The sequence below is a fragment of the Oenanthe melanoleuca genome, chromosome 2 (assembly GCF_029582105.1).
Source record: "Oenanthe melanoleuca isolate GR-GAL-2019-014 chromosome 2, OMel1.0, whole genome shotgun sequence".
In the NCBI taxonomy this organism is placed as follows: domain Eukaryota; kingdom Metazoa; phylum Chordata; class Aves; order Passeriformes; family Muscicapidae; genus Oenanthe; species Oenanthe melanoleuca.
Genome location: NC_079335.1, coordinates 143236952 through 143525309, shown reverse-complemented (window position 1 = coordinate 143525309; position 288358 = coordinate 143236952). Strand labels below are relative to the sequence as shown.

General features: G+C 41.0%; 3 protein-coding genes across 4 annotated transcripts in view; all 3 read left to right on the top strand.

Moving 5' to 3' along the window:
• LOC130248846 (sodium channel protein type 5 subunit alpha-like) overlaps nucleotides 1-4550 on the top strand; it is a 31328-nt gene extending 26778 nt beyond the window's left edge. Inside the window, exons 23-25 of the mRNA XM_056482870.1 lie at nucleotides 863-963; nucleotides 1748-2012; nucleotides 3328-4550. Of these exons, the coding sequence (XP_056338845.1) occupies nucleotides 863-963; nucleotides 1748-2012; nucleotides 3328-4427 (1466 nt within the window). The 3' untranslated portion in view covers nucleotides 4428-4550. The remainder of the gene's footprint in view (nucleotides 1-862; nucleotides 964-1747; nucleotides 2013-3327) is intronic.
• Nucleotides 4551-28232: 23682 nt separating this feature from the next.
• LOC130250058 (sodium channel protein type 5 subunit alpha-like) lies at nucleotides 28233-60701 on the top strand. The gene is made up of 26 exons (XM_056485378.1): nucleotides 28233-28487; nucleotides 29483-29601; nucleotides 31582-31686; nucleotides 33245-33373; nucleotides 34096-34187; nucleotides 34893-35096; nucleotides 37628-37685; nucleotides 38344-38485; nucleotides 38941-39138; nucleotides 40180-40365; nucleotides 40924-41295; nucleotides 41998-42124; nucleotides 43927-44165; nucleotides 44505-44705; nucleotides 45468-45821; nucleotides 47448-47885; nucleotides 50021-50141; nucleotides 51218-51372; nucleotides 51991-52173; nucleotides 52400-52507; nucleotides 53939-54217; nucleotides 54809-54862; nucleotides 55782-55923; nucleotides 56491-56591; nucleotides 57007-57277; nucleotides 58686-60701. The coding sequence occupies exons 1-26, from the start codon at nucleotides 28233-28235 to the stop codon at nucleotides 59879-59881; spliced, it is 5829 nt and encodes a 1942-aa protein (XP_056341353.1). The 3' UTR covers nucleotides 59882-60701.
• Nucleotides 60702-110875: 50174 nt separating this feature from the next.
• On the top strand, nucleotides 110876-277776 carry SCN5A (sodium voltage-gated channel alpha subunit 5). 2 transcript variants are annotated; one of them, XM_056485320.1, is made up of 27 exons: nucleotides 110876-111142; nucleotides 112823-112941; nucleotides 118156-118245; nucleotides 121756-121884; nucleotides 126673-126764; nucleotides 134794-135024; nucleotides 148273-148336; nucleotides 160880-161021; nucleotides 162634-162831; nucleotides 166448-166621; nucleotides 169011-169412; nucleotides 177407-177539; nucleotides 181150-181388; nucleotides 186226-186399; nucleotides 187816-188172; nucleotides 209108-209575; nucleotides 223733-223876; nucleotides 230696-230816; nucleotides 239803-239957; nucleotides 243829-244002; nucleotides 258410-258532; nucleotides 264690-264971; nucleotides 271179-271232; nucleotides 272730-272871; nucleotides 273314-273414; nucleotides 273907-274177; nucleotides 275815-277776. In XM_056485320.1, the coding sequence occupies exons 1-27, from the start codon at nucleotides 110876-110878 to the stop codon at nucleotides 277047-277049; spliced, it is 6081 nt and encodes a 2026-aa protein (XP_056341295.1). In that variant the 3' UTR covers nucleotides 277050-277776. The 2 variants fall into 2 exon arrangements, with proteins under 2 accessions (XP_056341295.1, XP_056341294.1); XM_056485319.1 differs by having other exon boundaries at nucleotides 223730-223876.
• The last annotated feature ends 10582 nt before the right edge of the window (nucleotides 277777-288358 follow it).

Below are 288358 nucleotides of genomic sequence, written 5' to 3'. Positions count from 1 at the left end.
TTGGACAGAGAAAGGATGTGTAGGGATTGAGCAACAGCAGTCCACTGTAAGAATTTCCTTTGATAACAAAGTCCCAGTTACAATAATCCCAATAGATAAAGAGGTTAAGTAGTTTATAAGATTGAACATTTGCTAGAAGTTTATGTGGATGTAAAACCTTTTTTCTTTTCTTAGTACATGCAGTAACTGACATTTTTTTATTTTTAATTTTTTTTCTTTCATTTCTTTTCTGCTTCTTTGGGCTTTTCACTGAGATTCCATGTAGTGAAGTTAAGCTGAATTTTCAGAGGTTTTACTGGAGTGATTCCAATTGCAGATGCCCCACTGAACATTGTTATGTGTTTGTTGTACAAAATGCTGATCACTCAATGTTTTTATGATGAATGGTTTCTGATTACTGGGTTCCAAGTGATTGCTCAGTAATACAGGTGATGTGGATGGTGATAACAAATTCATTGCCAAGAACCCCCTCTAGAACTTGGTCTCAAAATGCTTATTCATTATCCTCTATTTCTTTGCTAGTCCAGTAATCTACTTCTTCTACCTTTCCCAAAAATATAAAATATGCTACTTCTTGATACATCTCATGTAATTTTGAAAATAAGAAATAGATTTGCAAGACTTTAGAAAGGCTCTCACACTTGAGGGAACTGACTTGGGATCACTGCCTGGACTTGACTTGCATGATCAACCCAGATCAGATCAAAGATCAGATCAAAGGGAAAAAGGAGAAATGGTGAAGACATTTGATCTCTGTGCTCTATGAGGTCCCACTTGTGACAACTGTAACTTACTGTCTTTAACATAAATTTGTTGGTATTTATTTGACTTCATCTAAACAACATTCTTCCTCTTTACTTAGGTGGAAAAGATCTATTTTTGACTGAGGAACAGAAAAAGTACTATAATGCCCTAAAAAAACTTGGATCCAAGAAACCCCAAAAACCCATCCCAAGACCATCGGTGAGACCACCTTAAGAAGAACATGACAGAAAATATAAAGATGATGATATTTAATGCCAGGCATTGGGAAATAAATTTTTAATTATAGCCCCTTGTCTTCCTCAATCAATATAGTATTTAGATTTTACTGTCTTTTGTTTAAAAATTCCATCCAACACAGTCATCTTTAAGGGTATCAGTTAAGGAAATTTACACCCTATTTATCACCTACTCAAATGTACAAACTTTTAAAACCAGTTCATATTAAGTATTTGATATTCATAACATGATCTTGGTTATTTAAGTTGCATGATGTTGCTTCTGCAACTAGATTGGATTATTGCAGGTGAAAATGAATAGAGAGCAGTACATGCCTGTGGCTGTTATTTGCTTTTAAATAATCTTATGCTTTATTTCTTACATTTTCTTACATTTAATTCCAGGCCTGGCTTTGCACAGTAACTACTCAGAGTTTTTCCTGCTTATGACATTTTAATTAGAATTGCTTGTCCTAAAATATCTGCTTCAATAAGTATTTCTATTAAAAGAGCAATCACAATGTACTCTGAATGTTTTCCTGCTATACATTTTTTACTAAGCCAATGTGCTTGCACCATGCCTGAAAATATTGGAAGTATGGTGAGTTTTCTTTGAGGGTCTAGAGAAATCACCTAAAATGCTTTTAGTAACTTGTTGTTAATGTCTGTTATCTTAAACTCCTTTTCTAAGCAGAAATTAGTGATTAATGTTTGAATGCAGGCTGGGTCTCAGAAGTGTCATTAAGTAGTTCTCATTCTCTCCACAGAATGCATTCTTAGGATGGCTGTTTGACATCGTCTCTCACAAAGCTTTTGAAATCACCATTGTGATTTTCATCTGTCTAAATATGATCGTTATGGTGGCAGAAAACAACCAGAAATCCACCAAGGATGTTCTTAATAAAATCAACTATTTTTTTGTGGCTGTATTCACTGCAGAATGTGTCATGAAAATACTGGCCTTAAGGCACTACTTCTTTGGAAGCTGCTGGAACGTGTTTGATTTCAGTGTTGTGGTCCTTTCAATAGTGAGTAAGTACCAATCATTAGGTCAGGTAATGTGTCTTACCAATATTGAGCCAAATTCCAGTTTGAAATAACCACCTATATATGTCTGATAAATAAATTCCAGATCCATTGTGCTTTTTCAAACTATCTAAGTGATTCCTTTTAAAAGGATGCATTTTTGTTTTCCTTTATATTTTTTCAGAGTACTAAAAAGTAAGTTTGGAGTTTTCTATTTTTTTTTAAAGTTTGATTTTTATTGAGGAATTAACAGAATATTAATTTAATTCAGTAGCATATTTTAAAAGTTATTGTGCTTAAACTGTTGTCTAACATTTTATGCTTTCAATTTGCATGTTGTCACATTAACTGTTGTTTTCACAGTAAAAGAAATTTCAGGTTAAAAATACATTTGCATCAAAAATGAGGATTAATTTAATTTTCCAGGACTTCCTCTAAAGAAAGCAGAGCCCAATTGCAGATTTGGAAATATCAGGAAAATTTGGCTGCTCAACACCATTCTAAATCTGGACCACTATTTGTGACTGAAAAAAATTATTAAAAGTATCTTGTATTTTTTAGCACTTTAAATAAAACTAGATGCTAGTCATTTACTCTGTAAAGAGTCATATGCAGCTGAAGTTTCTCATATAGTTTATTTTGACTGTTCTTCCTACTCAGGTTTAGGTCATATCATATAATAAAGGATGGGAAAGAAAAACTGCTCTGAGTTCTCTGCTTCTTGCCTAAGCATGGTAGCCTTTTACCATCCTGTACAAACCAGTAAAATTATGATTTCTTAACTCTTCTGTTTGCAATAATTTGCATTGCTGCTGTGTCATCACTCTGATAGTAGGATCAGAGAATGATGAGTTATGGGGGATAAACACTGGGAGACATTTTTCCTTTATTTTCTTCATGTTCTCTGGTCTCATTTTAGTGCCAAGCATTAGTCAAAGTCTCACATTTAGGCTTAGGCTGCAGAAGCAGCACTCAGGCAGTGGCTCAGAGACAGTCCCAGAGCTTCCAGCACAGGACATGAATGGATTTAAAAGGAGTTTTTAGGTACTTGAGCAATGAATGCATAAATTCCCTCCTCAAATTAGAGAAACTTGGAAGAGCACAGCTTCCAAACTATGCAGAACTCGATGCCTCTTTAATACTGAAAGATATTACAATTTTTCTGTCTTTACCTAAGCTTTTATCGGAGCAGTTTCAGAACTGATGTTTATATTGAGAGCAGTGTAACTTCTGACACCTAAAGCACAGAATATAACAAAACAGACATTAATTTGACTAGCTTAACCTGACAACATTTTGGTTTTTTTTTTATCTTTCAAAGGTCTTGGAGTTTCTGAAGCGTTTCAATCTTTCTTCTCCCCTACGGTTTTGAGAACTCTTCGCTTGGTGCGAATTGGGCGAATCCTGAGACTAGTTCACAGGGCCAAAAGAATCCACACTCTTCTCTTTGCATTGCTGATGTCTCTTCCTGCACTGGTCAACATTGGCCTTTTGCTTTTCCTGATTATGTTCATTTATGCCATCGTGGGCATGGCAAACTTTGCCTGTCTCCACTTGGACGGTGGGATTGATAACATTTTCAACTTCCAAACGTTTTGTGGTAGCATTCTCTGCCTCTTCCAAATCACCACATCAGCTGGCTGGGATACTCTTCTGGCCCCTGTGCTAAAAGGACCTGATGCATGTGCTCCCCAATTAAATATAACAGGGACAGAGAAAACTAATTGCATCAATAAGAGCTTTGGCATTTTATATTTTGTAAGCTATGTCATTATATCGTTTCTGATTGTTATAAATATGTACATTGCTGTCATTTTAGAGAACTTCAGTGTTGCCACTGAGGAAAGCACAGATCCTCTTTGTGAGGAAGACTTTGATATGTTTTACGAGACATGGGGGAAGTTTGACCCTCTGGCAACACAGTTTATAGATTATTCTGCTCTTTCAGACTTTGCAGATGCACTGGAATTCCCCTTGCGCATCCCAAAGCCCAATAAAATCCAGCTCATATCCATGGACATCCCTATAGTCAGTGGAGATAAGATCCACTACTTGGATATCTTGCTGGCTTTCACTAAAAGGGTCTTGGGAGAATCTGGAGATATGGAGGGTCTTGAATTAAACATGGAAGAAAAGATTGCAGCTAGCAGTCCATCTAAAAGTTGTTACAGCCCAATTTCTTCAACCCTCAAAAGGAAACGAGAGGAAGTGTCAGCTCTGATTATTCAAAAGGCCTTCAGGAGGTATTTGAGGCAACGTTCTCTTGACAGTATATCCTTATACCATTGCAGACATAACAGTGCTGTCTTTGAACGAGAAATGCAGGACAAGCCAAGTCTTCTTGCATCACTGCTTAATGAAAATCATGGTAGGAGGACAGATAAATTACGTCCTGTTTCTTCCATATCCCTCCCTTTATGATGGCTTTGCTCAGACAGGCAGGGATAAGCTTGACACATGAGGTTGCTCCTGGCTGCAGCATTTCCAATTAAACCAGTCACATTTTCAGATGGAGACCATTTTTTGATCCCACAAATACTCTGAATTTAGAATAATAATGGCAGCCTTCAAGTATTGTAATTGTTCAGATTTGCAAATGCTCCTTAAAACAATTAAGATTTGAACAACTATGTCGGAAATATTAGAAGAAAATCAAACCATGGAATTTTTTTCCCTTTACTACTGGAGTTGGTGAGTTAATTTTTTCAGCTGTCATTTTTATATTTGTCCATGTGTTTATGGAAGAAGTCTGTAAAAGATCAGTTCTAAGCACTTATTTATAAACACACAAGACTATAGAATAAGGTATATGTCTTTAGTGAGAACCAAATTTTCCAAACATGCTTCATTGTTACAAAATTAAGTAATTACTGCACTTCTGTAAAAGAGCTCACTCAAGACACTTGAGTATAATTAGTCTCGAATTTTGATGTTTTTGGGACTATCCTCCTCCTAATGTCTTTGAATGGATTTGATTATGCCTAAGAATTTTTGAGGTGTCTTTACTCAAACACCTAAAGGGATTTAATAGATCATCCTCGTTTGCCTGTGCCTGAAAGTTGTACATAATTTGTTCTTTGTATCATTCAGTGTATGAAAATTGTCATAATCATAATCAAAATCAAAGAATATTGTGCAAGAAATATTGTTCCCATAAAAGAATAATTGTACATAAAATTCCATCATTATCCCTAGAAAGCACTACTTTGTAATCTGAAGAGAAGTTCATGGTGTACCTTGTAAAATAATATTTATTAAAGTTAGAGAAAGCATTTATTTCATTGATTCTGAAAAAAATGTATGAATGGTGTGTAATAATATTTTACTGATTTTTTTCCAGTTTGGAATATGACTGGTTTAGATTCTTCAATAAAGACTTCAGATGCTTAATATTTTTTTGTCTATTTTCTAAGAAGTATCTTTAATTTCATTTATTACAAGACATAATCTATTATTGAGGGGTAGAACAATAGTAATATAAGTCTCCCCAAGTAGCACAAGAAAACTGAAAATATTTTGCTATTCACAGGGAGTCAGAAAAGATTAGCATTTTCAGGCCAAGAGTTTCAAGAACAATAAGATCATTTTTACTGTAATTTACCTTGTTAAAGATTATTAAAATAGGACAGGTTTACTCAAAACTAAGTTATTTTCAGGACAAATAAAGGCACAGGGAAGTGAAAAATTAAAGACTTCGGAATACAGTAGATTTATAAATTTATGTGGTCAAATATTGACCATATATAGACTTATTATTTTTAATATTAATATCATATATTTTACATTTTATATATTTTATATTATGCATTTATTGATTTATTTACATGACCAAATAAATAGATTTATTATAGTCAAACATTGGAACAGCCTCCCCAGGGAAGTGGTGGAGTCCCTGTCCCTGGAAGTGTTCCAAAAATGAGTGGGTGTGCAACTTGGTGCTGTGGTGGTTTAGTGGGCATGGAGGTGTTGAATCAAAGGGTGGACTTGATGATCTTGGGAGTGTTTTCCAACCCTAATGATTCTGTGATTGCTTTCAGAACCAGCTTCTGTTCATAATAAGAAGGTCTCAGAGCTCTTGGAGGAGCTCAGAGCCCGGCAGCCCTGGGCAGGGGGAGGCAGAGATGCCAGGTGGGTCCTGTCTCTTGGATTGTTTCATGCACAGTGATGCTGGTCAGGTGAAATGATAAATTTTATTCAGTGTGAGCTGGAATGAGCTCTGGAATGAACGATCAGGCTCCATTAGATGGCAGCATTTACTGTGGTTTAGCATGTGGCCAGTCTGCAGTGAACAGGTGAAACTCGCACACTTCAGCATAGAGATACTAAATTAACTCTAAATTGTTCAGAAGAAAAATGTCACAAGTCTCTTTATTCCTGTCCTGAGCTTTCAAACTAGCCACAGGTCTCACTGAGTGTTTGTTTGCTGACTGTTCTGGTGTCTGATAGACCTTAATGGTTGTGGGGAAAAAAAAAAAAAAAAAAAATTGTTCTCCTGTGCTTGGACTTTCCAGAGAGGTAGTTCAAGCATTTCTCTGTAATACTGTAAAAAGAAATGTTTCTTATAGAAGAGGTAAGACTGCTTTGTTCTTGCATATTGGAAAAGAAGGAAAGATGGAAAAGCCATGTAAGAGAATTTTAAACATTAATCCCTCTAATCTTAGCAATTAAAAAAAAATATTTGTTTGAATGCAACAGCAGGTTTTCTGTCCATATCTAGAAATACTTCAAAGATGAACACTTATTTCCATTGCAGGGGTAGAATTTTCTGTCACACTTGGCATGAACACATCCTTAGTGATTATGCCACCTCTGCAACATATAAAACCACCTGAATTCACCACGGGGCTAATTTAAAAGTCTGACTAATTCTTTAGTACTGCTTAAGCATTAAAATTGCCATAGCAGGCTCTTGCAGGGTTGGAAGGAGAATGGTGATATCCAGCTGCTGCAGCTTCTTCCTGCTGGATTTGCCCAAAAGCCAGTTCAGCTCCAGAAGCAATGTACAGTTTCTTTAGAAAGTTTGTAAATGGTGATGAGTCAAATCAGTGAATAGGTTGGAGCTTTTGACAATTCTATAAATCTGGAGCTGTGAATTTATCCAGGTAAAACAGCCTGGATTTATGTGAACTCCATGAGAAATTCAGGAATGCTTGGAACACAGAGGAAAAATATTCCTTTCTATTTATGAAGTTTTATACTTAAATCAGAGAACAGCAGAAACAAAGGAATGTTGGATCCCTCCAGTCAGGAAACACTGCAGAGCTCCCAGGGAATTTCTGAGGGTCAGCAGTAAAGTACAAACCAGCATTGCCTCCTTAGTGGTGGTACAAATCCCTGTTTTACATTTCCATATCTCACTGTTCTTGTGTAGAAATAAAATGAAACAGACCCCTGGGAAATAAGAGATTTTTCCTATTTTTGTGGTAGCACTGTATCCTTCAGAGCAGGGTCCCCAAAGGTTTTGTGAAAATTGTCCTTTTACTTTATGGAGTTCCTCAGTTAGTCCTCACCTTGGAATGTTTGCACTATCCCCTGTTTCCTCAGGACTCAAAAGAGACCCCATGTGTAAATAAGTTATTTGAAAATAAATAACCTCTAGTGAAAGGTTTCCTGCCTATGGCAGGGAGGTGGGAACTGGATGGTCTTTAAACTCACTTTCAACCCAAATCATTCTGTGATTCTATGAAAGGTACCAGAAAGAGAATCTCATAATTTCATCTTATCCCTGAACCTACCAGAGGTGCTTGACAAGTGTGTCATCTGCAATGTCACTGTCCAAAGCCATCAGTGAGCTAAACATCCTCTCTCAACTTGAGGAATCCTCACAACTTAGGTGGTGCAGGAAAATATGCATTTATAATTCATGTTTAGGGTGAATATTCCCATAAGAAGAGCACAGCAAACAACCTGAGCAGCTTCAGGCAGAGGTCAGGGTTATGGGGAGAAGTGGTGCAGAAGAGATCCATTGTATTGGAACCAAGCAGAACAAATTATTCTATATTTATGGTAAAAGTTTCAAACATGCAGGAACTGTGTTTAAATACTTTTATTATCTACCACCAGCTAAAAGCAAACCTGACAGAAGCCACATGCTTTTCAGACTTAATATTATGACTAAATAGACACTTTAATCAACAACTGGAAGTCTATCAATTGATACTGTTTTGGACATGCACTTCTAGTCTCTAGTCTAAGGCAAATTAACAAGAGATTTCCCACATACACACCCCTGGAAACTAAACTATGAGTCCTCTGTGACTTCTACAACATCTTGTCAGATTTCCTTCTGCAAGTTTCCTCAGTACCCTCATCCATTAAATATATTTGGATGAAGGTGCTGAGCAGTGTCAGAGCTGAATGTGGTGGCACAAGTTTTGACTCTTTGCTCTGCCAGTTCCAGGGAAAATATGTGAAGGCATCAACTTAGTAAGTGGTTTTATTGATCTACAGAGACTTTTGAAAGAACAGGAGAGATGTTTTGGCAGCTCCTCTGGAAAATATAGCTGTTTGGGCAAATCTGTTGCAGTTATCTGCTTTGTGGTTCCGTGGAGTTAAGGTGAGACAGGCCAAGCTGATTTTAATGATAGTTATTAACTTACTGCAAAGCTGTTCTAGTTCTGGGTAGACTGAGAAAAACTGAAGTTTCCTCTCCAGTTTCCAGGGAAATTTGGTTTATACAGGAGCTTTCCAAAGTTATATATCCATAGGTTAGATTTCAGACAACAGCCACCCTACCTCATCACATTGGGTAGAATTTGTCCCCAGGGACAATTTAAAGTGGTCACCAGAAAGAGAAGCTCTTTTCTAAGTTTTCTTTTATATAGTCTTACCTTTTTTGAAAAGAAGAGGGTAGAACTGGAGGCAGTATTTTAATCTCAGCAGAATTTATCAGCAAAGATTTCATACCCTTACTCCAACTATATATTTTTTCTGCTTGTGGCTGAAATAATAACACAGACATTATGAGGCAAATAAAAAGCCATCCTTGTGTTCTTCACTTGGTATATTTTTTGCTGCTGCTACCAGTGAAGCCTGTAATTGCTGCAGCCAGAAATCTGTGTTTGCATGACACACCCCCAACATCTGTGCACAGAAATTCACCAAAATATTTCCAGCTGTTTCTTCCCCCCACCCCATCTTGAACAGTGCACAGAAAATTTCTCCCCCTTTCAATGAGATAACAGTAAGCTTCAATAAAAACAGCAGCACCAGGATTCCACCACAGCATCTTTAGAGAATGGCATTTCCTTCCTGAACATACATGGTGCCCATCACTCATTTATCAGGCTCTCTGACATCCCATTCAATAAAACACTTGTGCTCATGTCCATTATGTCCATTCCACTTATCTTCAGCTTCCTCCTATAAATTGTTTTGTCTCCAGCTCTGCACAAGACAGATGATCCCATGGCTGCCAGAACATCAAATATGATGGGTAGTGGTTAATGTCCCTTACTTTCCTAAATGGGGTCTTACCCCTTAACAAACAGCCAATACAGATCCCCCAAAAAATCCAGATAGGAAAGAGAGAATTAATGTAAAAGATTGGGTAAAATCAATGCAAGCTGCACTTTCTAATACACCTGAGAATCCACCAACAAGAGGGCTATGGAGATCACACAGGTATTGTGATTGAAATCTTATGTTGCTGTATTTTGCTAAGTGTAACCTTATATTTGTAATGTGATTTTCCCATAAATGAGTGTTTTAGGTTGCTCAAAGAATCACTGGCAGAAGCAGGTTCAATATGAAAGTGAAAGCTTGATGAAGTTCATTAGCAAGGTTCACTCTACTACTTATTAGGTGGTTAAAACACACAGAGAAAAAAACCTAAAATCAATCAGCCTAAAACTAAAATCAAGCTAAAATGACCTGTGTGGAGCCTGGGGATGGAAAAAAAGCAAGGCTGGGAAAGCATAAGGATAAAAAGCAATAAGGAAATCCTCCCATTGAGTGTCAAGTTTCAGAGTGGATCATCCTGCCAAACTTAGCCCAGGACTTCACCAACAGTTTAGCCCTAAAGGTTTTAACAATATTTGAATATAGCAGGGTTTAATTGATAACCTAATTTAAACAATTTAACAAAAGATTCTATAGAATTTGCTCTAAGCACAACAGTAACTCATTCACAGATCTACTCAGGACTCTAATGAATCCAAGAGAGCAGCATTCCTGCTACACTTGCTGTGTAATATTCACACTCACACATATGAAATATGAATTTCATTCTTATATACCTACAAGAATACAAGCATTTGCTGGGTGCCAGACATGAAACATTCATGAAACACATTCTACAAAAATTTGTAGAGGCTGGTTTATTTCTCACATCTTGTCCATCAGGTTTTCATCATGAGATTTCTTGCAACAGATAAAATATAAAGAAATTAAGGTTGCAAAGGGAAAAAAAAAAGATGGAAAAAGGTGAGAGGGAGAAGGAAAGGGAAAGGGGAAATTTCCCCTTGGGTTCAGTGAAGTGTTCAGGGCAGATGCCTTTGCATCTTGTGGGTGGAATGTTGAGCCTTGAGGAGTGGCAGTGTCAGCCCAGGTCCCACCACCAGATTTGAGCAGTGATGCTCAGCACAGCAGCCTTGAGAGCTCCACAATCTCCCCACTCAGAGGGAGATTCTGGTCCCAGCCCTCTGTGACCAGGAGAGCTCCAAGGGTCTCGTTTTGGACTCCTGCTTACAGGCTTGCAAGAGGTTTGCCTTTATTCATAATGATTTCCCAACCTGGACAAAATTTGGGCTGGTATCTTTCTTCGAAAGTTCAGTAGCAAACATGATGTTCTGCTTGGGATTTTATCCAGGCAAGATAAGTAAGTTTTTTGTTGGTTAAAAAGCAGGAGCTCATTAGACAGCTCGATTTCCTGGGAGCCTGCCAGGAGCTCCTGATAAGCTCAGCCCAGGAGCTGCTCATCAAGGCTGGGACCTAATGAGCTTTTCTGAGATCTCAGTGCAGCCTGAGGGAGTGGGAGGGGAGCAATCCTACCTCCACAGATTTCAGCATATTATGTATCATTTGGCTGAATCAAAGTCCCATGTAAAATCAAATATATTGAAATAAATAAATTTGCCATTAAACATCTCATGCTCTGTGCTTGGAACAGCTGAAAGAATCTGCTTGGATTATTGGAGTCTGAGAATCAGGCATGGCTGTTCTTCTGTCTGAAATTATCTAGGGTCAAGAATACAAATGAGCAAACATTTAGAGAAAAGCTTATCTATTTGTTAAAGATGGAGCAATGGTAAAAGCAAAAATTATTATTATTTTGGAACCTTTTTCCTCACCTCAATGCTTATAGAAATAGTGACAACAACCATCTTCATTTAGGGTTTTAAATTTTGTATGTTTACCTATGTGCACAGAGAAAGGTATTTTAATTGCTGTGCAATTAAATTAACTCCATAACGTTTCATAGTATGTCATGAATAATAAATAAGATGAAAATTGAAATCTGTCTCCATATTTCCAGGATTGGTGAAGGAAATTAATGGATTTGAATGCCACACTCAGCTGTAGTAAAGGGAAACAATGGGCTGGGTTGGCAGAGGTTTTCATTTCCAGATGCCCCTCATTGCCTGACTCATCTCATGCCAGTGCCCAGTGCCCAGTGGGCCATTCCTCACTGGAAAATGCACATTTTCCAGCCTGGCTTTGTGGCCACTGCTTCCACAGTGCCCATTTCTCATGGCACAAAGCAGATCACTGTAAATGGCTGAGGGGTAATAGCCATTTTCTCACAAAGCACTTTCTGGTTTTCTGAAGGTGATTTAGTAAACCTTCTTCTCTTTATAACCAAATGTTATTCCATCCTGCTTGCAAGGCTTTTGTTCTTTCTATGGTGTGGAAGAGCATAGAGGAATTTACTGTGTTTATAAGGCTGGTGGCCTCCTCCTGTTGCCAGTTCTGCTAAATTCAAGGTTGAATTTTCAAGCTCTTTGTCCCAGTAGAGAGGAAAGGCTTTGACTGGCCTCAGACTCCAGGCAGCCCTGGAATTTTGTAAAGTCTCCCCTTCCCAAATACTTAGCAATCACACTATTATAAATCATGTACCCCATGTGCATGTAACCCAGAAAATGAACACAGAGAATGATAAAGTTGCCCAGAGCTGTAAATAAAAAAAACATACTTGCATGTTCCCATAAATTCCAATAATTCTGAGATTTTTAGATGTAATCAAACCCAGCTATAAAGATCACACCTTGAATTTTAAACTAAAGACTATTGATGGCCCCAACATCTCACAAATAAAAGTTTTTATGTACCAACAATGTACCAACATAGCTGTAAAGATTCCAATGGACCCTATTTTTTTTTTTTTTTTTTTTTTTTGGTGTGTGTGTGAAAAACACCAGATTTCCAGATTTTTCTGCCTTAAAAAGTAATCCCTGATGTACCAGCTCTGGTATTGATGATGTGACGATTTTTTTGCAAAGGAAAAGATCCTTTATGTCAAAAGTCAACTTCCCACCCAGAGAAACAGAAACTGAATCAAGTTTCAGGAGAGCTGAGTAGCTCAGTAACTGAGTGGGATGTTATATGAAACTTGTGGATAAATAAAAGCATTTCCTTCCTTTTCCTTTCCCTTCCCCTTTTTCTTTCCCTTTCCCTTTCACTTTTTTCCACCTATTTCCCTTTCCAACCTTAATTTTTTTATATTTTATGTGTTGCAAGATATTGCATGATGAAAACCTGATGGACAAGATATGAGAATTAAACCAGCCTCTACAATTTTTTTTGTTGAATGTGTTCCATGTCTGGCACCCAGCAATGCTTGTATTCTTGTAAGTATATCAGAATAAAAATGTTCATACCATAAAAGTGTGCTGCCAGCTACACAAACTTTGATTTATTTGGAAAGAAAACACCCAGTTTTGGCATTTATAGGTGTAAATAGGCTTGTGTGTCCATAGTATGTTATATCAGGTATTGACAGCAGGAGGCTTGAACTTTCTCTTCTGCAGGACAGTGAAGCTCACAACTTGTGAGAAATACTAGGGTGACTTACACAGCTGAGACACTGATGTTATTTCAGATTATTGCTTCCTCCTGCTTTTATATTATTTTGACACAAAAACACTTGTGGCAGGTGATTTGATCATTACACATTTCATAGCAGGAGAAAATCCCTTTGACCTTCCAGCTGCATGTTCCTGTTGCCACAGATCCAAAACTCCAGTTTTAGCTTGAAAGGGTGAGAGTGAGATGAGTGATGAAACAAATCCTAGACATTTTTTCCTATTCTGTTTGCTGGATTTGATAGACTTTTAAAGCCTGGCTTCTGAGAGGCAATTTCAGACACTTCTAGCATCATCCAATTATGCATTGGCTGCAGCTCATTGCATCTATCAAAGTGTCACAGATGCTTTCATGTAGGCAATATATTGCTTTTTCAGACCCAAGAGAGGGGAAAAATCAGGCACCCCAGCATCTTCTCCTTAAGTAGGTGTTGAGCAAATTAGCCCCATTACAATCCAGCCTGCATTAGTCCATTAAAGAGCTGGAGGAAGATTCCTTTGTGTAAATGACTGGGTGGTTTCACTGTATATTTGTATTAGTCATTTCCTGCTGTTCTTTAAAGAAAGTTCTTGATCACTGCTGTTTAAAAGGTCTAAATTTCCACATAAGAGTAACTTAAAAAAAAAAAAAAAAAAAGACAGGAAACATTCTCATATATTTTAAAAGGTAATTAATTATGTTTTAATATAATAAATTAAACTTTGTGGCTCAAAGGACACAACAGTTTGCAAATACCCAGAGAGTTATATTTTGATTAAAGTGGCTTCTTGTACACAAAACTTCTCTTCCTTTGCCAAGCCATTTATGCTGCTATTCCCAGATTTAATGGTAGAGCATGCACAGCAGGTATTTGGGCCTTCATTTAGAGGATTTCCACATCCCACCTGGAATGAACCTGCTGAATTCAAATCAGCAGGACTGGCTGGGGCTCTCCAGCTGTTTTGAGGCACTGGGTTGGAAAGATTGGTGGTGATGAACTGATGCCTTGGCCATGAATTTGGCCACTTTTCACACTCCTGTTGCACAAGAAAATTAAAGACAGACTGAAAAAGTACAAAAAATTGGGGAATAAAAACCTTAAAAATATATATATGCTCACTTCTATTGTACCACAGACTAGAAGAGCCAGCAAGGTCACCATTGGACAGGAAACCACAAAACCAGAGGTGGAGATGCTGAAAAAAAAAAACAACAAAAAACCTCACAGAAACATGTCATAGATGCAGAATTATGATATCAAGATTACTAAGGAAAAAGTGAAAATTCCTGCAGAAAACTGTTGAAAAGAGCAGGCAGTGAGAAACTCCTGTGTTCCAGGTAAGGTGGAAAGAATAAAAGGTGCAATTTCCAGTGCATCACCTGGCACAGTGATGTGTTGGGGATTGTGCAGTTTAGATCTTCCTTTACAATTATTTTGTGCTGTGCAAAAGGACCTCATTCTCCAGACAGTGCCTGACACTCGGGTTTTTTTCAGCTCTTCCTGTCTGATAAATAATACAGTCTCTAAATAACCACACTCTGCCAAACAGATGCTTTAGTCAATCATCTTATTATGTATTAAATAGCTCATCCACTGTACTTTGTGTTTAGGTCTTTAAAATCTGCCTCTCCTGGAGGCTGTGGTTTATTCTGACCCATCTGAACCTTAATTCCTGGGTGTGGTATCTTCAAGTACCTAAAGCTGCCTCTGGTTTCCCTCAGATAATCAAATTTTTGTGTTTTGCTTCTTCATAAAAATAAAGATATATTTGATTTAAAAAAGAAGGTTTTTCAACATGTAACTATCCAGTGTTTATAACAGTGAGGGAAATTTCTAGATACACCTAATGCTCCTTGATGAAGCAGAATTAGGAATATTAATATTGCAACTTTATTTCCTTCACTACTCTGATTATCTTAGTGTTATTCTGATAGGCCACTGAGGAGAGAGAGAAGAGCAATCCATATTTCTCCATTTGAGTAGGTGATAAGCAAATTTTCCTGATGGAAATGTGCATGGGACCATTTAGCAAGCTGGAGATTACTGTATGTAACAGAATGGTTTTAATACACACTTACAGAGAAAGCAATTTCCTGTTACTCTGTTATAACAATTATCCATTCAAAAGAGTCAGAATTTTACATCACCATGATTTTTTTTTTCAAATATAATTTCATTCTCTGATAAAAGGAAATGAGATTCCTTTATCCTAGGTCTTTTATTTTGACAAAAATGCCAATTAGCTACTTTATACCATTTAAGTCTTCACTATTATGTGGGTCAGAAAATGGCTTCAGCTTCTTTTAAAGCAAAGTAGCAATGTAATATATGATAAAAGCTATTCTAATCTCTGTGCAGTAAACTGCCTTCATAAATCACTGGAAGCTCTCTGCAGCATCATTCCCTCAGTTTCACCCTGGGTGACAAATCCCACATATGTCAATACTCATCCCATAAACAGCAATTTATGAGGATTTCCCCTCTTGGCCAGGAGGTCTCAGTTTCTCTTGTGCTATGAAAAATCCCAAAACACTAAAAAGCTTCAAGATGCACAGGTGAACACAACCCCTGAGCTGGCAGGCAGCATTTGGGAGGTGAGTTTTCATGCCATAATTTCATTAACCAAATAAAATCAACACTACATCTCCAAAAATGAGAAATGTATTATATAAACCTCATCCTAGGAAGCAAGGGGGTTATAAAGTTCTTTATCTTATCTGTGTAAAACTCTGTCAGTTAAGCAATTCTAAATTTGCCATCCTTTTTATACTGAAATATTATTTGCACCAAAATTGCAAAATAACTTGCTCCAGTCTGTGCTGGTTGGCATTAGAATTTACAATGCTTTCAATTGAAAAGCTATAATTTTTTATTTTAGTTAGGGGTGCTGTTCAGAATGTGTAAGATTCCTTTTGATTAAGGACTATATAATTCTGCATTGTATATCCCAAACAGCCAACAGTGAAGAAAAGACATCCCAACACTGATATTTTTTCTTTTCCAGATAAAGAATTCAGATGTTTTCACAAATTAGACATTAACACTTCCTATTTGGTTTTCATCTCCTTTCTCCCACATCATGCAGTTGAAAGGTTCTGGCTGATGAATCCTTGTGCCATGAAAAATGAGGATCAGTTACCAGGCAAAACCCCACACTGTGTCCTTAAAAGAAGGGGATAGTGAAAAGAAAAATAATTTTACAGATGAGATTTCCCAATCATATGTAACTTCTCAGGAAAAGCCGGAAATTAATCTTTACCAAATCTGGTGATGTTGTGAGAGTTCAGAAATATATTAAAAAGGGATTGCACTCTTGAAACTCATCCTCTTTCTCCCAATTAAAGCTGCCATTGTATTCACCATTGTGCTTCTGTTACTATAGTGATGAAATCTAGGTAGAAACCTGGAGAGATACTGATTGCTGCATTTCATATATAATTTTTCACAATTTACCTTCCATTCCTTACTTCCTAAATGGCCATAAAAAGCACCATTTATCATAACAGATGGGTATGTGCACACATATCAATTACAGCATCATCAGGAATCACACAGAAATAAGTTGGCAATTGTTTTTAGAAGAACCAAGAAAAGAAATTATTTTATATTGGTTTGAAGTAACCATTCCCTTCCTCAAATTTATTGCTAAATTGTGGGGGTTAAAAGGGCAATTTGATTCTTACTTAAAACTGACCATCTTTATTTTAGATTAAACTGCTTTATACTTAATGAATATTCTTCTTTTGTAATAACAAACATACATCACATGAATGTTTCACTTGTCTTTAAGTATTACTTTTTCTTAAGTTCAAATATTCATTACTATCAGATATTTGCCTTCTTCCATTAAGCCATTTTTGTATCATTTGTGAATGCAGATATCTCTCAGCTCTTTAAATACCTCTCCCTATTTTCCCTTTAAACACCTTAATTTTTTTATGGAAAATTTCCATATTTATTCTTTACAAATGAGGAATGCTTTTTGGTTTTCTTCTTCATTGTAATGGCAGCATTTACAGTTCTACTTTCTAAAGTTTCTTTTAGCTTGAGGTTTATTTCCCTCCACCTTCTTTCTAGACTTGAATTTGCTGGGGGTGGAGATTCTTCACTTTTCCTGCTGATGGGGTAGAGGGGACTCAAACAGCTTTGCTCTGAGTCCAGTGGGGAAAAAATAATTTAATTTTTGACAGGGAAGAAAAAGCCAATGCCAAAGGCTCCTCACCCTTCCCTGCCCAGCAGGAATTGTCTGTTTTCTTCCCACACATTTAAAAGGAGATGGGACACATCTTAATCCCAGTTTATTCCCAAGGGAGATTTCATCAGCACAGCCAGGGGAGCCCAGAATGCTGCTTCTCTCACTGAACCTTTTTCAGCTGCTGCAATTCAACAATTCTGCATTTTTCATGCATTTGCTGCCTTTTGCCTTTGCAGGGAGCTGTGACCCAAACCACTCTGCCTCACAGAGAACACAAAACACCTGCTTTTCCAAGCAGCCCCTGGGACAAGCCAGGCTCAGTGCCAGAAAGGATCCAGGGACCTCCCACCACCAGCAGTCAGTCAATGCACACCTGGAAAGGAACCTGTCAAACAGAGTTCCCTTCAGAAACACCCTGGGATGTTTCTAACCTTGTCTCTGATTCACTCTGGGACATCTCTAGGTCAGCACAAGGACCTGAGGAAGCCAGAGACAAACATGAGATGTTTTCCTGCTTTCTTCATCCATGGCTGACAATAATTATTTCTTCCTTTAGAAAGTGCAGGTTCTATTTTCCCCTTAAGTACAGGAGAATAACTCATAGGAGGGAGGCCAAGACCAGTCTGCTTTTCATCTCTAACTTTGAATGAATTGTAAGGAACTTTGGGTAAAATATCTAAATTTAGGCTAAATGTAATTTGAAAGCCCTGGAAATGGATAGGAAAGCTGTCTATGTGACTGGTGCTAAGATCCTTTATGATGTCATTCTTAAGAGTGTTTAGGACCTTAAATCACATTAATTGCAATGCCACTCTCACTGAAAATCCTATTTAGCATCTATATATTTCTTTAAGTAGCATAAATATATTTTAAAATTTACCCTTATTATTTGTCTGCTCTTTTCCTATGAATGGAAGGTGCAGATATTTGTACAAGGGAAGTGAACTTTACCCCCCTTCATTGATACCCAAGCTTCAAACTGCTGACACTTCATAAATTACTGTCAGATGGTTTAAAAGCTCTATTGGACCTATGGCAGACAGCTTGGAGGGAATAGGAGATGATATGAGCTGAATTTGTTCTGTACCTGATATTACTTTGAAGTGGGATAGTGGAGACAATTCTGAAGTCAGAAGGGTTAATTAATCTTTTATCTCTTTAATCTGCCATGGAATTTCCTAATTTCATTTGTGGACAGTCTTCCTCACCATCACATGTGTGCATTTTCCAATGAAATCAAACTTTCTGTGCAGACAGAGTTTAACTTTCTACAGCAACACTCATTAGATTTAGAGCTAAATAAAGTAAGTTCTGGATAAAAGACAGCAATTTCCCACCAACACATCAAAGGTAGAGATCTGGTGTTCCACCACGAGTTCTTTCCCTCATTCCTCATAGCCCTGCATGTTTTGAAAGAAGGTAACTTTAAGGCTAGAAAGAGATTGGCAACCGAAATTCAACAGAAAATAAAATAGAATTTTTCTCAGGGTATTGCAAGACTACTTCCCTTGAAAATTTCTCTTCTACTTCAACCTCTACCTCAAAGCTGCCAAGGATTAAATAAGAAACAAATAACAAATTATTTTATTGATCCTGACAGTATTTGTTATAGGGAAGGATTCAGCACCATGATCTTCTTTGTTAAAATTGTGCTCACATTTTTAATGCATTCTCTTGATGGAGAGGCACCACCTCAAATTCCACCCAGAGGTCAGTTGGCTTTCCTTGGATTCATCTCATTTCAACCAGTGCTGACATCCTGAAAGTGAGGAATTATCTGTATTGTATCATTCCTATCTTCTCTCTTTAGTGTCTAATAATTAATCCTTGTGCAGCCAATGCTTAATGCAGAGATGATATCTTCCTTCTGCCTGAAAAGTTCATCAGCCAGGGTAATCCAGAAATACTGATCCTTTGGACAGAATAATCATAAGGCCACACTCTCTGTCCCTAAACAAACCACATGGAGAAATGAGAAGGGAAACCCTGGTTCCCTGCAGGAGAGGAAGGATCCTCTGCAATTGCAGTAGCTCCTCCTAGAGAGGTGGGCTCTTGCTTTCCTTCCCTGTTTTTGAAGTTTTATGGGCAGAATTTTACTATGCTATTTGTCTTCAGGGCCAGGGAATGAGCCCCATGCCATTTCTCCAAGAGTGCAGACAAAGATCTCTCCCTCCTACCCAGCAGGGGCTTCAGCCAGGGAGGAGTTGCAGGTCTCAGGAGTGAGTGAATTCTCCCAGGCTTTTTATTTATATCATCTTCTGTATAAAATAAATAAGAATATCAGAATCATAGAATGGTTTAGGTTGGAAGGGACCTTAGACATCACCCAGTTCCAAGCCCCTGCCATGGCAGGGACACCTTCCACTATCCCAGGTTGTTCCAAGCCCCATCCAGCTGGTCTTGAACACTTCCAGGGATGGGGCAGCCACAGCTTCTCTGGATAACATGTTCCAGTTCTTTATCACCCTCAAAGTAAAGAATTTCATCCTAATATCTCACCTAAACCTGCCCCTTGTCAGTGTGAAGCCATTTCCCCTTGTCCCATCTCTCCATGCCCTTGTCCCAAGTCCCTCTCCAGCTCTCTTTAGGCACTGGGAGAGGCTCTAAATGTCCCTGGAATCTTCTCCAGGCTAAGCAACCCCAGAACAACCACATATACCCTGAAGGACACATATGGATTAATCTTACATGTACACTGACATTTGATTTATATACATGTGCAAGTCATGCACACACACATAAATTCACACACACACACACAGACAGGTGAGGTAACAGCCGCCAGTTTTCCAGTCTTCCACTCAGCTTCAGTCACAGTTTTTTAGTTCACTTTATAGATCCAGCCTTGAGTTTTTTTGGGGCTGTACTAACGCAGAGAATTGAAACTGAGATAATCAAAGAAAATATGAAGGCAAACACCTTTTACAGGCTGTTGGAGTGCAGACATCTCCCATTGTGAGGTTGACAAACATTTCCCTCCGTGTTTCCCACCCACTTTGTTCAGCCTCACTCCTGGTTTTCTGCGAAAGACTCTCAGAAATCCAGGGATGAAACAAGATCCCGGAGAAACGCTCAGCTTGGAGCCTCCCCAGCTGAGGTCTGTCCTTTCCCAGGAGAGCCTGGGCAATCACTTCACTCCTTCCAGGGCTCACTGACACCTTCCTCAACCCCCCAGGCACAAACAGCCCAGCTCTGCAGGAACAGCATCTCCAGAGTGGGCAGGGATCGCTGGAAGGGGACACAGGGATGATAAAGGCAGCGGGGAGGATTTCCCAGCTGTTTCCTGGGAGGCAGCTGGGCTGAGATAATGCTCCTCTTGCAGAGAGAAGTGACTCCTTGAACCTTCACTAAGAGGGATGGAAAATAATGTAAGTCCTGTGGTTCACTGCACTTTCTCTTCTTAGAAAGAAAAAAGGTGGTTTGTGGTAGACTCTTCTATAGGATTCAGTGGCCTTTTATTTGCCTAAAAATCATTAAAAAAAACCTGAGCAGCAAAATTTTTCTTCCTGAGTGGCATGAAAAAAGTGGAAGTGGGGAGGAGTGAATATTTTTTTATTCCTTTGCACAGGAGATTCCCCAGTGTTTTCTCTAGTTATTCTGCTGAAATAAGTTAATTAGAGTCAAAAAAAGAATCCTAGAGAAGTGAATAGGCATATAAGGAAGTTTCTTTCTCAGCATGAAAATTTCAGATATATATTATATTATCTATAAACTTCAGATTTTCTAGCTATAATATTTATTTCAAAGCAAAGACAGAAACATTTCAATAACCTTAAGTTTTATAACATTATTATCTCTTGCATAGGTTTATGTTTAGTAATATTGTTCTGATGCATACTAACATTTGGGTTTTGAGATTTAAGACTGGATTTTATTTTAAATCGATTTTTTTGTGTGTTACATCTGTTTTATTTGTGGAATATGCTGTATTGTGCTTTTATCATGATAAACTGTGGGGCAAAATAAACTGATAAATGAGACCTGAGAAAACTAGATGCTCTGGAGGTTCCTCCTGTGCTACAGGTGCTGCTCCTTTTCCATGTCTCAAAGGTTTTAATTTTTTGGTTGTACTACATTTTAAGTTTCTTTTGTAATTATTTTACTTCATTATTTTCTATATACATGAAAGAAAATTTTTTGAAATTTGAATTTTCAAAAATTGAAAAGGGCAAATAGTGAATTTAATAAAGTGAGGAACCTGATGACATTATGTATGTCCTTATTGAGTGACACTATTAAATGACATAGCTAATGCAAATATTTTTTTCAGAACTAACTTCTTTGATTGGATTTCAATATAATTAGAAAGCTTTGTCAGACAAGACCATGTAATTTGAAAATTTAATTTGGTTATGGAACTGCTAAACCTTTGACAATGCAAGTTAAAATTGAAATTGTGCATTCAAGTTAATTTTTTTTTCAAAACTTATAGCTGAAAGTTTTTTTTCACTGTGTTTTAGTGACAGATGAGGGGCTTTGTTTCAGGTTTTCTTGCATGGACAAGCTGAATTATGTTATGGTCTTGGGAGAAATATTTCTCTTGCTTTTTGTCCTAAGTTTTTTCCTTCATATATTTACTGTTGAGAGATCTTTCTGTATCAAAATATACTCAATGAAAGGAATCTCCAGAATGACAAAATAGCATGTCTGTGATACTTTTGGTGCATTTAGTACTTTCTGTTAATAGTAACAGTCCAAAATCCAAACCATGACTTTCTACAGCTTTTGTTGTAATCAAGTCATGTTCATATGAGTTATAAATTTATGGAACAATTAATCACATTAACCACTTTTGAAACACTGCTGGAAAGACAAAAAATCTGACATATTGTCAGATATGACATTTAAAAACCTAAATCTTAAATGCAAAAAAACCCCAAGTTAACAACTGCAGCAATTTTTACATGGGTATCCTTAAGCTCTTGGATATTAGAGGCAGTGAGAGCACAGCTCTCTTTCCCTGGTGAAGACAACTCAGATTCCCCCTGTTTGCTTCAAAGTTTGAATATCCATAAAATCTGCAGTTGGTTCAGTACAGCACTGTAGCAAATACACAGATAAAAATCACAGCTTGTCCCTCTCCTGGCAGCCAAGTGTAACCTGCAGCAAGTTCTCCTTCTACTCTTGTCTTGGGCAGGACCCTGCCTGCCAAGCCTGGTGAAATGAATGAATTTCCCTTTCTCCTTCTTCTTTTCCTTCTCTTCTTCCCCACTTCAGAGAGATGAAAATGAGCAATTCACACTGTCTGGCCATACTTCTTAAATCTGCCCCCAGACCTGCTGATATTTCTTGGTTTGGCACTTCTAAATCAAGATATGTTTCATTTTTTATTCAAGTTAGGAGAGGGCTGGGTCCTGACCTGTTTCTTCTCTTTGTTTTGTAAAACCTCACACCTGAGGTTTATTTCCCTGTCGTCTGACCAGCATCTGACCAGTTTCCTTGATAACAGCAGAGGAAAGAGATTATTATCTCAATTCTTTGTGCAGTTGCCACCACATAAAGCCACAGTGTGGAGGATCAGTGGATTCAGATATGTCACACTTTAACCACAAATATATGCAATTTATAATTTAACTTTCCTGTAAGGCAGCTCCAACCACACTCCTGAGCTGTGGAGGTTCCTTGGGGTCTTGTTCACTCCCTGGGCTCCTCAGAGGCTGGAGAGATAATTCCAGGTCCTGCTGTTGGCTCATGGATTTTCCAACCAACCTTTCCTTGTCTTCTGGTTACACCCACTATCCTTAGGGACAGGGATGGGCAGGGAATGCCTGGATGATGATGATGACTCAGTTCAAAGCACATTGTCACATTTGCTGTTGGCTTTTGCAATTTTGTTCTGGTCACTTTTGGAGGATTTTGTGCTTCTTGGTGACCAACAGGTTGTTTCCATGCTTTGGCTATTTCCCTGGGGACACCAAGCTGAAGTTCAAGGGCTGATTTAATAACCAGGTGATTTCACCTAACTCATCCCAACTCCTGCAGCAGTGGACCCATCCATGGTCACTAACAGATTTTCAGCTCTTTTCTCTCAGGTTCACTCCTGTGCTGCCACAGTTCCTGTGCTTCCTCAGTGCTTGCAACTGGCCATTTGACAACTGACTGCTCAAGCACTTACAGAAAGTGATCTCTGCACAGATTTAAATTATTTATGATGGCAAAGTAGCTGAAAATTAGTGCCCCCTTACCAGGCAAAAGAAAATGTGACTTAACGCTTCACTAATTGCTAGGAAGGCTTGTGCTGGAAGTAGTCATTAACAAGACAATTCAATATTAGGCAATCATAGAATTTTTATGTGTTCACAGTCTGCTGGTGACTAATGATGTTTGCCCAGTCCCACCACTGACTGCAGAATCACCAATCTTTGGAAGTTCAGCAGTTGTTCATTAGTAGGGGCAGTGAGAAGGGCAGGTGTAATGGATGCAAAGAGTTGAATTTATCTCGCCTCACTTGTGACATGTCAGGTCATCAACTGTAGTCAACTGGCATTTCTTTCCTGAAATAAATGTGAAAAGGGGTCTCAGCAGGCAGCGTGGGAGCTCATGGAGGTGTAGCTGTGTAACTTCAACATGTCAGCACTGGGGTGAAATGAATCCCAGGGAGGCTTTCTGGATGAATGCTAACTGGCTTTTTGTGAATTATTTTGTGAATCTCCACACTGTTTGCTACCTCCATTCTCCACCACTGAGAGCAGTAAACTGTAAATCCCAGTTTGAAGAATGGGGTTTATCTCACACTAGTGAGAAAAATCTGTTGCTTGTTTGTTTGTTTGGTTTTTTTTATACTCTTCATGTGTCTATGTTAATCTCTGTGTTTAGTCATCATTAGCTGCCCTGAATTCAGTTTTGTGGATTGCAAGGAGGGAGTGGAGTCTTCCTCCCTTGGCAACCTCAGTGGGGCTGCACAGGGTGGTGGTAACAGACCTGGGAAAAGTTCTTTGTAAGCTGCAGTAGAGGAGTGACTAAATGGGCTGAAGGAGGGGTAATATGTAATCTCCTTATAGAGAGGCATTTTGGGGTGTGCCTTTTACCTTTCACATAAAAGACAGGCTGAGAGAGCTGGGGTTACTCAGCCTGCAGAGAAGAAGGTTCCAGGGAGAGTTTAGAGCCTCTTCCAGTGCCTAAAGGGGCTCCAGGAGAGCTGGAGAGGGACTGGAGAAAAGAGATGGAGGACAGGTAAATGGGTTTAAACTGACAGAGGAGATATTTAAACTGGATGTCAGGGAGAAATTCCTTCCTGTGAGGGTGGGCAGGCCCTGGCACAGGGTGCTCAGAGAAGCTGTGGCTGCCCCTGGATCCCTGGCAGTGTCCAAGGTCAGGCTGGACATTGGAGTTTGGAGCAGCCTGGGATGGTGGAATTGTCCCTGCCCATGGCAGGAGGTGGAACTGGATGATCTTTAGGATCCCTTCCAACCCAAACCATTCAATCATTCTATGAATCCAATATTTCCTTTGTTTTTATTGTGGCAGTTTTGTATAGTGGGAAAACAAGAAGCAAGAGCCATAAATTTAAGCAAGGGGGATCCAAATGTGTTGAGACAGTCAAGTATTGGAACAGGTGACTCAAAGAGATTGTGCTGACTGTTCTTGGAGATTTGTCTGGGTAAAGCCCTGACCTCATGACTTACCCACTTTGAGGAACCTCCTAAATTCCATTTCAACCCAAATTATTCTCTGATTAGAGATTTACATGTGTTAATATACAAGTGTTCCTTTAATATGTATCTTAAGAGCCATTAAGAAAATGTCAGCTTGGTTTGATTAAATCATCTGCCTCAAAACACAGAAATGATTTTGGGGAAAGAGTAGAACAGTTCTACAGAAACTTTGATCTGCTATAACTTATATTTTTAAAATCTAGTTCTAGAAAAATTTGACTTCTCCTCTGGAAATTCAGCTGTAGAAAGATGCAATACAGCCCAAGTGAAGCATAGTAACAATCTTCCAAGCTAAACAAACAAACAAACAAAAAGAAATAAGGTAATCCTGGCAACTTTGATCATGCTAATTATTTTGGTCATGCTAAACACAGGAATAATCAACATTTTTCACCTCTTTTTATAACACATGATGAAGCTATAAAAGCAAATAATTGAGAATAATTTCATTCATTAACTGGGATTGAGTTGGGGTGATAGTTATAGCAATAAAAGAAATGAAATATCTTTGACAATAACCTTGTTTTCCAGTCTATTCACAATGAGTATTCCTAAAGAGGAAAACAAATTTGGAAGAAAGTGTTTACACATTCTTACTTTGGAAATATATCTAGCTACACATTTCGGTATTTGAGAAATAATCCATAGAAAGTAAGTTTGACAGCTGATAGAACAAATCATAAATGCTTTTTTGTTTGTTTTTTGTGTTTTCTAATTTAAATAATTATTCTTTGATCATGGTGATTTCATTGTCAGTGTCTGGTCTTCAGGAATTCCAAGGATAAGAAAAATTTTAATTTTGAAGAGATATGAAAGATGATACTGTTTTGTAGGTATTTCAAGTCTTGAGAAAAGGCCAAAATGGTACTTTGTTTCTTCTGTGACATAAAGTGGGGAAAATGGTTTTGCTTTAACATTTTTTTCCTCTTTAGGTCAAATTGCTTCAGTGATACCTGGTCACATAAAAACTAAATACATCTTTTTGTGCTACTCTCCCTGAGACTATGAGTAACAGAAATTATTTTGGGGTTATTTTTAAAGATGCTTGAATGAATCAGGGACATTTTTTCCTTAATTACTCAATTTCTAATAATTGTTAGATTTTATTCAGCATTAGGCTGACTAGCTCAGAATTGCCCATGGATGAAAATTGTAGTTTTAGCCTTTTGCTCCGTGGCTTGCAGCTGTTCTTATGGAAATTTTGCTGCTGCCTTGTGAGACAACAAGCTCAAGGCTTGATTTCCTTCCCTTACTGTTTGAAAAATTAATTTTTCAATAGTTTTTTGAAGCAATTCACAAAACACCAGGAAAGATATCCCAGCTTGCTCTCCAGCTCTGGCAAAGGACTCCAGGCTCTGTGTGCCCTTCTTCCTCCTAATTCCCCATCCTTGGCTTTGGCCAGCAACCTTTTGTTTTCCTAGAATCTCCTCTGTCCTGGAATAGTCTTGAGGGAAAATGGTGTGAGAATCAAAGTTTCTTTTCTGGAAGGTTACAAGATAGTTTATTGGAAGAGAAGACATAAAACCACAATGAAATCTGCAACAAACACAGAAATTTAATGGTCAACTTTTGAGATCAGGTAAACTTTTATGGAAGTGGAGGGATGGGTATGCCCAGAAAATTTGGCACAAAGCCTAATAAAGTAATTGTTGTATTCCCTCTGTGCATTGCACAGAAATTGCATCTTTTCATGCATCATTCACAGCTCCCATTATTGATACCACAACATCTAAATTACCCTGAACATCAACAAAACAAACACCACTTTGTCCAGATGAAGACTTGAAATCTTGCAAGTGGATTTTAGTTTTTGTTCTTGCTTTAATACTGCACAGAGCTTCCAGACTGATATTGAAAAGTATGGAATAAAGAGTATTCTTGCCTGACTGTCCTACTTCTCTTCCAGAAATGATGCTAATTTGTGCTGGGAGCAAGGGTTACTTCCCATATTCATAATTTTGTCTGCAGCTTTAATGGGAGAGGCAGGCAGACTGCAAAAATGGAGCAATTTCGCTGCAGTTAGTTTGTCACTGGCCTCCAGCTGTTATTCTCACAGCAATGGTTTCCTACAGCTCAGCAATGTGAGGTCAGCTGAAATCATGTTGTATCTGGGGAGAAATGAAAAGGCATTGCATGGCAGGGGAGGATACAGGCAGTCAGCACACATAAAAAAATTTGTTTACAAAGTAAAACAAAGCCTCTTGGTTCAGGCTGTGTTTTCCTGGGGTGCTCCATGCAGTGTCTGGAAAGGAAAGGTGGAGGAAGAGGTTGCCAGGCAGGAGGAGTTAAATTTCAAGATTAAGCTCTCACTGCTGTTATGGAGTCAAATTTGAAGCACACTTGAAGGGTGGTGGCAGCTTCGGAATGAAAAAATCTGACTGTGTGCCTCCAAGGGATCTTCTGTGCCTGCTCAGCACTGATCCACCCCAGGTGGGGTCATTGCACAGTGTGCAGGAGGGGCTGCACTGGCTCAGGAGTTCCCTGACCCTTTACGAATTAACCATGCCTTCCCAGAGGTCATAATCAAAGAAAATATTGTAGAGAAATCTCCTTGCAGAGCATGCACTCAGGTTGTGTGTAGTGGATGGATTCTATCCAAAACCTGGTCAGATTTCTTAATAAAAAGTAAAAAGTGATTTTGTAGTCTAATCTCACTTTTTTTTTTTTTTTTTGTTTTGTTTTTTTGTTTTGTTTTTGTTCTGAGTGGAAGGCATAAAACATAAACTTTCCAGATCAAGAATTTCTGTGCTCCTTGTCAGTCAGTATCCACGTCCTGGCTCATTGAGTCAGCTCCATGTCATGACTCTGTGGGTCACAAATTTAATCCTCTTGGATGCTGCTCATTCCTGTGCTGGCTCCACCAGGATGGACATTCCATTTGAATATTTCCATCTTCATTAGTTAATTCAATACTTGATCCTCCTGCTGCTGACAGCTTCCATGTGCTTGATGTTGCACTTTGATGAGTTTTACTGTCCCATTTCCTAATGTTGGGCTGAACCAGAGGAGTAAGTTGTTTTGTTTGTTTTTTTTCTTTTTTCTGAGCAGCTCAAGAGCATTTAGGATAATGTGTATCTTAAACGAGGTGCTCCAAATATGCTCTTAAGTTTATAGAGGTTTGCTCACATCCTATCCTATATAATTAGAAAAAATACTGAGCAGACATCTCACTGAAAAAGGTGCTGATCATGTATTTTCTTCTTTTTTTCCCTTCTTTGTAGAAGCTGATGGCTTAGAAAGTTGAGGTTCTTAGCCATGCATGGGCAAACTGTTGTTTCATTTCCCTAATTTACCCATATTGGAGTTACTTGACTTCCTTTCTACTTGTTTCTCTTGTTTGGACAGAATTAGTGAGAGGAAGAGGAGCATGAAAAATGGCTGAGTTCTTGCTCCCTGGTACCAACAACTTCCGAAGGTTCACTCAGGAATCCTTGGCAGCCATCAAAAAGAGAATTGCTGCCAAAAAGAATTGTCGAAGAAATACCATAGAGCAGAAACCTAAGGAGAAACCACGGCCTCAGCTTGACCTAAAAGCTTTCCAGAAGTTGCCAGCTCTCTATGGAAATCCTCCTCCAGAGCTCATTGGGGAACCCCTGGAGGATCTCGACCCATACTACAAAGATCATAAGGTTAGAGCCAAGCAGGATACTTGGATTTTATTTTTAATTAATTTAATTTAATTTACTGTATTGCCAAACATTTCTGTGGGCAATCTGTCAAAGAGTTTTGCTTACATCCTTTTATACAAACTCTCATCCTTTCCTAGGTTAAACAATGCATGGACTTGGCACAGTTGAGTGATTAAGCCAAAGCTAAACTTTTAACTTTAAGAATAAAATAATATGAAATTGATTAACATTTGAATCAGAATAGAAACAGAAAAAAGAAATTCGGTAAAGGAAAAAAAGGACGGTTGAGAAAGAAATTATAATAATTAGAAATTGTAGTAATTTTGTACATTTTGTACATAATTTTGTACATTTTCATAAATTTCATCATTTTGAACAATGTGTTTCACTCTATCTCAATGTTTTTGTTCCACTTACACATACAACAAATGATACTTAAGCACAACAATTATTTTAAAACAATTACTGGTGAATTCTTACAACCTTGTGACTCAATCTCCATATTCCAGTGGTGACATATTGAAGAATATAATTTTTGATAACAAAGAGAGAAATGGAAACTAATCCATTGGGAATTATGCTTTTTGCTTGAGAGGAAGTTAAACATTGAACTAATTTCTACAGCCTAAGAGCTAAAGGATCACTGTCAACAAAAGCAAATAATAAAAAAGGCTGCAGTTCCTCCTTGCACCTCTTGTACATCTTGATTCAATGAGGGGTTCATTCTATTTTAAGAGAATAATCATAAGCAAGATTAGTTCTGTGCACAACTCTGCAAATCACAAGACTGAAGAAAGAAGTTTGGCTAAGGAATACTTTGCAGTCTGATAGTTAAAGTTTCTGAGGAAAGAATAGCAAATTTATACAGCCTTTCCAGTTAATCAGGCTAAAGTGAAATTCAAGCTCTTGCTCATGACTGACACAACAGGGTATAGAACAAAAATATGTTCTGTGTTCAACTTCCTGACAAATTCTTGTTTGCTTCTTTTTAAAAGATTTTCATAGTGCTAAACAAGCAGAAAACAATCTACAGATTTACTGCTACACGTGCCCTGTGGATCTTCAGTCCCTTCCATCCAATACGAAGAAGAGCAATTAAAATTTTAGTACATTCATATCCTTTTATCAGCTTTATTCACTCTTTTGGATTATAAAACCTTGCATAATCCTGTGCTTTGTTATTTTACAGCTTTGAGTTGATCTGGTCTTTTCCTCACTACAGACAGATTCTGATAATGAATCACCTTAGATATTACTAGTGTTTTGATGCTCTTATGACATTTAGAAATAAATTTTGAGTATTTGGCTTATTAAGCCTGATTTTCTACAGATTTGTGTTTTGAGCTCTGACATGGATTTCCTGATGTGTCATAAACAAGTATCTCATTCTGAAGCCTTTCCTAGCGAGAAGATTGATAAGATCTCTATCCTCTTTTTCATCTTCTGCTTACCCAAATGTGGAAATTAAATTCACCTCACATGGCAAAGCTGATTGGCCACTTTTGAGAGAAAAGGTTGAGGCAGGCAAGCACACACAGGAAAACACATACAAAAAACCCATGGAAACTCAGTTCCTTTGGGAAATAAGATTCAAAAAGTGTACACGTGGTATATGAAAGTAAATATTTCCAGGAATGCTGTTGCAGGGATGCCTTGGGAATATAAAGGTAACACAGATCCCACCTCATATATCAAAGTTAGGGGGTGGAATCACAAGTGTATTTCTCTAGTTTGACACTGGGAAAGGACACCTGAGCTGATTCTTGGGGCTGAATCAGACCCAGAGTGGAGTTTGTGATGTCCCTGTGTGGATTTCAGACCCAGAGTGGAATCTGTGATGTCCCTGTGTGGATTTCAGATTTCCAGCCATCTCCTGGCTCTGTGATCCAATGACTCAAGATTGTCATTGTAGTACTGTGCAGACATCCCTGGATGAGTGACTCCTCTCATCTGGGGCTTTTTCTGGACAGAAATTGGCTGACATTGGCCTTTCCATGAGTGGCCCAGCTCCTTCTGACGGCTGGACCATGCCTAGAGCATTTTGTGGGGATGGAGAGGATAGGTAATGGCAAAGATGGGTGTCTTTCCCATACTGTTCTGCCCTATGGATTGCCCACAGGTGTGGTATGACAAGATCCAGCTCCAGAGTCGTGCTTGAGCTTGGGTGTCAACACATGAGCTCCTGTTCTCCGGGCCAGCAGGCCCCTAGAGCTGGCAGAACATGGGCATCACAACACAAAAACCCCATTAATCCATTAGAGAGCATCCAAAGGAGGGCTTTGAAGATGGTGAAGGGTCTGGAGGAGAAGCCACATGAGGAGGGACTGAGGGCACTTGGTCTGTTCAGCCTGGAGAAGAGGAGGCTGAGGGGAGGCTCATTGTGGTCTTCAACTTCCTTCTTCTCTTTGCTCTGGTGACCACTGACAGGAGTTGAGGAAACAGATGGAGCTGAGCAAGGAGAGGTTTAGGTTGGATATCAGGAAAAGATGGTAGTTGGGCACTGAACAGACTCCCCAGGGCAGTGGCCACAGCACCAAACCTGACAGAGCCCAAGCAGCACTGAAACAAAGCTCTCAAGCACACAGTGTGACTCTTGGGATGTCCTAAAAGGTCAGGAGTTGGCCTTGGTGGTCCTGATGTGTCCCTTCAAACTTAGCATACCCTATGATTCTATGATCTAGAGTTGTTTGAGACTCCTGCAATCACCCAGATTCTGTGCTGTCCTTTTGAAGAGAAGAGCTTTGCCAGGTCAGAGGAGGTTTAGGCTCCAGTTGTGTGATTTGGGCAAGTGTTTAACTTCTATGCCATAAAATGAAATTAAAATTGCATCCTTCCACCCAATCCTGGGGTGATTGAGGGTCCTTTTTCCAGGCTGGAAATGCTTAGAGCAGCAGATCTGTAATCAACACAGAATTCCATGGATAACAGCAGTAGTGTGCTGTCATCTAACATGGCTCAAAATCAGTGAGTTCTGTGCATGCTGTTCTTACATGTGCTTTAAAAAAACCCCAGATGATATGCCAGTGACTGATGAAATATTCAGTTACATTTCTGAATCCATGTGGTATTCTTTGCCTTCACTCCCATGACTTACATTGTTCACCTGGTTTATCATGTGCACCATTATAACTAATTGTGCATTCATGGCTCTGACTGAGTCACCCAAGTCTTCATCATCTTCATGGAACACATATGTTGAGTAAGTATCTGTGGGTATGTATGTTTTTAATTTATGTAGTTGTATTGAGTTATTGAGACATGACACTTTCACTCGAGATAAGTTGTGGGAGATTTAAAAAGAAAGTTGCTTGTCTTAAGGTGGTTTTTAAATTTAGATTTTATTTGAGGAGGTAGTTTTGTCTTTAAACTAAATATATACAATAATTTTGGTGTTACAGGAGAGAGTAAGTGTAGATTGAGTTCCACTGTTGAGCTGGCTTCATGTCTGTTGTGCTGCTCCAGTTTTCCCACTTTCTGAAGTTACTCAGTAATTATTTGCTCTCTATCAAGATGTATTTCCTGTTGTTAGTGATGCTGATTGAGCACATGGGAGTTGCTGTCTTTCAAAATTCTGGCTAATTATATTGAAATGCTGAGTTTTCCTCTAATAAAATGCTCTGTCAGAAGCACTTGGCCTGCAGAGTGCTGTTAGAATGTAAAGCTTTTATCTTCAGGGCTGCCAACACCTGCAATGTTAAATCACAATAAATCCATGCTTTGTAGTCTGTCTTGAAATATATAATGGCATGGATTTTTTGGTTTTGTTTGGTTTTTTTTAGAGACTATTTCAGCTGTCACTTTTTAACTTTGGCAAAAATGCTAAAATATGAATACTGATAATTCTGACACCTAACGCAAAGGAGATGCTTCCTCAATACTTAGTATTAAAAACAGATTTAAAATTATTTTTACTATATCATGTTAAATGACACTGAAACAGCTTGGAGTGGCAAACTCATGCAAGCAGGAGCAAGACTCTGCATGGTATTAAAATACACATCTCCAGAAGATGTTGAGTTGCTTCCCTACCTATGAGAGAGTTAAAGGTTGGATCAGAGTTGTATCTGCTGTTGGCATCAACTACCATTCAAATGCATCTCAAGAATAATTTCAGAATACTTCTTTCCAAATAAAAAGGGAAGCACTACATCCATATAATTCCTTAGTGCATTTGCTGACTACCAGATGAAAGCCTTTTGAATTCTGTAGGGATATCACTGCCTTCTTGAAATTATAAGTGCACTCAGTTAAGTCCAGAAGTGCTTTTACTGATAATTTTCCATTAATAAGAATAATTGCCATCTTAAATTGAAAACCCTCTACTCTTGTATTCCTCTAAGTGTTTTAAATACTCTGCAAAGAAATGGTTGCTGTGTGCCCAAAGGAAATAACACAGCCCATCACACGTTCACTTGGCTGCTTGAAACTGGAGGAAGATACAAATTTGTTTTTTTATTTTACCTAGTAACCTGGAGTTTGGTGTTTCTGCAATTATGGGGACTCACATGAAAGAATTTGGAAAAAAATTGTCCAATGCCAAAAAGTGTGTCATGGATTGCATGTCCATGTTGCATACACTGTCTCCAGCTCCATGTGAGCCAGATATTGATGGAATACACAGAAATCCAACAGAAATCTGATAGATCTCTCCAGCATTGTCTCAGCTGGCTGGCCCAGACATTAAATAATCTGACTGTGCCCCTTCCATTGAGTGCTAACCCTGCTCTTTCCCTTTGGCTCTCTTCTCCTCTCTTTAGATTTACTTTCACTGGCATTTACACTTTTGAATCATTGATAAAAATACTGGCAACAGGATTCTGCCTAAATGAGTTCACTTTCCTTCGGGATCCCTGGAACTGGTTGGATTTCACCGTCATCGTCATGGCGTAAGTGGGACAAATAAAATATGGATCACCTGCCTCAGCTCTCTGTGCTGGAAGTTCTCTGTGCTGTGGTTTGAAAACCAACCCATGGCTCCTACTTGCACCTGAAACTGTCTGGAACATTGGCTTTTCCCCTTGTTTAGCACTCACTGTGTTACAATAATGTGCAGAGCAATGCCCAGTGGTGGGTATGTGTGGATGGGTGTGATTAGACTGGTGAAATGTAAGAGCTGGGCATAAATAGAGACCTGCTGACCACATGAATTAAAGGATAATTGTGCAGTTAGGGTGATGGGTTATAGATACCACGATAGTGGATTTCATTACAGTTTCATCTCCAAAAATCATAGGTAAAGCCTAATTTTCTGGTAATTAGCAAGTTTCTATATATTGGTTAAATGCAGCTACAGAAAGGAGATCTAACCAGTTCAGCCAGTATTTGTAAATTACTAATTTTGAGTGGTACCTTTGTATCTTAAATGAATGATGTTTGAAGATGTCCACACAAAAGCAGCTGTGCACAAGCCAGGAGCCACCTCAGAGAGAAACTCAAATAATGAAAAAATGCATTTCTATTTTAAAAGTCTTCAGACAAATCCTTGATATGTAGTCTTTTTAATACTTAAAATACACCTGGAAAGATGGACATCCAAGAATGACCACTTTAAATAACTGCCCTTTTAACTCTGTTCAACCCCTTGGTGTTTCACATCTGGTCTTCACAGGTACGTGGGAGCATTTAGTGACTTGGGGAGTGTGTCAGTCCTCAGGACTTTCAGGGTTCTCAGAGCTTTAAAAACCATTTCAGTAGTCCCAGGTAAGAAATCTTACTTGCTGAGTATTTTCTCTTACTTACAGCTCATTATTTGCTTCACTCAAAATGTTGGCTTTTGCCTTTTTTTTCCTCTTTTTCTTTCACAAGTTGCAGCCACAGCTGAATTTGTGCACACAAGAAATGTTTCAGTTCATCTATCCCAGTCAGAATGAATCAAGTGTTAGAAAGAATATTGAATATAGTTTTTTTTTTCATTATGCTTTTAAAGATGCTGTTCACAGTTTATAATGTCAGTTTTACAGAATGTTCTTTTAGCTGATGTGTATGTTATGATTCCACAGAAATAATTCTGGATATTGAATGGACTTTACCACTAATGATCTTACATCATCAATGCATGCCAGGAGAGGTTCAGATTGGATTTTATCTTCACCAGTGTTGGAAGTATCATTTGGATTATGCATATTACTTTTCATAGATAAAGAAAACTAAGCTATCTCTGGTTTGTCATTTTGCATTAATATTTTTCAGGGATTAAAGGAACATCCAAAAATTGTAGGATCAACAAAAGGAGGAAAAAGATTAGTCACTCTCATCCTAAATAAACTTATATTGCAAATATATTTGCCACATATTATCCTATAATTCTTATACTTTGGCTTTTATACATTGCTTTAACTCTAAACAAGTATGATATTTGAATCTCAGTTCTTCATCCTGCTTTTCCTCTTTACATTGTCTTTTTAGGGCTCAAGATCATTGTAGGGGCACTTATCCAGTCTGTCAAGAAACTTGCTAATGTGATGATCCTGACTGTTTTCTGCCTGAGTGTTTTTGCCCTCATAGGCCTCCAGCTTTTTAAGGGCAATCTCAGGCAAAAGTGTATCAGGAACACTACAGAGTTTTGTAATAAAACATGGGAAAGTTATGAAAAGTTTGCTAATGATTCAGGTAATTTTTTCTCCTTAATTCTTCTTTAGATGATGCTATAGACACCTCTGCATACATGTATAACCACTGCTGTGAATTATGTTGATGTTTTCATTGATATTTTGATGAGTAATTACCTGATAATGGCCTTCTGACTGCCAGAGCAGCTCGCAGGCATCCAGGAATGCACTCCTTCCCTTCATTATAAGAAAAAGCACTCCCAAATTTTCCAGTAACATCCAGATCTGTTTCCCCAAATGATATGACACTAACTGAAACATGCATTAGCTCATTCTCTGTTGTAATTCCCCAAAGCTCACCTTTTTTACTACAGGCTGAAGAGCCCATGCATCTTCATTTTCCTGCTCAGTGAGAACTGCTGCTCTGCTTAAAACAGAGCAATTTGTTGAAAAGTTAAATTACTTACTTCTTGGCATCAAATAAATCTTATTTTATGTCTTATATAAGATATATACAACACACATGTTTCATGTTTGCACCTTGGCTGATGCTGATGATGGAACCATGGAGCAGAGATCTGAAAATGCATCAAAGCATTCTCAGAGGAACAACTGTAAGATGATGCAATTCAGAATAGCAAAGCAAAGCCTTGTATTAAAGGAGAAGCTTTAATATATATGAAAAAACAGATTCAAAACAATCAATGTCTGTGCCAGAAACATGAAGAAAGCTTTATCACTGAAGAATATCTCTCCCAGTGAGTTCAGACATAGCAGCAGTTGTGCAGGAAGAGAAGAATTTTCACAGGGGACTCTCAAAATACATGAAAAGTCACTCAGAATTGCTGTTTGTCCACACACTGTGTGGGAGATTTGTTCAGGCAGGATTTCTTCAATAACTTCAAAGTCCAGGGAAAGAAAGTATAGTAAATATTTTTGAGGAAAACCTTTTTTTGCCTTGTTCCTACCAAAAGACCACACATAAGAAGGAAGTACAGAATGCTGTAAAAATCATAATTGAAAGCAAACATGAAAAGGAACCAATCAGTGACTAGAACACTGTAACAGATACCATGGATGTGAACAAAGTTGGGCTAAAAATGCTGATTTTCTGTGCTGAAGAACAAGAAGTAAAAGGAACTATATTTTAGTATATGCAGAACATTGAAGTTGTATAGAGGCAATAGTGTGGAGAAAACAGAGCTCAAGAAATTTAAAATCTGTATTGCTTCACAACCTTTGTGTTGTTCAAATCCTACACCAAAAAGGAATAGGAGAACCCAGACAGTCATAATGTAGATGACTTTCTTATAGGATTTAGGATATATACCCTATAAGCCCAGTTTTCTATAAAACTATTTTTATATATTTTAATGGACTGCTTTCATCCTGATTTTATGGGAAGTTGCCATCTCCCACATGGATAACTATATGTTATTATGATTCTCTGAAGTTCAATCACTGAATCTTCTTAAATAAAACTTTTTTTTTATTTCTGATTGCAAGAGTGGAGCTGAGCAAAATTTCAGTGGGAAGTAGCCCAGATAGGGATTCATTCCTTTATGGGGTATTTGCAAAGCTGATCTCAAAGGTTCCTGGTGCTTCTGAATCATGATGACTTATCTGATAAGTACAGGAGATGTTTGAGAAGCACCAGGGAGAAGTGAGACCTCCTTTACATCTGGGATAATAAATCCACATCTTAATGGAGATAATTAGCTATTAGCTAAAGCTTTTACTTTGAATCTGCTGATAACAGAGTAACTAATGCTAAGAGAAACAGGGGAAGAGTTCAAAAAGGGCACAGCTCCAGCATCCTAATGGATAAATCTGCATTTCTCACTAAGGGGGGTTAGGATCTGCTGTTTGGATCAGCAGTGGGGGATATTCACACAACCAAATACTCTCTCTTCCCCCTCAGAACCAGACTTTATTTTTTATTGCTCATTGGAAACAGAACTGGTCTATTCTAATCCTAGAAATGTTTGCACACATACTTGGGCCAGGACTCTGCCAGGTTGTGCCAACATTTACCAAATATTGGATTGGTTTAACATTTAGATTAGACATTAAGGAGAAATTCTTTATTCAGAGAGTGGTGAGGCCCTGGCATAGGGTGCCCAGAGAAGCTGTGGCTGCCCCTGGATCCCTGGGAGTGTCCCAGGTCAGGCTGGACATTGGGGTTTGAGCAGCCTGGGTAGTGGGAGGTGTCCCTGCCCATGGCAGGGGTGGAATGAGATGAGTTTTACAGTCCCTTCCAACCCAAACTACTCTGGGATTCAGTGACTGTGTTTGAGCCTATGTCTTCCAATTCCTCATTTCCTTTATACAGATGTATCCAAAGTGATAATATCTTTAAAAAGTCTGCATTAAAGGATTGCCTTCAGTCTGAACCTTGTGCACACACACATATGCATGTTTATAAATGAGGCCAGGGCATCCTGCAATCTGTGCAGTTAATGTGAGCATGGGAAACCTGTGCACTCACTCTTACAGGTCACTGGTTACTCATCACTACTCATATTAAATTATAGAGGACTCAGGCTAGAAAGTGCTCTGGGTTTAATTTTTTTCCCTTTCTTTTTTAAATAGATGACTTTGCTAGGAAAAATGGTACTGTGGATATTTTGCTGTGTGGTCCTGGTGCTGGGTGAGTGCACTTAAGATTATTTCTTCCTTGGAAGTTTTCTCTGCCTCAGTGCTCCTATATTTGCTCAGTCATGTGAGACAAAAGCAGAAATTACAATCTTTCCTTGAATGCAGAAACAGGAACAAAATACAGCAAAAAATCAGATAATTTAAGTCTTGTAGGGAATGAAGTATGAACTTGCATTTGGCTTATTCAGGTCTAATTAGTCTTTTAGATTTCCCTGAAGTGTTGTCTTCCTCTTTCCCATGGATGTATGAGCACTGAAAACATGAAAGATCTGGGATATAGCACAGGACAGACACTCCTCTCTGTGAAGGCTCATGAGTATTAAACTGAAAAAACAAAACACAAATTTTGGAGGGCAGGTTTGGACAAGGAGGGAGATATGACTGCTTTGCAGTGAGGGGAAGGGGATGAGGATTGGTGATGAGAGGGCTGTCCTGGGTTGGTGGTTATTCCCTCCTGTCTTCTTCCTTTGTTTCTGGATTGTGGCTGCTGCTTTTTCCATCTCTCCTTTCAGCCAACACTACCTGGAGTAGAAAATTGTTTTGCTCTCTAATGAACTGCAGAGCTGAAACATAATCAGAACTCTTACAAAAAGCTGAAGTTTCCCTTGAAACCTGCACATTTATAAGAGTTCCACTTTTTGTTATTCTAGGGACTGTCCTCCTGGCTATAAATGCTGTAAGATTGGGCCAAATCCCGATTATGGTTTCACCAGTTTTGATACATTTGGCTGGGCTTTTCTCTCCTTATTCCGCCTGATGACCCAGGACTGCTGGGAGCGTCTGTACCAACAGGTACCAGCTTTGTGCTTGGCTCAGAACTGATCTTCATTAGTTGAAGCAGAAAATGTGTAGAGAGGACAAGAAACCTCAAGCAAAAGCAATAGCTGCAAGCTGTCGAGCCCACATCTTCCCTTCTGCCTGTGATTTCTAGAAAAGGGATGCTGAAATTCTTCCCAGTCCTTCCACCCTGCTCTTGGAAAAAAGTCCTAAAAGGACTTTTCAAAAATGTCCCTTCAAAAATGTAAAAATTCCTCCTCGATTGTCTTCGTGGGATGAGCAATCAATGATTCATATATGAGGATATTGGAGGAGGGAGGAAGACGGGGAAGAAATTTCTAATTCCATTTAAGCTTCCTGAAGCATTGTGTTTAGGAAGCTCAGAGCTTTAAAAGAATTTCAGGGACACATTGAAAGCCTACTTGGTATTTTTTGTGGTAATGTTTATCTCTGGGGTGTGTTGCTTGCAGACCCTCAGAGCTTCGGGGAAGGTGTATGTAGTCTTCTTCATGATGGTCATCTTTCTGGGCTCATTTTATCTAGTCAACTTGATTCTGGCTGTAGTAACAATGGCCTACGAGGACCAGAACAAGGCCACCATTGCTGAAACTGAGGCAAGGGAAAGGAAATTTCGGGAAGCTATGGAATTACTGCAGAAGGAGCAAGAGGTATGTAAATTATTCACTTGCAAGTGTTTGTCTTGTTGTTCCATTTTTGGTCAAGTAGCATGGTTTAGGTTGAAAGAGACCTTAAAGATAATTTCATTCCAAGCCCCTGCCATGGCCAGGAACACCTTCCACTAGACCAGGTTGCTCAAAGCCCCATCCAGACACAAGAAAAAAATCACTCCCTGTGTACAGCTGTAATATAAAAACTACTCATGGAAATAGTGATAACTTATTGAAATTAGTGATTCGTGGAGCTGCAGAACAACTCCTTGTTCAGATGTGTGTGTTTCCTGTGAAACAATGAGTTTTATTTTGGTTAAAAAGCATTAGAGGTGATGTTATTTTGAGAAAAGCAGCATTTTTAAATCTGGAAAACATAAAATTCCATCAACCAGTCCAAAATAAAATATAGTTGTTTTTTAATTCTTTTTTATTCTGTTTTGTAATTTGGGCTGCTGAGTAAAGAAATATAGAGTAATTCTGCTGCATTAACATCTGAGCCAAAACCTATTGTAGTTGAATGAAAAGTCTCTTGATAACTTAAACATCATAGAAGCTTCTGGAACAAGATGTTCCTGTTTTTAAAATATCACCCTAAATACAGCATGGGAATGAAAATCATCCAAACTGTGAATATAGTCCCCCATGAAAAGGAAGACTTTTATTACAGTTTGAACATTTATTTTGGGGAAAGATTATTTTCTACTGCATTATTTTCAAACTGAGCATTTTTATTGCAAGCAAATTTACCATATGGAGGAGTAGGAGCTATAATGTGATTATTTTGCCTCTGGCAGGCCCAGTACATGTGATCCTATAACACACTGCAAATAGCAAATTGTTCAGTGCTCCATATGTTGGAGAAACTCTCCTCTTTCTTTTAGCATTATCACATATTTGAAGATTTTTAACGAGTTTTGTGAAACACAAATTGTTATCAGGAAATGATAATATAGATCACAGAAGTGTTTTCTTTCTGCTTTTATTCAAAGCACCCAGCAAAAATATCATCCACGTTTTTTGTTTTTTTTTAAATTTCAGTCATTGGGTATTAAAGGGATTGATATCCTGTCCGTTGGCTCCTTTGAAGCCCCTTCTCTGTCACCCAAAGAAATCAAAGAAAGGAGCAATAGGAAAAAGAAAAATAAGTCATTGGGGAGAGAAGATAATGAAGAAGAAGAAGAAGAACTCTCCAAGTCACAGCTCCCAGACAGTCAACGAAAACTGGTAATCTATTATCTGAATCTGAGATCCTTACAGCTTTTCTAACTTTAATTTAAAATTAATGGCTTGAAATTGTAAACAAAAATCCCATTACAGACATAGCTCACTCTTAAGTCTTTAAAACAAAGAAATTTTGGAATAAAGAAGACTTGGTTGCAAAAATGAATTTGAAAAGGAGGCATTATAAATGAAGGGTGAAAGCAAAGTTAATAGTTAAATAAATTTTCTATAACAATAAGAAATAACAAGAAGTGGATGACTATCAGAGCTTAGCTTTTATACCGTCATTCTCTGTGAAAAATTTCATACTAAAAATTTAAGTATAAAGCTTATCTCAAAAATAGCTAGCACACCTCATAAAGTTTTATTATCTGCTGTTGAGAATCTAAAGAAAATCCGTCCCGAAAAATCTAAATCAAGGAGTTTTAGTCCAAACTAAGGAGCTTTTGACGTGCGGTGCTTGGTAATGAGCGCTACCAAGCTCTAATAATTTACATCTTCCCCAGATTTTCTCTGTGATGTTGTGGTGTTCTCTCTGTTTTGCTTTTCCTGGGCTCCCAGTCTCTGCTGGGCCTGGCACACCGCCCCAACGCCAAGCGCCGGCTGAGCCACGGGAGCGTCTTCACCTTCCAGATCCCCTCCGCGGAGCTGGATCCCGGCGCCGAGGACACTGGGGGGCACAAACCCCGGTGCCAGTCGCTGTCGGGAGCACAGACGGGGAGACGGGCCAGCCTGCAGAGCCAGCGGGGGCACAGCTCCCACCCCGCCACCCCCAGCTGCGCGCGGAGCGGCAAGGGCGGCAGCGCGGACGAGCACCTGGGGGTGGGTTTGGGGCTGGGGGCAGCGAGCAGCAGGGTGCACAGCCAAGATCCCGTGTCCTCTGAAGGAGCAGTGCTTCCACCAGTCATGGAAGACTTGGGAAAGGGGGGCCTGGTAAGGGAAAATATCATGTTTTACGTATATGCTTTATATTGTGGTTTATCGATCCGTGGTAGGGTTGGGTTTTTTGTTGTTTGAAGAGTTTCACCTTAATGGCAAACAACTCAAGCATGCTGATGTGGGAATTTTTCAATTGTCTGTAGAAAAAGGTTTTCATTTGTCTGATACTTCCTGAAAACTGGATTTCGGCCTTCCTGTTGTAAACCTTATGTTTCTGCTATTCATTAATTGTACTAACATAGTTTGAAAGGTTCCTAGTGCTGAAATTGCGAATCACCCAAGAGTCTTAAATGCTGCCCAGGGGTGTAATTTTGAATAATACCTGTGATTTATTTGTAGTTGCTGTTGATAGCCCCTTTAGCATCATGCAGCAGCTTTGCCTGTCAGTTCCCCAATTTCCCCTATTTATCCTTCACCTCTCTCCTATTCCATTAGTCTCTTGAATAATTCCTAGGCCTATTTCCCCTCATTTCCAAGGCTGTGCTTGCTCCACGTTACATGCTTACAGAATCCATTCACTGCAGCCCCATCAAAAAGTAGGACCTTCAATCTTACCATCTATTACATCTTGTAAAAATGTACATTTTTTTGGCTGCATGTGATTGTTCCTATTAACTCTCACAGTTACCCATCATCACATCCTGGCTCATTTCACTCCTGTGGTATCTCCCTAATCGTGTTTACTTCTCTGAGCAGCCAGCTGTGCACGATGAGAGCAGCATGATGCATTTACCTCCTCATCTGTCAGCGGAGTACTTTAATGAGGCTCTTCAGAGACAAAGGGCAGCAAGTGTAGTCAGCATAATTACCAGTGTCTTGGAGGGTAAGTGGTTCCTCCTTAAGTTTATTTCAACCCTTTAAGTAATGCTACCATGAAAGAACAAAGCATATTTCTTAAAGGTTAGCAGAGATTTCTAGGTGTGTAGTTAGGAATTTCATTGTTAATTTGGACTTCTTTTAGAAAAAAAAAAGTGTTTCACAGTGTCTATGTACTGGAGCACATCCTTTGCCTACTGTAAAAGCTTGTTTTGTAGGACAGAGAGTGAAGGGGCTTGGGGTGAGAGTGGGTGGAAGATATTTCTGATCATCTCACCTGCAGGACTGGAACAGTTTTCTCCTCCTGATCTTCTGATTTCTGCTGTGTCAGTGGCTGAATTCAGAGGGTTCACAGGCAGGCAGAATTCAACAATTAATAAGATTATGCAAGCTAAATTAGTTGTGGCAACTCTTGGATATTGAATATTTAACTTCACAATTTTATTCCTTTAAATTACCTTCCCATGTGAATTTTTGGTGGGAGTTAATCAGTGACAATTATTCTGATGATTGATAGTTTTGTTGGAGATCTTGTTGAAAAATTTCAGTCCAAGTTATTCAGGATAATGAACATTTGTTTGCTTTTGGCCCTTTTGAGGAATCCTACCACCAGTTCTTGGACCACAGGTATGGGATTGAACAGAAGGGAGCCTGTGGCAGGAAGGTCCCTTTCCTTAATTTTTTAGGGTTTTTTTTCAGGAAAATCACAGTTGCAACACATCCAGTTGAACTTTGCCTTGCAGTGCAGTTCATCAAAAATCTGGCTTTTGTTGCACAGTTTCAGCTGTGAACTGGGGTGGAACAGGACTTGTAGCTCTAGTGGAAGACAAGAGCTAGATCTGCAGTGAGGATTGAATCAAAGTGATCACTCTGGAATAAGTGGTGTAGGGTGCAGGTGTAGGTGTTGAGCTTGGGAGAAAAAGAAATGAAAATTAAACAGGGGGAAGAAATAAGGATGGGTCCAATTAAGAAAAGGATATGAGTCAGATCCAGCTCATTTATTCCTGAAAAGCTTCCAGCTCCCTGAAAACCAGATGAGTAATTCCTACTGTGCTTGTTTTTAAAGCTAGTTCCAGTTGGCCAATGAATTTGCACAGGACTTACTTAAGATGAATCAAAATTGTTTTGAAGGGCTCATTAATATTAATGGTGAAGAAAGAAAAGCTGCAAGATTTAGATTTGATTAAGAAGATGAAAATGACAAAGACAAAATGGCTTCTGTCCCAAGTTCTACTGGTGGAAAATGGAGATGAGTTGGACTTGCATTAGCTGGGAAATGGTGGGTGTGACCTTTCCCATAGAAGAGGCCAAATGCCAAATTTCAGGCAATTTGGATTTGCCAGTCAGAATTCCTGTGTCTACCATTGATTCTTTAATTTGTCTTGGGAGCCAAGAGAGACAAAAAGTTGTTGTGTGTGACAGAGCCATTGTCCCGTGTGAGGACAAGGTGGGAAATTCTGTGGCTGCTGTATTGTCCTACAAGAGCATGAGAAGCTGTGGTGAGGCCTCTGCATCACAAATATCTGCACTGTCAGATAGTTGTAGTACCAGTCTGAAACAATTAAAACCCTTTCCAAAGGCTTTTGAAGGAGGTGCTCACAAAAGAATTTAGAATCCAATTTTCTCTGAATTTTTATTTTCACATTTATCAGCTGATGTGAGAGCTACACGAATGGTAAAATGTGCAGGGAAACTCTGTGAGAGATGAGATTTCCTTTTTCTTCTCTGGTCTTTTCAATACTTGAAGTTGTTATTTCACCATCTTGCTCAGTGATAACTAATGATAGAAGGATTTTCTTCTTCATTTAGAACACGAAGGAGCTCAGCAGAAATGCCCACCACGCCTGAAGAACTTTGCTTTAAAGTATCTAATTTGGGACTGTTGCCCAGTTTGGTTGAGAATCAAGGAAAAAGTGGCTGCTTTTATAAAGGATCCTTTTTTTGATCTCACCATCACGGTTTGCATTGTGATGAACACCTTGTTCATGGCGCTGGAGCACAATAATATGTCACCTACTTTTAAATTCATGCTCAAAATAGGCAACTTGGTAAGCAAGTTCTGTTATGTGGCTTTTTATAGGATTAATTAATTGGTTGATGTCTGTTTTCACTTGAAATGTAAAAAATAACAGTAAAAATTAAAAATTAGCAAACCCTGCATTTATAAACTTTGTTTCTGATATAGACAATTCCCAGATTTTTATACACTTTGGCATGCTTCTGAGAAGACAGAAAAAAATCCTCCCATTTTAATTTAAAGTGCATTAGGACTTTGTAAACATGGATTTTATTAATCTGTCCATGAATGTTATTTGAGGGAACATGACCTAGAGATAAGACAAATTCATGGCTACTTTCAGGCTGATGCTACTGTTTCTTTGTCACAGGTTTTTACGGGAATCTTCATTGCAGAAATGATCTTAAAAATCATCGCTCTAGATCCCTATTACTATTTTCAGCAGCCCTGGAATATTTTTGACAGTGTCATTGTCACACTGAGTTTAATTGAACTGAGTTTCCCCAAACACAAAAGCAAGAAGGAAAGGAGAAAAGGAGGAACCCTGTCAGTTTTACGATCCTTCAGACTGGTAATGCTTCACGCATGCTCAGTTGTATGAAACTTTATCTTGTGAATTTTATAGAGAATACTTCTGCAGTTAGGAGGCAAGAAATTATGTTTTTTTACCCCAATTATCTTTATTTCTTTGGCTTGGCTTTAAGAAACACACTCAAACTCCTTGTGATGTCAGACAGAGTTTAAGAAGTAAATTTCTTTTGAATTCACTGGGAAATATTCAAAGGAAAAAATATTCTGGAGGGGACATGTTATAAAACTGATGCAAATAATTTAAAACTAGCACAGGAAACTAGGAAGAAAGTGTCAGAGTACAAACATAAATAAACAATATTTAAAGAGAAGTGAGATTATGTTAAGGTATCCACTTCATATGCTGGGGACTGATTTAAATTGCTTTATCAAAATATAGACTCTTTTCATAGTGCTACAGCAGCAGTCCCTGAACTTTTGGTCCTTTGTTTTACATGTAAATTAGGCACCATTATCTACACCAAGAGCATTTAATGGACACCTGCCTGTGTGGGCCAAGCATTTATCAGAGTCTCAAGTTAGTTTGATCCTTTACGAGGTGATTAGTTTATGTTTGCTGCATTGCCCAGACAAAAGAAATAAAAATATCTATAAATACTTTTAAAAAGTATTAATGTGCGAAAAATGTTGCATTGCTGGAATAGTTGAGAATAGCAGTAAATTGGTTATTTTAGGATTTGCATGGTGCAAAGATGAGTTATCTCTACTGATGTCTAACACTATGTTTTATGTTGCTACACAGCTGAGGGTCTTCAAACTGGCAAAGTCCTGGCCAACTTTAAACACTCTAATTAAAATAATTTGTAACTCCCTGGGAGCACTGAGTAATCTGACCCTCGTCCTGGCTATCATCATTTTCATTTTTGCTATAGTAGGGGTGCAACTTTTTGGGAGAAATTATGCGCTCAACTGCACTAAAATAGCCAAAGACTGCAAGCCACGCTGGCACATGAAGGACTTTTTCCATTCATTCCTCGTCATTTTCCGAATTCTGTGTGGAGAGTGGATTGAGACCATGTGGGACTGCATGGTGGTTGCTGAGCCATCACTGTGTCTTGTTGTCTTTCTGCTGGTCATGGTGATTGGAAATTTAGTGGTAAGTTCTGCAATGTGTTTTTCTCTTCATCCTGCCTGTGGTGGACTCCAGTTAATGGCTGTTCTGACAACAAAAGGTAGTTTCCCTAAAAACAGGTGGAAAAGTTGCCTATGTGTGTCATAGTCTGCAAAATCCTCTTTTTCCTTTCACCTTTGAGCCATTGTCTGTATTTTCCCATTTTGTGAGCTTTGCACACAGCATCACTTGACCTTTTCATGTGGCAATGTGAAATACCTCTGCAGTAAATGCATGACAGGCAGCTATGTTTCTTCACATCTTGGGATTTGGATGTAAATAATCAGTGAGGCTTATGGCTTACCTGCTTGAATTAATTAGACCAAGTGCTTAAGTCTTCTTTAAATAAATTTTATTTATTTTTAAGATGTCATGCAAGTACTGAATTCTTTATCATGGCAGAACCTACAGTGCTACCACAGAAGTCACAATTATTTTTAGGCATCTCAAAGTACATTTATATCCAAGAGCTATGCTGGGACATAAGGGACAGCCTGCCTTCCTTGGTCCTGTACTGTCTTTTCTTGATGCCCAAATCATAAATATTTTATTTTAGTGTCTTTGTTCCTCATGTCCTTCATTCATATGCCATACGTCTCTTAATTGTAAAACAAATCCAAACATATTTAACTCTAGGCAGATCTTTATGGGAAATTTCTGCTCTGTGGCTGATTCCTAAATATGTATTTAATGTCCTGCCTGTTCCACACCCAAGGATTTATGTCAGTGATGAAATTCTGTGAGTGAGACCTATATCACATAATGTTAACTGTCAAGCAATGAAGTGTTTAACCCACCCTTTTTGTTCAGGCTCTCTCATGGTCCAAGGAAGCAGAGAGAGGTATCTGGAACTGAGATTTATTCCAGCCTAGAGTCAATAACTAAGAAAGATGGAATGAATTGTTCTCTGGAGAGCTGATATTCTCCACTGCCTGTGGTCCCTAGATGGCTCAGGGTGTTATCTGCCCAGTTCTGCCATGATAAAAGTTAAGATACATGAATCCCATTAGAAACCAAAATACTAGTGAAAAAATTAAATTCTCACATTCCCTTAAAAGCAAGCAAACAAAAAACAAATGCAAGTTTAAACATTCCTTTATTTGAAGGAGAAAAAAAAGTGAAATTCGAGTTTAGCTTGGTTTTGATTTTTGTGATAATATGGCAGATTTGAGGAAATTTCTGGGCCTGAATCTGATCTCACAAAATTTTGCAAGTAACTCCACAGAGGCCCAATTTAATTCCAATTTGAAGAATGAAGAGACAATTATTAAACTGACAGGATGTGAGTCTATGTTCGTACTTTAACCTTTGAAAAGTTGCTTTTGCCAAATAAAGCATTTGGCACACAGATCTGTTTTCTCTTGTCATTTAAATTACATTTTTTGAGAAGAGAGGAATGAGAACATTGAAATTTCTGATAGAGCTGGTTTTATCAACCACAATGTGATCAGTAGCTGCCATTTCCTTATCACTTTGTTTTGCTTTGCTCAGGAGAGACTGAACTTAGGTAGCACCTTTGTTCTTCAAAGCTAGAATTCAGATTTTCGAGTGTTAATCTCCAGACTTAAATTTTGTTTGGTTTTTTTTTTTTGTTATTTCGATGTCTTTCAGGTTCTCAACCTTTTCATTGCGCTGCTGCTGAGTTCTTTTAGTGCTGACAGTCTCCAGACAACAGAGGATGACGGGGAGATGAACAATCTCCGGATCGCCTTCGCTCGGATCCGCGCGGGGTTCCGCTTGGCCAAGAGCGCCACGTGGGACGCCTGCTGCAGGCAGCTCAGGCAGATAAAGAAAGTGCACAGGAAGAAAATCAAACTGACTGCACAGAACTCATTTGGGGTCAAGCCTGGAGAGACAGAAAGTTATAAAGAGAATTGGAATAATGAAAGGATTGAGAAAAACAGGGACAAATGCCCAGGTCTTGAAGATTTTGTTAGGCACCCCAACGTATTTGTTTGTGTCCCTATTGCTGAGGCAGAGAATACAAGTGAGGGTTTTGAAGATGATGAGAAACTGAGCACATTTACTGACACAGAATGCAGCAAACAGGTAATAGATTTCTTTATTTGTGTTAGAACAGTGGAATTGTGGAGAGAGATGAAGGGAGGGAGAGATGATGGTCTCCAGCAGAACAGGGTGGGATATGTTGATCCATTTCCAGAGCGTTACAAAGTTCTGAACTAGAACCAAAAGTAAAAATATTCATAACAAAGGGAAATCATCACCTGGAGCCTTTTAAAATCAAGATTCTTTCATGGTTTTATAAGAAAATTTTTGCAGGAATTCTAGCTGGCATGCTGTGGTGCACACAGGTAATTGCAGCAGTCCTTGGTGAACTTGGATTTTTTAAAGTAAATATTTATGAATAATGTCAGCTGTTTCAGTATTATTCACACAAAACATCAAAAATTCATGTTTTGCATACAGAACATCAACATGGACTCAGAATATGAATTTATAACTCTGATACTTATTTGTATTTTTCCTTGCTGTGTGTAGTATGTAGTAATTATTAGAAGTGGATGGGAATAAGTATGGAGTGACTCCACTAAGGACATATTTTTGATACTACATCATATATTTATCCGATTTCTTTGTGCTCTATAAATTTTTCAGTTCTGTTTCAATCACAATTGTAATTCTGGTTCCACAGTTTCCCATCTTAAATTTCCCTCTTAATTCCTATGTAAGAAATCTCTTTTAAGTTTCAAATAGATCATGAAAATACCTTCATTTGCTGCATGTCTGGAGAGGAAAAGCTCTATCTTTGGGTAAAATCAGTGACTCTAAATGTTCCTTTCTTATAACTCTTGTCTGGACATTCCCACTTTGATATTAAATTTATAGCATATTGGTTTTTCCCCTCTGACTTGTACACTCCCTTAAAGGGTAAAAGAAAGCGCCTCTAATACACAGATTAATTTCAGGATGAAAATCACCTAAGGCAAAGGGGAGACAGAGCAAAAAACTCAGGCAGCTCGAGTAAAGGATCAGGATTTTCCTCTGAAGAATTCAGTATTCTTTATCTAGAAAAGGACAGGAAGAGTGAACTCTCATCACCAGAAGACAAAGAGGTAACAATTGTTTTTTTTAAGTTCTGTTGACTTTCCAATACTGGTCAAACACAGGAATATTCCTGTTCAGGGACTTGCCAGAGAGAAGTTTAGTGCCAGAAGCAGCTCTGAACTTGCAGTACCTGGTCTGGCAGGACAAAAGCCAGTACTGGAGCTGGAATTCAGTCAGCAAAATCAAAGGAATTCTAGATATTTATTTAAAAAAAATGTAATTATAGGAAAGAGAGCATGTAGAAATGGGAAAGCTAGGATGTAATTTTAGTAGTAATTCTGAATAATTTGTAAAATAATCTCTGATGCTTTCCATTTCTTAAATTCTGACTCCACAAAAAGAGGAGGATTAAAAAAAGAATTAAGGAGAGATAAGCTTCCATTTGGGAAATTCCATCAAGTCTGCCTGTGTCCTAAATATCTTGGATTCAAGAAATAATAATAATAATAATACTTGAAATGAGTTTCTCTCTGTGATATTAAAGATCATTGTTACCAGTTTAGAGTTTTTTTAAATAATTTTGAATGTAGAATACATTCAAGTAAGTAAAAAACAACATTATGGAAACATGAAAGAACAAAAGCATAAAGTAATTGCTAACAAACTGCTGACTCACAGCACGCTGTCTTTGGTTTAATGGGATGGCAAAAAGCTTTGCAACTGAAGAATACAGGGCATGATTCCAATTTCTAATTCCTAAATCCTGTCATGGGTGCTCAGTTCCTGGCATGATAACGGATATTTATCTGGGTCTCCTGTGTGAATTCATCTTTCCATGATTTCATAGTTTTAACCCAAGTAATTTCTCCTGTTTTGAGACCTACATTCACTACTATGAGTTTAAAAGCTCTTCAATTTCCCAGCTGATTAGGCAGTTACATCTAGTTCATGTAGACAGATATTGTAATTATAGAGCTTTGGCCTCTCTTTGAATGCACATATTGGTACTTCTAAGCTTATATCTTTTAAAATCAAGAAGTTTATTCCATTACCAACAATAATTATAATATTAGTACATAACAAAGCTTCAATTTTGAGTTTGATTTGTTAATGGATTAATTTATTGATTTGGACCTGAATTAGAAAGAATCAATAACTGATATTACTGTGCTTGGTAGTTGGACATTATCAGCTCTTCTGCAGTCAGCACAGTGGATCTGACAAATCCTGAAGATGTTTTAAAACAGATTCCAGAATTTTCTGAAGACTTCAAGTCTCCAGAACAATGTTTTCCAGAAGGTAAGATTCTCATGGTTTCACTACTGGGAAGTAAGAAGAGTGAAAACTCAACTTGTTTCTTTAGTGAAGTTGAGCCAATAGGGTCAGATTATTTTCAGTTAATTTTAGTTATCTGAAAAAAAGCTAAATAGTTGTCCCTATCTAGTCAGCACAGAGACTGAGACACCTGAAAAATAAACCCCTTTCCCCTAAAAGCTCATTGCTTCCAAGTAAGACATGGGCAATGGTATAGATCCCATTCTGAAAAATAGGATTGTGAGGTGAGATGAATTTCACTCAACAGCAACCAAGTCACTCTGGGGGTTTAACAGAAGAGAAGTGTGTGTGGGATCAGGTCTCACTTGGCAATGGTCACTTGACACATCAGATTTATCAGTTCTTTGCAGCAGTAAAAGTATTCCTTGTATAGCATCTCATGAACATCTCAAAGGAGTAAAATAAGCAAAAGAAGCTGCTAAAATGAATTGAGTTTCTATAGGATGATGATTAGAGAATCACAGAATGACTTGGGTTGGAAAGGACATTAAATATCATCCAATAATCTGAGGATTCTTTTCAAAACACCAGACAATATCTAGCTTTGCAAGTTGTTCTAGGATATGTTCAGCACTTTTATGCTTTCTTCCTACCCTAATAAGTAACAATGCTGGCTTTCATAATATCAATCCTGACAAACTTGGTGGCTATAGCTGGGGTTACATCATCTCATCTCTGCTTTCCAAAGAGTGTGCAGAAACTGAGAAGGGCTTTTGAAACATCATGACTCTTCCCATGGCCCTGAAGTTTTGTGTGCCCCAACAGCAGGTCAGTGACAGCCTGTCCAGTGTCTCAGAAATATCTTGAAATAATGGAGAGTTGTCCAAAGGTGCCCTACCTGTGTATATAAATAGGAGCTACAAAGCAAATTAAACTAGACGTATCCCAATTTTTTTTTCTCTTGGTATAACAGGGAAAGCCAACAGCAATGATGGAGTAACTGTGACCATTGACTTTGTCCTGTCCCCAGAAGTTTCCTGGCCCTGCCTCCACATTCCTGTGCTTCCCCTCCAGCCACTCACTGCTGCTCTCCCTTCCAGGCTGTGCTCGGTACTTTCCTTGTTGCCTGGGCAGTGCTGCCAACTTTGGAGGAGAAACCTGGTGGAATCTGAGAAAAACCTGCTACCAGATTGTTGAACATTCTTGGTTTGAATCCTTCATCGTGTTCATGATTCTCCTGAGCAGTGGAGCCCTGGTTGGTGTAGCACTGTTTCATGTATTCATGAAGGATTTTTGGCTTTAATTTGTGCACAGAGAAGTTGTTTATAGCAACAAAGTGAATATCTTTGAACTCATTATGAGGGAAGAGTCTACAAATAACAGTCGTTTATTCACCATTTTAATTATTGCAGATCTATTATTGACATTATTAAAAGTTATAAGAGAGCATGAGCTAAGTTAAGAATATATGAATCTCAGAAGCTGTTTCTCTTCTGGCTGTATATTGGATTTCTCTCAGGAATTTATGTCATAATTGTGAAATATTAAGGACATTTTATACCACTAAAACAAACTTGGAAAAAAATACTTAGTTCTTTTCAACAGATAAACTTTATAATATAAATTTTTAAAAATATATACTGTTCTAGGATTTCATTGTGCAGGAAGGATGCATCCACAGGGCTGTACTATATAGTGAAAAAGAAAGAGGAGGCACAGGGACAATTTTATCAGCTAGCATAAATTTGAGTAATTAATTGTATCCAGATCTGTATTAAATTGAATGATGAAGAGGTCTCAGTGTTGCTTGACTTTAATTGTGCAATGTTAATTTCTGATTTTTGCCATTTATCTATATCTATTATGATTTCAGGCATTTGAAGACATCCATATACATAAAAGAGAAAGAATTCAAGCAGTACTGTTATTTCTTGACAAAATGTTCACTTTCATTTTTGTTCTGGAGATGCTCCTGAAGTGGGTGGCTTATGGCTTCAAGAAGTATTTCACCAATGCCTGGTGCTGGTTGGACTTCCTTATTGTAGGAGTGAGTTCTGCCTTTGCTGTTCCTACACAGCACTAGCAGCAGAATCCCTGATTATTTTCTGGATATAAATTTCATACAGTCCCTTTAACCCCTGTAGCAATGGTGTCAGGATATTGTACTCCAATATGGAAAGCATGGTTTTGTTTGTTGGTTGGGCTATTTTTTTTTTTTTTTTGACAGAAATAAAGGAAACAGATGACAGGACATTGCTAATTTCCTTTGTCTTCCCACTCAGGTCTCTTTGATAAACCTCTTTGGCAGTAACTTTGGCCCCATGAAATCTCTCAGGACTCTGCGAGCTCTGAGACCCTTGAGGGCACTGTCACGGTTTGAGGGAATGAGGGTAAGACTGACTGCAAACTAAAACTTGTCAGAACTGATGAGCACATAGCAGGTTTGTGACTCATCACTGTGTCTTCATGAAGTTCACATGTTCACTCTGGATTCGACTTAGGAACTATAAAATGGATTTTTAAAGAGACCCTTAGTTGCACTCTTCTGCACTTGGGCATTCCTTATAAACTTTCCTGGAGTGATTGATCCAAGTGCTGTTGAAATTAAAACTGGCCTAGGTGGAATTTTGCTCCATCACTGCTCAGACATTCTTGTCTTCCTGTCTTACTGAGATAGGCAAAAATAAAATAAAGTAGAGAATAAGAACTGTGAGCACAATTACATTTTTTGAAATCTGATAGCAAGCTAACTTGGAGGAAAGAGTCGCTTCAATTTTGAAAGTTTTTACTGCATTGATTTACAAAAACTGTAGCCTGTTAAAAAGTACTTTGCTCAAATTATTGTTTCAAATAGAGTTCTTTCAGAAAACAAAAGTGTTTGTCTGTAGAACATTAGATTTTCTTTTCCCATCAAAAGAGCACATTTATTTATTATTCTTTTTTCTGGAAGGGAGACTGAAAATTCTGTGGTTGCAATCTTGACACTGTGAAAACAGAGAAATGTCATTAAATTAATTAGCAGAATGTATCAAAATTTCTGTGTCTGGAGTAAATTTGATATTGAAACAGGTGATGTCACACTTTCTGTCTTGCTATGAAGAATATGTGTGACACAGTCTCCAAAAAACCTTCACAAAACCTTGGAATTTTTATGTTGGTCCATTAAGTTTTTCTTTGCTACCTCACAGATGAGTTCACTGCCTTCACTGTGAAACACAAAGAAATGTTCCCACCATTCCCTTTCCCAATTGTTTTTTAGCAATCTCTTATGTCTTATGTCTTAGCATACATTTAAAATCTGCATGGATAATTTTCTGTGGTTGTACACTCTCTAGCACAGCAAATATACCTGGCTTATGATTGTAGACCCCAAACACAATCATAATCCACTAAAAATAAATGAAGCAAATTACTAGAGGAGAATTTTTACTGGTCCTTTTAAGAACTACTTTTGACAATCTAAAAAATAGTCCTCTGCTCTAGTGCTTATAGATGAATACTTCAGAAATTTTAAGTTAATAAAGTCTAAAACAAAGAAACAAATGGACTTGTCTTATTCTAAAAAAACAAGGAAAAGTCAAAAAAACCCCTACATTTTATTAGAAGTAGGATCTCACAGCAGACCAAGAAGTAGCAACTATTGCTTTGAAAGCCTAATAGAGATACTAAAGATATTGTTCAAAATCCCCCTGCCAGCTGTGACTAGTATTTACATGGAAAATATCAGGTTTCTTTTTGCAGATGTGACTAAGTGTCTGCTTACAGATGCCTGGGCTCATTCATTTTCTGAAGTATATTTTTCCTCTCCCTTTTCATCCAAGGTTGTGGTCAATGCCCTTCTGGGAGCCATCCCTTCCATCATGAATGTTCTGCTCGTCTGCCTCATCTTCTGGCTCATCTTCAGCATCATGGGAGTGAACCTCTTTGCTGGGAAATTTGGGAAATGTGTCAACATGACAGACGAAAATTCCGAAATAAGCACCGAGATCAAGAACAAAACAGACTGTGAGACGTACAACAACACTGGAAAAATATTCTGGGTCAACGTTAAGGTCAATTTTGATAATGTTGGCTCTGGCTACCTGGCTCTTCTTCAGGTGGTGAGTGCTGCTTGTCCTCAGTAGCCAGCACTTTGTCAGATGGGCTTGACCTTTCATAAATTCCTAACTCGTCTCTGAGGGTGATGCAAGGAGTGAAATATCCTGCAGCTTGCTGTCCCCTTGTAGCTGGCTGTTCGTGCACACAAATGGGAAAAAGGGGATGGATGAGACCCTGCTGTGATTTTCCAGATGATAAAGGAACATTTAGTGGGCAAGTGCTGTTGCAGCCTCCACCAGTTGTGTGGTCCTGAGAGCTGGATCCATCTCAGAAGGAATTCTGGGGCAAATCGTGACCTTTTCTGTCAAAATGTGGATTTGTTCAGCTGTGAGGGTTGCATGGCCTTTAGTGCCATGCTGATGAGGGTTTGCTCTGTCAGAATCCTAGGATAAAGTGTTCTGTCTCCCCCTTGAGAGCTTTCATATCCTAATGAGGCTGAGAATGCCACTCACAGCAGCAGCCAGAGCTCGGTGCTTTGTGCATGTGAACATAGCAAAGGCTCTTGCTCCAGCCAGTGTCATTGGGATATTGCAAATTTTGTGAAGACTTTTAAGGTCAAAGTCCAACACATTTCCCATAATCTCTCATTCCAGGCAACATTTAAGGGTTGGATGGACATCATGTATGCAGCAGTGGATTCACGAGAGGTCAGTCATTTTATTCAATCATATTTTTTGTGAATGCTACAGCTTTCTGCAAGTGCAGTATTCATTTTGCACTTCTACATGTGCTGTCTGTGCTAAATACTACCAGTAATTATTTTTTGTCAGACAATGTGAAAATTTAATTTGCAAATGACTCATAGTATCCTAAAGCTCATCTATTCCAGTGAGGAAAGTGTTTCAGCTCTAGATCTACCCACTTAAAAGCAGAACAAGTTGGTATGACTTAGGAAGGAAAGAAATCTAAATATAGAGAATGTCTTAATTTCATCAGGAGTTCACAGGAATAAAGGAATTTTTAAACTATTTTAATATTATAATATTGCTACTATTATACATGAAAACATAAACAATATATAGAAAAATGAATATACTAATAATAGAGTTTTCATGTATTGATATGTTTTCGTGTGTGTGTTTTAATGTGTTTTCTTTTGTGTGTATGTTTTCTTCTTTCTTTTTCAATTTGAAAAGTTATTTTTCTTCTTCTAATTTTGTTTTTACTCATAATAGTCATTGCAGAAGTTTTTTGCTAAGAAGAGAAAAAAGAACAACAACATATCTAGGCCAAGAATTTTAATGGCAAGAGCTTGGAATTTGACTTCTACATAGTTTGGTTGAATTTTCATTTACTGAAAAATTTACAGCTCCTGTTCTTATTGGAAGGAGCTGAACTGGTGCTTCTGCAATGCCTGTGAAAATCATGTCAAGAATACTCAAACAAAATTTAGTGTGTGTTTTTGGTAGTTTTAAACTATACCACTATTGTCACAATTAGCAGTAAGGCTGTAAATCTTAGTTCCTCCTGGAATCAATTTTTGAGAGGAGCTTCGATATGAAGATTATTCTGAATTGGGCTCATGCTGCTGTGTGTTATTTCTCAAGTTGCTTCTCATTGTTGCAGAAAGATGATCAGCCAGATATGGAGAACAATCTGTATATGTATATCTACTTTGTGGTCTTCATCATCTTTGGATCTTTTTTCACCCTGAACCTCTTTGTTGGTGTGATCATTGACAACTTCAACCAGCAAAAGAAAAAGATAAGTGTACTGGTTGTGCTTTAGAGAACAAGGTCCTATACACTGAATCTAAAACTTCTGTTGGCATTAATAATGAAGTTACAAGAAATAACTTTATCCTTTTTTCCCCCCCTGTAACCTGAACACCTAGATGTTCCCCAAACATTTCGAAGTCTCTTAAAATTTCACCTTTTGGGTGAAATTTTGGTAAAATTTCACTCCTTTTGGGGAACTCAGCATGACAGGAGACTCGTTATTTAGAGAGGGGTCTGCCACAGATGCTCTGATGAGTGATTTGGATATTCAGCAAGCCCAGCATTTGGGAAGCCAGGTAAAGATTTGATCCTGTCCATGATTTCTCTTTGAGTTTGTCCATGCCTTTTCAGTGAGCTGATTTTCACACCAAGACTTCTACTCTGTGAATGACTGGGTTGAGCCATTGATTTTTCGGACACAGTATCATGGTATGAAAGGAGCCGGTAACAGCAAGGTGTAAAAAAGGAAGGAATGCCAGTTTCCAGAATTTTAGACATTTTAAGTACAATAGTTTTTATTCTTAGCAAATAACAGTGACTTTTCTTTGTATACTTAGGTGGGGAAGATATTTTTATGACAGAAGAACAGAAAAAATACTACAACGCAATGAAAAAGTTGGGATCCAAGAAACCTCAAAAACCCACTCCAAGACCCTTGGTAAACTAAATTCTTCACTGGGAAAATGCATTGCAAAAATGCAATTCACTGAAAAGTGCATATATTTATATATTACATAGAAATTATTCATACTGTCTTTACATTGATACTAACACAGTGCTCTAAAGTGAGTTCCACACCAAAAAGTTGACCGAATTATTTTATTAGTTAAATATTTACTAAGTTCTCTGCATAAATATTATTGGGTTTTATATTCACCTTGGATAGACTGATAGAACTTCAGGATGGGAATGGATTTTTAATGTCATATTTGTACTCTGCCTTTCTCCAATTTCTCTGACTTCATTGTAGCTGAATGACTTTGCAACATAAAAATTGGAAATGTAGAAACATGTATGAATGTATACTCCTTATTTTCATAACTGATGTCAGAAATATTTTTTTCTCCCTCTAGAACAGATACCAAGGTTTCCTTTTTGACATTGTAACATCCCAAGTGTTTGATATTGTCATCATGGGTCTCATCTGCCTCAACATGATCACGATGATGGTGGAAACATATGAGCAAAGTGAAACAAAGACAAACGTCCTCAGCAAAATCAATATACTCTTTGTCACCATCTTTACTGCAGAATGTGTGCTGAAATTGCTGGCTCTGAGGCAGTACTATTTCTCAAATGCCTGGAACATATTTGATTTAGTTGTTGTTATTATGTCACTTGTTGGTAAGTAAAATTGCCTTGAAAATTCTTTGCTACATCAATTATTATTCTTTTTAGAAAGAAAAAAAAAGTAGTTAAAATTTATTAACTGCAAATAATCGTTGAAATGTAAGTCATAATACTGTAAACTCTCAAGGAAAAAATAAGAAACACTCCTCAAGATTATATTAGATAATATTAAATGAGATTTAAAAAAATTCCTTTAGTAAAAGTGAGTGTAAAGAATCATATTTCTAATGGTTCTTTAGGGTTTTTTTTTCTCATCTGAAATACAGAATGAATACTGAATGAATAACCCATCTTAGCAGTATCACATTACATGATAATTTCCATGGTCCCAGATTTAGTACCAACTAAGAAATATTTAATCAGATCAGTTATTGGGTTTTGTCATCTGTGTTTTTGTTTTACATAGAAAAATAGGAATACTGGAATATGTATAGAATAGGAAGATTGGAATTAGATTGTAGCCTGTAGAATTCAGTCTTTATAAACTCAGGCATTGCTGACTGAAAATAAGGGTTCACATTTTATGCAAACACGATAGAAAAGATCACCAAAAATGAATTAGTTTTTATTTGAAGGGATTGCAGTGGAAGAATGGGGTAAAGACCTCTGTTGCAAATTTTAACTTCCTTCTAATTTAACTATTCCCAGGACTAGAACTGCCCTAGCAGCAGGCATTTAGGAGAAGAAGGATATTTCATTTCTTTATGATGACTCGTGTCTTGGGTGAGAAAGATTCCAGCAAGACTATGGCTCATTCTTGAGAAATTACGTTTCTGGATTGTAAATACAGAGAAATGTATCCAAAACAGCTACAGTCAGAAAAGACAAGCCTCTTCTAGTGCTAGATGTCTTTTATTTCATTCAAACAAAGAAATAGTAACATCCATGTGTAGCTCTGTCCCTGAATGAACCAAAAGCCACTGCAGAGTGGCATCCACAACTTCAATGTTCATCACTGTTTGCTTCTACATATTATGCCTATATTATCTAAATGATAACCATGACATTGCATTATATCTTCTTTTCTTAGTTTAGATTTGCAGTGTCAGTATTTGAAGACAAATGTAGAAGGTAACTTCTGAAATATTTATGCAACCAGAGTCAAAGAAAACCATTAGTCATCAAGTGTCAACTGATACAGATACTTGAAGTTGTGCACAGAAAGTTCCTTGTCATCTTTAGTGCAACAGGGACTGTCCTCTGGTGGCTGAAGAATGTTGTTCATAATTGCTGATTTCAACAACTATTATTTCAATTCAGCTTCTCCTAAAAGTTATTCTGGTAGGGCTTAGCAAACACACATGAGATATTTTTGAGCTGTGAACATATTATCATTCCAGTCTATTTACTAATTAAAGGAAAAATAAGATATTCTAACGAGTTGTTATCCTCTCCTTTTCAGCCTTACTGCTTTCCAGCATTGGCAAAGCCTTTGAACATTTCTTACCACCCACACTCTTCAGAGTCATTCGCTTGGCTCGGATTGGCCGGATCCTGAGACTCATCCGGGGAGCCAAAGGAATTCGAACTCTGCTCTTTGCCTTAATGATGTCCCTGCCTGCTCTGTTCAACATTGGCCTCTTGCTGTTTCTGGTCATGTTCATTTATGCCATTTTTGGCATGGCTAACTTTGCCTATGTGAAGATGGAAGGTGGCATTGATGATATGTTCAACTTCCAAACCTTTGCTAACAGCATGCTCTGTCTCTTCCAAATCACCACGTCAGCTGGCTGGGATGGTCTTCTCAGTCCTATTTTAAACACTGGGCCACCATTCTGTGATCCAAACATAAATGGTACCATAGGTGAATGTGGAAAACCTGCCATAGGTATTATTTATTTTGTAAGTTACATCATTATATCGTTTCTCATTGTTGTAAACATGTATATAGCCGTTATTCTGGAAAACTTCAATGCTGCCACTGAGGAAAGTGCAGAGCCTTTAGGGGAAGATGACTTTGATATCTTTTATGAAATCTGGGAGAAGTTTGATCCTGAGGCAACTCAGTTCATAACTGTCTCTGCACTTTCAGACTTTGCAGATGCTCTGCCTAAGCCTCTGTGTGTACCAAAACCAAACAAAGTTGAACTCAAAGCAATGGACCTGCCTGTGGTCAGTGGGGACAAGATCCACTGCTTGGATATCTTGTTTGCTTTCACCAAGAGGGTGCTGGGAGATTCTGGTGACCTGGATACTCTGAAAGTACAAATGGAGGAGAAATTCATGGCTGCCAACCCATCAAAACAATCCTACGAGCCAATTTCCACCACGCTCAGCCACAGGCAAGAGGAAGCGTCGGCCGCGGTGATCCAGCGTGCCTACAGGAGCCACCTGCTCCAGCGCTCCCTCCGGCAGGCTTCCTACCTGTACCAGCACAGAACTCGCAGCTCTGACACCCTGGGAGATGCTCCAGAAAAGGAGGGACTCATTGCATCTATGCTGAGTGCAAATTATGGCAGGAGTCCCAACAGGTCTGAAACTTCGTCCTCAGTGTCCATCCCCCCTTCGTATGACAGTGTCACGAGAGAGAGTAGTGGCAATCTCGTGGTTGAGAATGGAGAAATAATGGGCAATCAGCAATCTCCAGACACTAAGTAGTTCATTGGTGACAAAGCTGTTAAGAATATTTTTAAATTTTCACAGAAGATGATATTGTAAATACGTGTCAGTGGAGGCAGCCTCCCTCTGAAACCAGGTCTGTTGATGGTGATCAGTTAATTATGGCAGCTGAGAATCGTGGCTTTTGGCTCTGCTGTGTTTGGTTTTCTTCAGTATTTACCTATTCAGAGAAAGGTTTTGGATCTGTTTGATCAATAGTATCTCACTGCAAAGCAGGTCCCAGAGTACCTGGGTGCTGTGACGTTCACAGCAGTGACAGGCAACCTCAGCTGATATTTCCCCTGTACAGGATGCACAGAAAAGTCCAAGCACCAATGGATCAGCTGGAGAATAGAAAATGAATTTAATATGAGTGTAAATTGAGGAATGGAAAAGAGCTAAAATTTATTCCATTCCTAATTGATATTATCATTATAAACCTGTTTAGCAGATCACTGATGATTTTTTAATTTGTTTTTTTTTATGTTTGGGGACAGATGTGCCACAAACATAGACCCTGCATGATCCACACATATTCCACAGTGTAGTGGACTTCTTCCCATATGGTTGATTTACAGAATAAACCATGGCATGTATATTATCATAGTTGTGTTACTGAAGTTTAATGAAATAATAAATACAACTCTTAGTATTACAGAAGTCATACCGAGCAGAGCAAACTCTTGCTTTATATTTTGCCTGTGAGGATTTTTTTTACCTGGTTTCCTCTGGCAGTGAGGTGAAGATAGCTGTACCATCAGTTACTCCATAAAAATTTGTGTTTATTGCATACTTTCCTCAAATTTCTTTTAATGGTTGAGTGTTGTTTCCAAGTTCATTTTGACAATGTGGTAGAGAAGAAAAACACAAATAACACTTGTTGGAAATTGGTAATAGCAGTTCAGCCACTCCCTTAGACACCAGAAACCAAGGCTGGGGAGCTCCACATGGGACCCACCAGAGGTGTCCTTGGTCGTGGTCATGAACATCATCCACGGCCATGGATGTGTCCCTTTGGAGGTAGGAGCCTTTCTCCCTCTGCCTGTGTTTCTCTGGTGGGAGAACCAGCCCTCCCTCTCCTGCAAAGATTAGAAGAAACCAAGAGTAATGAGTAATGTAGGCAATTAGGAAATCTGGGTTGCAGCACTTGGGTCTGGGGTTAATGTAAGACCAAGGATTAATCACAAATTCTGCTTCTCATGGAACTACATGTGAGGATGGGCTCTCATGGTTTCTCATCTCACCACATTTTCCTTATGAAGTCCTTTATCTTCATGTTCTCATAGCTTGGGCTTCTCAGAAAAACACATGCCCAAACACTTACTTAATCTTTTGTCCTTTGTATCTTTACTTTAGAGATACATCCAGCCAAAGCACTTTGCTCCCTGTGGACTGTTGTGTTTCCCTTTGTCACGTACTAGATGATGTCACAAATTACCCCTGACATTCCAATTTCTTATGTACCCTAACATCTTTAAGGTTTAAGCTGCTTTTTACTTTTCTTAGTTGCAAGGTTGCAGCTCTGTGATCACTGTTGGGTTTGGCAGTTTCTGGCAAAGCTCAGGTGAGCTTTTCCCTCCACTCTGATTTCAGCCAGAAAAGGACCCAGTGGTGGAGTGGGGCCTGCTGTGCCCATGTTTGCAACCTGCAGCAAGTTTTCTTCTCTCTTAAATGCCCCTTCTGTCTGGTAGCAGTTATATTCTTATGCCTTGTGTTGCTTTCTTCTTTTGTCTTTTTCACCTCTTCAGATTGTGAGCTTTTTGACAGAAATTCTCTTTTACTATGGATGGTAAATTGTACCTAATTACAAAACTCTGTTTTCAGTTAATATTGTCTGAAGACTGATGCAAATAAATAATATTTATAGTATCTTTTAGTTTCTGTGGTATTCCCTTAGGTTTTCCCTAGCCATTTCTGAAATGGTAGTACCTTTAGTTTTGAACTAATACTCCCTCAGATTTTATGGTGAACACAGTGAACAACAGCTCTGTGCCTTTAGGACCTAGGGGCTCTATTCCTTCAAATAATAATTAAAAAACCCCTAACAATTACAAATTAATTAATGAAATTAAATGGGCTTCTTTGGCTAAAATTATTTTTAACCATTTTCACAGCGCATGGACAATCCCAGCTGAGAGCTGACTGCATGGCTCTGAGGGATGGTGTTAATAAGTGAATTGTTGGTGTAAAAAATTATAAATACTAGGGTGAATTTTACCTTCTGCAGAGACTCTGAGTAAAAGTGATACTATTTTAGGGAAGACATTTTAGGAAGTTCATTTGTCATGTTCTTTAATCACAGAATCAAAGAATGGTTTGGGTTGGAAGGGACCTTAAAGAAAGACCATCCAATGCCACCCCCTGCCATGGGCAGGGACACTTTGCACTACCCCAGGTTGCTCCAAACCCCACCCAACCTGGCCTTGGACACTTCCAGGGATCCAGAGGCAGCCACAGCTTCTCTGGGCACCCTGTGCCAGGGTCTTACCATCCTTATAGCAAAAATATGTCAAAAATGAACCTACCCCCTTTCAGTCCAAAATCCTGATAAAAAGTCTCCCTCCATCTTTTTTCTAAACCATCTTTATGTAATGAGAGGCCACAAGAAAATCTTCCAAGCTGCAAGGAGGTCCCAACCATTTGGGAGATAAAATTCTGAATATAAACACGGCAGTTAGAAAATGTGCCCTTAGAAATAAATAATCTTTCAAATCCTTCTGGTTCTCCTCTAAGCCTCTTAATTTTGGATTCTACTGATGTCCTTACAAATTTTATGCTTTCCTGGGTGGCTGTGTGATATACAGTCTTATTTCCAGATGGATTGCTTTCTTTTTTTTGGTCATTCAGAGCAATATTTCATGTGATTTTAGTAACTATTTAATCCAGGCTGCATGAACAGCCTGGTCTCTTCAACAGTTACATCTTCTATAAACTATATACCACTTACAATTTTACCCCAAATTCTTGCATTTTTAAAGAGGTTATTAATACAAACAAAAAAAAAATTGAGGCCTGAGAGGTTTTCCCTTTGACAGCCCATGAGAAGCATGAGCTCAATATGATGTATCAGTTTATCCTTTGACAGAGATGTGGAACAATAAATACATAAATGAATATGATAATTCCAGAACATCTGCACCTCTCTGCAGTGGGCTCCATTTTACCACCTAAAGCACACACACTTTTCATAGGAAATCAAAGTAATGGAAAATCCTTGAATAATTGCAAACCAGTCAAAAGTGTTAAAGGGAGTAGAAAAAAACCCAACCAAACTAATGAATAAAAAGCTATTTTCTTCAGAAATATTTTCTTCAGGACCTGTAGTACAAGCTAAACTGACTTTACCATTGAGACTAACATTAATTGAACCACATGAATAATTTAGTTCAGTGTTTCTCAGCTCTTGGGCAAATTGATGGAGCTGCACGAAACTCCACTTGTGCTTGAAAGAAAGGCAACATTTTTTCCCCCTGTTCACCAGAGATCTTTACAATTCAGCAGTTGTGAATTAGAACTGATCACATGCTTGGAAACAATGCTAGGGTGAATAATAATTTGTGATATGAGAAGAGGTTCAAGTTTAGTGTTTTCAGCCTAGAAATAACAGCTGAAAGGATGCATTGTAACTCTCAGTAAATAAAGCAGGTGGAAAAATATGAGGAAGGGAGAAAAATGTTTAAAAAACAAATAGAAGAGTCAGGGGAAAATGAACTTTTAAATTAGAGGTGGCTTCTGTTCTTCAGAGGGTGGAGTCATGAAACTGTTTTTAGCAGGAGCAGAGAGGCCAGTTTGGCTGGAAGGTAAATAATTACTTGTGTTTTCAAGGGGTTTTGTGCCACAGCCCCTTAGTTCCTACTCAAAATTATTTGAATTTAATAAAATTAAGACTGGAATCTACATCTGGACAGGGAAACTTGTTGAATGCTTCCTCCTAGTGGTTTTTGATCAAAACGACATTTTTAACAGGAAAAAAAAAAAAAAAAAAAAAAAAAGTGTGGACTGTGTTTCAAATTTCGAGATTGAAACCTGACCACTTAAATAACTTTTAATACTGAAAAAGTATTAGCAGGATGTAGAGAGCTTAGAGGGAGGGGGAGGAGGATTGTGCTAAAAGAAAGCTGCAGTTTAAAAGTCAGAAAACAAAATTAATGAGAATTTCCAGTTTAAAAAAGAATTAGACCATGGATAGGAAGCTGAAACAATAATAAGTAAATCATTTGCTATATAAGCAAGAAGAAGAAAAAGTGAAGAAGATGAGAGTTGGAAGGGATGAGGGTTTGGATAGCTTTAAAGTTTATCATCTATCTATCTATCTATCTATCTATCTATCTATCTATCTATCTATCTATTATAAATATCAGGTCAATAATCTCCTTAATTATGAACACTATTGTCAATACAGGATCATACTTTCCTTGGCAAACAAGAAGTGTTTGAATGGAAATGTGACTAAATCCATGGATGGACACAGAAGGGAATTTAAACAATGGAATTTGGGTCCAGAATAGCCCCTTTGCAAAAATCCTGTTGAGAACTGGCACATGAACCTGCATATCTCTCTCTAAAGATTTTGTGAGGACCTGTCAAATCAGAAAAAGTTCCAACCTAATGTAAAACTTGAATTAGAAAAGGTAACAAGCAGCTCAAGCAGAGACTTGGTGATCTGAATTAAGTATATTGCAGGGCTGTGGGACACATTTTGGAGGGGAAATAATCAAAGATTTGAAGGAAAGTGGAAAATTGAATTTAAAAGGTTTGAAATGAAATATGTTTACTGAGAAATAAGAATGTGGCAAATCTTATCCCCTGGTATATGCTCTGTAACAGGGCAGAGCATGAAGTGCTCTGGCTTGTTCCAGGAGCTCTGTGTCCCTCCTGTCCTGAATCACAGAATCTTTAATGTTGGGAAAACCCTCTAGGATCATGGTGTCCAACTATTAACCCATCATGTTCCTCTCCCTAGCTGTCCTCATGCTGTAGTCTTTTCAGAAGAAAATATTGTCACATTTTTATGTTCTGTGGACACTTCTGCAAATAAAATAACATAGCTAGAGCTGAGTAGGCTACAAACCCTGAGTTTAAAACTTAATTTAAGGATGAAAGGATTAATGAGAAGCACCAGAGAAAGGTTTCTACATCATCTTTGTCCTTCAGTGCCCTTACAGGAACTCTAAAATAAAGGAACAGGAGAAGAGCTCAGTTTACTTTACCTCAGATTGGTCAAGCTTTTATCAGAAATTCTGAGTCACTTAACCACTTGTGACCACAATTTGCCCAAGATCTGACCTATGTGAGCATCAACAGGCCTAGGGCAGTCCCAAGGAAGACCACAGGACAATTTCTGTGCTGAAAAACTTTGTGGTCATTATTGCTTAGGTCTTTCTACCCCAAGCACTTCCCAGAAGCTGAAATGGCAGAGTTTGAATACAAACTAATAGGCATTGCAATTAATAAGGAGATTCAAATTAAAGAATAAAAAGGAAATGGTTCATGTCTCATGTGAAGTATTAAGTAAATGTAGTGGAAGGAAGTTTGCATTTAATTAGTGTTAAAATGGGACAGGGAGAGCATGATGGACTGCAGTGATAAAAAGAGGGTTCAGGGTGCTAAATACAGAAAATTATCACTTGGAATTTCCCTGCAAGCCTTGTGGGGATTTTCTTGTTAGCTGTGCCTCAAAGATGCTTCTCAAGGCTTGTTTCTAACTAAAGGTTGCAGGTAGTGTGTGAAACCAGTCAATCAAGCAGCTTACTCTGCCTCTGCCAGAGATGTTTCTAGTTCTGATGTTTGGTAAGAGAGGTGGCAGGGGTAAAAAGATTTTTGTGTTTTGAATTTGTGCTTTTGGCATAAAAAGGAGGGAATAAATTTTGACTTTACACTTTGCAAAGGCTCAGAGTTTGACCATCCCCCCCTCCTTTTTCCCCCCCTACACAAGGCTTTACCTGATGTAGGGAAAAGGGGTGCTTGGATATCTTTGCTTCCTCCAAAAAGCACAAAAACCTTTTCTGGAAACTCAAGCTCTGCCTTTCTTATTCTGCTAATCACTAAACCCCCTGTAAATGCTTTTCCCCTCTTAGTGAAAATGTGTTCCTCGGCTCTCTGAACTGCCTAATCACCAAATATTTGTGCTGACCACAGGTGGCAAAAGCATGGTAATGGGTCACAATTCAGCCCAGCCCAGCATAACCTTCTTTCCTCTATAAATTAAAATGCAGCTGTCTTCTGGTTAGACATAAAGTGGCCTAATTTTGGAGGGATTGAGAGGTGAGCCATTTCAGGGAGAGGAAAATTAATTTTACTTTAATGATGTGAGCTGTTATGTCTATCAGAGCACTGAATGCTTTTTTTTTACACTTGGACACAGTCCTTGACAGAGGCACTGCCTGCCTGTAATATTTTTTTTTTTCCACCTATTAAATTAGATTAGCTCACTTTAGGGTTATATCTTTGAGTCTGATTGAACAAATGTAGCAATTTATCCAGGCGTTACAGGATTTCCCCGTGGATGCTTGATGAGAGCTGCTCCGTGAGGATGATACACTTAATTAAAAGACAGAAGCTGAAGACTGATACAGATGTGTCCTGACACAGCAGCTGGGTTTGTGTCAGGGTCTCTTTGCTTATTGCAAGTGAAGTGGGGGGGATGAGGAGGAGTCAGGGCTCTCATCACAGAGGGAGGAACAAGCCCGGGCTGTGTTACACAATCCAGTTTTAACATCACCCCTGAAGTCATTCAGGGTGGGATCCACACATTTTCCACAGTGGGTTTATTGTTTATTCCTGTTGTGGGGGGGTCCCTGTGGTTTGTCTATTCCCTCCCAGTGGGGCTGGGAGACCATGAGTGAAGGGAATTTGTGGGTGTTCTCCTTGAAGGGGAATCAGTGTGGGGTGTCCAAACCTCTTTTGCCTGGTTAATAAAACAGCAATGTGATTCCCCTGTCTTCAACCCAAATCTCCCATCCTTGGGCAGGAAAACCCCTTGTTACTCTGGTCTCTCCCTTTATTTCAAAGGGAATTAAAACAAGCTACAGTGTTTTTCTTTCCCAGTAGAGGGTAGTGTTGGCTAAATTGAATTTTGTGTGTGACAGCCCCATGGCACCTCGTGCTGAAGGAGCTTCTCACAGCACTTATAGGGTTTATAAAAGTTGAGGTCTGTGAAAAGCAAAATCACTCCACTGAGTGCTAGCAAGGTGGGAGGGCATCGAGAAACTAAATTGTGAAGGAAAATACTTCTGTTTTTTTTTTTTCTTGCCAAATTGAGTTTCACAAGGAAAAAACACTTCTAAACATTTTTTTTTGCTTGTTCATTTTAAGGAAAAAAAAATAAATAAAACCAACCAGGATTTGTTTTAAACTAAAGCTTTTTCCCAAACTCAGGCTTTCAAGAACTGCATATTTTTCAGACTCTTTATTTCCTTAAGAAGGCAGTGACAAGTGTATAGGGATATGGGCTAAAAGAAAGGCTTTATGAGCATCTCTGGGAGAACAAATGGATCTTAGTAACCAGTGCAGCTGTCTATAACCCCTTCAAGAATGCAGTGCTCATTTTGTGGGGTTTTTGGAGAGAAATGAAGAGAAAGGTGACACCAACTGATCTCCCATAGTATTTTTTAATTTTTTTTTGCTGCTGGTACTTTCTCCCACCAGACATACACAATTGTTAGGTTTCAGGTGACTTGCTCAAACTTTCTCAGATATTCAGTCAGGCAGCATTACCTGATTGCTTCTTGCAGAGAGGGAGATTTTGGCAAGGCAGCATGGGTTTAATCAATTTTTCTCTCTCTGATCAGCCTGCCTAAGGGGTTCCAATTAGCATGGCTACTTCATGATTAGTGTTTGCATTAGGAGGTCTCCTGTGCCAAGGGTGTTCCCCACTTGCAGTGGGATTTGGAGATGCTGCTTTCACTGTGTGCTTCTGGGTTAAATTTCTGACTTCTGAAGGGAGGCAATTTAAAAAGAAGAACCCAAATAGCACATAAATGTTTGAAAAGAGGGGTAAAGGATTCTTTCTGGGGGGTAGAAAATGGGCCAGCCCTATCAATGCTGCTTCTGGCATGGAAGAAATTTTCAAGGTAGCTTTCCTGCTCTCATACATCTTCCTACCCTTTTAAAATCTGATTTATTTCCTTTGTAAATACTGCTGCTTTTTTCTATAAGCTGAGTTCAGACTGAGCTGATTTCATTATCACAGGATTGAGGATTTTCTAGTATTATGAGTAATTTCTGTATTTGTAAAGACACATGAAACAGATGGGTCATCCTGGTGCTTCAACAAGGTTTTAACAGTGTTTCCTCCTTCCACAATAAAAGCAGTAGACTTAAAATTTACATAATTCTCTTATGGACTGCAAAAGAAAGACAAGAAATTGTTCAGGACCAGTGGATGGGATATCAGGTGAAATTTTGTGGCTTTTCACTCTTTTCCCTGACTGTGCAACTAAACCTGTGACACTGAGGCTCTTCACCTTGAGATCACTGCTGTGTAGTTCTGAAGGAAGAAGGGGGGACAGGGGACCTTCATTCATAAATTGTGAGTAGACTAAGAATGGGATGGAAGAGAATATAAAAAATATTTTAATATATAATAGTACACATAGAACACTCTGTTCAGCCCCAAAACACGTATCAACACTTGTTGTGTCATCAGCACAGAGCACTGAGCTGCAGTCCATGAATCACAGAATCACTGAGGCTGGAAAAGACCTCCAAGATCATTGAGCCCAGTCATTAAATTTACTTCTCCTTTATAGGAAGAAGCAGTAGGTTCACGTGTCTTCTCTCTGTATAAGCCTAACTACCTCATGGTAGTGTTTTTTAGCTGTTTGGGGCAGGAAATGCCATTTTTTTTTAATGTCATGGCTTGATGATAGGAGTTTCTGACCCCACCAGGGATGCTGGTTCTGCTGCCCAGGAACTGAGAGTGTTTCTGGGTGCAGAGAGCACTGAGAGGGTGGGACCCTACTATGACCATCCCAGTGTGGAGGATTTCCAGCAGAGCTCTGCTGCTGGGATGAGCACTGTGACCCCAGCAGCCATCCTTGCACAGCTTTTTCACTCTGGTGTGAATTCTGATTTTTTTAAATTTAATTTTAAAATGGTGTTGGAAATCCACTAATTATCACTGAAAGGATGTTGTTGCTCTTGTAATTTAGAGGTGTCCTGCAGAGATGTGTGGGCACAGTGGCTGAGGTGCCAAGGACTCACCATTTGCCTTTATGGGGTTGAAGTTGTGCCCACCCCATAATCTCTTTGTTTCCTTGTGAGAACCTGCTTCCCTTTGAGCAGCCATTTTTCAGCCTCATGTTGAGAGGTTAACATTTGAGGATTTGTGTTCCTTTATCTTCTGCCTCACACATCTTTCTGTGCTGCTCTAAGCTTTCACAGCCTCTGTTCCCCAGGTCCATCTTTTTCAGCCTTTTTTGGCCTTTATTCCCCTCCACCTCCCTTTCTTTGTAATCTTTTTCCAGCTTCTGACCTCCACTCCTTCTCCTCAGCTCCTTCTCTCCTCTTCCTCACCGAGCTCTTCCCTGTCACACACTCCATAATTTCCTGCATTTCCAGAATCTTGGCACATTTTGAATCCCTTAGTTGATAATTCTCTTGAGCAGACACCTGTTCTTCCTCAGTTGTCCACTCTTCTTGAGTGAATAAATGCCTTCCTAGAGCCACTTCAGGCCCCCAGGTTTTTTTCCTCAATTATCTGCTCTTTTCCCAGCACCTTTCCCCACCCTGAACTGCTTTCACCTGAGTATTTGTTATAGCTCCAAGCTCTTTCCAGAGTGGCAGCAGACACTTCCCAACACATCATTGAGGCAGTAAAGCAATGCCAGCCTCCTGTTTGTCCTGCTTGATCTCAGTAATTTGAAGTTTTGGGGTTTTTTTCCAGTTTTTCAGAAGTTTATTTCACTTTTACTACCCTGAATATTTCATGTGGCCGGAAAACCCTTACCACTCCTCTCTTCACCAACATCTGTCCATGATCTTCCCAGTCACTGCTGGGCAGCTTATTTTGGGTGAAAGCTGCTGCTCTCACTCATCAGAATCGCTGTCCTGTAACCACGATGCAGGGATCTGTTCTGAGGCTGGAAGCTGTGGGTCAGTCACTGCTGGAGGAGCAGGGTTTGGTCGGGGTGATCACAGGGTCCAGCTTTGGCAGTTCCACACCTCCCTCCTCCCTCTGTGTGCTGAGGGACCCCTTGCTGTGTCCTGCTGCCAGTGCCTCTCCTCTCCCCGCTGTCCCTCTCTCCAGGGCAACCCCCAGCTCCCACTGCAGCTTCTCCCCCTCTCCTTCCCGTCCCCCCTTCCTCCCCAGCCGCATCCATCCCACCTGGCTCCCCAGGGCAGGGCACCTGATGTGGCACTCGGGGACAGGGTTTAGCTCTGCTAAACTTGGCTATGCTGGTTTGAGAATTGATGATCTTAGAGGTTATTTTCCAAGCTAAACGAGTCTATGATGATATTACCCCCTCACCACGCTTCCTGCTGCCAAACAAGTCTGTGATTCCAGCAGTCCAAAGAGACACATCCACGGTGCGTTTTTCATCCCCCCTCTTGCCCTTTCATCCTCCTCTGCCATCATTTCTGTTTTTCCCCGCCTTGCTCCGCTCTCCCGGCCTTTCCCCGCTGCTCCCGCTCCCCCACCGGCGGCAGGGGCCGCTGCGGGGCCGCCCCGGCTGCGCTCGGCGGGGCGGGCGGTGCCTCCCTCGCTCCATCCCTGCCTCCATCCCTCCCTGCCTGCCTCCCTCCCTCCCCGTCCATCCCTCCCCGCTCCCCCCGCCGCCCGCCCGCCCGGCCGGGGCTGCGCTGGCTCCGCTGCGCTCCGCGGCAGCCGCACAGACGGCTCCGAGCCATGCGCGCTCGGCGGCGGGCGGGCAGCGCGCTCCGCGCTCCGGGCCCTTCCTCCCCGCGGGACACAACCGCAGCCGGGATAAAAACTCTCTGGATACTATGAACTGGCTCTGGGACTCTTGGTTTAGCAGGAAAAATTAAATAAAGCGATGTAAGTTTCTTTTCTCTTCTTATTCTGTTCGTTTGTTCGGTTGTTAGCGAAATGATAATAAAAGGAAAGAGAGAAAAAAAAAAAAAAAAAAAAAAGGAGAGAAAGAAATGGAAAGGATGCTCGGCTCGGAGCGTGTGGCGGAGGAGGAGTGAGTAGTGCCGGGGGTTTCCCTTCCCCAAAGTTTCCCTCGAGGCGGGAGGAGCGGCACCGCGTCCCGTCCGAGCCGGGCGGCGAGGAGGGACCGGGGGCTGGAGCGCAGGGAAGTTGGAGCAGCAAAGCTTGGAAACAGAGGATATGGAATCAAATAGATACAGATGCATATTGCTGTTTAAAGGTAATTCTGGCAGATAATCGGCTTAGTTTCCATCTTGCTTCCCCACCCAGAAGTGCCGGGAAGAACAAGCAACACAGAAAATGCTCTGCGATTGTTCAGTTGATATTATGAGGTGTCAGATGTGTTGGAGTGGAAATCTTGTGCCAGGTGTTGAAGGGAAGAAATGAGCTGGAATGGTTATTTCTGTGGTGGCAGGGAAAAGGTAACGTTCTTCTGTATGGTGAGGGTGCTACTGGCATTACTTGTTGTAAGAACTGAAATAATTTAAGTGTGTATCTTAATGACACTAAGCACCTCAAAGCAGTTTGTGGAACACCTTTACTTAAAAAAATAGGAGTTTTTACCGGCACAAATGAAAATCTTGTCTTGGCTCATGTAAATAAAAGCAAATCAGGGAGAGCTCTGCTGCACTCCAGCAAGGTGATGATGATTTTATTGAGGCAGCCCTGAGGGGAGCAGTGACATACTGGGAGCACCGTGAGAGAGAATGAAAGCTAAATTAAAGCAAAACTTATGCAACCAAAGTGAGGCTGCAATGGGAATAAATCAGACTTTTCAATTTAATTTTTCTTGGAGATTTGGGTGAGGAGGTGGAGATGAGCTTCTAAAAAGTGGAGAAACACACGAGCCAGGCACATCTATGGCAACAGGTCTCGTTTTGCCATGCCAAGGGTGAACTGAGCCTTGTGAGTGCTGGAGCCAAGCTTTTCCAGTCACAACTGGGGCAGTGGCTGCTCCTGCAGACGAGCCTTGGATCTGGAGTTGTGGCCCCGATTTCTCCCATTGTCGGGCTGGCGAGCAGCTCTTCCCAAAACCCAGGGCGGATGGTGGAATAAACACGGTGATTCAAAGAGGATTTGTCAATACTAAAAATAAACAGGCCCACAGATGTGTCCTAGAGGGTCATGTCCAGGCACAGCATTTTCGGGGCCAATTAGCCGATTTCGGTGATTTTCCGTCTGTGTGTCCTGTCCAAGGTGCTGAAGTTCATTTTGCTGCAATTTCCCAGGATTTCAGGGTTTGGCAGAAGTGGACTTGGAGGCTTCCTGACATCTTAAACCAGCGAGGGGGTTCCCCCCCGGGTGGTATGAAGAAAAAGCAGGGATGTGTTTTCAGACACGTATGTTTGATCCGTCCTTTTGGCGTGGGGAATCAGACCAGGTGGAGACGCAGATGGATCCGGCAGATCCTATAAGCTTGTGGTGGCAGAGATTGGAAAGGTCAGAGCTGTGAGGCAGTGAACAGTGAAACCCTCTCATTCTAATGGACCAAGAAAGTGGTGGTTTTGGAAGTGTCCCTTCTGCTGGTTTGGGTGCATTGCCTTGATGAGACGCCTGGTTCTGAAAAAGTTGAGGGGAGCCCAGCGTCAGGACAGGATGGGGATGATACAGCTGGAATTGGAGTGATGTCCACTGGTTTTGTCTATATTTTTTATTCTGGTGTAGCCTTTTCAAGTGGCAAATGTGGTAGACAGAGAGCTTCATAGACAGAGGGTCCTTAATAAAAAATGTCATGTCTTTTTGTGGCAAATGTCTCAACATGTAAGCAATGAGAGTAGAGGTATTTCTAAATTAATGTGCCAAAAGGTCTCAGCCTTGAGTAGTGGAGTTTATGTAACTTTGGAAGGGGGCAGATGATGGTACTGCCAGAAATTATCACAGATTAATATCTTACTGGACTTGCTCATGATTGGAGTTGGATGCTGTAATGTGGTTTTTCTCAGGTCTTGCCGCTCACTCTGAATCATCCAAAGCACAGCTTTGCTCTTCTGTCTGAGGCTCTGAGGGTTTTACAAGCATGAAGGGTCAGCTTCCAAAGCCAGAGTTCTCCCACAGAAGTGGTTTGTGCTGCAAGGAGCCCTGCAGATTTAAAGCATGCCAGGGCTCTGTACAGTGTGGCAGGGAACGGATCCTGTTTCATGCCCTCAATCATTCGTCAGAGGTCACAAAGGTATTCAGTTGCATCATTGGCTATGTAGCCCAAATACCTTGACCATGAAGGGGGTATGTAGACCACGAGACTTTGTGACTCTGAATGACAGCTCATGGGTACAGACTTTAAAACTGCAACAGAGTTGAGAGCATTTTATTCCTGGCTTGAACCAGAAAGTGGCCTCGGTTCTCACTGGGATGGACTAACACCTGTGGGCACCAGCTACCACCTCCCAGGACCTTTACATGTCACAGGAAAATGTTGAGTAGCTGCTGTGTTCTTGATTTAAATGTGTTGTCAAAATTATGTTTAAAAATTTACTGATAGGAAATGTCATCCTGACTGGGAGATTAATGAAATATAGCTACTTTTAATTTCTTTAAATGTCCTATTTATGATGTTAGGTAGGAATTGGTTTAACTCCTCATTACCTTTTTCTGTTTAGTGTCTTGAAGGAATCCTTTGTGCATGTATGGGAGTAAAGAATATTTTGGGTTACATATTAAAACATGTTGGTGGTCATCTGGAAACCCTAGCCCTGCTTTTCAGAAGGAACTTATTATCATCTGTTATCAGCTTTAGTGCCTTAGTTTTTGAAAGCTCAGCTTGAAAAACATAGAAGGGACCCATTGTTTTCAGAGGGTGGGTGCTCAGTTCTTCCTGAAAATTACTACCTTGTAAGTTTTCTCTGATGGTGCTCAAGATTTACTCTGGAAAATTATAGCCCTGATTGTTAAAAGGTGACAACAACTAATTTCTCAGTTCTCTTAAATAGAAAGTTTGGTAACACAGAAGCAGATCACTGTTAAATATCTACTTGAATTTCTGCCTTTTGTTTACACATTGTCTTGAGGTAAGGCCTTAATCATGGTATAAAGCAATTTATAGTTGGAGCTCTGTCATTGCTTCTCCCTTTCACCATCTAACCTGGAGTAAAATACATGAAGTCTGCTGGATATATTTCATTTTGCTTGTAGTGAATATCTCTTCCATGGTGTCGTGGATGATTGCAATCAGCTCAGATAAACATGTGTTTATTTATCTTTTAAATAGGATTGTCCTCATGAACACCTACCAAAAGGAAACCCTGGTTATATTTCTATTGATCTTGATTTATTATTTACTCAGCAGACCAAACGGAGGAGCCCACTTTGACCTGGCTGTGTCTCTTTGGGTTTCTCTTGCAAAGTGACAGTTTCTAAATCAGGAAGGAAATCAGGTCACATTTCTGGCTCTACAGGACTTATCTCATTGCTCTTCTTTCAAAGTAATTAGAGTTACTAATAATGAGGAAAAGAAAACTTTTCCAGAACTGGAATGTCCCTAACTCCTCTCTCCTTCTGGCAGTTTTTGTGTCACTGAAGAGATCCAGGTAGTTCAGAAACTTTGTTGTGTAGGATTTTTGCTCTGTTGTATACACGGTGTCTTCCTTTCAGTGCAGCTGCAGGTGATCTGCTCACCTTTACAATTTGTCTTCCTTCCCTTAGGACTGTGTTTCCTTCTTTATTTCCCAATAATTCTGGAGCTGGTGTTACCAGCTCCTGGTTGTCCATTTGTAGTGAGTGAGACCCCAGATTTCAGCTTGGGAGAAGAATAAGGACACATTTATTAAAGTTATCCCATGTCCCAGTCCCTCAGCTGGCTCAGGACAGAGTGATTTTGTTAAAACCATGCAGTACCAGCTGCCATGACCACTGTTTGTGCTCCCCCTTTTCAGGTTTCTAATCAGTCTGAGCTCACAGAGGCAAGTTCCCATGAAAGATGGCAAAAGAACCAAAAAAACTCCCTCTCTTCTCACACTCCCACCTTTGAGGAGTTGTAGCTTGTGAATCATTAAAGTGCAAAATTTTCATCGCTGTTAAAAAGATCCCTTATCTTTCATGGAAAAACATGCCTCACTGCTCTTTGTCTTGAACAAAGCCTTTGTAAATCACTGTTCTGCATAAAAAGAATGGCCTGAGTTTAATTTTTATCATCATATTGCAAGAGCTTATTGAGTGTAGAGATTTGACACATCAAATAATATTGTTGTACCAAAACATGCAGAAAAAAAGTAAAAATTTTGTTAAGCTCCAAATTTCCTCTTTACCCTTTTTTATCTAATTGTAAAATTAGAAGCTTTCTTTTATGTTGTGGAAAAAATAAGTCCATACTTTACTGGATTATTTATTTCATCTCTCATCTTGAATTGAGTTTTCCCAGTTTGTTAAAGTTTTGGGGTTTTTTTCTGCAATGCTGAGAGCCCTGCCAACAGGTGGTAGATTCTTCTTAAAGCTTGCTGGATTCTTAAGGTACTAAAACTGCTCTTCATTCAAGTTATTATTTGAAAGATATCTGCAACTTGTATTTTATTAATTTTAATCCAACTCTAATATTGATAATCTACAGAAGTTTTACTGATTTTATTTGCAAGTGTATGAAAGTTAGGTGACTGAATGCAGACCATGGGCACAATTAAGGTGTTGGAAGAAAATAGTCTTTTTCAATATTCATGGAACTCAAAGGCTGACTGTGAACACTAAGCCAGTTTTAGGGTGGTCAAGGGGTCTTGGAAAGTGGGAGTTCTGCCTGGGTTTTTTTTCCTCTGTTGATTTTAAGTCTTCAGAGAAAACAAAAGAATTTGTGTGATACAAAGCTATAGAAAAACTTGTTCATGAGCAATTTTTTAAAAGATCCATTAGCTGAAGATCGATTAGAGACTTTTTAAGCCAAAATCCATTCTTAAATACTGTATTAGTTCTGAAGTGAATTTTCTAAGTTTCTTTCCCTTAGCAGAATGAAATGGTCCCTTTTACCCCCTAAAATGCAGTTCTGTTAATGTCTCTGTGGCTGAACACACCACTGGTGCCCCTGTCTGGCTCACAGCATGTTGGGTCTAACAAACTTTGGTTCAGGTTTAACAGGACCTTGATCCTGGGAAACCAAACCAGGACAGCACAGAGGGATCACTTCTGGTTATTTCCAGTGAGTAAAAATTCCCCCTGTAGGAACCAGCTCAGATTTTGTGCCCCAGCCCATTCCGGTCCCTGCTGCAAGGTCAGACGCTGCCCCTGGGAAATGAACTTTAAAGAAAGTGATGACAAAGAAAAAAAAAAAAGTCCCTTCCTTATGGTGTAAAGCTCATAAAGGGGAGCAACACTGTCAAGAAGTTTTTGTTTTAACCTGTGATGGAACCACCAGAAGTGGGCAGAGGTTCAGGGAGAGTGACGTTAGCGGGAGGATTTGGGGAGAGGAGAAAGGAGCATCATTAAAGTGTTACAGCCTGACCTGTAGACAGGCACTTAGTGTTGTCTGAGGCCTGACACTCTAATAGCACATTACATAATCCACAATTATAAAATCACACCAAAGCCTCTTTAAAACACCTGCCTGACTCTAACGGGGCAATTGCGCCGCGTTTAACCGAGCTGGGTGCTGCGGAAGGGACCCCCACGCCCCAAACTTGCTCCTGCTCCTGCCCCCCCGGATGCAGCCGGTTTTTCCACCCCCTCAGAATCCCTAAAGCCTCCCGAAGCCCCTGGGGTGTGTGCCTGCTCCCCGTTTCGCTCTCGAGTTACAGGGGTTGTCCTTTCTTTCCGGACGGATCTCTGCTCCCCATATTAGTCCAGCCGGCGCGGCGTGACGCGGCCGCGCTCTCTCTCTGCCCGGGGCCGAGCACATCGCCTCGGCTGCCTTTCCCAGCCCGGCACATCGCCCCCAGCGTGTCCCCAGCCCGGCACATCGCCCCCAGCGTGTCCCCAGCCCGCTGGCCAGCCCGGTGTCCCGGCTGCGAGCCCGCACATCGCCCCGCTGCGTCCCGACCCCGCGCTGCCGGAGCGGCTCCGCGAAGCACCGCAAGTATCTTCAACATTTTTGCATTTTTTCTTTTTTTTTTTTCCTCCCCTGCTCTTTATCTCTTTTCAACAGTGTCTCACGTCGAGAGGTCTAATCTGGCTCGTGTTTCCATCCAGCCGCTCCTGGTGAGCTGTGGGTCCCTTGGGGAAATCGCCCTTTCGGCAAAGCTCCCCGGGTTTGCCGGATCCTCGCAGCTCTTCCCTTCCCCGCGTCCATCAAACGGAGGGATGAGTCCTCTCCTGGGCTCTGCCGGCGTAAAATCCACATCGATTTGTTCGACTTCAGCAGAGCTAATCCAGATTTACACAGCCCATTCTTCCCCCGAGGACTTCCCCCGTTTCTCGCTCTAGGTGACCGTCAGTGGGACAATGTCAAAATGCATCTGATCTAGGCAGATTCCCTGTCTCCAGACATTAATTATTCCCTGGCAAAAGTTTCTGAGGAAGAGCAGTTGGATTTGAAAACAATATACAAATTCTGTTGCTAATTTTAGAAAGTAAGGGGGATTTTTTTTCCCCTCCTGTTGAAACTAAATATAATTTGAAAGATAATGTACAAAGACTTAAATATAGCCTGCAATTAGACATGGCATATGAATAGTTTCTCTTGGTTTTAACATGTTTGGTTTATTTTTCCATCTTTCTCAGCAGACAGCTGTTAGATAAAGGGAGAAAAGTAAATAGTTGTTATGAAACCGTACGTCATAGCTACAAGGAATAATGTAAAAAAAAGGAATTATCAAATGAATAAGGGAAGATAAAGACAAAATAAATCCTTTCTGTGCTTTTTTCCCCTTGCCCCATCATTTTATGATACTTCTGTAGTAGTACTTTAGCTAAAGAAGTACTTGAGTGCCTCTAGAACAAATTCCCTGTAGGTCCATCATGCTCCTGTTCCTGCTGGATTCAGGCAGTTTTGAATTGAGGCTCTGGATCCTGCACAGGAGGATGAAATTGAGGTAGAAATTTTCCTAGGAAGATCCCTGGGTTCTCAGGCTCCCTTGCCCTCAATGGGAATTTTCCTTGATTTATACTGATTTTGCTTTTCTATGAAGTAGCTCAACTTGACAACCCCCAAAAGTTTTGTTGTGTCCGCAAGGTGTCTGAGCAAGCACCTGCAAAGGTGTACAGATGTCCTGGCTTGAACAACTTGCTTTTTCTGGCAGTTGTGAAACACTGTTCTCCTCCTCAAATGCTGTTACATTTGGGAAAATTGCTCTTTTGGTTAAAAATTTCTTGGGGTTTTCCCTGTCTTGTGAAACCTGAGCAGTGCTGGGCTGGCGGGTCTTGCTGTGAGTGTTGTGTGCTCAGTAGTCAGGGCTCAGGAAAACTTTTTAGCTGCTTCTTAGGACAGGCCAGAAAAAACCTGGGAACATTGCACTGGGTCACATATCGTCTTTTTTTACACAGGTATAGAGAATGGTATAAAAGACCCTTGAAATAATAATAACAATACTAAAAACCACCCCAAAATAATGGTTGTAGACTCCTGGGAACAAGGCAAGTGGCTGCATATGAGGCTGTGATCCAAAAACATTGAAATATTCTGGGCTGTGGTTTTCTTTTATTAATTAGTCTAAGTGATGTTCAGAACCTGAAACCAAGGCTTTTAGACACATCTCTGGTGCCTAATTCTGCTCAGTGTCTCATAACAGGGTGAATCAGAAGACTGTTTATTGAAGTCAGTGATGCAGTGTCGATGTAAAAGCGACAGAAGGGAGATTGAGGATTTGTTTACGAGCAGAAAAGTCCCCTGGACAGTTTAACACTAACAGAGAAAATTACTGAATAGCTGCAAAGCACAGAGCTTAAATGTAGCTGAAATAAGTCTTCTGGAGCATTTCCAGAACTATTTTGAGGGCCTGATCCAGAGCCTGATGAAGCCAAAGGTAAAGCTCTTTTTGACTTCTTCAGATCTGACATTACATTTTGAAACATCATTCCCTCTCTGGAATTTTCTAAAGCTGTCTCCTAGGTGGTTTTTAATTAACTGTTATACCAGATGTAATGTCTTGTATCCCTTTAGTACTTGGATTTCTTAACTATAAGAAATAAAAGCATAATGCCTTTATTGCATAGGAAATTCTGATTTTCTACATTGTCATTAGTTGCACAAGCCATTGAAACCCATCTTTTGTTGCTTGGCTTGTCCATTGGTTTTCCAGTGTGTATCTGCCTTATTCTGTAGCTTTTGAACCCACTGGGTAACTTGATTCAGAGGTTCAGGACTAGGGGATGTTTGGCTTTTGCAAGTTAAAGGATGTTGCTGGGTTGAGAGTAGAGAGGTTTAAAGGAGTGTCATATGTAATAAAATAACTGTGTGGTGACCCAACCACATACAACACATCAATGAATCCAGCAGAGCTCCACAGGGAACTGCACTAGTTCAGTAGTGTGGTTTTACAGAATTTTTATTGTGTTATTGCATATTATATTCTATTTTATGTTTAGTGTTCCATTGTTAGGCCAGTGACTGCTTCACCTCCTCCACCCAGGTCTGTGAGGTCAGGTAATAGCAGGTACAGGTTGTAATTGCATAGTTTTAAAGGGAGCTTGCAAACACAGCCCTGGGGTCTCAGTGCATTTTGAAATAATCTGAAAAGGCTCCATCATGTGGATTCAGGGCTGGATCCAAACCAGCAGAAGACCCTCACTGGCTTCAGGGGGTTGTGGATAGGTCTTTGTGTATGAGGAGCAGTGGGTATCAGGGGTCAGGTACCAAGGGTGCCTCGAGCTGTGAGAGAGCTGGTCCTGTTGAAAGACTGGGGGAGGTGACAGAGGGACAAAGATGATGTCCCCTCCTTCTTTAATCCTGCCCACGACTTTGCAGCTGAGTCTCCCAGTGTGCATGGGGGATGTTTGATTGTATTGGCACTGCTGCCCATTTACGTGCACCAGACAGGGAATAATAATTATATATAAAAGATGATTTTTATTTATAAATGCGTATTTATACAAAACACCCAAATCAGGAATGAAGCAAGGATATTGAAAATGCAATTTCCAGCTCTGCTCCCAATTTTTCTGGGAACTGGCCTGTCTGGGTGTCAGATGGGACATGTGTGCCCAGCTATTGCACAGGGCTGGTGCAAACCAGGATGAGAGGCAGCAGGGATCCCACTGAGGATACCCTGCCCTGTGTGCACCCATGCAGTGAGGCTGTGGCTCTCTCCCCCAGCCCTTGCCCTGCCCATTGCTGTGAGGAAGGGAAAATGGAGGGTGTCCCTGACCCTGGTAATCTCCAGCTGCCACCGAGCCTCCCGGGAGGCACCCGTGGCCAGCACAGATTAACACAGCCCACAGCAGGGACTGGCCAGCAGCCAGCATGGCCCTGGGATCAAAGGAGCATGGAGGTGGCTGGGAGCCACCTTCGGGCTCCTCCTCCTCTGCAGCAGCTTTTGTCCTCCCTGATAAACCAAACCCACCCTCTGCTGCATTCCCCGTGCCTTGGTTTGGGTGTTTGTGTCCAAGGTGTGGCTTCAGAGCTGACAAATGGGTAAAGGACCTTCAGTGACATGGATGTGTGCTGGCTGCTGGGCAGAAACAGGGTGTTCTGACCCCAAACACGATGGTGGTGCAGAGCTGGGAGCCATCATGAGGCTGTCACAGGCAGAGCCAGAGCAGAGCAATAATGAGCTGTGCCCAGGTCTCTGCAGTGTCCTTGCTGGCCCAGCTGCCTCCAGGGGGAAAGGAGCAGGAGGGAACTGTGTGCAGCATTATTTAAAAGTTTAAAAGGTCACAAGGAGACAGGGAAAGCACAGAAATTGGCATCACAGCACTGAAAATGGTGTATTTGAGTGGCAAGCTGGAGCCTTGATTTGGTTTGCAGTGGGTAGTCTAAGTAAGAAGCTTTATTTCTGTTAGAGAGGTTATTTTTGAGGACTGTTCATTTGCCAGGATCAGGAGGAAGGTGGTTTAAAGCATATTTTGGAGGGATTATCAGTATTGTCCCTATCAGTTCCAGCAGCCCTCATGCCCCAAAATGCAGAGGCTCTTTCATGCTGCATGGCTGAGCCTTTCAGGGAGGTCCCTCATCCCATGCACTCCCTTTGAGCACCTTCATTCTCAGCTCCTCATCCCTGGGCTGGCAGCAGCTTTGTAAGGCAGGGAGTGCTGCTGACCAGCACTGCACAGCCACACAGCTCCAACAACCAGCCCTGGGCTTGAGAGGTTTGTTTTCCAAGGTGGGGCTGGTGCCAGCTGCACAGTTTTTATGTGTGATGATCCCTAGGGGTGGCCAGGGATCAGCCCTGCCTTAACTTCTGTGTGCCTGTTGTGTCACCCCTTCCCAACAGGAGCCCAAAGTCCTGCTCAGGCAGGAAACAAGCTGAGCAACAACCTGCAGGAATGGCCTTGCAAGGGAATTTTCTCCTTCAGTGGCCCAGAGTCCCACCCTGAATGCAGAGTATGATCACTCCATGCTCATTTTAAATTGTGGCAGCTGGACATGCATGCTGGTCTGCAGGACCATGTGGCCCAGGGCTGGACTCTAAAAGCAGCATCTCACACATTTGGGTCCGTGGGATGTCAAATACATTGAATATTTTCTTCCCAGTGCCAGTTTGAAAGCTAGTTTTATAGTCACAGCTTAGCATTGCAAATGTTTGAGTTGTTCCCTGGTACATGATTTCTTCCAGGAGGCTCCCACAACTTTAATGAATGTGCAAGTTGTGATTAGCATGGGAGATCATTGCTTATAGCAACTACACGATGTATTAGGCTACCCATCAGTCTTGCTGTTAGAGCACTCTGCAGAATTCAATTAGCAATGTTATTTACACTGTTGTCTTTAGGAGCTGGAGAAATTTCCCAAAATGTCTTAAAATCCAGAAAAAAGCTTTGCTGCAAAGCAAGTTCGCTCCATTGATTGCATTTCTTCACTTTGGTTACTGAATGGCAAGCTAAAAATAAATTAAAAAAACAAACTAAACCAGTATTGAGATCAATCTCTAATTGATTTTGACTTGTCATATCCAGTTAAAAGCAGAACCAATGCTTTCTGAAATGTTACTGATGTTCTGGAGCTTTGTAAAGCTGCATATGAGAGAAAGCATCAATAGCAGAGTGTAAGATCTCTTAATCTGGGCTTCATACAGAGTTTTAGATGCCTAAATGTCAGACTAAAGTTCAAGTGTTCATCAAAGTCCTGTGAGGATCTCCAATGTCAATGAAATTCCTATTAAAAACTGTCCTGTGAGGCTTTGCTGCCTGCAAATGCTGGTTCCTTGAAACAAAAGTGTCCTGGATTGTTGAAGAAAAGGCCTTCACAGGGTAAAGGGGTGGCTGAAGAGAGTTTCTGAGCAGCAAGCAGTGAAGGAGCTGCTGTGGGATGTGCCACAAGAGCCAAGCTCAGCTGCTTGGCTTCAGCAGTGGCTCAGCTGGGGCCACCACCCTGGAGGGCAGGGCCAGTCTGTGGCTCTGTCCCCACACCCCCAGTGGGGCCAGGGGCTTGGGTGGCATCTCCAGTGCTAGAGGTGCTGGACATGACTCTTTCCCAGGAGCAGGAGGGCAGGCAGGGACCAGCCCCCTGTGCTGTGCCTGGCATCACCCTCCTGGCTCACTCTGCCAGGCTGCTGCTTTTCTGGTGTTTTTCCCTGTGCCTTGTGCCTTTGAGGGGGGGGATGGAGGGAGGGAGGGGAGAGCCAAAACAGAGGACAGCCTATTTTTAGGCTGCCTATCTCCCACTCCCTGGAAGGCTGGGTGCCAGCTGGGTGGCGTGGCAGGGTGACACTGCCTGGCTGCAGTGCAGGAGGGGAGCAGGGATTTGAGACATCCTTCTGCACCAAGGGACCTGTCTAGATTTTTGCTGTAATGTTTACTTTGCTCTGTTGCATCTGCTCATTTTTATCTGGACAGCTTCCTCCCCCCTCCCATCACATTTTATAGCAGAGCCCCGTGCACACTGTGTTTTGTGGTGTTTTGGAGCCCAGGTAGATGATTTTGGCTTATGACTTTCTGTTCCTTTTGTTGTGGGATAAGAAAGAAAAGACTGGAAAATTTAGGCTCAACTCCCTAATTTAGAATTTATAAAGCCATGAAATAAAACTGTGATCATCTACTCTGTCTCCAGAATAGCAGAGGGCTCCCTATAATTACTATTGTTTCAGCTACAGCATGTACTGTCAAGAAAAGAGGAATTGAGCAGGATGGATTTTTCATCCTTCAGTCTTTGGTAGGTTATTAGTCTTTGGTAAAGCATGGTTAAATGATTTTCTTTAAAATGTGCACATTATGCCTAATTAATATTTCTTTTTGTTCCAGTTCTTCAACACTGGATTTCTTCTATATTATTCTGACAGAGTGCAAAGTACTCTGTAATAAGGAGAGGAGTAGTAATGTTTTAGCTGTGTTTGTCTAAGGGTGCTGGTACTGTGATTAATTAATCCCTTTCCATTTCCTTTGGTGTGATCAAGCTCTTTGCAGTGTTTACTATGAGCCTGATTTCCAGCCCATAATTGTCTTTAATGATACTTCCCTAAACCTTTCTAATTTATCAGCACAACCCTTGTGCTTTGGACATGAGAGCTGAAACAGGGTAATGTTCCCATCAGTTTCTCTCCCTGTCTCCTGAGCCCTGATTAACCAAGCCCTGCATCAGCTCTTCTCTTTCCCCCACAAAGCAGAAAGGTTTCCAGTCACTCAAATCTGTTTATCCACATAAAACTCTGCCACAATTGTGGTTTTCTTCTGGTGCTTCACCACAGTGTCCCAGGGCTTTGGAAAGCAGCACTGACACTCTGAGTACATGTTGGCCAAATCTGTAGGAACTCTTGGGTTCAATTATCATAACTCATTGTCTAGCTAGAGAAACCAGGGTATTTTATACTCCTTTTGTACATTTTTATTGCTCTTAAATGTGAAATATCATTCTCAGCATATTATTGCTCCACTGCATGGATTTTTCCCAAGTACAGAACAGAAATAGGTATTGAACATTTCTGCCCCTTCTGTGCTGTTGTGTCTGATGGTACTTAAAGGATACATTTTGTTCCTTATGTGTTTGAAAAGTTCCTTCTTGCCCTTAAAAATGCCAGCAGTTTCTCTAGCTGCAGTTTAGTCACTGATTCTATTTTTCTATTCTAACACAAGCAACTGTGTAATGTTACCATGTTATTCTTGACTTCCTTTTTTTCTTTTTTTTATTTACTTATTTTTAACATATATTTTTAATTTTTTAGAAAGCATTTTGCACTGTGGAGCGTGTGCAGCATTTTGGTTGTCATAGGATAAGATGTAAAAACTTTTTTGAGCTCTTTCAGTGTCCAGGGAAAGTGACTGCACAGGATTAGCCAACACAGGATTGGAAGGATGAAGCTGATATCTGGAGAGAACTGGGGAAATAGGAAATGGAAAATTCCCCTACATCTCATTAAGGGTGAAATTCTTTCTCTGGAGAAAGCCTCAGCAAAACAAATCTGGTTCCCATGACCAAAACTTGAAACATCCCTTTTATTAAGGGATAGATTAAGGGGGTTATAAACCCCCAGATATTGAAACATGACAGTCTGGTACATGTTCCCACATGTTCTCATGATGGAAACTACAAATACTCTCTTTTCCCCCCAGGAAATATGGTTGTGATATCATGCCACCTTCTTCTGTGTTTCTGCTGGCAGCCCACAAGTTACTGGGGCTTAGAAAAATGACACCAGGGTCAAAACCAGAATCATCATCCTACAGCCACTGTCCTGCAGCTGGGCAGTGAAATACTCCTCTTTAACTTCATCTTTACCTGGGGACTGCCAGGAACCAGCTCCATTGGGACACTGATCCCAGCACACTCTTGCTGGGCTGAAACACTCAGGATTTTGGGAGAAGTTCTCTGTGGGAAAACTCAGGCTGGAAGGTCCTGGATCAATGAGCTGAACACCAAGGTTTGTGGGGAGGAAGGAAAACTTCCCAAATCACAGTTGAAGCTCTGCAAAGCTGCTTTCATTTCTTTCATTTGCTGGAAGTATCAGAATTTAGTCTTTCAAACCTCCTGATGCTGGGGTCCATTAGCAAGACACACAAGTCTTGGCTTTGACTGAACATGAACTCTGGGCTGATGCATATTTATTTATTAATATTATGTGTTTCATGCTGCTGATTGTCCCAGATGCAGGGGAGGGAAATGACTTTCAAATGAGAAGATTTTTCTTAAGCCTGGAGCATAGCTGTACTTGGAATGCAAACTTTAATCAGTTGCTTGATGGAGAAATATGTAATAGAAGTGCAATCTCTGCGGGGTTCCCTTTCATCCCAGTATCAGCTGTGGGGTTGTGTCCCTTGGAAGAAATATGGATTGTGTACAAGATAATTTAGGCTCTTTGTAACAATCTTGTTACAGAGACCATCTACCTTTCTTATTTATCTTATTTATCACAGCAGTGATTATTAATAGTGATAAACATGGCTTGGTGGGGGAGCCGTGCTTCACTGACTTTTTTTGGGGGAAGTTGATTATCTATAGCTTGGAGATTTTCTAAGTCTTACTCTTGCATTCAGGTGCCTGTTTTTCAGCTCAGCAGCAGTCAGGTTCCTGGGCTCTCAGGCACAGGAATGTCCTCAACCCCAAGGAGACATCACTTCTCCCAGCAGCCCAAATCCTCTTGCCCCATGCCCCTTGCAGGCAGTCACACTGAGCATGAGGAAACTCTGCTGGAGAGCAGCAGGATCCCTCTGTGGCTGATTTCATGAGCTGTTGAGGGTCCATATCATCCTCCCATGCCCAAGGGGCAGCCCAAACCCTGAGAGTTTTTGCTGTGGGCATAAAAAAATCCCGGGTGCTCCTGTAAATGGAGTAAATGCAGTAAAGAGCTACTGGAGGAGGCTATTTTCTTTTTTTCAGGGCAAAACCAGAGAGGCTACTTAGCATAGTTTTACATGCTGCTAATGTGGTTTTATTGCTTCTAGGACCTGACCTACTATTGTTATGTGCTGCTGTGGATGCTTTTACTCATTTGGAGCTGGTCCAGGGATCTCTAATGGGGCTCTGCACTGCATGACCTAGGTGTGCTCAGCATGACACCATCCCCTGCACTGGAGAGCTGGTTTATCACACTGCTGCAGACTGGGAGGACTGGGAAATTGAGCCAGCAGCATGCTCTGCCTTGTGCTGGAGTGTGGATCCTGTGGAGTTATGGGTGATGGAGGCAGGGACACCCCTGTTGTCCCCATCACCACACAGGCCATGGGTTTCTTTATGCCCAGTCCAAGCACTGGTGTGCAGGGGATGTGGTGAGCTGTGAGTCATCCCCCACTGCTCCTAATGAGAAACCCAACAGATTCCAAATTAGAAATGGATAAAGATGGCTTTTGGGATTCACCTTTCCCTGCACTGCCTGGGAGTCTTACAGCCAAAATAATGAGTCTTATTATTATCCCTTTAGACGTATAAGCATTTATCTCAGCAGTATATTTAGCAACATAACTTATGTTTTTTGTGTGTGTTTGGTGCTCCTGGTTTTGGCCTTCCTTCCCACTCTGCAGCCTCAAATTGCTGAAGTGATTGTGTGCTGTTTGTTGTGCTTTACAAGGTTTCTTGACAGCTATCAGCATTTTACATGTGGTACAGTTTCCTACTTTTATTTCCCTCCGTGTATATAGTGCTGATTCAGGCAATAACATCTTGGCTGCAAGGCCAGTTTCTTTCTGAAGTGCTTAAATACAGACTGAAAAAACTTATTTTGATGAGCAGTGACTTCTATGCCTCAATAACTCATAGGGACCTACTCTGTATTTTGAAAATCTGAATGCCTCTCCTTTGTTACCAAAGTAGCAATTTTATATTAGAATTGGCAAAAAAATTGTTTCATGGAGGTGAAATCTTTGGATGACAATGTGATTTTACTGTTGGGTGCTGTGTCCTACAGCACAAGTGTTTGGATTAAAGCTAAAGGAGAGGTTCACACTTGTGTTACTTGCCAAGATTTTTAAGTGGTATTTTTAGGGGCAGAACATTGATTATCCAGACACTGTTCCTGGGTTTTATTGTCTGTGAGCCTTCACTGGTTTCTCCAGGAGAAAGGAATGGGTGAAATCACAACAGAGTGATCACAGGGCTGGAGTGAGGGTCAGACATCCTTGGAGATTGATCCCCTTGGGCTGGGAGGATCTGCAGTTGCTCCCAGTTCAACCAGCCTTGAGGAAGCTTGGCTGGCCTGAGATAACCTCCATAGGAAGGGCTGCAGCAGCTGAGGCAAAGGGAATCATGATTTCAGAGGAGAGGAATAGCAATCCAGGAAGGAGAGCCTGTATCTTGCTGAGAATGGAAGATCACCCTGAGAGTTGTATTTGCCTTGGGTTCTCCTAACTGTCTGAGTGAGGTACCTGGGCATTCCATGACACTGCCAAATTGGGATGGAAAATTGAGGCACTGGGTTTCAATGAAGAGAAAATGAGATATCTGGAAAGAAAAAAATCCAACCAGCCAAGTAAAAAAGCCAAAAATCCCTCACCAAAGGTATTTAATTGGACAGAAACAATATAAGCATCCTTTCACCACAAGCAACACAGTTTTTCTTGTTTTACAGAGGGAAGATTGCATGCCCAAAGTGTTGTAGTGATGGCACAGCCAGAGGGCTGGCCCTGCACCATACACTAGCAAATTTGGTGTCCATTTCTTCAAACCTCCACAGAGAGCTCCAGAATGCCCCTTCCAGTCCCAGGGACCCAATGAAGGATCTTTCCACCCACATCTTTCCAGAACTTCTCTCTTCACCACCATTCATTTATTTTTCCCAAATCATTCCCACTCCTGCCTCAAATTCTGCTTAGGTGAAGATTCCCCAGCTCCTTGCTTTTGCTTCCTTCCAAGCAGAAGCACCTCCCACCCCAGGAGACAGCCCTGGGTTCAGTGTTTTCATGGGCAGGAGCAGTGTGAGCATTCCTTACATGGTTAATCAGGTGAAGAGAATGTGAGTGGCCTTGAGTGACCCCAGATGCTGCCAGGAGCTGCCTCTGCCTCGGTGCTGTATGAACTTGGAGCATCTGTGCTCTCACCGTGTGCTTTGCTGATGCAGGATGGCTGAAATGTGCTGCTGAGGTGATGAAACACAGAAAGGCTTTTGTCCTCAGGGCTGCTGAGTTTCTCAGCTGATGTCTGTGCTGGTCTCCAGTCCTCAGAGCTTGCCTCTCCTGGGGTCTGCCCAGCATTTTCCCTGCATGGGGTTTGCTGTGCATGTCAAGACTGTGCTGCAGGAACATTCAAAGCATCTTGGCATGAGTGGTTCCAGCCGTGATCCTGCCCCATATGGGCTCTGAAAACACACGCTCAGCAAAACTGCTGAAAGTGTGCTGGAGAGCTCAGCCACAAGAGTACATCTCTGAAATATTTAGAAAGTTGTCAAAGAGGGCAAAAAGTGAAGAGCAAATGGGAAAGAAAGTGTGCTGCTAGTTCAGCAGAAAAGACAATTGTACCTGCTGGTAGCAAGAACAACTTCATCATCTGATGCATGGAGCTCTTCCAGCTTGTCACAAGCAGTACTGCACACCCAAGGCTATTTGTTGCATTAACAATGAACAGTGAGGGCAGGGAGCTGCAGCTCCTCGTGGCACATGGGTGGGCACCAGCTCCTGCCTGTGCAGATGCTGCTGCTGCTTAGGCAGGAGGGGAAAAGGTGAGGGCATGAAATCCATCGAGGTCATGCTGTGTTTCCCAGCTCCTCTGAACTGGGTGTTCATCAAGCCCAAGTGCAAAGTTGAGCCTCAAGTATTATCTGCTATTTTGTGAGAAGGAGTTAAAAGATACCTCTCACCCTACAGCTGAGGTTTGTTTTGCTGTGGCCAGGAGAGGACCAGGTTTTATTCTTTGGCAGGGGGGGACACAAGAGCAGCTGTCTCCAGATCCCAAATGTTGAGCTAAGGAGAAATCTGTAAATGAAGAGGAAGACATTAATTATCCTACTATGAATTCAGCCAAGACTGAGGGGAGATATTTTTCACAGCGTGTGTGAATTCCAGAGGTAGGGTCTGTCCTATGGACACAGCTCAGCTCCATCACAGAGAGCTGCATCAGTACTGGTATAACTGAGGCTGAAAATCTTTCTTGGAGTTTGTTGCTAGGGAATTTCCTGCTGAATGATGCATGGGAGTGAATTAGCAGTGAGATGTGTGAGTGTTTCATGTGTAATGTGCTCAAGTGGTGTGATTTGTTCAGAAGGCAGATTGCCTCACTATATTCTTGAGACTCTTAAAAGTCTTGAAAGTTAGACCTTGGTTGAGAGTGTTGCAATAATGCAGCCTTGCAATGCCAGAGACCTGAATGAACTTGGTGTGACCTCCATTTCATATTTTCTGTATACCTGAAAGGAAAGAAACTCCTCTACAGGCAGAAATAATCCTCCAGGTCACAACTGCCCCACAGGACATATGCCAGGCAAGATGCCAAAGAGAAAAGCCCACATAACTTTTGTTTAAATCACATCTCTCTGCTGGACTTGAGTCTGTTTTATCTTATTGGAGGTAAAATCATCTGACTTTCTTCAAGGTTCCTGTCAGTTCCAGGAGAGACAAGCAAGCTGCACCTTCTGGGAAAGGATTGTAAAGCAGAGTAATTGGCTTTCATGGTGGAACTACATAACCAACATTTAACTTTGCAATCCAGATTTTTCTCAGCATCTCGACCTGAACAGATCTGTTCACAGGATGCAGGAATACAGAAGTGACAATAATGAGGAAAGAACAAATAGATGAACTCTCCTGTGGGGAAAAAGTTTGTACTAACTCGCCTCCTGACAGCAGCCCTGAGGCTGCCTTCAAGACAAGACTTGCAGGACATGCAGCAAATCCTGAACCCTAGAGATGGGTGAGCAGATGTGGCCTTGAAAATCACAGGCTGGTTAATAATTATGGAGTTTGTTGTTGTTGTGTATACAGGCTGCATGGGAAGTGCTCATGAGAGCAGGAGAGAGAGAGAGCACAAGGTTCCTAGAGATCATGGAGATGCCATTTCAGATCTGCACTGACCAACCCAGAAAAAGCAATTCTTGAGAGCTGAAGTCTTGTCCTTCCAATCTTTAAAGCCAGCAGCTTGAGTTTGCCTGTTGGGTGCTGAATTTGAGAGCTGCCTCCAGAATCAGAGCTGGAGCTGATGGCAAAGCAGCTTGGCTGTTGAGCAGGGAGATGATCTCCCAATGTGGGCATTATTGCTGCATTCCTCTACTGGGAGAGGAGTGAGCAAGCCTGCCTGGGTAGGACTTACATGGAAATGGCATTTTTAGGGGAATGCTTGAAATGCATCTTACAGGCACCCAATTAAACACTCCTCTCAGTCTGGCCACAGGCCAGTTCAGAGTCCTTTGAACTTCTTGCCCTCCAGGCAGAACCCAGGGTCGAGTTTTCCTACAGACTTCCAGGATGCCAGGTCATTGCTGCCCACAGTGAGGAGAGCCCAGCTGCCCAAAGCCTCGCCCCCAGCTCTGTGTTTGTCTCCTTGGCCCTGTCGTGGTTTCTCAGGCTCATCCAAAGGCAGGCATTGTTTTCTGCAGCTTCTGTGGCACTGTGTCCACTGGCAGACCTCTGTTTTTAGCAGGGTTAGGAGTCAGACCACAGCTGGTAGCCAGGCAGTCTGCCAGTGTGCTGGGCACATCAGCCATTTCTCATGATATAGAGCAGCTGAGCTAGATTTTTTATTTTTTTTTTCTGTGTGTGTGTAAGCTTTGAAACACGTTGAGCTTGCCACGTGGGAAAAAAAGTTCTGCTAGTCCCGTGCTTGCCTGCATCCAATTGTGGCAAGGGCACAAGAGTTTGGGAGCATATTTCTGTTTCTGGCTTAAAACTTGCTCTCATCATATTGGCCTGCCTGCACAAAACCTCTTGGTGAGAAACCAAGGTCCTGTTTCTAGGTTTATGTTTCCTGCATTTAGGCAGGGAAATAAAACTAAAAGTAAGGGAAATAAAACTAGAAGTGTGTGTAAATTCAGAGGCTGTTTGTGCAGCTCTTGTGCACGATATGTTGCTCTCAGGAGAGCAGGATTTCAGCCTGACCATCAGGCTCCTGTGGGAGTGTTTCACTGCTGCTTTTCTGCCCTGGACAAGTCTTTGCATGAAGTTATTACCCCTGAACCTAAAGCAGAGCTGAGTGGCTCTCATGGTCTTGTTATTCTGTGTGGTCCTGCTTGAAAGGATTGATTCACATTATCAGTGTTGGTTTCCTCCTCTTTCTTCAGGAGCTGAGTTTCAGACTTTGCTCTTTCAAGGCAGAAAAGGGTGAGAGAAGAAGCCACAATATTAATCCCTGCACAGACATACTGATTCTGCTTTTCTCAGGCTATTATCCTAAAACAGGAAAGATAAAGCTCCCACTGCTTTGAGGCAAAACTAATTCAACATGATTTCCTATGGCTGTAGTTCATTTACCTTTAACTCACCCTTCCAAGCCCATGGTTTCTTCCTGACCACTTGTGGGGCTAAATGGCAATGTGAGCAATGGCTTTTGGGGATTCCTTTGCACCCCTAAGCTGATGGACATGCTGACTTCCAGCTCTCAGAATGGGTAAGGGCCTGGAGATACACCACAGAGGAGGCACAAGCTCCCACTGATTTATATTACTTAGCTCTCCATTTCTACACCATGAGTTTAATATGTCTGAAATATCTACATCTGTCTCAAGTGTGGTTGAAATTGGCCAATAGATTCAAAATTTATTAGAGGGGATTAAAAGACAGACAGCATGACCAGATAAGCCTTTTTACCTCAGGAAACTAGGCTAAAAAGGGAAAAAAAAAACCAAACTAGTGCAAGGACTCCTGTGATGTCCTCTCTGCATCCTGATTTTTTTCACTGTCTGGGGTAGTTAATACTAAAAGCTCTGAGTATTTACAAAGGGTTGGTGCAGCATAAACAGAAATGGTGCTCTCCTTTCCTCTGGCTATTTATTTTACATTACACCTGCAATTTTGGATGTCATCAATCCACAGATGTGAGCTCTCCCCCGAGTCTCAGCAGCTGAAACCTGGTGTGTGTGAGAAGTGGCTTGGATTTACCACACCTGAACCCAAAACTGAGCTTCCAGAAGACAAACCCCATGGATTTGTCCCTGTTTGTTGAGGGGCTGTAAGCCAAGTAACTTTTTATCCTTGAGCAGGTGATAAAGACTCTGCTGCTCCTTCTCAGTCAAGGTGTGAACGTGGAAATATTTTAGTTGAGTAGGTAAAAAAGGCTGTGCCTATCTCAGCCTCAAATACACCCTTGAGTGGCACCTTTCATGGACAATGTTTTGCAGTCTAGAATCTGCCAGTGGCTGCAGACCTTGGGAGGTGGGGAAGCCCAGGAGGTGCTTGGGCTCTGGGGAAGAGGATGCATGCACAGCAAAGCTGATCTCCCTTTGATCCCTGTGCACATCTCAGAGCAAACACAGTTGATTGTGATCCCATGATCTTGGAAGAGTGCTGGAAAGGGGTTGGATTTGATGGAGCCTTTCATCTGAGACAAGAGGGCTGGGAAAATAATTAGCCTCAGTTGCAAGAAGGAAAATAGTTAAAGCCTGTGCAGGTATTAAGACTTGGAATTTAATTTCAAGCTAAAGATAGATATGGTCCTGGAGATGGATCTTGAAATGTGAAGGAAAGGTGTGAAGTTAGGATTTGGGGTTCTGATTATCTTGGCATTTCTAGCCCATTTTTCCTGTTTTTACAGCAGAGTTGCTACAGCTTTTCAAGACAGAGAAATCCAGAAATAATAGGAATAGCTGTCAGTGAACCTGCCACCCCCATACACAAGTCCAGTGAGGCAGCTGGGCTGTAATGTTCCTCTCTCCCTTCTTGCTCCTGTGACATCCCTGTTGTCCCACGAGGTGGCTTTGAGGAGCAGGATGGGGAGTGACCTCCAGCTGACAGCCTGGAGAGACTGTCCTGTCCCCCTGCACCTGCAGGGTTCTGGTGTTTTCTGAGCATTCTCAGGGACAAGAGGTTTGAAGGCTCAGAATCAGTGCTTTGAACTCTCTTGGGAGGAATCTGGATGAGGTGGTGGGTAAAGGGGTTGTTTGAGGTGATGGACACCAGATTAAGTTCACACCTGCCAAGGAAAAGGTTTCACCTGGTGCTGTTTGGGCTTTCAGACCTTCTGAGCATGTCCCACCCCAGCTCAGAATGCAGCTGCACTTTCTGTGTGGGGAGACAGAGGATGATGGGCTGCAGAGAAAAAGCTTTGGAAAGGTGGGATGCCCTCTTGCTGGTGGAAGAGGTAAATAATCTCACACCTTTCTGCCTTTTGTCAATCTGCAGCGTGTTTGTCCAGTGCAAAACAATTTCATCTGGTGCTACTGTCAAAGAACAAAAAATAGCAACAGGAATCTTTGGGGCTGGGCTTCAATTTAGAGGCTCAGAATGTTTGTGCAGAGTTGGAAATCCTTCCTTGCCCTTCCCCCTCAGCTGGGCACTTAGCATGGTGAAGGAATGCGTGATACCCTGCCTGGTCCTCGGGATTAGTAATTTGTTGTCTGTGTTAATCTAAAGCCCATGATGCTGCAGCAGAGCTTCAGCCAATTCCTCCTTGGAGGAGCCTGGGAGGAGGGAATTAATGTGGTGTGGGAAAGGAACCTCTGTGTTAAAAAGGGTAATAGTCTGTGACCCTGCTGCCCTCACCCTGCTCCATCAGGTGTGCAGCTGGGGGATCCCCTGTCCCCCTGCAGCCAGGAAAAGCTCTGAAAGCAGCTCCATGTCCAAAAGCAGCTTCCCAGCTGAAGTCTGGCATTCCCTCTCCTCCTGGGGACTGCAGAGCTGCTGCCTTTAGATCTTCTGCCCCTGCCTGTGCTGGGCTGGTTTATGGGAGATGTGGGTGCTCACTCCACACCTGACAATTGCAAAGTCCCTTATAAAGCACTTTATGCCTCTACCCAGACCCTCATCCCTTGGCAATGCTTCTCCTGTTCAAGGTTCTGCCAAGTGCTTCTCCCACCCTAACCCCCTGCTGGAACAAGCTCACACCCATTGTTTTCCTCTGCTGCTAATTTGTGGTGGTTTATTTTTCTCCCTGTGCTGTGAGAGGTACAGACTGATATAACCTAACTCTGACAGACTCCTGAGAGCAGCTGCCTCCCACCCTCCCCATTCCTGTTCATCTTGTGGCTCATTTTGAAATTGCCATTATTTCATCCCTCTGGGGCACCAGCTAAGGCTACCCTGATGATGGATGCTGCCAGACCAGATGCATAAATATTAAGAAAGCGGAAAGAGCCAGACCTGCAATTTCTTTGTGCAGAACAGTGAGGAGGATGCTGTTCTCACAGCTGACCAGCATAACTGCAGTCTGAGCTCCAGGTTTAGAAGGCTGTGGATGGTGGTTAAAATGAAGATTTAACTGGGGTTAACCAGCTTGTGGTCAGACAGAGAAGCAAGCATGCTGGTTATATTGGAAATTTTTGCTAGACTGCTACTGGGTTTGTTCAGCACACTGGGCTGGTCTCTAAATGTGCATTGTACCTTGTCTAAGTCCTGATGCTGGTAGTGCAAGACACTTTTGTGACTAGATGATATTTGCATGGTTTTCTGACATGCAAATATTGGACCCTAGCAGTGATTATGCCATCAGTCTGGTGTGTAACTCTTGCAGTACAGTGTCACAACCCACTTGCCTGTGTGCCCCACCTTAATAAATCATATGGGTTTGCCTGAAATTGCCAGAGGTTTGGTGCTATCAGAAAATATTCAGATACTGCAAGAACAAAAAAATCTTGATTAATGCTGAGTTAGCTGTCTCCCCTCTAATGCTGTTTCCAGTTCAATGGATGTCTTGATAATGGTGTTTGATCTGAAGGCCACAGACTTATTGATGGTCACAGATCAAAATACCATCCCTCCTAATAAATTATGCTTCTCTCTTTCTGCTAAGAAGAGCAGCAAGGAACTATAAAAGCAAGGGGAAAATCTGGGCAGTCCCAACAAAGACTCACAGCAGCACTACTCAGAGTAAGAGCCAACAAAATTGAAGTACATTTCCAGAAGGAAAATTAGGGAAATGCAAATTGGCTGCTGGTGCTGCATCTTTATTTTGCTCACAGCACAACAAGGCTCATGGTGTTTCTTTTCCTTCCTGTCCACATCCTTCTGCCCATCTACCCCACCTTAGATAAGATGTAGCTTTGGGAATTTGAGGATATATAGCTCAGAAATAGCATTGAAAAGGCACAGGATATTCTTATGGCTCAGGGCTGCAGCTAATAGCGCAAAGAGTTTTTGATTGACTACAATCAGCTTAATGTTCACAATCTCCAAAATATCATCTCTGTTATTATCTATGAACACAGAGAACAAGGGCTACTGGTGTGGTCATACAAATATCTCAATAATCCTGCACCCAGTCCCAACTGAGAAAGCTGGCATTTTTTAAAATCAGGGACTAAGAATAAAAATTAATCCTCATCTTGCTAGAGGTGATCTCTCAAGATTTGCATGGAGTATCCTGGTGATATTGCTGCTCTTTCAAGGATCCCACTTTGTCACTTGTCATGCTCATCAGGAAAAAAAAAAGAAGTTTCATCAGTTTAATACTTTCCAAGACTATTAACTTTCACTTACAAAAAATGTGCAAATTACCTTCCTCTATTTAAAACTAGCAATCAGGGCCCATTATATTCCCTGTAGCAGGAAGACTGAAAGACATCACCAGACCATACAAAAAATCATCAGATATTCCAAAATTCCTCACTTCAGTCTACACACTCCAGCAAATCCTGACATCCAGCATGAGTTCGTAGAGCTCACGTGTTTCCTGAAGATGAAAACTTTTGTTTTGTGGCAACCTCTGAGCAACCACCCAAGCTCAGATGGTGGATCAGAGCAGATTGTGTGGTGCTGCCCATCTGCCCATCGGATGCCCAGGCTTACTTTTTAATAAGAGCAAGGAGCTGGATGTAATGTCATGCAGTCATAATTCTTGGCAGTTGCTATAGTTCATATGTTTGTTGGAAGCTGAAGCTTTGGAGCATTTTTCAGATGTCTTTATGCTTCCTGCTTTAGTGCTTGGGGGTTTTTCCTCAGCTGAGCTCTCAGGATCCCAAAGCCCTGTTTATTAGGGAAGGAGCCAAATGTCCAGTGGAGTGTTTCATGGGAGTGTGGCTATACTGAGAAAAGGTGAACAAGCCAGGAGCACCTGCCTGGGCAGTGCATGTTTGTAAACTTAGAAGGGTTTTAGATGTAAGAAGGACTTACTTTTTCTGTAGAAGAGCTGGGTATGTGGACAGTATGGAATTTTGGGAGATCTGAGAGATAATGGACTCTCCCTTAGACGGAAGGCAAGTTGTGTCAGACTGACCTGGGAGAAGGCAGCACTTTCTGCTGAAAAAGTCTGTCTAAAGTGGACTGCAGTTAAATCACCTGTCAGGCATTTAGGGGTTGCACTGAGGCTTGGAAGCACAGCGTGAAACAGAGGAGATTGCAGGGCAGCTGGAGTCAGGGGAGAGTTTCTAGCTGGGTCACCCACAGAATTTCCTTGTGCCACATGCTGTCTCAGCCACACAGACACTGCAGGAGATGGCTCCAGAAGTGCTGAAGGAATTGTCCCTCTCCAGTGCTTTGTCCACTGCCTGTGCCTTGGCACTGAGTGTTCAGCATCCCCTAAGTCAGGCTGGCATGTGCTCCCAGCCATGAAATGAGGGCAGTGCTCCTTGCTGTGCAGTGATGGGGGGGAGGAGATGCTCCTGAGGCTTCAGAGCCCTTGATGTGGGCCTTGGAAACTGCAGGGAGAAGGATTTCCAGGCTTTTCTGGGGCAGCCCTGAAATGAAAGACTCAAGATTCACAGGTCTCCCTCATTTCTTCTTTTCCCAGTGCTTCTATCTCAGTTTAGGGTGTAGGAGAGAAATAACAGAGGATGCTTGGAATTTGTCATTGGATACTGCTGGGAACTAGGGAAAAGCAGCCTTGAAGCTTTGAGTTTCTCAGGCTGCACAAGGACAAGAAATTATAATAATGATTATGTACCTGCAGGGTGGGTGAAATCCATGTGAGTGCCTCGTGAAGTTTTGCAGAAAGCATGTTTTCAAAGAGGTGTTGCCTTCTTGGACCAATGAGTCTTTTCTACTCTGTTTTTCACAAACTACCCTATATATAAGTGTAGTGTTTCTTTAAATGAAGCTCTCTTTTACTTCTCCATTATGCAAGGAACTATGTTGCATTATCCTTTTTGCCACTCCTATAGCCTTAAAATGCAGCAGGAACTCCCCCACTCTTACAGCCCCAGCCTCCTGAATAATCAGAGTAACTCTGGAGTTTCCCCCCAGGAAGGTGACACGGTATAAAATCTCTTCTAGGACAAAAATTCCTTCTTTTAATAAGAGTCCCATTTAAATAATCAAAGTCCCAGAGCCGAGATGCAACTGGCCCATGTGCCCAGGAGAGCATTTCAGAATACTTTTACCCAACAGTTGGTCTGAGATCAAACAGACTTGGCATTGTGCTGTTTCCTGGATAACACGCCGTCATTATTTATTCATCTGAATCAAAGTGCTTGATGTTTTCATGCCATCAGTTAGACAGAGCCATATCGTCTGCCTCCCCTTTTTTTTTATTAATTTGTTGTGTTTCAAGAAAGTTTTGAAGCTGTTGCAGTGGGAAATCCGTAGCTTAAGTGGCAGCTTGCTCATCTTTTATTTATTTTTGTAATAATCCCGTTGTTACTCATTCAAAGCTCCAAAAGATCCTTGTCCTCAATCAAAAGTTTCATGTTTGGATGAGGCTGTAATGATGACTTCTAGAAGAAAAGCATGTTTTTCTGGCTTTGAATAGATATTGTCACTTTTTTTGCTTTCTAATTCAAAGAGATATAATGTGTTTGGTCAAAAGCAAGTAATTTTAAGATTAATTTTTATGTTTAGATTAAGATGACTATGTAAAATTCCCATTTTTTTTTCATTTATTAAAAAAAGAAAACAGACACAGAAATGTCAAGCCAGTGGGAGAACCAGCAATGGGATGTGATTAGGGTGATTTCTGGCCTCTTTCCCATCATTCTTGGAGAGAAAGTATTTTTTTCCCCCTATGAAAAATGGTGATTTTCTCTGACAAATCTGTTCTCTTTTCAGTTTGGAGGCTTCTTTGTCACAGAAAGAAATTTGTAACTCAAAGTAGACGCTCTTTACTTAAATGCTTCTCTATTGGAAAAGCATTTTTCCATAGAAATAGAGTTTCAATAGGAAATTTGCAGTCAGCTATTCCACATGACAGGCAATGCTGCTCCCCCTTCCCCTCCATAGGGTGGTTTCATACAGAACCTGCACTTCTGCATATCCATACCAGTGCTGTGGTTTTATAAGCACATTCCCCTATTTTGAAATGTTTTCCTGTCTCCTGTTTTTGTGTAAAACAGCCTCACAAAGAGGAAGGATGATTAATTGGAAACTACAGAGGAAACTACAAAATCAATTGCACTCAAAGAACTGTCTAATGTAGAAACTAAACAAATAAAAAACCCCAGAGGATTATATGGGTTTTTTCCCCCCTCTCCTTATTCAGTCATCAGGCTCTTAACTGTTACTTGGAAGATTTTTCTGACACTAAATGATAACCTTTTATATTTCACCTTATTGGTGCTCAGCTGCACATTATCTGTGAACACAACCAACAATATTACAAAAACAGCCGAAAACTGTCTTGATGGACTGCAGAGTTATTGGGACCATTTGTACCAAAAGGAGTTCTGATCCCCAGACTCATTGTGCTTCTTTATAAAATTAATCCATAAGATTTTCTGCTCATAAATAACTGTGAAATGACTGAACTTTAAAACATAAGACATCTTACGTGCTAAACCTCATGGAAGAATAATCTCTTGATAAATTTAGTTTTAAAGTAACGGAAGCATAGATGATTGCAATTCTATTTTTAGGCATGCATGGTAAAACTTTTCTATTTTGTTTGTAGCAAAGCCAGTTTAGGTCAGAACCTCTAAATGAAGATGTGGGTGTGAGAACAAGCAGGGTCAGGGTGGTGAACAGCCCTGGCCCTGGGTTTGGAGGCAGTTTTGTGAGGATGAACACAGACTGTGTTTGCCAGAGCAGAAATGAGAAAGTGATGAGTGAGATTTGAGCTGGTTGGTGCTGATGGCATCACCAAAAACATCAGAAAGACTGAGAGAGCAGGGCTGTGCCTCTGCTGTAACCATCAGATCCTGGCATCCCTCTGTGTGCACTGGGTCAAACAGGTGTCTGTGCTATCCAGGCAACACCTAAATAACAGATATGAGTAGTCCAGGCACTGGGATGTGCTCTGGGTATGTAAGGAGTTAAGATAAATCAGCAGAACTCTGTTTTTTAGCCACTGTGAGGCTAAATGTGAAGCATGTGGATGGGGATTTCCCATTACTTTGTTAATGTGAGTATTCAATTTAATTTCAGTTCATCTGGGAGAATCATAAATGGTAAGAATTGAGAGGATCAGCAATGCTTTTTATGGCCTGATCTTTCAGACTTGGTGTTCTTCTTGCTTGGGCCTCAGGGCTGGCTTGCAGGCTCTCCTGTGAGGTCTGTGATGATATTTCACACAGATCCCTTTGCCAGCAACATCCCTTTGGGGACAGAAAGGTGAGGCAGGAGTCAGACTCACTGACCTTAGAGGTCTTTTCCAGCCTAGATGATTCTGTGATTCTAAGTCATGCTGAAGCCCAGGGCTGCAGTGCAAAGCTCCAATCTGCTCTGCTGTGTCTTCCAGGACATCCTTCAACTTCTCCTCAGCTCAGTGACTTGGAGAACAGGGAGAGGCACAATTTCCACAGAGGATGGTGTGGATTAGCCTTGTCTGGCTGCCAGGTGCCCACCAAGCTGCTCTCTAAGTCCATCCTCCTCAGACTGGATTAACCCACCATAGACGGCTACTAAGCAATTTAATATACAGAAGATGCTTAATAGGCCCTTGGAGGGTGTGAAATCTATCTTGGAGACAGGGAGAAGAAGAATCTGTGAAATGCCACCTAAATTTGCTTTTTTTATTTCTTCCACTTCTTTTCTCTCTTTGTCTGACAGTAGAGATAGGCTGGAGAGAGCTGGGGACTGAGACTCTTCTTCTGGAGTTAGAAGTTTTGGGAATAATTTTGGAAGGAAAGTAGAGACAGGGAAGAATATTTTGGAGCCAGGCTAAACATTTGTGTGGGAAGAGAGGAACAGTGCCATCCCACTTGTTCTGCTTTTAAAAACATTATATCTTTGCTATGATCCACAAGACAAGCCCAAGACTGGAACAGGAGAGTGGCTGTGGGCCTGGACAGATGTGCACTTTCTGCTCTGTTTTGAATTGTTGTCATGATCTCTTAAGAGTCACAGGTGCCATTAGCCCATATTTAACCCAACTTTTAAAAATATTACCTCAAAACCTCTTCTGCCCATGTAACTGTACAATCCAGCCCTCAAACACCCCTTTAATTTATGGAAACAAAATGTAAGGCATTAAGTATTTTCTGGATTGTTGAATCTGTGGTGAGTCTGAGAGTATCAGAATAACCTGCATGACCCCGTTTCTGGGAACAACATGGTTGTCATTGACTAATTAAATGTATCTCATTTGTTAAAATTGAAGATCTATATTATGTTCTAAAGTAATTGTGTGCACTGGAAAGCTGTTGTAGAAGTGTTGGGGTTTACCATGCCCTGGAATGGAACATTCCTTTACCATCATGTGGTTGGAGGTGGCTGGTCTCTATTTTTGAAAAGAGTCAAGGCAGAAGAAACAACACACCTCACACACCTTGCATCATATTTCACAATGGTGTGAATTTTTTGGGGGGACATCTCTCAGTCCAGATGCCCCAGCTCAATCAGAGAAAGGCAAACATACCAATGTAGACACACAGTTCACAGGTACCTACAGGCGTGTATCAATACCAGAATTTTGGCATCACAATAAACAAATTGAATCATCAGAAGCTTTGCTAGGGTTTAAAACATAGTTTATCTCTCTGAAGTAGACATTGAAAGCAGGAGAGATGAGTCATGCCCTAGCAGTGCCCATTTCCCCCTAAATGTGTAACATCCTGCGTTTCTTTGGTTTGGCTAATCTATTCCAGTCCATCAGAGAAGCTAAATTTTAGTTGATTCATTCTATTCTGAGAATATGAGGCTATTTCACAAGAGTTGCATGTCCAATACATATATTATTTTAGTCAAAAATATCAAGAATACATCATTTGCCCTGTCTAAGCTTAGGAACTACACTTTGGGATGGATAAAGATGCAGGTGGATGTAGAGAGGAGCAGGCAGTACTCAGATCATTAGATTCCTACATGGCAGATTAAAAATTAACAGATCTGATCAAAATCTTCCATTGTCTTCTCAAATTTCTATTTTTAGTTGAAATTGTCTTGAAAAAGCACAAAGAAAATCTGAATGTTCAAGCAGTACATTCTGCATAATTTTAAGACCCTGTCAGGGTAGGTGTTGTTATAACTCATAGACATAATGTCATCTGGGACCCCTAACCCCAATATTTATATATATATACATCTAGGAAGAGGTTAGGTCAAAATATTGGATGATCTCAGTGGAATTGCTGTTTATCACTGCTATTAGTAATCACACAGTCATATAACAGAATGGCTTGATTTGGAAGGGACATTAAGGATGATTTTTTCCCAACCCCCCTGCCATGGGCAGGGACATCTTCCACTATCCCAGGTTTCTCAAATTCCATCCAACACTTCCAGGGATGGGGTGTCCACAGCTTCTCTGGGCGACCTGTGCCAGGGCTTCCCCACCCTCAGAGGGAAGAATTTCTTCCTAATATCCAACCTAAAACTGCTCATTTCAGTTTAAATGTGATCCCCTTTGTTCTACCTCTACATGTGCGTGTCCAAAGATGCTCACCAGCTCTCTTGGAGTCACTTCATCCACTGGGGAGTTCTGTCAGTTCACCCTGGAGCCTTCTCTCTTCTCTTCTCTTCTCTTCTCTTCTCTTCTCTTCTCTTCTCTTCTCTTCTCTTCTCTTCTCTTCTCTTCTCTTCTCTTCTCTTCTCTTCTCTTCTCTTCTCTTCTCTTCTCTTCTCTTCTCTTCTCTTCTCTTCTCTTCTCTTCTCTTCTCTTCTCTTCTCTTCTCTTCTCTTCTCTTCTCTTCTCTTCTCTTCTCTTCTCTTCTCTTCTCTTCTCTTCTCTTCTCTTCTCTTCTCTTCTCTTCTCTTCTCTTCTCTTCTCTTCCCCTCTCCCCTCTCCCCTCTCCCCTCTCCTTTGTGGCCTTCCTTTGGACCTGCTCCAGCAGGTCCAGGTTTTTCCCTGTTGGGGGTCCCAGATGTGGATGCAGCACTCCAGCTGGGGTCTCAGCAGAGCTGAGCACCTCCCTCCACTTGCTGGTCACACTTCTCATGATGCAACCCAGGACATGGTTGACTTTCTGGGCCAACCAAGGAATGAAAACGGTATTTTTAGGAATAGTGTTGTTTGGGTTGTTTTGTTTTGTTTTGTTTTTTTTGGTTTTTTTTTCCCCTTACAGGAAGTGCAAGCAAGTTCCCAAAATATGGAGCTAGTGCATTTTCCCTTTAGAAAACACTGCACATTGATACCATCATCAGATATTTCCCTTTCACAGGCCACTTGATGTATTATTTTCGGGTTTGCTCATTGACTGTTTGGTCCCATAAGCTAAATTAAGCAAGGAGCCACAGCAGGGTTTGCAATGCTGGGCCTCTATTGTGTCCTTCCAGTGCATTGTGCCTCAGGCCCAGCTGAGAATTACCAACCACTCGAGCATGCACCCGTGACACATAAATGCATGTTTGGATGTAGCCTGTTAGTAAGTGCAATGTCCCCAGCAGTTCTGTTTGGATGATTATATTATTGCTAATTAACAGAAAATGTCATGGCTTTTGGAGTAGAATTGTTTGTGCAATAAGTTATTTGCTCTGAAAAACCCTCCCATGTAAAAAAACGAGGAAATTATGCAGGGGAGAATGGCAGGGATGCTTGGGATTGCCATGGGGTTCTCAGAAGTGTGAGTGTCATTGACATCAGTGGGACATAGCCAGAACCACTCCTGGTAATGACTCACTCACATACCTCTAAAATCATCCATGTTCACCACTCTTTACATGCTCCTCACCATTTGCTCAGATGCACTTTGTGTTTTAGTTAGTGTCAGGAGAAATAAAGTTTAATTCAGCTAACCTACCAGCAAAATGTAGTATCTGGAAGGCAGCAATCTTGGTGATAACATTAAAAGGCTACTAGATATTATTTAAAAAACAATGAAAAATCCCTGGCTGCTCTGCCTCCATGTTTCTGTCAGACTCATTTACATAATGGTTTAGAGCATTATGTAATTCAAATCAAATCACTGCCAGTCAGCACCAGCATCCCTTGCATCTTTTCCATGGAGCTACGCCGAGTGGCTGAAGTAAACTTCTTTGGAAGGAATGGCAGAAATCAAATAACTCAGTCTCTGTGACGCCAGGGGTCTGACCCACTGCCTATTGCAGTCACACAAAATCTCTCCTTTGACTGACATGAGCTGAGGATTGCACCCCCAGAACCCATGTAAGCTCTTAACTGTGATTCCTAAACTTGGCAAACAAACCCAGGCGGTTTTCAGTCGCAAACAGGCAGAATATCCCTCCTCTCTGGACAGCAATAATCTCTCTCTGTCTCTCTGGGGGAGGGGGAAGGGGCTCAAAATCTCTTCCATCAGAGCCACCAGCTTTATCCAAATAGTATTGTCAAATTTACAGTGCACTGAATAATGAATCAGATCTTCAATATATTTCAGCAAGCATCAACTCCCTGATAGATTCCCTGTTATCCTTCCTGAGTCTCTATCACCATTACCAGGAAAGATAATTTTGCCAGAGCACTTCTAAATCTGTGCCTTTTAATTGTTTTCTCTTTTGCATTTTATTTCCAAAGCAGTGAAAATGTTTGCCAGTAGCTAGGGCTCCATTAACATGAAACATTATCCAAAAACCACTGGTAGAGACCCTGCATCCTTGTCCAGGGTAACCCACCATCATAGACAGAGATGCTTTGCATGGAACAAAGAGGAGAATAAAGTAGTAGTGACAAAATCTCACAGAACTGGTGTGAATGTCACTTGAGAGTTATTGCTGTGGGCAAGGACAGGTTTCTGGAAAGGTTATGTTTGCCTGGAATAAAGTAGGTGGGAGGATGAGAGAATTATCTTGGCTAAGGCATAGGAAAAGGTGAGAGGTGGGGAAGGGTGGGGAGCTGGGTGTGCTGGTGTATGGAAAGGGTGGAGTTTAGTGCAGGAAGTGGCTGTGGAGCAAAGTGCTGCTGAACTGGCAGGACCTGCTGCTTCACCTCGTGTCAGCCAGGGGCAGAGGGGGACCTGCCACCTCCCACAGCTTAACTTTGTATGGTTTGGGTCTGTCTCCCCCAGTCTTTCACATCTGATTTGTTCTCGACCCTTCACTTCAGCCTCTTTTGCTGCTGTCAGTAAAAAGAAGGAAAACCCCAATTGCTCTATTGACTATTAAAAATGAAGCTTAGTTGTTATGTCATGTTTGCCTCCTAATTCAGTTCTACCATTGTGAAAGAGGCCCTGGCTTTGCTAACAGAGTTTCATCCATCTCTCTTAATGTAAACATGTCAGTTCTGATGATTGGCTTTTATGAGTCTGTTTGTTTTCTGCTGATGAAATGTGTCTCCATAACTTAGATGGGAGGGGATCAGGAAAGCCTTACCTATAACTGGGGTAATACATCAGACAGCTTTCCAGACAAGGTTCCTTCTTTCCCTAGAAGCTTGCAGCCAAGATTTTGCTGTCTAGCCTAAAGCTGCCTTTTTTCTGTGGCACAACCATCCCATAATGGCACCAGAATATTTTTTAAAGCTTCCTTTATCTGTCTTTATGTCTTTACAAAACACTCTGTGAATAAAATGCACCAGATTTGATTATTTTATTCATGTGAGCATTCAAAGCACCTAGTGGTGTCAGCACTGTGTATTATGCTTGGCACAACATGGAGTTTTCCTGTAGATTTCTTATTTCTTGTTCAAAAGTTAGTGACTGCATCCTGAGCTGAAAACATCCCTCTTTCTTGGTAGCTCTTTCCAAACTCTTTTGGTTCAGAGTAGCAAAGGAGAAATTTTTCCCTGGATCTGAAGGATGTGTAGTTTACAGTAAAATAACTCAGTCCAATTTCTAGTTAATTAAAATAGACATAAAAACCTGTTGAGTGCAAAAAATTGTAATTCTCAGCAAAATATAGAGATCTGCATTGGTAACTGTGATGTGCTGTTTCCCTCTTGCTTATTTATTTGCAGAGTAATTTGAAACGAAAACACCTGCAAAGAAAGCAGAATATTTTTAGCTTACTAAAATATATATGTTTTATCATAAGAGAAGACTTAGTGCCAGCATTTAATTCTTGGCATAACATTTGTCATCCCCAAATACCCTTTTAATATTGGGATGAAATATTCTGAATTCATTTCCTTTTAGCACATGTTGGCTTTCTCAAGACTTTATTTTTTCAGTAAGTCATTGGCAGTGTCAGAGTGCCATGATTCTATTGAGTGAAGAGCCAGCAAAACCCATTAAACTGGATTTAAAAGAAGATACTGAGTAGGCAGAGCTGATCATGACAAAAGGCTTGTGGGTCTGAAGTTTTGTTTTGGATGTTTTGTGCTGTTTTGGTTTGGTTTTTCCCAACAATTTGAATGCAAGAAGTTCTCTTACATATTTATTTCTGCCCCTGGTCAGCATCCATGGTGAAAAAGAGGGTTTGTTTTGGGAAATGTGTTATGCAATGTCATATCAACCTGGAGGTTTGCCTTGTGACATGGGCAGAAAGAGGAGCTCTGGCTCACAGCTCCTCCTGTGTCAGCTTGGACAGGTTTCAGCACTGTTCTTTGCCTTGGAGAACTCCAAGAGTCAGACATTTCAGCTATTTTCATCAGATTTTTGTGGAATACAAAAGTTTTCCCCTGCAGACCAACCATGGGAGCCTGCCTGGTCCCCACCAGGCACTGGATTCTCCCTTTTTGCACCTTCACCTTGGAGCTCACCCAACAACACATTTGTGGATGAACAAGCATTTGGAGATTGACTTCACAGGGTGCAAAAAGCTCAGGGTTTTCCAGCTGCCTGCAAGCTTGGTTACCTTCTAGGCCATTAGTTTAATACCTCAATTAACACTATCTGGTGTTCATGTTCTGGTGTGAAGGTGCTCTTCCTAAAGGAAACATTTCTAGCCAAATATTCTGGGTCCTAAGAGATCAGTTCCCCAGGTGTGACTTTCCCTGGGCAGAGCTGTGCTGATTTATGGCAGCTGGAGATGTGGCTGATTTTGTGTGCTAAGCACATGTGCTACAAAAACAACCATTGTTTGTGGTCTTGAAAAAATTAGGCCTATTGGAGAAAAAAGAAACAAACCAAATATCAGCTTAAGCAGAAATGAATGTGGTGTGTAAAAGTTTGAGGAGTGTCTTGATGTGAGCACACAGGCCCTCAAAGTGTGTGCTAACAGCAACTGAAATTTTTCAGTTAAAAGAGAATTTCCCATGACACCTCCTCACTGTGCAATGTGAACTGTGGTAAAAGTGGATTAAGTCTCAAAAGGTTGTTTGTTTGTTTGTTTGTTTGTTTGTTTGTTTGTTTGTTGTCAGTAAAATGATGAAGTGTGTCTCAGTCTCCGAGACTCCTTTAGCTTCTTGATCTTTTTGCAAAGTCTTTATTTGATCTGTGTTGAAAACAGTTCTCCATGAAGCCACGACTTCATGTCTGGAATAAAACTTCCATGTAATCACGTATCAACTTGTAGTATTTTTAAATGTGATTAGGTGTTTGTGTTTCAATGTAAATTTTCGCATATGAATTTATTAATCTGGACCAGTGACGTTAAAGTAGATGTGTCATTGCTCTGTTCTTTTTTTCCCTAGCCTATTATTCTCAAGTTTTGCTGTGCTCTGCAGGTCAAAGGAAAATGCCAGAGAGATTATATGGAGAAGGAGTGTGTGTGGGGGAGAAGATGACTGTGCTCCATGTATTCTCAAACACTGAAAAGGAACCTGTCCACATGACTGTTCTTGTTACCACAGCAGTTGGGAATGCAAAGCCTTTATTTAATCACAAACATTTCTTAAACAAAAGGGGAAATTAGGGCTCTAGGATTAGTATTTTGTAATAGTTTGGACTAGCAGAACTGCAGTGCAAACATCCTTCTCTCCAGCTCATGGTCTGCAGTAGCTTCTTGAGTGGCATCATAGAAATCAGCAAATTTCAAGCTGAGCATGTCTGATGCCTTTAGCCTGTAAAAGACACAACCCTGATCTTCCAGTTTGGTTATTATTCCTTTATTACCAGTGTCTGAAATATAAGCTCATGTGTCCTTGAAGCAACAGAGGGACTTGCAGTGCATGCAGTTGATGCTCTGAGAACCTAAAAGATATTTTGGAGGGGAGTGGCTGAAGCCCATGACTTCAGGCTAAAGCTGCAATGGAAAACAGCATTTATCTTTCTGAATAAATACAGGTGATAGCAGTACCTGATTTGTTTATACTACTCTCACTTCTTACCACACTGAAGAAAGAATTCATCTTGGGGCTTTATTTTCATATGCATGTTTTGTTTACATAACCAGTATGTTTTATCAGCAACAACCCATGCTAACTGACCAAGCAAGAGGGAAATTTTCATTCTGTGCATGGTGATATCACAGAAACAATGTGTTTGAAGCCTTGTACTTCAAAAATATGCCTGTGAGGAATGGAAAAATCCAGGCTCATATTGTAAATACGTGAGTCACAACAGCTATTATCTCTTAAAAAATGGCATTCCAGCTCTTTGATTCAGTCATTGATGATTTCCCTTTTTAACTTGTGGTGCTTTCTTACCCTTTTAAGAAACATCTGGGCTAACCCTGGCTATTCGTAGAAATGTTTGCAATTCACAGATTAAAAGAAATTAGACATAGAAAGGAACCATGAAATTAACTTGTCCATTTCCTGAAAGCATATGAAACTGGAAAAAAATTGTGCTAAATATATATATATATATATATATATATATATATATATATATATATATATATTAAAATGTGGAACTTTAGCTTACATACAATATAAAGACAAAACATGTCATGATTTTTCAATTGTAAGCCTACTGAAACATATTTTTCTTTTTAAAAAAAGAGAAATTAAATAAATGATTAGCAAAAGCTCTAATGAAGTTTGTGTAGGACTTAAAGTTCTTTCTAGGCAGCTACCTTTCTGGAATTTGTAGATAAAATTGAAAAGATCTGGTTTTGAGCAGTTTGAATTTGATTCAATATTCTAATGAGAGAGAGCTTTAAGCAAATATAATTCCCTTTAGAAAAAATAATTAAAACTTCTGATGCTGATTAGGTTTTTTGGGCTATTTTATCTCCCTCACCATCCCCTACCCTTCTTTTGTTTCTCTTTTTTTTTTTTTTTTAAAAAGTAGTTCTGTTGCCAGAATGGCTTCTCTTTAAGGAATTCTGAGACCAGAAGGACAAGGCACAGAACAGCAGATGAGGGGTTTCTTTAGACTGGGAAGAGTATTAAAACAGGACAACAATAAGTAGCCTTTCTTGCATGCACCCAATTTGTGCAGCTGAGGGATTTTCTCAGAGGCAGAACCTTTGTCTTTAAAACCATTTATGGACCTTCTGCTCTTGGTTTTGTAAGTCCTTGTGATTTGCAGTCTATAAGTTTCACAGGATGACTTTGCACCAGGTGGAAAATGGCTCCACTGGTTGTTTCAAACCTGCTGCTCTGTGGTTTTATTTGAAGTTTCTCCATTCTCATTTATTAGAAAAAGCAAAGTCTTTCCCCATTCACTGCCTTCGCAGAGCTCATGATCATCTGGACATCAGCTAAAAACTCACAACGTTCTCCTCTCTGGTTTAGAGACCTCATCTGTGCTCTTCCTGCAGTCCTGATCAGCCACTGGCTTTTGTCATCCCCTTCAGCACTGAGACGGGTTTCATTCTGGAGAAATAAAAATGGAAAGGACAAAAAAAATTCTTGGAGAATTCTCTGGCCACCCATACTGATGTCACTTATAGAAAGTGAAATTCTATTTGCTTGCACTGGTGCTGAGTCACAGAGCGTTGGGAAACTCGATTTGTGGGAAAGCTTCTAATTTCCTGTTTTTCAGGAGGGAGGGGATAAAACAAATGACATGGAGGGCAGAGGGGAAAGGAAAAAGGGAATAAATCTAACAAAAGAAGAATGTCACAATACCCCGAACTCAAGGAAGGATAATTCATTTTAGCCCTGCTTGTTCAAACTAGCAGTAATTCAGAGCATAATGTACAGGCTTCAGTAATTCATTCCTGTGTGATAGACTGTGATCAATGACAATTTAATGAATTCATTTTAAAATGAAGTCAGAATAGGAGAGACAGTAGTTATTTGAAAGCGTCCTTTACTCAGAGAAATTGAGTCAATAAATATGCTATTTGTCATGCAGAGTCCAGTTAGAGTCTTGTTTGCTAACAAAAGTGCTGTCATCACAGAGCCTAATAGACACAAACTATCTGGAACTATCCTTTGTAAATAGACAAATACCACCTGAAAGCAGAAAACAACATTTGTGGCTGAACAAAGAATGGGATCCTGCACACGTTGCTGAATGAAAGAGGGTAGCCCACCCCAAAATCTACAATTTTGTGTATTCTGATTGAGTATGAATGGCCTGGTGGGGACAAAAATACAAGGTCTGTGTTTCTTCTGTGAAATGAGTTTTAATTGTTGTGGAGCGACGGCCTCTGTCGCTGGAAAAACATCCTCTAAAGTCACTTTAAATTGCAAAATACTGCTTCAGTGAACTTGGATGGATTTGTGCAGGATACTAGAACAGGGATAAGCTTCATCCTTTTTCAAACAGTAGTTTTACATTAATTTTCACAGCTATCCCTGTTGGTTAGTGCAGATACAAGAAGGCTTTTTGTTCGGCTCTGCTTTTCACGCTTGGTTTTATTCATGTAAGTTGAAGAGATGTGGCAATTCTTGCTTGTTTTCATTCAGGCAGAGACTGGAAGTGTTAACATTGAAGTACCATCAGGACAAGATGATCAAACCTCACAGGTTTGGGTTAGAATCATAGAATAAAATAATATCCTGAGCTGGAAAGCACGAGGATCACCGAGTCCAACTCCTGGATGTTCAAATTGGTCTTGGATGAAAGGAGCCTGGTTTTCAGATATATCAAACTGGCAGCAATGGCTGTTCAGCATTTTGGAAGCTTTGTGTGCTCTCATGAAGGTCCCAGAGCTTTTCCAGGCACATTTGGGTTTCTATCCTCCTTCAAATTTCAGAGTGTGGAGGAAAAGAAAATGCTCAAAAGTCCTGAGAGATATCTTGAAGATGGTATTTCCTATCCCAAAGGAAAATTAAAATTATGTTACAGAAGCCTAAGACAGAGCTTATGAAGAACTTTTATGGGATTTAAAAATCTAAACTTGACCCTTCACTCTTTAAATTTGTAATAAAACAGCTGGGGCATTTTTAGATTTTGCATCAGATGGCCAGACTTCAGCTGATTTAAATCTGCCTTGCAGTCATCTTAGGAACATTGTTCATCCACTCCCAGAGCTGCATTTTCAAAAATGAGTTAGGAATCCAAATCTCTGGGACTTTCAATGAAACTTAAGCTTGTGTGAATCTAAGTTACTTCTTAGTTTGGGGGTAGGATCCCAAATTACTAAACTGAAGAATATTCCACAGTCTATCTGCAAAGTATGTTTAATTTGATCATGTGTGATTCCTTATTGAAATTACAATTTCAGTCATTTTTGTTTTCTTTGATGTTCTATTAACCACATAAAACAGATGAACAGTTTTCTGATAATTACTTGGGGGTTGCATTCGGGTATTTTTTTTTTTAAATTCTGATGGCTTTGTTCTTCTTCCTTTTCTCGTGCCGCTAACTTTAGATAATTTGTTAAATTTTTAATTTTTATTTTATTTCAGCTGTTTCCACTACTAGGAGTAAAGACCAGTAAAGACAAAGCAGGATGAAAAGATGGCTGACTTCTTGTTACCACCGGGTACTAACAGCTTCCACCGGTTCACGCCCGAGTCCTTGGCTGCGATCGAGAAGCGAATTGCAGAGAAGCTGGCAAGGAATGCCAAGCAGGAGTACAGAGAGCAGCAGGGCGAGGAAGAGAAACCTCAGCCTCAGTTTGACCTGCAAGCTTGCAAGAAGCTGCCTGATATCTATGGGACTGTTTCTCCAGAGCTCATTGGGGAGCCCTTGGAGGACATCGACCCTTTCTACAATGATCGTAAGGTGAGCGCCCACCCTCTGTCCTGCTCCTCTGCCTTTGCTAAAGCATCACTGCTGGCTTGAGTGCTCTGCTTGTTATCTTTCTACAGCCAGTAAAAGTACTGCTTTCCCAGATTAAGGATCAGAATGTTGGCATGAGCAGGGCTCCCAGAAAACATCTAAGCAGGAGGACAAAGAGGGATAAAAAGCATAATTTAAACTTGTGTGTTTTCAGATAACCCTGAGTATGAATATACAATATCTGAAATGAGCAGAGCAGTAGCTGAGTTAATTTAAGCCAGAGGTTTTTATCTGCCCTATCTTGCCTTCTGCCTGAGCTGTGACTTCACAGGTCTGTTGTTTATCACTTAAGCCCCTTAATGTTAAGGGCTTCTGGGTGACTTGAGCCTTGTGTGAGCACTCTGCACAAGAGCAGGAGGCACCTTCACAACTGTTCCTGGAGAGCAGCAGTCCTGTTCCTGCTGAGGAAGAGCAAAACTCCATTTAAGATGGCCCAAGCAGAGCTGAAGGGAGGTGTGAGTAGCATGTGCAGTGCTGGCACTTTGCAGAATGGTGAACTTTGTCCCAAAGTGAGCATCACCTGATGGGGGATCACGTGCAGGCTGGACCAAAGCCACAGCAGTGCAAACAGCTTCTGTCAAAAGGCTGTTGACAGCAGAGCTGGGCTGGTTGCTTACTACAGTTCATTCTCCTTTCCAAGCATTTCACAAAACAGAGAACAAAATAAAGCTTGGAAGCTCTGTGTATTTTTAGGCAGCTTCCAGTTTTTTCAGGTACTGCTGTTCCTGATTTTGGGCTATGCTATTTACTGTAAACAATGAATTTATATGAGCATAATGGTACTTCTATTAAAACAGTGTAAAGGTAGGTGCTAGAGCTACAGAATAAAAGTTAAATACATAAATACAAATAGATTACTTACCTGGAAGGGCCAGAATTAATTTACCTTTTAATTTGCCTGCTATCCCCAGGCATAAGCAACAGGATATAGATTTGCAGTTTTAGTGCCATGAAGTTTTTAGAGTCAAGGTGCATGAATTGCTTAGATTTTATATATTGGGTGTCTCAATTCTGTCTCTGAGCAAATATTAGTTCCTCTATGCATGGTGGGGCATCTTCAGAGCTCTGCAAATTGGGTCAGCATCCAATTCACTTCAGTTTTGGGTTTAAGATAACTTGGAAAATTGTTTTTCTCGTGCCATATTAATCTGAGCACAATGAGAGTGCCAAGGTCAGATCCTGGCATGGACCTGTGCCTCCTACAACTTTTTACTTGGTGAGACAAAATTGAGAGCAATAAAGTGTTCAAAGTGGAAAACAGCCACAGAGTGAGATCCACAGCACCTGGGAAGAAGAGCATCACATAATTCCTTCCACCACATTTTAGTCCCCAGGTAATTTTTATTTTTTAAGGTGATTCTGCTCTCTTCCCAGCCCCATGGTGCAGATGATGGCCACTAAAAGTTGAAGAAAGAAAAAATACTTGGGATTTTACAGCAGGACAGTCAGTTCTGTAGGGAAGGTCTTTGACAAAACTTTTCACCAAGTGAGAAGGATTTTGGGGGTCCTGGAAGGGGGGGAAAGGTATGGGATGCTGGCAGGAATTTCCCAGTGGGATGTGGGCTGGAAAACTGAGCATGAATGCAAATACTGAATGTTCTCATTTTCTATTTTGTTTTCCAGACATTTATAGTACTGAACAAAGGGAAGACAATCTTTCGATTTAGTGCCACTCCTGCCTTGTATATACTTAGTCCTTTCCATCCAATCAGAAGAGCAGCAATTAAAATTTTGGTACATTCATATCCTTTCTGTTGATTTTCCTCCTCATGTATTTTATATAGTTTTAAACACAGATGGATGGAAGTCAGAAACCATTTTATTTCATTAAGCTGTTTTAAATCTTTTGGCTGAATTTGCCTGCACAAGCAGAAATGCACTTGGATTTTCAGTTTGTTTCATTTATATTGTTATGTGAGCTATGAAAATGACTGCATCATACTGCTGGCAGCAGATAATGTGAATTGCACTGCAGAGTCTGGTGTGTTTACTCCGGATTAAAAGATGGGAAGGGACTGATCATCTTTACTGGAGGGACAGTGGGTGTAGTACCTCAGAAAGGAAGGGAACACCAGGGAAAATCTGCACTGATGGAGAGCTTTGCTACCAAGCACTTCAGCAATCCCTCCCAGAATTAAAACTCAGTGACACTGTCTGCAGACACGATTTAATTTTGAACTGCTTGGGATCTAAACTTTTTTTTTTTTCCTGAAACAGAATATTTAAAAAAATTATTTTGTTGATTCATTTCTAGTTTGTTTATTTGGATATGTTATACAACCAAGAAAAAAGGCACAGGCTGCCCTGCTGTACCTTCCAACAGAAGGGCAATGCCTGATTTCCTGTAGCTCTGGTTCTGAAGTCATGCAAGACACACTGCAGTGGTTGGTTTTGGCTTGTTTTTTTCACATAACCCCAGAAACATTATGTTTGACAGTCATGTCTCTCTGGAAGGCCAAACTGACCCAAATGTTCAGCTTTGTGTGAACATTACTAAAAACACCTTTTTTCATGACTTGGCTGCTTTCTCTAGGGTGCACATGGGAGACCAGGCAGTGATAATTCAAAGACTTCACATGCTGCTCTGATCATTCCTGATGTTTTAGTGATGGAAACCCCTCATCTGCAATGCTCATGTCCACCACAGACAATTAATAAATACTTAGTAGGTAGCATCTTAGAAACATTGAGTAATTATCAAATTTCAAGGGAAACAAATAGTGAAATAAATCAGATTCCCACTCCATACTGTGAGGAGAAAGAAAAAGGTGATATTATAGAAATTCTTTCAAAAGGAAAAGCAGGTGAAGCTTCTGATTGGAATAATTCTATGCAAAAATGAATATGTGTTATCAGCCAAGATGTTATTATGGATACTAAGAATACACTATAGAATTCTGCAGAAAGATTAGCTGGTGGATCAGATTATGTGTGCACACAATGAAGCACATGCTGCTGCATACCTAGAGCCCAAACTAGTTTTTTAGGCACAGTTACCTCAGCACAGCCTTGCTGAAGTTAGTCAAGGTCAAGGCATTTGCCCAGGTAGGGATAAGGGAAGAGTCTGAAAACTGAGCTTCTTAGAAAGAAATTGAGAATATTGCCTCCAGCTTTGGAGGCTTCTTCTGTCTTCTCCTCACTTTTTTCTATTTGGCTGGGGAAGCCAAGACATCACAGGAATGTGTAGCACAGGAGCTACATGCCCTTGGTAGCAGCAGAAGAGAAGATAAATTAGCAAGAAATCCTTATCAGATTACTTCCAAGGATAATGACCCAGAGGATAGCATTTAAAATAGCTGTCAGCAAAGAAATATGGTCAGATGAGGAGTGTAAAATTTTGGGAGTGGCAGGTCTTAATGCAAACATAAGTTTAGCTCCAGGAAGACAGAAATTATCACCTTGTGTTGATAATGCTGAGAGATCCAACAGCTCAATCTTTGGCAGGGGACAACAACTCCAGCCCCAGTGAGACAGAGAAGATCCTGCATTAGGCACTGATTTGTTTTCTGTCAATAAAGACCTTTTGTATCAACCTGAAATACAAAGGCCAAGTGGCTGAGCAGGCAGTCGATATCCCAGGCAGAAAAGAGCCCAAACCCACGGGTACTGAAGCAGATAATATCACAGCCATGGAGCTGGGAACCACAGCTCTCGTCTTGCGTGACTGTAATCAAGCAATCTTTATTTTCCCCAGGGCAAGAGCCTAAAAGGAGCATTAGCAAATGGTGCCCTGTCACGTAAATATCTGAAGCAGCTTCTTTAGTGGATGCCATATTTCACTTTCCAGCCATTGAGTGCACCATGAAGGCCAACAGTGGAACAGAATAGAGGGGACAGAGTAAAACTGTCCTATAAAGAAGCTGTGGGGGTCACATTTCTTGGTTTAGCAGCTGTGTGTGGGGTTCTTCCTCTGAGGTACCTGGCAGGATTGATGCTGTGTTCACTGCTCGTCCAGCCAAGCCTGAGAATTCTAGTCTTCCAAAAAATACACCCTTCCAAGGGGAAAACTTTCACAGCCTCCTAGTAATGTTTATTGCAACTCATAATACATCTTTAAACCCCTCCTAGGTACTTCTCCTCTTATTCAGGGTTTGAGAGGCCTCATGAAGGGTCCAGAGCCCACATGGCTGCCAGAAGCTCCATTCCTGTCCCAGAGGACATGGGGAGTGCAGGATTGTATCCCCAATGGGATGAACACTTTTTGCCTTCTGCATCATTATTAACTGTTATTAACATCTTTATTAACTATTACTTAGATTAAATCACTGGTGACATTTCCTTGATGCCTTATGTTTAAAAGACTCCTCTTAGTTCTTCTTGCTTGCAAGCCAAAGACTATTCTGTGGTGCCCTTAGTTTCTCCAAGCAGTTTGCTAGCCTGTATAAAATCTGTAGCAATTGTAATTTCTGGTTTTTCTAGGTTTTATAGCTAGTTTTTCTCATTTCACCACTGATCCAGGCTGGAGGTTTGACAAAAATTACCTGCCTTGGTGCTAGAATTATGGATTCTAGTGCATCAGAAAAAGAAAAATAATCTTCTTACAGAATTTCCAATTTTTGTGCGTATTTTCTGCTTGCAGCTTTCCTCCCATCTTATTTTGCACACTTTCCATAAGGCAAAATGAGACCTTGTGAAGCACCAATTATACATTCTATTCATTGTGAGGAACCTTTGCTTGCACATATTATATGTAATTTGGCAATGATCACCTAAAGAGCCTCTAGTATTCAGTCTGCTAATTAACAATTATCCATCATAATGAAGTCTAGAATATAAGTATGCTGCGTTTGACTCGTTATCTTTGTGCTAGGAGATAAAATTGATAACTTTTGGAATCGGTTTGTGCAAAGGCTATTCTGTAACCTCAAATTGGAAATAATAGGTTTAATTTATTGCAGAAAGGATCCTGATGAGTAGCTTAGTATATTTAGTTTGTAGGCTTTGGAAAATTTAATTTAATAGCAGTTCTAAGAGAGAGAATGGGCCATGCTGCTAATATAACTTATCTCAGTTTTATCTTCTTTGCTTTGTCCTTTCTGAGTAGATCATCATCACAGACTTTTTCTAAAGCAAACAATTGCATTTGATTGCAGGTAGGAATGCTAATTTTCATTCTGTAGGGATTTCTGTTTTCTCTTTCTTATTTAATGACACAGACCCCTAACTTTGGTGGGTAACCAGCTGAAATGTTTCATTCTTTCATGTTCTTTGTAGTTTTCAGCTTGGCCATGAAACCCAGATTGAATTTGTAGTGTGTTTGCTGTCCCAGAGCTGACCCTTATGTTTTCAACCTTTGTTCCCTGGTTTGTTCTCTCTGGTGCTTGAGTAAGGAGGTGATGACACCTGCCTGTAAGTGAGCATCTGGAAAGGCTGTTAGTTTCAGTTTAGATCACAATGGAAAGTTTATATCACAAGGCATGTAGAAATCAAACCAGTGACCCTAAATTCCAATATAGGAATTTATTTACTTGGAATTGAAATATACTATTTGTTTAACATGGTCTGAAGACACGACTCTGGTTTCCTGTGCTTCATGCACAGCATTTCACTGTAGTTGAAAAAGAAATCCAGTGTTTTCTAGTCTAGCTGGAGCTTAATAATTATGTTAACAAGAGTGACAAAACTTACAGAAATATATCTGAAGCTGATGTGAGCAAATGTGAGTGGGTATCAGACATCCTTCCTTTAGTAGGAAGATGTTTGTGAGATGAGCAGTCCCTGTGAGTTCAATTACTGCTTTCTGTGGTGGCCCTGGGGAATCTGCAGGTTGGTTACTACCAATTTAACCTTGTAGTTGCTTATGTGGCCCACTGGAAAATGTTCCACTCTATATTCAGCAGAGATTTTGGCTCTGTAAAAGGATAAATTTCATGCAAACATTTCATGACGTAGGTTCTTCAAATTCTTCAATCACTGTTCTGAAACAAAAAATAACTCAAACAGAATCAACTACAGGGGTTAAGAAACCCCAAAGCAAACAATTTTTTTTTCTCAAAAATAGGCAAAAGAAATTTATATTTTGGTTGTTTACTTATATTATAAACTTGCCTGTTGACTGTTTTGCAGGCTGTTTTCTATTGCCTTATCTTCTGCATACACTTAAACTCTTTAGTTAGATTTTCCTGGTTGCATGAGACCAGTTATTGATGCAGGAGAATCCCATCATATTTTGTAATTTTTTTTACAGAAAGCAGCAAAGCTCTCTTTTAGGAGAGCCCTGCAGTGAATTATGCTTTCAATTTCAGGGATTTGATTTAGGGTGCTTTTTATGTTTATGGTTTCAGCTTAGCAGCAGAGTGTGTGAACTATGCATTGGGAGGTTTGTTTTATCCTCCAAACAGGGAATCTGGTCCCTCAGCTGAGGCAGAGCTCTGCAGACCAAGGCTGCCTATTTGCTCAGCAGGTCTGCAGACCAAACCTAAAAATCAGTGCTCTGAAACTCATACTTGCTTTTGGTGAAACTTTGTACTGAAAGCGAGACCTCAAGCCCATTAAAGAGATTAGAAAGGCCAGATTTGTAACTTTCCCCTGCTGCCTGAGAAATGTTTCAGGATAAAAAATGAAATGGGAATTTGCAGACACAGGTTTTTCTGTGGATACTTAAATGAGACTAATCCCTCTTTTCATACAAAGTTGTGCACCTATGCACATTGTCATCTGACCAACGCAGCTGTAAATTTGGGGTATTGTACTTTCAAAAGGCTGCAGAGTCAGTACATTTGTTTACTGTATAAAGTATATATGAAAGATGTAGGAAAAGGGAAAAAGCAGGGAAAGGTTCCCTCATTTTTCTGTTTTTATAAAATTATTTGTCTCCTTATGCACTTGCAAACAGATCCTGATAGTTCTTGAAGCAACTTGCAGATTGTGATTGAGCTGTCACATCTTGTGTGAAATGACAAAAATCTATGAAGACTTATATCAAATGTGTTGTTTTCCTTAATTTGCCTATTTACATTGTTCAGTATGTTTATTATGTGCACTATTTTAACTAATTGTGTGTTCATGGCACAATCAGAGACTCCTTCATGGAATAAATATGTTGAGTAAGTATCCTTGCTGGTTTACAGCTACCCCATCCTCACCTCATCCATCCTCTTCCTTTCGTTTTGTTCTAATTTCCATCTTGTTTGCTGTTGTCTAATTTATCTCCTAATCTACTAATTTATCAGTAGTACTGACTGTGGTATCTGCCCTCATGTTTTTTCCAGGTAGTTGTTTCATCCTGTGAAAACTCCCTTAGTAAGCAAACTAAAAATTTGTAGTCCATGAGTCTCATTCTAATTGCCAAAGGCACCTTTTGTGCTGTGTCTGGATGAAATCACCTGTTGAGGACAGCCCTGTTTGAAACTGGCCACCCTTCCACAGTTCCCATGCAAGGGATTTGATGGTTGGACACATCAGAATAGTTGAATTATTTCAGAGAATAGTTCCTGAACTAATTTACTTCTATCCTCAATCAGAAACTTAAGGGGAGCAAAAGTTTCTTTTGCACTGAGCACAGTCTGAGAAGTATTCCCTTAATCATTGGCAGGAATACTTCATGAGCATCAAACTATCTGGGAACACCTCTATGAGAGTTCTTGTCTTTTTAGCTTGACAAGCCTTCAGGAAAAATAGCAAAGACACTGCTTGAAGGGGGCTCTTTTTTCTTGTTGTGGGTCTTTAAATTAATTTTAAAAGAGGTTAAAGGGCTTCAGTGAAATGAAAACCCATTTCATTTCTTTAAGTTGCTTAAGAATATTCCTTTTAGAAACAGATACCAGATGCACAAGCTAATCAACCTACAGTGCATTAAACAATTATTTTGGCTCATTGAACCAATCAGAACACACTTTTTATTTTTGATTGACATATGATAAACACAGCCATCTGCTGCTTCACAGCCTGGTGGTTGGTCTACTCAGGGCTGTAGGAAAAGACAGTAAAATGCCCTTATTTAGGTCCCATAAAATCATGCAGGACACCTCTTCTAGGCCATAAATTACTAATTATAGGCAGCACTGAACCAAATATTTCATCCCATCACAATAACATCCTAATCCCTGGATGTTTCATGTATTTCTGTATAGTGTGATACCTTCAAGTGTGTCTGTGGCTGTCCTTTCCCCAGTGTTGTCCTTTTCCTATTAAAAATTTTCATAACCATTGCCATGATGTTTTCTGCTGAATCATGGATGTCCATCCGTGTGATGATCTCATCAAAATTTGGTGTACAACTGGGAATTCAAACATTGTAGAGGGAAACACCAAAAATTCTAATATTGTGTCTTCTTCAAGCAGGAGAATGAGGATTCTTTAATCACTGCAACAAGCAGAGCAGGCAGGAAACCTAGAACAGAAATGCAGATGGACTCAGCAGTGTGGAGTAAATCCTTCCATGTTTCCTCTTCCCCCATGTCCCCTCACATCTCTCAGCTTTTCCATCTCAAGTGCATAGAATGAAATCAAAGTCAAGTACTTTGGAGGAGCAAAATAACCCAATGAACTGTAATTCAAATTGATTAATATTGGATTTGGAGAAGATACATTTAATCCATTTTGTTCTGCCGTTTCAGAGACTCACAGGGGATGGAAGAATAACCTTGTGCAAATATTTGTCCTAGAACTTCCTTTAAAGCATTTTCCTCACCATTTTGTAAAAAAAGGAATCAATTCAACTTTCCCCCACTGAATTTTTTTTTAAGAACCCTGACTTTTGTTGTTAAAGAAACCATTCAGTAGCTGGAGGACTTTGCCCGATCCATTTAGAATTAGATGATGATTATACAATCAATTAAACCCATCTGACATGCTGAATAAATACAAGTGCTTTATCATTTTAATGAGCTTTTGTACTGTTAAGTATTTTTTTTTTTAGTTCTTTGCATGTGTTTTCTGTGTGTATTGCTAAATACACATGCTTAAAGAGACTGTCACATGAGTGACCTATATTTGAAATACCAGAGCACAGCTAAGTAGGAGCTGTGAAAAAGTTGGATACAAGATAATGCTCAGGTGTATGGCCAAAGAGGAGCAGTGAGACACATTTAATGCTCACTGCTGCACCCAAACTGTCCTGCTAATCCCCTTTTTAGGCTGAAGCACTGAGATTTTATAACATGTGTGAGTAGCACTGTGTGACACGATGGCAGGAGGGTGTGAGATTTGCCACTTTCTGTGTGTGTGCCCAGTTGCAGTTCAGTGGAATACAGCTAAATATATTTAATGCATAATGTTCTTCCTTATATTGCCACTTTCAATCACTCACACTTTTTTCCTATCAAACAGGAATCTTAACTCTTACAATTTCATTTATGTATGATGGCACCAATTGATGTTTGGGCACTGAACAGAAAACTCAAGCCAGTGTTTCCAATGATAGCCCTTCATATCAACTTATGAGATTTTTGTTTTAGTGGGTTTGAGGTGTTTGAGGTTTTTTTAATAAGCTTTGGTCACATCTGTATCTTCATTTGGAGAAAAGTGGTAGGGAATGTCCATGGTAGACACTAAACATTTATTTCCTTTGTTAAGTCCTAGAATACCCAGTTCATTGGGCTTGATGTCTGAGGCAGCAACATTAACAAAAAGCTGCTTTATGCCCTGAACTGTCTCTGGTGGCAGGTAGAGCCCTGGGTGAGCACAGATCTGAGAGCTATAAATCAGAGGCATTACTGTCCTCCACAGAGATTTTGCTAAATTTTATTACAAGTGTCATCTTTATTAAGAAAGGTAAGATCTATGTTCTAGCCCAGATCATCACTGTCAAGAGCTGTCGGTAATAACTTAATTTACCAGGGGAAAAAAAACAGCCTTGTGTCTCCTTCACTGTCAGGCAGGTCAAAATTACTACATACAGCAGTATTTACTGTAGTACAGGACTCCCACTCAGGTGGGAGTTTTCCAGTTCTTTTTCAGTCAGGGCATTTTGTTGTTGAATTCTCAAGGCTGGTGTGATTTGCCACGGATAGTGAGACACAGGGGAAGTTGCAGGACAAATACACTTTTTAGCTGATAAAACCAAGTGATGGCATTTTTTTAATCTCCAAAATGTCTTGGGGAGGAAGAGATGAGAGGTATGAATGGAACAACCACCCTCCTTCCAAGTGGAGAAACAAGGAGTGTGGCATAATGTTGCCCAGAGAGGTTGTGGACTTGCCATCCCTGGGAGTGCTCAAGAGCAGGTTGGATGGGTCTCTGGTCAGTCTGGTCTAGTGGAAGGTTTCCTGCTCATGGCAAGGGGGTTGGAAGGAGATGATTTTTAAGTTCCTTTCCCACCCAAACCATTCCATGATTCCCTAATCCTCTGGAGATATGGCAAAGGTTCAGAAGTCCCACAGCACAGCTTAGCAGTGTAGTGTCCATGCTTGACTTAATTAGGGGGGATTCATCAAGGGACACCCCATGCTGAAAATTATCTTCATTGTGAGACTGTCCTGGGCATTTTGCTGTTCCTTACTGTTCCTTGTGCTGCAGCTGTGACTCACACAAGCAACCCCAGCGTTGTGCCCCTGCAGTTTCAGCTGTCTGCTGCTTGCTAATTCTCTTGCATCTTTGGCCACTCTGCTCCCCAGGTACACTTTCACTGGAATTTACACTTTTGAGTCATTGATAAAAATATTGGCAAGAGGATTTTGCATGACAGAATTCACCTTCCTTCGGGATCCCTGGAACTGGCTGGATTTCAGTGTTATTGTTATGGCGTAAGTAGCACTCCTTTATGTTTTTCAAGAGAGTTATATGCAATAGAACTTTCTAAAAGATTGTCTGGATGTTATTTCTTTTTTCCTTCACTCAAAATTTACTGAAAATGAGAAAAGGCTGATGTGTATTAGGAAGAAGGTATTTTTATCCTGAGTGGTTTCAGAGGAAGAAGTCAGAAGAATTCTCAATTCTGTTCTCTGAATTCACTACACGATTTTGGAGAAATTATTTACTCTTTCTGTGCTCCACAGAGAAAGCTGTTTGTAAAATATCTGTAATAATATCTGCCTATCTAATGTAGTTTTGGGAAGCTTCAGACCCCTGAATAGAAAGTGTTCTAAGTGTGACTAAATACTCACGTATTTAAATCCCTATTTATATTCTATCTATCCATCACATCATCAGAGCTGTTTTCACGTCCCTCTTTTCACAAACTCTTTTCACCTGGAAAGTAATTACTATTTTACTATAAAGAATTAATTTATAGTCCTCTGAAACTTGTTATATATCTTGGAAATAGAAATTTGGCCCCCACCATGATATTCCCCTTCAGCTGTATGCTTCTGCCCAGATTGTTAGAGTTCATTGAGGACATGTGGGGTTCTGGTGCTTTGAAGAAGGTGATGGATTTGCAACATCCAGACAGCTAAAAATACACAGGGGTAGAGAAGCAGTCAGCCAGCACTCACAGGGGACTCAGGGTCAGACCAAGCTCTGGCCAAAGGCAGAGGTCTGACACTGTCAATACCTCCAGCTAAGACAGAATCCAGATTTCTTCATAGTCACAAAAAAAATTGGGCAAAAAACGAGTTCCATCTTGAAGTGAAAGCTGGTGGAGATGCCTGGAAGGCTCCACTTCCTAAACATAGAAGGATCTGTTCTGATCTAATCTGATCTCCCAGTTTGGTTTTCTTTTTTTTTTCTGCTTAATAATACCTGTAATCAATTCTGGGTTTAGGTCAGTTCTTGCTGCCATCTTTAAACCCCATAATTTACAGAATTAAGTGAGATTCAACTGTGTTAGCACCAACATCTAGGCTGAGCTCCTGGGGCTGTGAAGTTTTCATGGAACCAAAATCAGGAAAGAATATTCAACCAAAAGTTAGCTAGAACACCAGTGAGGAACACTGAAGTTGAAAGCACAGCTCTGTTAGGGTACAGGGACCCAGACCAGTATTCAAGGAGATTCTGGATGATGCTCTTGGTCCTATGGTTTTGTTTCAGGTAGTCCTGTGAGGAGCAGGGAATTGGACTCTTGATCCTTGTGGGTCCCTTCCCATAGCTCAGGATATTTTATAACTCTGTGTTTCTTAGCAGCATTTAGCAGAACAGCATGAAGATGTGTAAAACCTGAGTGAACTTCCTCAGGAGCACTCCCATTTATTTCAGTAGGCTTTGGATCTAAGCCAGCCCTAGGCCAGGTCCTGGTATCTGTTACTGCATTCCTATGGATTTGGCTGACCTGACATCTGGCCACTGTGATAAGCCTTTAAAAAAACAAATCAGTGCAGATGGGGAGAATCTTTTGGAGGTCAGCACACGTTAGGTATTTTTTGCAGCTAAACTTTTCCTCAAGCATTGCTAAGTGCAATTCTCCTGCAACATTTAGTGGCAGGACAATGACACAGAGTCACCAACCTGCTCTCCTGTCCCCTGCCCATCAGGCAGGTGGTAAAAGCAGGGTATAATCATCCATCTGTTTGTGGGTTTATTTGTAGGTCTCAGAATTCAGCACAAAGTGGAGAATTTCTGTGCGTGGGTTCTCACTTTTCTAGAAGGAAGGAGGTCTCTGATAGTAAGGTAGAAAGGAGAAAAGGACAAAAGGAGCCACAGCTTCCAGCTTTGACCATGAATCTGCTCCACCTCATCTTGTCAACTTGGGCAGAGGTTGAGGCATCTTCCCCTGGCTCTGGGGGCATCTCAGACTGAAATTCAGGTCTGAGCAGTCAGTGGGGGACTGAATCTGAATACCCCTTAAATTGTCTCTGGATCCCTGGATTTAGGGAGCAGGAAAGAGGAGGAGGTTTCACAGACCTTGAGGTGGAATCACTCACAGGGGAATCACTCACTCCCTGTTTGTAGGAACCAGGATTTGGTGCCCACAGGTTGTAGGTTTACCCCTCTTTTTTCTTTTCTAGTTCTAGATTTGAGTGACTCCAGCCCTTGGATCATGAAAAATCCTTAAAGCTTTTCTAATGAGAGGCTTGGGAGTCTGTGCTTTCTTTCCTAGCTGCCTTTTGATTTTCTTTCCAAATGATATTTCACATCTGAGTTAGAACAACCCCTAAAACTGTGACTATGAACCATCAGGCTTCTTAACATCAAACTATTTTCTTAATACCAAACTATCTCTTCAGAGCCAGAATCTATTCCTATTGTTTCTTACTTTAAGGCATATTATACAAAGCCTTTAATAATGGAAAAATAAATGGATCTTTGGAATACAAAAAGATATGGAAAAGTGTTTCCTTGAGCCCACAGGCAGCAGTGAGAGAGTTAAAAGTGGCTGCAATATGATCTTATGTACAATGAAACCTCCTTCCCAGGAATGCAAGCAGCAGATAGTACAGAGACTTGGATAATGGAATCTATTCTGATACGATTTAGCCCTCATACAAATCCAATTTGCAAGTAATTTAAAGTAAGATGGATCACACAGGTAACTCTGGTGTTGTCTTTGCTCGTAGCCTGTGTGCTGCCAGAGGTATTTCTGTATCTGCAAACAAAGATTTCTGTATCTGCCTGGGAATTCAAAATGGAGCAGCCTGATAAGGGGCCATGAGATTCAGATGGACTGAGGGTTTTGAGCTAACACAAAATAGGATTATTTCACTGATGGGTGTTTCAGTCTGAGGACCATCATTTGCTTTAGAGCTGCTGCAAAATAGCTTCTTGTCTTGTCTTTTGGGCAGAAAGCACAGACTGGGCCACAGAGAGTTGTTTTAAAAAGCACACTGGAGAATAAGAAGTGCTGCAGGTCTCTGGGGCACTTCTGTCCTGTGCCAGTGGGCACAGCCATGGCTTGTCACCCTCTCTGGGGTCAGGGATGGGTTCAAGGGAGATTATGAAACTGCCCTTGTTTTTATATCTTTATATATATTATATCACTCTGTCTCAGACTAGTGAGTCCCTCTTTCCAGGACAGGTGAGGGAGAGGCAGCTGTAACTCTGGGTTGGAAAGTGCCCTGTCAAAATCTTACAGACAATAAGCAATTCCCTGGCTAATGGGAAAATTCAGGATAGGAATTCAAGTTGCTTCTCACTCTGTGGTACAGAAGAACTCATCAGCAGCATTTTGATTGAAAATATGACCGAAATAAATTCTAATTTACTATTACAAGCAGCAGTATTATCTAATTCATATGCTTGTTCACATATTTATAATGTATTTTTACAAATCTCTGGTCAGCAAAACCATATTCCCATCCTGGTGCTTCTCCCCAAATTATTTTTCCTCCACCTTTCATGCTGAAGAAGAGTTTGGTAGAGAAGTACAGGGTAAAGCTGGGGAGGAAACAGGTAAATCGTTGCCCAGACTCCTCTGTGAGATTATGAAGAGAAGCAATATTGTTCTTCCAAGCTATAATCTGGATTAGTAGATATGGAGAGGATGCTTTGTCCTCCCCAGGGGCCTTTGGGCAAAGCCCATTTAAGCAGGCTTTTTAAAATAACCAGGTGAGTTTTTTCTGTAACATTTAGAAGCAAAGAAGTAGGGCAGTTGAATGAAATTTGGTAGAATTTTAGAAGTACAATTCAAGTGTCCAGGATCTCTTTTGTTCTGAAGATACAGTGGTGACTATGGTTTTGCTGCATACTGACTTGGAGGAAATAATTTTGTGCAACATTGATAAAATGAAATTTATTCCATGACTGGAATGCTCCCTCCTGGGAACATTTAGCTCAGATGTGATGGGTCTCCAGGATGACCAAAAGAGGGAACAGCTGGGATTGGTATTTTAATCATAAAGAGGTTTTTAGTAGGATGGCAGTTATATTCATTTAGACTCCATTGTCCCTCAGCCAAAGGGGATGAAATTGAAATACAAAACGAAATACAATTTAAAGCATCTCTTGAAACCAAAATTTGCTTTACCACAGACTACAGCATCTTAAACTAAATAACCCAGTCAAAATGTTTGCACTATTTTTGCCATGTTGTCCTATATGTAGTTTTCAGAAGCTATTATGTGAAAATTGCTTGAGTATTTGAAGCAGCAAAATAACTCTTAATATTTCCAATAATGTAAAGAAATTTCTTTTTTGTTAAACTAGATGATGGTAAAATCTTTAAAGTATTTATGGCTGAACAGCACAATAACAGAGTTCACCCAGTAGTTTTAAAGGATTGGTGCCTATTAGAGAAGTTTAATAGTTCAAGTAGCATTTGAAATGATGTGCACTAATAAAAACCTGGGGCAAATGGCATCAAAGAACAGCCAGAAAAGTGGATGCAGTTCTCATTCAGCTGCGTTCACTCCCACTGTGTATGAATGCTTTCTTCATTCAGACAAGTCTCATACTCTATTGTATAATTCCAAATAACTGTGACTTAATTCTACAGGTATGTAGGAGAATTTGTGAATGTAGGCAGTGTTTCACCTCTTCGGACTTTCAGGGTATTGAGAGCTTTAAAAACTATTTCAGTAATCCCAGGTAAGACGCCCTGATCCTTACGTTTTGGCTCTCAGCTACAAGTGATTCTCTCTCTGTCTCTCTTTGTCCCTTTGACTGTTGTTTTTTTGGCTGGTGTTTTGTCATTGTCTGTGTGTGACTTTCCCTTGTTACAGATACATAACTGAATTTGTGGACCTGGGCAATGTCTCAGCCTTGCGAACGTTCAGAGTACTGCGGGCGCTGAAAACAATCTCAGTCATTTCAGGTGAAAATCAGGTTAAACACTCGGGCTGCAGTTCAAGCCTACATGCCATTTCCAGTAGTCAACACTGTAATTACAAAAGACTAAACCATAGATACTGATCAGGAAATGGAGGAATGTAGGGAATGTGACCTGTCAATAGAATACTTTTTTTAAAAAAAATATTTTTTTCCGATATTGTTTTTGTGGACAGAAGGAATGAGAGCGCCTCCAAAATTGCAGAGCTCACAAGTGCTGCAGTAAGAACTGTGGCTCGTGAATCACATCCATGAAGTGCTCATTTGTGAGCTGTATGAAGATGGCAATGAAAATATTTTAAAACCTTTGGATATTGATTTTTAGAAATGGAAGGTTAATGACCTCAAAATGCATATTCATGTTTGAGAGCACATCGATAGAGGAATCTAAATCTGTGCTGTGAGCTGAGGTTTCAAGACTGCAGGCACAGATAGCCTAATTTGTCATGGTGTTTATCCATTTGCATGTGATAGAAACACTGCTGAAATTTTGTGCCTTGAAGAGATTGAAAACATTTCATTATTTATTTTGGTAGGTTCAGCATTTCATCGACTCACGTTTTCTCACATTTTCAAAGATATGACTTCTCCCCTCTTTACCTCCTCCAAAAAAAAAAAAAAAGAAAAAAAAAGAGAAAAATTAGCTTTACTACACATCTGGTAGTGAAAGAAGCTCTTTATATAATCTCTCACTATTAAAAAAATTTAAAAATTAATTTATGCTGAGATTAGTCCAGTGAGGACTAACCATAGAACAAAACTTTCTTGCTGAGCATTATCTATGGACAGGTCTCATTCAGCCTCAGTGTTTAACATCTCCAACCTGCATGATAAGGTAGAGAAGGTAGCAACACCCATGCATGGTAGATCCTATCTGTGATAATCCTGAACAGATGTTGGCAATTGCAATTATGTGTTAAAAATACAATTTTTCTCTCAAAACATTGAAAGAACTGCTCAGATTCTCACTCACAGACCTTTAAGGTTAGGAAGGCTTTTCTACTCACTCTATTATACACCATAATACCAGTCTAAACAAATTCTGTGAAGTAAATTTATAGGGGTATGTATTAAAACTCATCACCACATGGAGAATAAGCTAGAAATGGGAATTCAGGTATGGAGGTGTTAAAATATGTATATATATAGGTCTAGAGTTTGGTCCCTCATTCCAATATACAGCAATGAAAATCAGGGAAATTACTGGGAAAGCAAGGTGCTTTTCATTGGAAGTGTGTGTCCAAATACAGGTTTTAAAGAGTACTCCAAGATGCATTAGGTCTTTGAAACCAGTACCTGTCTTAATTTTTGTCTTTAAGTTTTAAAGAATAGCCTATTGGCAGAGATTTGTGGGAATTTTAAAATTTTCTCTAACAGGATTTTCATTAAGAAGGAATTTTTATTTTCTTTGGCAAAGAGAGCTGAGCACAGCTTTACAGATCCTGTGGGATGGTAGTGGCTACTCAGAGAGAAAGGCAGAGTTTGTTTCCCAGATTCCTTTGATAGCAATTTGGAGACTTAACCTGGAGGGACATCCATCTTCAGGGGACACCTTTCACCTCACATCTTGTCTCAGGCTGGAGCCTCTTCAGAACAGAGCCTGTCAATTTTTCTGTGTTATATATATAACAATTTTCTGCTGTCCTATATCAGAGGAAGAGCTGAAGCTTGTTTTACATCAAATGATAAGATAGGACTTGGTGGGGAAAAAATTGAGTACTGAGATTCAAGTAATCCAGATTCAAATAGACCAAAACCCTTCAGTGATATTAAACACTGAGTTGTTCCATTTGTTGGTTAATAGAAAAAGAAAAAAGAGCGTTATTTATTAAAGTAATGCATAATAACTCACATTCTCTTTTTTCATTCTGGCTGAGTATTTGATTAGTTTTTTTTTATAACTACATTTTTATGTACAAGTCCCTAAATTATTTGGTGACATAACTGCATGTAGATATGCTAATAGAATATCCAGCCTTTGATTTTATCATCAAGATTACCTGTGCCCTGAGTATTAAACTACAAATGTGGAGAGCTACAAATTGCCACAGCTGCCAGTGAAACACTGGCAAGACAAAGTTTTTTTAATATTAACAGATAATTCCAGAGGATTGAGTTCATCTTACATTTAGGCATATGTATTTTAAAAGATATATTGGACATGATGCTGTGGTTTCTCTGGAGATCAGTCTGAGTTTTTAATGATAACATAGGCTTATGCTGAGGTGAAATATTTTCCCCCAGTAGGCTTAAAAATGAAAAGATGATGAGCATTAATATCTTTCATGAGATTTTTTGGGGTTAATTGCCATAGAGAGGAGAAGGTGGTTGTTATTTTTGCTTCCTCTCTCACGTCTCAGGTGAAAAACACCAAGTTGTATTCTCCTTTAGAAATATCTGAGCTTTCCCTCAATAAAATTGATCACTTTTCCATCAGGCTCTTCTATTTGCACCAACGTGCTTGGGCTGACCGTGGTCAGTGAAATTGCTTACAGAAAGCCAAGTCCTGGTGGTGTGAGGCTCCTGTCCAGCAAAGCACTTAGGGGCAGCTTTTCAAAGGCATTCTGCTTCACTTGGAATCAATGATTTTTTCTATTGACTCCAGAGGGAGTCAGTAAAGCTGACAATTAGTGCTTTTAAAAATCTCACCTACCTTTAATGTCTGGCTCTAAGTGCTCAAGCAGGCACAAGGATCTTTAGGGGGACACGGGCTCACAGGGCTGCAAAAGATCTCCTGAATTCAGAGTCCATTCCCCTGGCCTGAGGCTGCATTTAGCACAGCTCAAGCATGGCATGGGGTTTATTGCCTGACTTTTCTGAGCAGCCCTTCAAAGGTGGAGGTCCCAGGCTCTTCCTGAGAAGTCCTGGAACTGTCCCAGCAGCTCATTGCTTTTGTCATTAGCAGATTTATCCCAGGTGGATGGTTCAGATCCAGACCCAACAACACAAATGTTGGCCCCTACCAGCCAGCTTCCCTCTCACTGGAGAGCTGGGGCTTGGTTTGAGTGCCATAAATGCCAATATCTCCTTTTCCAAATGGCCATGCACCTGCAGGTCCTGTCTCTGAATCCAGCCTCCCTCTCTCTGGCAGCTGAGACTATCAGCTCTCTCTTTTTTACTCTGGAGCTGTGTAAGACATCAGGGCAGTGCCTTACCTCCTGTGACAACCCTAAATATCCCAGAAAACCTTCATGGAACCCCCTCCATTTCCCCTTTTCTGCACTGAGCACACTCATTTCTTCCTGTTTTCCAGCTGCCCACGATATCAAGAGGAAAACAAGCTTTGTGCAGGTTCAGGTGCTTAGAAATAAGTAACATTTTCTCTATGGGAGCATTTCAAAACCTTTAACTCTCAGTGATTTGATTTACTAATTGGCGTCTCGCACGCTGCCATGGCAACTGGATTCATTTGTTTTTCTGGCCAGATAGGAACCATGGTCAGCAGCAGAACAGCCCACTGGAGCCATTCATTTGTCTCCCATTAGCATCCCATTTCCAGAGCATCCAAATCCCAGTGGGCTCAACAGGAACAACAACAGAGGGTCTTGAATTGTATTTTATCCTCATGGAAATCACTGAGATTTTTGATAAGTACTAATTGAGATGATATAAACATTGAGGTACACCCTCTCCATCAAAAGACCACAAAAAGCATCATCATCATCATCATCATCCCAAGGATTTTGTAAAGTGCCAGTATCCAGCTGAATCCAGAGAAGTTTCCCTGCTCTTTCTGGAGCAGGCGTGCACACACGGACACCTCACACGAAACCACAGGATACGGGGAAAGGTGACCTCATAGAAAATTGGGCCAAGGCACTTTGGGGCCTGATCCAGCTCCCATTTAAGTTAGTGTGAGACTAAAGGCTATAAATAGTGCTGTGAATGTTATCCAGTGCCTCTGTGATAGCCAGGACAGAGCTCGGAGAACAAGAATTAAGACTGTGTGGAGGAGACTGACCCCCTCTCACTGTTCAGTCCCACTGAAGTCCTGCTGCAGAGAGATAAACCACCCTTGTGGTGGGTAAATCACTTAACTCAAGGGGTAACTACCCCAGAGGTGAGAAATATATGGCATATTTGTGTTTTCCTTGGAGACTGGCCTGTCAGTCACTTCTCCATGCAGAGCCAGCCTGCAGGAATGCTGACAGCAGCTCCAGTTTGCCAACACGTTGCTGTTAAACTCCTTGCTGCCCCGTGTCTCAGTAACTAATGACAAAATACACTCATCAGGGCTGAGCCCTTCTCTCCCTGCATGCATGTGACTCATGCAGACATTTACAGGACACAGGTGTATCCTCAGGGAAAGGAATGGGCTCTATGAGGACAATGTGCTGCAAGTCACATTCTTTTCTTTTTTCTTTTTTCTTTTTTTTTTTTTTTTTTTTTTTGGTGTTTTTTATTTTTCCTCTTCCTGCTTGTTTCCAGACTGTGCATGAACGTGTCTGATGTTTTGTAGGTGATTGCCAACATCTGGTATGGATGTCATACTGAATTATGCTAATACTTCCTCACATCTCGCATAAGGAATGGATGGTGTTTTGGGATCTTGCCATTTCTCATTGTTTGGTGTTGCTTGCATTTTCTATGGTTTCTGATTTGCATCTGAAAAATGATTATTTGATTAACCTCTGAATGTGATAATTTCTACCTGCCTTAACAGGAATGTTTGGGCCAAATTCTTCTTGCTCTCTGCAGATGTCAGGCTGCCTAAACAGCCTCATTCCACTGATTTTGGATCTCGTGGGTTTTTTTTGTGTCATGCAAGCAGGATTTGGCCCAGAGGTGTGGAAAGAAGTCAGTGATTCAGAAAAAGCCTGTTATTGATTTACTCCACAGGGAGTAATCTATAGACCCATTGTCATTAACGGGTGTAGTTGTTACTCAGCTTTGGATCAGATCCTCAGGTTTTTCCCTGCATGCTGCCTGGTTTGATGTTTGACTTGCAAGAATTAAGTAAATGCCTTTAATGCCCCATAAATAGTATCTTCTATTAAGCTATATTGCAGTGCTCTCATTGGCACTATTTCAAAGAAGGATTATTTATCCAGAAGATTTAACTGTGCTCTAAATTTGAATACATCTAGCATTGCTTTTACAAAACATGGGATTGATTCAGAGAGATGCAGAGCACCTGCAAGAGGTCCTGGGTGTCCTTAATTCCCCTCAGCCCTTCCTTTTTAGAGGCACAGATTGTTTAAATGCACAATGAATTAAATATTTTCCTCAGCCTTGGCACTTAGCTGTGTCAACCACCTTGATGGATGCTACTTAATATACTGAGAAAAATTTGGTTTTAAAGAGTGAGAAAAAACAGTTCAGCTGTAAGTATAACACTCTCCAAGTGTTTTTCCTGGAAAGTTTTAACAAAGGTTCAGGAGGCAGAGTACAAGTTATTTTTAAATGGTCTTTAATTACAGAAATTGTATTACTAAAGCATCATCTTCTCAAATTGTTCGGAAGCTTGTAAGCTATGAAAACAAAACAAAACTATTAAAAAGGAAGTCAAGCAGAAAACCATCTCATAAAGAAATGATTTGATACCTGCAAGGAATGATCTTGTAAAACTAAGAGTATAGAATTGCTATTCTATTTAAAACTCCAGTAAGTAATCTGGGAAAAACATGTTTCATGAAATGACTTGAAATTGGCAATCCTGAGGCCTGATTTTGAAAACAGGTAATTTTTATTGTTGACTAGAATTTTGTAAGGTTTTTTCCCTAATATTCCTGTTCACATTAGGACTCCTATTGTCCTTGCCCATATGAGTAAGATTAATTAGTGCACTTAGATGGTACAAATACAGACTCCAAGTTTGCATTTGTATTACAAACAAATAAATGTTCTGCAGGGATTTCACAGGGAATATAGCAATAAAAGAATTTGTGGTATTTTTTTCCTTTTCTTAAGACTCAGTTTGCATTTGGATTTCCCAAGTTTAACCAACTTCAGTGAAGCAACATCTCTGCATTCCAAGGACAGCCAATGATAAGAATCACTGAAAATTTTTCAGAATATTAGATTTTTAAAAATTAAAATTTCTATTTCATTTGCAAATCTTTTTTCTCACCTCACTACTTGTGTAAGACCTGACTATCTTAAAGGTCTTATAATGCTGGGCGAGGGTGACACTCCAGAAGTCCTTTCAGAGCTGGGCTTCATCTAAAATTACTTCCCATCAGGTAAAAAAAACTCAAGGCTGGATTACCAGAAGATATTTCACTTTTATTTAGGCATAAAAACAGGTAGCCAAGCCTACTAATGGCTTCAAAAATTCAAAGTCAGCCTTTTTCTAAGTATCTGAGTAGAACTGACCTCATTTGTAAAACCTCTTTTTGGTGAGGAGAGGTAGCATGAAAATCCAGGTTTTGCCTAATGTTTGTCCTGCAATCATTTACTCTCTATTTCTGAGCAAAGCAGGGAGCTGTCTAACCTTGCCCTCTTTACCATGCCACAAACTATTTTTAGGGAGGCAAACAAAGAATTTAGTGGGGAAGGCTCCCCACCCCTGAGGAATCAGTGCCTTTGGGTTAAATGGGCCATTTTACAGATGTTAGTATCATTCACAGATTAGCAGTATCCTGTGTAGGAGTGGAGTATTTTAGGCTGCTGCATGCAGGGACTGCTGCACCTGTTGGCCATTCCAGCAGCTCATCCTTATCTAAGAATCCCTGGTTTCCCCTCACTCTAACAGAGATTTTTTAAGCAAAGCCAAAAGCTAATTTTGCTTTCCTGTGAGTCCTGAAGTGCATTTTCATATTATTTCCAATTACTAGCTCAGCCTTTGTGGCTGCCAAGCTCTTGGGGTGGAATTCCAAGGAACTGAGATTTAATGTGTACGATCATATTCAGTGAGCAAATCAACGTGCTTCTGAATATTGCCCAGGAGAATTCCTCCTGTTTTCTCTTTGCATTTTCTTTTTTTCCTATTTAAATCAATTTCTCTTACTGCTGCCATACTGGTGATACAGATTATCAGAAACACTTATTACTACTCTCCAGTATTAATTAAATATAAATAGGAAAGAAATGACAAAATTGCCATCAATGTGCAGCTGATATTCATGTCCAGCTACAGCATACCAGTTTAGAAGAAAAGAGTCTTTTTTAAAAAAGGAATGGGGTTTTCTGATATAATCCTGTAATATTCAATCAGCTCAAAGAGTGCTGATCTCCAGGAAGACTTCAAAAAGCAAGGACTATCACTTGAGAAAACTGTATAATTATTTATATCTGAATATTTGTGCAAGAATAAACTGAAGCTAGTGTTACAGGGTGAAATAATAAAAGAGGAGCTAATTTGTGACCCAAGCCTTCGGTGTTATGCAACAGGATTTTTTATCTACTTTGGCAGCATTCTATAAAATGATTAACTTTGCCCAGGTAGTGTTGGAGCCCCAGGCTGTTTTACTCGAATAATTTCCACTGCATTTATTTGATTGCCTGTATTTGTTGTTTTTTTTTCTAATCCCAAATTCTTGTTGTTTTAAGCAAATGAATTGAAAGCAGAGGAATTATTCATATGAGGACAATATGTTGGATTTGGCTCTAAAATATGTAAAATATTATGAGGGAATAAACAGCATTTCCATACCTCTTCATCTGTTTATGTGAGGGATAAAGTTATCAGAATCACCTGAGAGATTTAAAAACAATTCATGTTCTCAAAATTCAATGGGATTTAGGCTTTACCGCCTTTACTGCAGCTCCATGAAAATATAAAACACATTCCATGTTTTCTTTATCCATGGATAGCTTTGTATCTCACTGTCCCTCCATCCAGTTCTTCCCCTCAATTTTAAATCAGTGTTTTTGCAATTCCAGGACTTTTGTCCAAAAGCAAAGTAGATGTTCACAGTGATCACTCATCTCTCATTTCTGATGCCCAGTTGCAAACACACGCTCAAAGCCCTTCAGATTTCCCCTTTCCATGGAGATTTTCATCATGAAAAGCAGCTGTCTGCAGACATATTTCAGTCTCTCAGTCTATAAACTCTTGGCTTTTATCTCCCCAGGACTGAAGACCATTGTAGGGGCTCTTATCCAGTCTGTTAAGAAACTTGCAGATGTGATGATCCTGACCGTTTTCTGCTTGAGTGTCTTTGCCCTCATAGGCCTCCAGCTCTTCATGGGCAACTTGAGACACAAATGTGTCAGGGATTACACCATGCATAACTTCACCAATGGCTCCTTGTACTTGGATGGTAGGATGTGGAACAGCTCAGAGGAATTCCTTAGTGACCCAGGTAAGCTCCTCTTGGCCCTGTAATCTGCTTTCTGGTCATTTGAGGATTGTGGGATTTTTTTTTTTTTTTTTTTTTTTTTTTTTTTTTTTTTTTTTTTTTTGTGTGTGATTTTTTTCTTTGTTTATTCTGTGTTTTTTGTTTGTGTGTGTGGTATTTTTTTTTTTTAAATTATATTGAAGACCTGTATGTGAATCAGCAAAAACTACTGGCTCATCATGTTGTCAATGTGATTTTGCAATACCTAGGTAGCTTTGTCTGAATCTCTATGGTATTTCCACAGTCCATGCTGAAAATACTTCTGGTGCTTTTCTATGAAGTCCTAATTGCCTCACTGATGATTTTAACAGTCTTACGGTGTCTTAAATATTTTTAAAGCTCTTTTTTTCTGAAATTGAGCAATCACATGAAAATTTCAACTCTGTGTATGTGAGTCTGGTTTGCATATTGTTTCTCTGAAGACAATTTATAGCTCTTGCATTTTCTAGAAAAGCTTCAAAATTTGAGTTAATGGCCTTAAAAAAAATTCAAAAGGTAAAGCAAAGCAACTCTGTCTTTATTAATCTGAAAAATCCCAAGAGAGTTTTTAAAGAAAATCTTTTGCTGTTTGGGCCTAACTCATTATTTGGGTTGGGTCATCCTTTACAAACTCATGACCAGTGATTGTTTGTATTTTATTTATTTTGAGGAAAAAAATGAACCACTTAACTAATTAACTGGAGTTTTGGTTGAGAGGCAGTGTCAGTGGTGTGGGGTAGCTCTGCTCTGACCCTACAGTCCTACATCTCCAGCCACCTGCACTATAAAAACCCCAAATCTGACTCGTGGAATTGCCTGGCTTGACCCAGGGCTCTGCCAAGGGCAGTCCCTCCCTTCCCCACTGGTGACTTTTGGCCTTTCTGCTCAATTCCCCTCCCTGTGGCCTGAGAACCCTGGAAGCAGTGGTGTTAGGAAGGGTTCCTTCAAGGGATAAAGAGCCCACCTGCTGCTTTCCCTCTCTGACAGAGGCTTTGAGGGATAAAATAGGGATGGCTGGAAGCATAAATCCCTGCAATAAAGGTGAAAGGAAGAAATGGAGCCATGAAGATAGTCTGGCTCTCTGGAAATGGAAATAGGGTAAATGTGATACAGGATAATCTATTAAAATACAGATAATGTCAGGGCCAGCTGCAGCATTGCTTTAAATGTGAGGAATTGTACAGCTGCTCCAGCATGCCATGAGCAAGTTTATTTATGTAGTCCTGATATGGGGAGGAGGGCAGACACTCCCAGAAATCCATATAGAAAATCCAGCAATGGTTAATATGTCCATGAAAATATACTTGCTGTCACTAGAAGAGATTTGCCTGTTACAAAGATAACCAGCCTGGTGAGATAATGGACTAAAATGAATCAAATTTTGGCTTTTGGTTTTGAATTAAATGTGAACTAAAATAACAATAGGAATAGAAACTAATAATAATATTAATTAGTATTTTCATAATATCTGAAAATAAAGATATAATGCATTATGGTAAACAGTTGTCACTTATTTTGGATAGACAGAAATTATTTAAATAGTGAAAGTGTTGAGGCAATGCATCAGGGCCCTAAAGACCTAGAAGAAGAGCAGATTTATGAAAAAAAAAGGTAATGACCTCTGAATAAGAACAATGAAGCCTTCCTCAAAATGCTGAAGAAGGAGGATTAGCTATAAGACAAAAGAGAACAATATTAAGTAGGATTTTCATTTAATGTTCCCTGTTGCACTATAGAGATTCAGAAATGGAAGGACTGGCTCATTTTGTGACTAGATGGGATAGTGCTTTGTATTTCATTTTGCATAAGTATTATGGTGAAATGAAGTGACCGTGTAAAGGAGAGGCACTGACCACAATTTAATAACAGTCTGAATTTCAAGTACTGCAGGGAATTAAGCAATACATACAGTTAGATTAAAGTGTAGGCAGACCAAATTAGATAAAAAGAGGAATATATTAAGAAACAGAATCGTGTCAGTGTTTACTCTGAAGAAGAACTAGAGAAGAAAATTGGCCAACATGTTGAGATAGTAGAGTTCACTCAAAGGGAGCACAGACAATTACAGGAGCTCTTTGGAGATTTCAAAACCAATGTGGCTGAGTCATTTAGTTTGGAGCAGGAATACCAATCCAAAAAAAACCAGAAAACAGAAACCTGAAGTACTGTCAGAGATCCACTTTATAGAAAAAGAGGAATGTAAAGAAATAAAGGAATGCAAACCACTGAAAACTAAAATTGGAAAAAATCTTAATTCTGTTCATTAGGAAACAAAAATAGGGAATTAAAATAGGGTGATGGGGCAATTCTGCACTTCTTGAAGAGCAAAAATTTGCTTTGGATTCTTTAAGAACATTTTATTATTTTAAAGGGCAGCAGGGAACCTCTGAAATGGCATCAGCCTCCTCCTGTGGCTTAAAACCACTTTTTGCATGAATGAAAAACAGAAATCAGTAAAACCCCTTAAAAGGGTAATAGAGGGACGAATTGCTTGGTGCTGCAGAGAAAATAGTTGAGAGATTTAGTCATGAGGTGTGAAGATAAGAATTCAGTTTTGAGTCTTTCAAAGGCCTTTTTAGTTTGAGATAACTGTGTGCTGTGGGCACTTGCTAAAGGGGCCATTTGGTTGTGTCTCTGGGCCAGCCATCTGAGATGGCCTGGGATAGCTTCAAGTCTGCTTTTTTATTCAAAACTTACTTAATATCTGGACAAAGTTCTGTAATCTTTCCTTATCTGCTTTCATCCTCCAGGCAGGAATTTTTTTTTTTCTCATTTGTCTTCTCGATCCTCTCATTTTCGTTTTATATACAGGAAAAAAAATCCATTTATAAACTCTGTATCATCACTGGCTTAACCAAGATTATGTGGTAGCTCTTGATTTTTGATTGACCCCTGAGGAAATAACCACCACAACCCCAGATTTCTGTAACTCCTTCCCTTAACTCCATGCTCAAAACCCTTGGGTACTTTCCTGTTCTAGAAAAATCTTTTGTGTGTTCAAGAAAAATCATTTTTCTATAAATCTTGTCAATCCTACATTGCAAGGTTGATAATGTTGAGAATTGTTGGATTTTCCCCTCTGTCTGCAATGAGATGATCATACACTAAATCCAGTAAGGAATCCCTGCCTGTCCACCCAACATTTTTCTTGTTCTTGCCATCACCTCAATGGATTCTGCAGCTGGAGGAGGTGCCAGGAAGCTTGGGAAGAAAGAGGCAAAATTATAAACATGGAGATCCTGTGAGAAAATTCAAACTGGCTCCTATTCAGGTTCACTGAACACTGGAGTACAAAGTCTTAGAACAAAAGTGTCAGCAAATATTCCTGACCAGACAGTCAAGCAGGAAAGTTTCTTGTCAATGTGATTAAAAGCTTAATTCTGTGGAAGAAACTTCTGCTAAGTTAATATGGGTGCCTCTGTCTCAGCTTAATTACTGGGCACAGCAGTCATGATAATATGAGACAAATTTTTCGTCTTTCCTCAGCTCACAGTGGAGATTCAGGTCTAAAATCTGCCTTTTGCTGGGCACCTCTCTTTGGGATGAACAAGAGAATTTTTATATTCTTTCCACCCATTTAAATGGCTCAAAATTTAAACAGCAACCTCTAAAAAGGAGGCTTGTCAGAAAAAATTATCTCATTCTGGCTTTGTCCCCAATGAGTAATGCTTACTTACCACTGCAAACCTAGGGAGGGGGAAAATCAAGATTAAGGGAGAAGTTGTTCATCAGGTCTCCCAGTTTCCTCTGTGCAACTACTCTTTGAATGAATGGATTGTGGGATGAGGGACAGCTGAGCATCAGATAAAATCAGGCTAAAAAATTCTTCATGTCAAGTGCCAGTGGTAAAATTACAATCATTCATCTGGGAAAATGGTGACTACTGATAGGTAATTATTTTCCTACCTGCAGTTCTAGATTTGATAAGAGATTGTGATCAATAAGCCCAAGGAGGATTATTTTTAGACATTAATAATAGCAAACCTGGAAGACTGGAGTTTTAGATGGAGCAGCGATTGAATATAAAAATGAAATAAAAGAGGAAAAAAAGGTTGAAAATAATGATAGTTTACATCCAAAGCACTAGGAAAATTATGAGATCAATGTATCAATATTAAAGTTATTTGTTGGTTATCATTAGAGTTAATAGTTTAGAAACACCAACTAACTAAAAAACTGTAAGCCTAATTTCAATACTTGTAAAGATTTCTAGGAAAGCAGCTCCAAATAACAGTCTTTAAAGCCTGTCTTGGGTTGTGGGGCTTAAATTAAAGATGTATTTGATGAAGTGAAGCTTCATGAATGTGTGAGTTAGAAGGGATTAAAAGCTATAGGATGTCAGATGTGTCACTGGCTTAGAGATGCACCAATGGGCTGAGTGCAGTTGATTCATGTAGCTGATGATTTTAGAATCTTTAATGTCATTTATGTATTCCATTATGAAAATGGATTATTGACTAGTCAGTAAGTAGAAATCTGAGTCTTTTTGTTGAGCAGGGCTTAATGTAAGGGCTGAAAGCAGAAGAAAAAATGCTTTAAAGAATCTAAAAACTATAATTAAATTATAAAGTCACTTATGGAATGATAGTTTTAAACTCCAGCATTTTCTTTTTCTTTAGACTAAATACTTTGTTTAAGACACTCTGAAAGAGTCTTATTTTCAAAGTGTTCTATATATGTTTTCTCTCAAAATCAGAATCTTATAAGGCAAGAAAGACCAACCCTGTAATTTTTGTTAGATAGTCCTGTCCAAGCAATTGACATTAAAAAAAAAACAAAAAACCAAGAAACAAACAAGTAAAATAAATTAATGTTCAAGCTTTATGAGCCTTTTAGTGGGAGGAGTCAGCTACTATTTTTATAGCTTAAAAGAGTATTTCAGGGTTGTTATTTTTTTTTCCTCTAGAGTAGTTCCTGGCATTCACTGCATGACTGTGATTTTTCTCTTCTTCTGGAGTCAAATGGTGTGGTTAACAGTGATCTGGGGAGGAAAACAGAACAACTTTTAAAAGAAAAATTAAGATTAAGATTAATGTGGTATTTTTTGTCACCTCTAGTTAAACCTGGAAGAGAGGGTTGCTTCAGGTTCTATATTTAGAAAGATATATAGAGTATGTGAAGTTTTGGGGATACCCACCAAAATCATGGTCTCCTTGGGCACTTGAGAGGGGAGCAAAGGCTTGTGTGGAGCAGATGCTGAGGCATAGATCTGTGAAGATCTGGAAATGTGTTTCTGCATGTCTGTACAGACATATCTCCTCTCAGCTCTGTGCCTAATTGTCATCTCTGTCTGAGGAAATAATTTTTGTTTCCAGAACCACTGAAATGGAGCTCTATGAACAGATACTCTGAATCTGTATGGGAACTGTAGAGAAGAGAATTTTGTCCAAGTCAAATAATCAATGTGGGCAGTTTGGGGAGGGCTGAAGTTTTCTGAGGTGGGAATAGAAGACAGCGAGTGTTTGATGAATAATTATGGAGGTGGGAGGAAAGAGAGAAGCAATAAATCAAGTTGGGACTGGAATAGGTGTTTTGTTATGTATGATTGTATATGAACCAGTGATTAAAACAGGGAACCTCTCTGGGCTTTCACTGGTGCTTGTCAGCATGGAATCTATTGACATTGCTCTACTTTAACTGTAAATATTGTGGCTTTGTTCAAGTGCTGTGGGTCTTTTGATAAATAGCTTCATCAATGCTCAAAACTTAATGCTCTGATGTGTTGTTAACATGGGTATTGTACCTGTGCACTTTAATTTTTCAAGCTAAATAGAGAAAGAAAGCCCCATCAGAAGTGCAAGGATCAGAAAAACATAGGAATTCATCATGCTGAATCAAATACTGTCTCTTATTGACCATCCAGTAAGATTTTTTTAGCCTTATGGGTAAGAGATGAAATTCTTATATTGTAAATATTTGAAATATTTTGTGAAACAGGAGGATTTCTACCTCAGTTACACCTTTTGTTCTCATCACTGCTCACAGAAAGGAGAGATCTACTTGAGGAAAGATCTGCCGTGGAAAATCCAGACTAAGCACTTTCAGTTTTCCTGCACCATCAAATTCTTCATAAACTACAGAACTAAAACACCACCTGGCTTGAGTGATGTGCATTTAAAAGGAGTTTCTATGTGCCCATTAAGGCTGCCCATGGACTGTTCCCTGCTCCAGGTTCAGCAATGAAGTGCATTGCAAAGGCAAGAGGCATCTTCTGCTCTTACCCCTGAGCACTCAGCACCATGAGCAGAGAATAACTTGCACTGCTGCTTGCTCTTTCTGCACTGGTCTTAGGGAATAAGTAAAGATGTATTTTCTCCTGATAATTTTCATCAGTGCTGAATTCCCCTAAGTGTGGTAGAGAGAAAATATGGGAATTCCCAGGTTCAATCTGGCTGTGGCTTACCTAGAGCAGCATCTCTGTGCAGGACCAAACAGCCCCATTTGCTCCAGAAAACGATTAGTAGAGCTCAAAGTATAGATATTTTTCTCATTTTCTATTAACAATTACTATTGTAACTCAGGATATCCTTATCTACACAGGCAACAAATCTTTCTTTGAATGTTTTGTCCACAGGGGCAGCCTGCAGCAGCAACTTCAGCAGTTCAAATGGGAAATATAGTGAAAAATATTTTCTTTATCTTTAGTTTTGAAAATTCTTCTTTTCTTTTCCCCCTTGCATTTTCTTAAGGCAAAAAATACTGTTATCACATTCTTGTCACTAGGAGCACACAAAGCTCCTTGTTCTCCTTTTCCAGAATACATGCTATTTTTTACTGTGATAGTCACCTTTTTTCTGGCATAAAAGATACCTATTTTTTTCAATTGCTGCTCTTCTTAAATTTTCCCAGTCATTCTCATTACCTTCTCAATACTTTCCAGCGTGGCAGGTGCCCTATTGAAAGCATTGAAAGTTGTCTTTCTTCCAGACCATTGAGTCATTTAGGTTGGAAAAAACTTTTAAGACCATCAAGACCAACCATTACCCCAGCACTGCCAAGTCCACCAATAAACCCTGTCCCCAAATGTCACATGCACACATCTTTTAAAAACCTGAAGGGATGGTGACTCCACCACCTCCCTGGGCACCTGATAACCCTTCCCATGAGGAAATATTTCCTAATATCCAATCCAAACCTTCTCAAGTGTAACTGGAGGTGATTTCTTTCAGTCCTATCACCACTTGTTCCCTGGGAGAAGAGACGAACCCTGGGCTGGCTGCACCCTCCTGTCAGGGAGTTGTAGAGGGTGAGAAGCCTTTCCAGGGGATCCACACTCCCACCCAGCTTGGTGCAAATTGACTGAGGCTGCACCTGATCCCCTTGTCCATATCATTGGAATAGTTACTGAACAGAACTAATAGAAACAAACCACTGTTCATCAATTCTTTCCTATATATTACTCCATCTTTGCCCTCCTGTATCTCAATATTACATTTTCCTCTGATCACAGCTTCATATCACATAAAAGTGTTGACTAAGAAGCCCTACCAAAAAAAAAAAAAATCCATCTCTCTTACCTGAACTTATACAGGGAATTTAAGGACTGACAAGGTTATGAATAGGTGAGATTTTCTTTTTCTCTGCTTTACTTCACTTTCTGACAACTTAATATTCCACTTCACATTTCTCTGCTCCTTTTTCTTCTTAGTTAAGTAGGTGTCTGTAGTTCTCCTCGTTCAGTCAACACCTCAGACTTTATTTACCTGGAAAATACTGTGAATAGATGTTGTTATCTCTCTGCTCACCCTCTCTTCCCCTTGTACTTACAAATGTAACAAAGAAGGGCAGGTGTAGCCCTCTGCTAGCCCACAGAGACCCTACATAGTGACTTTTCATCTTAACTATGTTTTCTGTCTCTCAGCCATTTTTTGATCCAATTTATTTATTTTCTTCATCCCAGTAAGTTGAGTTTTTTTCCTATTTTTCCATCATCTGTCTGTAATCACAAATGCTTTCAACCTTTGTAGCAGCTTTTAATCCTTTTGTGTGAAACATTTTAAAAAATTCCACAAAACACAAAGCAGAACTTGCAGAGAGCTCACTTCAGCATTTTGCTGTCTATTCATGTGGAGCATGTCTGCACAAGTGGTACTAAATAAGCTTTTAGTTACATGCTACACTACAGCCCTAAGAGTGTGGGTCTGAGTGACTGGTGAGGCACAGAGGTATAGAAGAAGGTTATCTGAAGATGTTTGAAAGCCAGCATGTGTGTTTATTGCTAGTCATTGTCTCCATTGTCTCCATTGTCTTCCTGGGGATGCTCCTGGGCTTGGCAAGGTCTCCAAGCCAATTTGACAGCATCTAAATTCTCCACTCTCCTCTAGTGCACACCTCCAAAAGCTCCTGATGTGCTTTTCCTCCTCTCCTGATGTGCTTTTTGTTCCCTGTGAGCAGCACAAGCCAGGTACTGAGGATCTCTGAGGCTTTCAGAGCCCCTTCCTGGTGCAGGGAGCCATCTAGCTCAAGAGAGCTTGATTGATATTTTTAGTGGCTTTTTCACAAAGGGGGAAAAAGCTGTGCTGTCAAAATTGGAGACATTTTCTGTGCTGTGGTGACTGCTGAGCCTGGCAGGGAAATTGCTTCTCTGACTAGTCTGGAGAGTGGGGAGAAGCACTCACAGGAGCCTACCAGAGAGACTCAAACTGAAGGAGACCAATTTCCTCTCACCACCTGGTTGTATGATTTTCCACAACCTCCTCCCAGCCCCTCCATATCTCATGCAGGACAACTGATGCCCAGAATTCCAGGCTGTGTTTGCCACAAAGTCATGCAGCTGCCAGTGCTGTACATAAAGTTGTCCCCTTGATGTCTGCTCCTTCGACCCCCAAACATCTTGGCCATAACTCCTGCTGTTCCTTTTTGAACTGAAGTGTAGGAATTGTCCTTCCATGTGGTCACAGGGTGTGGAGGCAGCAGAGATCTGGGCTAGGAGTGATTTCCCAGGGAAACAAGGAGAGGAGAGCACCCAAGAGCCTCTAAAGCTCAGCAGAAGGGTTAGCAGCAGCAAATGCCAGGGGACAGCAAAGGAGTCCAGATCCCCTCTCCAAAAGAACCAGACCCCTGTCATGGGCTGAGCAGCAGGAGAGTAACTGATTATTATAATTATTTACAACCCCTTTCAGCTGGGAAGAACTAACCAGCAGCGCCGGGTTTGTTTTTTTTTTCCCAAGCAATCTCCCCTAATAACATCCTTAATACAGCCTGTTCCATGGCTTTTGTGAGGCATGTTTTTCATCTCCAAACTCAATTTCATTTATGAGGCTTCGCCGTGTGTGGCACAGTGTGCACACAGCGAGGATTCGTTTAATTACCGCGCATTGCCAGGAGGCCAAAGGGCGAGCAGGGGCTGCTGTCTCTTTCCTTTCCACAACACATAGCACAACCCCAAGGAGATGGAGCCTTCTGAACTGCATTTTAAATTTGGAATGGGGACCTTGGGTGGCTGTCAGTGCTCCGTGCCAGCCCCCAGCTCAGGGAGAGTCTCCAACCAGCGAGCGCCCGTGTGGATGCAATAAATAGTCTGAGATAACAAACACCTCTCTGAAGTTTTTGTTAGAAAGTCAGCCAGAGGACTCTTCTCTGGGCAGTGACTAATGATATTTGAATGTTGCTCTTTATGCAAGTGTGATAATATATAGGGTTGTTGTGGTGGTTTTATTTTTAATTGGAATTAATTTGTTGTAGGATGAGTTGAAGTAACATTTCAGCAGGGCCTTCGAAGGAGGAGCAGAAACTGGAGGCAGAAGCTGTGTTTTTTAAGCTGACTCCAACCTTTTTTACTTTTCCGAATGAGAAAATTTTCTTTTCCTTCACACAAAAATGAGGAAGGTTTCTACCCTACAGTCTATGTACCCGACTGGCTTTCTGCTCATTTGTGTGATAGAGGTGTGGAAAGCACAAGCTGGAGCACATTTTTAATTGGAATATAATTTTTTTTGAGAGGAAGTTTGGTTTTTTTTTTTCCCTTTTAATTTGACAAGTGGAGACATTGTGAATGTCTACTCTGCTGGAATCACCTGGTGTGGGAGGGAGCAATGCAGAAAGCTGGAAGATATTGAGAAATCAGAAAAAGTGTAGAACGAAACAGATAAAATTATGAGGAACTGACTTTGGGAGGAAGCCATTGCAAGAATAGACATGGAAAATTTGTGGTTTTACTCACTTGCATATCGTGACTTTAAAATTATGGCCAGTGTTATTTGCTTTGAGAAGTGTAGGAGGCAGAACATGAACTGTCAGGAGATCTTGTCATTCAGACCATTTTTTTTTTTTTAAATATGACCAAGAAGTTACCTTACTCTGAAAATTCCTGTAGAAAAATTCCTAAAAACATCATGTACCCTATGACTGTGACAGCAACATTTTAGTAAAGCTGGTAGAAAAAAAAAAATAGCATTACCTTTGGAAAGAATGGCATGTTGAATAAAGTTTATGGACAAACACACATGTGCTACAAATATCATAGCTTTGGCTTAATTTTACTTCAAAAATTAAAAAAAAAAAAAAACAAAAAAACAAACCTGATGGTAAACACCTAAAACAGAGGGTTTCAGCTTTATTTTCCATATTTGTTTTTCTATTTTTTCTCCCACTTCACAAGCTGATATTTTTCATTGAAAAACAAAACAAAAATTAATTGCAATCTCCCAGGGCAATGAAAAATCATTGTGTTTTCGGGTGGCATTGCTCAGTTTGAGCAGTTTTCAGAGGGAAAATCCTGCTCTGCATGAAAAAGGAGTTCCTAGAGCTTTGCCCACGCTAGAGTTAAGTGATGGGAAGCTGAGGCCGTGGGTTAATTTGGCACCAGGGTTGTTCATTCTTCAAAGCACAGGGGACGCCTGCTTGCTTCTTGCAGCTCTCTGATTGCCCAGCAGGCTTGATTGAAACCCAAACCAGCGGCCTTTGAAGGAAAGATTGATTGTTGTGCACATTTTTGATCACACAGCAATTTGTCTCCTTGGGTATAAAGCTCTAATCCCCCTTTCATTTATCAGTGGGGATTCGGGATCTTGCCTCTTCCTTAGCCCGAGGTTTGTCACGGTGGCTGTGGCACTGCCCTGCACACACCCCATGCTGAAGATGTGCCCTGCCAGCAGCACCTGCACACCAGTTCTGCATCCTGCATTTCATGGGGCTCTTTGGCCCCTGCATGGCTCCTTGTTTTAGAAATAGAAATGCTTAAGTCAGCAGCTGAAAGCAGAATTTTGTCTGATCTCGGGATTTCTGATTTCTTGTTTGCACACAGAGAATCCTTGTCCTCCTCAATCCTGTGCTCAGACTCTGTTCTTATCTTCTGATTTGGCTGACCAGGAGATGTTGTTTTGGTTTGCAACCAACAGTGTGCTCCAGAATTTCAATCAAACCTGGAATCATAGAATCATAGGATCATAGAATCATAAAATCAGAGAATCATAGAATCATAGGATCATAGAATCAGAGAATCATAGAATCATAGAATCATAGAATCAGAGAATCATAGAATCAGAGAATCATAAAATCAGAGAATCATAGAATCATAGGATCATAGAATCATAGGATCATAGAATCAGAGAATCATAGAATCATAGAATCATAGAATGGTTTTTGTTGGATAGGACCTTAAAAATCGTCTTGCTCATGGAGAAAGTGGTTTAGTGTGTTTGTGTCACTGACTGTGTATCCCAAATAAGGTGCCACTGTCCTGAGCCAAGCACAAGTCCTTGCCCAGCAGGACTGGAGGGTGAAAGGTGATGCAGATCTTTCCCTGTTCTGTGGTGACTGATCCCAATCCTCAGCCACAATCAGTCCTGAGTGTTGCTGTCCCACAAGGTGTTCCTGTAGAAACCCCATGTGACCAGACAAATTGGAAACACATCCAACCTGAGCAGGATCTGTGCTCTGATAACTTGTGAACAGCATCACGTGCCCCTGTAACCACAAGCTCCTGGGCAGTAATTCCCTCTTGGCATGCAGCAGAGCAGGGCTTTTCCCCTGCTCCCAGCTTACTGAGAAAGCCACAGCACATCTGTTCAGTGCTTGAGCCATGGAGCATTCTCTGCATAGCCAGCCTGGATAAGCTGTCACTCTTCATTTTTGAAACGTTTCACAACAGAGGGTTAGTCTGGAATGGAGAACCTCGTGTGAGCAGCATCTGCAGAGGCCCCTCTGCTCCAAAGCCAGGCAAGCTGCCACCACCATGTCTTGGTCAAGAGGGGGTCATGTCCTCTCTGCTGCAGCACAGCACACCACAGTATTTACCTTTCCTCAGTGAGCTGCACTCCTCTGTTTTGCATTTCTTATGTTTCTAGAGCAATGCTTTTGTCTGCTCTTCCCTGCCACCATCCAGGTTTTAGAGATGCTCCTCAGAACATCTTTTCTTCATGTTCCCTCCAGAACACTGTTTTTACTTATCCTTTTGAGGAGAAATTGTCCTGCTGTTCTGTTACTCTGGATGTTAGACTTGGTTGGCTGGGGAGAGAAGAAAAAGTGTGTTTGCAAAGTCTCTCATTAGCCTGGAGATGCTAATTTCCTTAAGTCTTATAGATAGTCAACCTGGGAATGATCCACAGCACTTAAATTTAGCTTGCTCTTCTGAGGCTCCCTTGAGAAGTGTCTGTCTCTCTCCATTGCTGTTACAGATGACTACAGTGATAAATATTTGTCTTTGTGAATACTTCCTTGTTTGTTTGATCTTTAACAGGGTGCATTTTTGTTTCTTTGGCTTTATGCTGTGTGTTTTCTGTGCTGAGCAGAATCCACCAGACTGAGGGAGTGGGCTGCTTTGTTAATATTATTACATTCTGAGTTATAGCTGGTTACGTTTTTAACCTATGAGTCATTAATTTCTGCCACAAACTTCAATTAATATGTGTCTCATCAGTGTAGAGACTAAAAGTTACAGGCTAGCATATGGTTTGGTTTCATTACATTTGGAGAATTTAGTAACAATATTCTTGGTTTGAACAGAGGGGCAGGGCTGGATAGAATTTTCTGAAAACATTGCCCACAGCCCATTGTCACCTTATTCAACTGGTCAGATTCAGAATACAAACAGCAAATACTTACAGAGACTTGAAAAAATATATTTATTTTTCCAATTAATAGAAGTTAAATTTAGCAAAACAAAGCAAAAGCGTGCCATTCATCTCTCAGTTGCTGTCCCAATTGAATATGCTGGTTGGTGGATGATATTTTTGAATGTTATCATTCCCAAAATGTGTTTATTAAAAAGCCATTTCTCTATTTCTGTTGCAGTGAACTATTTCATAAAAAATGGTACAGAAGATGTGTTACTGTGTGGCAATAGCAGTGATGCTGGGTAAGTACTTTCAAAATATCTTCAATTCTGGTCTGGTTTTGTTGCCTTTATTATTATTACTATCATTATTATTATTATTATTACATTTTCCTCTAGTTCTGTCCACTTTTCACCAGCATGAAGTAGATATTTCAACCTCCTTGTGTATAGGCGTAATAGTAGAGAGGATAATGACAATATTGTGCATAGTAACACAATTTTCTCAACTGCAGGGAAGAGAAGTTTCTATGTGTCACTTATTCAGGTTTAAAATCTTTAGGGGCCTTATTACAGTTCTTTTTTAATGCATTTGAATTTCTCAGTAAAAAAAAAATAATGAAAACTAAGTAAGATTTTGGCTGAGTGGAGACTATTTTAATGGAAATGAAACAGAAATGGAAACAGAACACCTGGAGGGATTTAAATTGATGATGAATTCCTTTTGCAAAGGAAGATAAACAAATCAACAAATGTCCCAAAAATAGCGTGTTTTAGAAGAGGGAAGGTGCTTATATTTGAATTGTGGTCTACATTTGCACTTGATTTGCTGGTAGATTACATGTATTTCATTTTCTCATTGTACAGGGGTGTACTAACATCCTCTGCATAAAGGACTTTATTCATATCCCTGCCATCCATAGATGCCAATGGTTCCTCCTGCTTCCCATCCCCAGGGTCCAAGTGCACTGTCAGAGCGTGAGATTTTATTTGACAGCTTCTCATGATCTTGATGGAAGTGGAAGAGTTCAGACAGAATGGAAAGACATGGGATCCTCTGTGGTCAGAGGAAATTATAAGCCATACAGAGATTGCAGGCTGTTAGGAGCAGTAGGAAAAGGTGGAAAATTGAGCCAAATGTGTGAGAGCATTTGAAGCAGGGAGGTGGGTGTCTTAGGTCAAGAGAGGGGAGGAGGTGAGATATCTGCTTCTGAAGGGGGATGTTGTGAGCTGGTAGAACCAAAAAAAGAAAATTAAAAAAAAAAAGAATTTCATTTAGGAGGAATTTCATGAGGAAAAATAGGCATGTGTGTGCAGGGAGGCAGCAGGGAGATGAAGGAAGATAAAATCTGAACTTGCTTGTGGACAAAAAGGCAAGAAAAGCCCTCAAGTCCCGGGGAGAGCTGTTTTACTTTCTGCTGCCACTGCCTGTATCTGTATTGACACAAGACAAAGGGAGAGCTCATGTCAGTCCCTCTGCAGGTCTGGTGTGTCTGATCTGTGTTGCCAGCCTGAGTTAGACTCAGGTCCTTGGGCAGAGGGCCATGCTTTCCCCTTTGTTTGCTCCTCCAGAGGTACAATGTCAGCATCCATTAATTAGGGCCTTTGTTGATTGTAATACATTGTGTTTATCCAGGCTCAGGCAGAACTCCAAGGCTATTGGGATGTTTCCCGGGAATCCCAGGATTTGGCAACCTCCACTGTGCTGGTGAACCTCAGCCTTTGCAAACCAATAGTATTGGGAAAAACAAGTGCTCTGCACAGAAACAATATTTTGTGTGTCATGGAATATTCATTGTTCTGACTGATGGCCTGAGCCATGCTGCTCATGGGCGATGCTGAAAGAGCTGATTACTGCTGCTTTGGAATTGTTCAACTGGTGGGAAGTTAAACACCAACCCAATATCCATGGGGTATTTATATATTGGCAGCCTGTGTGGATTTAAGGGTTAGTTTCTAGCAAGGTGAATGAGCAAACCCACCCTTTTTGCTTCCCATGAAAGTTAATAAATTGCAGTGTGTCAGCAAAAAGCCATGACTGGAGAAAACCTCTGGTGGAGGCACTGTGCCCACGAGAGAGTTGCAGCCTGAAACAGCCTGGGGAGAACTTGCAGCTCTTGAGTATAAGAGGACAAAAATGACATCTTCAAACTGAGTGCTCTTGTACTTGTTTTGATATCAAAACATCAAACCTGTCAGTGTTCGTGACATCAAGGGAAACCAACCTTCCCTTCATGCCTCGGTTCTTTCTTCTTCAACCTTCTGCTGTTTTAGTTAAGTATTTAATACCACTGGGTAAAGTTTAAATACCTAAAAATGGGTAATAAATATTCCTACTTACACTGGGTTTTTTTGGCTCGGGATTAGCAAGTGCTGTCTCATCTGCTGTACATTGCACAGAGCTGCTGCCAGTCCACTGCCATTGTTTTAAGACATGAAGATAATTAGAAAGATGATCCTCAGCCCCCAGGGGATGTGCAAAGTCGTGTATTCCACCTGTTGGGACAGGGAGAGCATCATGTACAGGCTGATCTATCTAAGGAGTGGATTTGTTTTCTCTCACCCTTCAATGGTTGAAGCCAGGAGCAAGAATGTTCAACAGAAAACCAAAATCTGTGTGCTTGGGACATTCTGGGGCAGGCTGCTCCACGGGAGCAGGGGAGGGGGCTCAAGAGGAAATGGAAGATGAGGTTGTGGCTCCCTCATTTATTAGTAATGAAATTCATGACAAGTGAGGACTCTTGTATTGGCAAGGCTGTGTCTGAGGGTTCATAGCATTTGTGGAATGTGCTTTTGCTCACAGTTTGAACTCATCAACTCTGGGATACACTGGGGACCCAAAGGGGACTCAGGGAAGGGTGGTGTCGTGTGTTCTCTCCTGGAAGGATTTGTTGTTAGAGTGAGGGATAGCTGTGTTGTGGCCAGGATATTAAATCTTGAGGTAATTGAAAAAGCCATTTCAGTGCATTTTTAAAAGCATGTTAATGACACTCTGAGGTTTGTCTGGTTGCTGTTATTATGGAAGAGTTAAGAAAAAAATCCAAACAAATCTGCTATGGCAATTGTTAGGTGATGAGACTCAAGTGGTCTAATGTAAGAGTGTGCAGTGATGGAGACTGCAACCTGAGCTGGAGTAGCAAGCCAAAATCAGCAGGGAAATGATCATCAGTGCATTCTATATCTCAGGCAATCTAATTATCTCCAAGGTGGGGGCTTTATTACATTACTGGGAGGGACTGTTTTCTGAACAAGCACCCAAGCTGCCAATAAAGCAGGAGGTAATGGATCTAGCTAATATTGATTCCAGTTCAGAAGGGATTTGAATAGATGTATGTCACTCAGCTGCAGCAAACATGTCTCTAGTACTTGACCTGGCAGAGGAAAGAAAAAAACCCATTTATTTACATTTTTAGATATGCTCTAACAACCTCAAGAATCTACTTTAAAAACCATGGTGCAGTCATGGTAGGAATGTCAGGGAGATGCCAAATTTCTTAGGTGCACAAGGGCTAATCTGTCTGGAGTTTCCCATGTGATGCCTCAGAAACCTTCTTCTTGATACCTGAAATGTGGCTTTTCTTCATTTAATCTGACAGAACTTTTTTATTCCTTTTCATTTTGCTGATCCAACTGCATTTTCCCCCTTGATGTACTGCAAGAATTTGTTTTGTGCTTGCAAGGAACAGAGTACAATAGAAACAAGAAGTAACCTTTGGAGAAGAGAGCAAATCAAATGATTGTGATCAAAGAAGTTCTTTGGCTCAAAGTGGCACGTGCTTGGTGTTTCACAGCTGACTGCACTGATAGAAAAATGCTTTGCTCTGTGTGTCACAGATTGGTCACACTGGGAGCAGTGCTAAATAGTAAGGCTCCCTTAACAAAAAAAAAAAAAAAAAAAAAACACAACCAGAAACAAACAAGAAAACAAACAAAAACAAAAACAAAAACAAAAACAAAAACAAAAAAAAACCAAAAAAAAGAACAACAAAAAAAAGTCTGATTTTAAAGAGAGATTACAAATCCTATAAATTTGCTTTTCAATTTAATCCCCAATATATATCTTATCCAATGTTGAACACTTTGTTTCAGCCTTAAGAAAGGTGCAGTAAAGATCCAGAACAAAGACCAAATACTTGGGAGATCTTAGGTGGGAGCAGAAGGTGGAAACTGCTCTTTCCTTAGTGAAATCAAGTCCTGACACCAAGTGGAGCAGGATTTGTGAAGGCTGCAGAGCAACAGGTGACAGCAGGAACCACCACCCACTTCCTACAAATAAATAAATAAATAAATAAATAAATAAATAAATAAATAAATAAATAAATAAATAAATAAAATCCCACCCTCAGATCCAAGGAGGCATCCTGCTGGAGCACAGCACCAGCTCCAGAGCAGATTCCCAGTGTGGAACCCATCCCTGTCAGGCCACACCAACCCTCCTGTGCAATTCCAGCTTGTCCCTTCTTGGTGACATTTAACCAATGGCTTTGGTGAGAGTCCCCTGCCTCCCCACTGAGTACAGACTTTTTGTGGGGACTGCAGCAGAGTGGAATTATCTGGCTATGAGAAAGGAAGAATTCAGCTCCAAAGCATTTCCACTTTCATCCCTCTGTAATTTCACAGCAATGTTTTTCTGCTGTGCTTAGGCTGCTGTTTTTATTTCCCCTCCTGCCTGGAGGTTTGGCTGAGCAATAGAAACAGCAAGGAAATGTGTCCATTAGGAGAAAGAGACAAGATGCTCTCAATGTTCAAAGTAAACAGACACAAAAGAGAAACTTAAATTCTTTCACTTTTTCATTTGCAATTACAACAAGGAGCTGGTTCCTCAGAAAAGTGTGCATGTTTTAAATCAGTTGTGCCCCCTTTGGATCTCAAGGTCAGACAGATTTTTTTTTTTTTCCCTTACACATGACATGTCCTGTGTATTCAGCTCATGGGCAGGAATAGTCTACAAGATCATACTGAGGAAAGTACATTTGCATCATGTCTGCACTGATATCACCAAAAAAGACTAGTGAACAGGAAGGAAAAAGCAGCCAGTAAATCTGCTTCAGGAACAACAAGAAAGCACCTTTGGCAACTGCATCCTAGTAATTGTTGCTATAGAAACTTTAGCTACCTTTATTCTCACTATGACCTTGATTTTTCTTGACAGGATACATTAAAATAATGTACACTGTGGGGCAGGATTCTCTGTGATTTGGTAAATTCTGTCACTGAGCTCATTGCATGTAAGGGATGAAGGAATGACCATGAGTTGTAGCGCTCCTCAAAGTTTTTGTGTCAGTCCTAACTCTTTCTAAGGCATCATCAGAAAAAAAAAAAAAATCCACCAACAAACACTTTTGTTTTCTTCTGTGTTGTGGCATTTTGCTAAGGTAATTAATACCCACATGTGAAATTGCATCATGCCTGTTTTCCTAGTCTCCATGAGCACCAAAAGCAGAGTTTCTGTGGCAGTTTCTGCCCCCCACCCTCCTCCCAGCACACTCATTACAGCAATGCAGCACTTTGATCTCTCTGAGCTGTAGTAACATTCCTTTGCCTTTATGCATCCTCCACGAGGTGATTTAAAGCCCCTTGTAAAGGCTTATCACCCCCCTGAAGGGTAGAGAAGAAACATGCTCTGTGCTGAGCAGGAGAGCTGCTATCAGCTGCCTCCACCAGGGCTGCTGCAGCTCTCACCCACACCTTGGCAGGGGAGAGCCTGGAAAAATGTATGTCTGCCAGAACAGGTCAAACAGCATCCAGCAACCCAGCCCCAGCTGCACCAGGAGCTGGGGAGCTGCACCAGGGAACAGTGCACACAGCTGACTCTTATTCTGCTGCTGGCAACTGGGACCACTGCAGCTCTAAGTTGCCTCAACTTGTATCTGTGTTATTATTGTTATTTTTGTTGTTAATTATTTTACATAAGGTACTAGACCCAGGCCATATTGTGCTGGATGCTGGACAAATAGGGTGAGAAGAGCTCTCTTGGCTTGGAGGTTTGGCATTTCAGAGATGCAGTCCTTGGATGAGTGGGGTGGGCACAGAGACACTCCTGGGGAGCAACAGAAATACCTGAAATTTGAGTTTTCTTCATTTAATCAGACAGAATTTTTTTGTTGCTTTCCATTTTGTTGATCTGACTACATTTTCCCCCTTGATGTACTGCAAAAAAATTATTTTGTGCTTACAAGGAGCAGAGTACAATAGAAACAAGAAGTAACTTTTGGAGAAGAGAGAAAATCTTCAGTTCAGGGGAAAGCCCTGGCAGCAAGTCATGTCAGGACTACCCAGCTTTGTCAGGCAGGTCAGGGTCAGTGTTTAACTTGCTGCAGGAAGGGGTCTATTCCAGGAAATGGGGTAGTGGGAGCTCTGGGATGTGCCTGATGGGATTGGTGTGTGCATTACCCTCACCAAATGCAGCCTGATGTGGCACAGCTGGGCTGACAGGTGGGAGAGGCTGTAAAGGCTGTTTGAGTGAAGAAAGGGGCACAGTTTCCAAATGTGCCCTCACCAAAGCAAGGGTATTTTGGAAAGAACTGTGCTGTTTAACTACTAGAGCTAAAAACATAATTACATCCCAGATTATCAAGCAATACTAGTGAATTTGTTTCAAACCTTCAGGCTATGCAACACACCCTAAATGAATTTACCTAGATTCTGATGTAAATCTCATAACCTTTTCCCCTTCCTCTGAGCTGGTTGCAGTGACAGGAGAGTGAGGATGGTCTGCTCATGGTGGGAAAGCCTCTTGCTTGAGTGTGTTAAATAAACAGAAAGCAAGTGTGACATCTCAAAAGTGCTTCAGGGGCCATGGCCATGACTTGAGGAATTATATAGGTTTAGGAACAATAATAAAAGTCCCCATTCCTAGGGATCAGTGGTGTGTTTGGAGATCATGTCTCTGGTCGAACAGCAGCAGTAGGGATTAAATCCAAATCCACTCAATTCTTAAGGAGGGGTAATATTACCTCTTAGTCAAAGCTGTAATAAGCTCATCAGCCACATGAGAGAGGCAGACTTACTAGAGGCTACAGCCTTCATTAGGCAGTAATCTGCTGTTATGTTTATGGTGATAAATTAGTGCCCTACATATTGTTTGGTGGGTTAGACAGAAGCTCCAACAGAAGCCTGGCCACAGGGTTGAGCCAGAGGAAACAGGAATTTGCTTGCCTGGCTGCAGCAGGAGCCTGGACAAGGCACAGAGTGGAAGGAGGTGTTCCCCTCTCTCTGCTGTGATGTTGTGGGCTGCTTTTCCATCTGCCTGAGCAAGCAGCCAGAGGGAGAGGCTGGAACTTTTCCTGGATGCAAGTCAGCAGCATGCACAGGTCAGTGGGTGCTCTGAGCCTGTGAGCAAACCTGCTCAGGGGCACCTCCTCCTTTCTCCTCCTTTCTCCTCCTTGGTTGATGTTGCTCTTTATTCTGAGCATTTCTTTCCCTTGTCATCATCGCTTTTTTTTGTTTTTTCCTTTTCCCTTCAGCATATGGTTCAATTTGCTGGCACTTCTGTCATTTCAGACCATTGGCACCCCTTCCCTTGCTTTTAAAAATGTCCTTCAGTGTGTCTCTGTGCATTTGGATGCTTGGAGTGAGAGCTGCTGGGGGCTCCTGGTCAGACCTATCCAAGACAAAGCATGCACTGCAAGTCAGATTTTGTCTTTTGGATGGTAATTAGTGGGGAATTGTAAGTCAGACACTTTAACTGTGATTAGTCTTTAATATTACAAAACAAGAAAGAGCAGGGAAAGGAGAAAAAACTGTGACTTTCAGGCACCTCAAGCACCCACTGACATCAATGGCTATGGCTGAAGTGCTGTTGGCTTTTGGCCCCTTTCTCCTACATGCCCAGTTATCCTTACAACATTCATTTTTTCAAATATATTCCTGTTTTAGAATGGGTAGTTTCATTTTTTGGGGTAAGAGAAAATGTTAATCTGAGGATCTTTGTTCCCCACAATATGATCTTCTATTTGACTGCTGTCTCCTCCAGCAGAGTCAAGGGAAAGGAGAAAACACTGAATGTGCAGGGGAAAATACTCAGGACTGTGGTGTAAAGGAAATCTAAGCCTCTTTTTTGAGGTGTGTGGATTCTGTGCATCCAGCCACAGAGTTCATGGGTATTGTCTGTCCTTTAAAAGCTGCCAGGCTTTCAAACTCCACCTTGGGGGACCCATTTCTGACCACCAGGGTGATTTCCATTCCCCAGCAATGAGCCATGTGTCAAAGACATCAGCTATAAACTTTTTTTTGTTTGATTTCTGCACTCTTAGGCTTAAGGTGTGACCTAAGCAGGAACACTTAGGGATCCTTACTAAAACAAGGGTTTGTTTTTTTAATTTGTGCTGTGTCTGTGGTATGTGCTTGATTGGTTCTGTAGTGAGCAAACCAGAGTGTCTCTTTGTGACCTAAGCCCAAGGAAAGTGCAGCCTTCACCTCCCAGATGTCATGGATGTGATTCCTGGTAGCACATGGACAGCCCTCCCTTTATCTTCAGGATCTGGATGTTACAATCCAGTGCATGGATGTTTTACAAATCTTCTTTTACTGTCTAACCCTACTGGCCACTGTAGCCTGGATCAGCAGGTTGCTTGGCTTGCCTAGATTAAACTCTTGAGACAGAGCATTTTGTAATTATGCCCCTCAGCTCCAGCTCTCTGGCATTCCAAGCCTGTGTTATTTAAACCAAAGTTGTTTCTTATGTCCTTTAATTTCCTGTACCAATGCCAGCTTGCAGTGGTGATTACAGCCTGATGGATAGGTAGGTAGGCTGCTGCTTTTAACTTTTCTGAATCAATGACACTAATTTTATTGTGATCAATTGAACAGCATCCTGTGACACTCCTGTGGAGGATGGTATATTTATGTAGCTTGTTGTTGTTGCCCATCCCTGTGCATCAGAGGAGAGTGCAATCCTCTCAAATGCTTCCCTGAGGTAAAAGAAGTTGAAGTGTTTGCTAAAAAATCCGAAGGGGGTAGTTTTAATGTCATGCATGGAGGAAGGTTCAGTAAAATCTTGAGGCTCCTTAAAAAAATCCTCAGAGGAAATGGTGTCAGTTGCAGAATAATATTCTCATGTGAGAGCCTTACACCTAAATTTCTGTAGTGTTTTTCTAGTAAGCAGCATTTCTTTTTTCTCTCAGTGTTTTTAACACATTCCCATACCCTGAGGGTTATCTCTCTGTTGGCCATGAAAGAGGGTGAGCAGGAATAAGGAGTTGACAAGTAGGAAATTCTGTCTCAAGGGTCTGGTTGCCATAAGAAGGGTGTACGCTAACATTAACAACATTTTTAGGCTGAGGTTCATGCTTTTCATGCTGCAGCACCTCGTTGGAATGCTCTTAAAGCTGAAAAAATTATTAGAGAAGTGTGTTTTCCAGGTTTCAGCTGGGATGGAGTTAATTTTCCTCCTCGTGGCTGCTACAGTGCTGTGTTTTGGATTTAGGATCAGAATGATGTTGGTAACACACTGATGTTTTCAGTTGTTGCTAAGAAGTGAAAGACATCTCAGATTCTGGCAGGGAGGAGGCTGGGGGGGCACAAGGAGCTGGGAGGGGACAGAGCCAGGACAGCTGACCCCAACTGGATATTCCAGGGGATATTCCAGACCACATACTCAGTATATAAACAGTGGGGGAAAGCTGGATGGGGGACACAGCTTGGGAACTGGCTGGGCAGAGCTCAGCAAGAGGTGAGCAATTGCACTGAGCATCACTTGTATAGTTTAATTATTTTATTATTGTAATTATTAATATCGTTATTTTTATTTTCATCCTTTTCTGCTCTGTTAAACTGTCTTTATCTCACTCATTCTCATGTCATTTCTCACTCATCCAATTCTTTCCCCCATCCCACTGGGGCTGGGGTGAGTGAGCAGCTCTGTGGGGTTTGGCTGCCAGCTGGGGTTGTTAGACAGTGGAAAATGACCCATAAGGACAGAATGAAACATGAAAAAATTGTATTATATGTGTATAATACTAATTGTATTATAAACAGAAAATATTCCTCTGAGGTACCACTGCTCACTTTTGCTGTCAGAGGGGTTGCATCTCCATGCCCTATGGATTTCCAAGCAAAGTGATTTGAGAACTTGCTTGAAAATTCTTCTTCATCAAAAGTTTCTCTAGAAGGCAACACTGGCAGTGAACCTGAGTGACTTTGTATCCTCTAATATGTGCCCAGAAACTCCTGTGAAAATTCAACCAATGCTCCTGATATCGCCTTTCTCCCAGGCACATTTTCAAAAGGGTGAAGAGATTAAGAGGAAATTCTCTCTACTAATTGAGATTCAGAGGAAAATCTCACCCTTCTCAATAATTGATATTAATGGCAAAATTGCCATTTTGCCTAAGAATTTAGGCAACTTACTCTAGAAGAAGCTCCATTTCCAAATGGCTGCCCTGCCTAGGCTGAAGTCTACCATTAAAGGAACCACCAGCAAAGTTTCTCTCAGCTGCATTGGGTTATTTAGGCCATTAGCAATGATGTTAAAATAAGATCAGTGAGACCAGATCAGTGGAACCATTCAGAATTTCCATTTAGTGAGAGATTAAGGAAAGGACTCTGCACCTCTGGACACCATCACAAAATTTCCAGCCAAGCCCAGAGTGTGAGTGCAGACATTTTCTCATGGCAGAAAAAACCAGCCTTGCAGAAATGTTCATGTCCTGGGTAGACACGATGTCTTAGAGCCAGCAAAGGGAATTTCCTCCTCAGGAGCCTGGAGAATCCATTTCTCAGAGCTCCTGAACAGCTGAGTGGCACATCAGGGGTGATGAAGGCTCTTTGCAGCAGCAGATCAGAGGCAGAAATCTCACATCTCTACAGCAGAGTGACAGCAGATGCTGCCTTTGGGAGAGAGGAGGTTTAGTGAAAAAGGCTGCCTCAAAAAAAGGACATGGGTATAAAAGAGACATTCAATGTGCATCTGCATATTTTAGAGAAAAAAAAAAAAAGAGATTTATGCATATTATTATCTTCTAACAGTAATGTTGATGTATTTTTAATTGAAATGTGGCTCTTACTAGGAAAAAAATAGGTAGTCAAAGTGGGAAAGGTCTAGAAGGAGGTGTTTCTAGACTGACAGGGAAAAAATTAGGAGTGACTCTTTTTCTTTCTTTGTGAGATATAATTGTTATTATCTGAATTCTCAACTGCTGTAAGCTAACTTGGCTCTACCTAAAGTGACAGAATCACTTATTATACCCCCACTTGTGTGTAACATTTAATTCACTAAACATCAGCTGTTCATTTTTTATTGCTTTTTCTGAAAACTACTGTAAACAAGGATCTGCACACATTTTGCAATGCTTCAGCACTCCTTTTATCAGCATTCAAACCAGACTTACTTTAAAATTTGTGATTCACTACTGATATTAAATTAAGATTCTAAAAGTGCTGTTGAATGTCTACTGGTGGTGGCAGACACCATAGATTTGTATAAAAACATATTCCCATTTTGACATGCAATACAGGTTGCTATCCTATGCTGTAAAATTTATTTTATATCTGTATAAAATTATAGTTTTTAAAGAAAAAGAACACCAGTTTTCACACTAAGACACTGTTTTCTCAGGAGTAAATTTTCTTTTGTCTGGCATTTTAAAAATTAATTCGCTTTATTTGTATTTATGATTTGCATTTCAATTTCTGTCAGTATTCTGCTTTGGTAAAAAAAAAAAAACCAGCAATGATTGAGAAAATAGAATTTTTTCTGGGGACAAAAAAAGCTTAAAGCTATACAATCACCAGTCATATGTCCAAACCCCCTCATGTTCCAACCATCCCAAGCTGTGCAGCTGGAATTTGCAGGGAATTGTACCAGATTCATCTCTATCTGAAGGATTAGGAGAAGAGGGAGAGCTGGTGCACATTCTGCTGAGATCTGCATCTCCAGATATTAGATGGCTCTCACCTAAAAAATTCCCAAATACCATAAGGCTCCAGGGCACTTGATCTCATATTTTCTTCCTAGGATACATGCAGAAGAAAACCTTTGCACATTTCTATGTCTTCAGTTTCTAATGGGTCATATCTTATTTTTGGAGAGTGGCTTCAGATGTGCAAGAGCAATGGGGGGTTTTTGGCTAATCTGTTCTGAGAGGATGGGATCTCTTCTACCTTGTGTTTCACTTGGTGATGCAGTTCAGTGCTTACACACTACCACTGAGAGCATTTTTTATCTCTTCTGGCATATGGGGCTAGAAAATTACTTGTAAAGAGCCTCAAAGGTTAATGAGAGCCAGTGAAATTCATGCTGTCTGCATGCCATTTAATGCAGTAATCTACAAGACACACAAGGAAAGCTTTTTCCTGGCAGAAATAGAAAAAATGTCATGACCCAGACTGTGGTGGTGAATGGAACAAAGGGCTGGGTTTCTTAGATTAAGGATTTAATCCTTGTGGGGGGTGAGTGAGGTCAGGCAGAGGAAGCAATCAGGAAGGTGCTCTGATAGCACAGGCTGGTGTGTCCAGCCAGTGTCAGACTGTGCAACCAAAAGAGCAGGCTCATCATCACTGTGCTAACTGTAACAGGAGACTCCAGGCTTTGGATTCTTAATTAGGAATGACTGCCAAGAGACATCATATTTAAGCACCTAATTCCAGTCTGTTCAAAATATGTGAAATGCTAGGTGATTATTTGCCATTGCAGCTCCTGCTATGGTTATTATTTCCCTGTTCACCCTTTCAAAGAAAAAATAGGATTGCACAGACCTTTGATATTGTGAAGCAGCATCACTGGTTTCCTGTGGTTTTACACAGTGAGGGAATTTACCATGGGTGACTGTGCTCTTAAACCAGATCATTGGATGTGTTTGCCTGGAGATCAGATGCATCTCACAGGTTGTATTTGATGTTTTGTAGCACGTGCCCTGAGGGATATATATGTCTGAAGGCTGGGGAAAACCCTGACCATGGTTACACAAGCTTTGATACTTTTGGCTGGGCCTTTCTCTCCTTGTTCCGGCTCATGACTCAAGATTACTGGGAACGTCTTTACCAACAGGTATGAGGTTATTTTATTACTCTTCAAAAATATAAAGACATCATCTTGTCTTTTGTCACAAGAAGGAATTGCTGGTTATTAGGTAAATTGTGCTTTGTGTGTGTGCTAAAGAAGGATAGTCTGATGTTCTAGAGAAAGACAATCAGACAAATAATTTATTTATTTTCTTGAGAGTGATGATGTCCAAAGATACTAGGCTGGTTGGGGAAATTGAGAAGAAGTGATACTGAGAGAAAGACACTTATTCACCTGAGTCTAAATGAAGTTCACCACTTAAGGAAAGTCCCCACATCCCCACTTGGTGATTTTTTGGTGAATGGTGTAGCACAAGTTAATCTTTTGAGTCCAGCTCAAGAAAAGGCCAGAGAAGCACCTGTGTTCTTGGCACGTCTGGTTTTTCAAGGCATGGTGATGAACACAAATTCAGAAAATGGCAAGACTACATGATACATTCCAGTTCTCCCTGCTGCAAGCTCTTCATCATGAAAGACAGAGGCACAAATAGATCCAGACTCAACTCACAGGTGGTCTCTGAGTAAATTCCCATCTCAACATGCATTTCCTGAAATGTGTGCAAACCCCAAAGAACTACATCTGTCAGTTTGGTACTGAATTACATTCTCTGTCCATGAAACCACTGATGATTTGCTGCTGCATCTCAAACCTGCCAGAGCTGGAACGTGGTCATGTGGAAATCAGGGGATAACACTGACAGAGCCACTCTGAAGGTACTGAGGTAAACATCACTGAAGATTTTGGGGATTTCAGCTTCACATCCAGCCAGTTACACAATTTCACTTCAGGAAAATGTAAAACAATGAAACTGATGATTCTTTAAACAGCTGCACTCACTTACTTGGCACAGAGCTACATGTACAACTCTGGAAGACAGAAACTGTCATGACAAATAAGTATGAACATCACTCCATTTTAGTATTTGACCTTACACTATCACACAGTGTTTTCTGTCAGTAATATCAACTCACTGAGCATGGAACATATCTGTTACATATCTGTTGCACATAAGCTGTCCCCCTAAATTCCAGTCATGTCAATAAATCTGGTGAGGAACCAGGGGATACATTCAACAGAGCCCAAGGTTTGGTTCTACTCATCCTGACACAAATGTCTCAGTGATATTTGGTTGAGTTGCACCCTAAACGTGTATTTTTCTCCCTGAAATACAGGAGGAAATTGTAGACATCTGAAGGGATCCAACATGAACCCCACTTGGTTGGTTTCTATACTAGATAAAACCAGATTGAACTGTGGGGGAATTTTTCACTGCAACTGACTCTAATATCTATTCTAACAGAAAACCAGCAGAGTTATTTGGTAAAGATGGAAAGCATTGAAAGCATTATTCTTTTAGAAATTAATTCACTGCAAGGCACACAATTTTTGATTAAGATATAAAAATTTATTGGTGAGGAGATTATTTGCTTGTATGTGGTTGTCATTTCTCATCAAAGGCTTTCTGTTTGAGCTATTAATAAAGGCTGGATTCAATTATATTATAAATTCAATTTTAAAAGAGACCCCTTCTGTTCTTTATTTCTTTCCTTTTTAAAAACATTGTAAAGCTGTGTTAACTATGCTTTCCCACTTACAGACTCTCAGATCTGCTGGGAAGATCTACATGCTTTTTTTCATGCTGGTCATCTTCCTGGGCTCTTTTTACCTGATCAACCTGATATTGGCTGTTGTGGCCATGGCATATGAGGAGCAGAACCAAGCCACTATTGCTGAAACAGAGGAGAAGGAAAGAAAGTTTCGGGAAGCCATGGAGATGCTGAAGAAAGAGCAGGAGGTCAGTGAACTTGGGTGACTTGAATAAATGTTACCTTGGGATTCACATCCTCTTTATTTTACATTTGTGTGATGACCAAAGTAAGAATTTGCTTGAAAGCAGTTTAATGTTTATTGTACTGGACAAAGTTATTGCAATTTTTTTTTGTGTGTGTGAAAGAAAAAATATAGTTCTCCCTGTTAGGAGTGGGGCCATTTGGGGTTTACATATCCAGAACTGTACTGGTTTAAATGCCACATATGCCAGCAGGGAAAACTTGGCATGTGAGATGTTTTAATGATGGTAAAACTACATCTGCCTTTGAGCACAACCCAGCAGTTTTGGTAGCTCAGCCAGAGCCCCAGCTGAACCTCCTTCCACACCCCTTTAGCCCACATTTTAGTTTCCTCACTGTCTTGCTCAACCTGCCATAAATATCCAATTGTTTGATAATGGAAGTAAAGGTGCAGATTAACCTCTTTGAAGCACACACAGCTTCATTCCTGGAAAAGTAAACAGGCAGACCTTGAGGTTAAGATCTGCAAATTATGCAAAGGGTATGAATTTAATGTTAAGTCATAAATTTAAACAATCCAAGGAGGCCAAATGTTGGATGTAGCCTTATAGCCTTAATAACAGTATTTAATTTGCATGTGGTTTGTGTGGGGTAGAAAGCTTTTATTAAACAGCAGAAGAGAACATTTTAGGTGCTGTGAACAAGAAGACAATAAGAAAATTAGTCTGAAATAGCACGTAGCACTGTAGTTCAGAGAAATAAATCCTTGAAACACAATATAAACTAATATGCATAATTTTCTTTTGGGTACATATGGCTTCAGGGCCTAATCCAAAGCCCATTTAAATCCTTGGAAAGAAAATAGAAAATGCAATTCACTCTTGTCAAAGTGCTAGTAGTGGCTTATGAATCATTTAAGTCCTTTTAAAGATCCTCTTTGATAGTTTAAGTAATAGGTAAATGCAATTTAGTCCATATACAGCCACTTTGAACAGAGTAACTCTGCCATAACCTAGGGGAACAAACTGAGCTCCAGCTCGTACCTATTTTATACAAATTTTCATGTGTATTGACTCCAGCTGAGCTCTTCCTAATAACAGTCAACTTTGGTAGCCCCGACTATAATTAAAGATATTTAAGAATTTCATTTGGAAGGCTTTGATTTCAATTAAGCCTGTGTGCACACAAAAAGAAGGGAACATTAAGCCCAGAAAGCATAATGTGTTAAAAAAGAAAGTCGCCCCTGAAAAATCTGAATTTTTCCCATTTGTCTATGTGATTTATAATAGAGACTTTTTTCAGCCAAGCATTTCTCATCTTCCCTGTGCCCTGTTCAGTGCAAAGGGTGGGCAGTACATGGCTGGAGAGCAGCTCTTTGCTTTCTCATCATTTGTTCTGTTGCCTTAGGCCAGCTCCAGCAGACTTCCAGGCTCAGGCAGTCAAAGCCTGCTTGGAAGAGGAAGTGACTAATATCCTCCCAGGTTTTTCAGTGCCTCTTGCCACTGCTCAGTCTCCATGTGCTTCAAAAATGCTCCCCTGTATTTGCAATACTCCTGGAGTATCATCCTAGCTTTATGGGAAGGAAATTCAGGAGTGGAGTGATTTGGGTCCGTGGTGTTCACTGATGAAGTTCAGTAATTCTGCAAAGCAGCTCCTGGCATCTCAAAGTAGACATCTGGGAAAAGGGGCTCAGGAAAGGGGATTGGGTGGCTGCACCATGGCTGAGATATCTTACTCATTTTAATCTGGTTCTCCAAACCTTGATCAAGATTTTGGTTTTCTCACTGAGTTCTTGCCTTAGGAGCTCTCTTTGGTGTAATCCTCACATCAGGGCTCATGTGAAGTAAGTTTTCCTCCCATCCTGCAGCCATCACATGTCCCTGTCAGGTATGCTTGATCCCACACACCTGTCCTGGAGCTGTTGCAGTGGGTTAAGAAAAGGACATGGTACAGCACAGGAACCCAGACAGAAGGGCAGATGGGCAGGACATGGGGACATCCTCAGGCCCAGGCTGGATGGAGCCCTGAGCAAACTGACAAAGTTCAGGGGGGTTGGATGAGCTCTAAGCTCCCTTCCAGCACAAGCTGTACTGTGATTCTGATCTGCCTTGAGGAACAATTTTGTCCAAACCTTATTTACAATATCTGAGAGAGGTATTGAGAGCAGAAACAATTCAAGGAATAGGTAAGAAAATGCTAAGAAACTAAAAATTAGCTTATTTTTCAGTATGAGTACAGCATGTTTAGTAGCACCACCTGCAATATTTCCTAAATCAACAAAATATGACAGCAATCAAAAATGAAAACCAAAACTGTTCAGGCCAGCTTTTATAAGGTAGCAGAAACATAACTGATAGACCTGCTTAGGGATTATGAGTCAATTTTTACAATTGGTCTAACACATTCCTAAATCTGAGCTTAACACCAAAAGACTTGCCAAATCTTTATGTAGAGAAAACACTTCAGCATAGCAATTAAATCAATTGACTCAAAAAAACCACAACCAAGCCAACCAAAACAACCTAGACCAGTGTCTGAGCTCTCCTCCTCTCTGCTCTAAGCAGCTTGCTTATGAAAGATATTTCCCACAGGAATTAAGTTTTGTTGTGCTCTCAGCTTGATAGAGCTGCCTCTCCTCCTTGAAATACATGATTGATTCTTTACACGGCTGTTAAGTGCCTTCACTTTCCTTGGACTGATGCCTGTGGGAGGAAGGGAGTATTTTGCAGTGGAGAGATGATTGCCTGTTTGATTCTAGTGGCTTACAGACAATAGCACTGAGGATTCATCTGTTTCTTCTGTTCTGGGCAGCCAGGAGAGGCTTTTTTTTTTTTTTTAGCAATTCACTCTCTTGAGGTGTTTCAGCTGGGGGCTCTGCATTGGGCTGGTCTCCAGGCCACTGATGTGGCCACCACTGGTTCTCCAGGACCTCCAGCACCCCCAGCCCTGACCCCTGTGCCCAGAGCCCCCTCCCTCCTCCTGCCTGTGCTGGGGACAGAGCCCCAGCTCTCCCAGCTCCTATCAGCCCTTCCTCCCAGGGCTGTGGCTTTGAGAGCCCAGGCTTTGGAACTGGGCTCCCAGCAGCTGCTGTGCCACCAGCCTGCTCCTGCAGTGATGCCAGCAGCCAGCCAGCACAGCATGGAAGCACAGAGCACAGCAAAGTCAGCCCATGGTTCTCTCTCTGTGTATCTGATGGCAGCAGCCTGGCTGGGATAAGTGTTCACAGAAACCTGCAGCTGAGCTCCTGCTGCTCCTAGCATCCCTCTGTGGCAGGGAGGGACACTCCCAGCTGGGCTGCCCTCCTGCCCTGCCTTCAAGGGACTTTAACCTGAGGTTCCCCAGCCTGAGGTTTTTCCCTGCCTGGCACCAGAAGTGTCAGCTCAGAGATGTGGGCATGGTGTGTACATGATGTGTCAAACTGCCCTGTGTGGGAACTCCACAGAAAAACCATCCTTTTATGCAGCCATTCCTAAGTTTTATGATTGCTTATCTCCTGAAATTTTTAATATCTCTCCTATACAACCTTAAAATCTAAAATGATAAGTAATTTCTGAGCAGTAGTAGTTTTCACTGAAATCCTGAAATAATGATTTTTATATCCTTTACAATCTTGTGATTTAGGCACTAGCTGCTAAAGGAATTGACTCAATGTCACTCAGCTCATTGGAAATGTCACCTAAAAGTGGGAAAGAAAGAAGAAATAAGAGAAAGAAAAAGAAATCTTTGGGGACAGACGAGTACGGGGAAGACCAAAGGAATCCCAAGTGTGACTATGATGATGGTCAAAGGAGGATGGTAAGCCATGGTCTGAAACATCACTTGTTCCACACTGGGCTTTCCTGGACAGGCCAGGCTCTGAACAAAGCAATTAAAACTGAAACTTTCAGAAGAAACAGATATTTAATATCATAACAGATATTAACAGAGCAGATACAGCATACAGTCTGTGCTAGAACAGTGGAAGGAAGTCTATTACCACTTTATTATTTAAATGAATTTAAAATGCCCATTAAACATTTTTACAAACCTGTTTTTTTCAATTTTTTTCTTTTATCTTTTTTTTATTTTTTTGCTTCAAGATTACCCTCAATCTGGTTTATTTTCTCTCATTCATCTGATTATAACTATCCTATCCCTACTAGAGATTAAAAAAAACTTAATGGAAACCTACAAAGCTTAAAAATAAAAAAGAGGAGGAGGCAAGGGGGAAACTTGTCTCTGAGGGCTTTTAAAAAATTATACAAAAACATTATTAACATTTTTATATTCTTTTGCTAGTTGCCTCCAAGTCAAAACTTTGTGGCATTTGTTTCTACTTCCTATTGCAGGGAAGAAAAAGAGTGACAGTGTTATTTAATAAGGTTTTATGTAAATGTTCCTGACATGCATGAATATGAATCTGCCCATGCTGTATGTATCAAGGGATCATAAATAGCTGCAGATAATTTGTCTTTGTTTAACTGAGGGCAAAGTTTAAATCAGTTTGTTTTGTTGTTTTGAATAGCCATGTAATGGGCTAAGTCCTTTTCTATTTTGTTGTCAGTGAATTTAGGGATACTTGGCAGCCATAAAAAGCTCATAGAAAACATGTAAGTGGTGTAAGTAAATGTGACCAATTAATGACTCCCCAGCTCACAAAATTTACCCAGAGCTGGATTTCTGTAGATGACATGCATTTTTTAATCCAATAGTTTCTGTTGTTGTCTCATTGGTCGAGAGGGTTGTGTAACAAATTGCACCTTTTCTAAACCCAGAATTGCTCTTTAGATTCATTCTGGGTGGGTTTCAGGACACCACGTGGATTGGAGCTGTGCATTTCCAGTTTATTTCTCAGATTAATATTCCTTGTTTTCACTTTTTGCCCCTGGATGTCATATGCATGAGAAGCATGGGAGACACATTTCAAAGCTTAGAGTAAATCTTCTGTGCAAGGCTGTGTCTGGCATGGTTGGAGGGAATAAGGCTGAGTCATCATTCAGATGCTATCTTAGCAGCTGGAAGTGTGTTGCCATCAGAAATCAGTCTCAGTGACTGTGCCATGGAAACCCAGGCATGGATTTTTGACCAGCTGAAATTTGGTAGCAATCCAAAAGGGTTGTTTTTAGTTAGAAAGAGCCTGGGTTTTGTACTCCTCCACGTACCAGTGTCACTAAATAGCATCATTACATAACTCAGTGGTTACAGCACAGAATGAAATCAGGCTTCATTTGGTTTGTCTGGTTTGTGGGTGCTGTGGCAATCTGACCTCTCTTCAGAGATACTTGGCTCATGGGAAAGTTCTGAAGAAGCTGGAAATTCTGTGCAGGCATAAATTCAAAGATATGTTCTGCATAAATGCTCTTACTCCAATAATTTCCTCTTTAGAGAGAAGAGAAAGGGATAGACTTGAAATCCTTACAGGTTTTCCGAAGATCCTTTTTGCTCTGCCGGATTTTAGGTGTGTTTAGTCCTTGGCTACCTCTTGCTGATGCTCTGGCAGAGTTGCAGTCTCACTAACTGACGTCAGAGTGCATCGTCAAGGCTGATATTTGAGTGAGGGAGACTGCTGTGTACTGAGGTTACCTAGCCCTTAAGCAGCCATGTGCATTGAGATAATCATTTTACAAACTAATAAACCATATCCCTCCTCTTGCTCTTGGTTTGTTTTTGTTTTTTTTCCTTTTTCTTTTATCACCTTCTTCCGTCGTATTCTGCTTCTTCTTCTTCTTCTCACTTCTTCTCATTTTCCCTGCAGTTCATTTCCTGCCCTATTTCTTTATCTATTCTTCTCCCACTGCACTGTTCCTTCCCTGGCTGTTATGAAGATGTGTGATAATGCAGTAGGTTGGAGCTGGATCCCCTTCCCTGCTCCTCTCTTCCACTCCTTGTGCCTTCCCAGGTCCTCTGGCACTTGTCCCACGGGGGGGAGTAGAAACAAAGGAAGTATGAGCTGAATGCACCTTGACCCTTCCTATTTCAGTACATCTTTAATTGCCAAGTGCTAGACAAACACCTGAAGGCTAGGAATGACTGTCCAACCTCCCAACTTTTGTGGAGCCTGCATACCTGTAATTAAGTCTCTCTCTCTCTGAAGCGCTTGGTTTGAAATGGACCTTACTGCTCTCCCCCAGAACTTCCTCGCTCCTGAAAACGTGTTGCAAAATGTTGTTTCTCTTTCCCCTTTCTCCTTTCTGGGGGTTTCCAGACTCTCCTTGGCATTAGTTATGGTCCCAGTGCAAACTTGGTGAAGCGCAGAACCAGCCACGGAAGCGTTTTCAGTTTCCGACTCCGTGGCAGAGACACTTGCTCCGAGACAGATTTTGCCGATGATGAGATCAGCATCGCTGGGGAAAGCGAAAGCCACCGGGGCTCTCTCTTAATTCCAAGACCTGGGAGGCGTCCGAGCGTGCAGAGCCAAGTGAGCCATAGTTCTCACCCTCCTGCTCCCAGCTGCACCCAGACGGGCAAAAGGAACAGCTCAGTGGATTGCAATGGTGTGGTTTCCCTGATAGGAGGAGGCACCGGGGCACTCAACCCAGACCCTACTTCTCCTGCAGGGTTACTGCTCCCCCCAGTTATTATGGAAAAGCCTGGGACAGGCGACCTGGTGAGTACTTTATAACTTTTGTATGTGATTCTCGCTCTCGTTTCCTTCTAAATGTTGTTGGAGATTGCTGTAATGTATTTACACCAAACGGAGCCTGCAGTGAGAAGCCCAGGCCCACCTTTCCAGGCAGGGTGGGAAGACAGTGAGTTAATTCACAGAGAAATGTGTGCCTACTGCCTCATCAGGGAGGGTCATGCCTTCTGGTGAGACTTTCTCTTCAGAGCTGTCAGGAGGCAAATGCCTAAACCTTGAGTTTGACACAGACTTTCTTTTCTTGAAGGGACTTTTTAAACTTGATTTCTTTTGACTTTTGAATACCTGACACTGTCTGGTGGATAGAAAATGATGGGTTTTAAATGATTCAATGAGACTTGCCATCTTGAGACTGTGTTTTCCCTGGCTGTTTGGTCTCTGGTTGCATCTGACCTCTGGTCTTCTCTTGGGCTACTTGAGGAGGGCTGTTCCTTCAGCCCAAAGGTAGTTCCCAGAAAGGTTTAGCATCCAGTTCAAATAACACACTGGAAATATGAGCAGATGATTAACAGATTTCAGCCCTTTTGCAGATTTCCAGCATCTTTGTTGCAGAGCAACACCATGAGATGGTGTTTTTGGAAACAGCTGCCACACAGGACAGGTTGCTAGTTTGAGATAGAGGGAATTTATCTCTTTGTAATGTAAATAATCTACATTGAAGCTCATCAACAGTCTTTAAAATATTGGAGGTCACTACTAGAGTCAGTGTGGGGAGGATTTACTCCATTTTAGGGACAAAAATGGATCAGAATAATCTCTCTCATTGGAAGTGCCTCTTTCTGTTCACTTTGACCACAAGTCTTAAGTTACATGAGATAAAGCCCACACAGAGTAACAAGGGTGCCAAAACCAGGTTACATTGGTAGGGGGAAAAAAAGCAAATGTGATTATAACATGTATTAACCAAGGAATCTCCTAAAGAGAAAGGTGAGTGAGATGGATTCCAGCTGTGGTGTCAGATTATCAGTAAATTGAGAAGCTTTTTTTCTCCAGAGCCAAGCAGTTTAATTCCTCTCAGCGTTTGGGCTGAATTTTTTCCTGACCTATCTGGGCATTCCCTGTAGTTCTGCAAATAGACTTTCACACCACCCATGAGAGAAGGGGCCGTGCTACATGTGGGAAACTGGATGGTGTGAGAATTATCTGTTTTGTTGACAGTTTTGAGACTGTTGCTGCTTTTTCAGATGTTCACCTCTTCCTTCATTTAGGACTTTGTTTTACTCTCTGTGGGCAAGGATGACCAGTCCTGAGACAATTCTGTAAACAACCGAGCAACAGAAACGCTGTTTACAGATAGGGAAGTTTTACTGGATTAAGCTTTGTGAAAGAAAAAAAAAAAAAAAAAAGAAAAAAGAAAAAAGAAAAAAGGTGTGTATTAAAGGAGCTGGGGAAGAAAATTTGTCCATTTGTTTAAAAAAAAAATTCTGAATCAAAGTCAAAAGACCTCAGCGGATGAGTAGAGGATGTCCCCTTTTTCTCTGTAAGAAAAGCAGCTCTGCAGGCTGCTGAGGCTGTCCCAGCTGTCAGAAAAAGCTTAGCAAAGCACAAGAGCACTCAACCTTTCATAGAAAATATTGGTATTTTACAGGATTGGGTCCTGAGGTGACAGGGAGGCTCTGAGCTCTGCTGGCATTTATTTTCATTTGTTGGCTTCCTGCCTTTTGAAAAAAATGGACTTTGAAAATGGAATGGGTGGGTGAGCTCTGGTGTCCCCTGGCCATCTAGGAAATAACACCCAGGCACTCTAGGAGCAGATGCTCATCCAGTGATGCAATGTGAAGGATGATGTGTCTTCTGCAAAACAGGTTTGGTATCTAATCTATCCAGAAAATGTGAGCTGCAGTTAAAAGCTGATTGGCAAGGGGCCCATTGCTGTGCAGATGTATTCACTGCAGGAGTCTGAGCACTGGGCACAAACGTGCAGCCTCAGCTGTGGCTCAGGCAGGAGGAAATAGCAAACCTGACCCTCAGTGTGCTTGGAGATAAATCAGCATGTTTCTTGGCTTTGCATTTGATAATTTTCACCTTTTTCATGTTAAAATTTGTAGGTGAATTTGTTCTTTGTTAGCAACTCTCGTTTCTTTTTACAATCTTCTGATATGTTTGGGGAAGGGAGAAGATATTGCAGTTACCTCATTAACTTCACTAACCCTGCTGCTGTGATTTATTTTGAACATTTATTTATTTTTGAGCCCATGGTGGAAAAGGACCCACTTGGGCTCTCTGTTGTATCTTTCATGACCAAGAAATGAAGGGCCAGTCCCTGAAAATGCATTGCTGTAACATGGCTTAAGCCCTGACTTGCACTTTCCTGAGGTGTAACTGTGGCATTGTGGCAAATGGAACATCTGGGTAGATGGAGCTGAAAAAAAACCACAATTTACAGCATTATATTTTTGAAGATGCACTTTTTTGGGTCACTCTGTGATGAACATAACACAGACCCATCTGACTGCTACTAATGGAGGACATCACTGAATTCTGATTTGGGGAAAGCTTGGAGGAGAAATTATGATTTAAAAGACAGAGCAAACATCAAACGAGGTCTGACCATCTCTGGTTTTGCATTTTCAACCTGTAGCCCTTCAGTCACAAACAGTGACTTAGCCCACAGTTGTCACAAATTTTTCCCAAGTGGGTCTTCCTCAGGTTTCTCCAGGAAAGCACAAACAGCCACTTTTGAGCATTTTAGCCTGATCAGCTTTAGCAATATTCACTGAGGCAAAGTGGTTGGGTTGGGACCACAGTGAACACTTCCATGGCTTTGTGTCATTGCCACTGCTACCCCCTGTCCCAGCCAAGGGCCATTTGCCCGTGGGAATGGCTGCAGGTGGCAGCTGAGCTGACATGAAAACATCTGTGCAGCTCAGCTGCCCTCTCCCAGGAGAGAAGAGGCTGCAGCAGGTTATCCACTATTCAGGCTGGTGACTCAGAGGAGTGACATCCTGGTGCTTGGCTGCAGAAAAGCATGTAAGATAAAAAAGCCAGTTTCAAATGCTCTTCAGATGGCCTTGGCTGCTTGGCACGAATGGATGAGTGGGTTTCCATGAGAAACCAAGTGTGTTTGCACTGTTCATCTCCTCTCCCTAATTCCTAAATCCAGCTGAGGAAAAAGGGAGGATTTTAGGTTATCTCATGGCTGGTGCCCATCAGTCTCATCAGCTGGGGCAGCCTTGGTGGCCATCAGGTTTGCTGACCATGGTCAGCATGGTCCATACTGACCAGCACCTTCAAGTGGTGCAGCTGCTGATTTAACAAACTTACCCCAGTGTAAATAAGACATAAGCAGGACCTGGTGACTATGCTAGAAGTCCCAATTGTTTTTGTCTTGACCTGAAACTGAGAGTTTTGAAAAATTATACATTTTTACGCTCCTGCTGATTGCTGGGTGAGATTTTGGCTTTTGCCTTATTTAGAGAAAGTCTATATACAGTGTAAATAACTTCAGGGCACTCTACAACCTGAAAGTCCTGCACCTACCTGCAGTATTTATTTGCTGCTTTGTTTTGTTCTGTTGTGTCTTGGTGTTTCTTAGTTAAGACTAACACCTCTCTTCACAAGGCATTGATATGCTTGAGCAGAAGTTGATTTAGTTAATGAGGTCTTAATTGGAGCTTAATTAATCCATGGATTCTGATGAGGCTGAGTGAGATTCCACCTGTGGCTGTAAAGAACTTCTAGGGGGTTAAGGAACACACAAAACACCATCACTTCTTGCCTCCTAAATCCAGCTGGAGCCTTTCCTGTAACAGTGCAGGGAAATCATAAGATTTTTAATTTAACCAGACGTTACAGATGTTCCAGAGGTTGGAAGTGGAAGAGCAATGGGTGCAGGACTGAAAGGATGGAGGTTCCCAAGCGGGCACAGGGTGTGAGCTGCTGATCCCACTGCTTTGCTCTCCCTGGGGCAGCTCCTCACCAGAGCCTCCCATCAGTCCAGGAGCAGGGTGGGGCAGCCTGGGACACGGTTTTGGGATGGGTAAGGGGGACACCCTCTTGCACACATAACCTCTCCTCAATTTCCTCTTGGTCACACTTGTGCTTACTCCTCTATGAAACTGGAAATGCTGAGCATTGAGGGAAAACACCAGGAGAGTGAGCCCTTAACATGGCCAAGCTGTTTATCAAGGGACTGAAATAAAGATTTAGAACTTTATCTTTAGATGATATTATTTTTGTGATATTATTTTAAAAAGCCAAACAATAAAAAAAGACCTTGCTTTTTGTTTCAGCTAAGCATAAAAAGCTTTTGCTGACCACGTTGGTTTGAGATTTTCATGTTCCTAAAATCACCCTGAGGTAAAATTTCTCTCTTTCGCTTCTTGCTTTGCCACAGGACTGGTGAAAAGGGAAAGTGTTAGCAGTTTCCATGTTCAGAAATAAAGGTCAACAGAATAAGTCATCCAGAAATTCACCCATAAGTTATGTGGATGAAAACTACCCAGCCCTCTGATGCTGTCACTGAGTTGTCATGACAGCTGTGCTCATTTCAAACTTTGCTTTTGTACATCCTAAGTGTAAATCACTCAGATTTGGTACAAATATTTCAAACTGCTTTAGTTTGAAGGTACATCTCTTTAAATAGTCAAGCATCCCCAAAATTAGATGGTTTCTTTTTAATGCTGTGCTCTAATATGGCCCCCTCCAATTTCATTAAATATTTGTGCTTGTACCTTACTGGGTCCATTGCTCATGGTGTGGCCTGCCCACCTTTTTTCTGCTTGAAAAATTTTGATGTGTACAAGGAAAATTAAACCTGTCCTGGCTCCCCAAAATGGTCTTTAAAAATGCTGCTGTGTTTAAACCCATCGTCACATAATGGTTTTGACTTAGTTCAAAACTGTAGGCAGTGAGAAGAAAATGTCTGTTATGCATCCTCATTTGCATGTAAACTACTGAATAGCATATTTGTCTTTACAGAATTTAGGTAATCCAAAGGGGGAACATTTCCAGTCAGTCAGGGGGCAGCACAAATAATCTTGTCCTGCTGGAGGTGCTTGTGTTTATTGTGTTTAACTCCATTGTGATTTCTCACCTGGATCTAGGGATACTCCTTGCATGACTGTGAGGACTGCTGCTTTTTTTATACTTAATTTCTATAGAAATAGAAGTACAATGAGCAACTGTGCCTGTGTGTGCTCTCTCAGAGATGATAATAGCCTTTATGCTACCTGCTTGTCCAGTTCCTGGAACTGTTTCTGTCTCACAGTGCAAAAGCTGCCAGCTCCTTGTGTGACTATCAGCAATCTCTATTCTAAAATAAATAATAATAATATAAACCCAAACCCACACATATCTATTCTGTACATAGGGCAAAAGCTTATTCCTTATGCAGCTTTTATAATTTTAAGCAATTCACCTGGATGGAAACTTTCTTTCCTGGAAAAAATTCTTCCTAGTAAGTGACAAAGTGACTACATGATGGATTTATTGCTCTGCTGGCAAATCTTTGCCCAGTGGCATTGCCTGCCACACGCTGTGCCCTGGCTCTAGGGGTGGATCTCTGCTGTGTGCTGGTGCCAGGGGGCTGGCAGGCAACAGGGGCTTGGTTTAGTTCAATAAAATTAAAAAAAAATAGGAAGAATGAATTTCTCAATGTTTTTCCTTTGGCTTTCTACCTCTTTGCACTAATGGGTAAAAGATGACTTTCAGATAAAGGACTCTTGGGAAGGAGGTTGTCTGATGACATAGTGCTGGTACATCCTATGCCTTAGGTCAGATAGGATGGGAAGATATTAGATCTTAAAAAGAGTGAAATAGTCCAGAGAGATTTGAAATTTGAGATTTTCCTATGGTTCATTCTCAGAGGCGAGCTTGTTGTTTGGGTTTTGTTTGGTTTTTTTTTTTTTCCTCTTTTTCTTTGCTTTCCTTTTTATTTTCTATTTTTTTTTAATTTATTCTACTTTAAAATTTGTCTCCCTCCTGCTTTTCTTCACCCTGTCTAGCTATTCCTTTTTGGTGCCATGTATTTGTTATGTATTGCAAACTGCTGTGAATGATTATGCAATTTTGTAGATGCTTTTCTCATTAATAAAACATTTGTTGTTTCATTGGTTTTTATTGGATGTTTTTGAGGTGAAGGAAATCAAGCAAACTAATGCATCTGAAACACCATTCCTGGTATTCCCTGGCTTCTAAGCCAAGGAGAGAGTGTTTTCTTGTTGTGCACAAGTATGACTCTCTTTGAAGTCTTTGAAGACTTTCTGATGATAACTTTGTCAGAAACTCAATGGACAATGAACCTATTCAGTTGAATATTTGATTTTTTTTTTTAAGGACATTTTAGGGGGAAAAAAAGAGGCCGTTTTGAAGCATTACTGCTTTTCTGGCCCAGATAATGTTTTAAGTGCTTGCTTTCAAAGTCCTCACTCTTCTCTGATCTTGCAGTGCTTGGCATTTTTGACTGCAGTACTTGAAGTGACCTGGGACCAGCATCCTGCCCATAATTTTCATTGTCAGCCAAACAATGTTTTCAGTGGTCAAACATCTTTGCCCTTTGCTGGGGATATCCCCAGCCCTGAAGAGGTCACAGAAAAGGCAGCTCATAGAGCTTCAGCACCCTTTTTTCCCTTGCTTTTCTCATGGAATTGCCTTTCCTGAAGAGCAATTTTGGTAGAGGAATGGTGAAGATGAGGGGCCTGGGTCCCTGGGCACAAGCAGCAGAGCTGTGGAGCTGCTGCTTTTGGCACATCTCAGTTGACATCCCCAGCTGAGGAGCTGATCAGGGTGGTCAGGGCCACTTCAGACCCCAGTGATGAGAAGATCCAGAAGACTGAATCTAACTCTTGTAGCTCATTTGTCTATGGAGAAACTAAAGCAGCTGCTCTGATACCTGCATAAACCAGAGGTTCTCATCTTTGCAGGGATTTCTCATTTCCCATTTCCTTGAGCTACAACACCAGAGCCATCAGGAACCACCTATCTACACCTGCCTTGTTCACAGCCTGGGTGCTTGAGGACAGGGCAGGGGCTCTTGAACATTTAGTTTGGGAAACTGAGGGTCTCAACCATGAGGTCTGTGACAGAGAATTATGTTGAACCTGGTTTTCCCAGATTCTTGCATCTCAACCACTTTTTTTCCACCTGTGTGGGATCTGGAGGAGTAAACCAAGCGGGATTTGTTCTCTACATGAAGTGGGAGCTTGTAATAATAAAAGCCTTAACATCTTGCTCCTGTGAGCTGACAATATGAAGTGTTTAATGCACTGTGTGTCTTCAGCTACACTGTATTTCTGTCTGACTTCAGAAACCCAAGCCTACAAAAAGCATAAAACTAATTTAAAATGAGACATTAAACAAAGACAGTTTGGGATTTCTGTTTTTCTGGTATTTGATTTCTTTGGAATTTTTTTTATGCTTTTGTCTGAGAAACATGAGAACAAGACTTAGGTTATTTCTTTTTTCCTGAGAAAAAGAAGCTAAGTCTCTCCCTTAATTATGGAGCTTCACAATCCATAACACCAAAGATCACCACAATGACAATATGTTCCTGAGATTTGGCAGTGTTTCAGAACAAGGAAAAACATGTGTTGGGGAGTCAGTTTGCTTGGTATGATATCAGAGATCTGTAATGGAGCTGTTACCCACGCCCTTTTCCTTTTCTAGCTGTATAATTAAATAGTTAACACATTTCAGAAATAATGGATTAATTAATGTAATTAAGCAGGCCTTCTTTCACAAGCAAAGAGCATGGGAAAGCAGCACTGCTATTCCTCTGGCATTGTAAGCATTCCTTTATTTTCACCCACAATTTACATGAAGGTGAAGGCCAGAAACAAATTTTCCAAAATTGCTCAAAGTGCCATTTTCAAAAGCTGTGCCCCACCAGCATGTCTTTAACTCAGAAGTCAGTGAGCTTTAGACTCATCAGATGACAAAATTTATGCTTAGGCAGTTTTGAAATTTCTGCCCAGTGTCTGCCTTGGTTTTACTGTGCTGATCCAGTGTGTTCCTTTAAACAGACCTCCCCCTCGGACGAGGCAAGCAAGAAACAGCTTTTAATGCCCCACCGACCCTCTGTGGACCACTCAGAGGAGCCCTTCCAGAGGCAGAGGGCAGTGAGTGCTGTCAGCATCATCACCAGTGCCCTGGAAGGTAAGAGATGTCCTCAGTTCCCCAGCTCAAAGCCACAGTCACGTTAAAAGGAATAAAGTGACACAAAATGCCCTGATATTGTTTTGGAAGAAGGCACTAAGGATGGTAATTGGAACCCCTAAAACAGAGACAGCACAATCCTTTTCTTACCCATGGACTTGTAAAACTCCAGAAAGAATGCCATATAATGAGAGCTGGAGCTCTAGGATTCAAGATTTTGTGCTGTTGTGGTGCTAGATTTACACAGGGTTCAGTAGAGTGCAGGGTAGCAGAGCAGCAGCCTGGTTTGGGGGACTGTACATGCACTGGTATCTCATCCCCTGGGGCTGATGGAAAGCCTGGCACCTGCAGTCACCAGCTACATGCAGAACATCCAGATTGTGGGGGAGGAAGGTCTCCATGTCTCTCACAAGAGGGACACTGCAGTGTGGTGTTGGAGTCCCACCATGAAATTCAAGGATGCTCAAAGGACCACTTTAACCATGCAAATATTCCTCAACAAATTTTTTCACTGCACTTCTCACGGGGTGCAGGAGGATTTTCCTCCTCTGAGTTGCCATTGGTAGGAACTCTGCATGCTCCTCTTGCAAATTTATCAACAGAAAGACAACTCAGAAGAGGACCCCCTCATTCCCAATCTTTTGACTTGCAGCATGAAAGGGCTTCTACACTTTCTCGTGTCTCCTACACTGCAAACAGAGATGGGAGAGGAGGTAGCACCTAAGAACACAGAAAAATGTCAGTCAAGAACGCAGTAGCAAGGGAAACTGTGGATTCTCCTCCTAACTGTGTGTGACTGATGGATGGGGACTTGCCTAGGAGAGGCCTCACAGACAGGAACTGGACATCACCCAGTGTGAAACCACAAAGTCCTTCCTCTTCCTCAGTTTTTTACCCTCCCCATGGTTATATTCAGCAGTATTGTGGCCAGAAGATATATCTGTGTTTGAATAAATAAAGAGCTGTGCTCTTAATAGGGAAATAATCACTTTGGTGTATTCCAGTGTTTAATGTACTCTGCAAAGGTTTTATTTGTTTTCTGTGGGGTTTTCAGCAATTAGCTTTGTGACTGATTTGCTTTCTTGTAATGTGTTAAGAATGCCTAGAAGGCCTGGATTTCTGGACTTCTTGTTTATTTAATGGTATTTTTCTATTCCTTTATACCACAGAACTAGAGACCATCCAGGCTAGGATAACTCAGAGGACATGGCACTCAGGGATGTGCTTTGGTGATGGACTTGGCAGTCAAGGGATAACAGCTGCAATCAGTGATCTTAGCAATCTTCTCTAACCTAAATGATTCTATGATTCTGCATAGAAGAAATCCTTATCCAAGGTTTCCTAACTCCCAGACTTTGATTAGTCACTGAAATTGAATACTTGTTAACAAGGAATGTCAGATCAGAATAAAAAACATCACAGGATTTAACCATATTCTTGGCTGTAAGATTTGTGCCAAACTTTGAACCAGCTGGACCAGAAATCCCTTCCCCTTTACTTATTTGGTTTCTGCTCTTGGCTTTTGAGTAGTCAACAACTGTCTGCTTTTTCCAGACTTTACAAAGCCTTGCAGACAAGAAAGGATCTATTTCTTTTTAAATTTAAAGATAAGAGGAAAAACATCTCCAACACAATGATGGTTGTATTTTTCTGATCATTTTTAATGGAAGCAGAAAAAACAGAGGCTAATTTTACTTTTTTCTTTTGCAGATATTAAAACAAAAATAAAAATTAGATATCTTATGTTTTCCAAAGATCATATTTACTGGGAAAGGATGTGGATTCATAGATTCTTGTTTTATTTAAACTGTTTTAGGGCCACATCATTGCCAAAAGAGGACAGTCACACCCTCCTCCTTCCCTTGCTGTGTTCCTGCATTTTGTAGGGTTGGTTTTCAGCTGGATCAACAAGCAGAACCATCTGGCCCAGAAGGTCCAGGATCACAAAAGCTGGTGAAAGGACAGAGAAATAACATGTGGCTGAGGCTAAAAAGGGTGAAACAAGCCTTTTAACAGCAGCTTGGACTTAAAGGGGCTTTTGTTGTGAAGAATAAGGATATAGATCTATGTGTTCTAGATTTACCTGGAAAATTACATCCTTAAGGAATTGACCGCTCTAAATCCTTTATTGCTTTCAGAGGCAAGTTTCAAAAAAAAAAAAAAAAAAAAAAAAAAAGTAGGATTTTGCATTGAAATCTATGGTTCTCAAAGAATTTTAGGGTTTACCTGTAAACCCTCTCTTTGGAGGCTGGAAAGAGTAATTTCTTGGGAACAATTTGATTTCCCAAAGATCTCAGAGCAGATGTGTGTGCAAAACCTGTTCAGGTAGGACACCATATGGTATTTTGAAAATTTGGTGGAAGACACCTAATAGCACAGTTCTGTTGTCCTTTGGAAAAAAGTGGATAAAGAATCAGAGAATCTGAGGAAGAATTCTCCAAGTTCAGCAATTCCAGCCTTTGCCTGAGTACCCCCATGCCCAAACCATCCTGCAAAGTGCCACATCCACTCAGTTTTTGAACACTTCCAGGGATAGTGACTCCATCTGTGCTTAATCACTCTTTCAATGAAGAGATTTTTTTCCCAATATCCAATCTGAAGCTCCCCTGGCACAGCCTGGGGCCATTTCCCCTTGTCCCAAATGTTTCCTGCCTTGGGAGAGGAGGCTGTTTATGAACTGATTGAAATAACAGCCTTGGCTGAAGTTTTCCTGTTATCAGTGCAGCTTCTAATTATATAGACTCAAACTAAAATAAAACATTCCATGCCCATAAAGGAATCAGAAAAGGAAGGCATTAAGCAATTCTGCTGATCATTGTCATTTAGCCATTAACTGTCTTTTTTTGCTTTTTTTTTTTTTTTCACCATTTAACACAAATTATACTTTTGAAGCTATTCCAATTCTTTTGTGCACAGGTAAAATGAGCATGTAAAAGTGGTATTACAGAAAATACTTTAAGAGCCTTTAAAAAGCACATTGGAGTTTTAGTAACATTTTGAGACTGGCTTATGTGCTCCCTGATTTTGTCTGTGGGCATTTCAGAAAAATCAGATATTTAATGTATTTTTGGATTGCACATCAAGGACAGAAACTCTGTTGACAACCAGTGATACTCTGGTTCTCAAGTACTTAAATCAGCTTTAAATATTGGATTTAAGCTCTTTCATCTCTTATCTGCTTGAAAAGATATTACTTAAGATACTTTGGAAATGTGACCAGGGAATGAAAAATATATATTCCAAACTAAGTTCAATGAAGATAGTGTATTCTCATCCATTTGAACTTAGCAAAATGGAAAATAGAGTAAGAATCCAAGCCTATATATATATAACTAGACTTCACATATTTTGTGTGATTCTCACTTTTTGCCTGTAACACTTTTAAAAGGTTTTTACTTTCAGAACAGGTCACTGTCTGCTAAGTGCAGGTCAACTGGCTAAAACCCCACAGTGTGTAATTTGCCAGCCTGTTAGGACAGGAATATTTTTACCTTTGAAAAAAAGTTTGGGGTAATTTGTGGGCCTTCCTCTGTGCTATGAGTAATTTTAAGTGTTCTCTTGTCACATAACTCAGTGTGAATTGACTGTGACTTTGCTGCTTGTGACTTAGAGCTTGAGGAATCACACCAGAAATGTCCTCCCTGCTGGAACCACTTTGCTGTTAAATTCCTCATTTGGGATTGCTGCCCACTTTGGCTTTTGATCAAGAAATTTGTCAAGTTTGTGGTAATGGACCCGTTTACAGACCTGACCATCACCCTCTGCATTGTGCTGAACACTCTCTTCATGGCCCTGGAGCATTACAAGATGACCAAGGAGTTTGACCACATGCTGTACATAGGCAATTTGGTAAGTCAGTGTGAACTCAAACTGCCACCTGAGGGGTGAAATTCCTGCTTTGAAAAGTTCTGGCTGTGGCTTGGGAGCGTCCCACTTTGATACACTGCCAGCATTGCTTTGCCTCTGTCAGGCAAGTCCACACAGCCACCTCCTTCTGAAAAGAACTGAATGAAGAACAAGTGTCTGTTTTTGTCAAGCTAACTTATTCTAATGCTATTATCATCCATTAAAGCCACGGTTTTGGGCTGTTCCTGATAGATATCTTATCTGTTTAAGTCAATGAGATAAGAGAAAGGTTAATGAGCTTTATGTGGGACTTCTGGTAAAGCACCCATAAGGCAGCAATTCTTGGTGACTAACTGTGACTTTTGCATTAAAAGAAAAAACTACAGAAAAAAACAAGATCATGGAGGGAAATGGAGTTGTCTTTGATCATGGGTTGGTATCTATGCTGGAAGGTGCCTGCAGTGCATCTTCCATGTGCTGGGTCCTATGAAAAGCCCAGGGCAGAGGGGACATGGAGCAAACACAGCCAATGCATTGAGGGGAACCTTAATGTGCAAGCAAGCAGAGACCACACTTGCCCCAAGAAAAGCAGAGGGACACTCCACAGCCAAGCTGCAGGGACAGCAAAAATTTTTCCAAGGGCATTGTGATGCAATTTATGACCCAGGGGGCTGCTAAAATTCTGCAGTTACCACAAAATGGAATAATTTTCTTTAATCATCTTTCTCTGAGTTATGTTTAAAAGTTGCCTTGTGTTGCTGCTTTAAAACTTAATGTTTAGAATCCTTTTAATTGTAGAAGAGTCTGAATTAGAAAAGGCACAGAAATGGCATGGTGGGCTTGCCTCTAAGATGTAGTGGTAGCAGCAGGGATATCCTGTGGGAATATTAGTGATCTGGAGAATCTGGAAGGTGGTTGCTGATAAGTTTGCATTTGAGGAGCTCACAGCAGAGATTTAAAAAGCCCTTTATTTCTGTAAAAACAAAGGCTGAAGTATCTCAAAACTGGATTCATGTCACCTAACTTTAGTTATTTACAGAACTGGAGTTTGTCTGTGCCAGTTGTCTTTGTTTTTGAAGTCAATAGAAAGTAATGGACAGTCTCAAGGCCCATTAATGTGGTGTTGTAGAGACATTTATTTTTGGATGAGGTGGACAGTGGCCTGCAGGGCTGTGACTGTAGTAGCCATGGAGCACAGTGGGAGCACACAGAGACACTGCAGATGTGACACCTGCCATGCTGGCAGGTTTGGGTGGGTAGTACCAATATCCCGACATTTTATATCAGTCCTAGAATATGGGATATAACACATAGAGATTCTTTTCTTTACTCTGGTCCTTGTTATTTCTAGCTCTGGGCTTCTGTGGGCAGGTTGAGGTTATTCCCCCAGGCTGTGAGACCTGTCTCCACCTTTTCAGCTGATGTGTCTTGGCAGATCTCCCTCTGTTGTTGTGCTAAGCAGAAATCTGTTTGGGTCTCTCTTGCTCCAAACCCATGCTCTTGTTCTCTGCAGAACTGCAGAAAGCAGTAGATAAGGACAGCTTGGAAATCACCTTACAGGACTGGATCCAGCTCCACTTTGCAGCCAGCATTCCCTCTTGTTGCTCAATAATTTGTGGCCTTCTAAGATGACTTGAAAAAATTCCTTTGCATCCATCAAAGCAGGTGGCAAAGCTGCCACTTCCCCCTCTGGCACTTGGGGCAGTCAAGGTGTCTGCTCCTCACTCTGCTTTTGGCAGATCAGCTTCCACTTTGCAGACCACAGGCAGTGAAACTTTAGCCCTTGGCACCCCTCCTGCCAGCACAGCTCCTGCAGACCTGCCAGGGCTGAGCAGGGCTGTGCCAGGTGCCATCAGGAAATTAGACAATCAGTAGAGACAGGGATTTTGCAGACAGAGAAATTTTGCAGACAGACCTTTTATTTATTTTTAATTTTTTTTTTTTTTTTTTTTTTTTTTTTTTTTTGTTGTAGAGAGAGAAATTTTAAAAAGCAAATTTTGCAAACATTTTGCCAAAAAAAAAAAAGAAGAAGGAAAAAAATCTCACTGTGAGTCTCTTACCAGTGCCTAGAGCTATTTCTCTTCTTTGTGCTGAAGTGTAAAGTAAGCAAGCTGATGTAGCAGGCTGATGGCTTGGGGCTCCCCTTCTCCTGAGATCCCAGCCTGGCTCTGTGAGAGCTCAGACAAACCCAGCTCACCCTCACCAGCTTTACTAAACCCCCACATAACTGCATTAATTGTGAGCAGAGCAGGTCAGAGAAAGGTAACTCCATTTTGTGGAAGATTTTGCAAAGTCATTTGCAATAAAAATTGACATTTTTTGCAATTCCCTGTGAAAGGAAGGGAGTCCCAGCTCCAGGGCAGGCTGCCAGGTGACTGCATCCCCTGAGCTCAGACTGCAGCCCCCCTCTGCCCCCACGCTGGCTGTGTTCCTGCTACATCCAACCCTCTTTGAGTGATTATGCTAGCATTAAACAGGGGAAATATTAAAGAGAGCAGGTCTTTGGCTTTTTTCTTTTTTTTTTTTTTTTTTTTTTTTTTTTTAACTCGGAGCAAATGTTTCTGAGAGAAATGAAAGAATGAAAATGGAATATAGATTTTCTTTCTCTGGATCTGCCAGTCACTGGGGCTCTCCAGCTGTGATTGTCCATCTACTTCATTCAGCATCTGCTACTTTCAGCCCCTTCAGCTCACCCCTTACAGGAATGAACATTTTTCAAATGTGAGCAGGAGGCAGCCCATGCACAGAGTTCATCTGCCCACGCAGTGCCACCACTTAAAAAAAGAGTGGGGAGAGCAAGACTCCCTCAATTTCTGTTTTCCTTTAGAAGCTGAGGTATCATTATGCAAACATCAATGCCTAAATAGCTGAAAACAGGTAAAAGGGGTTTTTTTTTAAGACAAAGTGCTCCACATATTTAGCACCAGTGGGATGTTAAGCTGCTTGTTTTCTTTCCATCCTTTATTACATGAACCACCCAGCCCCTCGTGCAGGTGCAGGGGAGCAGGTGCTGTGTGGAGTTTGTGGCTGGTACACACAGACACACACACACCACTCCTGATGCCTCCAGGAGGGCTCAGACATTCTGCTGTCTTGCTGTGACATTTCCTTCTCAGAAGGCTATTGATTAAAATGATTCAGGCAAAGAAAGTGATCCTCCTGAGTCATTTTCTCAGCAAGAGGGTTGCATAATGTGTGCAGCGTGGTCTCATGGTTTTTTAAGGCAGTCCCCTGGATACAATTTCACAGACATCCAGTTTTGTCATGTTCTCTGTCCCAGGAAAAATTCGAGCATTATGATGGGAATCTTTGGTATCTCTAACCCCTGTGACTCAGAAGTTCTTTGCTAATTAGAAATATGAGACAGGTTGTTTGTTATGTTCTTGGTGTGAGGTGGTGATGGAAAGTTGCTCTGTCCCAAGGTATTGCTGCAATCCAAGAGATCATTTTCCTGAGGGGAAACAGAAGGTACTTTCCATAAGGAATTGTGTAAAATGGCCACTTGGAGTAATTAATTCCTGAAGCATTACAGAGCAAAGCCAAGCACTCCTCAAATTCAGGCTATGATAATTTATTTTTATTCTTTTATATCATAATTGTATGATTTTGCTCTTTCCCTTTTACATCTTAGTAGGAGTCTCATCTCTGTTGCTCAGAGTTGATCAGTTTTGCTGGGCTCATGTTGCAAATATTCAACTTCTTGGAAGGAAAACATTTCTCCTTGACTGTATATTAGTGATACATGACCTCTAGATTTCCCCCTCTATTTTGACCAACAAATTGCATTAATGTTGATTGTTTCACAGAAAACCATGTATTTTAATTGTACAGATATTACCCATTCCTGCAAATGTATCTATTTCTATTTCAGAAATTCCAGAATTTTCCAGAAACACAAAGCTCTGGGCAGTTTGTACTAGGATGTGAAATGAAAATAAAGTAGTACATTACAAACTTGGTGCCCACATTTTGTCATTTGCAGTTGATTGCAGCATTGCACTATGCATTTAAAAGGTTACTTAAGCAGGGAATACAAAAAGACAAAATCTGATTCCCTGGGATACTTTACAAGAATCTATTAAAAGTGAATTTGCTGTCAGCAGCCTTCCCTTCCCTGCTCCCTCTGCCTCATAGGTAATATTTATATGTTGTTTTAAAGAAAAATGTTCCAATTAGAAGCTCCACCATATGACATTTGAACTGGGTCATAAATAACCAATGTGTTCCCAAGATGCAATGAGAAGAAAATTGCTGTGACTATTTGTAAAAATAAAAATAAAAAAAAACCAACAAAGCAAGACTCAAATTAGAGTTTCTAATCGTCTTTGCTGCCAGCAATAACCTCAGAATATCTGGAGGCGTGCATTGCCCTTCATTGATAATAAGAAGAAAATAAAAAGGGATGATACACCAGATAGACTGCAACACAAATAGCCCTTAACACTCACTCTCCATTCACTTACCTTTCTCCACTGAAATTGATAGATTTAACCTTTATAAAAGGCACCTTTGCACTTTTTTTTCCTTTTTTTACCTCTGTGATTATTCAGATGATGGAAGGAGATGGAAATGTATTTCCAATCCAGTTCCTGAAGTCAGATATCTTTATAAGTTTACAGCAGTATCAGATATTATTGTGAAAAGACTAGACAGAATTGTAATAATGGTAAAGAGTCAGCCACAAAAAAAAAAAACAAAAAAAAAAAACCAAAAAAAACCCCAAGTATTTGTTTGTAGCATGTGTCTGGCTTTCTGCTGGGTTCATCTGTGTGAGTGGAAACTCCACAAGCAAGGAGTTGTGCTTGAAAGGTTAGTTTGACTTCATATTTTCTTTCTGCAGGTCTTCACTGGGATTTTTACAGCAGAAATGATCTTCAAAGTAATTGCCCTTGACCCCTACTACTATTTCCAACAGGGCTGGAATATTTTTGACAGCATAATTGTTATTCTAAGCCTGATGGAACTGGGTTTGTCCAGCATGGGAAACCTGTCTGTTTTACGCTCCTTTCGACTGGTAATGGTCTTATTCTGATCTTAACCTTTTTTTTTTTTTTATTACATATAAACTCTGATATGAATGCAACATATTTTCTTAAAAATGCATCTGCCTATAATTGCTGCAAACTGGTGAACAGTATGTGACACTAATTACTGTGGGATAAATGGAATTGTTCCAGATTTACATCAGGGTAAATGAGAACATAATTTGATTCCTTCTAGCTGTGCCAGGTACTTGTAGCACACTTAAAATATTTGAATTCCAACATGTAATAAAGATCTGCCACTTTATACCTGCACACCTGTTAGCACAGACAGTAGAAAATTGATAGCCCAAGAAATGCAAGAGCTGATAACTTGTTGTTTCAGGAGCTGTTATTCCTAAATTATGTTATAAACATGCCACTGTTCTTTTAGATATTGTCAAAAGAAAATGTCTTTGAAATATTCAGAGAGAGATTTTTATTTTTTTTTCTAGGACTGATCAGCATAACGTATCATCTGTCTTTCATGGGAACTCCTTAGCTGTCAGCTCCTTTGTTAAGCAGGGGACAGTGGTGTTCTATTAATGAGAGATTGGCAACATGCTGGAACAGAAAAGTACTTCCCTTGCCAGCTTGACATTTGTGTTGCACTTCATGTACCAGGATGTCCGTGCTAATTATTCTGGCCATGATATGGCTTCAAAATTTTAAAGATCAGCAAAATGAGCCCTTGTGGTTACATTTACCAGAAGAAAAAAAAAATTTTCCCCAAAATTCTCTGAATTGCTCAAAAGTGTAAATTTTCCATCACTGTCCTAAGTGTCTCTCCTTCAGTTCTTGGAGCAATCCTGCTTCAATAGGGCTTAATTTAAACCTGTAGCTGAAAATACAGCACAAGGGCTAGGGACCATTTACATCCTTAAAATAGGTCTTAAGTGGGGCGTGGGCTGTGCACAGACTGCGTGATCCTCGGCACAGAGCTGATTTTCACCCTGGGAACTAACAGCTAATAACATCTGACTGGGGCTTGCTCTGAAGCACAGAGGAATTCCTTCTCTCACTGTGGGACCAAACCTGAAATCCCTCCCTCCAGGTGCCTGCCAGGCTGTTTATTTGGAAGAGAAAAACCAACAGAAAAGAAAATACCAAGAAATAGATTTCATTCTTCTATCCTTTCCCCACCAGCAGGGGAATGCACCATTAAAACCATGTCTATCAAACCAGATAGATCAGCATAGCTCAGGAAAACTTAATTCTCATCTGAGAAGCCAAACTGATGTTTTATTAATAGAAGTAATGAGGTTAACAGGAAGTATGGCTAAAATCACCTTGTACCACACACACTGAGGCATTTAACATCTTTCACGTTTTACTCACTTTAATAATTCATCGGCTGAAGTGGCTGATGCTTCTGTGAGCTGACACTGTTGTTTATGTTCTGCTCACAGCTGCGAGTCTTCAAGCTGGCAAAGTCCTGGCCGACCTTAAACACGCTCATTAAAATCATTGGGAACTCCGTGGGGGCCCTTGGCAACCTCACCCTCGTGCTGGCCATCATCGTCTTCATTTTTGCCGTGGTGGGAATGCAGCTTTTTGGGAAGAGCTACTTGGACAATGTGAAGAAGATAAGCACGACTGGCAACCTGCCACGGTGGCACATGAACGATTTCTTCCACTCCTTCCTCATCATCTTCCGGATTTTGTGCGGAGAGTGGATCGAGACCATGTGGGACTGCATGGAAGTGGCTGGGCAGCCCCTGTGCCTTCTCGTCTTCCTGCTGGTCATGGTGATAGGAAACCTGGTGGTGAGTTCTCAAGATGGTTTTGTCTTTTTCTTCCTTTCCTGGTGGGCACGTGCAAACGAACCATTTTTAATCCAGAAACGGTAAATCTCACATTGCACCACGATTTTAATTCAATGAGCCGAGTTGTCAGCAAGAGAAATTTGCTCTATCCCAAATACAGAGTTACATTACTAGTTGGCTAGTTGGGAATGAGAGCTTGCTGGGTTTTCTCAGAAGAGCAGATGTTTTACTAGAAGAAAGGCACATTGATCACAATGATTTTATTTCTTGGGCCATTCATGGGGCTGAAGGCATTCCTGATCTGTTTTCTGTACAGGTGTGAGTACCACCTCAACCATCCCTGTTTGGAGACATATTTATATTTCCCTTCACTCCTGGCCCAAAACACACAAACCTTACCACAGCACAGTGCCTTTGAGCAGAGTTTTGAACATCTCTAGCCTGCCTTAGGAAGCTGCAGGTTTTGTTTACAGTAATGTCACTGGCTCCCTTGCTATTTTTTTATTAGACCATCCCATAAGCATGGCTTACATAAGCTCTGAACCTATTAAGACTGAATTATATTTCCCTGTTGACATCTTAAGGAGCGCTTTGCTGGCTTTCAGTCATGGTGGAAATGTTTTGCCTGTTCAGCTTACAGAGCATCTTTGACATTGTGGCTCTAATGGCCTTACTGTTTATGTAGTGAGTTGTTTAATAGTAGATGCTGCTGTAAAAAAAAAAAAATAAAAAAGTTGGGTTTTACTACTGATTGCTTTTAGTGGTTGTTGTGCTTTTAAGTACCCAGTGTTTTGGTTGTCAACAGATGGGGTAGAAAAGTTCTTGAAAGAGCTTGTAGAAAAGCAAAGTGTGTTGCTTTGTTTACATTAACTTAAATTTTAACAGTTATTTTCACACTGAAAATGTTGATTGCAAGGGCAAGGTATATTTTTAAGTTTTTTTTAACTAAAAATCAAAAAATTAAACTGTGATTACTCAGAAAGTGGGAAATTAATTATGTTTTTATCTGTGACTTACCATTTCTATAAATTTTCCTTGGAATTACATTTGATTAGAAGAGCTGGGGCAAAATATTATTTTCTTTATTTGGAAAAAAACATTATTTATTATATCTTTTAGGAGAGTTTAGCCTGAGATCTGGAAAGTTAATCTTCCCCTGCCATTAAGCAATGTGTTCTGTGTGTGATGATGAAAACTGGAAATAATATGTGTTAAATTCTGGGGGAAATGTTAACATTTGAAATATTCATGGATTATTAAAGATGTGAATTAGCAACATCTGATACCCTTAGATATTAACACTCATCAGTGTGCATAAGTTCTGTTAAATATGAAATCTGGCTCAGCAGAGACTGCATTAACATTATCTACATATATTTAACCTTCAATGCTCAAAAAAAATGCTGTCCCAGATGTAAAATCTGATATTGAAAAACTCTGTCAGCATGGATAATCTGAAGTTATTGGTCAGCTGAAAGAAAAAATTGCTGACTTTACTCTTTTCAGCCAATAGTTCTGTGAGGATGTGGCAAAGACTGATAAAGATTCTTGTGTTTGGGTCATGGAAATTATTTATAGGTGATGAAGGTGGTGAAAAGAGTAACAGATTCTGAATCATGAGTCTCATCCAGTGCCAACATGGAGATGTCATGATGTTGATTAGCAGGTAGAGAGGAGGTCATCCTACACCTCTGGCATCAGCAAAATTTTTGCTTTCTTCAGTAAGAGTGGATTGAACTCACCAACTCACTTGCATAACATCATTAGAAGTTCTGGTAGCTAAAAAGCACCATAAGCCCTTTCAAATAAAAACACTCGTGTGAAAATTTTTACCTGTATCTCCATTGCCATCTGTGCCATCAGAGTCTCTTTTTTAACTTGCTGAGATCCTTTTTTCTCCTCTGAGTTTCAAGAGTCAGTTCTGATAAAGAATATTATCCTGAGGTTGTATCTCATTTGGGCTCTAAATGCTTCCATATTATCTGGTGTAGCATATCTGTACATGCATCTAAATTAAATACTTTTATCTGTCACACCTGCCATATGGTGATATCTATGGTCACTTTCCCAACTGCAAGGATGAGGATTATGGAGCAAACTTGCTCTTGAACTCCTGTAAAATCTGCAAACTGGTGCTGAAATTGTTACAACCACTGCAATTCTGTGGTGTGTTCAGTGATTCAGTTTGCAGGTCTTATCCAGCCCAACATAAATTCAAAGGAATGGTGGAAGAAAACTTAGTAAGTGCCATGGGCAACATTGTGTTTTAGAGCAGTCCAGCCATTGGAAGGAATTTTAGCATATCCTTGGTCTTTGGGTTGTATTCATACATCCTGAAAATGTCTTGGACAATTTGTGTGCAATGCCACACAAAAACTCTATTTAAGGCTGGTCAGCTGATGAGTGAATCATCTTCAAGGAACTAAACTTTTCAATATAGTTGGGAAACAATGTGCTCTGTAACTGCCCTTTGCACAATAAAGCTGTGCTGCTATTGCCAGGTGGCATTTCAGAGGCTTTGAGGCTGCTTAGAAGGTAAAGCCAAACCAGACAGATCATAAGAATTTCTTCCTCATTTGTAGAAGAGAGCTTCTGAAATAGCTACGTGAATAATTATGCTTTTTGTTAGGTTTACCAAAAGGGCTTAACGTGTTTTTAACCTGTGTTACTGAGGTGAGCAGGGAAAATCAGCAAGACAGGAATTGTTAAGATGATGCAGGAGAATTAGGGTCACGAGGCAGGTCCTGGTGCCCCCTGCTCTGCTGGTGAGAGCCAGTGTGACACCAGCCACTTCTCAGGGGACAGATATGTGTGCTGGGTGCTAACAATGTGCATGGATGGATAAAAGTGACACTTCATCACGGGCAGAGCAACCTCCCAACCTCACTGGGTGTGCTTGATGCTCGCTGGCCAAGCCACACTTTTACCCTCTGGTGGCCACCAGGATGAATTTTGGGTCTTACCAGAGTCACCTGAAGTGCCACCAAGGGAAGGACAGCCTGAAGTGCTGCAGAAATGCACTCACTGTCTCTGCTGCTGCTCCAGCTGGGCTGTATGATCCAAAAACCATCTCTCAGTGTTAAACCACAGAGCTGCAGTGCATTAACTGCCCCTTGGGGCTGAGATCTGGGCTGCTGCTGTCTCACCTCTGTCCCATTCACACATCCCAGAACATCCCAGCACATCCACCCCTGTTCCCCAATCACCACAAGCTGGTAAATCACTGCTGCATTTCCGTGGTGGATCCTGCATTGCTGGAGTCACAAGCATGTAAACATGTAGGGTCTGTAACCAGGAAAGTGGCACCTTCAGAATTTTCCTTAAATGCAAAATATAAGAATGAAATTCCTCTTTTAGGATCAGTCCTAGTTTGTTGGTTTTTTTTCCCTTGCTGTCCACTTATTTAGGAAAATATTGATGACATTTTCTGAGAACACAAAGGTGGAAGCACCACTAATTTCTAGGGTATTACACTATCCTGTAGGCAGGATTGCATAACCATTATTGAATTAATGCATGATGCATGGAATTATGAAATACAAAGTGTAAGGTCATGCACTCAGCCCTGTTTAAATATTTATGTTATGGTCCAGTAGCTTACCTACAGAAAATGTTTGAGAGTATATGTATCAGTCACTGAGCATCTACATCTGAAATAATCACATGGAGATGCCTTTATAGTCAGATATGGTTAATGGAGTCTGTGAAATCTTAAAATATCTTACCACCCAAAAAATCTAAAAATATCAGACTAAATAGCCCCTAAAACTACTTATTTCTGTCCCTGCCACCCTAGGAGGCAAACTCAGCTGTAGAAATCCCCATGTGGCTTGATATGTTGACCCAAGAGGACCTTCTGGTCCTGGGTTTTCCTATGGTAATTCAGTGCCTGGCAGCAGAGTTGCTCAGCAGGGTTTGAAGAGTTGCTCAGATGAGATTTGAAGTGACCACTTTGGTTAGACTCAGTGGAAACTTTTCTCTGAAAAAGTCAAATATGCCTGAAACTTGTCTTTCTATTCTGCTTCCGTCTCAGGAAGCCTTTATGGATGTTTTTTTCTGTTATAATTTGGCCCATGAAACAGATAGAAATATGGAAATATTACATTCTTTGGCTGGAGAGGTTTGTGCCTGCCTACATACCTTTTCTACAAATCCATGTAGGACAGATCCTTGGTGTTCTGGGAAAGTCCCATGAAACCTCCACCAGGTTAAAATCAGTAGATTCTCAAACTGGTCAGACACCAAGAGAACTTCATTATGAGTCATTCACCACCATCTCCCTCTTGAACACACAAAGTCTGTTGATAAAATGTGTCACCAGAGCTGTTCTGACAGACACAGTTCTGCAGCCAGGCAAGAAAGAAAAATTAAGTTACAGGGTTTTGAGCAGCCTGGTCTAGTGGAAGGCTCCATGCTCATGGCAGAGGGATTGAAAATATGTGATTTTTAAGGACCCTTCCAACCCAAAGCAGGAGATAATTTGTATGAATGGGAACAATGCAGAACTTCTTAGTGCTTCCACTCCATCCTGTTCTTTTACAAGTCTCCCTCCTGACCATGAGAACATTGTCCTGAGCACCACCAATGCAACCTAGATGGGAATAATGGACTAGAAGGAGGAGAAAGGCAAGAGAGATGAAGGGTCATTTAGCATGGATCCTGGCCTGACACATGTGCAAGAGAGAGATTTGGGACTGGGAATATTGTTTGGGTAGGGAAGAGAAATGACTACAGCTTTCTGTGAAGCTTAATCTATGAGAAGAAATTCACAGCAAGTCCCTGCCCTGAATCACTTTCCTAAACAGCAAACCCTAAACAATATAAGGTGTCATTGGATCCCATGTGTCTATCTAATACTTCTGGGTTTTTTGCTTTGTTTGCTAAAGTTGCCTTTAGTTCAATGTTTAGAGTCAAGAAAACAGATCAAAACCCACAAAAGAGGCAGCTGTAATGTGTAGTGTGCAAATGTGTGAGACAGGGCTGATATTTGGATTGCATGGTCCTCAACATGGGGGCTTTGCTTCTGTATAAACCATTTTCTAGAGTTAATTACTGAGTGTCACTAATTGAGCACCATGATCTCTAATTGAGGAACATCAGAGTGAGTCAATGTGGCCACCTATGAAGGAGAACTGGTAGCCCACCCTGTGGGAATCCATCAAGTGGCTGGCTGTGGGGGACCTGCACAGGTCTATCCCAGCTGGAATAGTGTGATCAGTGCAGAGGATGAAGAAGTTTAATAATATGGATTGAGATGATCTTTTGCATTTGCCCCCAGTGCCAGAAAATATCCCTGAGCACATTTAATTTATTAGTGTAGGAGTATCCATAAAGTCCTGTCTCACTCAATGCTGATGCTTCTCCATCACTGCAAATTTCTCAGCAGATCACAACTGGGCTTGAAAGAGGCTTATGGTAATGTCAGATTTTCTCTTTGTTTAAATGAAATGGGTACAGAGAACAATCATCATCCCTTGTGGTAAAACCAGAAGTAATAGCAAAATAGCATCTTTCAGGTCTGGGTGAAAGTGGATTACAATTTTACATTTCAAGAGCTCAGACAACCAAAGCATATTAGGATGGTCAAAGGTGGTCTTCAGATGGAGATTTGTATTTCTGCCTGACATGATAGGGCTGTCACTGAGGGAGGATACATCAAAACCCCAATGCTCTTAAAAGACAGGAAGCATTAAAACATGGAATGTCAGTGTAAAACTTTTTAAAGGATGATAAAGAGTTGTTTTACCCCAAAAAGTACAAGGCCTCTTTAATTCAGATTACCATTGTCAATAAATGAATGAAAATGGAACTCTGATGACATATGATAGCACTTTTTCAGCTATCTCCTTATTTTCTTTTCAAATTATGTACATATCTAGAATACCAAGTCCCCATTTTTGCAGTTTTTACAGTCTATCCCTAGAGAAATTCTTAACTCAAGGGTTCCAGCAAGACTTGCTGCCCTGAATCAAGTAATTATTTTTTCATTTAATGACAAACATGGCTTACTCGTGAGGACATCCACTGTGTGAATAAAGGTTAATCTCCTTGGAGGAAAATGTAGTATTTGTATTGCATCTAATAATTAATATAAATGAAGTGGAATTTTAAAATTTTTTGTGCCTTCTAATTGCAAATCTAACTAGGTTAGATCTGCTTGCTGGAAATTAAAGCAGGTTTGGGAAGAAGGTATGACAGCCAAAATTACAACATTTAGGGTTTTGGTTTTTAATTTTTGAATCACAGTAGAGGTCTGCAGTGTCCTCAAGCTTTATGTGTTGTACTTATCATACTTTCCTTGGGGCCCATCTGTTCCACTTCTTGCACAATGGAAGGAAGAGAGGAAAAGATGTGAAACTCATGGAAAAACAGTTTTTTGCAAGGAGCAGGGAAGCCATAGAAGATTTGAAGAGAGTTCAGGCTGTCCCAAGTCTTAGATGAACACTCCCTTCCCTCCCTCTCTCTGTGCCCCAAAGCTCATATCCTGGATGCTGCTCTTCACCTTATCTGCTCTTTCAGCAGCTCCCAACATTCTGGAAATATGCATTTGTGTTTTGGTGACATCAGCTGAGAGGGCCAGCAGATAAGCAGGCAAGAATAGGCGTGTCAGGAGCAGTCATTGTCAGGAGAGACAAAATCTGCCAAGCGGCGAGCGAAGGCACGTGGGGAACCAGGCAGGAGGATTGGTCAGAGAGCTGCAGGGGACATAATGAGAGCTGGGAAATACTGGCAACAAGAACTGAGCTTGAGGGTCCTGCAGAAGCCAAGGGAGCCCAAGGGATCATTAGTGAGAGGTGTCATTTGAGTCTGTCTCATCAGCTTGGACACTTCGGTAAGGGAGGCGAGTTCCCCTTCCCGAGGCACTTGTGGCTCTGCAGGAGAACAGCCCAGAACCCACGAACATCTCAGCTGAGAATCCATGGATAAACTCAGCTGGGGACACAGGGAAAGTGGTGTCAGAACAACTGTCAGCATGTCACCATCCTCCTTGCTTCTCCTCATTTGGCAGCGGGAACATTTGGTGTGATACCTGAGATCCAAACCTCAGAGAGAGGCAGCTCAGCCCCAGCACATCTCCCAGCTTCTCCCTTCTTAATTTCCATGCCTGCTACCTAAACTCTGTGTGTCCCAGAGCAATTTTAGCTATTTGTGTTCCCCATTATCCATCCTTTCTTGAGAAGTGCCTGGGAAGCAGAGCACTCAGGTAGTCAATGCTTTTTGTCAAACATCTGGCTGTGTCTGCTGAAGTATCAAACGTCCTCAGGGTCAAAGAAATGTCCACCAGAAACAGATGGCATTGTCTGATGCTTAAAAAAAATAAATCCTGACACCAACCATCAATCAGTCCAGTTGCCTCTGATGGCTTCTAGTACAGAGAGAAAGCCTCCATCCTCTTGTGGGTTACTTAAATACAAAGTTTTTGCCTGACACTCCAGGTCTTAAAAGCTGTATGATTTATCAGTACCCACATAAATAACTATATTTTATTTTTATTGGGTAGATATATCCCGCCCCCATGTGTAACACCAGATGCTGGTGCTAAAAATCTGGGGAAATTAACCTCACTGTATTTATGATGAGCCATCAAAGATTGCTAGGTTTCAAAAATGTCATTCTGTGATAGACTGAGTGGCATCTATTCAAATTTGGGAGGTTTGGGGCTGCTTCACCCAAGATATGTGAGGGAAATGCACCTGAAAATAGATGGGAGGAGTGACTACTTTCAGAACCTGCTTCTAGAAAGTAATCTGCTTCTTTCTGTTACTTCAGATTTATGAGAGTCTGTACCCTGCTACAGGCTCAGTTGTTTCTTCTGAGGAGTTTCTTCTTCTTGGCACTCAGTGACTAAATCTGGGCTTGCATCTTGTTTTAGGGGACAAGTGTGTTTTCAAGGTGTTTGTGTTGAATATATATTAAAATCTGCCAATTTTCCCTCTGCAATATTCATCCACAGAAAGGCAGATATTTGAAAATACAGCTAGCTCAAATCCCAATAGAGGGTGGCATACAGAAGACTGACCTTTTGCTTCTGATGCAGCTCAAAGGAGGATAAAAACAAAAAGTGGACTAAGGCTTTTTTTTTTTTTTTTTAATTTATTTGTGACATAAGGAATTCCCAAAGCAAAAATTCAAATCAGATTCATTAGTGGACTGTGACAGATTTTGGCATTTGGTGCAGATTCTCGTTGGTAGAATTATAAATATTGCTTCTTGATCTATAAGTGAGTCACTGGGATATATCAGAGAGAATAAAACCTGTTAACAATGCTAGTGCTCTTCCATAGGCATGTGTATTAGGGAATACAAAACTATCTTCCATTAACCTTTATGGGTGTGAGGTGTCTTGAGGAGGAAGAATGGTGATACATTAATTCAATCAACTCAACCCCTTAGAAACCATCCTCATGCCTTTTGTTCTAATTGTGTTTCCAAATCAAAGATATTTCTCGAAAAATATTGTTTAAGCATTGACTCCATTATATGAACTACTGGCAAGAGGAAATATTTTTAATAAGATACACCATGTGTATGTTTTATGCTCTCATACATATTTTATTTGTGAAGATTCTAGTGGATTCTTTGCTGAGATTTAGTTGTATTTCAGGGGGTCAATGGGGAGCTAAGTTATCATTTGGAAAACTGCAGCCCTATTGATGTAGTAGGCATCAGTAGGGTAAACCTGCCCATTTTTTGTACTACGTGTGGCCTTGATTAATTTGTAAGTAGGGGTTTGTCAGTGGTTAAGTTCTTGCTAATAGCTGGGTACTTATTAAAAATCTAGAAGGCACTGAGTCAAATTTAATTGGGCAAAAGTGTGCAAAGGTAGGTACAACTAAATATGTCTCTTTTTATTAATGTCACAGTGTGAGTTGTCTGGATGTCATTGAAAGGGTAATGACAACAGAAATATCCCTAACATGTGCTGAGGGAAAGGCAAAGTTTTAATGCTAAAAGAGAACAGGTGGTACAAAATTAATACATTATTCACTACTTCTAAACATCTTATACTTTTGTTTTAAAAAAACAAAACTGTTACAAATATTATTTTTCATCAACAAAACTAAGCAGTGAGCTGTTTATTCTAGCAGTTGCCTCCAGAAAAATCTTGTTAAAAAGAATATGTGAAACAATCAGTGAGTCATGGCAGACTTAGCCTTCTTAGCAGGTGTATGATATTTTGGAGACACTGGAATTTACCTTCTCCATGCACAGTGCACATTCGTATCTGGATTTCTCCACCCAGCACATACATGGCAACATGGTCTGTGGCTTCTCAAGGAAAAAATGCTGAATAATGCATTTGGAAAATAAATGTATTACACAGGATCAGATACCAATTTCCTGCCTGTTGGAGTCTTACTGAACAGTAATAAATTCCTGCAGCCAAAGGGGTCCTACCTTTGGTCTCCTGCTACCATTCCACATTTCTTCATCTTTCTGAAATTCCACTGGTCTGTGTCTTACTGTGTTAAACTTCTCTAAATTCAATAAACCCACTGACCCACACTTACTGAGGAGAATCTCCAACAGATACAGATCTACCCCATCAATTTTATATTACTGCAAACAATACAAAGGAAAGGAGAATCAAACTATTGATTTTTCATCTCTCTTGTAATTTTTATATCTTTGCTGCTATTTAATTCCCTCTTTTTCTATTTCCCTGACTGCAAATTCATGTGTTAATTTTTTTCCGATTTTGTTTGGGTCATCCTTAGCTGGAATCTTGTTTAAATTAGTTCTAATTGAATATGAACCAAAAATGCCATTCTTTTAATTATTTTCCACCTAAAATGTATTTTCCATCATTTTGGTCTGTTCTGGCCTTCATTGTCCTGGAATCAAAGAGCACTCTTGCTCCTTGTGTTACAAACTCTCTTGTAGAGGTGTTCCTTCCAGGAAGACTTCCATGTCCCTTCTCCCCTCCTGCATTTCTCCTGTTTCCCACATCTGGATGTTGTTCCAACTCATTTCTGGGAGATTCAGCAAGTGCAAAGTGCCTGCTGAAGAATCTCTGTTTGAAAACACAGGCAGGTGGCTGTCCTGGTTTGAAGGACAGGTCTCTGCCAATAAAGGCAGAAGCTTCTCTTTCAAATGGAGAATGTAAACCCCCTCCCTCCAAATTATTATTAGAATTTTGAAATTAAGGGGCTCTCAGGCAAAGAGATGGGAATTAGGAATAACAGTTCTTTACTAGGAAAATTAAAATAGAAATACAGTATTACAAAGAACAATCCCAAACACTGCCAGAGTCAGAATCCAAGCTGACACCCGTCAGTCAGTCAGGGTGTTGGCACAGTCCCATTCAATGGTGGCTGCATCCTCCTGCAGGGGCAGATGTGGTTCAGCTGGAGCAGTGCTCCTGGAGAAGGTGCAGTTTCCTCTGAAGCTCCAGGGATGATGTGGAAAGGTCTGGCTTTCCTCTGGGATCCAGTGGAAAGAAGGTCCCTTGGTGTCCAAAATCTCAGTTTTTATCTGGGTAGGAAATGCTTGGCTCCTCCCCTGGCTGGAGCATCTCCCAGTGGGATGATGGAATTTTATCAGTCATGCCCTGGGACTCAATGGCCATTAACAGGAGATATCTCCTGGAGGGAGGATGGGCTGTGGAAAGATAAAGATGATTGCCCCAGCTGGTTTAAAGCTGGCCCATTAGCAGATAATGTGTGCCAGGAGATCAGGGTCACTGCCCAGCTGGTTTAACAGATGGGGACAGAATTCACATTTCTGGCCACATCCTGTATTGCAACCCAAGACAGTGGCTTCCTCTAGAAACTGAGGCATGAAAACAAACATTATGAGTGTCTCTCCTCTGTCCTGGCTAGAGCATTCGTGGGCCACCCCATCCCAGGTGCTGGGATCCATTCAGGGAGCAGCCCCGGCTGGGGAGAGCAGCCACAAAACCATCCTGCCTGGGGGAGCAGTCAGCTGCTTGCCCTCAGGGATGGGAACAGGCCTTGGCTGCTCTTTGTTCACTACTCAGATGCAATTTTTAGATCATAAAGTGGCCAAGCTGCCTGGCTCTCCATTCCTGCTTTCTCTGTAGCAGACTGGCAGTGAGGGTAAACCCATAGGAATGTTCTTAAGGACAACAGACACCATCGAGTTTCTCCTTTGCCTACACATCTTGCACTTAAAGTTTTTAGTAACCCCAGTTGCTAGGATTTCTGCCAGACTCTCAAGATACAATAAATAAATAAAACAATTTTCAAATTTGCACATCAGCAAAATGCCTTTGTGTTTTCTGATATAAGAAGGAAATCAGAGATGAGGTCATCTTGCCTGGAAAGAAGAGTTTGCTTTGATCATATGGTGGAGCACAGATTTGTGTTGAAGGATGCTGGTAGCCAATCCTCCTTGGAGTGCTTTTCTTATGTTTCTAGTAGGATTCTCTGAAAATCACAGCTCAGAGCCAGCTTTATCCTGCAGGATAAGGACACCCACCTCCTTCCCTTCTTTCACTTGGATATCTCCCTGGGAATTTAGGAAGCATTAAAAAATGTGCAGAATTAGCCACAGCTGAGCCAGAGACCCAAGGGGGTGCCCTGATCATTGAGGACATTTTGGGACCCAGGAGCAGGTGCTGGCAGATGAAATGGGTGACTTTTTAGGACAGCACTGAGGTGTGTGTGTCAGCACCTCCCACCTTGCAGGGCATTGCTTTCATTTTGGAGATGTAACCAGCACCACTGCTGCTAAATCCTCCCTTTCTTTAATGAATTGTGGGGGTTTGCCCCATTTCTGAGCCATGGTCTGTGAAAGCCACAAGCCCAGCCATGTGCTGTGAGGGCAGGAGATTTCATACTGTGCAAAATTACTGGTAGAAATCTATTTTGGAGCTTTTCTGAAAGAAGGCCTCCTGGCTGGCAGGCAGTTCTGTCACTTTGTTCTGCCCTTCCAGGCACCTGCACTTGCAAAATGCACAAAATCATAATTTCCATACACCTCCCAAATTCACTGTAGAGGTATCCTTTTTGCATTTCACTTAATAGGAAAATGTGATTTTGTGGTGGAACTCAAATTATAATATTAAACCTGGGAAATGGATTAGAAAGTAAGATTTTTAAAGGAAACCATGTTCTCCCTGAAATTAAAAAAAAAAAAAAGGGGGAAATAGAATATTAATTATTTCTTGACTCTGATTTAATTTTTGAGTCTCTGGCCTACCCTCATGCTGATTTTTCTTTGGTGTAATATATTGGCCACAGGGAGCCATTACTTACTGTGTCTGTTATCACTGGTTTTCTTTCAATTTTACTCTGTTTCCATGTGGGGTTTTCTTATCCTTCTGGTTCTGTATGGCTTACCTTTCCCCAGATGTTTTCTGCCATGTGTGAATGAGAATTATCTCTTTCCCTTGATCTCCAGACCTGACTGCCCAGGGGACATGATGGCCTTGAGATAACTGGGGACAAAATTTAGCACAGTGCTTGGTCACAGGTGGGAGTCCCCCTCTCTGTGGAGGTGTAGGATCTGAATTGTAAAAGGATGACTCCAGGGATCCCACTCTGGGCTGGGCAGTGTCCTCCACATGAGCCCCGCTAAGGTTAGGATTGGTGTGATCTTCTGCTGAAAACTGCAAAGCTTAAGCATCCAAAATTAGAAGGTTTTTCCCTGTGTCTAGTCATTGTATAATGATTTGTTGAGCAGCTGTTATTTGCATGCAGCCAGTGAAAATATTCCAGGGGTAATGCAGGTGTTTCTCACTGATCATCAATCCTTGCAGCAATGGCAAAGACTCTCCAGTGTGTTCAGTCAGCCCCAGACTGTGCAGTCTGTCCTCTCTGATTGTCCTGACATCCTCCTCAGCAGGACAGCCAAACACTTTTGTTGGCTTAGCAGAAGGGGAATTGTCTCTTGGTTTGCAAACAATAAACTTTCCATAGTTTCCCTAATGTTTTTGGGGTAGCCTTTAACATGACAAACACAGATGGTTTTGCTGGGAAAGTTTTCAACTGGACTTTTCTCACAGCACGTTTTATGTGTCTAGACAGTGGTTTGAGAAGTCCACAGCAGCTCTGATGGAGCCCTTGCTACTCTGGTGAATTAAAGTTGTTTTGGTATCTGATGAAAAACCTGCAGGAACATGTTTGTTTTTGTGTCGTAGCTCCAGCAGTGGAAAGAATTTATCTGACTCCACTCACCATCTCTCCCTCCTCACATATAACATTTGGAGACTTAGAAATTCAGATCAGAAAACACTTGCTTTCCAAACACTCATCTTCTAATACTTCTAAGGGACATAGAAAAAAAAAATAACACTGAAAGTCATCAACTACAAAAGAAATCTAAGTTCAGTAGTTCTTGACCAGATTTGGAGTGGTACAATTTGTCTGCACAGTAACATGCACGTAGGTGGATAACAAATGAAAAATCTTGGCAACATGAGGCAACCACCAGGTTGTGGTAAGAAGTGTCACAGGTTGCCTCAGATTTATGTTTCCAGGACTGTGTTTAAAGTGACAAGGACACAGGCACCTCGCTCTAACAGCTTGTGGGGTGCTGCAGGACCTGGGGATGGGGAGAGCCAGAGGGTGCAGGTGGGTCCCTCCTCTGTAAAGTGATGAGATCAGGGCTGAGGAATCTGCCCCATTAATTACAGATACCCCTTTCACTCTGAAATGAGAAACTGGGTGATCATTCCCCACCCCATCAAACACAGCTGCCATCCAGCATCACTTCTCTGCCCTGCACTGCTCAGAGACAAACAGCTGCCACAGAGACCCCAGAACTGCAGGGAAACATAAAGTTCAACACCTGCAGAGGACAATGGTCAGTAAAACCCCAGCTTTATTGTAAATACCACAAAAATATTCAGGGTAGGGGGAACTCACCCCATTCCTAGAGTCTGCCTGAAGATGGCTAAAGCTGTCTCAGCCTCCCTACTTATTCTTCATAGACCAGAGGTAAAATTAAGCCTTGTTCTTCCCCTTTTTTGGGTAAATAGAAGTCGTTCACATAAAACTGCTGAAATTACAGCCACTTTTTGCATATGAAATAATTATTCTTACCATATTACTTACATTTTTTTCTTTCCTAAGGAGAACATCCGCTCTCATTACCATCATGAAGTAGTTCTGAGATTTTTACTTAGGAAATAGACTGTATTTGCTGTGTAGTTCTTATTAAAATTCATTTTCTTACATTTAAACAGAAAAACCACTTATTTCACCTAAGAGATTAATAAAGAGTTGATGAGAAAAAATTCCTGTTGGAAGAACTGGTACTACAGTGCCCCACAACCCTCCCATCTGCAGCTGCTGTCCTGCTTGTGGGTTCAAGCACTTTCCACTTGGGAAGTTGTGTGGCTTCAAGGCAGGAAATTTGTATTCCCTTTTCCATGTGCTTTCCTAGCTGGTCTTGGGCAAGAAAAGAGAAGGGAATCAATGATGCTCCAACCTTATGCTCTCCCTCGCTTGCCCCAGGCCACAGGGACCTCCTGCCAATCTTGTGGTATCATGATCAGTTTGACAGCAAGAAACTAAGATATCAGAAGAATGGGATTATGAGATTGGCTGCAGGATAAAGAGAAACTGGGCTGGGAGGATATAAGCTTCTTATCCTAGCACAAATAGCTGAAAGAATAGGAAAGGGAATATAGAAAATAACTGATCATGTAAATTGCTTTTTCCAGGAATACTCTCTCTTAGTAGACTTTGCCCTGGGATGAAAACATACAAAGGATTGGAAAATACACTTCCAAGGAAAGAAATAATCCTCCAGAGAGACTGACTACATTACTGGCCTATTACTGCAGATCTCAAACTTGCATCCAACACTTAGTGCAATGAAAGGCCCTTTCTGAGCAGTTTTTCTTTGCAGTTTAGTGGATTTTGCTACAGTAAGCAAAATAGAATAATTGGTACCTATTTTGTTAGGCTTGCTAGAAGGTCTCCAAAGAACAAACTTTCTTTCCCATCTGTGCTAGCCAAAAAACAGTGCAGATGTCCACTGCCATCCATGAGCAGGAAGGAAGAAAATCAGATATTTTCACAGGTCAAAGAGTGCCTGAAGAGCTTCTTGCTGATCTGTATCTACCAGGCACTGCAGGTGTATGGGCACTGTTTTACCCACAATAAAAAAAGTATTAAATGGGTAGCTGATGATCCTGGCAGGTATTTCACATGAACTCTCTGGCCTTTCCTATGCAGCTGAGTGACAGAAGTGACAGTGAGCTGCCACGGGGTTGCAGTTTGGATTAATGGTTTGCTTTTTGTGGTAGACTGCACTGATGGGGGTATTTTCTGCTCTGGACCCTGTTGTTCCAGCAAAACCTGCTTGGCTGGCTCCTAGGGGATTTTTCTTCCTCAGGGAAGAAAGATGTTAAATCCCCCCCTCTCCTTTTGGGTGACACCAGTGAGGGTCCAGGGCAGTGGATGCAGTGCTGGGTCAATTCACAGGAGCTCAGGAGACCTGCACACTGTCTGACTGACTGAAAGTTAAATACATAAAGATTTATATTGCTCCACTTTTGCCAAATCATGGGAAATAAAAAGATGGAAGGGAAAGGAAGAAGTAGTCTCATGCTTTTGTTCCAAATGTGTTCTAACTTCAGCAGCAGATATATCTGCAAACAGAATTTGATGAGAAGGTGTCATCTGGATTGAAATTTTCAGATTTTGCCCCCTGTTGACACAAAAGGAGATGATGGAGCTGAGATATTCAGACTGCAGCCTACCACAGCAGCACACATCTCCCAGCCTCCACCAGCAGTCCCTGCCCAGAACTTTTTGGGAAGGATGGGTGTTTCCAGCAGCCTGTTCCTCCCCAGGGATGGGGATCTTGGAACCAGCCTCCCAGCTCCAGGCCTCTGTGCCTTTCACTTGCCCAGAGTTGTGCAGCACTTTGCAGAGTGCCTGCCTTGTTTCCTGTGTGCTGCTGGGTGGCTGCAGCACCCTGAGCTCCCCTGTGCCCTGGGGAGAGCTGTCTGCTCATCACCACTGTCCTGGGGCGTGCCTGTCACCAAGATGGGCACCTGCTGGCTCTGACAATGGATAACATTGTCAGTCATATGATCTAATTTCAGATAGTCCTGCAGGGAGCTGGAGCTGATGATTCTATGGTTGAGAGACTCTGTGATTCTGTGTGGCTTATTTGACCTGCATCTACCTTCAGTCCAGCTCTGAGATACAAAATCCAAGCTTGCTTAGTCTTCAGTGGGCACTGCTCAGCTCCTCAACATCCCCTGGGGTGCCAGACTGTCTCCATTGCCTACAGACATCCTGGGAAAACTCAGCTTAAGCACCTCAGGGAGGCACCTGACATAAGGCTGGATTAATCTGATCATTTTTGCCTTATACTGGCACAACCAGAGTCACGAGCTCTGGGAAAGGCATTAAAAGTGAGAAGGTCAATGAAAGCATGCTGGATTGTCATTAGGCTAAAAGCTTAACATAATTATACTAAAAGAATTTGGGGATCTTTGAGTGCATCTGTCATTTGATTCCCAACCTCAAAGACCAAAAAAGCCACCTGCTTTCACAGTCTGGCTGCTCAGTGTCACTGGGAAGCAGGTTTCTTTTTAAGGGGATCCACATGGACATACAAATCTGCCATTGCTTTTGAAAACTGAGGTAATCTTTAGTTTGCTTTTACTTAAACTTAAAGCACTGTGTTAGCAGCCAGGAGGACTGGGTGTTATTAGTAACCTTTTACAGGAAATGTGGTGTGTCATGGGTTAGGCATATATTTTTCTGGAAAATGCAGTGTACAGTGAAATGTGGGGATAAGTAAACATAAAGTGCTTATTCAGCAGTTCATTCTGTTTGAATGCCCAGCAATGCAACTCTGAGGTTACCTGCTCATAAAGGAGGCAGGGAAATATATTTGAGATTTATTTTGGGCTAAAAGCATGAAGTGCAAATAGCTCTTTGTGCAAAATGTCACCTGCTTTTCTGGGCAGCAAATAAGATTGCTTTAATAATCCATGGTAAATAACAACAGTAAGGATGATACCACCTAAACATATCTAATGTATATATGTAGCTTGATGCCTGAAATTAACACAGAAAAGTGAAACAAGGTGTTTCAAACCTCTTGTGAGCAGCAGAGTTAATGAAGTACAGGATGAAATTCAGCTTCAGATAATGAAATTCCTGTGCATACATGGAATTATTCATGTATGGAGATGTCTGAGCTACCACTTCCCTGCGGAGGTCTAGGGCTAGACTCAGTTCTGCCTGAGGACCACTGGGGGTACTGCAAGGTGTCCCTCCTGGCCTCCAGCTGGACACAGATCTCCACAAGTGTGTCCCTCTGGGCAGTTGTCTGAGGATGGCTTGGGCATGGAATGGTCACTAGATGTATTGGCAGGTGCATGTAGCCCTGGCACAGTCACTATGGTCAGTCTCTGTTGTCCACATGATGAATTTCTGACTGAAATCAAGCTTAGGTGCACCATTAGACCCTCAGGGTTTGGTGTCTGAGGCTGGAGGCAGCTGCCATCCTTGGTGAGCAATTCAGTCCCCTAAATTTGGCCAGTCTGTCTCCTTCTGCAACACACTGGGATGGTTGGATGGCAGCTGGAGTTTTGGGAGGACACACACCTCCTGTAGGTCTGGTGCAGACATCTCAGATACCCTCCAGCATCAGCAGACACCTCTGTTAAGGTAATGAATTGTACCTATAGAGTCCAGAAGATTTTTATTCTCGATTCCTTTACCCCCTCCCTCCCTCCAGCTGCTTCCTCTTGCAGACACACATTCTTATTTTCAGGACATTTGTAGCAATGTGGTTATTCCCGAGTCCTCATCCTGCTGTCAAACTGGGTTGAAAATGGCTAAAGGGGATCTCCTTCCCTGTTGGGCTCTCACCTTCGTGGCTGCAAATCCACTGCTCTGGTTTCAGGCAGCATCACTTGCAATACCTGTGAGTGGGGTGTGAAAGGAAAGAATGATTCCACCAGACCACCACAGCAATGACAGACCCACACAGGCTGCCAGGGTGGTGGAGCAGCTAAGGAACAATTAGCTTTAATCTCACTTTACTTTAGAGCAGGGCAGTGCTCAGGGCTGTGATGGTTTATTCAGAGGTTCATAATGGACAGGGGCATCTGCTGTGCTACCAACTGCTTTTGTTTTTTAATCACAGTGATTGCAAAGGGTACTTTACAAAACAGCACTGACGGGGCACTTCAAACACAGCATCATCAGAGTGATTAGGACCAGGTTTTCAGAATTCTATCCCATATGTTCTGAATATTTAAAATAGGAGAGAACAGGGTAAAGGGATGATAGCAAAAGATTGTGGCTCTTTGGTAAGTCCCAGTTAAATAAAAGCACTTTTTATGCTGTTTAAATTGGTCTAGCAGGTGTTATCAACTTAAAGAACTATCAGAAAGAGAGAAGTCAGGGGGCTTACAGGTATTTCTGGTAGCATTAAGGGATCACAGAGAAAATACCTGCACAAAGTCCATTTTATTGCTGTAAATGGCAGGAGTGCTGCAGCACTGATCTCTCCTTGGCAGAACCCAGAGCTGGCACCCACCCACCTGGTACAGGCAGCAGTTGAGTTGATACCAGGCAATTTGGGATTGGATTGTTTTGGGGTAAATATATTTTAGCTGATATTAGTTTGAGTCACCTTTGCCCTGTTGCTGTCATCCCAAGCATCCACCTCCAGTGTGAACTTTTTGCCCTGGTAAATCCAGCACAAAAGCTTTAAGGATTTATTTCCTCTCAGACCATGAGCAGATGTAATGTTCAATATACAGCAACTGGTGACCAGGCTGTGAGATATATTACTGGGGATGACCTTTGAGAAGAAGCTGGTTTTAATTATTGGATATAATGGTACTTATTTGGGGTAGGGGTGTAATGAGAGGTTTAAACCATCAGATATGTCACTTAAATGCCTAGTGGTGTCTAATCTTGCCACACACTGACAGCAAAATTAGAGAGTTCTGAAGTGGCAAGAACAAGAGGAAGGTAACTCACAATCTCAAGTTCAGTTTGGATTTTTTCATAGACCTGTGAAACTCTTCAAATAGCTTTTTTCCTGACTAATAACAGCATTTTCAGGAGCAAGCCTGCTTTGGGAGTGAGTCCTGCTCAGATCTGGCCACAGTAATCTGGTTGTGATGGCTTGTTTTAGCCTGGAGGGAGAAGTTTTTGAAGCTATATAACCTCGGAGGTGTTTATTCACAGTCACAATAGATTTCCCTCATGGCCCAGAGGATATTTAAAACAAGACTGTCTGTGAAAATGCATACAAATGTTTAGAAATGTTTCCAAATGTACAATTTGGTTGAAGTGCCTTGCCTATGTATATCATTGTCATAGAATCATAGAAGAATTTGGGTTGGAAGGGACCTTTAAAGGGCACCTAGTCCAAAGCACTGCAGTGAGCAGGGATATTTTTAACTAGATCAGATTGTTCAGAGCCCCATCCAGCCTGACTTTGAATGTTTCCAGTGATGGGAACCTGTACCTCAGCCTAAATCTAGTCTGAGACTCCCCTCTTTTAGTTTAAAGCCATTTCCCCTTGTCATATTACAACTATCCTACTAAAAGGTTGTCCCCATCTTTCTTGTAGACCATGTTTAAACACTGAAAGGTCACAATAAGGTCTTCCCAGAGCTTTGGGTTTTTGTTTTTTAAATCTGTTTCTGAAATGTATGTTTTATTTTCCATGTTTTGGGATGTTGGGGGTGGGGAGGAGGGAAGAGAATGTTAGAGTGTGTTGTTGTCCATGCTAAACTTCTGTACCTGATGTCAGTGTTTGAAAATGCCTTATCTTGGTTTGAAGGACAGGTCTCTGCCAAAAAAGGCAGGATCTTCTCTTTCAAATGGAGAATGTAAAACCCCCTCCCTCCAAATTATTATTATAATTTTGAAATTAAGGGGCTCTCTGGCAAAGAGATGGGAATAGGAATAACAGTTCTTTACTAGGAAAATTAAAATAGAAATGCAGTATTACAAAGAACAATCCCAAACCCTGCCAGAGTCAGAATCCAAGCTGACACCCGTCAGTCAGTCAGGGTGTTGGCACAGTCCCATTCAATGGTGGCTGCATCCTCCTGCAGTGGCAGATGTGGTTCAGCTGGAGCAGTGCTCCTGGAGAAGGTGCAGTTTCCTCTGAAGCTCCAGGGATGATGTGGAAAGGTCTGGCTTTCCTCTGGAATTCAGTGGAAAGAAGGTGCCTTGGTGTCCAAAATCTCAGTTTTTATCTGGGTAGGAAAGGCTTGGCTCCTCCCCTGGCTGGAGCATCTCCCAGTGGGATGATGGAATTTTATCAGTCATGCCCTGGGGCTCAATGGCCATTAACAGGAGATATCTCCTGGAGGGAGGATGGGTTGTGGGAAAGATAAAGATGATTGCCCCAGCTGCTTTAAAGATGGCCCATGAGCAGATAATATGTGCCAGGAGATCAGGGTCACTGCCCCACCTGGCTGCAGCAGATGGGGACAGAATTCACATTTCTGGCCACATCTTGCATTGCAACCCAAGACATGCCTGCAGACTCCTTTTCCTGCTGGAACCAGCTGTAATTAGAGGGATTTCCATGATGGTGTTATGGTGCCACAGATTGTTGCTGTTGAGATGGGCATGACATACACATAGACACACTACATTTCAGAAGGCTAATGTCCCATTTATTACAACAACCAGCTGTCTTTTATACCCTCTACAAAGTTTACACTTTCTTCATTGGCTACAACAGATCAACATAACGTTCATTGGTGCAAAACCACCCACACCTCTGTTTTTCACAAAACTTTTCTAAATATACTTTTCCCAGATGCAGATTCTCTTTCCCACTTATCTCCTTCTTCTCTTCTTGGTCTCCAGGCCAACGGCCTTGATAGAATACCTGTCCATTATTCATTAACCCCCTCTGGCTCACAGGCCAGCTGTAACCCTCTCCACAACGGGTGAGATGAAACTCCTTCAACCACCTTTAAAGCCCACCAATTTCCTGTTAACTTCTCTCATTCCAGGTGCTCAACCTGTTCCTTGCCTTGCTGCTGAGCTCCTTCAGCGCCGACAACCTGTCGGCGCCGGACGAGGACGGGGAGATGAACAACCTGCAGCTCGCGTTCGCCCGCATCAACAGGGGCCTCCAGTACGCCAAAAACGCCGCCTGGAGCTTCTGCTGCAACGTCCTGAGGCACCCCAAGACCACGGCTGAGAAGAAAGCCATGATGAAACTCGCTGCCCAGAACCCTGCAGCCCTCAACAACTGCGTCAACAGCCACACCGCTGCCGAGCTGGGCAAGGACATGGAGAACCACAAGGAGAACCACGCTGAGGAGGGAGGGAATAAGAGCGGAGAGAAGCGCCCAGCTGTTACAGATGATGATTTCATGACCAATCCTGACCTGTCCATTTGTGTTCCTATTGCTGTGGGAGAGTCGGATATCGAGGAGGAGGATGAGGAGCAGAGCACCTTCACAGAAATGGAGCAGGTAGGCAATGAAAACATTTGTTCACTTCAGCTTATTAAAATGGCCTTTGTTCCCACCCTTGGTCTGGATCCATGGCTAGTGATGCAAATGTCCTATGGCCTAATCCTGCCTTTGATATGCTGCTAACTTCAGAAGAAGTTACAGACACGTATCCAAGAGCAAAATTCAGTTTCCAACAAGAGGAATTTCCTTTCTTTGTATTCTTTGTGCTTGTCTAGATTAATTCTTCTAACCAGAGCAATTAAATCCTTTCTCACACAGCAGACTGGTTCTTTTCCCTTTCAGCTGAATCATGGGAATGCTACAGAACAAATCTTAGGTTAGTGGAGGATTTTTCTCAAAATGGGAACTGTCTTGGTTTCATTTGTGCAACAAGAATTGACGGCCAAGTAGTTCTTTTTAAAATACAGTAAGACAGAGGATGATATGACAAGGCACCAGAGAAAGAGAGAAGATGTGTTATCATTTGTATTCTGACAAGAGAAACAGTTATTCACCTGCTTTTTGGTGTGACATGGCAGATTTGCATTTTTTTTCCAGAGCACTCAATAGTAAAGGCTGAAAAATTCTGTGCAGTTTGAAGTGTTGTGTGAAATGAAGAAGAAACATCTTCAGGGGAATGCTTTTCTTTCTCTCTTTCTCCTCCCCTCCCTTTTCTACCAGCTTTATCTCTTGGCTCCACACACCATATCTAAGTAATATTTTCCAGACCCTCCAGCCTTGATCCAGCACCTTGTGATGCTGCTGAAACCAGCAGAGTTCAGCAGGCACTGGATCAAAGCTCCTGCCTCAGATCCAGCTGTCAGGAGGGATCCTCGATCCCATGGTTGAGGGGAAGAAAGCTTGAAAGAAAAATAGTTGTTAGAGAAGGAAGGATTGTTGTAAAAAAGCTCCAAGGAAGGACTCAGTGTCAGGAGTTGGGCACAAAACAACTGCTAAAAATTAATTTCTGCTGCTTTGTTGTGGAAATCTCTTCAGTGTCAGCGCATCACCAAAAATGACCACAATGATCAGAACTGCAAGAGGTCAAAAAACTTAATCACCAAGCTCCACTGTCCAAATGGAAAACTAGGTAACAAAAAGACAAGTCTGCAATTCTTGGCAAACACTTTTAGGGTGGGTTTTTTTGTGTCTGTTCAGGGACTATTTTATTGAAATGATCTGTGGATCAGTGTGGGTAGTATGAGTAATATCTAGTTTTTCTCTTTGAAGTCCTTCTCTATTCCCCATCTGTATTTGAACCAACAAGCAGAAAACATTCAAAAAGTGAAGTAGGAATGCAGTAGATGAAGCAGAGCATTGGAAAAAAAAAGAAGTAAACTTCGTGAATTGAGATAAAGAGAGTTTGATAGGAAAGAAAAGAAAGATATAATACTAGTAGTGGAACTAGAATATGCAAAACAAGTGATGCTCAAGTATTTGCTCACCCATGTTGATTGATGCCAGGCAGGTCACAAGCCCCTGGCCAGCTTTCCCCCCTGTTCATATGCTGAGCATTTATTGTCATTCTCAATCCAAAACACAGCCCTGTACCAGCTACTGGGAAGAAAAGTAAATCTATCCCAGCTTAAAGCAGGACTGTTCCTTAGTATCAGGTGATCTGTAAATATTGCCTAGTGTATATGTGGATCATAGTGTATCAATATGTTGAATTATGGAATTCTGGGTTTGGCGATTTATTTTTTTTTTTTTTGGTCTTTAAAGATGCCCTTGCCTTTCTGCTATGTCTGACAGATGGTAATAATCTTACTCTTTTTTTTTTTTTTCCTTTATACTGAAAGCAAAAGCTTGTTGAAACTTTGCACTCAAGTGTCCATGAGGTCTGGAAGTGTGTGCCTGTGCATGCTCAGGGGTGGGTGTTGCACCATGATATCATTCCTCTCTCAAGATAAATAGTAGCATTCACAATTACAAGACAAATCCCAGCATAATGCATAGAGAGCTTGGGATTTTTATGTCTTAATGTGCTTTAAAAGTGTAGAAATGCAGATTTCTGTTTAGCTGCACTATGTGCTGGTGTGTAAATTAGTGGAAGAAACAGGTTACCACCATTTTATTCTGTAAATGTGAAATCAGAGCTTTATGATGCAGAAAAACAGGCATTTCACTGAAACATTATTATGAATAAAAGTTGATTTGGAAATATTAAGAAAACTCCTAATAGTTTCAATAAGATATAACATTGAGGGTTCAGAGTGATACAAAATAGGGGGAAACAAAGCCCAGTAGGAGAAGCCAACCAAGATAAGCTTTCCACTGAATCTTTTAATGAAATTCTCAACAAACATTAGAGGAACATTGTCACATTACCACGAGATATTTGGATTGCAGTGAAATAATGTGGTTCACTGCTGGCATGTGCATTAAACAGAAGGCAAGAGCTGAGAAATGAATTAATTAGCTTTGTCACTAGTGCTTTCCAGTCTTGGACAAACAGCTGCTGCAGGTCACTGCTGTTCCCCTGTGCAGAGCCCTGATCAATGGTTTGCAGTTTTTATCTGCAGGTCTGAGGGGTCTACTGCTGAAAAGGTCCAAACAAGCAGCGAGTTCATATATCCAGAAAGCAATTTTAACAAATTCCTAGAGGGGAAAATGTGTGTGTACAAGGCCTTTCCAACTCAAAAACTCAAAATACAGTAGCATAATAAATAAACAAAAATAGGAAGAAGCTTTACAGCAGAAATGATAATTGTATGATGAGCTTTGCATCTGCTTTTCTGCAAAACCCTAATAAGTTTGCACAGCTGTAAATATCTCCAAAAGGAGCAGAGCCTTGAGAAAGCAGATGCCAACAAATTCAAAGATCCGTCATTTTTACTGGTGCCCATTCCAAAGATGTACAATCTCTGGACTCAGAGAAAAATTCTCTTGATCAACATGTGGGTTGCTGCAGAAGAAATTATTGTGTCTGAAGGCTGCTATGAAATCCCAATTCCCTGGATATTGAGTTGTGGGGCTGACCCTTTTACCAAGGACATCCCTGTGGGGAATAAACTTCCTCACTCACTGCCAGAAGCTTTAATCCTGCAAGCCCAGCTCCATGGGTGTCCTTACCTCCTCCCCTCCAGGATGTCCAGGATAACCAGATTAGAGCTCCCAAAGGAAGAACAACATGAACAAGAGCAAAATTTACATGATTGCACTGAGAGGGCACAATTAGGGTGAAGTATCATTTTGTGCAGAGGGCATCACACAGAAACCAAACAAGAAATACCAAGGGTATGCTAAACATTCAAATCTATTCCAACTTTCCCCTAATTACAATCCATATTTTTACATATTTCAATATTTTAGTATGTACAAAGGGAATGTGTATGTGCATTTACTTCTCAGGAGAAGACAATGTACCCTGCTCCCCTTTAAAGCTGTTGGCTGACCTGGAATAGAGCAGCCCTTTGGCAGCATTGCCTGGATGTATCTTCCTCTTCCTGCATGTGAATTTTGGTGCGAGAGCATGGAAGAGAAGGTCACAGGAGATGCATAAAAAGGGATATTGGGGATGAATGTCTCTGCAGTGCACAGTAAACCTACACAAATCTTGCACACCCTTTACACATTCTCTGCCACTTGAAGATCCCAGACCAGTTACCCTGTGCTTCCATCAGTCTGACTTGTCCAGTCTAAAAGAGAGAGGCTAAAGGGATGCTGGTCTCAGGCAGGACCTGAGTTATTGATAAATAAAGTTATTGATCCCAATAGGCTGTTTTATGGGGAAGAATAATCTCAGCTTACACCTCCTGTACCAAGGCTGGGCTCTTCCCAGGAAGTCACAAAACTCCTCTAAAATAACCCATTGTGGCTGTGAGAAATGGGCCCCAGAGCGTTGGACATGGCAGCTTGAAATTTCAGATGATGAGAAAACCTTCTGTGACTGCACATTTTCCTCTGAGTAATAGAAATGTCTAAGTTTAAATTTCAGCTGCCATTTCTATTATCAAAGCTTGCACTGGCAGCAGCCCTGTTCCTGAAAGCTGCCAATTTGTGGCACTGTCATTGAGAGGGCTCTGAAGGAGGGAGCCCACCCCTGATGGCTCCCAAATCTCCTTTGATTACTGAGATGCAAGTGAGATGCTGTGCCAGCTTGGAGAGCCAGGGGACTTGTACCTGTAGCCCGCACATCCCACAGTGAAAGGATCCAAAAGAAAAGCAGAACAATGAAAGTCAGCACAGGTGCAAGAAGCAAGGAGTGAGGCTGAGAAAGAACTGCCTTGAGCTGTATTAATTTGTCACTGCTGTGTGATATCTGTGTTGCTGCTGGTCATGGCATCATTTTAGTTTGTGTCTTTATCTAATCCCTTCTCCTTGACCTGTTCATAGGGCTGGGGAAGTCTCTCCCTCTCAGTCCACAGGGTTTTTTAAGGATTTAATTATTTTAGCCTCATAATGAGAAAAAGAATAACTATCTTTCAATTTTTTCCCTGTCTTTGACATGTAAAATATGAGTTTTCCCAGCAGGAAAACAGCTCCCAAAAGTTCAGCAGCAGGCACGTTAATTTACTGGCTGCATCTTCTCAAGGTTCATTTGGGTTCTCATTTTGGCTTCCTAGATGATTAAAATGTAGAAGTTACCACCTTGAGCCTCCACTGAGTGTCTTGTAATTGCTTTATGGCCATCTTTTCATATGTGGCACCACCTTTCAGTCCCCTGAAGAAGTAAGGAATAGATTATGGGGACAGCAAGGTGATGGGACAATTAAGTGGATACAGTCCAGTCCAACTAATGTAATGGATTCTACAACAACTTACCTGCAATTTAGATACAGTAAGGGTTTCAGACATCAGAGGGGTTTGTACCATTTACATTAAATATCTAAGTGAAAAGCTTTTATCTTCAATAATTTCTGCATTAGTTTTTCTTCCCTTTCAAGTGGCCCACAGCTATAGCCCAGAAGAGTGTGTGCCTTTTGCACAGTGACATTAGTTTTTGGTTCAGAGGAATCCTGTGATAAATGGACCTAAGGGAGGTTCCAAATGAGTAATGCTGAGTGTCCTAAATCAGTCCCCAAAGTACAACATCCTGCACTTACAGTTAACTCTGTCTTGTACCTATTACACAGTCTCAATGGGGTTCAGCTTTTTGGGCTCACTGTCTGGATCCTTTTGTTCATCCATGAGTTCCTACAGGCAGGAAATTTTAATAGTCTCACCTAAAGAAATGGCCCTACCCTTTCCTTGTCATTTGAGTCAGTCCAGCAGGGTTGTTACATCTCTCTGCCCTTCCTTAAATTGTGTTACTACATGTGTTGCCTTACTCAAACCTCTTGTCTATGGCCACCCAGCATTCCATTGAGGAGAAAACCCATCTGCAGTGCTAGTGGCTCTGTGGCTCGTGGCCACCTGTCCCACTGAGCCCCTCTGCAGTGACAGAAGGCCAGTTTTCTGCAGAGATCACACCTTAGTGCCCTCACTTGCAGCGCTGTGCCGAGCCAGCAGCCCTTGCCTGCTTGTCTCCAGAAGATGCCATTATTGATTTGTTCCAAAGGAGTGGCTAATTGGGTCATGCAGAAAGTGCTGCCTGCTGCTGCCAGGACCCAGCACTTCCACCCCAGCCAGGGCTGCAGGCACGCACGCCCCAGCACCCATCCCTTTCTGTGCTCCACACCTGCCTCCAGGAATCCTTAAACTCTGTTGTGTCTCCTGGGGCTCACCTTTCCCTGACCTGGCAGGGAATATTGCCTGCAGGACTGTTGTTTTTCACTGCCTCTCACAGTTTCCCACCTGCACAGCTCCACTTCTCAGTGGGATTTTCCCAGACCACTCTGGGCACAGCAGCATCTCTGCTGTCATTTTTGGGATGTTTGGATCTGCACAGAGGACCCAAGGGTTGGTCATTACCTGGATTTTGCACACTGGGTGGGTGTTCTTTGCTCCAGAGCACACTTTGCTCTCTCAATCATGCTTCTTTTTTCTCAATTGACAGCTCTCCCCTCTTATATACTCTTGTCTGGATTTCACCAAACACATTTCCCAGGTTTCCAGCTGTACATGAGCAAGTGTAATTCCCTCTGTACACATCAAAGATAGAGCTGGCTGCCCCTCCAGTCTCTGTTCCATTAGTGCAGTCTCTATATTGCCCTGAACTGCATCAAAACCCTAAGTTTTTATTCCCTTTTTACCCTTATAAATTTCAGAACTACTAACTCATTCCATTTAACAAGGCGAAACTTTTTCTAATGGCTTTTCTTCTGAATTTTTACCAGTAAGAGATTCGTAATTTTGAGGTCAGAGAGGACCATTAAAATATGATGGTTTTGCTTTCTCAAAGCACTGAGTCAAGGACTACAGCTAATTTTTGCAGACAGCCTGTAAGTTTATTTTTGCTATGATACATCATTTGTAAGATGGGAAAAAAAAAAAAAAAAATGAAATTTCTCAGGTAACAGAAAGTTCACCATCTGCAAGCAGATCCACATCTGTTTCCTTTGTATACAGAGGAAATTTTATTGTACAATTCCTGCTCATTACAAACCTGCTTCTAAACCTGAAAGGATTCTGGAAAAGTCAATGGAATTATTCCAAGTTGATATAAGTGTAGCTGAAATTATTGAAAATTGCTATGAAAATGCCAGTGCCCAAAGATTCTGTTATAAAATTGTTTGTGACAATATCTTATGCTCCTACTAATTCTAACATCTATAAATCAGAGATACCATGAAGCCATGTGTTTATTTGACAGTGTGCAGTAATTTCAGCCTTTTACTGCAGGAAATATACTTTGCTGTCAGGAACTCTAATGCCCTTTTCAAATAGTATTTATATTCTGTCTGTTTGCAGTTCCAGTCTGTGGGACACGTTCTCTCTGAGTGTAACTGGATAAAATACCACTGAATCCTGTTGATGACTCCCCAGTTCTCACTGGGAGGACACTGAGCCCACTTGTGTGCATGCATGCTGCACTTAACAAATCTTACAGCATCCTTCTTGTCACCTTTATTTGGGCCAATATTTTTCTGACCATTAAGTAAGATAGCAGGGAGGTTTCATTGTTATTCTGTACATAGTTTGCCTGGATTTATCACTTTTTAAGCCATATGTTCTGCTTTGTGTTGCTTGAAAACTGCATAGAACTCAATTATTAGCTAATTATTTTCGGCAGTAAAAGAGAACATTTCTGGATTTATTGTCTTCAGAAAAATTGCAGCAAGGGTGTTAGAAAAAACAAACAGGACTGTAAATCCCAGCAACAGATTTAGAGCACCTATATCCTCATCTTGGTTTTTATGTGTGGAAAGAGGCTTGTGTTTATTTTGGGGCAGAAGCTCCCGTGTCAGATCTCTGCTGACGTGACTGGAGCAGCCACACCACAAACAGAGGTTTTTAGGGTGCTCATTCATTTCTCAGAGGCAGGGAAACATATTTGCCCACAGCACAACACCTAAGGTGCAGGAAACACAGGGAGCTGATGGAGGAGGGAAGGAAGGAGGGGGAAAGCCAGGCTGGCATTGAAAGAGCTGATATCAGGCACAGCAGAGTTGACAACATTCGTTTGGACAAGTGCCCAGACCCGGCTGCACGTCACTCACTTTGCTGGATGCCATTTCCCTGTATCCATATCCCTCCCTGGAGCAAAAGGCTGACCAGAAATGAGCAATTTCTCACTCTTTCTCCCTTTGGTAGTAAAAATGCCCACACTTAGCATTTTGGACAAAAAGAGCAGCAGCCAGTTCCCCGACAGTTCCCGTGCCACGTCAGGCAGTGCCTGTGTGTGCTGGAGGGGTGAAACTGCTCCCATTAATTTTACTCCAAAATAACTCTTCAAATAATGGTTATTTTGTTGCTGTTGCCTGTAATAATATGAAACTTTCCTAATGATGAAAATATTACCATCTTAATTGGGTGAAAGGTTCTGGGTTATTTCAGGCACTTGCACTGACTGCACTCCAAGGCAAATTTCCAAAATTTAAACTTCCATCAGAGAAGCCCATTAGTTTGAGTTTTTCATATTATACTGTGGAGAGATACCAATTACCAAAAGAAACATAAAGTAGATTGTGATTAAACTTCAAAATGCAATTTAGCAGAAGGTATTAGCTTGAACTCTGAACAATGAACACTTATGAAATGCTTTCACTGCCTATTTAAGCCTATTGAATTGATAACAGGATAAATTAACTTTGGCAGCCCATCTTTCTGCCAAGTTCTCCCTCTCAGACAAGTTTTAATAGTCAACCCTTGGAATAATGAATTTCTGTTTTATTATGGTCAGTGTGGTAAAAGATCTAGGGCCAGCAAGGCAGAAGCCATTAGAAAAAACATGCCTTGCTCCTCTGCAGCCAAAGGCTTAAAATATTCTGGATTAATCCAAGAAGGAACTCTGCTGAGCTGCTGTTTCTGAGGGATGATGTCTGGCAAAGCATCCAGCACTCATGAATAGACCAGCATTTAGTGGCTGTGATGAGGTTTTTCTGTCAAAGTTTTAGTTCACCTTTATTCAAAATGGAAGAAAATACCAGGTCAGGCTGGTTCCAGGGGAGTTTTTTGCTGTTAACATCCTCTGCTAAGCAGCTGTGGTTTCTGGCCAGCCCTAGCCTTGGACATTCTGAATTGTAATGGCCAGATTCTATTAATTTTGTCCAGCTAAGAACTCACTGGTGCATTATTTTTCTAGAGCAGGTACTGGAGTTTTCTTAAAAATACCCTGTGACTTTTGGGGGGAAAATGTCCCTTAACTCTGGCAAGTGGCAGCCCACAGGGAAAATCATCTGGGATCTACAGATATCCAGGTTGGGAGCTACCCAGGGGCTGGGCAACAAACTCTGCTCTTTCTGAACTCAGAGACTATTGTGTTTAATCTGCTTTGCCCACTTGGCTCTTATGCATGTATTAGTGATTTGGATTTTTATAAACATGGTTCCTATAAGGGCTGAGTCATCAAGAAAGTGAAAAAAAAAAGCATATCAATTCACAGAGCAAGTGTGAGCAGATCCTTATAATTTTCATATTTTACTGCTTCCTTTACACCTTTGTGTTTCTGGCTTTTACATAGACAGATGACAAGAGAAATGACAGGGAGGGTGGATAAATGCTGAAAAACAAAAAATCAGTGTTCTAAGCTGTGATGTCTGGCTGCTCCTGCTGAAGTGGAATGATGGACCAAGTGGTATAGGATGGAGAGGGGGCATCACCAGTCTCAAATAATCAGTTTAGGCTTTCTGGATTTGTCCCCTCTATGAGGAATTTGCAGGTCTTAAATGATGCATGTGTGTGTCAGACTTAAGGTAGGACTTGACACACTTTACATTGGTACTGCAAATGTTGTAGTCTGCCAATAAAATTCTCTTGTAAATGAACACATAGCACAAGCCCCTTTTGTGTCTCAGCTATAATCCTAGTGCTGTGGCAAGGTGTTGCTCCAGGTTTTCCTGTGATTTCCCATTAAACTGAGTAGTGGCAACTCTGCATTACAGAAGCAATCCTTCAAAGCAGGTTAGAGAGATTCTTAAATGTGCACATTTAAAATTGACAGCCGTCTCTTTTTCCTAGCAGAATAAGTGGTACTAATCTTTCCCTTCTCATATTAAGGAAGTAAGGGAATTTTCCTGATATATTTGATGATCTTTCTTCATGCAGAAAGATAAATCCACTGATTTTGTTGGTGCTACAAGGATTTACATTTATTTGTGAAAGAGAAGAACCAGAATCATAAATGTTCTGTTCTGTTCTGTTCTGGTAATAAGAAGCAACGATTCATTTCTCTGGTTTGTGGTTATTTATTTCTCTCCAGTTTCAGCTCAGATTTTTCAAGGCTTTTCAGAAAGACTGAATTCAGCATATCTGAGAGTTGTCAGCCTGTACAGCTCTGCAGACTGCAGTCTCCTGTTTACTTTGCACACTAAACAAGTGCCATCGAGGCAGCAATGCAAGCTCACCGTCTTTCAGCAGCTCTGCAATCTGCTTGCTTCTCCACTTATGTAGAGGTAGTATATAAACAGCTCAGTTTTCACCAGCATTTACTTGTTGGCTTCTTTGCAGAGGAAGGGTGCCAGTTACTAGATGCAAACTGTTGCTGAGAAAGGGTGCCAATTGCTACCAGGCACGGCAATTTTGTGAGATCCATGGTTGTCTGCAAGGAGGAACACAAACATCAACAATCACTTTACAGAGTAAACAGCCCTCTTGTAGCAATGCCTGTCACACTGCTGAACTGGGTTTACTACACATGAAAAGCTCTCCTGTTATGATATCCAAAATTTGGGTATAGGGAACTTTGCAGGTTAAAATATGTTGTCTGTGAAAGGAGCTGGATTTCTCGAGGACACTCAATGTCATAGCTCATTAATGAATGGCTGAAGCAGAGATTCTCTGTTGTCAGCATCCTGCTGCTCCTCTGATGGGCAGCATCCCATGGTACAGGAGGATCCCACTGGCATGGCCCAGAATGTGCAGGCATGTGTGTGGGGGACCAGTACAAGCCTCCACTCCTGAGTCTGTACCTGGAAATGTCCTGACCAGCTCATTCCTGGAATGTGACTGCAGAACTCCCATTCCTGGAATGCGACTGCAGAACTCAGACACCCCTGAATTCCTATTCCAGCTGTCAAAGAGGCAGCTGGATGCAGGAGTATGGTGGGGAGTGGAGAACATACATGGCATCAAAGCTTCCATCCTTCATTGCATTGTGACAGTAAAAGGCAGTTTGCATTTGCACTGTCTCACCAGAGAAAGGGAAAACCCTTATCCTTCTCATAAAATAGTAAAATAATTAATTTAATCCATCCACATCATTTTTGTTTGCTGTCTCTGCAGTGACAATGGCAAGGGAGGATGGTCCCAGAGCCAATTCCCATTTCTTTCCTCCCCACCTGCTTGGGACAGGAAGCTTCCTGCTATCAAAGGATTTGCACATCTTTCTCACAACAGCCACAGCCAGGGAATCAGGGAACAGATGTCACAAGTTAGGGTCATGATCTGGGGAGTGAGGGAAGCATCAGGAGAACCCATTTGAACCGATCACCATCCGAAAGGCAAGTCCTGGGATCCTCTTTCTAAATTTGTTTGGACAGAATGGAAAAAATGATATTTCCATGGGGAAGGAATAAAGTGAATCCATGCTGTTGACAGGTATTTGCCTTGTTTTGCCAGCAGCAAGTCCTCTTTCCAGAGGAGTGGCATTTGCACTAATCCCTGTTAGAGCCTGGAACAATTAGCCAATCTGAGCTTTTCAGAGACACAACGCAGCGTGGAGCCTTTGCATTTATTTGTGTCAGCAAGCAAGTATGTGGGTCTGTGCACCAGCACTCTTGAGATGTCACCCAGATTATGCTGTTTCCAATCTGGTAGCTGTTTTCCTGGTGCTGTGACTGGCTGCAGCATGAGAGGGACAGCAGTGTGCACCCTCCTCCCTGTGCTAGTCACTGCTGTGTGTTGGCACATCACCTCTTTGTAGGGCCCATGGCAGAGCAGAGCTGAGCAAACTTTTGGTCTATGCTGAGGTCAGTCCTGGGCTCCCAACCCTCTCAAAGTTTTAGTACCATTCAATGTTTCTACTTTACAAATGAAGAAAGCAACTGAATTGATAAATATTAACATAATGTGTATTGCCTTGGCAACGCGGCACTTTATACAAAAATTAAAAATAAATTATGTAAACCACCCACAGTGGGAAGCTGTACAGGAGATAGACCTGCCAGAAGAACAAATCATCTGGGATAGGACAAAAGCAAACAGCCCAAAGTTGAACATGAACCAAAGGCACCTTTCTCCAGACATGTCTCTGCTGGTTTTCGGGTGCTGTGTGCTGGAAGTGAGACTGTCTCACCTCAAGAGAATGGTTCACCTGGGACATCATTGGTTGCTTGCAAAAACTCAGTTGATTCCCTAACACTCCTTCTGGGATCAGTCTACACAACCAGATTCTTTAGAACAGTCTATTTATTTTACTAATTTTCTCCCAGCTTATAAATTTAGAGGACAAGTCTGAAAACACGTTGGTGAACCAAATCATTGACTGAGCACAAGTGCATGATGCCCCCATTGAATATTTTGCCAGGATCTATTTCATCAGTTTTAATTAATGTTAACTCATTGGATACTTGGTAGAAGTGTGATTTCTGGAAGAAGCCAGATCCACATTTCCTGGAGTTTAGTCTCTAGGAAAGCATTGCTAAGTCCTGGTACCACATAGAGAGATTAGGAAATAGCGAATTGGTGGAAGTTTGACTCTAGCTTAACACAATAATTTACTTAACAATTAGAATATTCATCAGATCAGCTGAGTTACAGGGTCTGTCCTCTTACAGTGCACAGTTTCTAATGAATCTGAGTGCTCAACCTTTCTGCATAAATGAACTTGAGACATCACCTCAGATTCTGTTGCACTTTCAACATGAAACAATTGTTTCTGTTGTTCCAGTGCTATAACCAATATCATGCCATTCAGATTACTTGGTACTAAGTTGTATGCACATTGCATTAAAAAAAAGGACATTTTATGGCTGAGTGCCTTAGTTGTGTGTACTGGGCCTTCCACATTGGCTTCTCTCCTGAATATTACACTATTTCCAAAGACAAAGGTTGCTGAAAAGCCTTAAAAAGTGCAACTTTTTGTTAGAGACATAGCAGTAACTCAGTGAAAAATTGTATGTAGTATCCTCCTATGCAGAGGGTATAGGTTTGGACATGAATAATTTGATTTATTAAAGTTAGAATATATTTTAGACCACATGCCCTCCGAAGCAGGAAACAAGTAATTTGATTTTAAATTAATTTCCCAGAAACACACAATGACATTTGAAAAGACTGGTACGAACCTGGCAGTCCAAAAGTATTTATACAGAGAGCAATTTGCTTAACCAACTGCTTCCTTTGTGTCACTTGGTCTTTCAGATAGTTACATTTGGAATAAAGTGGTTTTCAGCTCTGGGTACCTCTTGAGGGACTTCCTGTGGTGATGTGACTTTAAAACTGAGGCAGGTAGTCTGGGGCTCCCTGGGGAAGAGAAATTTGCTTAATACCTGAATAACACTGAATGTCAGTCAAGCCAAGGGAAAGATAAAAAAAGCTGGACAAGTGAAAGATAAATAGGTTTAAATAATTACTATTGAAATCCGGTTATGCTTGTAATTTTTTTCTCAGCATGGAAGTCCCTCTGTAAGCAATTCAGCACAGCCTTTTGAATCTGACTGGAATTTTATTAATATTTCAGCAGCTGCCTTAATAATGGCACAAACAGTGGTAGTGCTGTGATGAGCTGGGGATTTTCAGTGAATTCCCCGCCTCAGGTGGATCAATAAAGCCACACAAAAGGGGAACCTGGGCCTCCAGAGGGAGGGACCAGCCCTGCAAACATCCTTCCCTCTGCCATTAGTCCTGGGAGAACTTCTGAGAGCTCAGCAGCAATAATCAGCACCCCAGGAAGAAGAGCTGGATTTAATGGCACCATAGCAAGCACTGGGTCTACTCAAATGTGTTACTGAGAGAAGAAATTATTGCTGTGCTTCCAGAGTCCATCCCCTTTCAGGGAAGTGCTTCAGAGTGTGCTCTCCTTTCAGCCTGTGGTTGACCCCCGTGTGCTTCAGTGGGTGCAAAGTAGCCTTAAGTGTTTTCTGAATAGGAGCCTCATACATTTGTGTGTTCACCTGCAGTTTTTCCATATCTATTTTCAGGTATCTCTTATCTTTTCCAGTGAACTTTGCATATTTTTTCCCCCTTCAGCGTGTATCTTTTCTTCTCTGGGTGTGGGCATTTTTCAAGCAGACTCTTAGAACAATATTGGGCTTTGCCCTGGTGCCTTTCTCCAGCTTTTACATTGAGTGTCACCACCTGATTGAGAATTTTCAGAGCACACCCCTTGGTTATTTCACAGCCACCTCTCTCTGTGCCTCAGGTCACTGGAGGAAGTTTGCTCTCAAAACCAGGCTCTAAATGGAGATGGCAAGAGAATTTTCTCCCACCTCAACAACAGCAGCTCAGAAATAAGCTGGTCTATTTGTATGTCCATTTCCTACAGCCAGATATCTTGGCATATCCAAGCTGCTAAAGCTCAAAATCTGCAACATAAACTTGTGTTGTCTCATTTCTTGCCATTTTCCTTAAGATGATGTCCCTTGATGAGAATAGTCCAGGCTGTTTTCTCTTCTAGCTGGAGAATTCTCCTTAGGAAATAAGCATGCTACCAAAGAAAAAGAAAATAAACCCATCTAGGATTATTTCCAGCAGGAAAAGCAGCTGCAGCTGAGGGGGCAGCGATGCCAAAGCCCAGGAGTCCGGAGTCAGAACTCTGAGATTTATGAAGAGTTAAGTGAGTTGCACGTGGATAAGCAGTTGAAGGCTGAGCCACCACCTCCAGTAGGGCAAAAAGAGGTAAAACAAACAACTTTCCTACCTGATACTGCATGAAATTCGTTGCACCAGCTCCATACTGCATGCCACTGGTTTATGTGGGGTTTATGGCTTGTAAAAATATCTGTTTGTCAAGGGGTAGGAAAGCAATGGTCTGTAATAGGTATTGCAGTCTTAGTAAAGAAGAGAGAGGATTTTGTCATTATAAAAATAATTGGAAAGCTTGGAAAACTTGCATTATAAATTAAGATGGAATTGTAAGAAGCTTTTGGGAAAAAGAACCAACCACAGAATCATCTATAATGTTACTGTCTCATTTTAGGAGAAAATATGTGTGTGATGTCCCACTGAAAAGCAGCACTAGGAATGGCATCTGCTGACTTGGCAGGCCTGAATGTTGAGTTCACTGGAGGGCATCTGCTCTCTGTCACAGATTAACATTTCTTTTCCTGTTAACACACGCCCAAGAAAGGTGCAACAATTTAAGTAGCTGATGTGAAGGTACTAACTAAAGAGCAAGCCTTGGTATCATTCAGTTGATTTGGCCAAAATGTGGCTCATTAATTGTTTCTTGATGTGTACACACTGACATTTATTTTCAAGTTGCAGGATTATGTTGTCCTTATAAACATAAATATAAAAAATAATGTGTTTGTACTGTACACTGAGTGACTCTAGGCTGTGTAATTACCTGTGTCCTCCTTGCTGGCTTGTTGGGGGTTCTTCCCTTTCAGAATGTTATTGACATATGTTATTGACATATGTTATTGACATAACATTATCTTTATTATTAGAGAGTGATGGATTCCTTTCCAATCAGGAAATGGAGGTTTGGGATGTCCTGGGAGTTTGGAGAACTCCACAGCTGCTTGAGATTGGAACCAAGGATGGTTGTGTGGGACAAAAATTAAGGAAAGGGAAATGATGGTACAATGCTCACACACAACACACCCTTCCCAATTCTGCTATGAAACTTCTGGCAAGTTTGTGCCCAGCAGGAGCAATCCCATGGGGAAATCTTAACAGGACAGCAGGAAACAGACCCATCCCAGACCAGGGATTCTTCTCCAAGACTGCTGATTCATGTTGTCATATGGGGTGGAATTCATTGAACTAAATGTAGAAAATCTGAAATCTGAACTTGTCATCTGAGGCCTCTGTAAAGACAATGTAGGCAGGTAAATGTGTCTCCAGCTGAAATCAGCATTTACATTAGGTCAGATCTCATAAAAGTGCCTATTTCTCTCCATTAACTATAAAGGGAGCACTTAGGTTGCACATTTAGGTGAGATAAATTCCACTCACAGGAATCAGAAATCCTCCAGCCATGAAGCATTTCTTTAAAAGGGCAATCCTTGCCAGAGTACTTCTTGGCATATTCATCTTCAGAAAGAAAACATACTGAATTTAGAGGAAGGAGACTCAAATATTTGATATCCTGATCTCAGGAAAAAAAAAGAAAAAAATTAATGTATATTTACCAAAGAAACACAAAACCTTCAAACAATGTAAAGAAGCATTATAACTAGGAGGAATGAGAAGACCATGTCAGGCATTTTTCTCTCAGGGGATTAGGTATCCTTCATGTTTAAATATCTTTTCAAGACAAATGAACCCTGTGATCCTAACAGGGAGGCCAGAAAACCATATCCCTCTTTAGTGCTATAACAAAATGTCATGATAAGTCAGGAACATTCTAGCCTCGATATATTCAGCAACATCGTGATAAAGAAATAATCCCCATTTCCTCCCTCAACTTTCAAAGGCTCCTGAGACACAAATGCCACCTCTCTATGGCAGAGCATAACTGATTCTATTTGCAGCTGCTTAGAAAGAGGTGGAGGGACGTGGCAACAATCCAGGGATGACTCGAAATCGAGCGGAAGTTCACACGAGGCTGTGAATGCCAACACAGAAGAGCAAAGCCCCAAGGATGCTATTTTGGAAGGGCAGATCCCGTGTGGACATTGCATCCCCACAATCCCCCCGTGCAGAAAGGATCTTTGTGCCTGCACACACAAGGACATGCTCATCATATTTTTGATGAATGTCCCAAGAAGTTGCAACTGGCCAAATAAAGCCAACAACTGCAAGGGAGTAACAGGTTTGGTATGCCCAAGAGGCAGGGCCTTTAGGGCTTGTCAGTAGCAGGAATTGCTGGGTGAGTTCTGAGTAAAACACTGCTGGTGTCAGTAAGCCATATGCTTAAAAATCCATTCTATATAAATCATCAGAAAGGAACCACAGAAATAAAATCATTGGTGTCGTGGGTGGAGAAGACTTCAGAGTACAGACTGGTTGCTTTCTCTGCTGAAATGCTGACCCATAAACTATTTTGTAAACTTCGTGGAATCTGGCTTTAAATGGATCAGGCAACTTAGATTTCTTCATTTACCAAAAGGAATAATTCACTTGCTAAAAAGAAATATCTCATGGCTTGGCATATTTCTTTAAATACCAGCCTTTTTTCACCATTTTTTTCCCTTTCAAAATGTCATTTCATTTCTGTCTTTTACCAATTTTATCCATCAGTCTCTTTGTATGAATTAATATCACTTACTTTAATAGACTGTTGCTTGCTTCCTATTGTCTGGGGCTTACCCCCTGAAGTCATGCACCATCGTTCTTTCATTTCATTATTTCGTGTAAATTAATATCTCTGTGCCCTTTATCTCACTTTTTTTACCTCTTTCTTTGCAACTCCCTCTACTGTTCCTTTTCAGGGTTCATTTGCCAAGAAGAACCAAGTGCAATATTCCAAACACAATTTCTACAGAACCATAAAAGAAGAAATAATATCTCACTATCTAGACATGATGCTTTCACATGGTTTTCTACATTGTTATATCCCACTGCAAAATCATGTCTAAGTTTTTTTAATATTACTCCAGGTTTCCAAAATGCCCATTGAAATTTTCCTATAACTCACCCATTTATACTTTTTAAAATCATGTCCCATTTTGCTATATTCTCTCCATGTTTCTTTTCCCTTCTGCTTCCTCGATTTCAATACTCTCTCCAATTTAATATTATCAGCTAACATGAGGATTATATTGGTCAGGACCTCTTCTATATCTTTAGTGAAGATAATGCTGACCCTAATCCCCACAGATTTCCTCCTCTGAAGAGAAAGTTTGTGCTATATTTGGGTCCTTAGAATGGCTTTTCTCTGCACAGCAATGAGTGAACCCGAGCCAATTACAATTTATTTTAAAAGTAGGCTTTCCTATAACAGACATCCAACTGGTTTCTTAAGGTTTATATATCATGTGTCAATTTGATAGATTAGGGCTCTGATTTTCAGAGGTGAGGCAGAGAAGAAGGGAGGTAAGAGGGCTAAGCCTTGAGCAAACATCAACTTTCAATGAGATTTTAGTGTCTCACTGCTAAAGGCATTTTCAAACACTCTTTCAGATCAATTTGCTGCTATTACAGGCACAAGCAGTGGGTGTGGAAGCCTTGTCCAGATACTTAAAACAGTTACTCCACCAACAAACACTTTAAGAACTGCCTTCTGCAACATGAATTTATGCACCAGGGAGAGCTTCCAAAGGGGTCTCTGATAAACCCTCTTGCCTCTGCCTGGAAAATTCTTCCACTCACCTATTCCAAGAAAGAAGAAGGAGATTCTGTATTTGTCCTTTTTGCCTTCTTTTGACCTCTCTTCACCCTTTTTGTGCAGAGTTCTCTTAGCACACAGGAGAACCACCTCACTGCTTTTATGTCTATGACATTTCACCCCGAGTAAGCACTCTCCTTTTCTCCTCTCCATCTTTATTTAATTTACTTTAATCACAGGCTACAGCAAGTGTTTAGTGATCTGTGATTCCCATGATTATTCCCTTTTCCTCCTCTCTCAGCTCAGTGCTGTGTTTACTTATTGCTGCTCTCCTGGGTCATTTCCAGTTTTCTATGAGCATTCACTATTGATTGCTAATGATGTGTTAACTGGGTGTATTGGATCCCTTTATGCTCTGCAGTGTGCCTTGCCTGCATCTGCTGGTTTGTATATGTATATATAGGCTTTCTAGATATTTCTCTACTTATATTTATATTAATTCTAACAGGCTCTCCCCCTTCTTGTTATTGATCTCCTTGTTGGATGATTTTAAGAAGTGTTTATTTTCTTAGACAACTGAATTTTGATTAGCTACATTCCCCTCATCAATTGCTCTTGTCTCTGACTCTTCCCTGAGTTCATGAAAACCTTCTAAATCCCTTTAACCTTTCTGGCAAAGAGTAACCTTTGCTTCCTTCCCAGAATCATCCCTAATCTTTTCCTTCTCTCTCATATGTCTGGTTCATTTCTCTAGTCCCTGTTCAGATCCTCAAACCTTAATCTACTGTTTTCTGAAGCCATGTTCACTGCCTCTTCTTCTTTGAAGGCTTTTCAGAAAAAACCTGTCTGTTTTCCTTGCATGTTCCCCACCTCCCTTTGACACTGATGGATTCTAATATTGCCTGGAAACTGCTCCTGATAAACTAGTCTAGGATAATTTCATTGCATTTTGTTCTGTGAATTTCCTAACCTGTCTCTGCTAAATCCAGATCTCTAGTTGAAATCATTATCAAGCTGACATTGCTCTCACAGTTTTCTTTGATTTCTGGCTATTGGTAAGAATTATACCAAACAAAGCTTCTCTTCTCATTGGAACCCCTATTTTCTACATCCTACAGCTGCATATGATTTAGAACTATTTCAGTGATCTCTGTATTGACATCCTCATAACAGAACACATAATGACTAAATGCATTCCCTAATGAACAGTATCATAAAGTTCTGACTGTGCTAAAACTTGCTATGACATTTTTTTCCACCATCATGCACTGTTGTGAGTTTGTAGGAAATGGGCTCTATATGACAGCTGCATTCTGAATATGGGTTTTCAGAAGCTTTATCCATATCTTGGACCTGTTCTGTTCTTTCTGTTCTGGCTCTCTTTTTAAAAGGTCTCTTCTCAATTGTTTGCAGATCTTTTTGAGTAGAGCATTAAAAACCCTAGCCAAGACTATGACCTTCTGGATGCTGCAGCTAATTGCAAACAAGTAGCTTCCACCCCCGCTTGCAAGTGCTGCTGGAATGTTCAGTCTTGCCCATTTTACCCCAGGTTCAGCATTTCTCTGAATTCAGCTATAAATTTTGCATTGACTGTGCATGCCGGAAAACAGAGGGCCCATTTTCACATTAATAATAAATATATAAAGCTGTGCCTAGTCTCTTACTCCATCACCATCATGCTTATGAAAATAATACTTTATCTGTACGTGCCATCTCTCTTATAACTATCTCTCAGGCTGTTTAAAAGCGTGGGTAAGTATTATTGCCCTCATTTTTTAAAATGAAGGCAGTAGTATTGCAAGATAAAGCACAAAAACTTTTAAGTGGGAACTCAGAGAACAGAGTGAACCAGTTCACAAATAACACACCTCTCCTGCTTGGAGCTATTTGTCATTGCCATGACCCATAGAAGATACCAGCTTTGGCATTGCCCACTTACACCAGAAAACGCTCTAATACCTCCAGAAACAAACTGTGAGCAGGACTGGGCAAATATCAGCTCTTTCACTTTAGTGGCCAAACTATTTAGCTTGTAAAATTTACAAGTAAATCGAGTAAAAACTAATTTTGGATTAACACAAAATAGAAATCCTTTATTTTACCCAGCAAAATAAAATAGGGGGGAAACAATTCCAATTTTTTTCTAAAGAAAGTGTCTTGATTCTCTTAAAGAAAAGTTTAACCTGAAATGAAATTTCTATTTCAAATTTGGGTGACTTACTGAATCATGTATCATATGTCTTTTAATCACGAGTTTAGCCTTCAAAACAATTTTTGAAAATAATATATTCCCCAGAATTTTTTACACCCAGATCTGCTTGAGAGTTCCTGCTCTAAATAGAAGAGACAACCAGTGCTCCAGGGAGTGGGAATATTCTTGCCCCATTTTGCAGAGAAGGATCTGAGAAACGCTGTGTTTAAACAATGCACCTAAGATGATGGTGTCAAATATTTCAGACAGGTGGTAGAGCCCTTGAGACGCTTCCAAAAGCCATGTGTCCCTCCTCCTGCATCACCTGGAGATCAGAAAGGTGTGACAGAAAGGCAAGGGGCCATGTCATGGGGTGAGAACAAGTCAGGCACAGGATGAGACAGGAGGAAGAGCCCTCTCAATTTATTGTACTTCAGCTTCCTGTGACTGGACACTGGTGACAGGAATTTCTGCCCTCTCGGAGGAGAGGCTGTCAGCAGGAGCAGAGCATGGTCCTGACTGAGCAGGTGCAGATTTCACCCAGAGATGGGGGTAAATGACAGGAATGACTCCCATAAACAGGAACCCAAGGCAGGTTGTCCAATCCATCCATCAGCATTTCAGGAGACAGGTCCCACTTCTGGTACCCCCCACACAAAGGAATGAGCCTTCAGGATGTCAAACAGATGAAGTCCATCATTCCAAGGTTCCACCCACCATTAACCAGAGCAGCCTGGGGTAGTGGAAGGTGTCCCTGCTCATGGCAGGATGACCTTGAACGTCCCTTCCAACCCAAATCATTCTAAGATTCTGTGATTACTATTCAGTGGCTGTTCACTCTCTTTCTGTGGTTTGCTTCTCTTTTGTTTCAAAAAGTAAGTTCTATATGTTGAGCTGTTGTTGATGGGTCACCCCTGGCCTCAGGGCAGGCAGAGCTGTCACCCAGGAGTGGCACCTTGGGAAGTGCATGGCAATGTCTCTGTGGTGGTGGCTTCAGTGGAGTGTTGGTTAGTGGGATGATAACTCAGCTACTTCCTTCAGGCCGACTCATCAATTTGTTTCCCTCACCTTTGCTCTTGTTGACAACAAGCTTGATGAAATCAGTCTTTCTGAAGGCAGCACAGTGGATTTGACAAATCCTGCAGAGCTGCTGGAGCAGATCCCCGAGTTTGCTGAGGAGCTGATGGAGCCTGAGGATTGCTTCCCTGAAGGTAAGAGCCTGCACGTTCCACTGAAACCTTCTTTTCTCTTACTGAACATCTCCTGACCTTCTCACCATGTTGCTCTGGTTGCTTGCAATAGTATTTCACTGGATGCACTTCATTTCTTAGGCACTATAATGCTCCAAACACACACACAGAATCCCTTGTTGTCATCAGTCTTTGGATTTCCAAGGTGAGATAAGCCAAGAGCATGCTCTGAAATGCTCTGCAGCTTCTCAAGTCTTAGGCTTTTAACATCATTATTTATGCCTTAAAGGGTTGTTTGTTTGGAATTTGTTTTTTAAATGCTGATGTTTGTCATCTGGCCAGTGAAGATTTTTGCTTTCCAATATACATGTATGATCAATTTTGGTAAAGAACTGACCAGATCAGGATGTTTCTGTTGCTTAAATGTATCCTGGCAGTTCATAGAATCTGGAGGGTTCACAAGTCTCAGGGACTCTCTTCCATTAATTTTAAAGGGTGTCAAGGTTGGCACAGCCAGTAACTTTCATCTGATCAGAGAAGTGCTATGTAAAGGGCATTTAACATAATTATATTATAAATATATAGATTAGATTAGATTAGATTAGATTAGATTAGATTAGATTAGATAACAATTGTCCACATTTACATATCTCTTTTAATACTGAAGTTCACCATCACTTTATTAATATTTTAACACCAACTTGCTCCAAAACACTGATTTGAAACCCAGCTACATCAGAAGATCTATGTTAAAATACATATATAAAGTAAATAACATCCTAAATTATATCTTCTCAGAATGAGTTCTATTCCAAATATTATCTCAGTCAAATTTTTCATTTTCCTTTAAATCTGGGTTGGGAAAAATAGGGTTAGCTGAATGTAAGAATAGTCCCTTGAAAATTCAAGCATTATTATAAATAAAAACAGAGCAGCTCAGATGGGATCAGACAGAGATGATTTGCTGGGTATATGAATGCCCCTGAAGTCAGCAAAAATGTGCATCTCTATATCTGTGAGAAAGATGATTGAATGAGGTAAGGGAGCCCTGCAGGGCTTACAAATGTCCCTAGGATCTAAACATTTTCTTGGCAGCTCTGCTTAAAAGCAGTAGCCAAAAATTAATGCAGTTGACGGAAGAAAGCATGGTGTAACTATTCAGGCCACTGCAATAACATTTAGAAATTAGATCTGGTGTTTTCATTCTTTCACAATATATTTCTTAATGGGGCTAGTGAGCAGCATTTCTGTTGTGCCCTGCTAAGTGATTATGTTCCAGATGCTTAAACAAGCTGGTTCTGTGAGATCAGTGCTGTTCAGATGCCAATTTACAAATTCTGAAACTATGGTTGGCCATGACCACCATCCAGTTTTTAAAAGAAACGAGGCAGATATCACACAACACGTTCCCAGAGCAGCAGCACTCTGTAATTTATCTGTCTTAGAATAAATCTGCCAGAAATTCCACGGTGCAGGAACACCATGGAACCAACCCAGTTTGTCAGATCCTCCTCAGTGGTGCCAGTGGGATGCAGGGCAGCAAGCAGGGCTCCTCTAGATGGATCACTGGAAGTATTGACCCAGCTTGAAGCCTGCTGATCATTCTGGCAGCAGAGAAATGCAGAAATGAAGGCACTGTGGGCTGAACCCCAAGCTTGCCTTGGGTTACATCCACTCAGGTTCTGGCTCCTGCTCCTTCCTCCTGAGCACCTCTGTTCCTGCATTTTGTTTTTATTCCTGATCTCTCCTAGCTCCTCACCAGTGCCTGTGCAAGTCAGGGTGCTTTTTCTTCTCCCAGCATGCAGCCAACTGAGCCTTGAGCTCTAAATGGGAATTGAAGGAGATTCTGCTCCCAGCCCTCAGCCCAGTGCATGGTGCCCAGGGACACCTGCAGCTGCAGGTGACATCCTCCTCAACACATCTACATCCTTTCAGCTAAATGTGATCACTTTGCCCAAGGATTTGGCAAAAATGCACAAACACCATGTGATTATTTGCTCATAAAATTTCAAGTCAAATTGCCATAAATTGAAAGTCCAAATGGTTCTTACAACAACTGCATTAACATTAGGTTTAATTTATGCTGGGAAACAAAGTGTTTTCCTGTAATCAACTGCTATTAAATATTTCCAATATTTTTGTCCAAACTTAACTAGTGCAATTAAACCTCATGCAGCTGTCACTTCAGTCTAGTTAAAAACCAAGTAAGCCAACAAACAACAGTTTAATTAGCTGAGATGACAAGGCTTTAAACTACTAAAATGAAAATATTGAAGGGCATGCACTGGGCAGGTTTATCTAGTGCTGCTTTTACTGACTTTTTATAAAGAGATATAACAATATTTGGTATATTTGGGAGTATGAAAGTTAATATTTTTGAAAGAAGAAGATTATGTGAAATAGAAGATTCGGAGAGGAAGGGTTGATTTCTTAACTTCTTCAGCTATCTAAATTCAAACTATGACATTTCTAAGCACATCCAGCATAGGTTATGTCCTGAACAAATATGTTCCAGATTCAGGCCCCTTTTTTTCAGATAACAAAGGCAACAAAGATAATGCATGTTCTTGAAATAGTTGCTGAAAGTTTGCTGAGGTCACAGTTTTCCGGGAGTTGGGTGACCCAGATAAGCCATAGGTCGTTTTTCTTGGGGAGACTTGTTAATGTGTTATCATCTCAAAATAGCTTTGATTAGGGTCAACAGGGAACATTCTTGGGTCAGGAAATGTGAAGCCAAGGTAGGGTCACAGCCCTGGCAGCTAGCAAGTATTGCTGGGAAAAAACCTGACAGAAATGGAGAGACCATTTCAGGTTGCCAGATGATGGGAAAGGAACATTTATCCAATGCCAGCTATTTGGGTACTTTTCCCTCCAGATGCCTTGCAACACTCCAGTCCTGTTACCTCCATCGGTATGCGTTCTCTGCAGCAAAATTTCCTCCCTGTTTGGGCATTATCCTCTGCGTGTGTCACAGAAGGTCATCCAGAGAGAGCCCTGGGACCACAGCACGCTCCTCTCTCCCAGACCCTAATAGGAGAAAGATTCCACCAAGCCCTCAGGCGTAATTCCCCGACCCTGGCAGAGGTTTCAAGGGAATACCACCGGAGGGTCATGCGAGAGCGAGCCACGCGCTCAACGCGCGGTCGGTCCCAGCTCGTGACACCAGGGACGCCCAGAACCATCTTCCCTTGTGACCATGGAGTGACCCATTATCGCTCCCGAAACGCCCAACATCAGCTGGAAAATGCCATGTGCTGAGTGAAGTTGCCCTGATTAGCGGTGGGATCTGTGTGCTGCCCTCCCCAGCTGCGGGTAGCGGCTGTTTAGAAGCCAAAATAGGGAAGAGAAGGGGGAAAAAAAGGCCATTAAACAGAATAAATCTTAACAGAGTTACAGGGACTGCCACTAGATGATTTTTAAAGGCGGAGTAAAACCAAGCCAAGCCCAACAAAATGTGCTCATTGGCATCCTAGGAAGAAACCATGGAACAAACCCAAGTTTTAAAGTATCGCTTCCCTCCGGCTGTCAGACCTGAGACACTCTGTGTTTTTCCACCAGGAACGGCGTGCTGGCATTATGTTGTATACAATTTTCAGGCATCATAAAACTCTTACAGCCCTATTATGCATTCAGAATTAAATTAATACAAGTTGGACAGGACCTCTAGATTTAAAATTCATCCGTCCCCTCACTCAAAGCTGGGATGACATCAGTGGTAGGCCAGGCTGCCCACTCCTGTTTGTTGTGGCCTCCTAGATGATGTGTTTTGAGGAGAGTAGGAGCAGATAAACAGGAAAAGTACCTTTGTTAAGCCCTTGGAAGGGTGAAAACATCTGGCTGTGGATTTGTCAGATGCCCTCTTGGCAGCCCCCAGTTGTAGCACACAAGTAAAATCTCAGGTATCCAAATGCTGGAGATGGTGATTGTAAATCTCCCTTTCACACTGTAAAACCCAGCTGTGCAGTCACAGAATCATGGAATGGTTCAGGCTGCAAGGGTCCTTAAAGGTTTTCCAGTTCCAACCCCTGAGTGAGTTAGAAGTGGGGCCAGAAGATGAGGAAAGGGTTAAGTAAGAAGAGTCTGCTGAGATCATGTTCCCTCCAGCATGGGGAGAGAGTTGGAGTCTTTCAAAGGGTGTACAGCTGGATTTGCTCTCTTATTTGTGCATGCCCAGGTAGCCAGACTGGTCATTAGAAACCCAGCTTGGCATATATAAAAATATATATATAAACCCATTTTATGAATACCTGCCTGTTTGAATGCCTGCTGAGGAAGCTGTATTTTGTGTCAAACCAAGCAATGCTGCAACCAGCGTTCAAAGCTAAGAAAAATACTGTTTTGTTCTAAAAATGAATGTCCCAATAATTGAGAACTCTTGTGTAAAGGCACTCACAAAATTGCTGTGGTTTGAACACAAGGTACCACTCTTGGTGGACAACAGAATAGAAGAAATTAATTTGGGCTCCTGGTTTATTGAGAGAGCCAGCAGCCCAATCCATCCAAAGCTAAATAATAATTTTATGAAAATTTAAATATATATTGGTGTGAACAAGCAGTGGATTTGTAAATTCTTTGCCCATAAGCCTAAAATCAGTAGGCTAGGCTGTCAGGCATTGTGGAGGAAGGTTTTGCAGCATAACTCAAAAAAAAGAGATTTTTTCTTTTCCCAATGCACCAAGGTAATGCAATCAAGTCTAAGAGCTCCATGATTAGAGTGAACCAGGCTAGAAAATGTGAATATGGAATGAAAGGAATATTTACACAGAATGCATTTTATATGAAATTCCTTCTCCTTTTTTTAAAAAAAAAATATATATATATTTTAATCTTCAGTCTGTGATTGACACCCTAATGACTGAATGGACTATTTTCCTTGGTTTGAAATACAACCAAAAAATATATATAATATCATGGGGCATTAATGCATTTGGAAAGGTTTCTTGGTAAATAGGCCTCTGTTTTATGAGAAATGGAATTAAAGGTCCACAAGTCAATTGGAAACAGACATTGTTCTTGGACAGCTGGACCACGGATTCAGCTCAGAACAGTTTCAGAGATTTACCAGTAAATAATTCAACCCTTTTGTGGGAGACTTCTTCCAGTGTTCTGTGTTCTGATGAGCAGTAATCCACCAACCAAAGGACCGTGGTGGAAATGAGTCAGTTTGCTCCCAAAAACGATGCAGCCCAACATGAATTACAGTGGCAAAACTAAGCCCTGGCAAAGCCACACCTGGTCAGAGCCTTCTGTAGAACCCATTCCCTCCCAGCACTGATTTCAGTGGGATAGCACAAATCTGTTAGACCAGGCAAGATGAGTAACTGTCATAAGAAATGCCAGAGCTTTTATTCCTGCCTTGGCACTTGCTGTGATAAAAGGTGTTGATGAATGGTCTCCTTCGTGGGGATGAAAGTGCACCAAAGCTGGGCTTTGCTGACCACCTGCCTCATTACAGAAACAGCTGGAGTTAGGATTGCTCAGACCCTCTCCAGATCATGCCTGAGACTCATCAAAATTATCTTGATATTTTGATTTCACAGAAATGGGGGGAAAAAAAACAACAAAATCTTAGACTACAGGTCAAGTAAACTTGTGCTGTTTGCTAAGTGAAGTTTCTAACTCAACATGTAAGCTTAGGTCAAGATGACCAGAGCAGTAGGCTACCAGCATTAGAGAGAGTCCAGAAAAGCACAGGCGTGAAAAAACAGTCAGGGAGGAAAATCACAAAATTTAAATAGAAACAAGTTTCTACTAATTCATTAAAAGACCTGTTTGGGGTCAGTTTTCTTTTCTTCTTTGCTTTTTCTCCTTGTGAATAGTTAAAAGCAGCATTTCATCTGAATTGCAGACAGCACGATTATTCACGGAAGTGCTACTTGACATTAGCAATTGTAGCAGGATCTGGTCTAAACATTTCTGAATTGGGCCCAATCAAAAGCATGGGATTTAATAGCTCTGTGATTTTGGGCTGACTCATCTGGTAAGCTATTTTGGATTTTTCAAGGTATTACTGTCAGTAACTAGGACTCTTTTTTCAGATTGAAATGGCGTGAAAGCAATCAAAGAGCATTAAAAAAAATCAGTAGTGCTACCTGGCTTTCTGTCTTTAAAAATACCTCTTTGTACTTGTAGACTATCAGATGGAAGGCAACTGAATAGCTTGTTTTAACTGTGTTGTGTTTCCCATCACAAATAAAGTGATTTTTGGAACCCACAGTGCCCTGCTCATTAGTTTCTAATATGAGGGTGATCCCTAATTTTAGCTGTGCTTGGTCTCAGGTAATTGTGGAGTGGAACAGGTAATCCCTGTGCAGTGGAAATCCTCCAGGGAATGATTCATCCAATTATCTTACAGTGGGGAAAAAACACTTCCTGGGAGATCCTAACCTTTTCCAACAGTATTTACAGAGCATGTATACTCTGAGGGAGCATGGCAGAGCATGTCATGCCTCTTACTGGCTGGGCTTAAGCATTTGTCTAAGAGACTAAAAAGCCAAGTAACCATCTAGGTAGGAACTTATGAGAAAAGAGGAAAAGTTTCTGCATAAATGTTTAAAGTAAGAAAAAAAGCTGTTTTTTTTTTTCCAAGTTGAAATTGGTTTTGGAAGGAGATAGAAGCAAGAACAAGTAATTCTACTGCAAGTGGCTGCTTCCAGTACAAAGGGAGATTTCTGCTTAACACAAATAATTCAGACTTCCAGAGTGAACAATCTGCTCATTAAGCTGATCATTTGATAAGTGAGGGATTTCAGCCCAAGTCTTTGATCTTCCTGACTCAAAGCTGGGGTGACAATGAGGTGGGCAGTCTCCCTGAATTATAAGGACAGAATGTGAGCCAGACATCTGAAAGGTGATGATGACCACATGGGCTGTGGGGTGAGAAGTTGTGTAAGAGTTTTCTCTGAGCTGAGAGATGCAGCTGATAGTGCCCTTGGTCATGTTGTGCTGGTGGGGTTCTCCTGATGGGCCTCTCTCAGCAGAGAATCTGCCTTGTAAATTCTGTTCTGTGTACCTACTTCCTAAAATATACCCAAACCCACACACACTGCCAGCTGTGAGCATTGTACTGGTTTTAGCAAAAAAGTAGTGACTAATGTGGTGTCCTTTTGTTTCTTGCCTTGATTCTTTATTGCTTAGGATTGAAGTGCTTAGAAAGATAATTCTTGCCTCTGCTGAAGTGGTACCTGACCTACAAAGTGACAGAGTTGGTTCTTACGTTTCCATCTTCTCCCAGTATTACACATTTTTAAAAAAACAATTTAGTGTATTTCAGCTGAGCCCAGGATACAGTGGCAAACTGGGAGCTGCTGTGGGTCTGTGTGATGCAGGTGTTTGGAGAACAAGTAGTTATGCTACAATTACCTTTACATAAATGGTTTACTGTCCTTTTTGTCCCACACCAAAACCTTGCACAGCCAAGAGCCCACACCTAATCTCAGAAAAGTGATGGGAAAAGTTCTGGGAGTAGTTCCTCTATGAAAGATCCTACAGTTCTGCTGCTGCATAGGGAGGATCTGGGATAATAAAAACTCACAGAAGATGCCAGGAGCACCACAGCAGACTTAGCAGCTCTCCTCCTCCTGGCAGAGCCTGCTGCCAGCACAGCCCCACTCCAGCTGCTTGGGAATCCCAGCATCCCAGGAGCTGCACTTGATCTCCTTCCATCTCACAGGCAGCTCAGTTATGCCACCTTGAATTAGCAGCATCTGCTCTCTCTGTAACCTTGGCACTCACCCTCTTTCCTCCCCAGGCTGCCTCCCCTAAATATTAATTCTACTTGCAAAAGCATTGCATTGCATCCCCGTGGTGAGACATCCTCCCTTGTCACTTCTGAGCAGTGGCTCTGTGTTTCAAGGCACCTTGGTGACCTTGGCCATCTCCCAGCTGGAGAAGCTGTTGGCCTGTGGCTTTTTTTTCCATGATGAGGCTGATAAACTTCCATAGTTAAGTCTCCTCCTGTACAACACATGGAATAGGGTAAGAAGCCTGCTTTTTGAAAATAGAATAGTTTCTGAGGGTCATTATCATCAGCAAGTGTGATGTTTGAGTCAGACTATCTGATATAAGATTGACTGGCCAGGACAATTCCTGGCTCCCAGGGTCCTCTCACACCACTCTAAGTTCTTGCCCAGCACAAGGCAATGCACATGGTGTTTTTGAAGTGGGAGAGATGGATCTGTCTGTTACCAATGACAATATCTTTTTGCTATAACAAATGAGTGTTGCTAAGGAAACTAAAAATGGCCATGGTCTTGCCTATCAGAAATCCTTGTGTGGGCCCCATTACCAGCACAGCACTTAACTATCACACACTATTTGTCACTGAGGTCAGAAAGTGCTGCAAAGCATCATTGGGGATCCTGCCATGGAGCAGATATCTAAATTTCTGTGACATCAGAGGGGATTTAACTGTCTCAGTATAATTCCAAGATTGTTCTAATGCCTTATTTAAGCTAATTAGAGTCCAAGAGATCAAAATCTGCTCCTGCTTTTGCTGCCTGAGTCTCTTCAGCACATTGGTCCCATCTGCACTGTAGCACCTCCTCTCATCATCTCTCTTTCATTAGATTGCCACTTTTAATCAGTAATTCCAGTGGTATTGTACTAGCAAGAAAATAACCTTCCTCCATTCAGAAGGATGTGGGAACTATCACTAATAACCTCCTGGAGTTATTAGTCCTGATCAGAAGTGCTGCCTGAGCTCAGCTAACACTTTTTGAATGACCTAGGGCACTGGTGACTCATGGCCAATATATTCTGTATCACAAAAATCATTGGGAGAACTCCCTGGGACACATCTTTAGTGATTTTGAATGTTTTTTAATAGAGGAGTGAGAATGGGAATGGAAGGGAGAGCAGAGAGGTTTTGTGAGAAACAAGAGGGAGGAAGATGCTATGCAGCAGTCTATTGCTAAAAGAAATCTTCCTTAGCAGCTTCTTATTGCAGTGTGAAGAATTAAATGGGCTTTTTTTAACAATTCCTTTGTTTTTGTTGTATTTCTTACAGTCTGTGTGAGATTCTTCCCATGCTGTTCAGTGGACATCACAAAATTTCCAGGCAAAATTTGGTGGAGGCTGAGAAAGACCTGCTACAGAATCGTGGAGCACAACTGGTTTGAAACATTCATCATCTTCATGATCCTGCTGAGCAGTGGAGCCCTGGTAAATGGGGCAGCATTTCCTAACTGGTTAAAAGTGGGCATGGGTCTCCAGTGTTCTCCAGTTTAGCTGTCTATAAGATTTTATGAACCCTAAGTGGTAATTTCTCAAAGCAAAGCATTTAGTCTGGGGCTAAAACAGGTTGTCAGCTTTTCTGATTTTACCTGCCTTTACCATATGGTGGGGAACTTCCTTCTGCTGTGACATAAAATTCTGACTTGTTTTGAAAAGAAAATCCTTGAGGAAGTCTGTGTAAGGAAGTTTGCCAGCATTGCTGCTTCAATATCCCATAGCTGCTTCTCCATGAGAGCTCCCATCTGGAGGCTTGCATTTTGCTCCAGGGCTGGCTTTGTTTTTGTCTTTTCTTCTCTTTCTTTTTTTTTTTTTTTAGCACATTCTGTAACCAGTAGATCAAAATATAAAAGATATAGAGGGCACTGAATCAGTGCTACCCATGGAGCTAGAGGGTGCCTGTATTCCTGTTTTGAACACACCTTAGGTTAACACTCAGCACCTTCCCTGCACAGGTCCTGTTTGTGTCCAGGTGTGTATATGGACACTGGTTGGTCATTGCCCAGGGGTTCTCTCCTCCTGAGATCCCCCTGCCTTCTGGAATTATCCTCTGAGCATTTTCACCCCTGGGTTCTTCACAGGGATGTATTTATATTTCTCTTTTGCATGTCAGGAATGTGCCTGGAGTTGGTGGGATTTCTCCCAGGTTTTTTATCCTGACCTAGAGCAGAGATGTGCATCAAGAGTTCTCCAGGTTTTAGTCTGGTGGTCACTGGTTATCTCCTTTGTAATAAAGAGATAAACTTATTAAATGTGCAGGCAGTGCCATGTTTGGACAGTTTGTCCATGCATTTCCAGAGGTCAGGATTGACTTCAGCCAAGTGGGTGAAACTGCCTTAAGTAGTAAAGCAAACATCATCTTAGAAAGGTGCTTCACCTCACCAGGAATAGTCACAGGCAGAAAGGTGTGATGAAGGATGGATGTAAGGGAGCAGATTTACTAAAAAGAACTGGAGAGGGAGCAAACAAACAGAATGAAGTCCATCACAGCCCTGCACAAAAGCCCAGCACCCCAGTGGGCTGTACAAATTATCCTGTTCTTCCACCCCAGCTGGCATCAAGGAGGCCTCAGCTGGAGCACTGGCTTCAGCTCAGGGCACTGCACTTTGGGGAAGACATGGGCTAATTGAAGAAACTCCAGAGAAGAGCAGCACAGATTATCAGTGGCCTAAAAAAAGAGGAAAACACAGGAGTACTGGGTTTGTGTGGCTCAAAGAAAGTCTCTGAAGGGAGAGAGGAAGGTGGAAATACACAAATGCTGATGCAAAAAAGGAAAGAAAATGGACTGTCCTCCTGGTCCACCAGGATGGGCTGAAATGTAACCCAGGGGGTTTTATTTTATTATGAAAAATAAGAGGCTGAAAAACTTGGGAAAATAGTAGGCTTCTGAAAATTGTCACAGCTTTGCTGAATTGAATGGACTCTGACAGTTTTTGCACCAGCTTGAGCATCAGAATGTTAATTTTTGAACACATTTTAGAGGAGGAATGTCGCTTGCTATAATATGCTTTAGATGAATACACTTCCTTACATATGTAATTAAAAGTGCCTTAGATAACTGAAGACTGCAATATAAAGCTCATTTAATTTAAATTGCATGCATTCATTTAGTTTTTGTGACTTTCAATTTAGCCAATGCAGTTGTGTATAAGGGCAAATTATCCTGAATTTTCTCTCATATCAGCACTGCACTTCAGTATTTGGACTGGAGATGTTGGAGGCAACACACAAATTTTTTTTCCTGTTATTCTGGTTGCTCTCTTCCAAAAAACTGAGCTCATCTAGCTGCATCCCTGGGACATCCTAAGTTCATAAGGGAGAAGAGCTATATATACCTTTAAGCCAATATATATATGTATATGATTAAACCATCAAAATATATCTTTAGCTTACTGCAGAAGATTCAAAAACCTTTCTTAAGATTTTAAGCCATAAGCACCCAAACTGGAAGCCTATTTTTTAATAGTAATTTTGGATAACACTGCAGGTATCCTACTTAACTCTCTTTAAACAGACAAAGCAAAGCAGGGAAAAGAAAAAAAAAAAAAAAAAAAAAAAAAAAAAAAAGAACCAAAACAAACCTTTCTTGATATTTTATATGGCAGAAGTTTCATCCATTGTCACCATGAAAAAATGCAAAGCACCAGAATTTTGTCATTTGGGTAATATCCACAGCTTGTCCAGAAGTACAGAAGTGTCCAGGTAGCACATTTTTCATCCCTTAATAAGCTGTTTCCTGACTCACAGTGTGCTTTTAGTAGACAAAACACAATGTACTTTTGGACAAGTTAATAGAAAGTAGGGAGAGCAAAGGAGGGAGAGGAGGAAATCACTTTAAATGGTTTGTTGTTATTTTTGCAGTAATTGCAAAGTACAGCAAGTCATCTGACAGAGTGAGCCAGCCCCTACGAGGAGTGATAAACTCCAATCTGTGCATTGTTTTCAGGCTTTCTCCAACAGCTCTTTCACACCCTTGAAATATCATTTTTGAAGGCAAGATAGGAGACAGGGCTGCAGCGAAAACGTCACCCCAAAGTGTGGGGACAAATGGACAAGCTTTGGCACAGGCTGCCAAAGCTTTCTTGTCAGTTTAATTACTGTTCCCTGGCAGGCAAAGGAGCAGTGTGACTGCCTGAGTGACAAGGACCACACTTCTTGTATCTCCAGGCACTGGGTGTTTGCTAACTTTTTGAAGCTTCTCAGAAAGTAGCTACAGATCTGGAAATATGTAAATGCAGATAATTCAGATGATTAGCACAGACCCTCTCGAATTGTGTTTCTTGCTGCCAAGTGCTCTGGGTCACACGGTGGGATGAGGGTAATATGTCACAGCTTGGGTTATCCAGGTTACAGGCACTTGGGAGCAGCTGGTGTAATAGCAGTGACAAAAGCAGCTGGGGAAGCAGACCATAATTTAGCTTAGAAGCCCCAAAGCAGGCTGCACATTGGCAAACCTGACACCAGGATCCTGCTTTTTATTTGACTTACATCATAAAGTGAAGGCTAAATCATGAAGTATCTTTATTTTCTTTCTTTTGGGAGGCATATTGGTTTAGATCTTAAATATTTTAAAGGGGTTATTCAGTTGCTTGTGTTTGATATAGATACTGAAACTCTTTTCATAATGCTCTGCATGAGATTAGTTGGAGAGACAGATGAGATGGGGAGATAGATACCTTGACCTTTAAAACATTATTGTTCTGCTAAGTGAATAATAATGAGCATTTCTTGAGGCAGAGAGCTGTAGCCACCTGAAATGTGATGGCTGAACAGAAGCCAGGGAACTCCAGTACTCCATAACACAGGCAGGTTAATAACCCAATTTGTCATCATTAGCAATAAGATCTATTTGGCTAAATGCAAGGGTCATATTCTGCCTCCTAAATATAGACATCCTGTGCCCTGGGACAGCTGGGGTGCCTGGGTAGTATTGGCACAGCCAACAGGAGATGAGGCAAGATAAATCTGGGCATTTTGGGTGGCACCCTGCTCATGGGTTCACACTCCAAAATTAGGGTGCAGAAACTCTTCCTACACTCAAAGGATGTCCAGCCATTCCAGCCAGTAGAAGCTGGAGAGACTCAGCCAAGCTGTGTCCACTGTAGGGGAAAACTGAACAGGTCTCTCTTAGGTCAGGGTCAGTCCTGTTTGTGCCTGAACACTCTCTTGAATTGTAATGTTAAACTATATCAGAAATCACAGACTGTACATGATATTTTATCAAATATAGACCTGCAAGACAACACCCATCCTTTCCAACAGGGCTCAGGAGCAGTTATTAACTAATCCTTTGTTCTTCCAGGCCTTTGAAGATATTTACCTTGAAGATAGAAAAAATATAAAAACCATGCTGGAATATGCTGACAAAGTATTCACTTACATCTTTGTCTTGGAGATGCTCCTGAAGTGGGTGGCTTATGGCTTCAAGAAGTATTTCACCAATGCCTGGTGCTGGCTGGACTTCCTCATTGTAGATGTGAGTACGATTTTGGAACTGCAGCCCTTCTCGTGTTGGACTTTGCAGGGGGTGGGAAAGGGCAGTTAAGTTTGGCAGCTCTGAATCTGGGAAATGGCAGCTGTCACTCTGCTCCTGAGCATCAACCCCAGGCAGAGCTCAGAGGAGGTTTGGATGTGCAATGTGCATCCTCAAAGCAAACAGGAACGCCTTCAGTGGTGGGTGGAAGTGTCACCATGCTCATCCCCCTCCCATCCCCAGGAATTCTCCCTTTCTTTCAGCATTTAACATCTGGTTCCACACTCCCAGCTAGCACAAGGTGCAGTTACCTCAGCCTGCCCTGCACAGGACCTGGGCACACGAGTTTCAGCAGATCAGAGGAGCTGTCCTTGGCAGGGCTCCCTGGCAGGGCTGCCAGCAGTGTGTAACAGGATGTTCAGTACTGTTTTTACCAGTGCAGGAGTCCAGAAGAAGGTGTGAAAAGTCCTCTTGGCAAAGTGTCTTCACTACTACAAAACATTGCAAAACACTCCAAATCCTTTAAATAACCACCACACTTACTCTCCTAATGCAAGCATAATCCTTAAGGGTCTGAACAAAAGGAAGCTCCTGCCCCAGGAGTGTTGCTAGTACCAGATTTGGCTCCTCCAAAGATTCACTTTGAATTGATGTGGGATCTGCCAAATTTGGGAAAAGTCAGCAACACCAGGTCCTCCAGATGAAGTCTAACATTTCATCTCAGTGTATCAATAAGGAGGCAATTACCTCCCTGAGGCCATTTCTTATTAGCTTGAGGTATTAATGTGGGAGGCTGGCAGAGCTTTGCCATGATTATGTAATTTATTAAACTTCATAGAAATTATTTTTCCCCATTTTACATCTGAACCTTGACTCAAGGGAAGAACTGCAAATTCTTTGGCCCCAGCCCAGGAGAGCACTTCAATGGGACAATTTGCTTGTTCCAAGTTATGGACATGTTTAAGTGCACTGCTGGATCAGAGCCTTTGGAAACTTCTCCAGAGCTTTAATAAATTGATTTATGAAAAGGAAATTCTTTACATAAATTGTAGGTCATAAATTCTTCTTTGCATATATGCTTAGAAACCTTTTAAAGGGAAGCCACTCATTTTTCTCAGATTAGCCCCAGCAGAAGAGGAAGGCCTGGTTTAATTATTTAACCACAAAATTGGAATCTGCCAGTCCCTAAGTTATAGCCCAGCTCTGAAAACTGTTGTGTGATTTAGGTGACATAGCTTTTCTTTTCTGGTTTCTCCATCTCCAAAATGGGACTAGTAGGACTCACCTAAGTACTGGATGGGCTTCCAGGAATTTGTTGTTGGAGTTACTGTTCCAGTGAGTTTCTGAAGACCAGAAGGGCTGGATGAGGGATGAATATTGTCACAACCATAAGTAGAGATCTTCCTGATGGGAGCAACAGTGTGCAGGATCAATCCACTGAGGCAGTTTGGAACTCTTGCAGTTTGAAATTAGTACCACACTTGTGAAATAACATCCTCATTAAGCCCAAAGAAAGTAAACCAAAAACTAAGCTAAATTCTGTCCTCTGTGTGAAAACCCCTCTTGGAACAAGAACCACATGAGAACACAAAGCCCAAATGTAAATTAGCTGCATGTTTGCCTTTTAATGGTGCAGTTTATAATGACAGATTGGAGAAGATGGCTTGGGAAAGGGGCTTCACCTTCCCCTGTCACACATCTGAGCACCTTTGGAATAAAACAGGGGGGACACCAGCCCTGGGACTCCCCTTGTCCCCAGAAAATCAATCCCAGAGCCTTCTTACTGACCCAGAATGTTTTATTTTCTCAACCCATATTTAAATGTTCCACCCACATTTAAATGTTAATTTTGCAAGCTCCCAGTCCCACCAAAAAGCTGCTCCACCCTTGAGTTGTTTTGGTTGTTGATTGTCTCTAGGCCATCACTTGGTATTTAGGGCTCTCAATGAATAAATCTTTTCCCCCTGCACTATTCTTTTCTCAAAAATATTTTCCCAGAGCAGATTTTGAGAACCTGGTACTATATTTTTAGCAGGTTTAACAGATGCTTTTCTCCTACCCTATTGCTAACCCTGTCACTCTGAATTGGAAGAGTAATATCCTATAATTTTTCCAGCACACTTTTTATTTCAATTTACATTTTCTTTCTGGGCCTTTGAGAACCAAATCACTGCAACTGAGCTGCAGAAGGGAGTGAATGGGTGAATTAGCTGCTCCAAAAGAAGCAGATGAACCACTTGTCTGATTTTCTCAAATTTATTTGTTTAAAATTATTCACTTAAAAATTCCTGATCTGCAAATTATTCATTAGTGGTTTGGTATCAGTATTCAAAATTCAAGCTGCCGTGGTCGATTTTTGATTGGACATGTGAAACCATCTCTCATCTGTGTTTTCTCATTGTACAAATGCAACTTTGAATCTATTTTCTGTTTTGAATAATTCATAAAACCAGTTCAAAATTTGCAAGTATTCACTATTTCTAAATGGGTTTTGAACCCAGAGGGTATATAAGCATATTGCTGGTGAATTTTTTTATTTTTTTTTAATATATCCTTCCTTATGAAAGACCTTTGACACTGATTTGGGCCAGTGGAACAGCAGAGACTCCATGTGACAGTTGTGGGTTACTAAAGAAAATTCTGTTTTGCAATGCCTAAACATCAAAACCCAGAATAATCCACAAACTGAGCTATTTTTGCTGGATGTAGAATCCCTAAAGGATGATCTCTGGTAATGGGCTTCTCAGCCTCTCAAAGTGTGCTAGAGTAGCAGAGAGTGCTTTCACATACATTGCAATGCAATAATGTCCTTTCAACAGCTCTGTTACAGATTTCTTTGGGAGGAAAGAGAAAGGGTTAATCAAACCACAAAATGCAGGCTCATTTCAGCTCAGGGCACCTGGAAAGATGCCTTAGATGTCTGCTGGAAGCTGGGCATGCTGAACAAACAACATCAATGTACATCTATACAAGGTTCCCTGTAGAAAAGAACTGTACTGCTGAAAGTAATGCCCTCCTAGACTGCAAATACCAGCTCTCTGTGCTCATGAACTGCAGTGGTGGGCACTCAAGCCACAGCTCTTTTCACATGAGGGAAAGGCAGAGACTGTGCAGACAGGCATCACTGTCACCATCAGGAGTGGCATTTACACAATCCTCTTTCCTAGGATGCACAGGCAAGCATTTCCACAAAGAACAGATATTTTCTGAGCATCCATGCAATCAAAACCTCTTTGGACAAAGCAGATTAAATGAGGAGTCCGAGCTTGGCCAGGGATGGGGGCACCCAAAGTGAATATTTGTGGGAGCTGCTCTCCACCAGGGCTGTCCTGCAGAAGCAGACAGAGCTGGGCTTGGAAACAAGGAGCAGAAACTCCCCCAGCTGTGCATGTTGGTGTCATGCTTGATGTTCCTTTCAATTGTTTCCTCTGACCTATAAATATTATCTGGAGCTTATCTAGCCTGAGCTTCAGCCAATTAATTCTGAGCTATGTCCCAGTCTCTGCTGACAGCAGGTGGATTATTCCATTGCATGGTCAGTTTGGGAAAGACATCAGCCTGGGCTTAGCATCATTCAGAGGCTGGAGGTGTTGCAGTCAGCAGCTGCTTCACTCACTGCTCAGGCACTGGAGGCAGAGGTGAGAGGCTGGAGCCCCAGACAAGCTGTCACCAGAAAGCTCATGGGAAAGTGAACTCCCAACTCATTGGTAAGAACAGAACGCTCAGGAAAAAAGTCACAGCCAAGTTTCCTTGCCTATGGCATTCACTGAGAAATCCTCTTAAACCAGGACTAATGTCATCACTCCACAAAAGTCCGTTATCACAAATCCATCATCTCCATTGCAGCTTTTGTGTTCAATTTAATTGACAAAACATTAGTCCCAACCAGGCTTACAAAAGCCCAGCCTGATTGTCATGTTCTGATTTCAAGGATAAGGGGAGATGAGGGTTTCTCCACCAATTCCTTCCAAGATTATCCTGTCTTTCAAGTCTTCACACTTGGAGAAAGCTATTTTCTTAAACAATTGCTTTGTTAGGGATGCTGGCACCTCCTTCCCCTCCAGCCATCTCCAGCAATGTCTGTCATGCAGCAGGGAGGGGAAAACGTTTCTAATTCTCAGTTTATGCCCTGATGCCCCACTAGTTTCACCAGGAATGAAGATTGTTCTTTCCTTCCCTTTTCCATCTCCCCTGCCATGGAGGCAGGGGCTCACAAGAGTTTTGGGTAGTAGAACTGTCTGCAAAATAGCTCAAGCACATCTCAGCAATGGATTTGAAGGCCAGACATCTCAAAAGTTATTCAACAAATCCACTAGGCAGGATACTGTAGATGCTTTTATAAAAATGAAATTATATGTATTTTTCACTCTCCTCAGTAACTTTTGTGAGTGGTTCTAACACAGCATGTTCCTGGTGTTTGTCTGGAGCTGCTGAGTTGGTAACTAGAGGTCTGTATTCCCCACTGAGCAGCTTTCCAAATTTCCTGTTTGCTGCCAGATTTCCTGTGTGCTTGTATGAGATCTACTCGTGGATGTTCAGGCATTAAATGCATCATCACTTTCCCTGAGCACTTATACAAAAATAAAGGAATTGCATTTTCCAAGATAGTTCCTGGAAAGCACTTGCTCTAAGATTTCTGCTTCAAATACTTCACTGTCAGACAAGTAAAGAAGCAGCTAATAATCCTTGAATCTGAGATGAACATTTTGAAACAGTCTTTGTCTCCCTAGTTAAAATTGAATTGAATTAAATTATGCCCTTGTGTCGGATTGTCTTTAAGTGACAATTAAAAACTTGCTGTGTGAAGTAAATATTGATGGCTTATGATTACTTTAATTGTTTTTTTCCATCTGTATTCCCTGTTGATTAACAAGGTGATTTCTGTTTGCTGTACCAGTAATTACACAATCTGCTGTAATGAGTTGTTCCCAAACAGCACTGAAATCCAATTTGTATTCTTGGGACATTACCCTGTGTGCATGTGAATTTTGTCTTGTTTCTGCTCAGAAAAGCACACAGGAGCAGAATGACAAAAACACAGCCAAGGCAAATTAAAGATAATATGTCTTGTCACTTGGAGCAGCATCTTAAGAGAGAACTTATTAGTGTTCTCTGTGAGTTGTCAGAAGTCCATGGGTACAACAGGGTATTGTAACTTCAGAGTTCAGTTTTTGACTTTTATCTTTTTCTCAGTTCCTCAAAGCAAATGCACATGTGGGATTTTTGAAGTTGTCTCAGTGCACATTCTCCCAGATAAGCAATAGGAGTGAAAATCCCCTTCCAGAAGCCAGGGAGCCTGGTTGTGAAGTAAAAAAAAAAAAAGAAAGAAGAGAAAATTGCTCTTTTAATACATATTGGCTAATTCAGGATAAGTGAAAAGAAAAAAATGTAGATGAAGATAAGTGGTTTTAATGTGTGTTAGCAGGTCAGCCGAGGCTGTAAATCTCCCTTCTGCCACCCCACACCTTATCTCAACATAGCACATGCAAAAACATCCAAATGTCTGGTCTTATCTTGGTTTGCACCTCATGTCCACTACCACATGGATGCTAAAAGGGGAGAAGCCAGGCTCTGCCAAGAGGAAGCACAGGCTGAGTTTCAGACAAGGCTCAGCAGGACCAAACATGCTGCAGCTGCAGGAAAAGGGGTGGGAAATGGAGGTGAGAAGTCCACAGTGAGCCTGGTTCACCATCTGCCTGCACCTTGCAAAGTGGTTGGGAGATAAATAATTACTGCAAATGCTGATGAATTTCAATTGCTGAAGCAGATTTTCAACTTTCAAAAGTGCTGTAAAAAAAACCCATCTCCACTCAGATTTCGCTGAGCTAGATTTATCAAACATTTTTATTTCTCGAAGTCATTTAAAAATGGAGCACTTCTCAGTGCCCTTTTTTAGAAGACTATGCTTTAAATGAGAATAATTAATAAAATCCTGGAGTTCTTGCATGCAGCTTGCTTGGCCCTTACCATTACTAGGAGTGAATCCAAATTCCATGCACAGGGATGTTCTCCTTGCATGGAAGAGCTGAGACTGCATTTAACAGTCCAGAGTCCCACAAACTCTCCAGGGACAGAGGAGGATGGGGATTGTCCCACAGCTCCTCTCCCTGATGAGCAGCACCTTTGAAACCCCAACTTTCAGCCAAAAAAAAATATCTTCCCACTATCCAGGATGGTCAGGAGCAGCTCAGGAGACTCCTCATGAGGAGGAGGGGAAAGGAAGAAATGCAGGGATAGAAGCAGCCTGCAGAGGGATGGGGATTCTTTATTAGTGAGGGGGAGATGAGAGGAATTGGGATGAAACTTGGAAGCTGTGCCTTGGTGGTGCACAGACCTTGTGCAGACCCTGGTATGGCTGATTTTGGGATGTTTGTGCTAAGGCAAATGAAGTTTAACATTCCTACTTTTAGTATGTACTCCTACCTGTGCCATTACCCTTCCTGGCAAAAGTCGGGGATCCTGCAGGTCTTCAGAGTGCCTCTCCATTCTGGCATATTTAATACAATATGGACATATTCAATACAATTCAGGGTCAACCAGGTTCAAGAACCCAACTAAACTGAGCCGATTTTCAAGCTAAAACTCTCACATTTAACACAAAAATTTGATATTTTTTTCATATTGATTTGGAACATCTGATTAAACAAATACTTTAGGGAAACAAGCAAATCCAGAGCAGCACCTTGAGGGGGCAACACAAGCAAATTTTTCTCCTTTGTTTTTTGTTTTGTTTTGTTTTCTTGCTTGTTTGATTTGGTTTGGGGCTTTTGTAGGCTTTTTTTTTTTTTTTTTTTTTTTTTTTTTTTTTTTTTTTTGCTTTTGTTGCTGTTTTCATTATGTCATGTCTAAGTAGGGTTGAGCCTAATCCCATCCAGAAGGAAACTTGGCTTTACCTCAGCACCTCAACTCCCACCAGCTGGGATAGAAATGCTGCAGAGTCCATGGGGCTGAGCCCCAGGGAAATGCTCTGTCACTAATCACCCTGGCATTATGTCCTCACATAATAAATAATAAACAAGTCCACTCCTGACTACAGCATTCAGCATCAGGAAGATTCCCTGGGATGAAACATGGGATGCTTTGGAGATATTTTTAAGGGAGAATGTCTTTCCTCTCCACCTGCCCAAAGTCCAGGCTCATCTGGATGAGAAGCAGAATAAAATTGATGATGCAGAAATTGTTTTGCTCTAAACCATAATAGAAACCAGACTTTTCAAGGCATCTGCACCTGCACAGCCACTGCAGAGGGAGCCCTTGGGACTTGGCCAAGCTTTGTCTGATGGAGTTACATCATGTGATCCCCAAAATTCACAGGAATCCCCAGCAGGCTGCCTAGGGAAGTAGTCACAGCACCAAGCCTAGCAGAGGTTGGACAATGCTCTCAAGGTGTGACTTTTGGGGTGTTCTGTGCAGGGCCAGCAGTTGGATTCCATGATCTTTGTGCATCCCTTCCAACTCAGCAGATCTGTGATCCCAGCTGATTCTGTGATCACCTCTCAGTGCTAACAAACAGGATGTCAAGGTGGGGCAAAGGTGCCTGTTTTCTGCAAAAAGGTGAATTGAGACAAGCTGAAAATCCATTTGTAAATGGTGAGGGGGAGAAAACTGCAGATCAATAAGTCAGTTTGCTGCCTGGCTGGGTGAGAGCTCACAGCCCTGGGAAATGAGCTGAGGTTTAATTCTTGGTTCTCAGCCATCTGCCCTGGGAATTGACTGGAGCTGTTAGAAAAGCCTGAGCAGGTGTAGGGGAGGTGACAGATTAAGAGAACAGCAAGACATAAAGAGGTTCTTCTGGAAACCGCCAGGAAGCAATTAGGATGCAGGAATGATTTATTTAAAAGCATTTAGCCCAACAAGAGTGACACATGCTGTTTGCAACAAGGCTGCCCCCTCAAAAGGAAATGTTGCCTTGAAAAGCTTGGACAGGAGGACCTGGAGACAAGCTGAGAACAAGGAATATTAACAGAATTTTGTAGCCTTAGTCTGAGTAGTAGCTGGAGAAAAAAAATTTAAAAGAAGGTGGAAAAGTCCTGGAGAAACAGAAAGAAAAAAAAAAGAAGTGGATGAAGTAAACGAGTTTTTAAACCTGAGTAATAGGAAGTAGCACTGGGCTTTCCAGGAGGTAATTTTTGTTTATAATTAATCTAGGCACTCGTGTAGCCCATCATGTTATAATTCCTGAGAGCACTCCAGGAGCAGTAATGAACTGCTGCAGAGGGGGAAGCCCTTTGATAGCTCATTTCCAGACACGTTTTCACCTCCAGGCCATGGACCAACCGCAGAGCAGCCTTAAGGAGTTTGCAGTCTTTACCTGAACATGAGAGCTGTGATTCAAGGAAACAGGGAGCAGAGATGGGAATTTAGGTCACCTTAGTGTCTCTCTAGTGTCCTATTTTTCAGACTATCCTTTAACTTTGTGCCTTTCTTTCATAATGTGCAATTTCTGGATTGGCAGGTGCAATCATACAGTTTGGCATCTGTATGGCAGAAAATGCAGTGTCAGAATGAAAGGACAAAGGGATATTTTAAAAAATAAAATGACAATAAAAGTCTGCTCAGAAAGGGTGGATGCTGAAAGGGATACCAACCTCATTAAAAGCTCCCTTTTCCCAACCATATTTTAAACAACCAAAGAAGATCCATGTATTTTAGTTTGTTTGCAAAGTTCCTTTTCCCTGTGGTTTTCCAGCTTGCATCTGGGGTAAAGATTGAATTTTGTACCTTTTCAAATCAAGGGGAGAAACTTGTAACTTCAGACTTGGCTCTTGAAGAAACTGGGCAGTGAGGAGATCTTTGAGTGATCCTATCTTTGGCAGCAAAGACAGGAGAAGCCAGGCTGGATTGAAAAGAGGCACCCACAGCAATCCAAGCACTATTTCCTCTATTTTTATTTTTTTTAAGGCACAATTAGAGAGGGCAAGACAGCTGTTTCTGGGGCACACAAAAAGCTATTTGAAAGCACCAGGAGCCTGCATTAGCTGGAACTGCTTATTTAAATAAGTGGCCAGAGCTTTCAGCTCAGCTGCTGTGCTTCCATTCAGATGTCTTTCCTTTTTTTTTTTTTTTTTTTTTTTTTCTGCCTGCTGTTCCCTCCCCTTTAATTTGAACAAGCAGGTTAATTTGATGAAATCCCTGGCTGCATAAAGCATATGCTGTTGGCCATTCCAGGGAGGAAGTCTCCCCTTATCCCTGAGACAGACTCACAAGGCATTGCTCTCAGATGTGTGCAGCAGCAGGCATTTAGTGGAGATTCTGGCTGGTTTTAGGATTTATATGATTATCCAAGGATGATTTTTGCTGTTGCTCAGGCAGAATTCCTTGTTTTCAGGGCTCTGCTGTTAATTCACCTCAGTGGTGGTCAGGGGTTAATTAAAACAAGCAATTTGTGCTGGGTAGTGCCTGCCTTGGAATGGTGTTGCTCCCAGCCTGGTCCAGGGGATGCTCCCAGGTTATCTGAAATCATGTGCTTTTAGGAATGAAAAACATTTAAAAAATTAAAATTTTAAAAAGAGAGGAGCAGCCTTTATTCCAGCTCAGTTTATTCCAGTTTTCTCCCTGCTCCACCAGCCCTGGGTGAAACACTGCTCCCAAACTCTGTGCCCTCGACTCCCTGTGACCCCCCCATGGACTGGGAGTCTGTGGAGGCTGCTAATATAATATTAAAATGTGTTCATGTAAAGAGGAACCCACTGCTGTTGTAAATGCAATCAGTCTTTGGGAAGAAAAAAAAAAAAATCCCTCTATGATTTTCTAATTAAAGGCCTTTTTCCCTCCGTGTGCTGCATTATCACAGTCCCTACTTTGTAATTGTTTTTCTGCCACCTTAAAATTCTCTTCTGGTGACTTTACTGAGTTTACATTGGTTTACAAGACTGATTGCTTAGGTCAGTGTCAGATAATGAAGACACATAAAATTATTGTAGTATTTTATCTCTATGTGTTCATGGTGAATAATTTAAATAGTCAGACAATGCACGGTCTGTAACTGGTGAATGACTGAGACCAGTGTGAGCACACAGGGAATTTAGCACTATCCAGGTGCCACCTGGACACATACACAATTCATGTTTTTTACATTAAGAATGACACAAATTCTGCAAAACAGTGAAATTATGAAATTGGAAATTACTGAAAAAATGTTCTGTTTCCTGGACAAGACTTTGAGGTGGATTTTCAAAATTATCAAGGCATTCAGAAATTACTCTCATTAGAGTTATATTATGTATGTATTTAATTTATACAGCTATCGGTGAGGCTAACCTTTCATCAGAGATCCTTCCCTGTGTTCTAGCACTCTAAATTCATTGATTCTTCTTGATTTTGTTCTGGAAACACATATGGATGTTGTACAGAGGGACACTCCAGACCCAAAGCACATAGATACCAGGAGATTGGCTTTCCAAACACCAGCTACAGGTTTATTAACCCCCATGGCTGGTGTTTCTAGTGCCCAGTGAACCAGAATTAAAAACTCTCTTTTTTCCCTTGATCATGAGACTGAAAATGACAACTGTAAAATCTGTGGGGTTCATTTATCTCTCCCTTTGCCCAGCTCCAGGCATCTGACATGCAAATGATTGCAAAATCTGTATAGATAAATTTGTGTGTGGATGTATGTGGGAATATAGAAATATGTGGCAATGTAGAAATAATGTGGGAATATAGAAATAGGGGGAATATAGAAATATATGGGAATATAGAAATACAGGTCTATATTTATTGACCTAATGTTCTTATAGATGCACAGATAAGACTATCTCTGGGCAAAGAAAGTCAGGAACAGGGGCAAAAATCTTCCCTGAGTGCCAGGATCAGAGAGAGCTCCACACTCTCTGCCTGCCAATGATAGCAAGGAGATGAATTGTTTAGGTAGGACCTACAGGGCTTTGCCAGGAGCCTGAGATTTGTTGGGAAACTCTGCCATTGAGCTGGGCAGTAAATGCTGACTCTTTCAGAATTTCTGCTCTTTTGGGCTGGAAAAAATTTTGGGAAGTGTCTGACAGCACTGAGGCTGTGCTGAGATGACCCAGGGAATGCAGAAGGGAAGAGCTGCCACATGATTGACATCCCAGCCCATGAGATTAGTGAGACCTGTGTGTCACAGGCTGAAGTCTGCAGAGGCAGGATTGCACACACTGATCTGTGAGGACCTCTCTCCCCTTAGGGACCCTCATTGCTGGACTTCAGGCTAGGCAGGAAATTCCAGTGACAGCATTGTTCTGGAGACTTCAGGGTCACCAAATGAGCAGCAAGTCAAGGGGATAAGTCTGGACCTAACCTGGGGAAATTATTCCCTGATTAAGTTAAATGGAAATGTGAAAGTTTCCTAGTAAGATTTAGCAAGTTCTGGAAATTATTCCAAGCAGTAGTGACTCCTCGGATTCACTTGCTCTCCACCACGTTACAGTGCTGCTTCAGGGGGAGGTTTTTATGAAAAAAACTACAAAACTGTTTGCAAACAGGTACTGAAAGGATTAGAAATGTGTGTATGACTTATTCTGGAGGTTACATTGACCCTAGAGGTGTTTTCTGGGTGCCAGCACATTTTAGATTCTGAGCGTAGCACAAAGCAGAACTTTAGAGCAGCTCTGGGCTGCATAGCCTTGCAACAGAAAAAAAAATAACAGAAATAGCTGACTTCACCTTTTGTTGTGATTATGTGGGGCAGTCAGCACCAATTTTGAAAACTGCTTGATTTTTTTCCTAAAAATAACCTTCCGGGTCACTTTTAATCAAGTCCAAATGGCCAAGTCCCTGCGTTGGTAATTCTTCCATAAATAAAATTTGACAGGGATACCTTCAAAACCAACATCCAAGCATTTAAACAAGTTGTCTCAAACTCTGTTCTGACTCCAGCTTTGTAAATCATTGCAAATATCACACAGCTTCATGACCTAATCCTCTGCAGAGATATCTAATGCTGTGTAAATCTGTGTTAGGAGGGCAGCACCACCTGTGATGTGTTTCAGGGTGACATTTGTGGCACTAAAAAGAAAATGGGAACTCAGATGCAAAGTCTGGTCTTGGAGGATTTGAACTAAAACCCTTCTGCCTTGGAGAAAGGGCAGTTATGGGATACAAATCCAGGATGAGGGAGGGATTGTGCAGATTCTCCAACCAAAGCAGTTTGAAGACCTTGATAAAATCTGAATTTCAGTCATCGTGAGTGAAGCTAGCAAAGAAGGGTGTTGGGTAATCTGTGTTTGATTAACTTTCATTTAAATATCTACATTCATTTTACAGATCAGTTTTACAAATTAGTGAGCTTCCCTTGGTATGTGATCTTGGTTTCTGTCTCTGAGCTCACAATCACTGAGCTGTTTTTCTCATACCTTCAGCCTTTCTGGATGGGAACCTCCAAGGCTTGGTGAGGTTAAGGCTGTTTTCTGCACTAAACTTCCCACCAAAAACAGAAATATGTGCCACAGTGTTACTCCTATCATGATTTCTCCTTAATGCCAGTTATTTTTTAGACTTTTAAGATGACTTTAAAGATGGCCCATTAGCAGATAATATGTGCCAGGAGATCAGGGTCACTGCCCCACCCGGCTGCAGCAGATGGGGACAGAATTCACATTTCTGGTCACATCCTGCATTGCAACCCAAGACAGGGGCCTAAGACATCAGACCCTGAGCCCAGTCTGCTGTCACTGTGGTGTTCTCACAGGGCACTCAGCACTAAAAGGCAGAAGTGTTTACTAAGCCCTCCCTTCTGCCCCAGCTGCTGGGTCTGTACAGAGGTGAGTCTGTGTCACCCCTGGTTAAAGAGTGACACGTTTCAGGGTGACAGCCAGCCTCTGTGCCACTTAGCCCTCTGCAGGGGTGGGGGCTGAAATCCTGGCAGAAACCCAGCTCAGGCTTGGTTTCTCTGAGACCTCCTGCCCTTAGTCACCACATGACACAATAAAGCCATCAGCAGGTAAATAATTCAACAAATTGGGCAAGTTCTTACAAAGATGCTTAGCTGTGCAGACAGTGCTGATGTGTAAATAAATGCATATTCAGGAGAAAGGCTGCTCTAAAGTGAACACAGTCTTGGGGCTTAGGGACCAGGCTGGTCTTGCCCTGATTTATCCCAGACCTCATGGGTGGTGCTGGGCTGGTCAGCCAGCAGTGGGCTTCAGAGTAAAAACCATCCCATCCTAAAATTAAAACAAGGTTTCCCTCTGGAGCTGTCAGTGTTTAAGGGGGTGCTGGAGTTCCCTTACACTAAGCACCTATTTTTTATAATGTAGAGGAGTCCCTGCTTTTAGCTGCTATCTTGAAAATGGCAACAGCATCCACTCCTCAGAGATGAGCTTTGCACATTCCCTCCCATATGTGAACATGGGATATCCAATACTGTGATAACTGGGGCTGTGACAATGGTAAGGAAAAAAAAAAAAAAAAAAAAAAAAAAAAACAACAAAAAAAAAACAGATTAAAAAGGAAGAAAAGGAACTGTGATAAGCAATATACACAGGATTTTCCTTCTAGAAAATAGTGTTTTATAGTGCGTGGTGATTAATTCTGGTAGAGTTTTTTTTGTTGTTTTGGGTTTTTTTAATGCATGCAAATTGGCATGATACCTACAGTGTTGGAGAGCTGTTTGTTTTCACTCCCAGCTCAGTAAGATTTCAGGCTGTGAACACTGATTTAAGCATGCAAAAACCTTATTGCTCTATGTGTTCATAACCTCCACTCAGTTCATTCAGAATCCAGTCCTGTGCCTGATACCACCCACATTTCTGACCAACTAGGGCACTACAAAAGCTCTGGGAACATGAAGATCATGGGAACACCTCCATGCTGCTTCCAAATTCAGGAAGTTCATTTCAAAGAAATAGTCTTTGACAGGTGTGAGCCTCAACACTGAGCACCTGTCAAATTTCCATCCCCTTTAGAGACTGTGCAGAAACCAGAAAATTGAGTAAGAGCAGGATGGAAGAGCCATGCACATCATTCTTTTAAGGTCTGTGGTGTAGTCATGTCTGCCAGCAATGTAGAAGACTTGTTTCTAACCACTTAGTTGAAGACCAGTGATTAAATGTAAATACCAAAATCCTTTATCTCTGCTGGAAAAGGTTAGATGTGCTTTCTTCCAAAAAACTCTAAACTGTAACACTTGCCTGACTTGTATTTTGGGTAGTGAAGACACACAAACCTCAGGGAGTGCACAGAAAACAGCACAGAGTGGTGGGTCTGTTGATGGTGACCACCTTTCTCATCCATTTGTGGAGGATCATCCTTCCTCCTGTGTGGATCCAGTGCTCCCATTTCCCATTCCCAAATCCAGTGACTCCCATTTCAGACTTTTTTTCCCCCACTGTTCCACTAACCAGCTGTTTCTTTCCAGGGAAGAAATTCAGAAGAGAAGGGACGTGGCAGGAGTGTTCTACCAGGTTGAATTTCCCCTTTGTGTCTCCCCCAGGTGTCTCTGATCAGCCTGGTTGCCAACACTCTGGGATACTCCGAGATGGGACCCATCAAATCCCTCAGGACCCTCCGTGCCCTGCGGCCACTGAGAGCCCTGTCACGCTTTGAAGGGATGAGGGTAAGGGACAAGCATCCAGCAGAGCTCAGCTTTGTGGGGATCCAAGTGTGACAGGGGATTGTGGCACCTGCTCTGGTCAGCCAAAGCAAATTAATGATTGTTCTTTATCAAAGCAACAAAGAAATCCTTCCCGGGTCTTGGCTGCTGTTGTATCATCACATCTTTATCCTTGGGTGGATTTAGTGATAAACTAATCCTGCTGCCTGACTTGTCACACTATGCCTTAAAAAAAAGCTTTTTGGATGAGGAAGCATCTGGCTATCAATTATCTCTCAATTATAAGGTGTATCAGGGGAACAACCAAGCTAAGGTTTGCTCCCTGCTTTGACACCTCTTAAAATGAGAGTGACTGGGAAGTTCTTAAGGAAGTTTTCACTAATAATCAAAGCAAAAATTGGAAATGCTAAAGATTGGGAAAGCAAATGAATGAATGGTTTTTTCCCCTCTTTGAACAGATTGCAGTTTTAATGAGGAATATTGAGATTAACATTAAAACCATGCAGCTTCTGCTTGTTGCTCCATCTTATGCATCCATTTCTTTCTTTTCTGCATTCCTTTGCCACCCTGACTATATTCCCACAGCATACCTGTTTATTTGTTAAGCCTACCTGCTAACAAGAATCAATTATTGTTTAGATAAGCACTTTATTTAATTCCTCACACCATGCATGACTTGCAGGTGGTGACAGCTGTGTTCTGTGTGAGCTGAGGTTGCTGCTAACCTTGCAGATTGCATAGCAAAGTATAGCAAATCTGTGACAAAATTCTGTGACAAACCATATTGATGATCCCAAATCTCTCTGCTAAGCCAAGGAAAATGCTACATATTTCACAGTGATGTATATTCAGGGTAAAGCTTTCCTGCAGACAAAATTTTGGTCCCAATCATCAGTGACTAAATGTGTATTTCATGCACTGATCTCCCAGCCATGAATTATTCTCACTGCAAAGCTCTCACAGCAAGAGACTGAAGGCAGGAGAGCCTGACAACTGAGATGAGTCAGGAAATATGGTGATACAGCAGCACAGGAAAACCCCACATCCATTCTTTTCCTCTTCTGTGGATGGCCAGATTTGGTAATGTAATGCCTTGTTCCTAAGATTTTGTGATTAGCTAAATCACATTATTTTTGTGGATGATGATGAGGCAAGTAGATTCTAAGGGTTCTGTTTATCCAGGCACCCAAACCTGATCTGTTTTGGTCATCACAAACTTTCAGGCAATATTTTGCAGGTAATTGACCAAATAAAAGAAAACCAAGGTGCAAAGACACAAAGTGAGGTTGCACTACTGACAATAATTAAAGCTCTCACTCCTGTCATTTGATGACCTCATTCACAGATGGAACTATTTCAGCATTCAGTATTAGCAAAAGCACTCTGGTTTAACTACCAGATTCTACACAGATTCTCTCAAATCAGTTTAGATCTGGCTTATGAAGGCTTAGCTTTCACTGGTGGATTTACAAGCCCAAGCAAAGCTCAGTGGGTTCTAAGCTGTCATACAATTGTTTACTCATGATTTCACATCAGTTTAACTAAATTGGATTCAAACCTGAATAGCAGTGGGGAAATGAGCCAAAAACATCAGAAAATCATTAGTACAATAGAGAAAAAGTAACATGAACAACTCCTCATTTCTCTCTGACAATAATAAGAGGCTGCTTGGTGAAGATCTTAACATGGATCAGCCCAGCAAATTTCACATTTCCTTCCCACATGCTCATTCTTACAGGCCACTCAGTCCCTGACTCAATATCCCTTTTCTTTCCTGTGCCATTGCTGCAGGTGAAATATATTCAGTCATTCTGAGCTATCAGAGGTGGTGAATTAGCTTGTAAACCATGATAAAGTATAATTGAGAATACGTGCTATTGGAAAAGCAAATCATTTTAGTTTTAGTTTGTCTAACCACACTTAACAAGACTAGGGACAGTTAGACCTTTCATTATTAGGAGTTCATATGCTCCAAAATGCACAGGAAAATTGCCAGCACAGTGATGGATTAAATAATGATAATGTTGAGAAGCAAACACTGACAGTGAGAAAATAATAATAGTTTACTCTAATATAATGCCTCTTTCTTGAATAACTGAAACATCTCTGCAGGGCTAGAACAGGAGCAAGAAAGTTCTCATGTACTGCAGTAAGAGACTTATTTCCTTGATGTTGTGCCTAAATTTTGGAGGCAATTTTCCATGAGACAAAGGCACAGAGCAGCACTTGGGTGGCCAAGAGAACCTGTTGCCATCAGTCCTCAGTTCTTTCCTTATCTTCAGTTTGGGACCTGTGCAAGTTTGGCACAATTCTCAGCAGCTCCTGTGCCATGAGAGGTCTGCAAAATAAGGATGAGCTGGTGCCATCCTGCCCCTCAATCCTCAGAAAAAGACCCAGAAAGAGCAGGATCCCACCTGAGTACTGTAGACCCAGAGGATTTACACTCATGAGCCCAGAAAAAATAAATCTGCCTGTCCCAAATAATGACATCTCTCATGTCTCCTCGTTGGTTGTCCATCAGGGAATTATTTCAGAGGTGGCACTTCCCTGCAAGGGAGGTTATTGCAGTGTTTCAGAAGGATGATGAGAGACCATTAAATGTGAAAATGATACTGGGCAAAGTCATGGTGAGACTGCTACAAGATATATGCAGGAAAGAAACAGCATAATTAATGCTTGTTAGCATGATTTCATGGGAATAGTTCTTGTAAAACTGATATGGGCCTTTGATTTGATTACAAATTATGCTGATGACAGTAACTGCTGATACAGAATGCTTGGATTTCAGAGAGGAATCTGATACCATGAGACATTGTGATGAAAACATAAGCTTTGTACCAAGACAAGTAAACACATTTTAAAATGGATGATGGATCTCAAAAAGTAATTGTAAGCAGTGACCACACTGTAAATTTGGTGATGAGGATCTCGGGGTGAGGGATTGTTCAGAATGAGATCTTTAATCTGTACTTTAACAGCATCTGGAAGAAAATATAAAATCTTTGCTGACAGCACTCAAAAATGAGTGCAAGTGAAATTACAGATAAGGGAATTATGCTGGCTGATCTGGATCACAGTGAAAAATAGATCTATTGTACAACACACATTTTAATAAACCCACATACAATGACTATTTTGGCAGGAGGAATGTAGGTCACTCTGGGGAATATTTCTTGGAAAACAGCAGCTGAGGAGGACATAGGCATCAGGATGACTGTTCAACAGGACACAGGATTTTGGGCTGGTCTGACAAATGAGGTGACTGTTAGAATCCCTGGATATGCAGGGAAATAGCCCAGCAAACAGAGGGACAGTGCAGTGCTTCCACACTGGAATTCCATGAAAGTGCTGGAAAGGAGGAATTAAAAATGGGAAAGTCTCTGCAGGGGACTATGAGCGTGATTAAAAATCTGAAAGAACCATGATAGCTACAATGAATATCTGATTTTATAATTACCCAGAGCAATGTGCAGTAATTCCCCCCAATGAAGATGGGAATGACAGGAGAAGACATCCAAGAGCAGATGCCTCAAATTCAACAAATTCCACCTAAAAATGCAGCAACTGTTTCTAACACTGGGGACAAAGGGCACCAGGAACAGATTATCTAATAATACATTTTTTCCTCTGTTATTTGACATCATGACACTGTAAATTAGATGTCTTTGCAAAAGATGTGCCTGAGCTTCCCTGGGAGTTACAGTCTGGGTCTGAAATCACTGTGGGGAGTCTGATGGACTCTCTCAGAGCAAAGGGAGGATTAGCTCATCATGCAAGTCTATTTCTGGATTAAAATTCTGAGTCAGCTTTGGTTGAGAGCTGGGGACCAAACACAGGTTATAGATTGCAAGAAGTCAGCTGGAAGGTGGTTTCACCTGTAAAGGTATTGATAGAAACCAACAGATATGAAATCTTTTCTTGTACATGGGTATATAAGTTGTTATTCCAAAGTGCAGCAGAAATTCCTTTCTTTCCATGGCAAGGTATGCAGGTGAATTTTTAGTATAAATTTATGATAATATCCTGACTTTATGTATCCAGGTCTTCCTGTCACTTGTCTCACTGCAAAACAAGAATGTTTCCACCAGAACAAATGGCATCACAGTGGTCTAAGAGCAGAGGCAGCAAGGGAAGAATGAACCCCCTGTGAATAATTCACTCAGAGAGGTGTTGCAGGATTTGCTCCAGCCTCATGTCGTGTTTTGTTATCTACAGGCCACTGAACATAACTCAGCAGAAGGAGAAAAGCAGGATGTGGGCATGGCCATCACTTGTTCTGCTGAAACCTGGATTCTGTGTCCTGTCACTGGGAGCTGGGTTCAGCAGCACATGTAACAAAAGTGAATGTGTTATTGCTGGCATGGGTTAAAACTGAAAAAAAAAAAAAAATATTGTTGTGCAAAGAAGCAAATGAAAATTACTTTGAAAAGTGCAAGGCTATATCCAAACCAGCCCTTGATTTGGAGATTATTTGGCATTTTGGTTAACATGGTAAATTTGGTCTAAAAATGATGAGGTTAGAAACTGATTGACACCCAAAATTGAAAGATAAAATTAGCAAATAAACAAAACAAAACAAAAAACAAATCCCAAGAAAAGTCATCAGGAATGGGCCTATACAGAAAAACAAAACAAAACAATTGGTCAAACAGCTTTTCCTGTGTGAAAATCAGCTTCATTCATAAATACACAAAATATAAATCTGAGTTTTGGAACATCTACATAATTTTGTATTGTGTGCTGTAGAGGAAGCTGCTGCTATACATGCATGAAAACCATTTCATTCCTCTGGGTATTTTTCTTCCACAGCAATGCAAAAATGATGGAGAAGTGAATGTTACACTATTAGCTTGTCAGAAAATTGGACACTAACACAAGAGAAAAGAAGAGCTGACATTTTCCATAATCAAATTCACCAATTGAATAAAGTTTAATTTTTATGGATCAATATCACCTTGTCTCAGTTTCAGAAATGTAGATGGAGAAGGAGAAGAGCTGAGTGGCCACCTATCAGGTTTTAATCTCCAAGGCATGAGAGAGGGATGGAGGGAAATTGATGCAGCTGGGAGGCAGCACAGCCTGGACCATGCAAGGGCAGCATCCCCAAAGGCTGTGCCCATGGAGAAACCTGCTTGGCACAGGAAGGGGAAAACTACACTTTGTGAGAGAGTTCTTATCTCAGGAAATGTCTTGCATGGTGTGACTCTTGGGGTGTCCTGTGCAGGACTGGGAGTTGGGCTCAGTGATCCTCGTGGGACCCTTCCAGCTCAGGATATTCTCTGATTCTCTGAGTCTTTAGTGTAAAGTTTGACATGCACAGATGCTTTAACCCCCTTAAACCCTGACAGTGCTCAAAACAATAAAAAAATGCAGCCTGCCTGCTTGATAGAGTGGTTTTACAGTGCTGCATTCAAACCTGGCAGCTGTAGAGGGTCTGAACTTTGGGTTTTTGCTTGGCTTCAGCATTTCCAGTGCCATCATTCACACACCTTAAAAGCTCCTTCTGCTTTTCATTTTAATGTATGATTTTATGCAGGGGTTTGCAGCCCTGCCTGGGTTAATGTGTAGGAATTTTACAGCATGACATTGGAAAAAAAAATTTTTTTTTGTTAAATTAAAATGATTTTGCTCTTTTAATCATGCATACTGATCAGATAGAGGAAGCTGGCCTAGTACAGTATGTCTCAATCTGTTATTATTTAATTAAGCAACATTTATCACAGCTATAGTTCAGAACCCACTGGCTACAGAGGCCTGAGTGGAGTCAAAGATTTCAGAAGTAATTTTTTTCCATTTTGAGTCACTGTACTGCACCCCAGCCATTCCCAATTAATCACATCATTATTATAGTTTGACTGAAGTGTACTATCCAGAAAGATTTGAGAGGTCAAGACAACTCCTGAAATCAGAGTTTCCTCTTGAAAAAGCACCATCCCTTGGGTGGGATGCCAACAAATTCTTTCTTTGATTACCAAAAGGAAAAAAAAATCCTGTTTGAAGCCTTTAGGGGTGGTCTGGCTCCTTGAGCAGTGTCAGTGCTTATCCACTGTCACCATGTGAGGGTTCAGACTCATTAATCAAGGGCTCACAGCAGCTTGTTAACCAGTGTCCACCCAAGTGCTGACATTAATTCTGGTTTCCCTTTCCTGTTTGCCCCAAGGTTGTGGTCAATGCCCTCGTGGGAGCCATCCCTTCCATCATGAATGTTCTGCTCGTCTGCCTCATCTTCTGGCTCATCTTCAGCATCATGGGAGTGAACCTCTTTGCTGGGAAGTTTGGGAAGTGCATTAATAAGACAGAAGGAGATATGCCTTTGGACTCTAAAATTATCAACAACATGAGTGACTGCATACTTTACAACGTGTCAGGCAACTTCTACTGGACAAAAGTGAAAGTTAACTTTGATAATGTTGGTGCTGGGTACCTGGCTCTGCTGCAAGTGGTAAGTGTGGCCACCAGAAACTAATGGGCAGATATTGCTGATTCTCACTGAAACCATCAGTTTAAAAGCTCAAGTTAACCTCTGGGCTTTGCTGGGTTTTTTCAGCCTTACCCATCAGGACAATGCCTTTCCTCAAGAGTAAATAAATCATGTTTTGCATATTAACTTGGCCTAGAGATATTATGGCAGTTTATGGTTTTGAGTTTCTGCTGTGTCACTAATACAGGTCTCTGGGAGGTGATTGGAGTATTGAGGTGAATTAAAGACCATTTTGTCAATATTGTAATGCAGAGCAAAGTTCACTTCCAGAAAAGAAATCTGTGATACTGGAAAGACAGTCCATGGAGACAGAGTGCACTGCCCTTCCTGGGCAGCCTGGGATTTCACTGTATCCTGCTGGGAAAAAAATGAATTTGTAGTGCCTTCAGTTTCCCAGCTGAAGTTACTGCACAAAGCTGTAGCCTTAATTTATGGCCCTCTGCTCACTTTCCATTTTTGAGAAGGACACTGGTGCCTTTCATTCTGGTTCCTCACCTTGTGTCCACCTGCTAAAACAATGATTCAGGTTGAATCTAACTATGGGCCATGGTGGGTTCAGAGTGCTGACCCTGCCCCCAGCCCAGCCTCTCTGGGAGGGTGGCAAGAGCAGAAAAGAGACTGCTGAGGTTCAAAGATGATGGCAATATTTGAGCTATAAAGGCAGAAGGAAGCCACTTCTGCAACCTTTTTTACCATCAAATGTGAAATATAGATAAATGGGTTGTGTGCACTGAGATTCACGTGTTTTGATACAGGATAACCTAATAGAAAGAGCCACAGAGACTCCACCTTGTCCAGGCCCTGCTGCTGGACTGCTGGGTGGTTTCAGACAAATTGTTTTGTGTTTCAATTCCATGGGGCCCCCACATAAACTAGTGGTTATGATGCTTTTCCCCATTGTTCCTAATCTGGAGCCAAATGATGACAGGGGCTGGATGTGCACTTGGAGTGTTTGCTGTGTTGCATTTTTTGCATGCAGAGTTAAATAATCTCCTTGCTACATCTTTGGACAGGGAGGTTTCTTTCTTGGAATGCCTGTGATGGCATCCCTCAATTCTGGGATAAAAAATTGTGTTCTGGGAGCTCAATTCATTTGTCACATGTAGAATCCAGCCTTTGCAGCAGGGCATTGCCCTCAGCCCCCTCCTGCCCTTCCAAAGGGGCACGAGCCTCCCCCAGCCCTGCTCCTTCCCAAGAAGTGAATTTGTTTTTCCCAGATCTGCTTTCCTCTGTCCCAGATGCATGGAACAGCTCCATGAAACAATTTTCCCTTCTCACAGAAATCCTTGTTCTTATGTGTGCAGTTCCTGGTACACAAACACTTGAGTTTGAGATCTTCTGATTGCTGTCCATTGAGTTTTTGCTTTCACACCCTCTGGAAAGGAGAAACATTGGAATGGGCACAACCACTTTTGATTCTTTCCATGACATCAACTTGCTGAGAGTGAGAGCTTTTATCTGTTGCACATAATTGCAATATTCAGCTCAGCCATGCAGGGTAGATTATTTCACTTGGAACTAACTTTGCCTTTAATTAGATTTTCTGTTCTATGTAGTGTTTTGTTTGTCTTTCATTTAAACATCCAATGTAAATGAGCAAGAATTTCCAAGTTTAAAATATTGTGCCTTACCTGAAGCTTCTTAATTCCTCTGATTACATAACAATTGCTTACTTTTTTGGGGGAGAAATTCCATCAGAGAAGTAGCTATTCCTTCACCATTTCTTCTATAAGAATCAAGGTCCAATTTTCTGAAAATCTTTGGCTTTTCATAAGTTGGCATTTCCTAAGGAATATCCTGGAACAGTCTTTTCTAGTCACTTCTGTTGGGATCAGTGGTGGCAGAAGAAACATAACTGGTTGTAAGGTGGATCTCAGCACATATTTGAAGGCAATGGGCTAATACTGCTCTTTTCCAGTTGAAAATGGATTTGATGACTGCAGGTTTCTTTCAAACTTGTGATCCTGTATTGGATAGAAGAGAAATAGATTTTCCAGTTGCAAAAGTACAAAAGAAGTGTTATAAACCTAGGCCTGAACAAACTGATTTTAGCAGGAAACAAGCTCAGCTCCCATGGCAGGTGGCAGCTCCTTCTTCACAGAGGAAGAGCAGGAGCCAGTTTCCATTAGGGAATTGATTTTGGCTTTAATCCTGCACCTGGAGCTCTCATGTCTGCTGCTGACCACAGGCAATGAGGTGAAGAGGTGACACACACACACAAAGGGACCCAAACCTGGATCTCCTTTGGCAGGAGTGTCACTTACAGGTGCCCCTTGCCAAATATTCTCCATAAGGGGTCACATTTCATCAGCAAATTGGGAATTGCAGGGGCTCAGCTGCCAGCCCAGCTCTCCTGGGGAGACAGACACCTCTGTGCATCCCTGTGCACAGCAGGGCAAGGAGAGATAAACATTTGGGTTACAGCCCTCCAGGATCCAAAACTTGAGCATTTAAGTGCAACTGGTCTTTTCACTGCTGACATTTTCAGCTGCCACAGCATAGATCCCAGTGACTCTGAAGTTCTTTTGGAATGCCTGCAAATCCAAATGGGAATGCATAAAACAAATCTGCTTGATGTTCTGTCTTCTACAGCAGCATGCTTGAAAGAAATGGAAGTTGCTACTATAGAAACTTTAGGGCATGTGTCTGCCCAGAGGAAAGATTTCTGGCAATGTAGTTGAGAACTGCACAAAATTTGCCCCAAATATCTTCTGCTCTTTTCCTACCTTGATTGGGATCCATTGTGTTGTCCTGAAGATGCCACTTGGGGTTAATGAGTCTGAGAAAACATTCATGAGAAGTGTCAAGCTCCTCCAATTAACAGGCTGTCCCAGAACAGGTTAATGAAATAACAGAGGTAACTAATCTGCTCACTCTGCAAGCAAGAGGAATGCCTCATTCATGGGCAGGGAAAGCTTTTTGTCATCACAACTTTTTGACTTGCAAGAAGGATGATTCACTTTCCTGGTGATTTAACACTCCTAAAATCTAATCTAACAGGAAAAAGTCTTCTTACAACCCAGTGTTTCAGTAACAGCTTTTCTGTGCTCCAAATTTTCTTAAAGTATCACAGCATTTCTGCTCTATAACTCTGTATTTGAGCTGATCAAAGAAATATCTTAAATTTCCAGTAGCACTTTTGCATTTCCCTTGTGTAATCCCACCCTTCCACCCTGTGATCACCTCCACATATTTTTTGTGTAATAGATTTTGAAATTTCAGCCATCTCTTGAGAAATACCCAGGAAATAAGTGATCTTTCATGCAGCATCTGGCTTGTTTGGAAAAGTTCTTCTTAGACAGAATGGACTTAGGTTGACTGTATTTTATTTATCTTTGAATATGTCCTATTAGCTCTGTCACTTTGTGACTCCAGATAAGGAATGGGAGAGAACAGAAGCAGTTCTAGACCAGCACAGCAAGCAGGAGCTGCAGAGTTCAAGCAACCCCTCATGCCAGGCTCGAAATCCTGACTGAGCCCATAAATCAGACACAAAATGTGTCTAAAGTTACTGTGTTACACCATCTCCTGCACTTGTGTAAACTGCAATGCCTGACTTTATTGTCACTGTGGACGCCAAATGTGCAAATAAATCTCTGCTTTAGCTTTCAAATTGTTTTTTCATCAATAGTATTGCCCAAAGAAACATTTCAGCAATGTGAAGGCCAGTGTTTCAGCCATGAAAAGCAGGTATTTTTATTGAACAATTTCCTTTCCTAGGAAAAATGAAAAAGAAAAAGAAAAAAAAGGAAAAAGAAAAAGAAAAAGAAAAAGAAAAGAAAAGAAAAAGAAAAAGAAAAAGAAAAAGAAAAAGAAAAAGAAAAAGAAAAAGAAAAAGAAAAAGAAAAAGAAAAAGAAAAAGAAAAAGAAAAAGAAGAAAAAGAAAAAGAGGGAAAAAGGAAAAGGGAAAAAAAAAAGTAAAACTAAACCCCAAAGGCTTACAGATTTAAAGTCTTGCTTTAGTTCAAGGCACCATTTGGTGTGAGGGCAGCCAGTGCCATCCCACCAATCTCCTCCCCACTAATTTGCTGCACTGCAGCTCCAACCACCAGTGAAATAACAAAATGTAATCCCATCCCAGGATGAGTTTATCAGTAGATAATCTCATCACATGACAGTTTCAGTAGAAAATGGTGTTTCTCTGGATAGCTTCCAGGCAGGATAATATCACAAACACTCCCATGAAGATTTTGTCACTTCCTTATCCAGAGTGTAAGTGGTTACTAATTCCAGATAAATAATTTCTTTTCTCAGTGTTATATTTCTTTCATTCTCAGTATCTTTTGCCCTCTGCAGCTGAAGTGTCCAGGGAAGCTTTCCAGATGTCCCACAGATTTGTAATTCTCTTTCTTCTCATCATCTGGGTGAAACAGAAAATGACAGCACTTCATTCTCTTATATTTATTTTTGTCTGATCACTTCATCATCCTTTGCCACAACAAACCACTGTGCCTTGCAGGAGAGTCTCTCATGTCTGTGGTACATGTTGAGGGGTAAAATAGCTGCTCCAGAGAAAAGATTTCCCCCAAGTGGGAGAAAAATACAGGCTAAGATCACATTGCTTTGTGCCACAGGGAAAGGATTTCTTGTTTCATCCCAGCCACCCTTCCTGAGCAGCACTTTGAGCTGAAAGCTCTAATGGCACCAGAAAGTCTCTAATCAGATTAGAAAGAGAACAGCAAAAAAGGAAAATATTAGAATATTTGAGGAGTATCAGCATGACAGGTTCAAATAATTATTTGTTTTGATAAAACTGCTGATTGTTCCTGTAGATACTTTTTCATCTAAAGTGGTTTTTAACACACAGCACCATGGAAGAGATTTTCCAAAGGGTTCTGATTTAGGGGAGTGGGTTAATCTCTTTCAAGCAGTAGATAAGAATAGGTGCAACCTTTCAAACTCTATTTTATATATACTTTCATGAGAAATATCATTGATCTCTTGTACATTTTCCTTTGGCTCAGTAGCATTCAGAAGGAATTGGGAAGGCAGCATTACCTCCAGGACTTAATATAATAATAGAGAGTTTTAAACCACTAAATGTACCCACCACAGCCTGGGTTTCTCTTGGTAACCTCTGGCCAAATTCCTACTAGCATTATCTGGAATTGTATGCCTACACAATAGAGCAAAATTCAACTTAAGTAGGACGTAAAAAAATATTGGGTGTGGGTTTTACATGCCTGTCAGTGTAAATCTGATGAAATGAATAAATCTAAAAACGCCTCATTATCTGCTCACACTGACTTTGGTAAGTCTAAATAGGTCAGAAGTCAAATAAGAAACAACTCTAGAGAACCCAAATAAAGGGAGTGGGGCTCAGGCCAGAGTCAGACCTAATGCCAGGTGTGCTTTGGCACCAGGCTGTGCCTAATTAGAGGCAGATATTGAGATCAAAGAGTCGTGGGTTTGCTACAGAATAGTAAAAAAATCCCTTCCCTGTGTTTCTCCTAGGAGTGCTGTCACTGCCCTTCTGCATTGAACATTCCAATAAGAGACATTGACTTCTGTGGAATCTTTTCTTCTTTAAACAATTATTAAAAAAAAAAAAATATTAAAACTACTGACTTCATAAAGCTTAATAAGAAGAAAACCTGAACACTAAAGCAGATTGAGTTTCCAGGGCCAGGCTCACAGCAGGGGTTGATTGCCTTTGCTTCTCTCAAATCAGCTGTGATTTATGCATCTTCCTGGGCTTTGATATTGTTGTGATTTGCCCTGGTTTAGACGAGGGCAGAATCCAAGCTTCAGCAGGAAATGGATGGGATCCACCTCACCTGGTGCAAGGCTTGTGCAAGACAACATTCTTTAATGTTATGTGCAGCCATATCCCTTCATTATGTGAAATTTTTAAGGTCAGGACTTCCAAAGACTTGTTATGTTTTCTCTCTTTCTTAAAACCTCATCTAAAAACCTTTGTTTTATCCCTGCAAGTGCAGAAAGTGCTAAAAAACAACAGAAATGAGAGAATCCAGGAGAAAACCATTCTGGAATGATTTTAATTATCTAAATAAGCATAAACTCAAGGATACAAGTTAGACTGCAAGGCAGGCAATGTATTAATTGTGAAGTACATGCTCAACATTGCATTTTGAAAGTTCATCACAGAGATTATTTCAGGATATACTTGTTTAATATGCTTATGTCTTGTGTGGGATTTTTTTTCAGGCCACATTTAAAGGCTGGATGGATATTATGTATGCAGCAGTGGATTCAAGAGAGGTAAGTCTCTGCAAGGAAATTAATAATTTCCTTTTCCATTGCCTTTTGCAGCACTGATGATGCTTAACAACAAACACAGCAAAATGAAATACATGCAGGGTGCCAGTCCCTGTCTTGCTCTTGCTGGGACAGTTGCAAACCCTCATTATTTGTAGCTGTACTGAGGCAGGATGAATCTGAAATTAAAGTAAATGTGGCCCTTACTCCTACACAACCGATTTATCTATTCCTACTGCAGAGCTCCCAGCACACAGAGGCACCTCAAGAATTAGTCTGAGTCCACCAAAGGCCAAAATTATTCTCTGTATTTCTTCCCCTCTCCCTGCTTACGTCCTTATTTTCCAACTTCTGATGATAACACATCTTTAAAAGTTCTTTGTTTAAGTTGAATTGCCCTGTGAGGCAAATATTTAACCCTCCCCACACCTTCACTTTGAACAAGTGTTTTTTTTGCAGCCTGGAGGAGTGTGGAGAAGCTCCTGGCAGACAGGGGGAGTGTGAACATCCAGCTCTGACTTGAGATGTGCTGGTGACTGGTGACAGCTCAGCTCTTACCTGCATCCTGTCCAGCTTTCAGATTTCCATAAAAACAGACAAACAAAAAAAGCATTTCCCTTCCTACACCATGTGTGGTTTGTTTATCTTTTTATTGAAAGATCTAGAGTATTCTTTCCTTCTTTTAGTTATATTAGAGGAGCAAGTTTACACTTACTGTTAACTTTTAAGGTACTAAAGAGCTGGTACTAAGAATTTGGCAGGATGAATTTAGGGCAAAAATCAAGGCCTAAGGGGAGGAATAAGGGGTGGGAAAACTTGATGGCACCAGAGGAGCAGAGAAGTACCTTTGCATAACATAGCTCATGATGGTGATTTATTCTGGCACTACATGTGCACAGGCATCCTCCTGCTGCTGAATGAAACTCATGGAATACCCCCAAGAAAATATGGCAGTTAGGGAATGCACTTTGTTTAGATACCAAGAGCTGATGGGGAAAATCTGAGCACTGTTGCCAAACAGGGCAGGGGTGACTTGAGGTTATCAGACTGTGTTGCTCAGTTCTTCAGCAATAGACCTTATTCTATTCCACTCCTCATTTTAAAAAATTGTGTTTAAAATTACCATGTTTTTCAGTAGGATTCAATTGTACTGCAATCATACTTCTATTTTATTGTAAGTACCATTAGTTCATTAGGACAATCAGAAAATTGATTATTTTCCCCTTCTGGGTTCAGACTGAGAACATGTTGTAGGATTTAATTCTGGAGCAGTGTGGTTGCTGTGACAGTGCTGTGAAGTGTTGCTGAAATGACTGTGGCATTGCACATGCCAGTGGTAAAAATCAGAGACCAAGGAGAGCTGATTGCTCACAGGAATTACAGTATTTTTCTCATGCTTCATAATTCTATCTCCAGTGGACAGCTTTGTTCTGACTGCATCAATATTTTGATGTGTGCAGAGGTGGTGTCATTTTCACACTTTCCCTTTTCCCTTTGCAGTGTGAGGAGCAGCCTGAATGGGAATGTAATTTATACATGTACCTTTACTTTGTGATTTTCATCATCTTCGGGTCTTTCTTCACATTGAACCTCTTCATTGGTGTCATCATTGACAATTTTAACCAACAAAAGAAAAAGATAAGTAGTGCATGTGCTACACATCATCTTGTGACTGCTGCAGGCACCAAGGCCAGGAACAGATTTCTCAGCAGTGGCTTTGCCACAGCATCCTTGAGATCAGCAGTGGCAGAGCATCTGCACAAACCACCTTGCAGGACTTCTACAAAGGCACAGCTGTACAGCCCCTAGTGTCCCTGGAGCATGAGCATCCTGAAAATAGAGGGTGGGGGACTCTATTCCTCACAGAATGCAGCCAAACAGCTCAGGCAGAGGGGATCTGACAAAATGTGACACAGGGGCACAGGCTGGCCTGGTGTCCCCTGTCCCTCTGAGCAGTCCAACCTGATGAAAGCTACATTAAAAGGGAAATGAAATAGGAGAGGATTCATCCTTGAACTTTGGAAGGGGGCAGAGGTGAGCTCTCTTCATCAAAAGTAATAGTGTTGTTCTCACCCTATACTTAGGTGGCCAGGACATCTTCATGACAGAAGAACAGAAAAAATATTATAATGCAATGAAAAAGCTGGGATCTAAGAAACCTCAAAAGCCAATCCCAAGGCCACTGGTAAGAACAGTATAATTCAGTTGAACTTTGTGTAATAGCTGAATGTTTATTTGTTAGAATAAGCACCATTCAACTCTCCAGTGGAGGAAGGTTTATTGCTCCCAGATGAAAGGCACTTAATAGTTATATGTTTTGGTTTTGGATAATATTTGCAAGTCCAGTGACCTGTGGTACAAAATTCCCTCTGTTCTGCAGCATTGACTAACATTGCAATTTACATGTGCCAGTTGCATATGCCAGTGGCCACCTGCCTGCTCTGAATAAATTCATGGCCACAGTGCAGTGTCTTGTTTACAGTAGTTTCAAAAAGCATTAGAAGCAAACAGGCTTGAAAACTCCATCAAAAAAATTCATCATCGCTTTTAAGTTTATGAAGTTCCAATCAGATGCAATGTATTGTCTGTTTTCCTCTATTTTCTGATCAATCAGGATACAATTTCATGATTTTTACATGGCTTAAATTTCCCAACTAAACCTTATCCTTTCCCCCAGAACAAATACCAAGGTTTTATTTTCGATGTCGTCTCAAAACAAGCCTTCGATGTCTCCATCATGATTCTCATCTGCCTTAACATGGTTACCATGATGGTGGAAACAGATGACCAAAGTCAAGAAAAGGTGAACATCCTCTACAAAATCAACATGCTTTTTGTTGCCATCTTCACCGGGGAGTGCATCTTCAAAATGCTGGCTCTGCGGCATTACTACTTCACCAACGGCTGGAACATTTTTGACTTTGTGGTTGTGATTCTGTCCATCGTAGGTAGGTGACCCTGGATTTTCACCCAGACTCCAATGGTAGAAAGGCACATGAAATTAATTAGCAAAGTTGGAGGGTTTGTGAAATAATATATGCTTTCAACTCATAGAATTTAATCCTAAACTCAATTTTAATATGTGATTATAACTAGCATACCACTGCTTAACAAAAACTGGTTTGATCAGCAAAATTAGGAGGTTTATCAAACTCTACACTTAGTGGTGCATGGTGATAAAACATGAACTGGCCACCACAAACACTTAACACCAATTGGTGATAAAACATGAACTAGCTGCCACAAACACTTAACACCAGTTCTGCATAACAGCCAATGACAGGGAAGTAAAAAAGCCACATGAAAGTGGCACATGTGGATGGCTATTGCTTTGCTATTTGTTTTTATTACAAAAGTTTCAAGCAGTCCTTCAGGGCAGCGAGTCTGACTTTTCTCAGCCTTGTCACTGGAGCTCTGCACTCTCATATAGCCAAGGGATGAAACAGAAAGACACAGTTTTATTGTTAGCTTGTGCCATTTGCTGCTCTGCAGCCCCAAACAGAGATGTATTTAGATGCCAAATAAGTGCAGGTCAAATGAATCTGAAATCCTACCAAGAGTGTTTTCACTAAAGTTGCAAGTAGCAGCAACTGGAAGATGATCCAGTGAGCAAAACGAGCTCAGAAATTCGACTCTTCTGAAAAACTGTTTCCATTTTGAGGGAGAGAACAGGTGAATAAAAAAGTGTCATGTTAGGAAAACATCAACTGGTGCTCCTGCTGCTCTAAACACCCTGTGCTTTGGGGGCATTGAACAGCCTGGATTCCACAGGTTTGGGTCACCCTGGGAATGTCACCAGAGCCTTGAGGTCAGATGCTCTGGGTATGCCCATAGCACACAGTCATTAACCTGAGCTGTCATGCTGCTCAGAGTGCTGTCCCATGATCAGCCAGGTTATTGCAGTGTCAGAGGCCATGCCAGTGAGTCCTGTTCCTGTGGGAGACAGGAGCTCAGCACAGCTCAGTGCAGCCAGGGACTTGGCTTTAGACTGTCTGGACCAAGTGTTCTGCTCCTGAATGAAGAGTTTAGTCCAGGAGTGCAAGCTCATTTCCTTGCTAGCACAGCCTCAGCCCTTAGTTCCCTCACAGCCCATCAGGGAAACTGGAAAAATTTATAAGCAAACAACTAACCAAGTGGATACACAGTGGAAACCTGCACTGTTCTGGTGGAAGCTGAAAAAGAAACCAGGCCCAGCACACCAGAATTTCTGACTCATTATTTTACAGACAAAAATGTTGTCATATCAGACAAATTATAACATCTGCACTCAAGACAAATTTCTCAGGTGGGTCATAGCCAAAAAAGCTCCAGGTATTTTTGTCTTGGCTTGATCTTGGTTTCTCATTACCAACAGAAAACTGTCCCTTAATAAAACTGCCACTACCATTCTCAGCTTACAGTCTCACAAGTTCTTATGGATTAAACAGGCATGAAAAAGCAACAATGCCTTTCCCTTTGTTGTGAGCCTTCCAATCTGGGCAACTTTCCATTTATTTTCTCAATAATCCTGACTGATTGCTTTAAAAGGAAAACCTGGGATTATTTCCCATGTACTAACTTCTTGTCTGTCTCTTTTCTTTTCAAGGCACCGTACTTTCTGACATCATCCAGAAATATTTCTTCTCACCCACACTCTTCAGAGTCATTCGCTTGGCTCGGATTGGCCGGATCCTGAGACTCATCCGGGGAGCCAAAGGAATTCGAACTCTGCTCTTTGCCTTAATGATGTCCCTTCCTGCTCTGTTCAACATTGGCCTCTTGCTGTTTCTGGTCATGTTCATTTATGCCATTTTTGGCATGGCTAACTTTGCCTATGTGAAGAAGGAGTATGGGATTGATGACATGTTCAACTTCCAAACCTTTGCTAACAGCATGCTCTGTCTCTTCCAAATCACCACGTCAGCTGGCTGGGATGGTCTTCTCAACCCTATTTTAAACACCGGACCACCATATTGTGACCCAAACCTTCCCAATGCAAATGGCTCAAAGGGAGACTGCGGGAGCCCTGCTGTAGGGATTTTATTCTTTGTTACATATATCATTATATCATTTCTCATTGTTGTAAACATGTATATAGCTATTATTTTAGAGAACTTCAGTGTAGCCACTGAGGAAAGTACAGAGCCTCTAAGCGAGGATGATTTTGATATGTTCTATGAAATCTGGGAGAAGTTTGACCCCGAAGCCACTCAGTTTATTGAGTATTCTGCACTTTCAGACTTTGCAGACGCGCTGTCAGAACCTTTGCGCATAGCAAAACCCAACAAAATCAAACTCATAGCCATGGACCTGCCCATGGTCAGCGGAGACAGGATCCATTGCTTGGATATTTTGTTTGCTTTTACAAAAAGGGTGCTAGGAGAATCCGGAGAGATGGATGCCCTTAAGATACAGATGGAAGAGAAGTTCATGGCAGCGAACCCCTCCAAGATCTCCTACGAGCCCATTACAACGACTCTGCGGCGGAAACAAGAAGAGGTCTCCGCCATCGTCATCCAGAGGGCGTACAGGAGACATTTGTTCCGGCGCTCCATGAAGCAGGCATCCTACTTGTACCGGCACAGAACTTTGGAAAGCAGCATCCTGGAGGACGATGCGCCCGAGAAGGAGGGTCTCATCGCGTTCATGATGAACGAGAACTACGGCAGGCCAATAGACAAGTCAGAAACTCTCTCCTCCACCTCCTTCCCCCCATCCTACGACAGCGTCACCAGAGGCACCAGTGAAAACCTCCAGCTGAAGATAACGGACGTGAGCAAAAGCGACGAGGCTATAGATTGTCTTCTCTCACCCGACAAGGATAAAGAATCAATTGTTTAAATGTTTGTTTAGAATGCTTTAAAACATTGTTTACAGAATGTAATGCTGTAACTACACAACGATTGAAGCAGCCTTCTTATTAAAAATTAGTTGCAAAAAGAAACAGTGGAGTTTTTACCCTTAACTACAGGAATCTAATAAGTCATATAACATTTGACCCTGCTCTTTTTGACTTGGCTCAATATTTATATTTATATATGCACAGGAAGATTCTCTGCAGGGTCATAGTTGTTATATCAATGGTGTGAATAAGAATAGGCTAGACTGTAAAACAGTAAACACAGTGTATATCTATCCACAGATAAAGCCTGGCTGTATACATTCATTTAAGGTCTTACTCATATTAGTGTGTTTACTTATGGCGATGTATGACCTTGCATTCTAAAAAGAAAAAAAAAAAATCACAGCTGCTGTAGCAAAATGTAACACTTACTGTATATGTTGTGAATGGTCTTTCATAAATTTATTATATTTGATATTTTTTTACTTAAAAAAAGAAAAAAAAGAAGTCTCTTTTTCCATGGAGATTAATGATCCTAACACTCTTCATGTTGAACTCTGAGTCAAGGTAATAGGAACTTATGGGATCCCCATCACTTGAAGAGGAAAGTTGTTGCAAACAGAAGTATCAAATTAGCAACATTTCAATTGTTGATTACACTAAGCCCTCCCTCTTGGGACTTGCAACTGCACCACATCAGCAGAAACACACACACACACACACACACACACACAAAAAAAAACAAACAAAAAAAAAAAAAAAAAACAAAAAAAAAAAAACAAAACAACAAACACAGAGAAGCAAGTGATATCAAAATGATGACAGAAACGGCTTGTTTTATCCTTCAGGAAACTAGACAATTATGGATTCTGTTTGTAAAACTGTTAATAAAAGCACTAATTTTGTAGTATGTTTCAAGAATCTGCTTTGAAATCCGCAATCAAACTCGCCATAGAAGTAGTGCATCACGTTTGTGTGTAGTGATCCAAAGCACCATCTAGGCTGGCAAAGTTTCTGTTAAGGTAGTGGGATAGGTTACATTTTCCCCAGGAACACTGAGCTAAGCAGCCTGATTTGGAACTCTGTGCATCAATATTAATCAAAAAGAAAAAACTACTAATACTACTAATAGAAATAAATCAATGCCAACTGGGCCATGCAGAATGGCTGCGACAGTGTGATCAAGAAGACGGGAGGGGAATTTCCTCTGGATCTGTACACAGATTTTGAGGGTTTGAATCCTTTTAACTCAAAGTCCATCTTTCATTTTCTCAGATAGCACTGTTAGATTTCTGGGGAAGGACAAGAAATACAGGAACCGATAAAAAAATCTACTAGATAGTAGCTATATCCTCATTCCTGTAGACAAAGTAATATTTACAGTTGATGTGTCCTTCAGCTTCAGGCCAAAGAAATGACAATGGGGTGAAAGGTGGATGTGTGGCTGTAGAAAAGTATTAGAGGTTTTTATGTGCTAACATAGATTATTTATTATCTTTCAGCCTCAATAGAATGTGAGAATTTATTTATGGAATATAGAGACATGTCCATCATTACAGACAAGTTCTTTCTTTTTCACCTTCAGACTGATTGTACTTGGGTTTGGTTGGACTTCATGGAAAATCTTGAGATTTCTGTAATGAGCCATTGCACTTTAAAGGAAGAGTAATTGTGCTTTTTCACCTTGGAGAAGCAAAGATATCAAGAATGTATTTAAGGTGTATTGTCATTTACATTTAGTTACATCCCGGGTTGTGAAGGAGTCAAAAAACCACATGGGGGTTGGCAACAAGAATTAAAGCAACATATTACAGTCAAGTTTATCGATGGCCATTGTTATCTGTCCTCTAAACAAGTCAGAATATGTACGACAACATGTCCAAAGGATGACAATGTATCTGTGTAAATATGGGCTAATATATTCTCTCCTTTCATTGAGAGGTGTCTCAGGCATTCACTTGAGAGTGGTCTATCGGTTAATTCAGAGGATTTGCCATCAGGATTCCTGGGGTCTATTCCTGATTCTTACTACATGATTTTTAGGCAAATAATTTAACCTATCTGTGCCTCAGTTTACCCATCTGTAAAATGGGAATAATAATACTTACCTACCTCACAGGGGTGTTGTAAGACTTTCTGATTGCAAAGTGCTATAAGGGAATGAACCATACTATATAAGTATTATTATAATCATGCTCTCTTGCCCTCTTAACCCCATGTCTATGGTGTATAACATAGGGCTGTTCCTCTGGGCATTTTGTTGCCTTTAAATCTTGTTTGTAATTAGATTCTAACTTAAGGGGACTACTCGTCGTTCCTTGAAGTAAAATCATTCTTTATTCCTTCCCCCCTCCCCTCACCTCCCCCAAAAACTCAGAATTGCTCAAGGCTTCTCAAATTAGAGAAACTTTATACAAATTCCCTGTGTATTTATGCTGTAATGTTATTCTGACTGTACATATCACCCAGAAAGAGTATGCGATTTTTATATTTATATGCATATATATATACACACACACATACGTATATCTATACATATATATGTATCTTGTGAGTTTATAGAGTGGCTGACACTCAGAGGACACGACTTACTGATTAAAATGTTTTCTCCTCAATGGGATTTATTGATCATTAGCAGCAAGTTGCTGCCTATAATGAAACTGTTTAATTAGAAAATAGTACATTCGTTACTTGCTGAACAAGCATTTATTGGCTGACAACTAGCAAAATTATTTTCCTTTCAAAGCTTTAGAATAAAAAATTAAAAAAAAAAAGGGGGGAAATACTAAGGAAAAGGAGCATTTATCATGTGATTTCTTTTCATGTATGATGTAGACTGTCTGAAACCCAAGGAAAACGCCAGCCTGCACTCAGTAGTGAGCTGTTGGTTATGCTGCTTTAACAATATTTTAATTATTTGCAACTTATATTAGAAAATATTCAACTGCTGTTCTTATTAAGAGTCAGGCCCGGTAATAAACAGAATGTAAAGAGACAATTAGCTGGTCATTATTTTATTAGAGAAGAGCCCTTCCTGTGGTTGTTTCAGCCTTGAGTTAAACATTTTAGTGTCATTGCTGTGAGACCCTATAGTACTGATGCAATTACAAATGGTTCTTTTACCCAAAACCTCTTTAAAAACAAACAAACAAAAAAAAGTAATGCAAAAAAAATCTGAAAGAGGGTCTTAACTCTAGATGTTTACAGTGCAACTTTCTAAAACTGAATTGTAAATTATTTTCAAAAATCTTTGTAACTGGAAGGTCGGTTTTCTATTGGGTTTTCTATTGTCCTGTGGCATGTTTCTTTAGGGATGAAGAGGGAATGGTATCTTTGTATGGTATTCAGAACTCCCCTCAAAAAATTCAAATAACCTCACTTGTAGATCTTTGTTACTGGAGATGCTGATCCCAATCGAGCCATGATACAACCTCCCAGTGCAGTGACTTAATTTAAGACACTAACTCAATAGTTGGCCCACACTGTCTATAAGCATGGTGAGTGCTGCCATTTTTTCTGTTGATTTGTTCAATAAAGGCTACCACATGAATCACTCAAGCTACAAAAAGAGCAAGGAAAATATCAGCCAATATCATAGGACATATTAAGCTGTTTGTACCTGGAAAAATTCAAATTTATTATGTTTCTTTATTAAATAAATAAGGATAACAAATATTTCCTCTGCCTTTTTTTTTTTTTTTTTTTTTTTTTTTTTTGGTTATGTTGTCAACATTTATGTTATTATTTCTCTGACTCTTTTTCCACATATTTGTTTGGGAAATGCATGGTGACTTTTGCTAGGAGGTTTTTTGATGAAAACCTCTCCAGTTCACCTTACATTGGAAGGCAACCTACAGAGCATTAAAGGCTTGATCCAAAGCTTCTTGAAATCAGTGGAGAATTTCTGGCTACTTCAGATGAATTCAAAAGTCTCTTCTCAAAGAGAATCATTTATAGGATGAACCCAGCACTGGTATTTCAACCCATCCTGCCCAGTAGAATTAGCTGGAGGAGGAACACTAGTTTGAACTGCAATGAAAAAATTCAGTCAGACCTTTGAATTAGTTTAATAAAATCAATTTATAATAATGTTTTATATTAGCCCAGGGCAATCTGACTTGGGAAGAAGACTTTTTTTTTTAATAAGCGTTTGCTAAAATATGTCATGCAATAATTTGACTTCTGAGTCAATGTGTATAGAATGAATCTGTCTGAAATTCAGGAAGATCTTTTTCGTTGGAAGGAGCAGTTTGCTGAAATGAGAATTCTCCATGGAGACATGTCAGATTAGTTATGGAAATTTCTCGCTAGAATTTGTAGTCAAAATTCCAATGTGGAGGAAGTTCAGTGTCATGATCCTCACCAGAAAGATTTTCACATCCAGATTTTTACCAGAATTGCCTAACTTCTATAGATGTGCTCCCATCACTGTGCTAGGGGCTGCTTTGGCTTACAGGACTCTCCTTATTTTCATACAACTCTTGGGAAAGCTTCTGAAGGCTTTCAGATTTTTTAATTTTCAGGGTGAAATTTTTAAAAAACAAAATTTGCCAATTGGATTTCTTATTTTCCAGCCCTATCGAGGAACTTGGAGGACTGTCTCCTCCAAAAATGTGGATTTTTATACTTGCTTCTTTTTAAACATGGAATTATTTGGGTTGGAATGAGCCTAAAAGATCACCTAGTTCCAAATCCCCCTGCCATGGGCAGGGACACCTTCCACTGGACCAGGTTGTTTCAAGTCCAGTCAAATCTGGTCCAGGACAGGGCTCTGGAAAATCTGTTCCAGTGTCTCACCACCCTCACAATGAATAATTTCTTCCTAAAATCCAATTTAAATCTACCATCCTGTAGCTTAACCACATTGATAAGTAAAATTAAGTTGATTTTACAAAGCAGCAGATCTATTAATTCAAGCCTAGGTGCAATCCATGAGTTTGGAGTCAGGGCCTGCAATTTCTAGATTCATTTTGAGATTTTTTTTTTTTTTTTTAGTGGTTTCTGTTCCTTTTTACTTTTGATGTAAATTGTCTTATTAAATACTAAGATAATTTTGGAAAAAAGTCAGCATTAAGAGAGAGAGTTAACAGCAGCACAGGCAACCCAATCAGTTTTCTTAGGAAAAGTCACATATTAGTAATTTGCTTGAGATTGAAGGAAGCTTTTTAAAGTCAGAAAACATTGTAGGAAGGGGAGAAATAAAGAATAAATTCTTTGCAGCTCAAAGCCTCCGCCGGGCTCTAAAGAACACCCATGTAGGATGGCAGTGTCGTGTTTCTGACACCAGGAATGCATTTCCCTGCTGTGTGCCAGGGGTGTGGGGACTGGAGCAGAATTAATAACTGGATTAATAAGTGGAGAAAGCAGGCAGGAGCAGAGCACAGGGAGAGGAAGCGCCCGCGGAGCGGCTGCGCCTTCGTGTCAATCCCCCACGGAGCCGCCACAGGCCGGGCGAAGAACAAACATGGAAATCCTCCTGAGTGTTTGCACATTGTGGAGAAATAGCAGCCGTGTCAAAGGGAAAGCATGTGAAAGCAAATAGTCCTGGGGAAGGGCGATTGGCAGCCGGCAGGAAAATGCTCCGCGGTCGGACGGCCCCGATAACCCGCGAGGGCTGGAGGTGTTGGGCACGGCTTTGTCAGCACCTCCGCCTGGGCTATTTTAGCCAGCTGACAAACAGGCCTTTGGGCAGCTCCTGGCCCGCGTGCTTTTGCCGTGGCAAACTTTCTGAGGCTGCTGCTGCAGTTGTTTCGTCCCTGGAATCTCATTGCTTCGCGTTGGGTTGTGAGTCCCAACTGAATCAGGGCACTGGAGATCTTTTTCCCCTTTTCCCTTTTTTCTGCAGTCCCAAAAACCTCTATTAGGTGTTCAAACATCACCAGAGTGGCTTGAAAATGAGATTTTAATTCAAAAGAATCATCTCTTCTTCTTCTTCCTATTATTACTACTACCACCGTTACTTTAATACTCCGAATCTTCAAGTTTAGGTGATCTGGTGATATTTTCAAGCTTTATTTGTTTTCTCTAACAAATAACTGAAATCTGAACACAGATTTATTTATTATAACACACATTTATAATATATTTATTATTTCTATTCAAATAACAGAATTTCTAACTAGCTATGCTAGTCAAAAAAAATGGGGCTTCAAGAGAAAAAAACAGAATACACAGACAATTGTGATAAAACCATGCATGGTTCTAAAAGTTTAAAGGTGACTTGAACTATGTAGCTCTACTTTAGAACCTCTGTGGCTTCTGTGGAGTCTCAGTTTCTCTAAAGCTAGAGGGAATTTTAGCAATCCCCAGAGGGAAACCAGGTTGCTAACACATCTTTTTCATATAGATAGACTGTCCCAGTTGCACAAGTTTGTCTTAATTCGCTTTCAAAACTTGCAGACCAAGCAAAAATGAAATAATTTTCATTTGTAGCTCAGGGAACAGCTGTGTTCATTATAAGAATTTCTACAGAGGACACAAACCTGGAGTCACAGGGTTCAATGCAATATGGGACAGTTCAGCCCTTGGTGACAGTCTTGGTTCCACAGACTCATTGAATCTTGGAAAAGTTTGGGTTTGAAAGGACCTTTAAAAGTCATGCAATCCAACTGCAGGGACACCTTCCACTAAACCAGGTTGCTCAGAGCCCCTTTCAATCTGGCCTCAAACACTTCCAAGTATGGGGCAGCCACAGCTCCTCTGGACGACTTTTTCCAGTTTCTCACTACCCTTGTAAAAAATTTATTCCCTATACTAGTCTGAAACTCCTATCTTTTAGGTTAGAACCATTACTCTTTGTCCTACCACAACAGAACTCCCCTAAAACATTTATCTTCCTTCTAGGTTTCCTTTAAGTCATAAAAAACCCATGCTAAACCTTAAATAGGAGAGGACATCACCTCCACCTGTCCTTGCCTTACCCCACAGGCAGAGAAAGAGCCACTGGGAGCCTCAATCAAATTCCTTTCTCTTATTACTGGAGTGGAGACTGAAGGGATGCTCTGGGATTTGTTGGAGCCTGGATTTGCTGAAAAATCTTTGAGGGAGGCAGAAGAGAAGAAGGTCCTCCTTGTGAGGAAGTGGGATGCTGTGGTTTGAGGGTGGGCTGCCCTGGATGTTGCAGGAGAAGGTTTGTAGCTGTGCCAAGCGCCTCAGCAGTGCTGTGCTGCACATGTGCAGGGGCTTCTCTGAAGCCTGTGGGTGAAATGGGGTAAAGATGGTTGAAATGGGGTAAAGACAGTTGAAATGGGATAAAGATAGCTGTTTCTCCTGTGCAGTAGGAGAAGGGAGCTTCTTACCCAGGCAGGGAAGGTATCAGCCCTCAAAGGAGGGCAGGTGCCTCTCAGAACCTACCTGGCTACAACTATAACAAATAATAGTCACTGGATCCACATACCTCTGCCTGTGTCTCTCCCTTGGCCTGTTTCAGTCTGGTTTGGTTGAGGGATGGATGTCTCAGAGATAAATTAATTCCTATGAGCTTTGCAAAAATAATCAGCTGAGGAGGATGTGAAAATCTGGCAGGCAGGAAAGGTAGTAAAAAGAGGCCAGGTCTTAAGGAAAGATAAAACATTTTCACACAGAGGCACAGGCAGGTCATATAAATACCTCATATTGTAGGAGGAACAATTAATTTGCATTTGCTTTGCCACCAAGGACCACCAATTCCATGGCACAAAACACAGAAAAAACAGATGTTTTTAGTTCTGGTGCCCTGAGCTTTGTTTGGATTGCCTTCATTATCCAATGGGAGGGTACTTGAGATGGAAGGTATTTTATTTTTTGTTTTCCAGGAGGAGCTGGGAGGATAGCTATGCACCTTAGAGGTAAGATCCTTCCTGTACCTCCCTCCACAGCCATATAGCTGTGAAGTCCTCAGAAAAAGTTGGAGGAGTTGAGAAAACAGTGGGAGAAGCAAGGTGGGGATTAGTAGTTTGCAGTACCTTGATTTGCTTCGGTAGGAGCAGCTGCTGAAAGGTGTGGTGGGCAGGTGAAGGGGGTAAGCTCAGTGGTGATGACACCTAAATCTCTCACAGGAGGTGGCAGTCACCTGGGTAGCATCAGCAGTGATGCAGCTTGTGAGCAGCTCAGGGCAGCCTGCAGTGCCAGGACCGACACCTCTGTGTGTGCACAGCACAGATAACTGCTTATCTGCACCATCCCTCTCCACAGAAACGCTGCAGGGCTGAGCTGGGCAAGCTCTCCAGCCCAGGGCTTCCCTGCACTGTCCTCTCCAGGCAGCCAGAAGGTGCAGAGGGCAGCAGTCTCAGTGTGCTCCTGTCAGTGGGGATGCAGTGGTCGGATTCACCTCCCAGAAAGTTCATCACAAAGCACTGTGACACAGAAAGCCAAAAGAGAAGATGTGGTGGGCTAGAAAATGTGTCCACTGGAAATAAGATCCTCTTTTGTTATTTATTTTAAAACTCATGGCTGTGTTGGGGAACTTGGACTCAAGTCCTCTTTCTCCTCCCTGTCAGAGGAAAGCCCCTCTGAAACTCCGTAGTGTTCAACCCCAGTGATGCTACTCCTTTCAGCTATTATAAGCCAAGCTGTTTCTCTCCTTTCCTTACAGGAGGGCACACTGCAGAGCTGGATTTTAGTATAGGATACCAAAAAAACCCCAAACCACCACAACTAAAATGCCCTGGTTTAAGGCCAAAGCTTTTGTCATTCAAGCATGGTGAAATTTCTGTTGCCAGGAGTGGCTGCCTGGGAATAAAGCAGCTCCTTGCAATGGCATTTGCAGTGAATTATCCCACTATCCACTGAGAAGAGAACAGAGGCCAGAAAACACCTAACTTCTCACTCATGGAGGCTTTCCAGGCTTCAGAGACATCCTCCTCTTGCTGCAAAGTTGTAGTAGTTAACCAGAAAGGGAAATGCTCAGCTGAAACTGTGCTTCTGACCCCATTCTGAGCCTGACATTCGACTGCCTTAGTGCAGCCAAAGACACATTGTCCCTCTTGAAAACAGGTCAGGGGTCCACAGGCCAGGTGTGACCACCAAGGACAAAGCCCCAGTTTTTCACCCCACTGCTGTCCTGTCCTACTGCACCATGAGGAAATCTTGCCTTTCACACATGGAATGCACATGCCAGGAACCTTAAGCCCACAAAGGCTGCAAAGCTCACTTTTGGGTAGGGTCTTGAGGATTTAACAGCTTCAGGAGCCAGAGTGTGAGCCTTGTAGCCAGCAGCTGTGATCCTCTCTCACCTCAGCCTCCCTGGGAAGGAGGGGAAGATCAGCCTGAAGATTGGTCAGCCTTCACATTCTTGGAGTGTCTGGCGTAGAAACACTCCTGGACACTGACAGGGGGAAGGCAGAGAACTACCCAGACCCCAGAAGGTGGCAAACATGGCCCTGGTCCCAATCTGACAGGGCTGGTAAGGTGTTGCTTTATAAGGCTGCAGAGACACAGGGAGGGATCACTTGCTGCTTTACCCCTCTCAAGTCAGTTCAGTGTTGCAGCTTATATAGAGAAGGGTGGACAAAGCACACTCCTTCGTGCTCACACTGGAATCCCCTCCTTAGTTTCCTCTGAAAAGAATTTAGTTCAAGTGTTTAGAACTGTTGGGGGGGATTTTCAATAAAGCTGTATTGTCACCTCCATGTAGGCACGTAGGACCTGTCTTCTTCAGCATTCTGTCCTGAAGTAAACTCCACATGAAGTTAAAAGAACCTTCCCAGAGTAAAGAATGAGATGAAATGTGATCCTGTAGCAATCTTTTTTATCTGATGATGTTTGCAATTATCAATCTGAGCTTTTTTAATCCTCTCCATTCTTGGTGTAGGCAGTGGATGCTTGCAAGTATCACAGTTCTGGTCTCAGAGCTGTGTCCAAATCCCTGAAGCCTGAAGCTTAAGGTCCTTACCCAGCTCTAATTTGAGAGCTTTGACTCTCACACCAGCTGACTGTGTGGATTAAATGCATGTAAATACCTTCATAGTGACTGGCAAAACATACTCGTGATGCTATCCTAAATTGGGATGCTCTCCCTCCAGGGGTGTCAGTTTGATGTTATCACCTACTCAGCAGATAAATCTCTTTATTAAAGGAGGGAGAATTCCTGCTTTCCATCAGTCCCACAACAGCTTCTTTACCCTGTAAGTCTGTTTTCTCCCCTGCCTTGCCATCATCAAAGCTGGTTTTCCCAACTTTGTGAAGATGCTGCTGTTAGTGCTTGGATATCATCTCCATTTCATCTCAGCTTGCTGTGAGTCACACCAATGTTTGCACCCTGGTGCTCTGTCTTATTGGTCTATGAAAGAGCCAGGATGAGAGTTTCCATTGCAAACACTCATCTCCCTCCCAAGCTAATGGGGTCAGACAGGTCTGTCTGCAAGGCTCAGATTTCCTTAAGGGCATCATGTCACTGACAGAAGCCATGAGAAGGTGGTCGCTTCAATGTGAATAAAACATTCCCTGGCTTACAGCTCTGTCTATAAACCTGGGCACAAGGCAATACATGAGACATGCTGCACACCCTCTCACCTCTAAAATGCTTGAGATGCCCTACACTGGTTCCAAACACTAGTTTTCTGTTAATTTTCCTCTTTGTCAGGATATACATTAACTTCCAATCATTTGGTTTGTGTTTTTCACTCTGTCTTTAGCTTTTAGGTGAGCCAAATAAAAGCATGCCCTCTGTTAACTCAGTCATCAGTAGTTTTGGGGCAGTGAGACAGTCTGGCTTGCTAATCTGCATGGACCACATCTCAGTGTTTCCAGTTCATGTGTTATGTTCCTGTTGGATACCAAAATCAGTCACAGGTTGCTTTTCTTGCCCAGAGGCTAAATAGGACAACAAGACTAAACTTTGGTCCTTCTAAGTGGGGTCTCACCTTCCAACCTGCTTAGCTGAAGCAGTTCTTAGTCAGTCTGAATCCCCAAAATCATATCTGGGAGACTGACCTAAACCAGAGCTGTCCCAGGGATGTTTCCCTGCTCACCTATCAGGGCATGCTGCTAGACCAGTGCCTCCCAAAACCTCCAAACCTTCCTGGGGGTGAAGTGGCTCCTGGAAAAAGAAATGTTGATAGAACAGGCAGCTGGAGATGGCAGACAATCAGAAATTGGGAAGGGTATGAGGGTGCAGACGGATGAAATATGGGTGGCATGGGATGACCTGGGGACAGCACCAAGCTGTTAACATGACCAGGAACACACAGAGAGTGAGTACTGCAGTGCTCAGAGCAACTTTCCAGTCTGGAAGATGGTGTGGCAGCACTGAAGCCTGTGTCTGCTCGTGTCTTGCTCAGTGGCAGAGGAATAATCACTTTGACAAAGGGCTCTTCCAGCCAGGGAGAAG

What these genes read in the sequence shown, in the direction of transcription:
- LOC130250058 (XM_056485378.1), top strand. Translation starts at nt 28,233, where the DNA reads ATGGCTGAGTTCTTGCTCCCTGGTACCAACAACTTCCGAAGGTTCACT. An exon ending in TCATGGAACACATATGTTGA is followed by an intron (nt 31,687 to 33,244) that starts GTAAGTATCTGT and finishes TCCTCTCTTTAG; the next exon opens with ATTTACTTTCACTGGCATTT. An exon ending in TCCTGAGCAGTGGAGCCCTG is followed by an intron (nt 51,373 to 51,990) that starts GTTGGTGTAGCA and finishes TTATGATTTCAG; the next exon opens with GCATTTGAAGACATCCATAT.
- SCN5A (XM_056485319.1), top strand. Translation starts at nt 110,876, where the DNA reads ATGGCTGACTTCTTGTTACCACCGGGTACTAACAGCTTCCACCGGTTC. An exon ending in TCATGGAATAAATATGTTGA is followed by an intron (nt 118,246 to 121,755) that starts GTAAGTATCCTT and finishes TCTGCTCCCCAG; the next exon opens with GTACACTTTCACTGGAATTT. An exon ending in ACCTGGCTCTGCTGCAAGTG is followed by an intron (nt 264,972 to 271,178) that starts GTAAGTGTGGCC and finishes ATTTTTTTTCAG; the next exon opens with GCCACATTTAAAGGCTGGAT.